The sequence below is a fragment of the Hippoglossus stenolepis genome, chromosome 12, assembly GCF_022539355.2.
Source record: "Hippoglossus stenolepis isolate QCI-W04-F060 chromosome 12, HSTE1.2, whole genome shotgun sequence".
Lineage (NCBI taxonomy): Eukaryota > Metazoa > Chordata > Actinopteri > Pleuronectiformes > Pleuronectidae > Hippoglossus > Hippoglossus stenolepis.
This window is the reverse complement of record NC_061494.1, coordinates 19,676,443-19,949,713: the sequence shown is the minus strand read 5'-3', so window position 1 is coordinate 19,949,713 and position 273,271 is coordinate 19,676,443. Positions and strand designations below refer to the sequence as shown.

Below are 273,271 nucleotides of genomic sequence, written 5' to 3'. Positions count from 1 at the left end.
GACAGATAGATAGATAGATAGATAGATAGATAGATAGATAGATCGATAGATAGATAGACAGATCAATCGATCGATAGATAGATAGATAGATAGATAGATAGATAGATAGATACTTTTGTCTAAAAAAATACTATAATATGAATCTGTTGTATAACGTGAACTATTTTCATATTGTAGACACACAGGCTGTGTACTGTACTGTCTCATGTAACTCCTCCTGCATCTGAGAAATCTAATTCAGCAAAAAGGGGGTCATGAAAAATTCCACCTGAGGGCGAACCTGGATTCTAGGTGTCACGGCTGCTGATGGATGTCGCACAACAACAGGGATTGATCTGACTGAGTTAACTCTCAATATCAGTGCAGCTGCCAGGGTGTGTGTGTGTGTGTGTGTGTGTGTGTGTGTGTGTGTGTGTGTGTGTGTGTGTGTGTGTGTGTGTGTGTGTGTGTGTGTGTGTGTGTGTGTGTGTGTGTGTGTGTGTGTGTGTGTGTGTGTGTGTGTGTGTGTGGCAGAGAGAGAAACAGTGAAAGTATGCTAACTGTTAAATGTGATTGGAATTGTTATCGGAATAAAACATTTATAATTATTCTTCATGACTCACACTTTAGCTTTTGTGTATTTCAAATTTCAGTGTTTGAAGGTGACATCATCAGTCAAGTTTGTTCTTCCAATGCAAAATTAGAAATTGGTTTCATGTCAAGAGCACTGAATAAACTCATGTGGATCACAGGAAAACTACATTTTATGATTAATGCGCATTCTTGAACAAACATTTGGCATGAATATGAGACCCAGTGGCCTAATGGACAAGGTATCAGCCTCCGAAGCTGGGGATTGTGGGTTCGAGTCCCACCTGGGTTGTAAAATATTTGATAATAGATGGAAGGTAGTGATCAGAAAGGTACATATTCACATTTGCACTCAGATGAAGTAAAATATATGATTCAGATAGAGATAAGAACAGTGCATTGTTATAGCTCAACATGCGAACAGACTTCCTGCAGCATGTCAGGTGTTCTGGGTGAAGTCATCCTGCCTTAACAGGTGCTGGGATTTCATTACTGTTGGAGCATCTGTCTGTGGTGACGCACTGCAGTCGACTGCAGGACTGTGATAGAGACCAAGAGAGAAATGACTCGACCCTTGTGTGGTGTGATTTGTTGCGATTTGTTACTCAGCCAATGTTCATGGGTCCGTCTGACTTGTCACACAGGCGAAGTTATTTATCAGTTGTATTCCGTCCCCAATTTGCAGCTGGGAAAGAGTACGAAGAAATTTAGAAAACTTCCTGCATCACAGGAAAACTAATGTGGGAGCAGAGAGGTGAAGGTGCTTGAAATAGCAGCTACAGAAAGACAAAATTCAGACGGACACAGACGTATCCACACACAGATATATGCACACGCAAACACACACGGGAATGTGGATGTGTGTGTGTTGCACTAATTAAAGTCCCTAGATGTACGTAATGTCTGCCATGGGGCTGAATCCAGGCCAAATGTATTTATGCATTTAGTTCATTTAGGATGCGATGACGAGCTCTGGAGGTCTAATTGATCCGTACAGGAGGCCACACACCAAAAACAAGGCCTCCATTAAAGGAACCTCCAGGGACACATGCAGGCTGTGATGAGTGCGTGGAGCGAGTCTCTTATTGTTTGTGTTGCTCTGTGAAATGAAATATACATAAATACTGAAACCACGGACAGATCAGTGGAAACAGGAACATTGTCCAAGTTTTGGTAAAGTTGTGGGCAACCATCTGTGCAGAAGGTCAAATTTTTCCTGAGTTGTGAAGTCTCCCTTTAAAGCCCTTAACACCACCTCTGATGAAAAATATGTGTGATAAGGCATTTTTTGGTTTGTGTTGGATGATGTGTACCTTTTATTTAAATTCCTCAGTGGGACAAGTCTTATCTTGATTCATCAGCCAACTCAAATAATAGTTGTGTTTGATTTAGTTTCACTTGTTGATAATAAACTGTCATAACACAACAAAAGAATTGAATTTTATAAGGTTTGAAAACAAGAATCATCCCGAAATTAGTCAGAATAACAGAGTCTTCTTGCTTCAGCTGTTTCCCACAGCTTCCAGTCAGTTTTAGTTTCATATCTATAAAAATAACCACAATTTCTACCACGGTTGTCACAAACTAAAACTGGCAGGCATGTCCACAAAGTTCTGTCCAGTTTCATGTACGGAGGGAAACTGTGCGTCCACAAGATTTATGTTGAAGACAAGTCATTTGCATTACAACATTAATATCGCTCATTTCCCAGATTTCATCCGGCTGTGTTGACCCATTGTCTCCACTTCCAGCTCTGAACCGGTCTCCTGCCGCAGTAAACCAGGTTCTGCCATCAGGGGAGCTTAGCTGTAATTTATCAGACTAATCTCCTCTGGTTGAGGAAGGCAATCAGTCACCAAACCCAGATGGGTCCACGTCGAGCCAGGAGGAGAGGAGTCTTCCCACATGGGAGACGGAAACCTGTTTGACACCGGCACCTATGACGACATTCCAGATGAGTGTAGAAGGCCGAGGGACGACATGACACTGTCACGTCTGCACAAACACTGTTAGTATGATGGTGCAGAGCTACGGGAATAATACAGTAATGTATGGTGATGCATGTCCAATATTTTTCTATAGATTCTATTTTTAGTGTAAAGTTTATATCACACACAAACCTTTAATATTTCCAGAGGGGTTAATGTTTCGCTCTATTTTAAAACAGTTTGCAGTAGATCCAGTATATCAGCCATTATACTGTATGTAAATATCCACACACAGTAGAAAAAATCTACTTTGTTTCATTAGTCTTGTTTTAAAAGGGGGCATTAAAAGTTTTCCTCACATGAGCTTAAGTTTCTTTATGTATCCAGTGATGGTTTATTGATCCAGACGAAATTATTTTTTTCTGTGAGTAAAATGTCACATTTAGTTGTGGCAGCTTTAGTTGTGGTATGTGCTCTCTATAGCTAAAGTCCAGATATAGATATATGTCCAATTTTGAGCTATAACTTTTACTAAAACAGTGTTTTTATGGCTCTGTATTTACGTATTTTGGAGGCATGTAAAACCCTTAACTAGGTTTATATAGAAGACTGATTCTTATAGTTTACAGTCCCTCAAGCAAATAAATGAATGAAACAATTACACCGTTTTATGTTCTTGATTCTTTATGTTCTGTTTTAAAAACCTACTTGAAAACTTCCTAACTTACTGTTGATCAACCATGTTTTTCTTCCATCCCTTTCCCTCAGTCACACTCGTGTCTTATCTTTGCCTCAGTTTACGTCTTGGATACAATCTCAATTTCACACTTTTTCTCTGGTCATTTATTTCTATCTTATCTCAGGGTCTTTACTCCATCGCTCCACCTGTGCTCTCGTAAGAGGGAGCGACAGACAGAGAGCGCTCGGTGAGTGTGGTCCGGCTGCCAGCAGTAATCTGCCATCAGAGTCGTCACTCTGCGGTTTGCTAATTGGATAATGTGGCACAGAGCAGGCACTCAGCGAGCCAGGGGATTCCCCTCGTCACACAGTCTGGTGGGAGAGTCGTGATGCAAAGTGTCGCATTATGGAGACATCCACCATTTGGACCCGAAACTACATTCCACCACTGATTTTCAACACATGTAGTTTTTATTTAATATAACTCGTAGGCTAAAAGTAGTGAGTACAACAGGAGTACTAATAATATAATATTATAAAACGTCCTTGTTATAAAAAGAAACAACCACGACTTACAGTTTGCAATTAAGAAAAAAACATTCCCATCACATAGGCACAAAAAATAAGTTTTAACTCTCAAATAAATATCACATTATTAATAATATGATATATCCAGAAACTTTCACTGAGAACATTGACTAAGTTAGAAGAGCTGATGTTTACAAGCTCTGACTTTATCTGAAAATAAAAACCAGGCATTTTTAATTGTAACCTGAAATGAATGAAACTTATTAAATATTTACATTAAATCCATGAAGACAGATTAGATAATTCCACTAAAGTCTCGTATGAAGCTTTATCTGTAGAAGTGGATGTGATATTAGAAGTAATGACAGTGGTAACAGTAATAGGTAGTTAATTACTGGTGGTATCAGTGGTGATCAATGTGCCGATAAGAAAATAGAAGACGTTATACTCTTCGTCATCTTCAGTTCTCTGTGTTGTACAGACTCGAGTCTGTTATTTGTCCATAGGAACTTTTTTTTTCTCTCTTTCATACATTCCATCAACATCATCATAATAACGCTGATGTTTCCTCCATCAGCTTCCTCTTCCTGCAGGGATCTGTCTCCAATCACTGCTGTCAATTAGACCAGCTCCTTCTCCCATGGACTTCTGCGTAATCCACTTTCTCTCTGGACTGATCACATTAAGGTTCCAATGGTGCCATCATGGTTGAGTAGAGGTCGGAGGAGGAGGAGGAGGAGGAGGTGGAGGTGGAGGAGGAGGAGGTGGAGGAGGAGAGGTGAGGAGGAGAGGGGGGTGATCTGCTGACTGGGAGGAGATTTCAATGACCCATGAAGACCAGATACACTGTTGTCATGATGCAGAGGTCAAATAAAATCCGTGCTCATCATCATCAGCTACGCAATCACACATGCAAACATAAATGAACCATATCAGTGAATCCTTTACGTGTATCATTTTGCTGTGTTAAAGAAAATCTGAAATGGACAACACATTAAACCACGATCATTATATTAATTCACGGGACACGGGTGGGAGCACTGGCTGAAACACAATACCACTTATGTAGGGTTGAGTTGGCAAACAGCAAAAATCTTTTCACATTGAGCAGACGATATTTGGCTCTTGAGCTGCTGAATGTGTTCATCACATGCTCGCTGCTGATTGTGTCTGACAGGAAGTGAACAATGTGTTTATCGGGGCTGAAGATGTTTGTCCGCTGCGGCCAAAAACAAGGTTGATGAGTTGAGACCGAACCGAAACAGTCAAGATGGGAGCTGTAAAATCTAAAGAACGAGCCGATAGACCTGTGGCGTTAAGATAGCTGCAGAGTTGGTTCATCACCTTTTATATTACAAGTATATTCTTTATACGATTCTATTTTCTATTATATATATTCTTTAATAAAACAACATTGATCAGAGCAACTTAAATACAAATAATCAACTATGTGAGCGTGCGATTCCTGAAGTGCAAATCCATTAACCCTGAAAGTCAGATCCAGAGGTGCATCTTTCTTTCCAGATGTGGAGTTGATGACGAACTGACTTCATAAATTCTCTGTTTAAAGGCCTGTGTGCTCCACAGTGAGCAGGTGTTGGTACAGAGCTGTGTCGTCTGATGGTGCAGACCAGACACTGTATTCAGACACCCAGATGTCCCGACAGGAACAAAAGTCAGATTTCACAAATCACAAATTTATCTCAGGGAGTTTAACAATCTGTACAACACTTCACAGCAGCCATAATTTATTCAACCATTCAGGGGGGGGGCGGGAAGGGCATAAATCTGAAGAAGAGCAACAGAGCAGGGATCCCTCTTCCAGACAATACCTGCACTCGGAGCAAGGTATTATATCGACTGCAACTTTAGTTAAGTTAGTTAGGTTTGATTGCTACATTAGTTAAGTTAGTATGTAATATGTAATTCAAGGTAAATGTTGATTTGTTTCAGGCAAATGTAAATTTAGAGGATATTTCATGAAACTCTCCGCTGCCACAGAAAGCTGGTCCCATGACAAATGTTTGTGGTGAATAGGAAACTCTTGAGTTTGTCAAATCACTGTTGTCAGAACAATATGATCAATATTATTAAAGTTCCAGGATGAACTATCGACAAAATATTCTCCATCGGCGTAAAAATATATCAATAAAAATCAATAAAACATCAATTGAAACCTCTTAAAATCAACTGTTTTATTAATGTGAATATTACGTTTCTATCTATTGATGCGTTTATCGTTTTTATGCCACTATCACGATGGATGAATGAATGGATGGATGGATGAATGGATGGATGGATGGATGAATGGATGGATGAATGAATGGATGAATGAATGGATGGATGGACGGATGAGGTGAGTACCGGCCGACATCACAGCTAATTCATGTGCTGTGCTGGCAGCAAATCAGTGTCATCAGGGACACTGTGGGTGGATTGGGAGACACTTCAGTCCTGCGTGGTCTTTTATAAAAGCCCAACACAACCTGAAATATAAAACCGTGCCAACACCTTCTAAATATAATGTTATTGTGTTTCTTCCACCTGCAGGATCAATATGTCTTTATCTCCCATGTGGGGGTAAACAAATAGGTGGGAGGGCAGCAGCAGGATTTTTGATTACATTGTTAGGGAATTAAGAATTTGTGTCATCGCATGACAATGCATGGGATATAAAAGGAAATGTAAAATTAAGCTTTAAAAAATATGTATATTTTCAGTCCAATACATTGCACACAAATCTATTTTTATCACAATAACCATGCAGGGCCATTCAAAGTGTGGTACCCTGTGACCTGTCTTTTAAAACGTTTGCACAAATATCAGGTTCTGGTTTATTTATATTTTAAATAAAAACTTTATACCATGTATTTACAATGTGTTTAATAACCCAAGGTCAATGTAAAGTGCATATAACACATCAAACCTTTAGTTTTGTTAGTATGACAGCGTTGGATTGTTATTTAACATCCCAGAAACTCGAGAACAAGAACAATCTGACAACCAGAAAATATTACAAGGTAATTCTGGACCTTTTTAACACTCAATAGATTTCTCCATAGGACAATCATCGGTATACACATTACTCTAAATGTGTAGACATCAACACAATGGGCTGTAGCTGTTTGTAGTGTGAATGCACCCCCGAGACTGAAAAAGAGGCTTGTAAAACGTACAAAATATTGACTTAACTTTGCACAAATCACATTTAAGCTGAGGTTTGTCAAAAATGTATTCACTAACTGTCTATCTCCACAATCATCCTTTTGGTCAGTATATATGTTAATAAAATAAATTAATAAGGGATAAAACCGTGTCCAAAGTTTATCACCTTTACCCCAAAAGCTCCCTGTTCACAGAAGGTATATGGAGATGTACAGCATCTTTGTCATGGATATTATATTTCTTGAATCTCTTTAATAAACTTGTTTTATTGAATGTAACTTAACTAGATTGGATCATTTTTGGCCCTGTAGCCGAAAACTTTGAGTGCAACTTACACTCTTCTATGTTTCCTGTCCAGTTTCCAGTTACTCACATCCTCCCTGCAGCTGACCCTTGATGTGATGGGAGATGAGAAATGATCAGATGAGTCAACCCTGGCCGTATAAATGTATTATTCCTACGATTAATTGGAAGAAAACGACAAAAACACTCCCCACTAATTTCACCATAGGTCTGTTTGGTTCCGACTGTGAGCGAGTCTAATGACGAAGGCAGCGACCTACTGACGTCTCGAGCCCCTGATTGAATGATGTCCCCTCCTGCTCTGTGAGAAACATCCAGGTGTATAAAACAGGAGCGGAGCCACAGACCGAGCAGAAGGAGACAGTCAGGAAACGGCGGATCATCAGTGGACATACAGTGAGATCAGGACTTTGGAGGAAGAGCCAAACGCAGACAACTTTCTCCAGAGCACATGTAAGATTTCATTTTTACATTCAAGCTATTTTTTTTAAAGATTTGATTGAGACAGTGCGTCCACTTGATCTCCGTTTTTTTGGTCGTTTTGAACTTTTTACGCGCTCCAAACGGGTTTTGGATGAGAATTTACAAACGAATGTTGCTGAGTTTTATGTCGAATCAATTGCTCGTTGTAATTTAAGCAGCAGTTTCTACATATTTACTTTGGATTTTGGTCTTTGGCGGCAGCTAAATTGCAGCGTCTCCACGGAAGATGTCCAACGATACTCACCGCGCTCTGCGTAATTACGCATTGGTATTTTTCTTTCCTCTGTCAGAATTCACAGTAAATCGAGAAGTTTGCCAGAGATCAATGTTCTAAACGTTCTTAGTGTCAAATCGGTTTTGTTTCTTTCAAGAGACAAGTAGCGATTGGGAAAAGAATCAAAGATCTGTATTGTTAAAACCTTTACTAATCTGGGAAAACGCACATTTCAACAAGTACATTTATTCCTAGATTTAGTGGAACACCTTAAAGCCTGACGCGTTTAAAAATGAGCCAACAGAGCTGCAGTATCTACGAAGTGTGATAGAATATTTAGCCCGGGACCGAGCCGTGCGTAATTACGCATTGGATTCTTTTACTGCGTTTCCAAACGGCTCCTCGTGTCTAAACTACTCTTCTTTTCTGCTACAGAGCAAATCACCAGTTGTTTACGACCTGACTGTTGTAAGATAATGTATAAAAAACCCACAGGGTTCGTGGGGAGTGGATAGTGTCAGATCTTCTTTCCATCGATTGAAATGACCTGGAATGCTCATCGTGTTCAGGTTGGAGGGAGAATAACCAGTCAACGTTTCCACCCTCAGGTGTAAAGCGATGTTACAACGGACCGGCCCCCAGCTGCTTCTCCTAATAGCCCTATGCAGTGTGTTGTACTCCCGGACTCTGAGTCTGCCATACACATCCATGAGGTGAGGGGAAACCTGTGTTCTTTCTACCACAGAAAAAAAAAAAAAAACATCCAGCGCTTTATAATCAGACCTGTGGATGGATTTGACTCCTGCTCCGGTTCATTCAAACGGCAATTTCTGCTTTTTAAATGCTTGTTGTAATCACTAATGTCAGAAATAACACATTTTAAAATTGTGTCTCTTTATTCTCGTGAAGTCTAGTTGATGCCAAAGGTCGTAGATCACAGGTATTTGGCACAAAGATAGAATAATTGCAATGTGAACAGAGGAAACCTGCCTCAATAATATGAGTAGTTCATTTTCTATAATCTGTCTATAATCTATTTATAATAATGTGTAAAGAGACTGTTAATACAGGTAATAGCCTGTTCTTTTACCTAATTATTAAATAAACCTGCTAAGACTTTACATGTAATCAGTAGAATTAGATGAATAAGTACAAAAGTCTCCTGCGTAAAAACCAAACCTCCTTTTAGTGCGATTATAAACCAGGACATCACCAGAACTGGAGCCGGTGCGCGTCCATTCCGCATCTGCAGCTGTTGTAATCCATCAAATGTGCTCAGACTTTAATGCAGCTACTGTCCTGTGATGCTGTACAGACCGACGAGACACGCAGACGGTCTGTTCACCAGCGGATACAGCAAGCTCCTGGGGCAGCTCTCAGCGCGGAGGTACCTGGAGTCTCTGATCGGAAAGCGGGTCAGGTAGGTGACCTTCCCCGTCCGCAGAGCTCCGGAGGGCGGAGAGAGACACAGGCAGGGGACGAGGCTGGATTTAGCTTTGGAGTCGAGCGCAAAAGCAAAACCTCGAGTTGTGCTCGTTTATTTATTGGCAAATTGGTTAATCATGTTTATAATATTTGGATATTGTCAAATTCCAGGTCTAAGCTTCATAAATTGAATAGTTTGACCTGACAAACCCAGAGTAAAATAACATTTAGAGGCCAAAGGCTTCAAAGATAGTTTCAGATCCATGAAGCCAACTTCAGCCTCCTCCTCTAAAGAACTGATGATGTTAATCTGAATGCATACTGATGAATTCATGAGGAATTTGACTTGGTGGGTAATTGTTATGGGAACAAAATGCACACTTATTTATAAAAGTATAGTTGACACAGTGATAAATATGAGGCATTTTCATTGTTGTGGACAACATGAAGAGGTTAAAGTAGAAAATAAGTGTAGATTCAATGTAAATAGATGCAGAAGTTTTTATTTTCAATGTCTGGTTTCGCTTCACAAATGAGCAAACTTTCATTGTGCAACATCGTGTTCGTTGAAAGATTCGGGCTTTTCTAATTTATCAGTTAACAGTGTTAAAAAAATATTCAGAAATTTCTATCAAAACATTCAATGCTTGATGAACTGTCACAAAGTTCTTGATAAAGCAAACATAAAAAATCTGATTTGATTCCCCAAATTTCATCAACGGCATTTTTAGTTCCTGTTCTCTGTTGAATCAAGTGAAATAGGAATAAATGATGTAAAAGTTTTTTGATTAAAAAACACATTTAGAAACTTTTAAATCTGTCTTTCCAAAATAATGAACATGTAAGTTTCGCTGTAGGAAAGAGGTGAAGTTTTATCTTTACTGTTTAGTGTCAAACAGAGAGGACCTGACATTTACAATGAAAGGACCCGACCTGCTTGATGATGCATTTTGTAATCGACTAAACATTTTTAAAGGTTAATTTATGCCATTAATGCGTCATTACATGTTTCTTATACAGCCAGGAGGGACATACACACACACACACACACACACACACACACACGATGAATCAGATCCTGATCTGCTCTGACTTTGTTGCCCTCTGACCTGCGGTGACACTCATACCTTCACTCTTCTCTCTCTTCCTCCTGATCTCTCCTCTGTGCAGTGACGAGCTGATGGAGGAGCCAGTCAAGCGTCACTCAGACGCCATCTTTACAGACAACTACAGCCGCTTCCGCAAACAGATGGCCGTCAAGAAATACCTGAACTCAGTCTTAACAGGGAAGAGAAGGTACGAGTCCTCCTGAGACCTTTGTCTGTGAAACGTGGTATCATTCAGTCACCATTTGATGACTGTAGGTAAATAACTTCCACCTGCAAATGTATAATAGCTCAGGCATCATCTGAAGCTACTGACAATACCATAACTTTGCCTAAAAAAATCATTCTAAAATCATTAGTAACCTGTGCAAAGCTTATCAAATATGGTAAATTATCTGTATTCATGGTCGCCTTCTCCTTTAAAATTTATCCTGAGAGTAATTTTAATGTATATATAAGAATGAATGAAGGTAAATCATCCGTGATTGTAAAAGAAATGCTCATTGGATATAATAATTCTGCAGAAAATGCAGATATACAATACATTGTAATGTATGTTTGAGTGATTTAAGCCTGTGAGGCATTTCTTTATGTTTCCCCATTATCTCTTTTCTGATTGTTTGAGATACTTTTCAAAGTTTTGCTTCAAATAAAATAATGTGGAACAAATCTTTTCGTCTTCAAACAGCCTGGAAGACCCTGGAGCCAGCGACGCAGAAGAGTCCAGGGACGAACCCAACACCTTCCAGGAGAGCTACGACGACATCAATGTAGATCACCTCCTAAACAACTTTCAACTGGTGGGTGCTGACACACACACACGCACACACACACACACACACACACACACACTTATACACACTTGCACTAATAGAAGCGTGCACCTCATTGATATATTGAAACATTCCTTAACCTAATTATAACTTTAAAACCTAAAACAATGTCTTAACTGTTCTTTAGAGAAGTCACAGAAAAACCTTCACTTTCATAATATGTCCTCAATCTGAAACTCAGATTTCTCCTCATAGAGACATAAACACATTAATGTCCACATACATTTTAAGAAGTTAACAAACTTATGAGGACACACTAACATTTGAACAATCCTGAATCAGTAAATCTCGTCTCAGTCAGATTGTCGGTTGTTCCAGATGAATAACGTCTCTTCTTCTCCCCCTTCTTTCCCTGCAGCCACTTTGAGGAGGGGCCTGCGTTGAATACCTCAACTCATCCTCATCAAACCGCCCATTCCAAAAAAAACAACACCGTGTTAATCCAAAGGACAGTCAAAGTCAAATGAACCAACGATGATGTGTTTCTCTATCTATCCATCCACACCGTACATGTTTACACTGTATATACACAGTATATATACACACAATACTAATCACTAAAGATTTGTGGCTCAACGAGTTTTTTTTGGGGCCGAATCGAGCAACATGTGTGTCCACGAGCAGTTTGGTCAACCAGCGTTTGAAGATGGCGTCCGGTGACAGTTACCATGAACAGCAGTACCACATTTTACTTTATTTCTCAGATCAACGTTGTTCCATTGACTTTCAATGGAAACATTTGTGCCCTGATAGCTTTTGTAAGGAATCACCGTCGTGTTAAAACCGAGGGGGAATCTGTCCCGTTAACTTTCAGTCAAACATTTGAATGTCAGTAGAGCAGCATTTAGTTCTGATAGTACACCTTTACTATTGGTTTTCAGTGGATCTACTGTTTCGTTTTATGTTCGACCAACATTTGTTTAAATAGGAAAAAAATATTGAATTCATATGAATTTTCATGCGTAAAAGTTCCATTAACTTTCAATGGAGAACATGACCAGTTCCTCCTCAATGGGACACTGGCACCATGAGCTTTCAAAATGAATTATTGACTCCAACTGGAGCATGGCCCCATCACTTTTAATAGAAGTATAGTTATTTCAAACATGAATGTAATATTTGTCACTTTTTGTTTCAAGATTATTGTTGCACTATAAACTTTTAATGGAAATAGTTCCTGAGAGTAATTTTAATGGAATAAATGTTCCAATAAACTTGAGTGAAATTTGTTTGACCTGTTGAAGTTTAATTTTTAATGAAACTTTTGTCTGATTGATTCTCAGCATCACTTGTCAATATTTACATTGAATTTCGGTCGAGCACTTGTCCAATTAATATTTAATGAATTCTTTTACAATTCTTTTTTATTGGAATAGCTGCCTTGCAACCGATTGTACCACTGACTGAAACGGATCCACGGCCCAATTCACTCTTAATATGATTATAAGACTTTTTTATTATCCATTAAGTTTCAATGGAGCATTAAAAATCTTCATAATGTTTCATATCTGTCACCTTATTTTCAAGATAAGTGTTATTAGTTTTCAATGGAAACATTTCACCTAATCACATTTAATGGAATAGATTTGAGTAAAATTTAACCGATTGACATTTGACCTGTTGAACGTCAATGGAACATTGTTTTTATTTATTTCATCTATTTTCAGGGCCCCGATCTAAAACATGTGTCCAATTAACTTTCAATAGAACATCTGTATGATTGGGTTCTGATTCATTTTCTGCCAACTAATTGTTCCATTAACTTTCAATACAGGACCATTACTTTTCAGTAACATTTAAAACTTATAACCATCTACATATACAGTCATTACAATGGAGAATTTGATTGATGCATTGGGATGATAAAAAAAATGTTTAAAATGTAATGTACTATGACACACAGGACAATTAAATGGGACGTCTGTCATGTTAAATGTTCCATTCATTTTCAATGGTGCAATCATGATCTAAATGCTGAGTTGGTTGTGTTAGAGGATCCAAATGTGGTTATTTGTTTTTAAAAATAGATACAGGAGGAAGGAGGACACATTTTCAATGGACACAGATGCATATAATCACTTTATACTATCCACTATGTAGAGCAAAGAAGTTATAACTGTGCATAGACCTGCCTGTAGCGCATATAGTGATGTACACCACTCACCAAATAAAAGATGTTGGTTTATTTTTCAAAGCTGAGTTGTTTTGTCTGGCTGATTGTTTGACGATTTCATTAGTTTGAGGCTTATGTCGGCGCCTGACAGTTTCCAAAATATCGAAAGGAAACAAATGACCTTCACTTGTTATCCCTGGGTGTCGGTTCACAGACGTTAAATTCAGTGACACTGAGATGAAAACATCTGGGTCCGTGCTGAATGCGTTACTTTTGCCTTAAAATGCCACGTTAAATCTTAAAAACTGAGTCCGACCTCTTAGCAGCTTTCCCAGTGCTCGGAAAAGCAGGTTTGAGATCTACAGAAAAGTTTGGTTCGAATATCTCTTTCGGAAGGATCCATATATCACATTCAAATAGACGTGAGCAGCCAAAAGTGACACAAATATTCTCTTTTTGCCGAATGTCCTCATAGAAACAAAAAGAAAACAACTTCAAGGCAAAGTATTATCGATGGGAGCAACCCGTATTCTTTTACAAACAGTTTCCTCATTTGTTGCTCTGATGGAGGCTTTTTCCAATTCAGACACATGATGAATGTGGATGAACCTGATGGACGGCTTCGCTGGAGAGGTTGTGGGGCTGGAAGCATCAGAGCGAACCACTGAACTTCAGGACTCAGACTTCTCTTCATTTGAAAGGAAATTGATTGTTGTGGGTGTTTAGTCTTGAAACTGAAGGTCTCCTGCTGCGTGAAGGGATCCTTGTTTGTTTGATTCCCCTGTTTAGACATTCGATAAAATGTTCATTGAGGGAAAATAGGAAGGGAGAAGGATAAGTGAGCCAGAACACTTCAGCACCACGGACAGCGACACTCAGTTGTGTATTGACTTGGTTTAAACAAAGACATTTATGGTTTTGAAACAACTGCTCAGAGATCTGATCCAGTTTTCAGTTTTAAAAGCAGTTTTTATTCATTAGGGCTTTTTAAAATATTTCCAGAACCCAGACCAGACCATCATTGGAGTCATGTTCACTTAAAACAACAGTTGCCCATTGTTTTAGGAGCTGTATTCGCCTTTAATAAAAACAAATGACTGTATATAATCCAAACTTGTGTTATTACTAGTTTTGTCTTTCTATGGGATTTGCTGACAGTAACAAAGTTTAAGAGGATTTGCTCAAAAACTATTCAAACAAAACTCTACGTACAATTAGAACATGAATAATAAGATTAAACTACATTAAAACCTTTACTGTAGCCTCCAGAATACATTTCCTGTTGCACCTGTAAATCCGATTCAGCCAGTTTTCACGGTTTTACACGGTTGTGAGGTTGTTTATAGGTCTGATTGTAGAAATGCTTTCAGTCGTGTCGTCATTGCTTCGCACCATTAGCAGATTTCTCTGTCAGACCACTGAGAGTTTCCACAGCTCTGCTCTGTGACGGCTCCGCTAAGAGGAGGCAGGTGATGGAAGAGGCTCAGGTGTGAATGGACTGTTTGTGTTCACTCTCCTCATTAAAAAGGGTGTTTTCTTATTTTCTCTCTTTAATATAAATCCGACCGTCCTGAAAGAACCAGAGCATCTTGTCGTCTCGTGATGATTTAACCTTATTGGACCTCACATACCCATCTGCCAAATTCAGACCACACTCTGTAACATGTGTCCTGTTTGCTGCTCCCTGTCCGAATTAGTGACACGTTGGTTATTGATCCTATACATCACACATTTGTAATAATATTATCATTATATGCAGCTCATGAACACAAGGTGGAGCCTCTTTTATTATAAGAAAAGTGGGAAATATGTGGGTTTCAGTTTCTCTCTCTCAGTCTTATCGATGATCACCATCATTCTCCCCATGTAAACACAGGCAGGTAGGAATCAAAAGCAAGTGGAATGTGAATTTTAAAATAACTCAATACGCATATTCCTTCATATGTATGAGATTATCCCATAATATATACAACATATTCAACAATTGTATCTAATAATTAAATAATTGACCATGTAATTAACTCAAAGCTTATGTTATACAACTTTAAATGCACCAAAATTCAATGTAGGCTCATATTTATATGATGAGTTTAAACTAGTGGATTGAAAAACAACGTACACAGTAACTAAGGTTAATTCAGACTCAGGCTACAGATGAACCCGTTATATTCTCAGTTGTTGTTGCTGTCGTCAGCCATTTTTTTCCGCAGTGAAATAAGCAAACGCAAAACAGCGTTCCAATCCTCTTTCCTCCAAACAAATACTTTCCAGCGTTAAGTTAATCGCTCGCTCTCCCTGCTGTGACTCACTTTGTTTACAAGTGTCAAAATGGCAGCGGATATATGACTCATAAATGTCATAAGCAATGTTCTGCAGGGCTGCACCCGGATCAGCCCGTCCTATACTTAGAAGCAAATGTGTCAGTCTGCGAGGATGACACATTTAAAGGAATGTGCTGATTCAGCATAATATCGCTTTCAATCAGATGGCTTGTGTGGTAAAATAAAATAAAATAATTTTTGCATGTTTATTTAGGGGAGGAATGTTTGGGCTAAAAAATGTTTTGAAGAAATCCCCCTTTAATTTCAGAAACTCATTATATTATATAATTACAGACAAAAAGTGTTGCCACATCTTTTCCTGAATTTAAAGATTGCAAAACAAAAGTACAGTCATACATTATAATAGCAGGTCATAACATGATTAAACCTTATATGTTCAAAGACTATGAGTTATTATCACATGTGTGTGTCTGTGTCTGTGTGAGTCTTTGTGTGTGCACATTTAATTGACTGTTCCAGAGTGAAGCAGATAGATGTGTCGTCTGGTCAACGTGTGTGTGTGAGTGTGAGTGTGTGTGTGTGTGTGTGTGTGTGTGTGTGTGTGTGTGTGTGTGTGTGTGTGTGTGTGTGTGTGTGTGTGTGTGTTTGTGTGTGTGTGTGTGTGTCCAGGACATTTGTGTGATTATAGCCTGTTTTGTGGAGAGGCTTCATTCATTAACTCTCATCACTGCTCTGATCTTAATGGACCAAACGGAGTAAAAATAGAGAAAGTGCTGCAGCCTTTTATCACCACAGACTGTGTGTGTGTGTGTGTGTGTGTGTGTGTGTGTGTGTGTGTGTGTGTGTGTGTGTGTGTGTGTGTGTGTGTGTGTGTGTGTGAATCTAGGCTCTGTATCCTTTATATTGGTTATGACAACGTTGCCTAATCACCAAAGACAAATTCTACCAAAATGAACAAACTGATCTCGTAGGAAAATAAACATTTGTATGTTCATGCTTATGTTCCTCCAGCACTTGGTTAACTTCAGGGAATATTCAGAAACAGAAAACCCCCACAGTGACCACAGCTGCTCCCAGTTATGTTACCTGAGCTTCACCATGGGTTGGATTGTGGATAACGGCCCCAGCCTCCTCCTGGCCCCTGTTCATCGTTCAACTAAAACAGTGTCACCAAACCCATCCAGCCTGTGGTTGTGATCTACAGGTGACAGAAAACACATGAGAGACCATCTTCGTCCCAAACAGCCGATAATAAACTACATGTTCCCCCGTTTCCCTGGAGGTGATCGAGTGACAGCTTCATTTCAGGGCTTTTACAGTTCAGCTTTGGTGACATGCGGCCGATCGGCATGTGGACATCACTGTGAATCAGGATCACCGTCAACCTGACACACACACACACACACACACACACACATAAAGGCTCACATGGTCCGGAAGTTGCCCTGTCATACCCCCCCAACCCCCGCCCTGCCTCCTCTTTCCTTGGGCACAAATGAGCTATTTGTGCAAAATAAACAGAAAAAGCGTGAACTTCAAATGCTGAGCAGATAAAATGCGAAGAGCGTCGACAGAAGGAGGGATGACGGGAAAAAGACAGACAAAGATTTCCCCCCCTTTTTTTTCAACAAAATGTTGATGTGCAGCAAGTTGCTCTAAAGGCCTCAACGACACAGGAGGTGTCACTGCTCCAGGCTCCATTGTGCACCAATTTATTAACACACACACAGAGTGAGACGTGGAAGCCCTTTTACAATTAGCAGCCGGTCTCACTGTGTTGGAGATGTGTGTCGCTGCAGCAGCCGATCAATAAATCTGCCAGATAAATGATCCTGAGCCTCTGAGGGAGTGAAAGGCCACAGCACAGATTAATCAGCCGCCGCCGCCGCCACAGTGACATCAGCGGCTCTGACGTTTTACAAAATAGTCCATTTAGTTCCATCATCGTGACACTTTCTCACATGTTGTCGGTGGAAACCTGCTGCTCCTCTCGCTTTCACATCAACACACGTATCATATGTGTTGTTTTTTAAAGCCAACAAAACAGTCACGTATCTTCATTTGTCGGATTCGACCTTATGACGTAAGTGCTTTAAAATGACGTACGTTCTTATTTGACACTTTTGAAACTGAATTGACCAAGAGGAGGTTTGAATACAGGATTTTAAATGTAGCTGCTGTGGATGAAAACAAGACTATGTGAAAACAAGGGGCATCTTTAATATATGATTACATTACATCTGTAATTATGTTACTGTTCCTCCCTGGATGACAATAGAAATCTAACATAGCTGTTTGTTTTCTACTTCTGCTGCATGAGCATGCACCAGGAGCTAATGCCAAGTTGTTCATATTTCAAATTCAGTAGAAGACATGAACATGGGTGTAGCTTGTGAACTTGTAAAATGAGCTGCTCTGGTTTATGTGTTTAAGTGTTTGGAAATAAGTACATTCAACAAGACGATGGAGAGCGATGAACCAGAAAGAAGAAATAAATTATAGACCCGGACAAATGTCTGTGATTTATCACACACATATCGGCATTTCAATTTGCATTATGCGTCTTTAACAACTATTTTAGTTCTAATAAACAATTCAGGGGGAAAAACAAGCATTTATCATATTTTACGTAAAGAAATATGTTTCCCTTAATTCAAGTTCTATATATTTGGTTGTATTTGTATTTTCTTTTTTATGTAGCTATTCATAATAAATGTTATAAACTGTAATGTTTTATCGTGACTGTAACATATGAGTAACGGGGCAGAGCAGCATATTAAACATATTAAAGCCCACGTGCATTTTATTATGTGCTCTGTCATAACTAGTAAACATAGGACACTGGAAAGTATTTTATTTGCACGTGATGCTCAGACACACACGGAAGAGCAACAAGTGAATCCTGGTCCATAGAATTTAAACAGTATTTTCTGTGGAGCTCTAACAAGCAGCCACAGCAGCCAGCAGGATGCATCAGGCCATTCTGTGTTAAAAGTACACACTGTGCTGCAAACTGAGTGTTTTCCTGAGAAACTTGCAGGATGTCTCCACGTCACAGGACATCCGGCTGAACAGGGATCATTCCCACGCAGCAGCTGACACACGCATGAGAGTTGACGGATGTTTACATGTGTCATCACGACACACCAAAGAGCAGCTCAGCCACAGGAGGGACGGGCGGGAGACAAATGGGTCACGCTGCAAATGTCAGAGGTAACAGTCTAATGTCAGTGATGCTATTCGCAGCTTCTTCACTCCCCTAAACAAGTGATGACTGGTTTGTTAAGGGGAAAGTGGCAGAGGCCATTTTTATCCTGAGAGGAATTTCCCAAAAGCTTGTGGGTGGTTTAGATTCTTACTGAAGAAAAATTCAGATGTGTCACAACCTCAGGAGGTGCAGCTCACAGGGCATCACACCCGAGTGTCAACGACCTTTAAGAGAGAATGATATAACTTAAAAACTTTAAGGTTTTTACAATGATTTACTGTAAGAAAAGTCTTTGTCTCCTATAATGTGCTTGTGAAACATTAAAACTGTTTTCAGTGTCGCAGTTCTTTCACAGAACACAACAGTTCCTTTGAATTCAATCAAGCTGCAGCTCATTGTACACTCTGGATCTGTACCGGATTTGTTTCATCAAGATCCAGGAATTTTTCCCCTTGAATTTATGAAAATGTCAAAAAACGTAATCTTATTTGAATTCAATATTTAGATCCAGTCTTTATAAACAATAACATTTTAAGGATCTATATCTGGAGGAATTTAATGATCTTACCACCGAGATACAACCAGGATAGAACAACTTAAACTTATATAAATAAAGCTAAATATTTCTTACCTGGTCACGTATGGATTATATAATGGCGGGACTCAAAATGAAAGTAGTTCAGACGGCAAATTCAAATCAGCATAGTTGAGTTATTAAAAAATCAATGACATGAGAAACAAGGATTTTAGTGTCAACAGCAATTAAATGGAAATAAAAAGTAAACCAGGTAAAATAAGTAATGTGTCATCTACTGGGCAGTGGAGGCTCTAAGAACTCCACGTTTATTGAAAAATGCCTCTTTGGGGGGTAATCACCTTTGTATACTTGTACTATCGTATAAGATTCAAGAGTTTATTGTCATAAGCACAACGATTACATTAAGCAGTCGTTTGCAATGAAATGCTTGGGTCACAGGCTCTCTTTAACAATGCTCAGAATAAAAATATATATATATATATATAACGTATATAATATGTTGATGCATGTGAGCTTGAATATACGATGTGATGAATTATACTTCATGCAGTATTCAGGCAGTAATCCCACTGCACTTAATGATATTTTCTAGCATTTGTTTGTACATTACATACAAATTTAATCTCTGAACTTTCCCTATGAATCTTCTGACCTTTAGTTATTATGAGATGATTGAATCTCAGATTCTATGTATATGACTTTACTGAGGCTGAAAGAGAAACCGGCTCTTGTCTGATTTAATCTCTCCTGATGTTGATGGCTTTTCTCTGCAGCTGCAATATCGGTCAAAACCTGATCAACGCTGCCATCTAGTGAAATAAATCAGGATGAGACCTGGGCTAATAACACAAAGATTACAAAGATAATAAAAGTAGCAAATAGCTTAGTTTCAATTCAAATTAAAACAGTTGGATAACACAGACACATTTAAAACAATGCAAACTCTGCTCTTACTTTAAGAGTAGAGATATCAAGTCTTTAGATGTCTGGGAAAACTAATAGAAACAGGTCATTTTAAATATTATATTCAGCGTTATATGGTCAAATTGTTTTTACATTTTATTTTTGCGTGACAGAAGTGAGTCTAAAGCCAAAATATTTATACACTAACACTTTTGTGTATTGATTTCTGTACTCAAGGTATTTGTTAGGTAATGAAATTTAAACTGCAAAGCAGATCTCCCTGCAGAATGTGCAGGATCAGATGTCATGTAAACTGGGATAATGTCTAAAGTGTTTAAAATGTTCTTAATGAATCAGTCGACCTATAAAACTTCAAATATGTGCTCATCTCAATTTTCCTTTGTTCTGGACAATGTCTTTAAATGTTGTAACCAATCAACAGCCCAACACCCAAAGGGTCCGCTTCTTTGAGAAGCTGAAACGAATTTGGCTTATTAATAAGAATTAACATTCGTAGAAAAGTTCTTTCCAACTAATCACCTTCTCATGGTAAAATAAAACCCATATCTGACTTAACATCTGGTTTCAGCTCTTGGACAAATAAAGAAACTCAGGAAAACTGTTTAAATTTTATGAAAGATCTATTTACAGAAAAGACTTCCTGACATTTATTTAAAAGAAAATATATACACATACAAAACGATCTAAAAGTGACAATACAATACATGTACATCCATTTCATTTAAAACATGATTAAAATGTTACATTAGAAAGCATATCAAGCTCCATTTCTTTCTTTTTTGGCATCAGATTTGTTTGTCGCTCACGGACGACAACAGTTTTAGCCAGATGACACTTTTCTGGTTGATTGTCCCAGTTGTCTTGTAAACAAGTGCTTCACTCAGTGGATTGAGGTGTGTAGAGCCGGAGCTCTGAGTAATACTATATGGTGCTCGTACAGAAGCCACTTCCAGGCTCCCAGGCTGTACTTCGCTGTCAGAGTCACCCCCCCCCGACCCACAGTTAAAACCGTCCGTGAATAAAAACTCAATAAACCTGTCACAGGCGTCTGATGTTCCTCTTGCTGCGAGCACTACCCGGTAGGACCGGGGTCGCCCTGGAGGTGACGAAGTGGGACCTGGACTCCACCGTTCGGCAGGACGTCAAGCCGTGGAACGTCTCTTGGCAGCAGGTGCAGAAGTCAAAGAGACAGTTGAGGCGTGTGCACGTTGCCCGCTGGATCTCTGCTGAGTGTGTCGCTGGTGAACCGCAGCGCTTACAGCAACGCAGAGACTGGTGCTGCTTCAGGCTGTCGGCGGCCTGGACAGAGGAACAAAAATGTGCGCGTTTGTTAAAGCTGGAAATCAAAAGAATGATATGTACACTGCTGTATTCCCCATAGCTTGAAATGCATTGTTCTTACAACTGTATGTAAAAGCTATAGCACACCAAAGCTATTTTACCACCCTTTATACTAGGTTATCAATTAACAGACCAATAGGAAAGTGATCAGCAACCATTCAAGTAGTTTTTCTATCCAAAAAAAAAACGTATGGTCCCCAGCTCTAAAATGTATATGCTGCAATTCCTCTTCTTCCATGACAATAAAGTGAATATATCTGGGTTAAGTGTTAAATATCAAATGTTAAACCAAGAAATAAAAGTAGATTCAATCAATAAAAACAATCATCAATTCTAGTCCTTGATATCCAAACGCACCTGTATGAATTCTGTGAAGCGTGTAAATTGGGAATGGGGTGTGTTGCCCTTCTGCGGGGGAGTGATCCGTCTGTGGACCCTGCTACTTGTGGAGGACGATGATGATACCGTGCTGGAGGCCCGGGTCTGAATGCAGGACAGCACCACTCTGGACACTCCCACGTCTCTGGTAAGACCACAGTCGTGTTGTCTCAAAGAGCTCATTGACTCCTACAAAAAGAATTAAAAAAAAATATGAGAAATGCATTCATGTAACCACAAGCTGGATTTACTGTGATGTAGGTCCATGCATCGTTTCAGAACATGTAGTTTTAGCTGCGAGTCACACGTTAAGCTAAAATCTGAATGATGACAGGTACAAAAATAACGAATTCCTGTACAACCTGTGTTATATATTTTAAATTTGAGCAGCCTTGTGTGTGTTGTCTGTATTTCCTCACCCTGAGCGACTCCTCAGTCTGCAGACACCTGTTCGTACTTGTGGTATCTTCACCGATGATTCTCCTCCAGGTCCTGCTCACTCTCTTACAGCTGCAGGGTCAGAAAAGGTAAAGATGTGATGAATATAGACAAGAAAACAAGTGTGAAAAAAACAATTTCTGGCAAGTATCTACATTAAAGCACATGGCTCAGACTGGGTCTCAATCGAACCAGACACAATAAAATACAGATTTCAGCTGAGTCGAGTCTTTTCTATCGTACCTAATGAGGTCCATGTCTCCCAACAGGGCCAGGATGTTGCTCAGGATATTTCTCATGTTCCTGGACAGCAGATTTGCAAACATGTCGACGTACTCCCGTCCCATCTGGCGTCCGATCACCCGATCCAAGACATGGTCCTCGGCCACCTTGTCGACGATGCTCCAGTCGTACCTGAAATACAGGAAAACCACTTTAATTCCCTTGTTTACCTCCCTGACAGTTACACAGTGAAACTAAACTGCCTCAGGTACAGTACGAGTCGGCTGTTGTGGATCTGGAAGGGTTTTTATAGTTTGTCTCTAAATAAAGACAAACTAGGTATTTGTACTTTCCAGTGTAAATGATTCAATGAACGGGTGGACATACATTTGATGCCCAAGCTAAAATACTTTAGGGTGTAAATCTACCTCTTATTCTTGCGGTAGTTCTTGGCGAGCTCTTCACACACAGCCCGCTGGAACTTCAATATGGGCAGGTTGGGGTCACTGTGACTATCACAGGGTGTGGATGACAGTATTCTTCTCCTGGGACGATTCACGGGAGTGGAAGCTGCCACCACAGACACAGAGTGACCTGCTTTACATTTGGCGGGGGAGCTGTTCGGGGATATCGTCCTCTCTTGGTGGGTCGCAGAGAGCGGCAGCGACGCTCTGCTTCTCCCCTGGCTGTGGTCGTCCTCCTCGTCCCCGTGGTGCTCATCAATCTGGCTGTTTTGCAGGGACACATAGCCGCTGTCCTCCAGCCCCTCATCCAGAGTCCTGTCGTGCTCCCGGCTGCTGCTGTTCTCCTTGTTGTGGACCGGCCTGGTGTCGTTGTTGAGAGAGAACAACACCCTGGTCACAGCTGCAGGTGGGAACTGGGGTTTGATGGGGACTGGCTCTTTCAATGGGGAGGCTTTGACGTGTGGCACCTTGGCCCCAACAGCAGCCACAGTATCAGCACTCTTCTCCATGTTGCAGACTCTGGTGGTGTCGTAGCGAGGACACTTCATTGTGGCTTTGTGGGGGGTGAAACCTGCAGGATGTGTGGAGATTCCTGGATGAAGGAGACAGATGAAAGAGGAGGAGGGGGGGTGGGGGTGTTAGACCTCTGACAACATGGCTCCTCACATTGCAAAGCTAACGTAGCTCCCTCTAGCATCAAAGCTAGCTATGAAACAGGTAGAAACCCACACTGAGACGACACGTATACAACTGGACTTCAACTTAAACGTCCGGGTAAACATCTGAATGTGCTCACACACTCCGCCGCCAGATGTTTAACCAAACAAACGACGGGTTTTGGCGCGGCGGCGGTGGAGATTTGGCGGAAAGTTATCGGCGGTGACGTTGAATGTGCGGGAGACAGGAAGCCAGAATCATTAAAAGCATCTGTCAGTGTTTCCAACATCAACTTCTTCTTGTAATAAAAGCAAATGACAGTTAACGGGACAATGTTCGGTTGCATATAAACGTCGGGTGGTAGCCTCCATTTTCGCGCGTACATTAAGTTTGTAGTAGGAAGCGAGCTTTATTTACGAGCTCTTTGATTTTTTTTCCGCTTAACTCAACGTGTCAGTGGTAAATATGTCGTTAACTTACGAACAGTTTACGTTGGTTTGGTTAGTAGACATTCGAGTCCCGTAGCTCTACAGCCGGGAGTTAGTAGCGCTAAGCTAGCAAGCACCGTCCCTCCCGCTCGCTACCGTCGCCCACAGACCGGGTTAGTGTGAACCCTCCTGAGGGGATGTGAGCTGCGTGTCGAGGCTTCTCACCGTGGACTGGTGTCGTTATCCGGTGTGAACCCGAGCTTTTTCCCCGCTGAACCGAGCGGAGGGTCCGACTTGATGCTCCGCCGCTGAACTGAGACTCCGCCAGTCGCTGCTGGGCATTTGAAATCCGTGCGTAAAACGCGCCGGCCAATCACGGCACCGCGGGGTTCGGCCCTTTAAAGCATCGACCAATGGGAGCCGGGGTTGTAGCATGGTCGTAGTGACGTCAGCGCGTTTATAAACGTAGTCCCGCTGTTTTTTTCCCACCAGATATAAAACCTGCAAATCCGGAAGTGACGAATCTTAAACACTTTAGGGTTTTATTAGTAAAATGTTGAGGAACTGAATATTAAGATAGGAACTGTTTTAACTATTGTTTCGGAAACAAATAAAAAGAGACGCTATTTGTTTTATTATATAAATGATATTGACAGCAAAATACTTTTATCTTAATCGCTCAAAAGCTTAATAGTATCTTCATAGTTCAATTCATATTTTTATATTTTTAATATTACTTACACTTAAGTATTGCATGTTATGTATTACTCACTGATGCCTATTTTGAGTCTTGCTAGCAAATTTCCTCATTGTGGGACTAATACCTTATCTTATCTTATTTTAAAATACTACATTCACCAATGCAGATGAACTAAAAAAGAAACCCAGACACAGATGAATGGAAAAAGCATAAAAAATGTAGAAACTTGCAAAGAATAAAATATATTCCATAATGTCCTTTGCCACATGATTCATGGCGTATCTAAAGGTGACAGGGCCTTTTCTGTCCTGGCTCCCACCCCGTGGGAACCGTCTTCACTTAGTTGTGAAAAATGCAAAGTATTTTAACTTGGTCTAGTCCTGATGGTTCCATTGTTTTTGCCCTCTGTGAAGTTTTTATTCTTCTATTCTTTGTGTTTTACTCTGTGATTTCCTGTTTTTATCTTAATGTTTGTTTTATACATGCAGCAGCTTGTAACTTTGGTTTTGAAAGGTGCTTTATAAATAACATTTACTTACTTACTTACTTATTTACTTACTTAATATCTATAAAGTTGTTTTGTCTGTTTGAAAATACTCTGATTGTGAAACCACGTCCCTCTCAGTTCAGAACATGGATTCAGTCTCAAAGTTTTTATTGCATCTTCCCTTTACATTGTTTAACACAGGAATTGCTAAAGCAATAATATGCACAATTGTTTTTACAAGTGAAACCCAATTTCCCAATCTTTCAACAGCCACAGGATATTTATGATACGGTTACAATTTGTACTAACTACTCATAACTTTATTTTCCTTTACATTGTGCAAATATTGTTCATGAAATTCAAAGTTTAAACTGTTACGTGTTGCATCATCTCCCCTGAGACTGTGAAGTACAGTATGTGTAAATAGCACAATGTGTATAATCCTTCATAGTTCAGTTTCAAGTCACATCACCTCGTTATTATGTGACAGATACTGTAATTGAAACTAAAATCCTCCTACAAGAACATAATTTAATGTTGTATCAGTTACTGGGATTCAAATCAAAGCAAACTCAAAAAGATGAGACTGAGCTGAATTCTCTTCTGTCAGTAATCCTGCTGTTTGTGGGAAGCAAATGCTAAAATGCCTGTGAGACACAGGACTGTTTAGTTCACACCTCTGCCCGGAATGTGGGTCTCTTTCATTGAAACCTGACAGGGGGCAGTTGGGGGATGTGGTAGTTTGGTTTAGTTTACATTAGCATGTGTGTTTCAATTTAAACTTCTCACTATTGCATGCATTTTATTGTAGTAAATAGGCAAAGAGGCCAGGGAAGAAATCCACGCTCAACTCATAACCAAAATCGAATAAGGTGCTTTTTGATAAGAGGGAAACAAGGAAGTGAAACTCTAGAGGAGATTAGAAAACTATCTGAAGTCAGTGACAGACAGAGACACAGAGACGCAGAAAGTGTGAAGCTGGGTTTATTTCCGGGGGGGGGGGGGTTGACACCTTCTCAGCATACTGCATTATTCAAATGGGATGCTTCCAGGATCAACTCCTTGTTTAAATTCAATGTCCAATTTACACATCCACGGAGTCATTTTAGTTACAACTACAGAGCAGGGCGGGCACAGCAGGCCACTGACAGCTCAGCACTTACTGCCTGTTGTGCATTTTATGTGCAAGTTTCCATCAGCAAAACTAAATATCCACTGAGGCCTTGAGTCCTGCACCTCTCCCTTATCCAGACACCTCGTCTTTTAGAGTGGCCCTGAGTAAATGTTATACTTCTGACATTATTGCACATGCTGGAGTTTTTATTGAAATTACCAATTGAAACCCTTTAATATATTGTTGCTTTTGCAGAAGAATTGGATTTATAACCAATGCAAACACATATAAAGCAGGGAGTTGTGGATTTATAAAGAAAACAATCTAAGTTATGGTCTTATATTGTTTTCTTTATCTTGTATCATATCCCCTCATATTTATTTCACTCTCCAAGTTTGAGTGGACATGTGAATAGACAGGAACATGGACTGAATTAAAAAAGGACGAAACTTATCATATTATAGGGAAACTGGACATTATCAGAAACTGTAGGAGTTACATACCTCCTGTAGATGGCAGTCATGCAACACTATGGATACAAGCTGCTGTTTAACCCCAGAGAAGAAGAAGAAGAAGATCCAATATGGCTGCGCCCTTGCGTGAGGTGGTGAAGGAGCAATATTTCTACAACAACCCTCGTTAGTGACTCGTTTAACAACCTTTCAGACATTCGTGACAGGAAACAGGTTCGTTTTAGTCACAGCGATGTTTCCGATGACAGGAAACACGTGAGAGAGGCGTTCAACAGCTTTTTATTTGACTTGAAGGTCTCATTAGATGACGAGAAACTGTCAGTAAAGTGTTTAGTCCAAGTCTAATGTTAAAATCCATTGTTCAATAGCAACAAGTAAAATTACATCTGTTTCTCTGAGTTTCAAGTTTTCACTTATTGTTGTTTTAGTTTTTTTGCGACGTGAATCTCACCAAATATGAAATTTCATTAAAATAAAGTTGGTGGATCACACGTTTGCCTGAAGGCCAAGTCCAACCTGGACATGTTTCTGTCGTGTTACAGTCAATCTTCAGACTAAATCAGCTCATGCGATGGCTCTCAGAAGAGCTGTGACCCGCCTTCTCACAGGAAATGAGTGTGTCTTCAATAGGTTGGCACATCCTCTTCAAAAATCACCAAGATTCCTCAGCCAAATTGTTGGATTTCATCACCACCGATGCAGTGGTGCAAGAACTGTTCACACCGGTGCACCGTTGCTGGGGGCCAGGCTACTGTCGGTGGATGAGCTGTTTGCCCGCAGGTCTCTGCAGGAGTACCTGACGAGGATGGAGGCAGAGTACAGTGAATGTCTGACAGTAGTGAATCACAGTGCGATGGAGGAGCGGTGCAGCGAGGAGGAGCTGAGGGCCAAGAGGAGCAGGGTGTCGCTGCTGGATCCTCTCGTCCAGAGCATCAGGGAACTGGACACCAAACACAAAGAGATCACAGAGACTGAGGCACTGCTGAGAGGTGAGACTGCTCTGCTGCCGCCCCACAGGGACAGTACACAGATTGAGTGAAGTTATTGGGTGGAATATGACTAAACCACACATGTCTTTTGCAACAAACTGTCTCAGTCGGTACTTAATTCAAGGCTGGGGTTATCAATGTCAGATAGGAAGCACACAGAAAATGTACCTACAAAGTAAATTTAGTTCCTGTCTGAACTACCAATGGCAATATTAGTCATTAAGGAAAGGAGTAAAGGAGAGGGTGCACTCACAAACCTTTTAATTACCTCCCAGGTTAGGTTTCAGGCGCAGCCCTTTCTTCCATAGCACAATGTAAGCACTACTGATGCTACAGTTGTCAGAAATCATGGATAAAAGTCCTCTATTCCTGTGTTTTGTAATTGTATATTGCAACATTGACTAGATGGGAATCATACAAGTTAAATGAAAGAAAAACAACTTAGTAGTTGCTATGAAGTAGTTCAGTACAATCAGAGATATGAAAGGGTTGGATCCCATGGTCTAAATATTTTGGCAATTTCTCACAATTTCCGTTTTTGTTTCTCCTGAAAGATGAAGACCCTGCACTTCAAGAGCTGGCGGAGCTGGAAAGAGACGGCTTATTGCAAGATATTCAAGACCTTAGACAAAAGGTAGAAGTGAGACGTTTCAGTTCAGTGACATCCTAAATAAACATGTTAACTAATGTTAAGTCATTAACTAACTGAAGATGTTTCCATTTGCTGCTTCACCAATCAGATCCTGGATCTGTTGATCCCTGAGGAGGAGGCTGATCTGAGCGACCTCATACTGGAGGTCACAGCTGGTGTTGGGGGTCAGGAGGCCATGCTGTTCACTAATGAGGTGTGGAAATAATTATAAGTACCTGAATAGTAAATACATAACAAAGTAGAAGCACATTTCCCCAAAGAAAAAAACAATAGATACATTTTATAACAAGTTGGACAAAAATACAAATGTAAGTTTTGGTCATGACCCTATGCACAGAAACATCATATGATTTTCCACCATCAGTAGAAACATTAGAATGAGACTCATCATTAAAATAGATTCAAAAAATCACAACACATTCTGTGTATTTGCCTGATGACTGGTCTCTTCTCCTCTGAAGGTGTTTGACATGTACCACGGCTTCGCTCAGCACCACGGCTGGTCCTTTGACGTCCTGGAGCACATGACCAGCGAGATAGGTCGGTGGTCAGTTCAATCCAAGCATAACAAACGATTCCTTCACGCATTTAGTTTTCACCTCCATGTTTTTTTCTATTTCATTTTAAATATTTATTGAATTTTTGAGGAAAACACTAGAAAACCTCCAAATGCCTTCAGGGACATATCACTCCAAGATATGGTGTGGAAAACAAAAACAAGTTGAATAAATAAAAACTAATATCAGCAATATTCAGCATATCGTGTATATATTGATATCCTATAAACTAATAACTTATTTTAAAGTATGAAATGACTAAATCTCATGTCCACCAGTTTGCAGTGAGACTCTAAAGAATCCCCTCTATCATGAATTAGTGACTCACATTCCAGTATTGGTGTTCTTTACTCCCCTCATCCAGGTGGACTACGTCACGCCTCGGCCAGTATCAGCGGCCCCGAGAGCTACAAGAGATTGAAGTTCGAAGGTGGAGTCCATCGAGTGCAGAGGGTTCCCAAGACTGAGAAACAGAGTCGAATGCACACCAGCACCATGACAGTGGCTGTACTCCCCCAACCCACAGAGGTACTGTTTGGATGGATGGATGGATGGCACAGAGAAATGTTTTCTTACAGGAATCATTGCAGTGAAAAAGTGATGGATCATTAAGGTAGAAAAAGTTATTTTGTTGAGATGGGAGTATTTTTTATATTTTGGCAGCTATTGCTTGTTCTATGTTAGTCAATCAGAAACAATCTACAAAAATACGTAAGAAAGTCTTATGTTGGTTTTAATTTGGGGAAGTTTTCCTCATTTGATATAATAAAGTGCCTGTTTTAACGGTTCCTTCCTTTCTCATTAGTGTTTTAACACTTATTTACCATGCAGCCAGGTGGATGAGAGTTGTACTCTTCTGCTTCTGCTAATTTAGACGCAACTAAATAATTGTTTCTGTGTTCTTTTCAGATCTCTTTCACAATAAACCCGAAGGACCTGCGGATAGATACTATGAGGGCAAGTGGAGCTGGAGGCCAAAGCGTCAACACCACAGACAGTGCAGTCAGAATAGTTCATCTGCCGACAGGTAGAACAACTTGTATTGGAATAGTTATAATGTTGTTGGACTTTTGTCTTCATACACATACGAATGGTACCCAATTAATCCCCTGACACTTGAAACCATGATGCTGTTAATAAATGCATTTCATAGAGAGTGGAAATTATGAAATACCAAGAAAACAGCAAAATATCTAATTTTAGAACTTGGAAACGTCAAGCTCTGATTGGTGCACACAAATACACCTCAATTGAGCTCTACCCACTTCCATCCAGCAAATACAAAAATGTTTCATGTAAATTACAAAAACTAACCAAACAAAACTGTATTCATGTTGGAGAAAACAGGTTCTCAGGACCTTTTGCAGTGACTAATTTGTACATGTAAATTATATGGCCACACGAGAACAGTTGTTTTGTGTGTGTTTTATTAGGCGTGGTCGCAGAGTGTCAGCAGGAACGATCCCAGCTGAAGAACAAGGAGAAAGCCATGAAGGCCCTGAGAGCAAAGCTGTACAGCAGGAAGCTGGAGGAGGTGACCAGCAAACGCTACAACCAACGTAAAGTACAGGTGAAGACAGTGACATACTTATAATTTGATCTACCGGTGGAGACTTTTAAATTAATATCAAATACAGTTGTGACTGATGAATAATGCTATCTCTAAAATTCTGTTTATAGGACGTTGTCATCAGTTACTATCGAAATAAAATGTAATTAACCAGCCAAACGAATAAATTAACACATTGTAAAAAGCAATTTTGTGTCTTGTCTGCTAAAAAGTAGTGTGAATAATAATCAGTGGTGAAGAAAAGACAGCAAAGCAAAACCAAAGCATTGAAGAAGTTAGAACATAATGTCAACAAATGGACCAAACAGTTATTCATTGTTTTCTCTTCCTCCAGATTGGCACCAAAGGCCGATCGGAGAAGATCCGGACATACAACTTCGCCCAGGACCGAATCACAGACCACCGGATCGGCATGACTGTGCACGATGTCAAGAGCTTCCTGCTGGGAGAGGAGCAGCTGGACGAGATGAACTCTTCGCTGCAGGAGTTCTCCAACCAGGAGACGCTCATGGAACTGCTGGGAGAAAACGACCAGGGAGGCTCATGAGTTTGTCTCAGAGGAAGAGGGATTTTGTGGAAAGGTTCTTTCTACATAAATACAATATATTATATATTGTAGGTCTTTGTTGTTGTTGTTGTGCGTCAAATTCTGCTCTGGAAACCACAAGGAAAAGGACCAAGATGGGGACCAAGTCTCAATGCTTTTCAGGGAACTGATATCAATGAGTGTGGGCAATGTGGTGCCGCTTGATTGAATATAAATAAGGACTGTTGGGCCTTGGTAGAGGTACTGTCTCTACTGAGTGCTACTCTTGTTACCTGCGAGCACAGGAGCTCACATTTACAGCCCTGTGCGTTTGTTTGTAGAAACAACTGAACAGACGTCCAGGAAACTTGGACACGTGGAATGATGCAGTTGGGAGTCAGGAAAGAATCAAGAGACTCGGATAAAGGATGACTCACTAAATTCTCTTGATTTCTCAGAGAATAATTGATGGATCTCGATGTGAAAAAACCCCAGACATGTTTAGGGGACTGTCATCTATAAGCAATTTGGTGCAGAACCAAATAAAAATACAGCTCAGTGAATTTAAATGTGATATCATACCGGGTATTGGCTTAGTAGGGGACTTACTTACTAAAAAATACTTAATTATACAACAAGTTATGTTTTTAATGTACTTTTAAGTTGATAACAATAAAAAGTGACATGCTTTTCATTTGAAAAAGTAGTTTCCCCATTTCCCACCCTCATCTACCTCCAGTCTTGTTGTCATATTACTGCTTGTGTTTATAAACAGTTTTCATGTGACATATCTCTATAATTATTCATTTGAAGTGAACACCACCTTGTTTCCCGAACACCTAAACGTGGTTGTCACATCTTGTCTTTCTTTTTTTAATGCTGTATAGATATAGTTTATTATGATTATTGAATATTGGTTTGTTCCATCTACCATAAGAACTACATCACCCACAATGCCCGCAGGTTGATGAATCGAGTGCGGTTGTCATCGCTCCGCTCGCCCACCCTCCCGGACCACTGTTCCCCCAGCGGCCGCATCCTGCCCCGGCCGCCAGCTCCGGAGCTACCGTTAGCAAGCGGATAACAAGGGAGAAGGAAGTCGTGGTTTCCGTTGGAATACCTCCGCGTCATGTCGCTTGGTCTAAGTAATTTGTCTCGGTTTGGGTGAAGATGAAATCACAGATCCTCAACGCGGCTCCTGGAAGACACATCCCCCCGCGCGAAGTCCGCCTTTTCAGCCCGACCTCGGTTAGCGCGTCCGTCCGTCCTGCCAAGCGAGAGGCTCCGCTGTCCTCCGCCGCCGCTGGAGCTCTGTGAGGCGGGGAAGGCTCCGGACAAAGCCCGTCAGATGTTGGACGGTGGGAACATATCCTCGGACCCGCCGCGATTTGAAACCAGGCTGTGGAGCTGAATTTGTCAAATCCGTCGTGGGAAGCGCCGGGGAAAAAACCAAGGTGGAGGACCGAGGTCTATTTTCAGAGAGGGCGAGAGTTCGGATCTCTCACCGGGGGAAAGGAGCCGAGGAGCGGGGGGTGTGAGGAGGAGGAAGACCCGCAGAGAAGAAGGGACGTAGCGGGAGGAAACTGCCGCTGCCAGTGATGGCAAACGAGCCGATCATCCTAAACGTCTATGATATGGTAGGTGGAAATGTACCAATGGGTGTTTTTATTAATTATTGGCTACTTTATCAAAGGACAACGGTTCACTGTTGTTTTGGCGTAGCCATACCAACAATCCCCGGACGTTACGCCAAACTCCATGATAAAAAACTGGTGATTTAAAGCTGAATTAGTTTTCAGCAGAGGTAAAAAGAATAAACTTAAAGACTGAAGCCTGTTTACCAATGACCTTATATCAATCCTTAATTCGGCCTTCATTCGTGACGTATAACTCAGCTAATTTATATTTTATTTCACATTTAGGGGATTTGGTTCACCTGCTCTTTCTCAGCAGAATACACAATGGGACTTGGCAGCGAGGAGCTGAATTAGCAGCAAAAAGTGACCTGAAGTGTCAGATGATGTTAAAACACACAGGTCCTGTAACAGCAGGATCTCAAGTCCAATCAAATATACTTTGTTGTTCACATGGGGACGTTTATCTTGGTCCAAAGTAGCAGCTGCAGAACAACACAGTGTGTAGCAGACAACTAAAAACAGTACACAAGGACATAACGTGTAAGAGCCAGAATAATAACGCAGAATAAAAGTGAGTTGAAAATTGCACCTTTACCCTCAAAACACTTAAAAAGATAAAACACTAAAAGGACATAAAGCATTAAAGACGAAAGACGAGTTTAAAATGTGCTTTTTAAAAATGGGAAATAACCCCTAGCTCACTCACTCACACACACACACACACACACACACACACACACTCACTACTCACTCACTCACTCACTCATATATATATGTCTTGTTCTGTAAATACCGGGTTTCCGTATGAGGAATGGAGCCAAAACGGTACTTTCTAGTCTGCTGTTGCCAAAACAGCAAAGTGGCACAAGTGAAATATTTACAGTAGAACGTGGTCACCACAGTCAGTTTTTTTATTCCCCCCCCCTCTCAGCTGCTGTCATAGAAAAAACATGGGGTTTGAAACCAAAATGCTGCTAAACCACAAGTGGATGTCAAATTTCACCCCATCGACTCTTCTCCTGGGGAGGAAACGCACGTCTCTTTGTTTCAGAAGGAGAATTTGAGTCATGGTGTTGTCACCACGCAGGGGTGAGTCAGAAGGGGGGGGGGGTTGAAAGTGATGGATCTGTCGATGAATCATTGATTGATATAGATTCAGTGTTGGACAGAGTACGCTTACAACTGGACTTGAATTGTGCAGGGCTTCGGCAGGAGACGTGCTTTATTTGGGGTTTAAAACCTCCCTTTTGTTCCATCCCTCAATACTTTGAAAAGTTAAGAAGACACCAGGAGACACCTGAGAAGATATATTTCTATTCCTGGATCAATAAGAAGAGCCTCCTCCTTTAGAGAGAGACCCGGTTACTTTACTTCTATTTTTAATCTGATTTATTGCTGTTGTGCTCCCTTTTAACTGATGGTCAATATATCATCTCAGGCCCTTAGGTCTTAACGTTGGAGGCTGTTTCTTATGGATTAACACTGAGGGCTACAGGCTCATTCAACAGTGAGAACCTGTACAATTCGCTTGTAGAAAATAGTGGTACAATATAGTCATATATAACCATATAGTTATTGCATTTGTTCCATCTTGTCTCTCTCCTCTATACCTTCCTTTCTTCTGCCTCTTGTCAGTTTCTCTTCTCTCTCCTCCCCCCTCTCTCCCTTTCTCCTCTCCTCCCCCCCCTTCCTTCTTTCACTTCCTCTTGGCTTTTCACTTGACTTGCTGTCCACATTAGTTCCTTCTCTGTAAAGACCACTGAAGAGCTTTTATCTTTCTATCTGGTTTCCCTTCTAGTGAACTGCTGCAGGGTTCCTCTGCACACGTTGACACGCTAACAGAAGCTTCACATGCTACACATATCTAACACGCATGCATGGAAATTACTTTTACAGTTGCTCGTTGTGTGTTTCCTTTGTGTGCATGTGAGAGTGGGAGAATGATTGCGCATTTTTACTCAGTGAAGGAATTCCGTGGTCTGTGCATGTGCTTGCACATCGACTCACACCCATGCATATTTTTATTATTTCTGTTCGTGCTGCTGTGGTAACCAGACTTTTGGCTTGTTTGCAGTGGCGTCCTGGTGCTCATTGAAATCAAAGGGATGATGGCTGCTCCGGATTCAGTCTTTCCTCTATACGCTTCCTCTGTGTATCGATTAGAGAGCTCAGACTTGAGTAGTGTCCGAAAAGTGGCCGACCGTGTTATGGCGGTTTGGAGTGGCTGATTGGCTTCATGCTCACTGACTGACCAGTGGACTTTCTGTCTACTGGTTGATTACTTGACTTAGAGAAAAGAAAAGTTGATTATGAGGCCAAATCTTTTTCATGTCAACATTTAATACATTTTGAAACACAGATCAAGTCCAGTGAGACTTTGTTGCTGAATAGCTGCTTTTCACACATGCACCAAACATTTTTCCTGTACTTTCCATAAGGGGCTGAATGTGAGAACGCAAATGCCCACGTCAGTTGCTCAGGACATTTTCTGGAACTTTCTCCTGCCAGCCCCCTCTAGTAAAATGGGAGTAAGAGCCCAGGTGAGAATACAGCAGGAACATTCCTGGAAACTTCACAGCAAGCGAGTGGACGTGTTGAGGACATTCCTCACACGTGACAGACGGGAGACTGGAAGATGTCAACTTGGAAAGACAATGAGATTTGAGAGCTTTTGGCGATGAGGTCCGACACACCCCCCACCCCACCCACATCATGATGCTAAGCTAATCAATCCTGGCTGTATCTTCATATAACACTGGGATTTGCGATAGAAAACCTGAGCCAGAATTATATATATTTTTTTAGACAGTCCTTAGTTTTCTTAGTAGTCTTAATGAAGTGAATGAGGAGGCCATGTTTTATGATGCAGTGCTTTTACATGGTCTGAATGGGGCCCTAATTATTGGCTTACTGAACAGTTGACTGACTGGTTTGGGTGACTGTCTGTTTGCTCAAAGGAAGTCAGGAAACTGTACTGACGAGATAATAGCTGAGGTCAGGAGAGTGGCGACACACGCTCCAGGACCCCCACCGCCATCATCAGATGTTCACACTGTGCAAGCATGAGCAGCGTTGGTGAGTGCTAGCTGAAGGGCAGCCTGGCTGTTGGCAGGGGCTGACACGTTGGTCAGTGTGGGATTTGTTCCCTCTAAGAAGACACTGAAACACCTTACTCAAAAAAAACAGATGAAACATCAACTTCCCCTCTTTTACATTTGAGGATCAATAACGTCACGTGACTTTCAGGAATATCTGGCACCGGCACAGACGCCCCTCACCCTCTCCTGCTTCCACCATTCCCATTCTGTCGAGTCCTCTCCTCCGTCCCGCTCCCGTCTCTGCTAAGTGGATTTCCTGGCCAGCTCTGAGTGCTTCAGTACGCTGCTCTAATGAGACAGCATTATCTGCACGCCACCTGTCTGTCTCCCTGCCAGCCGGACACCGTGGACTGCTGTATCTGTGTGTTTGGACATTAGAGCGGCTTGTGTTACTCTCTGTTGGTGGAAGGTTTTGCTGTGGCTGCTGCTCGGGATCTGTCAGGGACGTGCAGCAGTCATTTCTTTTCAGTTTACAAGGTAACGTGTGCCAAGGCTAAAGAAACACATGAGATAAATGAGAATGTAGTTTCACTGTGATGTTTGTGGGAGACCACAGACTCAGCTGGTGTAGTGTAATGTCGCAACATGTAGCACTGTTTAATTTAATAGGTCTTGCACAGCTCAGAAGTTGAATAAAAACTCATACTTAGGCACAGGTTTAGGCATTAACACAGTTTATAGTTTATTAGCAATTCCATTCAATTTAAATGTTTTTAATATCACTGTCCAACTTCTTGAATGACCCTAATCGTGGTTTGATCTGATTACAGGTGTAATATTTGTGGTTTTCTATAGTTTCCTTCCCTCATTCTGTCTGTTTGTCACTTTGGTTTCACTTTACATGTTCCTGCTGCAGCAGTGATTCTAAAGACATTTAATATCTCCGTTCTAATTATCCTGCTCGACACTGTCGGCGGTGATAATCCCTTAAAGAGGAACATTACAGCCCAGGAATGCAGCACGTGACGCTGTGATGATTAAATATATTACATACATTTAACTGCAGCACCCGGTTCCTCTGCGTTCATCTGTCTCCCTGTGTCTCCCTCCCTCCACTCGTCCGTCTTAATTTCATTCATTAACACGTAGATATACTGCTGCGCTCCCACAAACGCTCATCTCATCGTCCGTGCTGAGGAGGAGGAGGCTGCTTTTAACAGGCTTTGAAGTAACGAGCGCTAAGATAAGAGTCTTATTTCACTACCCGGGGGGCGGGGGGGGGTAAACCTTCTGTGTTGTGAACAGATAGGGAAGCAATCCGCTTTTTCTCACTGAGTCGCTTACCCAAAATGTTTTCACACACACACACACACACTCATCCTACATGGAGGTTTCCACTCACACTGAAGCGCGTGCTTTTGCAATTACAAGTATCTAACTAACACTCCACTCAGAGGGATTTGGAGTAAACATAAGCTGCTTTCAGACAGGAGCTGAACTCTAGGCTTTTTCCTGACATTTTCCAGAGGCTCTGTATGAATAAAATACGAAACTGGGAGAATATAAATGTCTCTGGATGAATACGAGTTGCCATAGACACAGACGAAGATGTCAACTCGGAATGAAAACAATGTGTTGTAAACACTTTGCTTTTTCCGCAGTGGAATCTAGTCGTCATTCTCTACCCCAGACCCCACCCCCATTGTTGAGAAGGACCCAGGAAATCTCCTGCTGCGTTCTTCATATTTGAAATGTGTCTAAAAAACTGGGTCTGGGTATTTTCCGGAGGTCATGTCTGAAAAAGGAGGTGAAAAGGCTCAGTGGCGAGTGTCACAACCTCCGTCTTTGTCTGTACTTCCACCTCGTGAGCTGTTCTCTGTTTGTGAACTTACGAAAAGACTGTTGTGAATCCAGTGGACTAAAGCAGCCTCTGTGTGTCTGTGACACCAGCAGATATAAACACAGACGGCTGTAATTCCCAGGCTCAGAGAAACAAACAGAAACAAGCAGGATTTCAGTAATGCTTTTTCCACTGTTTACATAATCCTCAGATGAGATTGAGTGAGACATTTATCTTGCCTGAAAATAAAGTCACTTACTGACTCTTGCTGTAACCTTTAGTTTTTTTTTAACATATCAACCTGACTGTATGTAGGTCAGGTAACTGTGTGAGACATCAGCCTGAAACGTTGTGACTCAGCAGGCCTATGTTGTCTGTGATGGGTCAGTATCATTTACTTGACCAAAGAATTATCTGCAGTATTAGAAGTTTGAAATACAATCAACTACACTACAGTAGGTGAAGTGTGTTTTGTAATGCAACACAGTGGTGCAGTCACAGTGTGACTCATTGTTCAGCAGTATTTTCTTGTAGTGGTATTACAACACAGGAAAAAAAACCGAGCAGTCCCGTTAACAGCGTCATCTCCTGACTATGGTTTCTGTTGAAACAGATCATTGACGCATCACCCTCAAGTTGATCAAGACTGTTTTGTGTTGACGGGTTCAGGAGAAAGACGGGATTATTGAAACATTAGTCCATACTCAGCCATTTCAGCTCCACCCACTTGTGCTGCGTGAGGTCACCACTGATGAATGAAGTGTTTTCATGTTTTAGCTCTGCACTGTTTTCTGCCTTCTTTAACCTTCTTATTCATTCTCACGTGAAGAAAATCCACTCTTAAGGAATTCAAAACTTGATCTGTCGTCTAACTTTCCTCATTCAGTCACCTCCCTTCACTGCTCATCCTGGGTTTGCTTCTCTTCACAGTTAGAATCTCGTTTTTCAAAGAGGAGACTCTTCACTCCAGCTTCACTTAGTACGACAGCATCAACTAAAATACCTACAAGTTTGTTATTGTCTGTAACAAGTAGGGAAGAGCTCTGTATTAGGGACACAAATAAAACACAAATATAACACAAATACAACCAAGTATATAGAACTTGAATTCAGAAAATGAAACATAAATGTACATCTTTTCTGCAGTGTTTTTATTTAGTTAAATAACAGTTTTCCTATCGGTGCATATCAGCAAACATAAACACTGATATGTCCGTGAAAGGTTCATATCTATATTTCTATATATTAGTCAGGCTTTACTTTCAATAACTCATTAAAACTGCTCTGTCTGTAATGTGATGCAAACAGCCAGAGGTCAGTGAAGTGTCCCCATTACTTTTATGATCACAGTTAATGTTTTAACTCTTAAGATGTAAAGCAGATATGTGTTGCAGACCAGCAGCTCTGCCAACACCAACTATGTGCAGTTACATGCTGTACGTGTAACTGCAGACAGGAAGTAGGAGAACAGTGTTAAATGGTTCACAGTGGTTGTCAGGCTGCTCAATACGTTTTTGCATTGTAAATGTGAGAGTCTGAACAACAGAAGGAGAGACTGATTGTGCAGAGAACTTGATACTCGCTCCACCTGGTGTCTCCTGTAACTTGAGATCACTGTGGTGTTTAATCTGAACCTGCCTGAGAATCATCAGGTTTTTCTTCACTCTCAAAATGATCCAGGGACAGTTTGTCTGTACATCTGTGGGTGCATTGAAAACAGGAAGTGCTCGTAGTTACTTAGCCGTAACCTTTACTAATGCTGATTTGCCTTTTTTGTCTCAATTCTGTCTGAAGAAGGTTCCACCGCATCAGCCTTTGAAAAGACTTAGACACCTGATATTTCTATGTGATCAATGGATCAGTTTAGTTTGAATTAAATGCATATGTGAGAATTAGCATTCCCCCTCGGTATGAATTTTGATAACCTAAGTGGTCCCCAGACTTTTCATCTTGCCTTAGGTCAAAAGGTCAAGATAGCGAGCATGGTACTGGACCACCACCATTAATTATTACTGTGAATTATTCATGTCACTCAATGTGGAATATTGTTTGTATGAGTGATTTGTATGAGTGACGTTATTGTGTAATGTATTATTTCACCATTCAGCACATTTAGATGAAACCCCGTCACCATCATCTGCGACAAAAGATCTTTTTCACACAAACGAACTCTGCCGAGCAACAGCCCGTCCAATCACCTTGTGGCCATGGCGTGTTTGTGCTGAAGAGATGGACGCTCATGTCCGAGATCACTGATTCTCAGTGCTCTGTCTTGTGTGTTTGTGTGTGGGCCTGTCTTTTTATTGTCTGTGTGTGTGTAAGAGATCTTGTGTAAACACCAGAGACTCTCAGATCTTATTTCAAGCACATCACAGAGTGGTCGAGTGTCAGGGAGACGGCGGCTGTCATTGAACAATAAGCAGTTGAGGGTTAATTCGGTTTTATGGATCTGTATTAAGTCTGTTTACACGATTCTTCTCATGGATCCTGTTTGGATTTTCCACCGTGTGTTTCTGCTGAATGAAAGTTTGCATTGAGGCATTTCGCAGCCACAGCACAGCACAGCAAGCCATCAAGGGATTTCAAGCGTGATCCGAACATGGATATTGGCTCTGGAGCTGCCATCTGTGGGGCTCATACAGTCTTCTAGATGTTTCCAAGTTGAGGTTACATCATATAAAATAATTAGAATTTTAATTGTGCAGTGATCTGCTTCTTGAATGTTTATAAAAATGTGACAATAACTCTGAGTCCACTACAGAGCCAGAGCAGCGACTGGAATGGACAGACAGCGTATTTCAGATGTATTGATATTGTGTATATGCTGTTCTTTGCAGGTGTTGTACTTTAACTGTCAATAAATTGTGTCAGTCACTTTTCAAGCAAAAATAGGGAATCGAGTTCAAATATCTTCTGTTTGCAGCCTCTTAAGTTAAAGGATATCCACCTTTTCTTTGCTATATGTCTAAATATAAACTAAATATTTTGGTGTATTTGGACCTTTTCTCATAAAAAAATAAGAATTGAAAACCTAATAATTGTGTCTCTTTCTGTCTCAGTACTGGATCAATGAGTTCACCAGCTCTCTGGGCATCGGAGTGTTTCACTCAGGGATTGAGATCTATGGAAGAGGTAAGATTAAACAGATTTATACGACACCACACATTATCAGGTCAACTGCTTATGATTATGATTCTGAGAATGTGCTCAAATGTGTGGTTTTGTGTTGTGTGTGTGTTTAGAGTTTGCCTACGGCGGACACCCGTACCCATTCTCAGGGATCTTTGAGATTTCACCCGGCGATGCCACTGAACTAGGCGACACCTTCAAGTTCAAGTAAGTTTGAGGTATTTGGTCTTGAGTCAGTTTTAAAGTCTCTGTGTGTAGCTGAGGTGAAAAGGGAAGACGAGGAAATGTAGCTGCTTCTGTGTTGTTCATGCGTTTCACTGTGGACAAAGACACTTGTGTGTACACACAGACCATTTTAACACAGAGATAAAGCCTAGGTCACACTTGGGTCGGCAGTCAGTGAGGCTGCAAGACTCAGTCTTTCGGTACATCGGTGAGTGGATTGACATGCACTTAAGAAACTGAATGTCTTCTCTAGTGAGGTGAGTTTTGCTACCGTCATGAAAACAAGAAACTCCTTTGTTCATAATCAGCGTCGATCAGATGGTTTCTCCTGTGAAACCCAGATTTTCTTCTTCATCTACCTTTTATGTTTCCAAAATAAAAGGTTGGGATTCCAAAGCTTCTGTGTGTACCCAGTCAGTTAATGTGTCTTCTTCTAACGAGTTCTACTGCTCGAGGAAAGAGAGATCAAATAAAATACATGGGAGAGGAGTAGAGAGAGAAAGAGAAAGAGAGAACAGCGAACAGCATGTGACAGACATTTTTTTAGCTTTCACACTTTTTTCCTCCTTTCGTGAGGCAGCTGATTTGTCTCGGAGTGAGAACAGAAGAGACAGAGCAGAAATAAAGTGACAATTTCCCCTCACTTGAGATACTGTACGTGAAAGAGACACTGGGATAGAAACAGATGCATAGAATCACGTTCGGTTTACAGTTTTTCAATATGAAGATTAATACAGGTAAAGTCAAGCTTATTGAAAGATGTAAGTAAATGAGATGGAAACGAAAAAAGGCCGCACGATGTAATGAAACCCGTGTGATTTCAGAAAAACAAAGGTGTTGAGCTGAAAACAAGTTGGTTGATAGGAGCTGCAGAAGTGAAAGTGCTTGTGAACACGAGTGCAGTGTTTTACTGAAGTTGAACTAAGTGTGTTTCGGTGGTGAGACAGAGTTCAATATGTTTGTGTGTTCCAGTTATCAGCCAAGGGTCTGTGTTTGTGTGTCTGTGTCTACCCAGAGCTACTGTGCTGCTGTGTATTACTTCTGCTCTAGTTGATCTGCCCTGTGGCAGACACACACACACACACACACACACACACACACACACACACACACACACACACACACACACACACACACACACACACACACACACACACACACACACAGACAGACATGGTGCTCAGACACACTTGCTGTCTCCATGCAGGCCACTAGACCATAAGTATGGATCATCCAGGACAAAATGCCACCATGTCCATGTTTCTTTCTCAGGCAGAAATCCACCATATTGGTCTGATACCAGTGAAAAACCATTATTCAAGAAATGTTTCCCTCCTTAAAGAGACCAAGCAGATCACTCCAACTGCTTATTGAACAGATCAATGTGTGGTGAATATATTTAAAGTTGTGTTATTTTCTCTAAAACGTTCATCAAGGAGGTTTTTGACATGAATGCCAAACAGTATTTGTTCTCTCTTACTGTTTTTCACAATATTTATGATAGAAAAATGTTTGAATGGAAGGTAATAAGAAAAGTAGTGTTGTGAAAATGTAAGGCAATGCAGGAAATAGGCAAAAACTTAATCATGTTTAAATTAAACTAAACTAAAGGGACCTAGAGACAAGGGAAGACAGTGTTGTAGGTCATTACTCAACAGTTCTGTCAGGTATGTCTGAAAAAAACATTTAATACAATGCACAGATTAAAGTGTGCGACAATGATTCCATGTATTTCATATGTGAAACTGTGCAGAGATGGAAGTGGGTGAGTAACAATGTTCACACTTGCCTCTGCAGAGAAGCCATAGTCCTCGGCAGCACAGACTTCACAGAGGAGGATGTGGAGCGGATCGTGGAGGAGATGGGGAAGGAGTACAAAGGCAACGCCTACCACCTCATGCACAAGAACTGCAACCACTTCTCCTCGGCGCTATCAGAGGTAGGTGTACTTACACACAAGCACAAGCACACACACACACACACACACCAACACACAGGCCGGCACACTTTGTTTTTGACAAGCTCAACTGAACTTACCTGACACGAGGTCAAAAAACCCCCAAAATAATGAAATAATGTGTAACCCTCGCTGTGTGTGTGTGTGTTGTGTGTGTGTGTGTGTGTGTGTGTGTGTGTGTGTGTGTGTGTGTGTGTGTGTGTGTGTGTGTGTGTGTGTGTGTGTGTGTGTGTGTGTGTGTGTGTGTGTGTGTGTGCGCGTGCGCGCTTATGAGCAGCTTATCCTTGTGTGACTAATGAGCAGGGAGTCTTACAGTTAGCATCTAGCACTGAGATGGGGATTAGGACACTGATACAAGCCCAGACACGCAGAGCCAGCTGACACACACACAGTAACAATATTCACACACAGTAAACACCACATCTGAAGATACTCTTAAAGAGAAATGCACAGTTTAAACGTGTGATATGATATAAACAGAGACACAGTTAACCGGGGGGGGTTAACTGTTGTCACCTCATCAAAATGTATGGTTGCCTTAAAGAGGAGATGAAAAGGATTTAACACGTAGGTTGGTTGTTGCAGCAGCTTTGAAAAATCAAGTGTGACGATCAATTGTGCAGAGAGAATGTGCGACGTGCGTCTTTCTGAAACACAAATCAACACACTGCACCCCGTTAACACTTTCAGTCTCATTATGTAAGTTGATTATTTGGATGATGCCACTGCACAGGAATCGCGTCCTTAAAGGTCAGCGGAGATGAGAAGATGTTCTCTGAGGGGCAGTTTTCTGTTGTTTATGTTTATGTGAAGGTTCTGAGGGTCACATGTCCTCAACGATAACCGATTTATGCCTCTTCTCTTGCCACCTAGTCTGCGTTATGTTTATCCAGAGTCATGCTCGGTGTCTGCTGAAAAAACCCCGCTGATCTGCGGTGAACAGCTCATGTTGGTGATTTGAAACTTTGTGAATGTAAACGGGTATAAACACGAAGCCGGTGTGAATCCTGCAGCTAAAGCCAAACTCTAGACCAGGAGATTGTTTGTGGATCAACCACAGCTCCCTCTGGTACATTTAGGATTTCTCCTCCGAGCTGTGGCTGTGCTCATCTGAGTTCATGAGCCTAAGTGATATGCGTTGATTTCCTCCTGTCACAGCACAATCATCTCTGACTGAGGTGAGGAATCTTCTTCCAGCTGACACAGAGCAGTTGCTGCAGCATTAACATAGTTTACAACCATGTGTTGGCTGCTTGGGATGTGACACAACACGTAAAGTCATCGGCTCCACGAGACGTTTTTAAGAAAGCCCACTGTCTCCGTCTCGCATGTGGCTTAACAGACAGCCCGTCAGCATCTGTGATGATGTTTTGATTAAAGTACATTTAAACCTCTGAGCTTCTGGGAAACCACATGTATCAAGATGTTGTAAAAGCACTGACAGAGCTAAGTGGTGATAATAAGCCCTCACAATGACAGTGTTGGTCGGCTAAAGGCAGAAGGTTAGAGAGAAATCCAATCCTCCAACTAACTCATGTACAAGCTGCTGGTCCCTTGACTCTTGCCGGGCTGCCACTGTTTCTTCCTTTAAGGCGCAGAAAGTCAGGAAATGTCACATCGTTCCCCTGAGGTTTGAAAAAACGTTTCACTCGGGTCACCTCACAAGAGAATGGCAGGAAGTATTTTCCAGTTACACATGCATGGTTTCAGATTTGTTTTTCTTCCACTGAAATCTCAGCTGAACTTGGAAAAGACAGATTATGTCCTCAGACGTCTTCTGACTTGGAAAATATGTTTTGGTTTAGTGAACAAAGGAAAGTGAAGATTTATTCAAGCCTTTAGTCCATTATGAAGGTTCTTTTTCTTTTAATTTACTAATCAATGAATCGACTCATTGTCACAGCACCAGAGCTGTTTTATGAACTATTTTATAACATTTTCCTCTTTCTCCTCCTCTGCTCTTCTCTCCTCCTCAGATCCTGTGTGGCCGGGAGATCCCTCGCTGGGTCAACCGTCTGGCCTACTTCAGCTCCTGCGTGCCCTTCCTCCAGACCTGCCTGCCCAAAGAGTGGCTGACCCCGGCCGCCTTACAGTCCAGCGTCAGCCAGGAGCTCCACGGAGCTGGAGAGCTGGAGGAGGCCGAGGACGCCGCCGCCAGCGCCTCGCTGGCCTCCATGTCGCCCTGCTCGCCCTCATCTTCCTCCAGCCCCAACTCCTTGCCTCGTCACTCCCGCTACCAGCCCCGCCGGTAGAACCTGCGAAGCCTGCTGGGAAACACAGGGCTGGACTTGTGGTCAGCAAACAGAATAGCTGATGAGTCCAGCTACAGTCGGTCAGGACCGTCCTTGAGCAAGGTCCTGGACTGCTCCCTGCTCTGGGTAAGAACGTCGGCCAAATCCCTGCAATGATCCAGAGCACTGGAATAGTTTCTCCTTGCAGGAGGAAGGAGATCTCGCCGCTGACAAAGGCGGGATCGTCTCCCAGTGAACACGGCTGACAACAGCTGACAACGTCCCCTACACAATTCACTATTTCCCCCTCAAGACTCGTTCATTATTTTACCTGCCATATTACCGCGCAGAATGGAAACAGGGCTGGTTTCTTTCTCCACCAAAGTGTTTCGTAATTTAGGAACATTTACCAGCCACATGTAGAATTTACCAGCAGTTATTTAATGGATGGTGCTAAACCCAGAAAGAGAGAACACTGAAAGGGAAGAGCAGGCCTGGATCATCTTAAAACCATGAGTCCAAACCAAACGTCCCAATAACCCGTCTTAATGGGGACAACTCTTACTTTTTTCTAAGGTTGTGGTTTCAAACTTGAACTCTGACATGAGTGGAACAAATACTACTCGTCAATCGTTTTAAAGATGTTTGCAGCTGAATAATCTAAAGCTGCTTTTAGACAAATTTTCAGGAGGTGCTTGTATGTAAGAATGCAAAAGTCAGAATGCGAGTCAGTTGCTCCGGACATTTTCTGGACCTTCTCCTGCCAGCCCCCCTTGTAAAATGTCTGAAAATTGTCCGAAGGTGCCCATGTGAGAATGCAGCAGGAAAATGTCTGGATGGGCATGAAACTGGAAGAAGAAGAGCAGCAGGAGAAAATGCCAACGAAGATGTAAACTTCAAAAGACAATGACATTTGAGAGCTTTTGACAGTGAGGGCCGTAAAACCAAAACCCCAACCTGTGATTTCTGTAGCGTAATTTATACGTCGTGTCCTGCGTGCTCTACCCAGACGCCCCCCCCCCCACCCGAATGACAATCTCCTGCTGTGTGTTTCATATGTGAAAGGCAAAGTCCACAAAATGTCTGGACCCAATTTTACGGATATTTTTACGGATTTCATGTATGAAAACGACTTAACTGCTCCGAGCTCAGTTGGGCGAGAAGCCTTCACTTCCACGGGTGAATTTAAGGCCCCGAGAGAGCTGTCAATCAAATCAAACATGCAATAAACATCTAATTCACCTCTCGTCGAGCACTGGTATAATTTGACTGTGGCTGGTAAATATATTCTATATGATTTGGTTTGTGAAATGTTGAAAGCAGCCGGTGGATTTTGGACTTGAAACACTTTTCCTCAGAATGCTGTGCGCGCGTCGGGACCTCAGGCTTCTTTTTCTACCACAGAAAGCTGGAGAGACTTGAACCAGAACTACAATCAGCCTCAATTTCCAGACACAGATGAACTGATCCAGGACCAGAGTCTAAATGGGAGAAAAATCCCCATCACACCTGGGAGGGGTTCAGTTCCAGCTCATCTTTAAAGACACAAATTTCCAACCTGTATCAGCCTGTGAACTAATAACCGGTTGTTCCTTCACCAATAATGTGATCACGTCAACTATTATGGTTGCGGGGCAGTGACTGAAAGGTTAGAAGATTTTTTATAACCTAGAGGATTCTGGGTTCTGCGAAATAAAATAGTGAATTCTTTCTTAGTAGCAACTGCCAAGGTGCCTTTGAGCAAGGTACTTAACCTACAAGCTTCCCAGAGGCCACCAGTAGAGGACTACTGTGGTTTTACTGGACCGCTCCCAGTCGTCAGCGTGTTCATCATCTGTAAGTGGGAAGCAAAGTGTTTCGTCTTCACTCCAGTAAGTTGGCGGCCATGATGTCGGTAAAGTGGGGACGTGTGTCGTTAACTGACCTGAGGTCAGAGGTCAGAGGTCAGACTCCTCACGTCTGTCCAGTTAGGGATGTCGCACACTGGTGTTAATTTAAAGCATCACAAACTCATTTCAAGCTTTTATTTTGAAAGATTATACTTTAACTTTACGTTGGAAAAACTGATTGAAATCATTGTGTCGCTCTCGTTTAATCACCTTAAAGAAACAAATGATGGTTTTACAAGACAATGCTGCTTTCCCAAAAAGACAAGCACCTCATCTCAAACTCTCTGGATGCTGTTAACACCACGTATGCTGCACAATGCGTGTCGTCCCAGACAAGTGTCAAACATATATCTCCGTCGATTTTACTTGTTTTCCTGGACGGCTGAGGACCGGACGACCAGCGGGAAAAGTTCGTCTGTTTGTTTAAATCCTTTATTGTATTTCGATGATATTTTATGGACTCTGGCCTTTTTGTCTGTTTTGTTTATGTTTGATAAACTCAGGACTCAAAAAAGGCATTGTAATATATTCCTTTAAACTTTTTTATCCCACGTTCTACGTTTGCGTTGTCGCTGCTTTTTCTACTGCAGTAGTCACTCCATAGAGCTTTTGAAGAACGTGGCACTGTGGCGGTGCAGTTTTTATACTCCTCTCTTTGATTAAAGAAGACAAAAGCTTTTGTTTACAGCCCAGATGTTTGTATATGAGCCTGTGCTGCTCTCGGTTTTCCTGTGTTTGCACACTTGTATTATACAGTAAGTGGTTCGTATCAGCCATCGACTGTTTATCCAGATTGACGACGCGTCTCCTCTAAAACCAAACTTTGAACAAACATCAGTGTGATAAGAAGCACCTAAAATGACAGAATCCATCTTTGATATAAATGTATTTTAACGTGTACATTGACTTTTGACCTTTTTTTATTCGGTCCGTGTCCCATCCACTAACATGGCAGAGGTGGGGTTCATGACCTATACTGCATCCAGCCACTTTGGCTTCACTTTTTGGGGAGGCGTCATGTCGTCCATCTTTATAAACAGTCTATGACGTCAACAACCTGCCAACTGGGCCACACTTCTCCACATCTCACACACACACACACACACACACACACACACACACACACACACACACACACACACACACACACACACACACACACACACACACGTTCTCTTCCCAACCGTAGCAGCGTTTCCAGGTTATTTCTCTTTTAATATTTTCTTTATCCTCAACCGATTGGATTTCTTTTAAACATGGAACCTTTTGTCCTCCTCAATCCTGGACTCAGGATACTTTCAGTTACATCGTTTTGATGCAGCGTCCGACACATTTCAGGACTTTTATTTTCTGATAAACAAACCAAACAGAATCAGTGTTAAAGCGGGACGCACTGTAAACCAGCACATTCTTCTAATTCACTCGATACGAGAGTCATTTTAAATGTCTCTTTGTAGATCTGAATGTGAAAACTTTATTTTGAATGCACTGACACAGACTGACTCACACACTTGTACTGCTAATGTCGGTGCCATCTGGTGGCTGGCATTTGTACTGTTGTCTGCTTCACACAGACACTGAGGTTTTTCCCTTAACCTTCATAGCGTCACATAATGTGTTTATCTTTAGTTGACAAATACACAGTATCTCATGGAACACTGTTTAAACAACACGTGTCACCTTTCATTTCTAAATGCTGAGGAATAAAACCGTAAAGTTCAGATTACGTTTTAACACAATAACTCACCTTCTGTCCTTCCTCAGTTTTTCTCAAGAGACATTTATTTATCACAGATTTCTTATTTTCAATGGAATCCCTCATTCCTTGAGTAGTAGTTGTTTTTATGGTAATAGTAAATGTCCTGTCAAATTGTTCTAATTACACCACTTGTGTGAGCTATGAATGTAAATGAGGAAACCCCAGAACCCCCCCCTCCTCCAAAAAAGAATGACTTCAGCTGTTTGTTGGTAAATTGTCACAGAGACTTCAGAACAGATTTATACCCTTGTTTGAAAGTTATTAAAGAGAAGATCTGTGACTGTCATCGTGTCATTGCTGGTTTTATACATTACTTTACTGGTTATGATCGTCGACTTTAACGTGGAATCCCAAAGTGTTTTTTTATTTAAAATCTAAAACTGAAGCTGATAGTTCAAATACTCATGCAGCTAAATACGTCAGCGACTATGTTCACATGGAAACCAATGTTCAGATTATTAAGACAATAGTCCGAATAAGACACTGACATGTAAACAGGATTTACTATCTCAACCCGATCATACCCTGAAATAAGCAACAATCAAACCAAGACAAACACAATTATTTAACACAATATTATTCAACACGGTTTCATCAGATGAGAGACAGAAGAGATGATGCTATGATATAAAGTACATTTAATGTGCAGTAGATTTTTATTTAACCAAAATACGTAAATTCATGTATGGAGTCATAAAAGATATAGGAGAAATGTTCTACGTTCTTCTTAAACATCAAGACATAAAGATTAAAGACCATTTATAGAAAAGTACGCTGTTGATAGATGACGTTCAGCAGAATTAAATGACACTTTACATATCGTGCTCAGAGTTGCTGCGAAAGGTGAAAACTAAATATCAACTTTGACAGAATTTCTTCTTCCCTCTCCGACTAATGTTGTCTGGGAACAAACTTGAGTTTTATCGGTGTCTTGGGCTGAAACTTCCAGTTGTACTCTAAAGGAATCTAAAAAGAGAAATGGATGTAAGATCAGGATGAGGAGGGTGAGTCTCAGTGAACATGAAAGTGTGTGTGTGTGTGTGTGTGTGTGTGTGTTGCTGTTATTCTTACCACAGTGTCTCTGCATGTTTCGAAGGTGTAATCCTGTAGGAGACGCACAACAACCATTTTCAAGACGAGGAGAGCGTAGCGCATCCCAACGCAGTTACGAGGCCCAAGCCCGAACGGCATGTACGCGTACGGGTTCACCTCCTCCCCGCTGTCCTTACTGAACCTACACACACACACACACACACGCACACACACACAAACACACTAGATGAACTCAATGCAGCTGCAGAAGTTGAATAAATGCTGTATTTCTGATGTGGCACAATAATAATAAGAGGAAAAAATAAGTGAATCCACTTGTCAAGAATCCAATACATTTGAAATGAAGAAACACCAAAGGAAGGGGGAAAAAAGTAAATAATGTAATAAATAAATAAAATACAATAAAAGAATCAGAAAATATACATATAGATATGATTGTGAAAAATAGTCTAAGATGTGAAGATGCGTAAATACAAAATAAAGTTACGTCTTGAGTTTGCTTGTAAGAATATAAAAATATCCACATTCACTCATTAAAATTAACAAAAGTCATAATTATCTTCTTTCAATGACCTGGAGTTTGTGTTATGAATAAACCAAAATGAGAAAATTTGAAGCAAATTGATTTCATACTTTAATGCCAGTTACACTGTGTTCCTGTTTTACTGAGTCATTTCCCTGACTTGTTCCATCTTTTCGTCTCCTGTTACACAACTTCTCAGCATTTACCAGTATCCTGTAGTGATGCTTGTAACCAGTGCTTTTTACATTTGTCAGCTGATGGTTTCACAGTCAAGAAGAAAGCGAGCGATCTTTCTCCTCCTCGTTAATCGTGTACAGAATGAACATTTACCTCTCTGGTCTGAAAAGTTCAGGTGAGCTCCAAAAACGTGGATCCTTGTGCAACAAGGACACAGGAATCCCAACGATGGTTCCTTCAGGGATGGTGATGCCGTGGAGCTGGACGGTTTTTTTGCACACCCTCTCGAGCCGAGGCGCAGTGGGAATCAAGCGCAACGACTCAGAAATCACCTGGTCCAGGTACTGCAGACGCAGCAGGTCGTCGTACGTAACTGGAGCCTAGAGGTGAAATACCAGCACAAACACCAGCTTTCTTTACAACAAATAAAAACGAAAGTCACAGAACAATATAAGACCAATGAATTACTGTACATCTCTCGGTAGGCTGGCATCGATTTCCTCCTGCAGGGTCCGCATCACGTTAGGGTTGGTGGCCAGATTGTAAAACAGGTAGGAGAGGGTCATGCTGGTGGTCTCATAGCCTCCGAAGATGAAAATGAAGGCCTGAGAAAGGATCTCGTGTTCAGTCAGACCTACAACACAACAAGACAAAATGTTCACAACATCACAAATCCATTAAACTAGAATCCCCCCCCTGCAGTTGTATGCGGAGAAAACGCACCTTTACTCGGCTGCTCTTGCTCGTTCTGTATCTCCGTGTCTGGAATCTCGTTTTGAAGCATCACCTGCAGGAAGTCCGCTCGACCCTAGACCAGCACAGAGCAAATCGGCAGAAATATTGTTGAAATAAGTGGATAATAAGAAAATTCTGAGGGTTTAAAGGAGCAGTTTGGAGAGAGGGGGTTGGATTAGAAGAGGAATTGCACTCTCATGTAGTCTGTTTAAGCTTAGCTTAGCATAAAGACTGGAAGTAAACAGCTAGCTTGGCCCTGTCAATGGTAAACTGCAACTTATTGTTGAATCCATAAGTGTTAAAATAGTTCTATTATCAAGTATTATGTCACCATGGTATTTTAAAGAAGGCACCATTTTAGAGAACTGGGATTGAAAATATAAATACTGAAATATGTCTGAATCGTTGACTGTAAATAAAGATGGACGACGCATCTCCACTTTCTCCCTTTGTACGGAAAGGAAGCTAAAATAAAGATGATACAGGCGCCGCCATCTTGAGCTTTTGACGTAATTTAAAGTCTCTGCACGTATATCAATCAGGGGATGGAGCCTGATTGATATACGTGCTCGACCAATCACGAGTCAGTCTCAGATGTCAATCATGACGGTTCACGCTGCTTTTGTAGAATTAACAAACTAATAAACTTGAACCTACTTACGTGTGATAAGAACAACCTAAAATGACAGAAGCCATCTTTGAGAAGATAAATTATGTTTATCTGTTTACTTTTTTCCATATCCCGTCTGTTAACATGGAGGAGAATTTTATGACCTTTACTGCAGCCAGCCACCAGGGGGCAATCTAGATGATGATCTAGAGATCATGTTGTCCATCTTTATTTACAACCCATGGTCAACATACTATAAAAGTGACAAGGCTGGCAGACAACTCTAGAAAACACAATTTTTTCTTTTTGTGTGGATTTAACGATCCCCCCCCCAAAAAAGAAGCAAGTTATTAATTATAACATGTTTAATTCTCTGTAGTTTCACTGGGACAGATGAAATACTCACAGACTTGTCTGCACTGTGCTGCTCTTTAAATCTCTTGATGAGGTTGTAGAAATAATCCACACTGAGTCTGGGCATTAACTCAATCCTCAGCAGCTTCACCAGACGACCACCGAATATCACTGAGGGGACGACAAAGCGCTGTTCACCAGAGAAATGGTCAAATGAGGCCAAGCACGTAACAGAGGTGGAAGGAGGACTTACACATTAATATGATCGGCCACAGTTTGAAGTTCAGAATCTTCTTGAGGTGAATGATAAGTGGGTCGTCCGGAGTGTTCTGGGAGTCGGACTCAACACCGAAAGACGCGCTGGTCACGACGTCTAAGCTGTAAGGGGCCACCAGTCTGCGGCAGAAGAAAAGGAGAGGTTGTTTTACCTTTTAAAGACGGGACGTGGATTCATTACCACGTGTGACAGAGTAAATAACGTACTGTTTGACATCGATCATCTCATCCTCGTGGTTTTGTCCCAGTTTCTCGACGAGCCGGTCCGCATAGCGAGCCACGATGGGAAAGATCTTGGAAGAAAGAAGGGTTGTGTCATGTTCGGTTGGGAAACAAGTACTTATATCATTTATTCAACCCAAAGTATCAAAACCACAGAGTAAAAATACTCAAGTTAGGGTCCTTTAGTTGGGATATATTTAGAAAACCTATTCTGCTCCGTGTTAATCAATCACATTTTACTTGAATAGCCCATATTCACAAACCTCTGACCTGTGACTGGTTTATTATCACATATTATTATACTTTTGTTATAGCAACACTTTATAACCTTTTATTATTGGCTTCAAATAGAATAGAAAGGAAAGTGGCACTATTCTGAACCATCAAATTGAAATTATAGCTGATATCTGATAAGTTAGTGTTGTTTTAAGTTCAGTGTTTGTTTAAAGGTACTTTCCACTGTATTTGTATCACTGCATACTTCTCTCAGTGAGCGCACCGTGTGTGCAGCAGACACAGATACACACAGTACAGACACATTCTGCAGATGCAGTTAAAAGAAAGGAGACGTGGTCAGTGAGCTCAGATTTGATATACTGACCTGTTTCAGTCGTCCGCTGGTGAAACAGGGAGACAACGTGCTCCGAATCCGTTTCCACTTTTCATCTTTCACATTTGTAATCGCGTCGTGCATCGGTCCCGTGTCAACGTTTTCCTGTGAACACGAGGAAACTCTGAATTAGCGTTTCCTTACATCTTGAAAGTGCGATATTTAGTGTGTGTGGGTGTAAGAGAGTGTTGTCGTCAACAAAACAATACACCTGTCAAACTTTCTCTAATGAGAACCACATGTCTCCAATGTGGTGACAAAAAATAACACAAATATATAAGAGTAAATTTAATATTATCGTACGTATAAATCAGTGTAAACTTAGATAAAGTGTGAATGTACAATACAGAGCAAATCCAAGTAAATCAATGAAGCCACGAGAGGTTTTCTTGAGTTTGTGAGCCTGAGGTTGAACATTTTTTGTCTTACTTCTCCAATTTGTGTGTGTGTGTGTGTGTGTGTGTGTGTGTGTGTGTGTGTGTGTGTGTGTGTGTGTGTGTGTGTGTGTGTGTGTGTGTGTGTGTGTGTGTGTGTGTGTGTGTGTCAAGAGTGTTTCCTGGTGTAATCCTCCATGACAAACCTGCGAGTGTAAACGACAGGATATCACTTAAAATCCAAACCAGCTGACTAGAACGAAACATACTAATCGGCCTTGTCTGCACTTCAGCTTTAATAAAATATGTTTTGAGGTATGAGCTTTCAAATGAAAACAAAACACTCCTTCCCTTTTTATAAACCTGTGCTTTGACTCGATTTCTTTGACCTCTGTCTCTGTTGTTTTTAATGTCCCTGTAAAACTGCCTTGCCTGAACCAGAGAGGCTGTTGCACCACACCAGACACGTGGTCTTATCACAAGCACCTTTCCACCTCTACTGTTATTATTATTACGTCAGTGCAGATGACGCTGTGGGATAACGAGTTTTAAATGAGTGAGTCTCTTACCCTGCGGTTGGTGAACACAGAGTAGCACTCCTTCACCATCACACTTTTAATCATGTCCGGGTCTGACACCATCAAAAGTGGTGAGCGTGCATCATACAACCTGCACAAAAACACGACAACATCAAGAGTAAATTAAACATGAATGTAATTTTATAAAACGTCCACGTCTCAAAGAGAGAATTAAATATGTTGGAATAATAAGGAAATAATTATCTCTATTGTTCTGATGCAGGTTAGTATTGATTATAATAACTTAATTTAATATTTGCATTATACTTTTCTCATTTATATATTGAGATTAGCAAGCTTCTTCTAGTTCCACGTAATTTCAAAAAGTATTTTCTTCATCTTATACATTCAAAATAAATGTTCTTTAAGATGAGATATAAAATGAGCATTTACTGAAAATAAAAACATATTTTAACACTTGACAATCATGCCATAAATACTTGCCTCCATTTTCAGCTTCTTTAAATTTCTACTACTACTACTAATTTTCATTGGTATTTATTTTTAATATTTCCCTTAGGATCAATAAAGTATTTATCTGTCCATCTAGTTTCTTTACAGATGATCATTTTGCAATAAGAAAACATAAAAGAGATCATACGTTCACATAAACACTCATACAAGAGTGACACTGATTAGCAGATGCCATTTGCATTCCACTTGCATAACTTAGTTTTACACAATGAAGTATTAAAAGGCAAAACAAATCTGAGATTTTGAGAGTAAGGTTGTAAGATTACAAAAATCAGATTTTTTCCATAATACGGCGCTAGAAACACGTCAAAGTTCTGTCCCATGAATCATCTCATCAGCTCTCAGATTCATCCTGTGACCTTTCGTCCACTACTGACAAGACGAAGCAACAACTCACCCCCAGACATCTCCATACTTTGCTTGACATTCGTGATCAAATTCATAAAAACCCTGTGAGGAAAATGAGACAAAAGCTTTAAAAAGATACAATCCTAGTGTGTAGAGAGAAGTGGAGCAGTGAGGGTCAGGATACTGAGACTTCTAATTATGTTTTATTTTCAGTATCATATATATTCCTCACAATGTGTGTGTGTGTGTGTGTGTGTGATACCTTTCTAAAGTTCATCAATGTCCCCATAAAAGGCAGAGGCCTTGGTCCGGGTATTCCGAGCTTTTTAAAGTACCTATAAGGCCAAATGCCATACCTGCAATTTAAAAACAGAAAGAGTTGTGTATGTTACAGGAACAGGGATCGATGATAGAACAACTTCACACAAGTTCATTTCATCTGTGTCCAGCCTGATCCAGACACTACTCACAGAAACAGGAGGGCGACGCACAGAGCCAGCAGAGTCCAGGTGGTGGCCGAAAACAACGTGAAGGAGACAAACATCTTGACTGTGCGGAGGCAGAGCTGTGCACAAACCGAGAGGAATGAGGAAGACACAAGTCCAGGCACAGAGGGAGGAGCTCCAGTGAGTCCAATGCCTGGGGTTTATATAACACACAAAGCAGAAGGAGAGAGGAGGTGGCCGGTGACATTTCCCCTGGATCGTGTATCTGCAGCTTCTGATAAACTGATCTGTTGTCTTATATGGAAATAACCAGACTCGACTCAAAACAAGATGATTCTCCAGAAAAGCAGAACAAACTTAAAAGCTTATTTCAATTAGAACAGAAATACTTTTATATAAATGCTGCATCCACATTGAGTTCCCCCCATTTTTTAAAATAGTTTATTTATTTATCTATTTTTGTGTTTCCCACAATGCAAAACACACAACAAAGTAACATTAGTGAAAAAAAATAAATACTTGTGGTAAAATAATATAGAAATAAATAAAAACAAACTACATTCTTTACTCTAATCAACCTTTTCAATTGATCTATTCTTATCTCATTCTCCCTATTAATTAAAATTTAGTTTTTGTTTGTTTGCAATACTTTTTCTACATAACCTTGAAGTGGTCGATACTGTATTCGTTCAATGACTATTTGTAGGAAGAAGGAAAACAAAGCTGGAGCACAAACAGTTTAGTCTTTAGTCTTTAGTCACCAATAATTATAATTAATTATTGTTAAATTGTTTATTATTTAATTTTAGAATGCAAAACAAATGCAGTGATATTGTCTTTATGAAGGATTGTTATTGGTGAACTAAATTATATAAGTGCAGCGTGTCTATGGAGGGATTATTATAAACATTATTTCCTTCAAAGAATGAGAAGTTAAACTAATATTACAAAAATAAACCCGTGGACGGATCTGAGACACATTTGAGCCTTCTCCCTCACCGTAGTTAACCCGGAAGTGGTCGCGTAGGTAACCGCTGCTCGACACATTTCCCACAGTTTCGTGTCTTTAAAACTGTCCCAATCTTCTCGTGTCTTCGTCCTGTCGCTCGAAGCGGATCCACGTCTGTCGCAGGGAGACGAGGAGGTGAGGGAACAACACGTGGCCTCGTTGTATCTGAACGAAAAGCAAAGTAAAATGTCCTTTCGAGCTGCCCTTGGTCCGTACCGTTAGGCTAAAGCTAAGCTAGCTTTTGCACACGTTTTTATCAATGTCATTTTAATTGTGGGTCATATTTATACTTACGGTGCAACTTTACCTCAAGTAAACAAATATAAAATGTGGGTGAACATGCATAGATACAGATTTAATGTGTACTCGAACTGTTTAATTCACATTGTGGACATTGTATAGGCTTGTATCTTGTTGAACTTACATGTTGTTCTTCTATTTTGTTTTTATTCCCACAGTTCAACTCAAGGCTTTACTCTCTCACTAAAATATAAAGAGCAAATCATGACATTAATAAAGATTAAAGTTTAAAGTTTTCTGGAGCAAATTTAGAAAATGCAACATTCAGATCCACACATGCATGGGTTTTGTGTTTATGGCCTCAGACCTCTGCACATCAACACATGCATGCTGAGGTAATCACTGCTAAATGATTAGAGACAGTCCCCAGTAGCCTACATCACCAGGTGAGGACATTACAGTTTGTGTTTTGTCAGAATAAAAGAACAAGATCCAAGAATATTAAAGTTACGACACAGTAAGATCAAGAAAAGTTATCACATTATTGAAGCTGGATCCAGCAAATGTTGGTTGGCTTGAAAAATGAAAAGTAAATGTGACACATTTTTATTTGACTAATCGCCCCCTTGTCTGCAAAACTATGAGCACCCCAGAGGCAAATTACATGTTTTATATATATATGAAGTGGAAAGTTTGGGAACCTTTCAACTTTTACAGCCTTGGACCTCCATTGGTTTCCAAGAACTTAATTACATAGTTTGACAGATCAATCAAAACTACATTCAAATTACAGTTGACTCTCTCTGAATCGTCAATGCTCTTCTAAGCAACTCACTGATAATCTGAAAATGAAGTCAATTGATGCCTTCAAAGCAGAATCTGTAAAAAGGCCTGAAAAACACATCGAAGCACCTCCAGCTTGAAATTTCCACAGTCTGAAATCAATATGTGATAAAGTTTCCAGTTGATCCATCACAACAAGCACTTTTTATTTCATTCATGCAGTATTGATTATCGCTGCTACAAACAGTTTTTACTGTGACACAATTGACTTTGAATACAGTGACCCACTTAGCCATGAAAGGATGAGACGGTTGATGTGATGTCATGGTCATGCATGGCTGTAAAGTTTTAACATCCCATTACTCAACACTGTTCCAAAGGTAAACAATTAGTAACTTAATCAACCTCGGATGTAAAGTTCAGTCCAGTTTATTAGTCAGATGATGTATAACACATGGTCAAGCACGGTGCAGTGGAATGTGTTCGATGAGAAAGTGGATCATAAGGTATAACACGTATTTGGTTATATTTGTCAAAATCTTTGTCATTCTCTGCCCATTAAGAAGAGTTAAAAACCTAAATCCAAAGCCAAAATCCTTCTTTAAACTTAAAATGAATAATAATGTGACATTTATTGTGATCATTATTGATATTGACTGACTTTTATTTCTTGATTTATATTTTATTATCCATATCGCCCAACCCAAAATGAACTTTACCATCGTCATTACAGCAATCACTGATCTGGTTCCCTCCGGTTTACTCTTTCAGAAATAGCCAGCCACCATGTTCCTCACCCTCGCCCTGCTGCGGAAAGGCATCTCCGGGAAGCAGTGGATCGGAAAGTACCGGCGTCCACGGCAGATCACGTGGCAGATGAAACGCAACACACTGAAGCGGCTGGATATCGAGGCTGAGAACGAGTACTGGATCAGCCGGCCGTACATGACTCCAGAGGAGGAGTACGGCCACGCCGCCGAGCGCAGAGCCCAGAACTGGCTCAAGATCAAGGACGCCAAATTCGCCAATTTCCCAGAACACAAGCGCATAACGGATCACCTGAGTCATCTCAGAATCACCAAGACGTGGTCGAGTTAATGCAAACGATGAAACTACACGCAAAGACTGTCCTTATGTGACAATACAACATGTTAATGTGTGAGTGGGAGCTCTGCTCTGTTTTCAATGTGAAGGGGTCTCAGAATGTCGGCTGAACGGCTGCCATGAAAAAGTGTCAAGACTTCCATGACCTGTTTTAACTCCATAAAACAAATCTGCAAACAGTTTGTGGTTTTCTGTTGGAAAAAGCTTCTCAAGCTGTTTTCAGAAATGAACTCTGAACATTTTCTGGAAAATTGGATCAGGACATTTTACGTAGTTTGTCTTGTCACATATGAAAACGCAGCAGGAGATTGTTCTGTTCAGACGCGTTCACGTCAACGGGAAAATGTCCGGAACATTCAGGCGAAGTTTTGCCCTCATCGAGTTCTGGCTGTGTTCTCACCTCGGTTCACTTGGACCTTTTTTGTGGACATTTCACGAGCTGGCAGGAGAAAAACATTGAAAATGTCTGCAGCAACTGACTTAGACAAAATATTAGGCAAAATGATTTACACAGGGTTAATCTTACATTCTACTGTATTTCACTTAATTGTGTGTATTTAAAAGGTTGAGACTGTCGGTGCGAAGAAATAAATCTGAGACTTAAGAGTTTAATCCTTTTTTTTCATATACATTTGATTAAATACATTTTTTAAAGGTTCATGTAAATGGTCCTGTTCCATTTATGGATTCACGTGGACCTGTGATAAAGTGATGCTTTACTATCTGGACAAACAAGCTGTGTTGACAGCAGCTAACCGGTGACTCATGATGGACATTGTGCAGGAGATTGACCGTCTATGAAACCTTAGTCTGGTGACATGCGAGCTGCTGTATTTATGGCCTGACTCAAAGCTGCAGACACTGAATTATTGGAACACTAACACAGATCTGAAGGAAGAACCAGGGGGATCATTATGGCCTCATGCTTTTCAGAACCTTTCAGAACAGGATCAATCAGTGAAGTTATTTAAAAGCTTTGTGTTTGAAATATGAAAGCAGAACCTGATACAACAATCAGACTTTAAACACTTTCCTTTTGCCTAATCTATCATTCAGAGGCTATAAAGTCTAGATACATTTTTATATATATATATATCACAGGATGACAGAAGTAGATTAAAACTATTGATAAACAAACAAGAGCCTCCACTTGCATATGTCCACCACAGGAAGAGAATTAACTGTTGACTATTAACATTATTAAACACACATCTGCTCAGAACTACATGAAAGTTTATAATGTTTTAAACCTTTTATCAATGATAAACTTGGGGTTGAATTAAAGTGTCACCAAAACTGAAGCACTACTCAAAACTGGAAATACAACAAAACGGTTCAGCTTGGTCCAAACCTGGTTTATCATAAAAGTGATGTTCAGTCCAGCACCCAGTGGCCTGCTGGTTTCCATAGTAGCCAACAAGAAGTCTGAATTGAGAAGAGAGACAACCAGCTCTGGGCTCCAGAGGAACCACAGGAATTCTTTAAACCAGCTATTTCTGTACTGTTAGTTGTTTGATGGGGATTTTGTGAGCTGCAGCGTTACCTGGGCTCTGTCAGTACGGACACTGCAGGGTCCAGAAATAATTAAACAGGATTAATGAGCTGGTGGAGAAAACATTGTCTGTGGAAGGGTAAGAATGTTACTGCAGGAATCAAAGGGCAAAATCCACATGGTATCACTGCTCCTCTGGGAAACAAGAGCCCGACTGTAAGCGATTAATCCTTGAAAAAGCAGAAACCTCCCGGGTTCAGTGCAGGGAGCTCTCTCTCTCTCCTTCAGTTTGGCAACACACATCATCGCTATTCACTGTTTTAATCTGCTACACACAAGTCAGAGGCACTAAAGTTAAATATGGATATTTTCAGAAATAATCTCATAAACATGGACTTATTCAATTAAATTCATGAACATCTCAGGAGGCTCAAACTCATACCTGGTGTAGTTTGTATGTTGCTCCAGCTCATGTGACACAATAACTCACGTGGCTAGAATAGTTATTAGAAAAGAGTTTCGTCAATTAATATATTGTGGCATTAAATTAATAAAACAAAAAATAGACAAAAACCTAAACTACCTTCCTACCTTCCTAAGCTACCTTCCTACCTACCTAAACTACCTTCCTTCCTACAAACTACCTTCCTAAGCTACCTTCCTTCCTACCTAAACTACCTTCCTACTTAAACTACCTTCCTTCCTACCTAAACTACCTTCCTAAGCTACCTTCCTTCCACTAAACTACCTTCCTTCCTACTTAAACTACCTTCCTACCTACCTAAACTACCTTCCTAAGCTACCTTCCTTCCTACCTAAACTACCTTCCTTCCTACTTAAACTACCTTCCTTCCTACCTAAACTACCTTCCTACCTACCTAAACTACCTTCCTACCTTCCTTCCTACTTAAACTACCTTCCTCCCTACCTAAACTACCTTCCTACCTTCCTAAGCTACCTTCCTTCCTACCTAAACTACCTTCCTTCCTACCTAAACTACCTTCCTACCTTCCTAAGCTACCTTCCTTCCTACTTAAACTACCTTCCTACCTTCCTAAGCTACCTTCCTTCCTACTTAAACTACCTTCCTACCTACCTAAACTACCTTCCTACCTTCCTAAGCTACCTTCCTACCTACCTAAACTACCTTCCTACCTTCCTAAGCTACCTTCCTTCCTACTTAAACTACCTTCCTACCTACCTAAACTACCTTCCTACCTTCCTAAGCTACCTTCCTTCCTACCTAAACTACATTCCTACCTCCCTACCTCCCTAAGTTACCTTCCTACCTACCTAAACTACCTTCCTACCTTCCTAAGCTACCTTCCTTCCTACCTAAACTACCTTCCTTCCTACCTAAACTACCTTCCTACCTACCTAAACTACCTTCCTTCCTACCTAAACTACCTTCCTACCTACCCTCCTAGATACCTAGCTACCTTTATTTGTGCAGCTCCTTTCCTACAGGTTATAGCAGTTAAAGGTGCTTCACAATTGACTGATTAGACAAGAACAAGACAAACAAAAAAGTTTATTTTAAAAGCTATAGTAACGACAACAAAAATGAAGTACCCTACAATAAATAAGAAATAAAAGTCAATAAAAACACATACTAATACTATTAACACGAGATAAATGAATAGAGTAGACGTAGTCGTGAGTGTAAAGGTTATTAGGGCCAGCAGGTGGCGCTGCAGCTCCAGGTGTGGCTGCGGGTGGCGCACCGGACCCGGCCCCCTCCTGCGCCGCTGCGCCCCGGCGTTGTTTTCCTCTCCTGGATGATGAGGTGCGTAAAGAGGCGCCAACAGCACCGCGCCGGGCTGAGGAGGCTGAGGAGGCTGAGGAGGAGGCCGAGCAGGAGGCATCATCTGCGGAGGAGAGCAGAGCGACGAGCCGCCGCTGTCCCACACATCCAGCGAGACGCCATGAAGACGAGCGGCAGCAGCAGAGATCCACCTGCCGCCTGAGCCCGGAGGAAGGATGGCGGGGGGCCGCAGGGGACTTGTGGCCCCTCAGAATACTTTTTTGGAGAATATCGTGAGACGGTCGAACGGTAAGAAGGAGGATTTATTCACTGACTTAAGATTCAAACATTCGTACAAAAGCCCTGCGGCACAGGAGCCGGACAATCAGACCATTCAACCAATTAAGGGAAATTAAATAAAATGACGGAGGATAATTAGTAATAGAAAGTTAATTAAATCTTCTACATTGAACGACGTAGTAAACAAAACTGCTGCATGTTGGTTTTACAATGGTATCTTTCGTGTAAATCTCATTAATGCAATTAGTTGAGTTTATTCATTTCTCAGATCGTGACAAAGCTCCTATTTCTAATTGGGATCATTAAATCATTAAATGTATAATTAGGGACCATTGGAAGTCTTAATTGAAAAATGACGCACAGCAGAAATGTCTAGTCTGGACACTGACGTATTCACGTCTTTATATAAAGGTGCAGATTGTGTCATTTAAAGAAAAAAACAAACTGTCATTTATGTCAGAGCACGATCTCCAGTGTGAAAGCACTTAGTGACAAACACATTGAAATTCAACTGTTAGACTTTTCCCCTTATGTATTTCAATGTCAAACATCTGGATAAGTGAAGTTGTAGATTTCCATTCAAACATCAAGCTGTGCTCAGTTGCTGCAATACATTTATTATTCTGCATTTTTAATTGTGTGGCTGATAAAACCACTGAAAGGACATTAAACCCTTTTTAAAAACAACCTGCACCACGTTGAGCTGAGGCCTCGCCGATGAAAGCACCGTCCCCGAGGGATTTTTGATGAGCGATGGTGAAACAAATTAAATCATTTTCAGTCAGTTAAAAAAAGTTTTTCTCTCAGCACACAGACGTCTCCGTTTTAAAACTGGAAATGAAAAAGCTATTAAAAGACCATAAGTAACAGTGAGTAGTTTAAATGGTCACGCCACTGGGACAAATGTCATTTTGGCCAATTAGTGCTCAGTGTGGCGTCCAGATGTGGAGACAATTAACCACATTAGAGGGCTGAGAACTGATGGAGGGCCCATAGTGTGTTTGGGACATGTCAGTAACCATGTGACCTTTCTGCAGTGTTAGACCCCGATAGGAGGTGACAGGACAGACTGGAGGGTTCTGACACCAGACAGGATGGTGTTTGTTTCCTGTCACCGGCCTGGATGTGCACCAGTTCAAATGCTCGAGCTCTAATGTCTTCTCTTTTCAATGGGGGTTTGGTTTTATTTCATTTTTTGGTTTGTTCCGCCAGAACGTGACAAACCAACATGTGTCTTTGTATGTTCTCTGTTTATTTGTGCCTCTGTTGAAATCCGTCATGACAGAAGGGGACAACTTATTCAGAAAGGACTCAATCTTCTCCCCGGAGCAGGACTTTCCTCGGATGAATGTGTGATATCTAAATCCTTACAGTGTATAACATCTTGCAAGAAAAACTAATCCGGCCTTTAAAGACAAAAGCACAAGGATGTGTTTTTCTCATGACCTTGGGCGGTCCATGGATTAGTGAGCAGTAAATCCATCTGAAGCTAGAAACAAGTCTGGACTATAATCTGCAGGATGCCACCGGGAAACAATGGAGCGCCTTGTGAGAGACACAGTGGTGGGTGGGGGGGGCGTTCACAAACAATGACACGTTCCTTTGGATGTAACTTCCAGTCGTTCATTCAGCTACAGTTGTCACGGTTCATGTCTGGGACTCTTCACCGTGTGACTCTCACCAGGAATACCAAATGTAGCTAACATGCAAAATATGGGGTTTGTCAGCAAACCATGAAAACCTCAAAGTACATTTTTGCTGGGTCTCGAAACTAAAACTAGGTTTATCCTATTTCTTCTTGAAAATCTTCAAAATTGGACCTAAAATTAATGAGATGGATCGAAACGAGACTCTATGCTAAGGTTCTTGAAGCCTGCTTGATGTGCGAGTAGCTGTGCTAAACTGTTAGCTGCAGCAAATAAAGCAACAATAATTCTATCTTTCAGTGTATTAGCTTGTTTTTAATTCATTTGAGCTGTAGCGGAAGGTAATTTAATATGATTTTAATGTACTTATACTTTGCTCGAGTATATGTATTTTCTGTTTATACAGTAGCTTGACTCCTCGAGGTTTCAGAGGGACGTGTTTTACTTTTTTGCGTCAAACGTTTATGACTGTTATAAGTCACACTAATATGAAAAGCTTGTTTGGGCCCAAATCACCTGGATCATGAAATCTCCTGAATCATGGAGACGTTTCCATTCTGAACTTTAAATAATTAAGTAGTTGTTTGAGACACAAAGACTTTAAAGTATCCAATATGTCACAGTTAACAACAAAAATCACAGAAGAGTCAAAAAAAGTACATAGAAATGTGTGTGGCAGAACTTTCTCTTCTTAAAGTGGCCAGCGAGTTGCAGGAGACGCCTTTAAAACGAGGTAAAGCTTCAGCCTGAGGAGTTGATCAGACAACAGATTGTCATACTGTCGTGTTCTGAGCCTGAAGGAAACATTCAGGTTTGACTGATTCGTTGTACCTGTCTCTCTCTCTCTCTCTCTCGGTCGACACGTTCCCATCTTTTTTTTTGTGTCTGACATCCAGCAGATGTTTCTCACTGTATATTCTCTTAACCTCCTTTTCTTTTCAAACATTTCAGTTTGGACACTGTCACATAAGCAGACAGGTACTTTGAAGTTTAGTTTGGCGTGCTGCTCGTGTACAGTCTACTTCTCATTTGTAATGTTCTATACCAAATGCTGTTAATTTACAAAGCACTTGACTGGTTCAATGTGTTTTTTGTCCAAATTTTGTTGCATCACAGCAGTAAATAAACAAATCCAGTTCTGATAAGAGCTTTTGACTTTACGCTTCTCTGATCACAAGAGTAACATCCATCTGATCATTGTAAAATAACACGTTGGCATGGAACGTCTTATGCTTTATATTCTGTCAGTGTTCTCATGCTTCTAACTGTAACTTTTATTTTGTGTGTGTGTGTGTGTGTGTGTGTGTGTGTGTGTGTGTGTGTGTGTTTACATGTGGTATACAACCTCTGTGTGTATTTTGTATCCGGTGTTTCGTCGTCACCTTGTTGTAATGTGTGTGCATAGCAGGGTGGTTTGCCTTGAGATTCCCAAACATTTAAAACCGTTATATCTGCTCTTTCATGTCTTTTGCCAAAGTTAAGTAGATTTTCTTTAATTATCTAAAAAAGTATTCCAAAAAAACATATATGTCACATATGTACAATAATATCTTCCCGGCTATGGATCTATTGTGATTCCTGTTGCCAACAGACAAACAAACAAAATCCATGCACCTTGTTTTACACATTGACTTCGAATTTCGAGTAATCAAATATAATTTTATCAAAGAGGTATTTGCTTAATTAGCATGAAATCATTGTGGTATTTTCAGATATGACACTTTTGGAGCCTCATAGGCTCATTTTGAAGGTTCAAATATGACACGAGTCAACTAGAACCGACCACACGTTCAAATGTTAGACTGACTTTATGTAACTACTGTATTTAGCACAAAGTATTTTGTGTTTTGAATAATTTCATTCACGTCGTATTCAAAAGGTCCATTCTGAGGAAACTTAAATAAAGAAACTTTCAGTAGTGAACAATGAACAAAGTTTTACTGCCTTTTAGAAAACATTTAACTGTCACTCAAAGGCTTTGAGCTGGAATGTTTTCTTGTGTGTTTCTCATTGCATGAGTTGATGTAGTCGATCAATCAACACACGTTAAGTGTCAATGTTACAACTTGGTCCCTTTCATTGGTTCTTATTGGCTCTTGAATCACAGCCTGAATGAAGGGAAGTTGTGTTTGGTTTTTAAATGGTCCAATTTACAGATAGTGGATATTAAGATGAAGTATTCTTTACAGTACATTCAGAAATATGAATACCTGCTGTCATAAAACGTTTAAATATCATTGAAATAAATAGTTCATTAATTCTCATTGTGTATCAGGATTTAGTATTAAGGTATAAGAAATATCTATTTAAATGTATAGGTATTTTAACAGTTAATTATGCGAACAGTGAATATTCTATTTCGTACATGTACTTCACCTGTGCATGTTTTACTCATCATTGTTACATCATAAAACCATCTGTTAAAATGTAAGAAATACCAGCGTTATCCATTAATTTAAGACTTTTCAGGTTTAAGTAAAGACACAGAGCGCCAGTATGTGAATGTTAATTACAAAACTGCTGCCGTTAACAAAATAGGATGGAAGCAACATGGGCAATTAAAATGTACATGCAACTCATTGATTATTTATTCACTATAACCATGAATAAGTTTAGCTCGAAGCCAAACCCGAAAGCCTGCTGACATTTGAATAAGCAAAATGCACAGTATGAGAATTAATCTACTCCGTTATCCATGACATTTAAAAAACTGATGACAGCAGGTATTAATATTTTCACACAGTATTAGCCGGGAAGGAATACTTTATCATAATAAATCTGCAAATTGGACCAACTAACAAACACAAGAGTTTCCCCTCGGAAACAGCTAACGAGGCCTTTTACACACTCCACACAAGCAGCACACATGACGGCAACACGAGCTGCCAATGAGCAGCTACTAATACGAAAGTCAAGTAAGCAGATATTTAGATGCAAAGACTTGGTGCTCGGGTCACATTTGTGTGTGTGGAGTGTGTAATGGGCCGTAGACCCTCATGGACACTAATGAAAATCATTTTTCAAACAAGACGTTTTTAAATAAACACACACAGGATGAAGGAAAATCAAATCAGATAGTAGCTGGGGTGTGAGGATAAACCTCCATCGTATTGCTACTGAATATTTAAATGGAACAATTCGGGCCCAGTATAATCGCTGAATCACTCTGATGCTACAGTCAATGTTTTCTCTCTTCTCTATAAATTATTACGAGTGTCAGCATGTGCACTTCTCTTCTCCGCAAAGTTATTGAAGGTGACATTTTTCTCTTTAAACTCAAGGTGAGACATTTAACTTTTTTATTTGCTATACTTATACTAACATTTGCTTTTGTGGCCTGTCAGTGTTTGAATAACTTCAACCAAACCCTTGTCTTTGATTCAAATCAGATGTAATCGGCCTCTCTTCCCTTCTCAAACTCTGATTAAAGTGTTTGTATCGTGTTTTCTGTCTTAATGTCTGAAAGTTATCTGCCCTTTCACTCTCAACCAGATACCAACTTTGTGCTGGGAAATGCTCAGATCGTGGACTGGCCCATTGTCTACAGCAATGATGGTTTCTGCAAGCTGTCTGGGTACCACAGGGCAGAGGTGATGCAGAAGAGCAGCACCTGCAGGTAGGGATCCGTGTTTCTTAGTATAGAACCTTACAGTACATAAACTAAAATATAATCACATATAAACGTATACACTGTCTGCCATACCCCTAAAAACAAGGACAATGGACAGTGTGATGAAAAGTGACATTTTCATGATGGCACTAGATAAAATGCCACGGGATCAACAAACTTATAAGTTATAAGTGTGCGTGCGATATCCTGTGACAGTCTGATAGTTGATGAGAGATTTCACTCAATAACACAAATGTCAGCCTCATTGTGGAACCAGAGGAACCGTCAGGCGAATCGTCAGCGTCGGCAGGATTCATGCTCTGTGCAACATTTCACGTCAGTCCATAGATGGATGTTTCAAACTGGACCTAAGTGGTGGACGAGGGACGAGTGATTTACAGCCCTTCGTTTCAAACGTGAATTACGATTATTAGCTGTGTGTGTTGCGTTCTGCAGGGTGGCTGAGCTCGTGGTGAGCAGCTCAGTTTTCTGGTGCTCAGGAGACCTTATATATACCAGACGTAACTGAGAGGGGGACTCTGGATGGACTACGTCTCCCACTGTCCCTCAGCAGAGGAAGTTAAAACCATACGTTCGGTTATTTTGACAGAAATGAAGAAAAACACTCGCATTGGATCTAATGATATTCCCATCGTTAAAGAGAATCCAGCGGATTTGTTTCTCCTGCGACACCAGAAGCCCGATAACGAAGACACAGATCTGTGATGTAACCAGCCTGTAAAAACTGAAACTGCCTCCACATCACTGACTGTAACAGTGAAGCGTGGACACGGTCTCCCGGGGTGTTTTATCCAAAATGCATCAAGGAATAAAGGGAAATTCTTTCAAACACTTTCAGCCCTTGTGTTTATTGTACCTGTAATAAACACGTCAGTAAAACGCTATTTTACTGGGATCACTTGGAAGCAGTTGGTGCTGCCAGATTTGAAAACCGTGGGAGATGGTGTGTGTCACAGCCAGCACTGCGGCTCTTACAGATTCAGACCCTCGGCTCCCCAAACGTAAGCTTCAGTTCATGTGCCAATACAAACATTTAACAGTGTGAGACAATTTAAGGCTTATTTTTGATTGCTCCATCGAGGGGAGTCTGGTGTTTATAAGAGGAAGGAAAACTCCTAAAATCTTCTATTGTATTGTTTGTAGGTATTTAAATGTGTGTATACTCTGAATATATATATATATAGTGCCCGTTCTATGCAGCCTGTTTGCTTGGCCTGTGGCTACTGTCACTTCTTTATTGTTTGTGTGCTGGACGTTGTGTGCAGATCTTTTCTATGGTGCAGAATGATATTAGAAAACTCTGTGTTCATCCTACCTGGTTTATCTGCAGTGGAGATTCTATAGTATACAATCCTCTTCATAAAATGAAACTTAATTGGCTTTGTTATTATTCATGTGTGTGGTTTGTATACAAGTTTGAATGATCCACTTAACTGCTGGTATTTTTTTCCCCCAGAGGTCTGTCGACACAATCTGCAGATCCAAGTTCAACATTTTTCAAAATAAAAGCTCCGTAAATCAGCTCAATCTAAAGCATTGAAGCAGCAAAACAAACATCGTGCCTTTAATTTGCAGACAAATGGCTCAAGACGCGACTCTGGCGCCTCAGTCACTGTTGTTTATCCGAGGACGTAGAAGAAGACACGTTCCACCCTGTCCATGATGGGTTAGGATGAATGGTTTGTGAGATATGTGTTTCAAAAACAGACAGAAGGTTGTGGAATTAGTAGATTAATACATTTCAGGTAATGACTCCCAGTTAAGTACAAGTTTAGCAGCAGTAATTAATCAGCAGAAGACTTAGTGTTTTTGTCGGGTCCCATTAGGCCAGTTTGCTGCTTCAGAATTCAGAAGATAGGATTATTAAAAACTTAAGAAATGAACATTTTAACATTTTGCACAGTTGTTCTTGTCACTAGCCTCATACCACTAGTGTATACAGTTGTAGTAATAATTTTAAAATATCTTGTTGTTAGCTGATGGCACATGACGGTGAAGAAATGAGAAAGAAAACCCTCCTGTCCTTTTCATACCTTGAATCATATCAACAGTATTTGAACTGCGTTGTACAGGAGCAGCAACGTACAGATTCATTTTCCTTCACGAGCCTTGATGACTACGAAGCATTAAACATTCCCACTGTGGATGTTTGATGTTGAGTGTGACTCAAACATAAAATGTGAACTCATTCCTCCTTTAGGTCTAATCACTAAACCTCTTTCACTGTAGATGCGCACGGGTCAAAGATGTTTATTTCCATTTCAACCACTCTTATTTTGATGCACGTCTATTCAATTATGCATAAGTCCTTCTCCGTGTTGGATCCCGTAAACATACAGTGACAGACCTGTGGGAATTTCTCATGCATGACAAGAAAGCTATTGAGGGTTGGTTTTTCAGGCGTTTTTTTATTTCTTCCTTTGAAGATAAATCCCTCTCCTCTCCGAGAGAAGAAGAGAGAGGACATTCGTCAGTGATGTTCTATCGAGCGCTGGTCTGAAGAGTCTCTGCAGTGTCAGAACGTAGTCTCATTAAATTTAGCCTTCCTCTTGTATTTCACAACAAACTCCGTTATATTTAGCTCACGCTGGAACATGCTGCTACCGGGGGTGGCAGACACAAGCAAAGTGAGATGAATGTCTCCGGTTAAATGTGCTCATGGTTGCTTGACCCATCTCCAGGTTTAATTGGTTTTTGCGCGGTACTTTGCATTCGGCCAATTAGAGACCAGATTGCATTTATCTTTTTTATGCTTTCAGGATATATTTCAATGAGCGTTAATCTGCTCGTGCTCCATATTTAATGGAGCCTATTCCTGCAGTGTAAACCTCTCTGAAGATCTCCGTGGCAATCAGCTCGTCTGCACAATTTAGATGAAACTTTAGCACATAATCATTTAGAAAATATACATTTATATTTAAGTGGACACCAAAGGTTGAAGTTTAAAGGCTTAATGCAGTGCTCGTTCTAAACTTGCTTGTATGGAAAAGGGCTTTTTCTTTGGCCTGTGGTGACGCTTGGTTGCAGCTTTCTATCTGAAACCGTAAAGGTGACCTTACGCAGTGATCGAGCTGCACGGCTGCTCCATAGAACCCTGAAGCTGCCCCCTGCTGCTGCACAAAGAGCTGTTCACCTGTTTGTTCAAACTGAAGAGTCAGTTGATTTTGCCGATATCGATCACAACAACATCACCTCGCTTGTTTATTCAAAGTTCATTCATATTGAAAGTATCGCGTCTTCAACTTGCACCAAATTCCACACTGCACTTCCTTGAGCCCTTAACAATACACATGCCAAGTGTGAAGCCGATAAGATGATGGTTTCTTGAGTTTTACAAGCCACAGGCAGACAGACAGATTTCTGGAATATGCCGGCAGTGTAAGTTAGCATGACAAACGTTAAAAGTTAGATTTTTATCCTTATCATGCTCGTTACTCATCACGAGAAGTATCACGTGTTCAAATCACACCAAGTTTGACCCTGTACTTTCTTTGGCCTTTAACAATATACATGCCAAGTGTGAAGCCAATGAAATGAATGGTTCCCGAGATTTCTGGAATTTGTAGTTCGATAGCTTATCCTTTTGTGGTCTCTTTAGTTTTTTAGTTTTTTTAGAAAATACAGATTTATATTAAAGAAGAGGTTTAAGTTTAGTATGATGATATAAATGCCACAGTTTCAGGAGGCGGTGTACTTTAGAAACAAACCCATTGAGATATTGACACAGTTGAACCTTCAACTTCAGCTCTTTTTTTTGTGCCAGAACGAATCCATCTATTAAATATTCAAATTGTCACTTCCCTTTGTGCTTTCCAGCTTCATGTACGGGGAGCTCACAGACAAGGACACGACGGAGAAAGTGCGACTAACGTTCGAGAATTACGAGATGAACTCATTTGAAATACTGATGTACAAGAAGAACAGTGAGTATCGACGCCGAATGTAAGAGAAGGAGAGAAATGTGCTGTTCCACTCTCTTGTCATGCAAATGTATTCACAGCCCGTGTAAGATACTGAGCCGAGTTCAAACACAGCCCAGAACATTTCTACCTCTGTAGAAATGTGCTAATTGGTCGAGAGCCAGACCAGAGGAAACCTTCCCCCGGAAAAATGCGACGCTGTGTTTGTTTCCTCTCGCAGGTGTAACCTTCCATCTGCTTGCAGGTGGTGCAGGGAAACGGAACGTTTTTAAACTCTCCACAACGTTTCTCTTTTACTTAACACTGTGCTATCAAGATTTTCTGCTACGTGCACACTCACGCAGACCCAAAAAGTAACATTAAAGGTGTGTGTTGTTTTTTTTTCTGTACTTCCAGGGACGCCTGTTTGGTTTTTTGTGAAGATTGCGCCCATTCGAAACGAACAGGAGAAGGTGGTCCTGTTTCTGTGCACGTTCAGCGATATAACGGCCTTCAAACAGCCCATTGAAGACGATTCCTCCAAAGGTTAGAGTCGGCACATTTCCTTTGTTCAGCCTCACGCCCTCTGTCAGAAACGAAGCCTTTCTGACGCAGCGGAAGTTATTTCTACGTCCCGGAGATTAAAATAAGGGCATCGAATGATCTCCAGCTTTTTATACAGAGATCATCAAATGAGAGCGGCAGAGGAAATCACCATTCGACCTTGTGCGCTGTGCATCTGCTCCGACAAGTACCCAGTCAATCAAACACCCCCATCACGGAGGTTATCAGCTCACAACACAAAGAAACAATTCATGTTTCCACTGAATAACTGCGTAACTGTTGAAGACGGCTGGAATAGAACATGACTGAGTGCAAAAGAGCAACTTTAAACACACAGTGGTGGAAAACAAACAAACATCATAGCATCAACAGGTAGCATCACAGCTGCAGGCATCAGTACAGACGCTCTCACAGGCGACATGGCCTGCGGGCGACAATCACCAGCATGGGTCTGTGCTGCCGGAACAGAAAGTGGCTGCGGTTATTCCTTATTCCTATGAAGACATGAATAAATCACTGCTGCTGAAATAAAGGGGCCTGATATTGACAAAGCAAAACTCCACCACAGGAGCAGCAGATCAGCAAATGTTCATATGAGGTCATTCTGAAATAGTTTGGCTTTAACTTTGAGGAGAACTTCACAGATTCTGCACACTAAAATCTGTTATTAGATCTTGCATAATATGAGAGGAAGTTGTATAAAATCTTTTTTTTGGGCTCCAGTTGCGCAAAGTCTGATAAATGGTTTCAAATCACTCACTAATCAGTTGGGTGTGAAGACTTGAAGCTTGAAAATGAAATAGTTGGATCTCATCTCTACCTGAGGCTACTCGAGTTGCATTGTGGGTAATGAGGGCAGCAGATTTCCACAAGAAGCAGAATGCGTGGAATAAGAATTCAGATCTTTTTTTTAAATCGTCCATCTTGACTATGCCACAGGGGTGCAATGCTAAATCTGTGAACTTGCATTTGGTAATTCTTTATGGATCAGTATCATTAAAAGTTATTTATTTAAATTCAGAAGGTGATGAATTTAACAAGTAATGGAACAGGATATAAACTGGAATATAAACCCTCACAACCTAGTATCCACAACCTGTAACGGCTTTTTGCAGCTTTAGAGAAACATGTAAACATGAAAAGGCCATTGCAGTTGTTATTAATCCACAGTAAAAATGTGCAGCGTCCCAGAAGAAGCCCAGTTCTCCTGCTAAAGGATGTTTTGACCTTTCAGTAGGTCCTGCACTCGGTATCACGCTGTGTCGACATGAAGCCACTGGACCCCAAAACATTTTTCTTTCCACTATGAGAACATTTTCCAGATGATACGAGTCAGACATCGTCAACTAATCCGAACACAAACCTGAGGCTCTTTTTAAAGCTGGTGATGCAGAGGACATACTCAAGGTTTGAGAACTCCGGTTGCCAAGCAGTTTGTTTAAAAAAGAGAACAACACTTCAGACTATGTGAGTCTTATGAAGAATCCCCACGTGTTTAGAAAAACCTGCTGCAGCCCTGAAAACATCTCTAAATTTAAACCTAAAGCTTGTGCATATACCGTTTGTGTTTGTAATCCTCAGGCTGGGGGAAGTTTGCCCGACTGACTCGAGCTCTAACAAGCAGCAGAGGAGTCTTACAGCAGCTGCAGCCCACGGTCCACAAAGGAGAGAACGTCCACAAGCACTCGCGCTTAGCTGAGGTACAGACCCGTCACTGACTTCTGTTCACTTATAGAATCTAAAACACATTCCTCTGAGCCGTTACACTTTCCCGTGACATTTCTCTGCAGGTTCTGCAGCTTGGCTCAGATCTCCTCCCTCAGTACAAGCAGGAGACGCCCAAAACCCCCCCTCACATCATCCTGCACTACTGCCTCTTCAAGACCACATGGGACTGGGTCATCCTCATCCTCACCTTCTACACGGCCATCATGGTGCCCTACAACGTCTCCTTCAAGACCAAGCAGAACAACGTGACGTGGCTGGTGGTGGACAGCATCGTGGACGTCATCTTCCTGGTGGATATAGTTTTGAACTTCCACACCACGTTCGTCGGGCCCGCCGGCGAGGTCATCTCCGACCCGAAGCTGATTCGAATGAACTACCTGAAGACCTGGTTTGTCATCGACCTGCTGTCCTGTCTGCCGTACGACGTCATCAACGCCTTCGAGAACGTGGACGAGGTGAGTGCGGCGGCTCTGTGTGTCTGCGAGGGCGAGAAACTATTTGTTAATCATATTTCAAATCTTCACGCCGATCATCTGCATGTTCCAGATTCTCTAACGTGACCATTTTCTGTTTTTCTTTGTCTTACGTGATCTTAAATCAAATATTTTTGGGGTGTTAGACTGTTGGTCAGATTAAATAAGTCTGTGAAATTGTGATGGCTATTTATCTGACAATTTATAGACGAAATCAAAAGTAATCAGCGGATGAATTGATGATTGACGGAGCTGAAGAGACATTTAATCAGCCGTTAGTTTATGAGTTGATTTATAGGTTAGTGGGCCATGTTGTGTGGAGTCAGTTTCTACTCCGGCTTCCTCCCACAGTCCAAGGACATGCAGATTGGACTCCGGTTAACTGGAGACTCTACATTGAGGTGTAAACATGAGTGTGAATGGTTGTTTGTCCCCGTGGGTCGGCCCTGTGATACGCTGGCGACCTGGCCAGGCTTTACCCCCGCCTCTCGCCCAAGGTCGGCTGGGATTGGCCCAGGCTGCTTTCAGGGTCACTCCCCTCTGACCCTCACAGGATAAGTGGTGTAGATAATGGACGGATAGATTTGTAGTTAGTGATAGATAATTGTTGTGCGCTAATGAGAGCCCGACCAATATGGATTTTTGTGGGTTGATGCTGATACCAATATTAGGGAGAAAAAAAAACCAAACAATATATCAGCAAATATATTGATATTTTACAGTTTAACTATAAACACTTAACTAAAAATAACAACACAACACAACACAAATGCAACCAAATATATAGAACTTAAAGAATCACAAACCTATATATGAGTCAGGGTTTAGTGCTTATGTGCAAAATGTACCTAATGAAAGTAACATCCCTCAATATTATCTGATTTATTCAACTCTTAAATATCAATGTTAGTATTCAAAGGTCCAGTACTGGTGTGTTGTTGTTGTTTTGAATTGTAGTAAAAGATGCAGTAGTTTTGTGTGACTTCTAACAAATTTAAAAAATGCAGACTTGTTCTTTGCCTGCTCATGTTTTTTGTTTCCCCAGCAAACTGTGTTAAGATTGAAGAGCTGATCCCTTTGAACGGAGCTGGCAGGTTATTAGGTTTCCATGCAGGCACTCGACCATGTTTAATAACCACTGTAGCCGACATCAGATCCTGCTGTTTTGTATGGTGACAGGGAAAAAGTGAGTTTGAGTGAGCAGCATAATAAAATGTCTGCGTGCGGATCTCCGGCAGGACGAGGAGGGTTTGGTGGAGTAACTGCGGCAGGATCTTGAGATAATTGGCACATTTTAATTGGGACTGGAGCGTTTACATTATTAAGCTGAGGCTCTCTCCTCAGAGCTCAGCTGTGTCACTAATGCGCCAAATCCACTGACACCTTATGGCAGCTGACAAAAGGATCAAGTCATGGGAAAACATGTGATTGTTGCTTTATCATTAAGTAGGATTATGCTAACATGAACCTTGAGCTGCTTTCGGACGTGCACTGAACTTCAGGTATTGTACAGAGGAGCCTCACATGTAGAAGATGCCACTGAAGACTTGGAGAGACAATGAGATTCAAAGGGTTTTGGTGATAAGGGCCGATAAACAAAAACATGTGGCCTCCGTGAACGACCTCAGGAACTCCTGCTGCTTTCTTCATATGTGAAAGGATATTTTTCAACCTTTTTGTTAAATTTTAATTTGAAAAAGATCAGGCATATTTAGTGGGCTGATATTTATGGTTTCAGACTATGTTTGATGGCTAATAAACCATTAAGGTTATCGGACCGCTCCCTTTTTTCTTTTACATTTAAGTATTTAGAACCTCATGTGTAAGATTGTTCGGCCTTGACGGAGGTTTGTGCTCGACTATGTAATACTCCAGTTTTATTTATGGGAACAAATGGCCTCTCAGATTGTAATCATGTTAAAATATTCTATATTTGCTGATGAAATCCAATCAGAAAACATCCAGCTGACGCTTACTTTACATCTTTAGAGCTTTATAGTGCAACTACAGCTTCTGAATCGGATCCAAATGCTCCTTTAAATCACTGATTTCCTTTCTCCGCCAGCACACACACACGCACATGCACACACACACAGACACAGACACACACACACACACACACACACACACACACGCGCACATGCGCACACGCGCACACATACACATTGATTGATTAAATGGATCCCTGGGTTCCTGCACTTGCTGGTTTTCATTATATCAATGCATCACTGTGTGCGGACGCCTCCGTGTGCTTGAATGTGACGTGTCTCATGATGTGTGTGCGTGTTGTTGCAATGACGTGGTTGTGCAAAGTGCTGTGATGGCATTTAACCGCGCAGTGTGTCACACAGCGAGCGGCTCGGTGCACGTTGGCTCTCGGGGGCCGTCGGGCAGCACGTTCCCGTATGAGGGGACACGACGCGCTGGGGTAATACTTTAAAAAACAGGCTTGTTGGTCGGTGGTCAGCGAGGCTTGTATCTGCAGCTCCAGCATTTTTGTGCTTTCTAGTCTTTCAACACTTCAGCATCTGAAACGCTGACACGCGTCCGGAGCTAGAAGCAGTCAGGGGTCAGCAGGGCCAGAGAAACAAGGCAGAAGAAGAGAAAAGCAACGACCACAAAAGGACCAGACTGGTGTCTTTTAAAGTTTTCTGTTTGAGTTCAGGGGAAATTATTAACTCATCTGTTTAAATTCTATTTTGTTGATTAAATGTATGTTTGTTTTAATAAACAACAGAAGTTTCTCACTCCAATGCAGGTGAATCCCTGATGACTCAAATGCTGTCAATGCACGTCCTCTCTCTTAAAACGTGCAAAACGGATTTTTCTTACAAGTTTGAAACTCGCATTCTTTACGCTACGGGTGAAAAATGATCTCATTAAATGTCACATTCATATTTATATTTTTTAAGACAGATTTTTGCTCCTCTGTAGTTTTAAACTCTTGGGATAAGAATGACAAACACATTCAAATCAGAGGTAGGACATTAAAACCAATACTCTACCTCCTACTCATCCTTGGACACAATGCACACACAATAAACTACATTAATGTATATTGGACTTTAATGATATTGCCAATGATTGAATATTACATTGCAACCTACGATAAGGTTGTGGACACGTTGTCTCTGAACCGACATCAGAACTTCCAGGATCATCTTCCGCTGCGTCTCTGCAACAACTCAGCGACTCCGATTCGCTGCAAACTGCTTTGAGGTGAATCCGTGGCCGCGGGTAAACGAGGGTTTGGTAAACGATTGCCCAACGTTACTAAAGCAGCAGCAGAACGTATTGCCGCTGCTGCAGATCTTAACGACTGACATGAATAACTTTGATGGCTGTTTTCCCCAACAGGTTTTACAAACTGGGAAGTGGAAGATCATTAGCGAGGAGCGGCTGTCAAAGTTATTCTCGGCAAATCTTAAAATCATCACCTTGAGACTGAATCTCCGCGTTATCGTCTCATTTCATCTTCTAACGACCCAAACAACAGAGAATGATCCACTTCACGCTGTCGTCTGAGTGTTTGAGCAAACAGCTGATTGTCTGCATGCTCCGGTCACTGCACATGTTTACAATCACAGAGAATGTTGGTTTCTTTTATGCTTCTTTTCATTTTAAAGCCTGATTATTGATTTTCTCATGTGTTTAATCCATCGCTTACCACTGATCAAGTGTCTTCTCTCTTACTTGTGCTTTTTCGTATTTGTTTTTCTTCTTTTTCATCCCTCTGTTCTGTTTGCATGGCCCCCCCCACCCCCTCCTCTTCCGCCTTTGTTCATGCATGGGACGCGATGGGAAGAATTGGAACCACCGAGCTGTCACTCAAGTAGGCTTCAGTTTGATCAGAATAATGATGATGATGATGATGATGATGATGATGATGATGATGATGATGATGAACAGTTTTGTGTTTTTTCATTTTCACATGCACCACTGACAAACACACGTTTCCCTCCCATCAACGACCACATCTTTGCACACACACTCTCCACGTTTATCCTCGCGCCAGCATTTTAAGCGGCCGCGCGGTGCTCGATGAGAACGACGGCCGACGCATCAATGCAGGAAATAAATGTCACAAATGTCACCGCCAAAGCTTTTCACTGCCAGGAGACGACATCGATCAGATTGTGTTCCGCAGTTTGAGAATGAACAACAGCGTCATTAAAGTTGCATGAGGGCTGATGGCCAAAACGAGACTCACACCGCTGATGTGATTGCAGCCGCCCGATTCAGGCCCATTTAGCTTAGCTCAGACTTCTGTGGTTGGTTTCTGTGTTTACTGATTAAACAAGTAAGATGCATTGTGTTAGTTAATGAGGTTTTTGTAACAATTTAGAAACTTTTCAAAAACTGCTTCCCTCTGTTTCTGGTCTTCATGCCGAGCTGAGGCGAAGCCGCGGAGAGTCTCATCTCCCTCCTGATGCCAAAATGTTGAACTATTCCTTTAATGACGTATTTTTGTATTTTCCATATCTATTCAGCGTCGCACCTTTTCTCTCAACTCGTGTGTTTTGAGTCGAGCTGCAGCAGCAGAGCTCACCAGCACGACACTGCAGTGGTAATTGAATTGTGTTGGAGCTCAGGTCGGTAAAGTGATTTTAGTGAAGCCGAGGTGTCCGGCAGCTTGATCAGATCGAGTGACAGCGAGCGCTGCAGTTGTAGGTCTGCTCGCATTGCAGACCACAGCACATTAGCAAAATCAATACCCCTCCTGCCACCACACACACACACACACACACACACACACACACACACACACACACACACACACACACACACACACACACACACACACACACACACACACACACACACACACACACACACACACACGCAATAGCAGCAGAGAGCAGAGCAGACTGATGGGATTGCAGTTGTCTGTTTGAATCACTGAGTGGGTGTTTCACTGCACAGTTAAGCTGAGCAGACATTTAGCTGCTGGTTATGTAACGTATATATATATATATGTGTGTGTTGTGGAATTTCATCACATTGCAGGGGAATGTATTTTAAAATCAACTCGGCGCATGTTCACACTGTTGTGTTGCTCTTGTGCTCGTATAACATCACCACAAAACAGGTTCATACACTCGTCTCCTGATTCTTTTAAAATGCTTTCCTGTCGTCACACTCACCGGAGGAATTCACTTTATGTTCACAGCTGGTTTTATATGGCGAAGAATATTATTTAGACTGAGGCAGATTCTTGTGAATCATTTAGTTTAATTGTAAATAACAAAAAAATACAACTGTAATTCTTGCACCTATTTCTCTACATGAAGAGCTATCAAAGTTAATTTTATCCCGCAAGAGCTTAATTAATCCCAGTAGGAAGTCGCAGCGTTCAGCAACCAGTCACTCATGGATAATGAAACACAAACAACTTGAGGATACAGAGAGAGATAAAGATAGAAAAATGGAATAAAAGAAAAACATTAGTGAAACGTTTTATAATTAGAAACTGAACTAAAAGAGTGATACTGTACTGCAAGTATATACTGGAGAGTATAATTGATAACACTTTCCATGTGGCATTAATATGCAGAACATGAACACACAATTATGTAGTTGTTAACAAATATAAATGTATATGTCAACACTTGTAACTCCTGTGGGCACCTATAACTTAATAAATGATAATATAGTACAAACCATATATAATTATATGCAATATGTCTGCATATGATAATTTATAATTGTAATAAACACTTGTAGATATCTTCATAGATGTATACAACTGTGTATAGTTTGTGATTTTTGCATAGATGGTTGTAAAAAAGTTAAATGGGTCTTTTTATAATTAACATACTTGTATTTAAACTTTGCGCCTTTCTGTCTTTTATCGATGTTGTTTTTAAAGTCTGTCTCTTTCTCCTCTTTGGTTTTCCGCCGTAGGGCATCAGCAGCCTGTTCAGCTCCCTGAAGGTGGTCCGGCTCCTCCGTCTGGGTCGGGTCGCCCGTAAACTGGATCACTACATCGAGTATGGGGCGGCCGTGCTGGTCCTGCTGGTGTGTGTCTTCGGACTGGCTGCCCATTGGCTCGCCTGCATCTGGTACGTTCACGACATTTATCCATCACTAATTCATCGTTACATTTCACTCTATAACTTTGATTAAACCTTCTCTTGGGCCGGAATTTTCTGTCCTAACAAACCCAGCAGACATTCTGGTTTTGTTGCTGAACCCGACACCAACCTGATGTTTTTTCCCACATTTAAGGCACGTGACATGTAAGAAATCAAGTATATAGACAAGCCAACGTGACCAAACTCGACCTGAACCTCAAATATCATTTCAAAATGTTTGTCCACACCCAAATTCCCACCATTTTAAGTGTAATATATAGAATGTGTATCCTAGGCAGCATTTTTCACGTTCAGTCTAACATCTGTTAAAGAGTAAAACAGACTCACATGAAATGAACACGTTGTGCTTGAGTGTGTGATTAATGAATCGCAGAGCCAGGTAATGTAATGAGGTCGTGGATTAACCTAATTAATGCATTAATTAGCTGTTGGTGTTTTTGTCACCACACACTTGTGCTCACGTGTTAAAACCTGTGTGTTTTTTCCTACTATAAAAACCTGCATGACAGAGTTACAGCGGGTTTCAAGAGAATTTGTTTTTTTCCTTCATTAATATGTAAATGTGTGGATCACGGGCCTCCGAAGTCTAATCAGATCAGCTCCTCTGCAGGGGGCAAGTGTGGTGGAGGCAATAAGTTCCCATCATGTTTGTTATGTTTGGAAATACACACACACATCACGACAATACAATGACCTGCATACAAAAATATGTCTGATAGTGGATGATGGGTACAGATTTTTCCTTCGCAGACGCCCTCTCATGTTTATATATTATGTACAAAATAACCAAATATTAACACTTTCATTTACACACATGAAGACAAACACAAGAGGCCATTTCAAATATTGTATGTTAATATGAGACCAACCGGGCTAATATGCATTATTTAAGCCTCCTGTGGGGTTCTCTCCCCCAGACAGTGTAATCAGACTATTTAATAAGGCTGCTGTTGCTTCAAAAACCACACAGCAGTAAAAATCAGCCCCTGTACCACTTCCCTCAGTGTGGTTTCTGCGGTTGCCATGGTCACACTCGGAGTTGTGGCGTCGTGTTGAGAAAAGTTGAACCACCGTCCACTCGGATGACAGCAGCGAATAGCCAGGCCCGCTCGCAGCAGCAGCAGCAGGAGCAGCAGCAGCAGCAGCCGCCCCCCTCTCCGCTCGCCACGGACTAACGGAAGCGGTTGTTGGTATTTGATAATCACCAGGGTATTGATAAGAAAATCTAAATCCCGTCACACAGAAATCTGTTTAGTTTGTTGGTTTTCTTTTATTCCTCCTTTCCTCTTGGGTCGAGTTTTACCTCCCCGGGCGTCTAGAAAAGATTCAAACTAAGCCTTTTCCTCTTCGGTGTTCACAACTTCAACTGAAAACTTGAGCAAAATCAAAAAATGTTGCTGCATCATGACATTCACCAAATTTATATTCAAAAAGATTTGTATTCGTCTCCAAGGTTTTCCCCCAGGAAGCTAACTCAGAGGTTTCATAAACAACCAACTCAACAGGGTGTTGAACAAATTGGCTGTAGACTCCAAGTCTTGATTTAAAGTTATGGCACAAACTTCAGATATAAATTCTCCTCTCCTACAGAAAGGGGTTCTTGTGGTCAAGCTGTGTGAGATGCAGCTGCCTCATGATGCTTATTCGTACTCCAGGTACAGCATCGGCGACTACGAGATCATCGATGAGGAGACCAACATCGTGCGCGAGGACAGCTGGCTCTACATCCTGGCGGTGTCGGCCGGCTCGCCGTACCGCTTCAACGCCAGCGGCTTAGGGAAGTGGGAGGGCGGGCCGAACAAGGACTCGGTCTACATCACCTCCCTGTACTTCACCATGACCAGCCTGACCAGCATCGGCTTCGGGAACATCGCCCCCACGACGGACGGGGAGAAGATCTTCGCCGTGGCCATGATGATGATTGGATGTGAGTGAAGGCGTCTCTCCTTCTCTCTAATGCTGCAAATACATGATACATGAGAAGTTTAACTATGCTCTTTACAACCACACTGCACCGAAGTAGGTGAATAAATGAATCATGGAGCCCCTGACGTCCAGAAAAAAAAAAAAACTTGATAATTAGTTGAGCAATGTTTCAAACTCTCTAACTCACCTGGGAAAATCTGCTCGGGTTGAATATAGTTCGATGTCAGAACTCCTCACACTGAGGGTTTTATTTCATCTACACCATCATGGGCCTGTGTTCTGAACAGTTTTCAGACTGAAAGCACTTTTGACTCATGCAACAAACAACACAGTCAAATACCACTTTCAGACACTGGACATTTAGTGTGTTTACTCACCAAAGTGCACGGGTTGTGATGTAAAGTGTGTTTAAAAACAACACAAAAACAACACAAAACTTTATTTTCTGTCTTTCACAAGCTCACATGGGATTGAATTGCTGTTACATCATCATGTGACAGACGTATTATACTTGACGTGTCATTGTTTGGAGCAGCCGACCTAACAATTACCATGGTGACCAAAGAATCATGGTAATTTAAACGCTAACGAGCTGACAACGATGCTAATGGCCAGTGAGATCTTTTCCCGCCAATAAATCTTTATCAATAAAACGACAGTAAAATCTGGTAGTGTAGTCGCATGTTGGTCAGTTGTCACTTAGCTCAATATAAGTTGTAAAACCAAAACTTTTTGCCTGTTAGGAGGATGATTAATCTTTGTTAGCTTTATTTTCTCCTCCATTACGATTACATGTAGCCTCTGCTTTATTCGTGTGACAGGACCAACTTAGTTAGAAATTGGAGCATCAGAATAGAAATGTCAGCAAAAGATGGTTAATTAGCTTCAGGTAAACACCGGCTGGGACTGCGAACCTTAAAGTGCAGTTTTCACATGATGAAGCAGATGTCGACAGTAGCCTACATGTGTATATTCAGTTTTTTTCAGGGCAACAAAGTCCTTAGAACTGAGGCGGTGCAGAACAGACTTCAGTAAATTGTGATGTTCATACAATGTGACATTAAGAAATTTATTTTTGCAGTCTCATCAGCACCATTGTCTTCTCTTATATATCGACGCGGTAGAAGCTGTTACTCTCGGCAGCATCAGGCTCATTCCCTCGGTCTGTTGTGTGATACTGTGCTGAATTATTAAGATGCGACTCAAACAAGTTTTTTTGTATTTCTTAAACGACTCCGAAAAAGCATCTAAACGAGCGTCTGTGGCCACTCGACGAGCCGTGAATCTAAAAAGTCACCAAATACACTCACATCTGAAATCTATTATTAAAACGACATTCAAATAATGATGCATAATGTCTATTAAAGTCAACTATTGTGGTTAACCCACACGCAGAATAAGCCACTTTTACATTAAACATGAATAATAGTGACTGAGATATATTTAATTTAACAAGACGTCTAATCGGCACAAAAAAAAGAAAAAGAGGTGGGTTTTCTCAGCGTGCCCTCCTTTCCACTTCCCTGTATTAAACATTTATAAGGTGTCTTCTGCTTGTGTGTCTCATAATGCAGCGTGCAGCGCGGCGCCATCATGTGTGACTGCACGCAGGCGGCAGCACCTCGGAGCAATAACTGACGCTGCCAGATCAATTTAGCACAGTGCTCCCTCTGCAATCACTCCTCACCTCCCTGCTACTTTTTTTCAGCCACAATCTCAACCCTGAGACGAGAGGATGCTTGCCCCCCCCCCCCACACACACACACACACCCCCAGCCCCAGTCCTCCGCCCCTCTCTTACCTTTTGGCTGTTCAGGTTTATGAATATATTCTCGTGGGGGAACTGGTTAAAAGTCATCCGCAGGCTTGGATCTGTTTTAAATTTGTTATTGTGGGATACAAATCAACCTGAAGCGTAAGCGTATCCAGAAAGCCTCAGGAGGATTGAGTTGTAGATGAAATCTACTGTAGTCCATGGCTGTTCTCTATGAAATATGGATGCCCTGATACTGTTCTATTTTTACCATCGTCAGTGGATCGGTGCTGGCAGTAGAAGATCACAGTGTGACGGGGGATTGGGGGGGGGCTGGCACGGGGAAGCGTGGGAGGTATATATACAGTATGTCCTGTTTCTATAGCAACTGTTGGCCCGGGGGCCTGAGTTTCTGACAACTGTCTACGTTTAAAACGGGCCAGCTGCTGGATGCCGAGCGGAGCGGCGGCGGAGTTGTGCACGTCAGCAAGTAGAGGAGGAATGTTGGGGACGAGCTGAAGCTCCGCTCCGCAGGGACCGATTGAGTTTCCTTTGTGACAGCGTTTTTCTGCTTAATCAGACAAGTTAGCGTTTTGCAGTCAAGCTTGGAAGTAGTGGTCGTCCAGAAAACTTTGGCGACTTCAAAAACGCGGCGGTTGTCAAACCGTCTCTCTTCATCTGTCGACTTGCTGAGTTGGATGTCTGCGATTGTGCAGCGCTGAGACGATGCAACAAAACAAGAACATATCCCTCCTTTGTGTTTCGGGGGATAAAGAAAAATCGTACTGCAACGCCTGACAACATAGTAGTAGGAGTGAGCGATGGGGATGAAAGGATGAAAGTTGTGGCTCTCCTCGCCCTTGGGGAGTTTTGAGCGCTTTTTAATTAGTATTATTCCCAGTGCAGTTTTTCAACACTTTGATTGTGCACCGTGAAATAAACAAACACACACACACGCTCACAATCGCACACGCACAGGTTACTGTCATCATCTGAGGATAATTGAAATGTGTGGCTGGCATGCTTCCTCTCCATCCCTCCTAGCAGGGCTAATTAGGGCTCCATTGCCAAGAGAACACTGCTCCATACAGGGCAGACATCTGATGGCTTTGATCCACGCACACGCCAGCTGTTGCACCAGTTCAACTACCCATGCACCTCGCAGATGCACCGCTGTATTCTTTCTTTTGCCTTTTCTTTCATTGTGCTATCACAAGAAAAACATCCCGAGAATGGAGGCTTACACGCAATAAAAAGCTGTAATCATAGTTTTTCCCCTTTGGCGCGAGATGTGTTGATTGTATTTATCTGGAAACGATGAGAAGTAGCTGTTTATTTCCCACGTGATTGACCACGTTAAGTCTTATTTTGTCCGTCCTTGTAAACCAGGTTTTTATGTCCTTGAAAGTACCTGATTTCCGTGTTAAAGACTGTTCATGTTTAATTTAAAATATCTGCAGTGTGACCCTGGACTATCAAAACCCACTGGATCATCTGAGAAAGGAATTTTTAAATCCTATCGCAAATTACGTTTTTGTCGATGCTCCCTTGAACTTTCAGTGTTTGAAAATGAAATGTCTCTTCTTTTCTCCAGCCCTGCTTTACGCCACCATCTTTGGTAACGTGACAACGATCTTCCAGCAGATGTACGCCAACACCAATCGTTACCACGAGATGCTCAACAGCGTCCGGGACTTCCTCAAGCTTTACCAGGTTCCCAAAGGCCTGAGCGAGAGAGTCATGGACTACATCGCCTCCACTTGGTCCATGTCCCGGGGGATAGACACCGAAAAGGTGCGTCACACGTCTTCTACAGCGCCGGAGTACTTGAGTTCTGTCGTTTCTCTTTGGGCTGAAATATCTGTGTCACCTCTCAAGGATTTTATTATAATAATTGTTTAATTTTCTCAAAAATTCCACCATGAAGAAGAGTGAGGTGAAATATCTGTGTCACCTAAAGGATTTTCTTTTTATTGATGTTACTTTTTGGTATTCGTATAAAATTATAAAGTTTGTTTTTTTTTGGGGGGGGGGGGCGATTCAGTGAAAACATGTAACAGACTATTATCCAAAGCAAACAATGGTTTGGCAATTTTTGGCAATTACCAGTTACCAGCAGGCGTCCGGCTGAACCCAGATGATGTTGAAAGGACGTGAACGTGTGAAAATTAAAACATTTAAAGCTGGAAGCGGTTTGATTGAACTGATCTCACTCTGGTTCATGTGAAGCCAGAAAGGTTTTTAATATCCCTGCATTCCAATTTCAATCCACCTTTCCAAACAATACAGTCACGTAAATAGAATAATGTTCCGCTTTAAACTAGAAATTTAGCTTTTAATAAAACAAGGATTTAGCTGTTTATGAAAATCCAACCGTGTCCCCACATTGTGTCCGTGTATCGTTCATGTGGCTTCAGGCGACTCTAAAGGCTCTAAAAATGGCTCCTAATCCCTCCCTGCTTGACATTCGTCTTCAAAGAGATTCGCTCTAAAGGCCGAGCCGTGCAACAGGCTGACATCCTGGTGATTAGATGCACTCGAACAAGATGCTGCCACTCAGTGACACTCAGCAGCTGGACTGCTGACCTGCTCACAGCTTCCATGTGACCTTCACAGTAGAACAGCGTTCACAGACATATCTGGACACTTTCAGCTGTTCAGTGAACCCCCCCCCCCCGAGCTACAGATAAAGAAAGGAGCTCCAGATCTGTTGTTTTTCATATAAAAATGTGTTTCTTGTGACAGTTAATTTATGCTTCGAGAACAATAACAGGAAGATACATTAGAATTTAATTGGAGGGTTTGGAGTACATGGTTTTGAAAGCGTATTAAACAAAATAAAAGTACACACTTAGTGTTTAGGCTGGATTTCACCAAGAAACATCCACTGATGACACTAAATAAAAAAAAAAGGGAAAAGTACAAACTGTTCCTAAACATTTCAACACTATTCAGCTGCAAAATAATTCGTTTCACTTCTCTGAACTTCTCTGAAAAACAAAATCTCAAAATGATGCATGTACTTTGAGGCAGGCTCTATATTAGGCTCAGCACTGAACAGCAGACATGGACGTTAGCGACGAGCTGGGGAGCGTAGACGAGTATTTAGCAGCTTAAGCTCCACATATTTCCCCGAGGAGCTGGAAGAAACCAAAAAACAGAGCTAAAAGAGAGAGCTTCTGAATTCAAGTCCAATATTCTCTGAGTCCCAGTGAATAAAATCGTTTCTGCACAACTGCTTCCCCGTGCACGGCTATTAACAAGGCAGAGCGAGAGAGGAAATGATCTTATGGTTTCCCACAGAGTTGGATTCAAACTGGGGCAGCTGAAGGTTTGATAATCGAGATTTTCACAGTGAAAAACCCACGCAGTACATTCTCATGCGTGTTCGAGTTCAGCTCAGGCCACAAGTTACTGTCTCACCCTGACCAGGCCTGAGAGAGAATTAGCTGAGCCCGACCCTGAGCGAAGCCCGTCTGTCTTGGATCCTCAGCTCTTCTCTCTGCTCTTGGATTTTCTTCCAGGTGTTGCAGATTTGCCCGAAGGACATGAGAGCCGATATTTGTGTTCATCTCAACCGGAAGGTTTTCAAAGAGCATCCGGCTTTCCGGCTGGCCAGTGACGGCTGCCTCAGAGCTCTGGCCATGGAGTTTCAAACCATCCACTGTGCTCCCGGCGACCTCATCTACCACGGTGGAGAGAGTGTGGACAGCCTCTGCTTCGTGGTGTCCGGATCTCTGGAGGTCATTCAGGATGATGAGGTGGTGGCCATCTTAGGTGAGTAGATCCTGGTGGTTTAAACGTGCATCTCGAAAGTACAGCCTGTGCTTTAATGAGAACTCAATCTAATCCCCTCTTTGACTCAGAGGATTTCATACATATTCTTGTGTGCTGAAGCAATTTCAAGAAACCAGGACTCTTGGGTCCAGTGATTTGTGTGAAGTCCTCAACATCTCTACCAGCAATAATCCTTTAAAATTAACAATTAACAGATCAAATAGGACTTTGAAATGGAAAGAACACAATCAAACTGTAGCAGGAGAGAAGTTCAGCTGCTGTCAGACACACGATGCGGATATATCTTCAGAATGATTTATTTAAATTAAAGGTGTGAACTTCGTACTGCAACATAAGTGATATTTGAGACCCTTTGAAGAAATCCACCACTTATGGTTATGTTATGATGAGGTCGTTAAAGGATCTGCTCCAGTTTTACAGAATATAAAGTTTGATTGTCCGAAGCTTTGAATTGATTTAATGTGACGGAGAATCAAATGTTGAAGATGCAGAGGTGCTTGCTGTGGCGTCTTGCTCAGATCTGAATTTATGATCTCATCGTCAAACTGGCCTCCAGCACTGGTCAAACAAAGAGGGTTTCGCCTCACAACATTTTAGTGTGAGGAGACTTTTCTGTGTGGCAGCACTTTACAAACTCTGAGTGCAGAGCAGGCTGAGCTGTTTGGGGATCGTTTTCTGCTGAGTCATTAACTGAGGATTTGTCACAGACACCGAATCCTCTGTGAAACACGTGGAAAACAGTTGGCTCTTTTCAACTCGATCTACTAAACACATTTCATATTCAGAATGGTTCACATAAGGCTTTGGAATCATCTCTGATGGCTCCTGTGTCCAATTTGACCAGAGTCCAGCTTTACTCTGTGAATTCTCAGTGTGTTCTTAGTTGCTTTATGTCGTTATGTATATTTTTATTTCCTTTGAAAAGCAAATCTCTCACCTTTCAAGTATTATATCAATAAAGAAGTTAAGTTTAAACCTGATTAAAATGGATTCATATTTTTATAACATCCTCGAAAAATCAAATATTTTTTATTCTTAAAATGTCCAAGAAAGTTTTAAATTGTCCATCACACTTTCACTAACTTCAAAGTGATGTGTTCAGATTATTATCTGCAGTTCAAAACTCTGAGATATTTTCATTTAAATTACAATGAAAGCAGCGTATTGTCAGTTTGTGCTTTAAAAATGTGTAAAAGGATTCATTCAATATTATAAACTTCTGATCAATTTGCTCAAGGTCAAGTAATTAATCCACCAATCATCCTAATCAGTATAATCCTCATATAATATTAACGCCAAAAATACAGGAGAACAAGAAACCAAGGAGGCTTTGTGCAGTTTTAAATATATTAGAACATAAATAGTTAGAAAATAAATAAAAAGCTTTACAAAACACAAACTATGATATAATATAACAGCCATATTTTATTATGAAACTTAATGATTCAGCCTTTACATCTGTGATGCACCTGAACTGCAGCCAATGTTTATGACCTGCAGGTGGAAGACGTAGACATTAATTTATGACCCAAATCAACCAGCAGATAATTAGATGGGATGTTAGAGTGTGGTCAATCTGTCTCTAATGAAGGAAACCAACAGCAGCGGCAGCACGATGCTCCATCAACGTGTCAAAAACTAAGGAGATGATATTAGATTTCGGGAAGAATCCTACGGTCATCGCCCGGCTCGTAATGACTGATCCGGCTGTTGAGGTTGTGTAACAGTAAATAACTTGGCAGAGTAATTGATGACGAGCAGATCTTGGAGCTTCAGGTGGAAGCAGAACAGGGCTTTTACTTTTTATACCTTCATGAAACTGTCCTATTCTTGCTTTATTGAATCCATCCTCACATTCATCTTCATCAAAAATCCATTCAGACTGCAGGTTATTGTCAACGTGTGCAGGAAATAATCACAGACACGAATGATTTAACACATCGGGTCGCTGCCCATGTGCAGGACTAACGAGCTGCTCTCAGGAACCCACTGAACTCTGCACATCCTCCAGACACTCAGGTGTGAGAGCAAACGTCAGAGTGAGAAACTCCAGAGTCAGTCCACTCGGGAAAAATCAGCAGAAAGTCCGAAGGCAAAAATTAAAAAGAACAAATAGAAAATACATATTTCAGGTTGAAAAGACTGTGCCATACAGACATATCAACAGCTATAGATTGAGGAAATAATGTATCTCTGCTGCCACTGGCCTTTTGAATAACTGTCACCTGCTGTACACACAATAAAACAATCTGTGGAGCAATAATCCAAAGATGATCCTTTTTCTAAACAAGGCCTAATTCAGCCTAGCACTTCCAAGGTCCTTAGCGTCCGTAGCCCTATCGTCGTTCGCAGAATGTACAAAGTCAAAGTATTTAGCCCGTTTGCTCAGCGGAGGATTCACGGTTGGAGACGCTTTAAAGGCGACAAACAAGAGAGTGATCAATTCTCAGGGTTTGTCTAGGCAAAATCCGGTTACACTTAAGGTTATGACTCTACACCGACAGATAAGCTATCACTCTTAAGGAACGCAGGGTTTTACAGGATTACGGTAGCTGGAGTTGTTATACTGGGCCAGTCCTTGCACAGTCCTAGGCTTGTAAGCGTCTTACTTCCTAGTGTTTCACAATGTTCAATCCGCTGTTCATGGCGGAAGACTCCTAGTGAGTCCTTCCCATTCCTCATTAAACACAGTTAAGGTGACCACCTACCTGTGGATACTCACCCTTCAGACAGACGTCTCTGGCGTAGACAAGCGTGGGTCCCAAGGAGGCAACTGGCTAGAAAGCTTTGTGACTGTTACAGCAAATTTATTTAGAAATGCAGAAGATACAGATTTTCCTGTGCTAACAAACTCTTAAGTCGAGTTCTATCACTTCAGTCCCTATTGGAGCACTTCGTGAAGTGCTCCAATAAGTTCTCTAAGTCTCGTAAGATACGAAAAGCATATGAGATGCACACAGAAGGAGAGCAGAGGGATAAGAGAATGGAAGGGGGCTGCTCAAAATATCACAGTGGTTATATTCTGTCTGTGGCCGGATGTCACGACCTAATGTGGTACAATTACTTTTCGATGCTCACACAACATGAGCAGGATGGAGTGCAGGGTCATACAAAGTGTACAATATGTAAGCTAGAGTGCAGAGCAAAGGTCAAATGCTGTGCTATAATTCACACAGGATGTACGCTAGCGAGCAAAATAAAAGGAGAACAGGACATGTTTCACGGTGAAAGGTACCTTCCAACATGAATTGCACTTCTGCTTGTGGTTTTAAGAGCACACGTACATGGAACATAGTTTCACACCTAGCTCAGCCGTTTATGCAACAATACCCAACAATGTTAAATGACAATGTGAAAAGCTGCTAAAGTGAATTATCACTTTAATCTACGGCTCCCTGCGGCTCTACAGAACTTTACGATGACTTGAAGCTCATTATTGTTTCTGGTCGGCCACAACTTTACGGTTTTCATTCAATCTCGCTGCCTCATAATGTCATTTTTTTTTGGGCAGCATCTGGCAGCTGTTTTTAAAACCTTCTGTATCGGCTCAGCACCACACAGCCGGCAGGAGAAGATACACTTCAGTGCACTGAACCCCTGATATTCTCTGGAAGTTTTCTGGAGGGGCTGTTTGAGAACGCAGAAGTGTGAGTCAGTCGCTGCGAGCCCCTCCAGTTAAATGTCCGAGTGAGACCATGTGAGAATAGAGCAGGGAAATGTGTGCAATGGGTTGATCGTGTTAGATCATGAGAACCAGAACCTAGCACCAGGCCAATTGCTCCCTAGTATTTATGAACCCAGTTTCTCTTCATAGAGCCGAGCTTGTTTATCGATAAATAATAAGAATAAATCTCTCTCCTTGTCTTGGCCCGACTGGTTGAGTCCCAGGAGCATTTTCTTTTTAAAACCCCCTGCTTTTAATTTTCCAAATGATTGATTTAGTGAATAATTGATGGCGTCCTCGAGCAGGACCAGTGACACCATCTTGGCTCTTTTTTTGTCAATACTGGTTCCTCTTGGCTACAATTACCAGACTGTCAGGTGGATAGCATTGACCTGGATCCGTAATGGAGCCTGAAGCCATTTAGAAGTTACCACTATGAGTCAAATTCTCATTAGCTGAATGGCACAGTAGAGCAGAAACAACGTGTAAAGTACAACTACAAACAAGACAGGATATCACGTACAATACAGGAGTTAATTAGACAAATACTACTACTGCCACAGTACAAATATACTGTAGAGTCGTTCTAAATGGGATTGATTTCTGTGACTCATGTTGAAATCAATGATAATTTGATTATTAGCTGCAATATCTTTAAAGTAACTGCTTCCTGTTCAGGTCGTCATCCAGTAAAACAAGTAATTAGATGTTTTCAGTAAAAACTAAATTAATGATTATATCATACAGTGTGAGAAGCTGTTCATTTACAAATTATATATTGAGTCATAATACTTATTACAAGATTAAACATGACTCACTGGTTTAGTCAGCTAAATTATCTTGTTATTGTCTGAATAGCTTTATTTATTCATTCTTTTATTTATTTCATTATGTCAATTATAAGAGTTATAATTATATATATAATTTTTTTTCAGGATCTGTCGAGACATTTTCTGAAGAAAAAAAGAGAAGGAGCAGAGACCAGGAGTAAAATTTAAAACTAACTATTATCAAGTTCCTGTTCCAAATACAAATGATGTTCAGATGAGCAGCATCAAAGTTATATTATCATATTGAGCAGAGGAGTAAGAAACGGGCCCCACATCTTATCAAAGAGATCCTCTCTCCCAGTCACACTTTAGATAATCTGCTCATAACCTGCGATTTCACTTGATGCCTCAATCCATTCTTTAAAAGCGGCAGATTCCCAGTGGCTCAGAGTTAATATACATCCTGTTAACATAATAAAAAGCGGCAAAATAGTCCCTGATGTCTCCGAATAGCTTTATTGATCATTTATCTTGTAAAATATTAATGTATATCATGTTTTATTAGAAAGTGATGCTAAAGTAACAAGTACATTCTCCTGGTCTTAATCCTTGTTCTGTCTCCGCAGGTAAAGGTGATGTATTTGGGGACGTGTTCTGGAAGGAGGTGACTCTGGCTCAAGCCTGCGCCAACGTGCGAGCTCTGACCTACTGTGACCTCCACGTCATCAAGCGCGACGCCCTGCAGAAGGTGCTGGAGTTCTACACGGCGTTCTCCAACCACTTCTCCAGAAATCTGCTGCTCACTTATAACCTGCGGAAAAGGGTGAGTGGCTCTTCAATTAGCCTGAAGACAACAGGTCACAGTTCGCTGACTTCACAACAACTGCAGTGTGTATGTTGCAAAGAGAAAACGATGGAAAATAACTTCTTTTTTAAGTCTCTTTTCCCACATTGTTTATCTGCCGAGCCATTATTTTAAATAAGAGCTTGAACCTTTAGTGGACGTCCTGCATCCTGTTTTCATTCTGGTGCTGAGTCACAGTTGCTGTGCTGGTTTTGAACTGTGCTTCCCACAGATCATCTCGTAATGTGGGTGGACGAGTTCAGTGACCACTTTTCCTTCCACTCTTTCTCCCGAGAAACTTATTTCTGTCCGTTTGTTTCTAGTCCCGTTACAGAAACGGCCTTTTTCGAAATAAACTTTGCTTTCTTGCTCAGAGTCAGAAGAGAAGATTGAAAACCAGTCTCATGCCTGTTGGGTAAATATGAAGCTACAGCCAGGCAGCTGGTAGCTTAGCTTTAGCACAAAGACTGAAGCAGAGGGAATCAGCTGTAGCCTGAGGATTCAAGTTTATTTGTAAAGGTAAACTGTTCCAAAGTTCATGAGCAGCAACAGTAAACACATGATCCCCTTTAGCCTGTAGCCTCGAGCAAGGGAAGGAATGAGAACATGCAACATTTCCCATATAACAGCAAAGATTGAAGAATAGTTTAATAACGATTATGTGCATCGGAAATATTTTCTTCTTCTTTCTTGCACCATAAATAATCTCATGAGTCAAGACCCCCCCAAGACCCAACTTTTGCATCTTGCCGATGTGTTCACTTTTATCTGAGTAGGGTTTTGAAGGCAGAACTTTCAGAAGGAGATTTGAAGGAGTATTTTTATGTTTTAGTCTCAGTACTTGTACTTAATTAAAGGATCTTGGTACTTCTTCCACCTCTGATCATCTTCTCATGGACAAAAAAGGAAAAAAAGTATATTTCCCAAGTGAAATGAACTTATTCTACCCAGTTTTTCTTCATTCTTAAAATGCTGTTGATTTAACAATGTTGAAAAAAGTACATTTGCTAGTCTAATAACACAAATGTATTCGTATGAAAAAAAACACAAACTTGCTGCCACGCTTCATACATCACTTCCATTAAACCGTCACCATATGTAAAAGCCACTCTCACGTCCTTCATTGAGAACTAAACAGCTGTGATGTAGCTACCAATCATTAGCTCATTCATGGAGGTGAGGCGGCCCCGGAGAGCAGCGGTGAGATTGGATTGCCTGCGTATGAAGATCAGATCTCATCTGCTGCTCTAAACTCTCGAGTCACCGGGGCCTCGTACTGTCTGAATGTTGTACAGCAGGGAAATTCAGGGATTGGGTCTAAATGCTGCCTTCAGGAACCAAGCTGGTGAGGCTGTGTTTCGAACTTGAGAAAGAAAGGCAGCACACGTACAATATGTTCAAGTGGTTTGAGTCGAGAGAAGAGTGGAGCTGTGGGATGTCTTACCTTGTTATGATGAATGACTTTATGTGTATTGCTTTTCAGCAGATGACAAAGAGTGATCATAAAATAAACAATAAAAGTTAACACTCAGATAGTAGATACTTCATTTTTAAGACTGTGCTCCTTTTTCCAGACAATGTAATTTTTTTATAAATAGACAAATACTTTGAATTGGGTTTCCTTGAAAACCTGAAACATAATACATTCAGTCAAAGAAACAGTTTGACATTTAGGGAAATACACTTAATTGTGAGTCCATAAAATCCAACAAGCTGAAATATAGTAGCTTCTTATAGACGCTGTATATCTATACCAGCAAATATAACGACTGGCAAGTAACAACAAAAGACAGTGTAACTAGGTTTGAGGCCGTTTAGAAGCAGAGACACTTAAACAAAGTTTGTCCTCCACAAAACATTGACAATTGTCTCGTATATTTGTCACAATTCTTTAGAAAAAGGAATTCAAAGGATTTGTATTCGAGATTGTTTGTTATGTGCATATTTAAAACACATTTTCATCTGATTTTGCATTAGAAGAGATGCGTAAACACAGATGTGATCCATATTTTCTCTCTCCAGATTGCAACTGATAACACTGTCTCAAAATGATCAAATTATCGCACATCATGCATTATTGATCGTACGTCGTACAGAGGGCAGAATTCTTCATAATCATCGTACATCTGGCGACCCTGCTGCTCACATACGTCAACGTGCAGAAGGAAAAGTAAAATAGAGCTGCTCACGAGCTCAGCTGTCCATTAGCAGCTGTGTGGTGACGGAGCGAACAGTGTGTCTTCACCCTCTGAAGCCACGGGCAGGATGTGAACTTTCCCTCAGTGTTGTGGGAATAAGCTCATTAAAGTGACATTTACCAACCACACACATTCTGAGACATCGTCGCTGCACAGTGAGACAGACACACACCCGTTTCTTCACGACTCCGTTCACACCGTTGAAATGTGTTTCGTATTTTAATCACATTACAAACAAACAACAGAAAAGATGATTGCTGCAACGCTCGTTTGGTTTTCACCTCTAACTTTAAATTGTCTTGTAGATCGTCTTCCGAAAGATCAGTGATGTGAAACGCGAGGAAGAGGAGCGGCAGAGGCGTAAAAATGAAGCCCCTCTGAACCTGCCGCCGGATCACCCGGTACGAAAACTCTTCCAGCGCTTTCGACAGCAGAAGGAGGCTCGTTTGACGACAGACAAACCACAACCAGATGATCACGATATCGAAAAGGGCCCCATGTACGTGGACGTCCCGTTGGGGAAAACAGCCATTCCCACGAGCAGCATCGTCACGGTAACAGAGAGCCCAGCAACGCCCTCATCTTCAACGCCTTCATCCTCAACACCCTCCAAATGTCCTCCGTCAGACAAGGCCAAGCTACAGGTGCCAGCTCCCGTCTCTCTGGTCGGGGGCCGGCCTGCTGAACCAGTTAAAGCCAAAGGGTGGGGTCGTTTCAAGGAGTCCATGGCCAAACCCGACAACTGGAACAAAGTGTCTAAAGCCGAATCCATGGAGGTTTTGCCCGAACGGACAAAAGTGCACGAATCACAGACGTCTCTAAAAAAGACGGACTCGTGTGACAGCGGTATCACCAAAAGCGACCTGCGGCTGGACAAAGTGGGCGAGTTCCGCCTGACGCCCCAGGACCGCAGTCCCGTCCAGCCTCCGGAGACCCGGCACCCCTTCTATCCCATCCAAGAGCAAACGCTCCAGGCCTCGCTTCAGGAGCTCAAGCTGGAGCTGAAGGACGACCTCATGAGCCTGAACGTTCGCATGTCCGGCCTGGAGGTGCAACTGACAGAAGCCCTTCTGCTCCTCAAAGCGAGGCATTCGAGCGCCGGCTCCCCGCAGCATCTTTTTGACATCTCCAGACCTGCTTCACCGGAACTGGGCAAAGAGGATATCTTCTCTTGAAAGGATGTGCTGAGTCATCCGGCATCAGTTTTCTGTAAACTCAGCTAGAATCCAGTGACTTGGATTGCTGAGGCTGCACTGGGTGCAACCGTTTAGATTAGGCCTCAGCGTGGTCTCTAAGATCCACCGGCCTGTATTGTAGGGGGTCGTACCTGTTGGCTACTGAGGGACCGTCGGGTTGAGGTCAAGGGCCAGATTTGGGCGTCGTAACACTGAGCACTCAGGGGTTAAAAACTGAAAATGCTTGTATATAAGTTCGATTTATTTTTCCATTGCACTCTAATGGTAAAATATAGCTTGAGTGGTATGAATTTAGCTTGAGTCCAAAAACCTGGTTGAGGTTTGTCGAGAACTTTGTCGTATCCCTGTCGGAAGGCTCTAATAGAAACAGCATGAACCCACTGGTTTATTATTTGTACGAGATTCCTTGCATGTCACATAAAGTAGACGTGTGCCTCAAATTGCAGATGGCGCATATTTTATTAATCGAGGCCGCTCGTCGAGTCATTTGCATTATTTCACAGCGACAGTGGAGAGGGGACGGTTTCTTTTGCAGATGTCGAAACAGTCTCCGAGTCATTTCCTCCAGCGATTGATGAATTCTCTTATCATATCATCTGCCAGGATCATAATGAATTATACAACAGATAACTCCGGCCAAGCAATCTGATTTTTCAAAGACATCTCTCAGCAAAGCTTATCATTTCCATAAACCAGTGGATAAAACTGCTCCGTGAGAAAACGGAATGCAATTTTAACTTGTGTGGCAGCCGTCAGTTATCTCCTCTGCAATCTTGTCATTCTCTTATATAAACACTACAGCGGGTGATATATATCTTTCTCTATATATATAAGTATATGTATTGTATGGCAGCCATGCATCTTAGCTTTGGTGATGCAGAATTAGGTGATGCGGGTGCCGCTGCTGCTGCTGCCCCTTATTTAACAAACTGACATGAACTTAGTAAGGAATGCATTTTCTGCATCATGTTTCTGAAAAAGAATTTATTTATGTATTAAAATAAAACGAGCTGTCAAAGAGTCATCAGAGGTTTGTTCTTGGAAGCAAACCGAGATATGTGGACTGATGAGTTCTGCCTTTTGATGGCCACTGAGGTACGTTTACACCCGTTAGCATGCACGAGTTAATATGTAAAACATCATCCCGTCACAATATGAGATTCAAACTAAGAGTCAAAGATCAAAAGTGTGAAAGTGTTTTTGATGCAGTCACTGATTTCTTTGTTGTTTATTTGGAGGAACCTCCCTCTGATCCACTGGTCCCTCACATGTTCCCTAAATGTGTCTTCAAACTGGGAGAAAACCACATGAACACAACTTCAATATTATCTTTTCATTTCCTGATTATTTCTCGATTAATCAATCACAACCACTTCACTGAGCCTTAGGGGACGTCCTCAAATTGCTTAATTTGTCTGATCATCAGTTGAAAGTTATTTAATTTACTCAGTGAGTCCTCACATATGAGAAACTACAACCAAAGGTTTGGTGAAGAATTATTGGATTAAAATGTAGTTGCTGATTCATTTTGTTTTTATTGATCCTGATAAATTAATTTATAGAAAGAAATGCAAACTTTCATGTAACTTAATTACTCAAGAATGTATAAAAACATAATTCTAATTTATTTTATCTTCCCCATGCATCAAAAATACAGAGAAATCCAGTCAAAAATAAACTAATTCAATGTTTAAGAAGCACCAATAGTTATTATTTCCAAATTTCACCACTTTCTATTTAAATTAACATTGTGTTATAAATTTGAACTTTGTTTCACCACAATTACACAATAACAAAATATATATTTCAAATTCTCAAAAATTCTCAAATCTCCAATGACATGATTCACCTCATAAATATATTAATATATCTGTATCATCAGTGTTTTAACAACAATCAACAAAAGCCTAATAAGCCAATAAAAATATGCTATCAAACTTTAATTAAAGTCACAGGTTCTGGTTTTCAGCAATAATTAACAAAAGTGTAATAACATTCAATAAATATTTATCATTTCTGAACCAATCAAACTATCAACTACAGTTTCATAGATTGATGGTTTATGTAGATTGCTAATAATAAATATCAGAATAAATGAATTGCAGTCATTCATATACTGTATTATTTTGTATCACTGATTTAAACTGCAGTTATATATTATATTTTATTTCCTTAAACCAATACAAAGCTGTGCAGAAGTCAAAGGCTCCTCTGGAAGAAGCTTTGCTGCTTCCTGCTCGACTCTATCTTTAGTTTACAGTAGAAATAGTCTTTTCAACTGGCGAGAACCAATAACCACTATTATATAATATTTATTATTCATATGGATAATTTATGTTCCCCACATTCCTTCTTTCTCAACGAGACAAAAGACAAGCTGAGAGGAAAAGAGGTTTTTATCCTCCGACACATTCTGTCCCGTCCGTTTCCATCAAACATTCATCCGACTAAAAATAAATGGGCATGTCATCACAAAAGTGAGGATTGGTTTGGGTTAGAGGGAGATTTCACATTATTATTACATGATCACTTCACTGCTCCACTTGTGACTGAGACTGACAGAGCACTGAGTTCAGCAAACACTTGAAACTGATAAGAAAATCTGTTTGATATCTTACGACGACACTGAATCCATCAGTTGTGGGTTTGCACTGTAGCTTGATATATTTATATGGACGATATGTCTCCATTTCCTCCTCACTTCTGAAGTTTGGAGTCATTTGGGGTCGTATGGCCGTCCCGCCAATCATGAGCTGTCAATCATGAGTCAGCCGCAGCTGTCAATCATGACGTTCGACCCCGTTTCAAAGCAGCAAATTAATCAAAACCAAATTTACCAGAAAGATGAAAACTTGAACAAACACCAGTGTGACAAGAATGACCCAAAATCACAGAAACCATCTTTGTGAAAAATGTACTTTGACTTTTTAATGTGATACATGTCCCATCTGCTAACGAGGAGGAGGCAGGGTCTATGACTTACACTGAACCCATCCACCAGGGGGCGATCCAGATTGTTTTGGTTAACTTTTGGGAGCTGACATGATGGTCAAATTTGTAAATCTCTGAATGTCACACAATTTAACCACATGACAAACTGAGGAAATACATTAAACTTTTACTGAATTAATGCAAACTGATAAATTGCTGAATATTGTTATTTATTTGATTCCATCCAACGAATTTCACATAGAATTTTTTTTTTTCAACCGATTGTTACATGAAGTTAAGGTGGAATAATTTAATTTGATCCACAACCAAATGCTGTTTCACTTCACCAATGACACAGATGAATGACATAGTTGATATTTGTAATTATATTTTGTAACTTATTTAATTCTGTGATGGTTCTATTTAAATGTTAACGTGTAATTTTCTTCTTCTTCGAATTCTTTACATTTTTTAGTATCCAACAGGAACTAAACCAGATCAAATTATTTTCATAATGAAACAAAGATAAAGCAGGTAAAGGAAACTTAACTTAACTTACTTTACACTTCACTAATACAATGGGATGTAGGTTGACTCTAAAATCCAGAAACAAGCTCATTGAAAGCAATATGTCGAACTGTTCCGTAACATTTACAAACAAAAACTGACGAAATATCTAGAAAAGTGAAAAGAACTTTTACATTACTGCACCAACATGTCGTTGATAATATTAAAATACCTTTTTATTATAGAAGCATGCAACACTGTGCCTTCATTATATCGCCCCACCTCCAGAAAAGCAGTGTGACATATCTAAACCTCTTCTTTGGAATGATTTGAAAACAGAAATATTTTTGTGGTCAGCTCTTCATAGCTGCCTGGTTATAAAACCATATAGTATATAAACAGTATAAACTACAGCAACGGGATGTAGGTGCAATCTAACATTTAGAAATAAGGGACTTGAGAGCAATATGAGAGAGAGAGAGAGAGAGAGAGAGAGAGAGAGAGAGCTATAAGCAGATGATCATTATAACCATTTCTTCTCTATTTCTCATGCAGATAAAAAACTGGATGAATATAAAGTAAAGAAACAAACATATTACTGATTCAAAGATAAAGTAACAGAAACTGTGCCGTGGTCGTCTCATTGGTTGAGATGAAAGCATTATTCTCTACACACACACACAAACACACACACAGGTCCAGCCATTACACACTGTGGCAGTTTACAAACCTTGTACAAGTAACACACTTATGTTGGAATGATTCTGTCCGGAGGCTTTTCGATCCACGTTAGCGGTTCATCACTACAAGTGGTATTTATATACATATATATTGTGAACAGGGGGGAATGGGGGAAGTGGTCTCGGACTGTCGGGCTCTATATGCACTGATCACCTTGCAGTGATTGTTGAAGCAGTTCGGATCTGATGTGTGTTCTCTGTAATATGCACATGCCTCCACGCTCACATGTCACGGGATGAGAAATGTACAAGCACAATGGGAACTCTTTGTAATGAACTGTGACAAACTGTGCTCTTCATAATAAACATTTTGTATGTTGACGTTTGGTCTGTTCAGCGTTCGGAGCTCTTCTCCGAGAAAGTGTTTGTCAGCAGGTGTTGTTTTCTCCTGCTGATCATCTCCCGTCGGATAAACCTGGGTTTAGTTCTCATTTAAGAGGATTCCTCGCTGACCCCAGCTTACATTGATCCTCCTTAGTGTCAGCGGTGTGATAATCCCGAGGACAGGAATCAGCTAATGGAAGCAGAACAAGAGGCTCCTCATTATACTCTTATTCTTTATTGACAAACAGACTGTTTACCCACCACCGCTCCTGCAGGTGAGATGGATCTGAACTGATGGAGAAACTTGAGAAACCTTGGGAACAATCAATCGCTGCAGCAGAACAATAAACAAACAGAGAACCAGAGGCAACACAAGTTTTTTAAAGTCAGTGAGGAATTTCCCCGATGGAACCTCGGACTGAAAATTCAACCTGAAGCTTATTGTGCACCTTGAATATTAAGAGGATCAAATGATTTCTGCAACATAACTTTCTAACCTCAAAAGACAAACTGGCTTTTTAAAGCTTCTTCCTAAAAAATTCCAAAAACTTGTGTTTAACTATTTAAAGCTGACAAACTAGTCAGTCTCTTACAGGGTAGATTATTATGTCTTGTATCTAAAGGTCAGATGTTAATACTTATTAGAATTAGAAAGATTTTTCTCCCATCAGGCCATAAACTGATCCTCATATCTATAAACAGTCTGAACCAGATTATTGTTATCGGTCAATCCACTGGTTATTATCTCTTTGAAATGATAGAATACATTTCTTATTATCCAATCTTGTTTTGTCCAGAAACCAAAAGATGTTCAGTTCACATAAAGTAGAGAAACTTGAAAATTACATTTGCCTGGAAAGGATTCTGCACATTTTGCATAAAAATAACTTAAACAAGTTATTGATTAATTCAAATTAGAGGGTGCACACTGCTAACGTCCTATCTCGTGAAAAGTGACACTGAGAATGTTTTCCGATGGAGCTGAGAAGAACTCACAGTATCAACATGGACAGTTTGTTTATTTTTAACACAAGTCAACATTTGAAGGAGCAAATTGATTTATAACACATTAGCAAAACAAAAGTACAGCTTGTAATGTTTACAAAAACTGTGCTTTCCTCTGTAACTGCGATAATTCAACCCTCTGAAGCTTTTGAGCAACACAGATTCTAATATTAGCGCCTGCGGAGAAAGACTGACACTGATCAGCTGCTCTGTTCTGTCTCCTCTGCCTCTGGATACACAAGTGTTTGTGATGAACTACAGGACGACAGTAAACGTGAATTTATCCACGTCACTGCACCACTGAGCAATATCCTATCAGAGTCATATAACCAGGACTGATTCCAGGTTCATATTCTTCTTTACTGTTTCTCAGAATAACAGTGAATCAGTGCAGCTCATTTGCTCAAACGCGCCTCAACACAGCCAAGATGTGACTTATCTGAACGACTGCTCGGAATTTTACAGCATCACCCTCGTTCTCTTACAGTTAATTATCACATTTACAGGAAACCCTCCTCTTGGAGAGAAGCCACACTGATCCTTTGAGTCCCAGCAGACAGGTTTTCTCTTGGTCCTGCAGGTTGTGGGAAGCAGCTGCTCAGCTGCACCTCAGCCAGGTTTGGACGGGTTCCGTGGCCACGAGCCAGAGACGCCACAGAGACGTGCGGGTGGTGCGAGCGAGGCACTGGACTCAGCGGGTCGTTCTGGTTTGTCCGGTAGCTCGGACGCTCCCGCTGCGATTCAAAGTCAAGGTGACTCATGGCGGGTGAGAAGTCCACTCGAGTCCAATGTGAGCGAAGCAGTAGAGGAAAGCGAGCATTGGTGGGGCCATGGTAGACCAGCCTGAGATCGAAAGAGAAGTGATTCACACGGCCGTTAACAGGGAATATTTAGATTTAGACAAAATATCAAAAATTCTGATAATTTCGTTTAAGTTTTCTTAATAAACCCTAAAGCTAAATGGTGGCTGCCATGGACAGAGCCTTGCGTTCTTCCACAGGAGCTACAGACACAAAGAGGAACCGTTTGGTCAGCTCTCTGCTGTATTGTGTTATGGTTTTTCTATTTATAGCTGCTCCTTAAAGGGCCGAGCAGGCAGGTAAGAACAGCTGTCTGCACCCCCCACCCCCCCGGTCCCCGACTGGCTCGCCTCCAGATTATCTCCGTAACCTGCACCTGCACCCACAATGCTGTTGAATGGTCTATTCTTTTCTATTCATGTCAAAATGTAATTCACAGACACACACACACAGACACACACAGGCTGCTTCATGCTCAGCTGTACTTCCAGTTTCCCGCCTGCAGAAGAGGAAGGTTTCCTGGGCTCTGGTTTCCAAAGACATATTTTAATGGTAAGTATTTTTCCCGCAAGCTAAAGTCCATTATTCTTCATTTGCATTTGTCTTTAAAAAAAAGCCTTAATGATGTTTCCAGTCAATTTAAATGAATTATAAATGCTACTTTAAATCACACGAGACATTATTTGAAACATTTTCAAGCACACGTATGAAATATTTAGCATTTCCTGACGGGTAAATTCATCATTCAAGGCAAACGGCGCCGTCGAGCCAAGACGTCCCAGCGTTTTGTCTTTGCAGGTATGTGCATCTCATTAACACCCTCAGTGTGAAATAGATTCTCTCTCAGCAAAACTCGTCCAACTTCTGCTGTCAGCAAACCAACCGAGTGGAAATGAGAACCCCAGCAGATCATCAGCTGCACTTTCTAAGCTCGTATAAAAGTAAAAGTATCGATCGATCACAAATAGAATTGAGACAACGCGAGTTTTAAATTAATTTTTGCAACTGAAATTAGATAAGAGGGTCATTAAGAAAAGATAAGAGGGTCGTAATTCCTCTCGGTGTCCTTTTCCCTCGACTTTAAACTGGTTTTCCATTGAGTGTTTGTGTTTAAGATGTGAGGCTGTAACAACATGATGAGGCTCAGGTTTGGAAAACCGGGAGCTGCAGATGTTAAGATGTGGAGACGCCGGCTTTTTTAAAATGAAGAAGCTCTTTAGTCACTTGAAGAAAAAATTGTGCCAAATTGTGACAATTGTCAATCATAAGCTACTTCAAAGTTTCAGAAACTTACTTAAGTTTTCAACATTACCCACATCGACAAAACAAGACACTGCCACAGCTTCAGACACCTTTTTTTTTTCCCTTTACACTTTTGTGAGTTTTTAAAGATCCAACTGTCACCAACAAAACGCTGAACTAGGAAACCAGACGATGACGGGGGTGCACCACCGCTGATGGGACCAAGCAGCTCTGAACCATAGACTGTACAGGTGAGCTGACCCCACTTCTCTGGACTTGAAGAAAACCAGATCCAGGTTCCTCTTGTTCTTCCCTCGTTTGTCTCTTCTTCTCACCCCAGGACGTCCCGAGTCCACAACACTCAACCTGATTTCACTGCAGCCATTACAATTTAATGTGATGATAAGTTATTCCATTAATACTGAGACAAGTCAGCACTGTGACTGGAAGCTGATCTTGCATTGGAACTATCAGGCTGCATGGGAGAGACTTTATAAATCCTCAATAAACACAAGTGTCGACACAGGCTGTGATTAGGTATTTCTTCTTATACATTTCACCGGAGGTCAGATTGCAATTACTCTGCTGCCTGCACTAAAACCCCCAGACAGGCTGATTTAAAGGCATTGATTTCATGTTAATGAAGTGAACCGCGACTTCCCCTCGGTGCTTTTCTGCACAGACACCAGGAACGGCTCCGGGCTTTTCTGGAGGATCCATTATATCTAAATTTAAAAGTACAAAAAAACACAAGAAGTCACTAAAAGCGGAACAAATTACGAAAGTGGTTTGTTCAATGGTCAATTTAAATCTCGCCCTGCCAAGTCCAGTCACTATTTTTAGTGCGTTAATGGTCCGAGTGAATCACCATAAAAGCAAACTGAGATTCTCAGTTTGGTTTGTGCTTCTCGCTCTGAATAATTCACAGCAGAGATGGTCTTTTCAAACACCCTGCTATTCTTTTTTAGGTCTCTCTTAAGTTATTTACGCAGAGTCTACAGTATTATGTGTGTGAAAGGGGTCAGGAGTGTCGGAGGATGATGTTAACGCACCATTTGCTGCGAGCCTGCCAGGCTTCCAACAAATGATTACTGTCACTATACGACTCAACTGGAGAATGGTTTTTGTCAGGCGGCTCAGGCTCAGATTTGTCACATAAAGAGATCTAAAGAGAAAATACTCATCTGAAGAGAGAACACAGCGACGGTTTAAAGGCAGATTGTCGAGAACAGAAAGAGGGAGATGAGCAACAAGTTAAAATCTTAAAGCAGTTTCCAGACGTGAACTCTGGAAAATTGGGTCTCGACATTTTCCAACATTATATGTAAAATGAAGCAGGAAGTAATCTGGGTCAGATGTTTTTCACAACAACAGGTAAATCCCCAGAGCGTTCAGACGAGGAGTGGCGCCTGGAAAGAGCAGCTGGACATAATGTACAAATTCCACTGTGGAAATCAGGTGTTTTTGTTTTCAGCAGCTTCACCAGCACCGGCCCTTATCACCAAAAGTTCTTGAATCTCAATTTTCATCCTGAGATCAGATCCTTTTGGACTTTTCCAGTATCGCTTGCGTCATGTGTGAGAGACGTCATCTACACACTGTGTCTCTCATGGGCTCACTTGTTAATAGGGGGGCTGGCGGAAAAGGTTACGCTAAATGTCCGGAGGAGCTGAATCGCAGCTTTATTTTGAAGGGAGTGAACACAGAATTTTCTTATTATGAAATATTAAGAGTTGCTGTTTTTAAACTGACTCCACAACATCATCAAAAAGCCCAATTTAGACATTTCACAACAGATCATTAGGAGGAAATTACAAGAGTCAAACGAGAGAGAAAAGCTGGAGGCTGTTTACGTGATCCGCGGCAGAATCACTCTTCAGCTGCTTGAACTCGTAATGGAGCTAACTTTGGTTTTGCAGCGTTCAGATTTTATAGATAACACTATTTCTCTTTTTCTCAGGGGTCACAGCAGAAACAATCCTCAAGGAAACCACAAGGAAAGAGATGTGATATTAGTCTAATTTAAAGCAGCACAAATATACAACATTAGTAATGAAAAAACAGGACTAGTGTTTTTGTTTAATTTCCAGCAACTTTACTGTTTTAGTCTCGTTCAGTAAGAGATTTATTATTATATATTATATTATTTATTATTATTACTAGGGAGTGATGGTCTGCTGCCTAACAACCGAAGACCGCATCATCTTTATGGATGTTTTAATGGTCATGGGTAGGATTTCTCCCTGTGCTGATGCAGCTATTTTCAACAAACAATAGAATTGATGAACTCCACCTGCCAATCACCAAACAGCAGAGGGATTAGGTTAGCGACTAGCTGGCGACCGTAGTGGAGCATTTAGCAGCTCAAGAGCCAGAAATGTCCCTCAGGAGTCGGTGAAGACAAAGACACAGCAACAGGGAGATTGAATAATGGGCCAGAGACACAACTTCAAATAAAAACAAAAATTTCCTCTGTGTCTGCAGAGGAACATGCAAACATATAACAATAGTAGCAACTTAATGAGATTATGTGTTTCCACAAAATCCATAATTGCTGCTTTTAATATAAGTAAACTATGCATTATATTTCAGCATCAGTTGACGGTTCCTTATAATAAATGATATAAAGAATAAAATGACGTATCAACACTGATCTGAGTGCAGCTCAGGCGACTCATCATGTGCCATCTTACTTTAGCAACCAGATGTCTCGGTATTAGGGAGAGTTTCCCGGTGCAGATGCATGGAGATGCATTTTTAATCAGGGTAATATATTTTATGATTTTATTTACAGCCTCTCTGTTGCTTTAGACAAACTATATTTAGCTGCCATCACTGGAGGAGAAATCTATGATGCCCCACAATTCAGCTAAATGACTGATGATCCACACTGGTAACTCATTTAGAGAGAGCCAGTTGAAACAATCCCACAAAATGAAGGCGCACACGAATCCCATTGAGTGAGCGCCTCGGAGGGCAACTTACCTTGAATGACGACACGCTTCCAGAAGATTCTGCCAACGTGTGTCCCCCCAAGGAACACCAGATTAGAGAGGATGAGCATCGCAGTGGAGAAGGCAGAGAGGAGAGCGATGGAGCGCCTTTTCATCGCTGCAGAGAAATACTGCTCCTGGGAAATCAGTAAATAAATAAATAGGTAGATTGAAGGAGAATTTAAATCCTGTGTCTGAGAAACAAAAAAACATCAGAGTACAATCATCCTGTGTGACCATAAACTAGGATGATTACACAGTCATCATAATTTATCATGATATATTATTATATATTATTTTGGGAATTCAAGAGATTTCAAGAATAACGCCGCAAAGATTTAAGTGGTATTATAATATTAAGATGTAGTTCCTGTTGGTTTCTACACTGTGTTCAGACTCCAATAATGAAGCAGCTGTGTTAATGCTGAGAACTGCTTTGCTCCCCAGAAAATTTATCAGGACCAATTAACATAATCAATAATGTCATTAGTGTCGATACAATCTTGTAATTTCCAATCCCAAATTCAATGTGACAGAACACAGCACTTATCAGGACATGCTGGAGCAGCTCTGGGCAACAGCCCTCCTTTAATCAAATGACATGACCCATTTATTTCCACACATCTAAACTGAATCAATCGAGTGATCAGGGAATTAAATCGATATACAACTTTAATCTCTTTCAGGTCGCTGCACCGTACTGATGCAAATACTTTGGGTTTCAAACTTACAACAATGGAGTGAATAGAGGACGAAGCAAAGAGCGACTTGACTCCGTTCTCCAGCAGAACTCCAGCCCAGTTCATCAGGGCCCAGTACTGCAGGTAGTCCCGGCCCCCGTGCCACACGCAGACGAATCCAAACGCGAGACCAGTGGACACGATTTTAGACAGAGGGCCGTGTCGTGCACCTCCCAAAGGCACATAGATGTATCTGAAACATGAGCACATGACATGAAACAAATAAGTACATATGCTATCAGAATAAATACAACATTATGACTGTTTAGAGGAAATTATAACCAATCCAAGTTTTTTTTAAAAAGCAGACAAAGAAGACAGGAAAATATCGCAGCGGCAAATGTTGAATTACATACGATTGGAAATGACACTACTATGCACCAATGGGTTTCAAAGAACTCCTGTCATAGAAATGGTCATGTTCATTGATTTTTAATTAATCTGACGTCCAGGGCAAAAATAGAGGCGCTCCTGGGAAAACGGATCCTGCCAAATTGGCTTTAATAATCCTGCAAGTGGGTTAATGATTCCAAAAAGGTTCCTGGGAGTTGAACCAAACCCTTAAGACACGTTTTACCCACTTTTCTTTGTCAGGATTTGTCAGTGGACAGATGTTTGTTTGTTGCTGATGTCAGCATTTTGGCTCATTAGCTGAGCATTGACAGCTGTATGAAATTCCAATATTTTCTCCAATATCGAACACATAACACATGCATGTTGTTTTGCTGCTGTACAATAAGATTACACTGTGTTATATAACAAAGAATTGCAGCTGTACACTCATTCCCTTGATGTGAATAATATCCCTCAGTGATCAGTAAAGAATGTGGCTCCTGTCATGAAGAGAAATTGTCTTGGATATTGTGAGACGCTCGGCCGTCCCTGAGGAACCGGGAGTCTCAACATGCTACATGAGTCCGACACACTTAGCAACAAACATATCACAATCTATCTCATGTTGCTGAGCTGGGAACTAATTATCTCAGCCACCCTGTGGCTAATCAATGTTCCTGAAAGATGAGCCAGCATTTTCAGAGCCTTAAATAGAGTGGCCAGCAGCCTGGCCATGTTAGAGGATGAAAGTGCTGTAGGTGCAGAGACAGATGGAGAGGTACCAGCGTTAGAGGAGAATATCTAAACATACTGAGCATCTATCCATGTGTGTGAATCATTTAGATGCAGATAGATTTCAAACAGATGTAAATCAGAATATACATTAAAACCTGAATAATCAACACCTGAGTACAGCGAGCGGGGCCGACATACAGGAGAATTATGAACTGTGTGATTCTCAGTTTTATAAGATAAAAAATAATATAGATTATTTGGATGATGTACAATGTGTGACAATTGAATCTTCTATGGATTTTTGTCCTTGTTGGTGTAACTTTTCCTTTCCCTTTTTTATTCAGGCCATATAAATTTATAAATTTTTCCACATTGTATACATGTAATACAGAAAGAACAATGCGGTGGCATTAAACAGAATTTGAAATATGTGCATGTATATATGCATGAAGCTTTAGACGGTCTACTATCTATTATTGTTGGTTCCAGAGCTTTTACAGAGACACGGTTCACTTGATCTTTGAGTTTTCTTGCTTTAAGGCCAAACTGAACCAAAACTGAAAGCTGACCTTGCTCAACTCGACCGCATCCGTGCCCCCACTTATTTATGAACAGCTAACGTTTCACAGGATTCGGGATCAAACGCTCCTCCTCATATGCAGCATATGTGTGTGACACAGAGAACCGGAGAGCCACAGTGGTGGTGTACAGGCAGTAAAAGCGTAATGGAATGGTGAAGAATGAGCCACTTATCTGCCCAGAGAGACGGGGTGTCAGTGAGTCATGCGGAGCACATCATTTAACACCTACACTCTCATCTAGCCCTCTTCAGACAATTTCTACAGATTTTCAGAACTGCATTAAAAGCTCTTTACAAGCTCTTTCACGAGGAGGAACGGCGGGGCATTGTGTCACGGGTGTCATTTTGCATCTGCAGAACGATAATTGCAAGTGATACCATTAAGCGGGTGAAAACAATTTCCAATGGGCCCCAGATTAAAATAGAAACTTGCATTTGCAATTTAAATTCTGGGATTTTAGGCAAATTTCGTGCAGCGACTTGGACGCCATGTTTCCTTCTAAACTCGTCTTCAGGATTTGAAAGGCAGATACAGACGCACACCATCATACCTGCCAAATAACAGAACACACACACACGCACGCACTAATTAGCAAATAATAACCAAGACGAGGGAACATTTTCTCAGAATATCACAGTATTCTCTGACAACCGTGCAACTGCAGCGTTGCGTCAACAAAGCAACTGACGTCTCGCAAGTGGACCATAAACTCTCGATGGGCTGCATTCAGCCGAGTGTGCATCATTAAAAGCAGACAAACTAATAACGTGCGTTGTCCAAACTACAAGTGAGCAGACACATAATGCTCCCATTACACATGCACATATTAAACAAGGAGGCATTTCTCCAGGGTGCGGGAGCAGCAGCACAACAGAAGAACTGTTCACCAACAACATGCAACCTCATAATCATGAGAAAGCCGCCATGCAAATGTGGCGTCCTTGTCCATTATGAGGACACACGCGGGCAGGCAGCTGGAGAATGGCACCTTTTTAAAAAAAAGAATATTCAACAAATTCAATGCCCGACAGGAAATGAGCTGTTTACAATAAGTGTGCAGTAAATAACGGACAGAATTTGATTACATGTGCTATTCCAGATATTATAATCTATACCGATCTCTTGATCTATAGATAGAAATAAAACTACAGAAATTAATAGATATTTAATGGCCACTTGTAACATACAACTCCCCAAACTTAGCACCTCTTGTACCAAGCAAAGACATAAAGAGGATTTCAGAAGACAGAAGACCTGGAATATATACATTTAATTGACAATTCCCTCAATAGAAATTCTCCAGGCAGCTAAAAATGGCAACTTTTATTTCAAATAAAGAATTTCAATGTCCCACAGGAAAGTGAGCAATAAATTAGAGATAAACAAATTCTGTTCCAAACATATAACATAAAACATATGGAAATAGAACTGTATTTATATAGTACTACTCCCGTCTTATACAAGTCGCATTCACACACACAAACACACACATTCATACAGCCTTTTTCTCCATCACACATTGTTCACACATTGTCTGAGCAGCCGTCAGGGGGTTCAGTGTCTTGCTCAAAGACACTATGGCATCCAGACTGGAGGAGCTGAGGATCAAACCACCAACCTTCTGGTGAGTGGACCACCCTGTCTACCTTATCAGCCACAGTGGCCATTTCTATAGATATAAAACTATATAAATAAATACATATGGAGTTAGATATATATCCAGACAGACATTTTTCATATAAGAGGAGGTATTATTTGATTTAGATAACATTTCCATTTTTTTGTCACATTAACATTTGAATTAGACTGTCCACTGCTCGTGAAGTGGCTCTTACCTGATGAGCCATCGATACAGCCCCTCGTCAAAGTGCCTGGGAATAAAAAGAAAAAGGTCATTTACATAATACAGCACACCTGAGCTCCGGGCCTGAGTGTGTATGATGCGTGTGCGTTTGTGTGATTGCTCTTTGTCATTAAGAAGATTAGAAAACCCAGGTTTTTTTGTTTTTTTCTCCTCAGGCTGTAAAACTGAACGGTTTGGTCAATGATGTCGATGGACCGCTTTATGCATTCCATCAATGTTGTCAGCATCGGCCAGCTCAGCACACACGGGCTGGATTGGAGTGCATCAGCGTCAGCACGTCGGCCGAGCTCGCCTACAGGAAGCGTGTTTTCACTGCCAAACCAAACCCACGGGCTGCACCTCAACTTTACAGTGTGCAGGAGCCTGTTAGTTCCATCATGCACTGTTTGTATTCCATCCCATTTAATTACATTTTCCACTGAAACTTTCATAAACTAATTTGCCATTTAATTCGATACAACTAGCTGAATCTAATCCAGTCTAATACAACAGTCCGGCTATAAATCCTTCCTTCATAAAGGTTATAATGATCGATCTTTGTTAAACTGCTTAGAGCTGTGTGAATAAAAATTCAATTATTAAATGATCAATTCTGAAGGCTGCAGTTTGTGGTGCTGTTTATCTGTTTTGCATTATACAGACGGATGTTTCTGTTACTAGGCCTGCCCTCATGGATAGAAATAGATGGACAGAACAATAGAAACACCTGCACCACAAACTACCGCCTGCAAAATTATCATACAGCTGAAAGACAAACATATATAATCATCTTCATGAATGCAGGGTTTATTGTAGGACTGCACTAGCTTTCACTGGGTGTACCTAATAAACTGGAAGCTGAGAGCATAATGTGAGTATTTTTCTCTGTCCAGAAGTGATGTGCATCCTGGAGGACCACAGCACTAACCAGCAAACACAAATGACACTCTTGTTGTTGTAAACACCTGAATATGCTGAAGTGTTGCTGGCAACTTGTTTTATATTTGGGGTCTTGCTGATTAAGGTTCTTTATCCTTGTGTAACAAACACTGCAATGTACGTGTGCACTAACTTGAGCAATCGTGACCCCTTCAGTGTAAACCAAGCATCGTCTATTACTGTGTTTTTAAAGTGTTTTAAATCATCTTGACATTCAATTTCATAATGTCCACTTTTTGTGCAGGTGAGTGTCAAAGAAATATGAGGTGAGAACAAACCCAAAATAAACCAACAGTGAAGAAATGTTCCTGTTTTCTGATATTATGTTGGACTATGTGCTATACTCATGGACTGGGAATTGTAGGATCTCATTTAAACCTCACACACAGTTGTTGTGGTGGACATTTTGATTTTAGTAGTTTTAACATGCAGACATGTTTTCATTTGATTCCTGATTCGATTCGTTGTCGAAATGCTGCAACAAAGCTGTTAAAAAGCGAAAGGCTTCAGAATCAGTCCCTACAAACAAACCATTTTATCTTTGAGTCTGAAAGAAAGATATAATGTTCCTGGTGCAGAGGTGACCTATTGGACTGATTGCCAGTAATAACAGAAGATGAGACAATTCACTGTGCCCAGCATCTGATTGCCAAAGCACTTCACAATAAATGCACCTTCTCCCTCAAGGACTCCAGGAATTCTGGCTTTTCCACCGAGGTGTTAAGGAATTCTGTCTGCGAGGTCGGTGTAAGACTTTACGTCTGGGATGGGTCCCACTGTATGATCTTACCTCCACATCCCTGTGAAACTGTGCATGATGCTGACACAAGATGGAAGCTTTGGGGGAACCAGTTTATCCAAAGTAGCGAGCATGGATGGAAGGCCGAAGAGCACCAGATACTTCACATAGAAGAACTGGACGAGGGCCAAGGCCAGACCGCCTGTGAAGCCAAGGAAGAAGAGTTTTACACAAATATCCAACTATTTATAGGCCACAGCAGCGATTTGAATAAATTACATAAATCTCCCAAAACTCTCAAAGACATAAAGGTGCTTTAAAAGCAGATTAATGAAAAAATAACTACAAATAAAATCTACCCACATGTAAAAAACTGAATCGTGAATCAAAGGCAATGAGTAAATCAGTTTTCAGCACATCTGAAACCAAATCCTGTGGGATAGACATGTTTTTAAAGTCTACATCGTGTGTGTGTGTGTGTGTGTGTGTGTGTGTGTGTGTGTGTGTGTGTGTGTGTGTGTGTGTGTGTGTGTGTGTGTGTGTGTGTGTGTGTGTGTGTGTGTGTGTGTGTGTGTGTGTGTCTGAAGTGGCAGGGAAACATTAAAGCTGGAGCTCAATGTTGTGCTGCGCATGAGAGCTAAAAATACCCACAGTCTAAATACCTACCCAAGGCCCAAGGAGGAATCATTTCTAAGTAGGTCTCGTTTGACTGGATGGAGTGCATGTACATAACGTGGATCATGTATTCTGCGACGCACCACCACAGTACGATCCGTCCGGATCTGAGCACCAAGTAAGTCAAAGCAGATCCGTCCCTGTCGCTCTCCTCAGCAGGTCTCTGCATCTGCAGGAGGAGAAAGTGAGCATGTTGCTAAGGGCTGCCGGCGGAATCTTCATCGACAGGGCTGCAATACAATAATCAACACTTCATACTTACATACATTACAGGGATGATATGTAACTATTCTTCATTTGAATTGTCTAAACACAACTTCACCTATGTTACACACAATCCGTTTACAACAATGCTCAAACCCACGTTTCATTTTATCGCCTTTTAATTGCATCATATCCACTTTACCCGAGGCTTTGCGCGTCACTGCCGGAGCAAACAGCGTATGACGAAGGAAAAACACTCTGCTAGCCAGTCGGGTGTTCTTTCCTTCCATTGTTTGTATTGTTCACTCGTAGTGGATCACAATTATTCATCACCCTTTGCTGCGTAACATATTCTACGTTTAACTCTAGAAGAGGGATGTGAAAACAAGCCTCGAACAAGTTTTATAAAAGTAACAACAAACCAAATAATTGGGAGCTGTTTCTCTTTAAATGTGGAAAATTCAAGTATCTGTCCTCTTGAAAACAAAACCCACCACTCGTGTGTCGTCTGTTATGTTTATAAAAAACATGACCTGAGATCAGCTCCACTTAGAGGCAGCAATCAGCTTCTCCAGACGAAAAACAAAAGAGGCAATTTTTGTGTCACTCTCACCTGCTCGGTGTAGTCTTTGTACGTGACGATGGGTCCATTGTAGAAAAGGGGATGATAGAAGGTGTATGAAAACAGCCAGCAGAGCTGCACGGCTCCCCCGCGGCCTGCGGGGCACCAGCAGTGCTCCAGGCTGAAGCTGATGAAGCGCAGACCACAGACAGCAATGCTGAAGAGCAGCAGATAGTACTCCTCCTCAGTTTCGTACCAGCCTCTCTGAGAAATACAGTGGGGAGGCCAATTATTTTTACCACATCTGTGGGGAATCCTTCTATAAATAGTGGCACTTTGGCACTAAATTTAGATTCACTTCCTCCAAATACTCAAGAACATATCCTCGATACAACTTTTAATGAGCTCGGCTTGGCAGCGTTGGGAATATATCGATGATTTCGAAGTAGTGCTTGAACTCAGGTAGTCGGTTGTGTGCTGCTGCTGCAGCATGTGTGTGGGTGGTGAGAGCACAGGAGGGGAAGAGGCAGTGTTTGTAAACCATGCACAGGTCTGTCAGGTCTATTTCACATTCTGAATTCTACTCTAACCACTGGAACATAGTTACCTCTCTGCCACTACACTTGAATTGTCCACACTGTGCAGTTAAAAGATGTTTTTAGAGGAGGATACAGATCACAGCATCCTTACAGTGGTGAAATACTAAGAGCCAGTTTCCATAACAAGCAACCAGTGTAGATATGAATGGAAGCAAGTTTCTAAAATCTGAATAAAATATTCTTTGGGCTGTAATTCATTGTCTTATATTAAGTAAAATTCATTTGTGGTTTATCTCACTGTCATGTAGCTGCAGCAAATTCTTGATTCTGAAAATATGATCATCTCCAAATTCATACAGGAAGGTAATGAGCTCTTTCCCATCCTCTCATCATCAGGGAACACTAGAAATGATATGCTTGATTGTATTGTTTTCAAAAAAATCCACTCAACTTCTACAGCCAGAGAATAATAGACCTGCACGTCCCTTTAGTATCTTGCGCCCTCTTGTGTTCATTGCAAATAGGACACCTATCAAATGAGGCAGTTTGACAGACTTTGTTCTTGTGTATGTTGTGTGTGTGCAACTACGGTTAAATCTAGATTTACATAACAATTTAAGTATGGTCTTAAATATTCCAAGTTTGGAACTGATTGTGAGTGAGTGTGTGAGTGAAGTGGATCTTACACAAATAAGAATGGTGGCTGTAAATGCATTGTGTTTGCATGGTTTAATAACAGACTGTACAGCCCACGTGACCGATTCAACTTCAAAGAGCATTAACTTTACTTTGAAAAGCTCTTTTACTAATCGGTTTCATCCTTTGACTGCAACCCACCTGGATCTCTTGAAGTGGTTGGATGTGAAGGGTGCAGAGCAGCAGCAGGTTACATCCCCACGACAGAGCGGGCTTTCGCAGTTGGGCCACTGAGAAGGTCAGAGCCAGATGTACCAGCAGCACACTCACACCTTTAACCCCCAACACGCTGCTGGCTGCCATGAGGCCGTATATCGTGAGCGCTGGCACCCTAAGCTGTTAGAGAAACAGGAATAATGTGTTGGATTGAAATATCTCACACAACAACAGTGTATTCCACGGCTGCTTCCTACCTTTGGGTAAAAGCTGCAGGTGAATCTGGATAAGATGCCATGACCAGTCAGAGTCCACAGTAAAGACTTCTTGGCCCATTCAGTCCAGAAACTCCACTCAAAGTCTGATGGGTCCTGAACCAAAACAACTAGTTTTAAAAACACACCTGAAGCCTGTTGAGTGTGTTAAGGCCACATTTTAAAAGTATATGAATAAAGACCATGAAGCGTTTTAGTTTCTATGACACAAACAGTTTAAATATTTTCAGTGAGATGCGACATTAGGAGCCTTACCCTTTTAAAACCCTTAAGTAGGCCTTTTTCCAGCTGGAATTCCCTTGCTAGCCCTGCTTCATGCTCTGAGATACAAAACAGGAATTAACTTTATTATTTGATCTCATTCTACTAAACGGACATACTGGTATCTGGCCATGCACCTTTACCTTTGGAGAACCTGTGCAGTTGGTAGAAGGAGTAGAGGTGTGAGCCAAAGGAAAGCACCCAGTACACGAGGATCTCTGTCCGTGGCAGCGGTGACCACTGGGCCTTTGACTTAGACGTCATCAGGTAAAATCACTGTGCTGTAGTGCACCTATAAGACAGAATGATTGAGACACACACACACAAATGAAGCCAGAGTCTGTGCAGTAGTGATCACCGTGTGGAACAGCGGTAAGTACAAGGTGCTGCCATTACATGCGCTCGATCAATCGCTAGTCTGTCTCAGCTGTAAATCATGATGTTCCACCCCGGTTTTTATTTGATCAAATAACTAAATAAAACCAACGAGTCAGAAACACAAATTTGTGACTTAAAACTGCAATCTAGCGTTAAAGGTTTTTAAAGTTAGTCCCTGGAGTAGCGCCAACATTTCGTAGGTGTAAACAATCTTAATGGTACAGAAAAGTTTCCCTAGCCAGTCAAATCAATGAGAACTCGATCATCGGTATTTCTCTGCAGAAATTGGATATAGATTGTCTTCATTAGTTAATAATCCCATGAAACTAAGTAGAGTTAGGTAGGGTAACTTTTTTGTACCATTAACATCGTTTAGACCTGCGAAATCTTTAGTAATTAATCCAGGGACTAACTTTCCATTAACGCTCTTTAGCAGTCTACAGGGATTAGAACCTGCACTGTAGCCAGCCACAAGGGGGCGAACAAGATGTTTTGGCTTCACTTTGAGATGACAATGGTTTTCAGTTGGAACATGGCGGACTGAAAAGAAGAGAACCTGCTCCCATCCGGACCTTTAAAGAGCTCATTCTAAGGTAACGAAAACCCAACTCCACTAAGTTTCTGGTGATTATAAACTAATGAAAACATAATATTTAATACTATATTTCATTTATGCAGATAAATACACAGAATCCTACACGTTGGACCTAAGATTGATCGGTTCTCATTGATTTGACCGGTTAGGAAAACTTTTTTAATACCGTTATGATCGTTCGCACCTACGAAATGTTTTAATTATTCCACAGACTTTAAGTTTAAAACCCTTTAACGCTAGATCCCAGTCTATACTCCACAGCTGCCTCTGAGCTCACACACACAATACACACATTGTTAGATTCACTGTGAGCGACACTTACTTCCATTAGTTCATCTCTGAAGTCCGTCGATAGTAAACTTTAAATAAACTCGCTTGGGAAAAGGTCGCTCAGCTTGTAGCTCCAGAACTCGCCTGAGAATCATCGGGTTTTTAAGTTTGCTTCAGTATCAAAGTAAATCGGTGACACTTAACGAGTCGTTCAATGATTCACATCGAATATAAACTGTTGATGGTGAATTCGGCGAAATTAGTTTTGTAAAAAAAAGTGAACAAATCCACGTTAAATGAGGGTTTTATGACGCAAATCTGGCGACACCGGCGCGTTGAGAGTTAGCTAACATTAGCCACTTAAGCTAACCGATGGAATACGGTGTAGAGGTACCTGCTGATGTCGGACTGTTGTTCATGTCACTGTCAATGGGAGTGTTGTCTGTCTGACTGTGTTTGGATCTTAGCAACACGGTGGTTTCCATGGGACTCAGTCCTTCTTCACTGGCTTCATTCTGCTCTACCGCCCCCATCAGGGCCGGAGTGGCTACACAGCCTCTGTCAGGGAAATCTGGACCTAGACTGTACATAATATAATATAATATAATATAATTAGTCACAGGTGGGAAGTGATTCGATTTTACCTATGTTCAAAACTACTTACTTATTACTATAGTATTCTGTTTTTAAACTATAATTACTTTGAGGATCAACTATGGCTCCCGAGTGTCCTGGAACCATAATTTAACGGGATCCAGATTTTTATTTGGAAAAAATCTCATAAATATAAGTCCACTGAACATGTTTTTAATCAAGGAAGATATTTAAAAAAAACGCAATGGTTACGAAAGTGAAAAACGAAGTTCCTGGATCCACCGCTGATCCGAATCCTAACCCGAGTTTAACACATCCTTCCACCAGATGTTGTGATAATCTGTTTAGTAGTTTTGTTGTAATCCTGCTGGCAATCACGCAAAAAACATAACCTCCTTGGAAGAGCCACCAAAACATCTAATCAACTTCTAAGATATGAAGCATGTAATGACTGAACTACTGGTCACCAGGCAACTTCTTTTATTTTTATTTTTGTTATTTTTCTAACCACTATTGAGTCATGAAATCAGTGTGTTTCATTTCATGCAAAGTATGTACAATTTTGCACACGTATCGTGAAAACAAGGGCTGGAAGTTGTACAGGCATTTATTTAAATACGAATTTTCACACACAAACAGTGATTTCTCCTGACACTGCACCTCTCTGCAAGAGGATTGATACATGGTTTATTTTCAAAGTGTTACATGATTAATTTTAAATGGTTTATTGTGGAGAAATGGTTGATAGATGAATGAGCAACTGACTATGTATGCATCCTGAATTCCACAGGTTTGTAGCGTTTTCATAGCCCAACAAAAGATCAGAGAATCTTAACGACAAAAAGAGGCACTGGGTAAAAACAAATATCGTAACAAGTTGACATAGAGACAGCCTGCGCAACAGTAATATAGCATAAATCTATCCTTCACACATGATTCATTCTTTCCTCATCGACAATATCTGCAACTTCCCACCGAGAACAAAAACTTTTCCGACAAATTAAAGGAGTTATTAGACTCCACTAGCTAACTTAATAAATAGACGTTTGATGTTTCATCTCCCTGTAGGATCTAAACTTGTTTCTTTGCCCTACAACCAAATACATCTTGTACGCTTTCAGTGATCCACATTGAGAGATTCAAATTCATCAGTATAACAGTGAACTGTAAGCTCATCTATCATGTGTGTGCATGCTAACATGTGTGCATGCATTCATGCCTGCGTGTGTGCACAGTGCGTGTTATCACAGTATGAATATCTTTTCACAGCTCCTCGGTCTCTCCATCGAAGGGCACAGCATCGTTCTCCATGTGAATGCTGCTGGGCTCGCTGCTGCCCACCCAGCCAATAGGAGTGCGGTTGAAGGAAGGCCGGCCTCCGATTTCTTGTTGGTACACCACTGCGGGCTCAGGCTCGGTCGCCTCGGCTTCTGGCAGCTGGAATTTCATAAACTGGCTGGCCTTATCGAAGCCGCCGAAGGGCATGGCAAACCTGGCAAAGAGAGGTGAGAGGAATATTAAAGCTCCTCTTCGTCACAAAAGCATCTACGAAGTCCGGTCTGGGTGAAAGTACCTGTTGAAGCTTTTGTACTTGCGCAGATCCTTTCGGTCAGTGGGGCCGGGCATTCCCGCCCTGAGAGTGGCTATCAGAATCTCATCCCCCTTCATGGCCTTCTCCCATGGAGACATGTACCCCTTCAGAGTAATCTTGGTTGCATCATCACATCCACCTCCTGTGGAGGAACCATCAAGGCTAGAGGTTCAGTTATGTAAGTAAGTTATCATCATTGTTAAGGGTCAGAAAAGAGGACCAATAGGACTCATGTCTGTTCAATAAACCTGAAGTTACAGCCAGCAGACAGTTAGCGTAGCTTAGCATAAAGACTGGAAACAAGGGAAACAATTAGCTTGGTTGTGTCTAAAAGTGAAAAAACAATCCGCAGACCAGCAACTTTGAATGTTCACAAAATAATACTTTACATCTCTAACACACTGTCGTCTTAACTCTCAGCAAGAAAGTGAATAAGCGATTTCTCCTGAATATCAGGTTATTCCTTTTAGTTCCTTCAATGTTTGATAAAGTTAAATCTTTATTGTTTTAATCAGTCAAAAATAAATCAAATCATCACAGAGGATATGTTGTTTTTATGTAAGTATATATATTTAATAAGGCCACGGGAGCGGAACCAACCTTTTAATGGAGACCACCCAACAGCAACTTCTTTTCCGTCTTTCCCATGGTCGCCACCTCCTGCACCTCCTGCACCTCCTGCACCTCCTGCACCTCCTGCTCCTCCAGCTCCACCAGCTCCTGCATGTTTTCTTCCAGGCTTTGGAGGAGGCACGGGGGGTCCTCCTCCAGTCTGAATCGCTCCATAGTGCACATGTCCAGTCTGCTTGCTCAGAAAATGCCCACCGACGGTTATCATGTCATTTCCGATCTCACCCCCCATAGAGGGAACCAACGTCTGGAGGTTGTCCTGAAAGAAATGTGATCCAAATGAACCACCATGTGCCACACGGCTCATTCATTTGTCTGTGCTCATTAACCTTGTTTCAGCCTGTTGACATTATACCTGACAAGCATATTTCTCCATCAACCCACCACTACAGCTCTGTCTCATTATGGCATGGCCTCCACACGACCTCAGGAGGTGTCCTAGGGTATCAGCCAATTAGCCTCAGATCCTTTATGTACAATAAGCTGCAAGGTTGAGCCTTTATGGATCGACTAGTTATTCCAGCCCCCCCACTCAGATGCTGAATCGCATCGAGACCTGAGGAATTCGGAGGCCAAGTTAACACCTTGAACTCTTTGTCATGTTCATCAAACCATTCTTGAACAGTTTTTTGCAGGGAATATTATTCTGCTAACAGAGGCTGCTGCCATTAGCAAACATCGCTGCCATACTTGGTCTGCAAGAACATTTAGGGAGAGAGCGTATGTCAAAGAAGCATCTACATGAATGTCAGGACCTGTGGGATCTCAGCAGAACTGGTCTTGTGCAACAGAAGTTGTTCTGCAGGATTAAACCACACATACCAGACTATGCTTCCCACACGCATTAGTAAGGCTTTGGCGTCTATGACCCTGTCTCCAGTTTACCGTTTGTGCCCCTTTGGATAATTTTTTCATATGAACTGACCACTGCACACTGGGAACTACAGACAAGACAAGACCTGTCGTTTTGGATGTGCTCATCAACCTTAGTTGGGCCAAAGTCGTCCACAGGCTCACATTGCCAATTTTCTCCTTCCAACATAAATAGCTGTTGACTTGCTGCCTAATACATCCCCCTGACAGGTGCCACTGTAACGAGATAATCAATGTTCACTTCCCCTCTCAGAGGTTTTAACGTTGTAGCTGCTGTCTCTGTAGAAGTTCTGTGTGTATTATTCACATGGTATCATTAACTTTTAAGAAGGAACTTTCCTTCAGTTTACAGAATAGTCATTTGTTTTTTTCTTCCTCCTTGAACTATAGGCTCTCACCATCGACTCACTGCTGAAGACGTCGGGGTTGTTCTCGTGGATGAACTTCTCCACCCTCTTCTGCCTCATCCTGAACATCTTGGAGCCTCGGTTCTTCAACAGGGAGAGCTCCTCCAGCATGATGTCTTTGGGACTCCTGATCTTTGTCCCCAGGTCGAACTCAGAGGCCTCCGGCTCCGACTCATACTCTAGGTGAGGGGCATCCAAACACATGGATTCAACATTTGAAAACGAGAAAACAAAATGATATCCCGAAGACTACACGGTAATATAACAGATGTTTAAACTACTTGTTTTAGCATGTCTACAATATTTCTTCATGAGTTTCAAACATTTACAAATAAGCTTAATTAATTTAGCTGTTTTGGATTTTACTGCAGAGGTGCAAAGAATGTGTATATTCTTGAAAGAAGCTGTGTTGAGCACGGTACCCCAACCACATGAAAAATGTTATTTCATTTTTACATCAGCTCCTGTCTGACTTACCATCCTGAGTGATGTGTGAGAGGTCAGTGATGATCTTGGAGAGCCTTTTCCGCTTGAATAGTGGGGCAGGTGTTCCCAGAGGCATGACTGGAAGGCAAAGGGGAAAAAAAGGTGGTGTTGGCACAAACATAAAGAGCAAAAACTACTTTAAAACATTTGACCGTTTACTTTTCGAACATATATTCAACAGGGATGGAGGTGATGTGAGAGAACGTCTTTCTCTAAAACCAAAGCAAAAGGAGAAATTGAAAGCAAACAAGTTAAAGTATAAGTAAATTATGTTTTAAATGCAACATCTTGAACTATGATGCTACCTTTATTTGCCTCTTCAAAGGAATGGAAACATCATCTGCGCTAAGGATCAAGTGACAGGAGTGTTTTCGTTTTAGATTTCAACCAACTTCTCTGTATTACTCTTCAGCGTCAACACCGACGGTCATCAGCAGCCTGTGAAAGTGAATCCACGGAATCTGAATGTGACATGCAAACAGACGGCACGGGGCTCTGCTCGTTTTTCAAGTTCAAGGGTCGGGGCCCTCGGATTACCCACATTGCCCAGCGAAACAGATGTCTGCCCTAAAGGAAACCTATAGCTCCTTGACGCATGTTTCTGTTTTGTTTGGCGTCTGTACACACACTGAGTCGACATAAACAGAGGCGCTCTGTGGTGATCGATGCACCTCTGGGTTTGTTCTGCTGCAGTAAGAGTGAAGGCCTCAGCATTCTGAAGTCGCATTATTCGTATCATCTGATCATATTCCCCAATCTGCAGCCTTCATAAGAACAAGCTGGCGACAGACAGTGGGAGCAATACTTTCCTCTGTGGAGATTTGAGTCACTGTGGGACAACATTTCTTACAACCTCCCTGGTGTTAAGATATGAATCTTCTTCTTACCTTACCTTAAGTGTTAATGTGATTTTAATCTCTCTGCATGCACATAAACCCCTTAGCGTCTTTAATTCACAGTCAAGCGACAAGACATCACATCACATCGCATCCCCTGGCTGAAACTCAACCCCCCCGCAGCTATTTTTGAAAGCCGTTTCCAGCCAAGACATTTTAGCGACGTGTGATGGCGTCATTCAACTATCAAATGGACTTAGCACAACCCTTAAGGACACAATGAGCACCTCCAGAAAACAAAGCCGAGGTCACGTTGGAATGTCTTTCAAAACACCAGTGAGATCTGGAGCAGCTGCGGAGAGTTTTTGGACACACGTTTTTTTAATTCCCTAAATAATTACAAGCTCAGGGACGCTTTGCGATCAGGTTTGCCGCCCCCCCCCATATCATGGTTTGGAGACACCATATAAAATCTCTGCAACGCCCACAGAGAGGGATGGTCAGCACATTCACCCATTCCTTTGGTCACTTTAAGACCTAAGAAAATCTAAAAGCAGCAAAGTGACTCACTGAGCCATTTATTGGTGGAATCAGAAGCATTCGTATCAAAAGCAAAGTAATAATCTGCTCTGATTAGTTGGTTAAGTCTTCAGTAATTTCTTTCAGGCTACAACCCACACATTTAGGACTGCGTGGAGAATATGCTGCACGTCTTTATTGCATCTTCCCATTCTTGTAGTAGCCAGACGTTAAATCCAAGCTGTTGGTTGTTTAGTAGAACAAAGCACGTCGATGGGATGCAGATCCACTCACCGGTATTTTGTTGTAATCCTCGGAGGAGAGGCAGGCTTCTAAATATCAAACAGACGAGAGGAGACCCCGGGGGCTTATCTCTTATCGCAAGTTTACAAATCCCGCAGCGCCTGTGACCCTGTGGCTGAACCCAGGTCCTGAGAAGTGCAAAACCCAACCTGCACTCAGATGGCAGATCGTCCAGAGGCTCGGGGCTGAGGGTGGCAGCAGAGTTGGTGTCAAGATGGGAGGAGGAGGCGGCGGCGGTTGAGGTTTGGGGGTATGAATAGGGATCTGGGTTGGGGGAGTTGGGGGGGGGGCGTCAGTGCTGGAGGAGAAGTCTCTGTCGGCCAGCTTAAAGTGCTGATGGGGATATTAAGGGAACAAAATCATTCTCACAGATGGTTCTGAAGCCTATATTTAGTAGCAATGAACCAGAGGGAACAGAACTCTGCTATAAGATAACCTCAAAGGACTTGGGTGTTTTTGGGTACACACACACACACACACATACATAGACTGATATATACTCGTACACAGTGCATGTTTAGGTTAAGGAATGTGTGTGTGTGTTTATTGGGGCCGTGCCAGTTTGTGTTTCAGGCTGAGAGCTACCTCCTCTCCTCCCTGCGTTGCTCTAATCTGACACAACATTGTCACATTTTCAGTTTCTCTCAGGCGTCATGTGAGTGGACGTGATGGACATGTGAAGACAGAGCTGTCTCACAGCTGTCTCACAGCTGTCTCACAGCCGCGTGTGCTGGAGAGCATCCAAAGGTCACTGCCAATGACAGACAATACATGTTTATACAGTATATTCCCTGGAGTTTCAGTCATTTTGAGAGCATGGAAACATTTTAAAAGTTATTTATTGTTAGACAATATGACCTTAAAGTTAGTTTAAAATATTGTTAATACTTTAAAATCATTAGTTCAAGACATTTCACTCAAAACATTCAGAGAATCACCTGAGTCACAAGGAATCATTGTCTCAGAATCATTGTCTGAATAATGTTTCATGACAAACCTTCACATAGTTGAGATATTTCAGTCTCAAAGTGTTGGATTAAAAACAGTCAAAATAGGTAAATAATGTTTAATTATAGAATGTGAACTTCTCCAGAGTCTTAGACACAATGCAGAGGACATGTCCTGATTGTCCTCAGTTTGTTCCCTGACATAAACCTTTTGCATATATCTGCATGTTTTTATTTAAAAGAGAAATATGATCATAAAACCTACATATCCTGTGTTTCAGTCGTTCTTATCAGTGTTTTTCATCTCATATCCAACCATATCAATGTCATGTCTCTGGAGCATTTGAGCAAGTGCTTTCCTGCAAGCTGGAATCTGGGCAGGTATTGATCCCTAAATAATCATTTTAATTTTAGACCCATCTCCAACCTTATGTTTAATCCAGAGCCTACGGAACATTTTCTAATAAGTGAATGACAACGCCCTCACTGGCTTTTACATAAAGAAACAAAAAAGGCAATCCATTCTTTGTTGTGTGAGTCCCTGTCGACTCTGGAGGGACACGACAATTTTAAGTAGTTAAATTAAGAACAAATTCTTAATTACAGTGGCAACTTGTCAAACTGTCAATGTCACTATAAATATTCTTCTGTTTGGATATTAGCAGCCCTATATATAGACACCCTGAGAATGTGGAGGCTGGAAATAAAATGCCCTTCTGACTGCAGCAGTCCAGTGGAGACTGACCAGTCTGATGCAGACTGTTGTTTTGCATAAAGTATTTCTAAGACTGAGTCCAGTACATCAGGACGTCTTCACTTTCAACTAGAAAATAATTAATCATTTACCTTCAGTAACAAAGGTTTGAACACACAAGTGAAGGATGAGATGTTTCACACATGAAATAATATTTAAGGCAAAGTTACTCTGATAACTGTCAACCTGCCTCTAGTGGCAAGGCCTGGAATTGCTTGTCTGCAAAGTTTCCCCTGGTGCTGCTGTTGCTCCTTTTACCCCTGAAATTAAGTTCTGCTTGATCTTTGCTCTTTTTCTAATCACATCCTAAAAACTACAACTAAAGTGAACATATTTAGATTTTCTCTGCATCTTAACTGATGAAAAACATGTGAGAAATGATACTGACTCTATCCAAGTGTTGTCCCATCCTCATAATTTGAATTATTTGAAGTACGTTTTTAATTTGATACAAAACTGTTTAATTATTCTGTTGTATGTTGTGGCTATTTTCTTAATTTTCATGCTAATTGATCAAAACAAGCCTGAAAACTACCCTCACCAGGGAAGCCTAGAAAGATAAGATACCTGGAGGAATCAAACACGTTCTGGGAGAGAATAAATTAGCCTGATTCACTATTATGAAAAAAAACAACAACTCAGAATTAATAAATTCAGGATCTGTCATTAAACATGAAGTCTTACATAAACACCAAGTAATGTGTGTGTGTGTGTGTGTGTGTGTTTAATTAAAACCAGAATACGGACTCATTATTGCTTTGCTCATTTATTCATATTACAATTTGATACATGCATGGACTGTACAGTTAAAGAAAAGTGCAGGATCACACAATCAACAGCAGGAGGCAGTGTAAAGTCAGAGAACTGGAGAGACTTCGCTTCTAAAAATGTTGTCTCCTCTTCAGTATAAACGTCTGTTCGGCATTAATAACAAACACTTTCACACGTGTTACTTAATCCAGCTACATTCAGAAATATGTATTCATATCATGTACACATCAACATGATTTTATCTACAAACTACTTTTTTCATAGCCATAATATGAAAACAAGAAAAAAAGCTGTAAGACCAGTTATATTTTAAAAATTGTAAAAATAAAAAAAGCATCTCCCCAAGAATTCCACAATTGAAAACAACATATTCTTTTCTTTCTTGTTTCCTTGAACATACCGAGTGTCTCAGGATATTCAACCATTAAATACATTTATCCCTTTTCCACTATTAATGGAAAAACTCCAGATAAACTTATATTTCTTTCTATCAGCTTCTTCAGCTTTTCCATTAAACTTCAGGTGCCAAACTCTCTTGGCCATCATCCTTTTTGATTATATTTGTCCTGGCTGTGGGACATCACGACTATGTACAATCCATCATGAGTCTCAGTTTTACTACATCTGACCATGACCATTTCTGGGCTGTGATCTAAAATGCTCCAACTGAGATCCCATCCCGTAATCAGGCTTACCTACATCCACCTCCACAGCCTCTCTCTCATTCCATGAACCCTTTCACTGGTGCCTTGACCCCTGCACCCCATCACAATTAAACAAAGCAAAAATACACATTCCTTCATCTGTGTGATTTGTTTAATAAAAGTTAAAGGATTTACATATATATGCAAAGATCAGACTGGTATTAAAGAGGCTCTGGTGTTCCTATAAGTGGCGTTTGGAAGCTTTGGTATCGAGTGACACACAAAGTGAACATTCAGTGACAGCGCTGGTACTTGTTGAATGTGAACCATGCTACAAAGATAGCATTTAAACCTTGTCTTCACATGTCGTTCCACAGCGAGTTGAGGCATTTAAATACATTTCAGTCTTATGCATCATTTTTCCCCCAAGAGACTCTTTATGATAATGCTACAGACAGTGGTTAAAAAAACCCTCCTGTGCACATCATTAATTACTGGATAACACAACACATGTTCAAAGAAAAAGGTTTATAGCCACAACCTGTCAACATACTTTAACATACATCTTCAGTGATTTCGTTCCTATTGTCAGAACTGCACCTTTTCATTTGTCCTCATCTCTCAGACCCTTCAAGTTTCAAAGAATAATTCAGTACAGGCTCTGTTCAGATGGTGCTTCTGCTAAAATAGTAGAAAGGGATTTCCAGTAACCTTACACAAACCTCTCCCAGGACAGGCTTACGGTGGACTATACATTAATGTTATTATTATTATTATTATTATTATTATTATTATTATTATTATAGTTGTTGCAATCATCATCACTCGGATAAATGTGTGAGTAAATGTGTTGGTAGCCAAATAAATGTGATGAGCAGCATTTTGAACAGCATGTAGGTATTGATGATATTTATAAGCTATTACCATTATTCATGTTCTAACACAGGTTACTGTATTTTAATGTTGTACTGAATCACACCATTGACTTATATTCAAAGCTGAATTTAGAACTAACTAACCCAAAGATATTTTATTTATAATGATCTAAGAGAGAAGCAGAATATTTGAACGTTTTAGAAATTTGAACCAATGCATATTTAGCATTTTATTGCTTTTTTACAATGAACCAATTACCAAAATTGTTAAGTTTTTGACAATAACTGACTGCTCATGTTAGCACAAAATGAATAATATATGAAGATGTCCGAGGGTGGTAGTGACTGTTTAAGTGCTCCTCACATTGCCCCGGGCCTCCAGACATGGGGGTGTATGCCCCCCTTGGTGGCAACAAAACGTGGTTTGGGCGCCTGAACTGAGTTGGACTTGAGTGGGGGCAAAGAGGCAAGGATACTGAGCTCAGGGGCACTCTGGAACTGCTTGGCTGCCTGGAGCCCAGTGCTGTAGGCTACTGGAGTGTAAGGTGTAGGGACTGCACAGGGCACATGGTTTGCAACAGGGGTGGCTGAGAATTTTGGGATATTGGGAAGTCCAACTGGTTGAAAACAAGGTGGAATTGGAGCTGGGGCAGCGACTGGTGCTCGTGTAAAGAGAGGAGGTGGGGAGGTTATGCCGGAGTAAACCAATCGTTCACCAAGGGTAGTGGAGGAGCGGGGTGCAATGACTTTGGGTGCCAGGGAGGGAGCTGACATGGGTGTGGGTGTGGAGAATCGCTTGATCTCATAGACACGCGCTGTTTTGAGGGGGACCTGCTTAGGCAAGGTTAATGAGCTGCCAACCATTGTTGTTGAGTAATCACCCTGCTGTTGCCTCTGGGCCTGGTAAGAGGGCATGGCTGATAGATTTGCAACACTGCCCCCATAGTTAAACATGGCAGAGTTGAGCTGATACGGCTGCCTTCTCATGAAATCCAGAGCTTGGATGCCATCTCTTTGGGAGCCACCTCTACCCCTGCTGTCTGGCTTGCTTCCATCCCTCTGAGGCCCTGTGGGTATGGTGGGGCCCAGGAGTGGGTTGTACCCAATGGGAGGTGGGGCACGGACATTCGGGGAATATTTCCACTGAGATGGAAGGGAACAATTGAAGGAAGAGTCAAGGGGTCGGGATGCATTGTGGAAGGTCACTTCCTGCTGGTAAGGGGTCTCTAGTGGGGTGTCAACTACATACATACCCATGCGGCTCTGCCTGCGGGCAAATAGCTCTGCCCCCTTACCCCCTGCTTTAAGAATCTGTGGGGCTTCTTGGAGGACCCGAGGCTTGGGTGCCACTGGAGGAGGCAGCCTGCCCGTGCCAGCATCAGCACTCATGTCTTCTTCTTCAGCATCATAGAAAGCCTCAGTTGGTGGTTGGCCATATTTGTATCGGGTGAACCTGTCATCCAGGTTCTGCACCATAGACAATAGCTCAGGATTTGGGGAGTTCTTTTTGACTTCTGGCACATTGAACATAGGTTTGATTTTGCTACTACGACGCCGAGACTCAAGTAAGATTCCTGTGCGACCCGTTGCACCAGGAACAGGGGTTGGAGCTATTGCTTCTGGCTGGTTGACCACTGCTACTTGAGCTACAGGGGCCATTGAGAATAGGGGTGGAGTATACTGAGCAACTGGTACTTGATGTGGAGGCACTTGGGTAATTGGATCAGCTGGACCAAGAATTTGGTGTACTGGAGGAACAGGGGCTGAAACCATCAACGTTTGGGGAGGTGGTGGGATGGAAGGCATAGATAGAGGGGGCATAGTTGCAAATGAAGCCTGATGAAAAGTAGGGACTGGTGCTGACTGCATTGTCTCTACGGAGGAAGAGATGGCTGAGGGATGAAAAGTAACTCGACCCTCTGGCTTTGGCGCAAAGTGCCCGTAAGGTACAGAGGATGGTGGGGACATCATTGGTGGAGGTCCAGGGGATAGTTGTGATGATACCGATGTAACATTAAAGGCGAGTTCAGAGGCCGTGGAGAATGGCAGTGGCACAACAGCTGCTGAGGCAGGACGTTGATATGTCTTTGTGATTGGTGGTCGGAACGTCACAGGGGCAGTCGCAGCTCGGATGCTGATGAAGCCAGGAGTGAAAGGACGGGCCGTTCTGTTGAGAACATTACTAGCAGGTAAATCTGGTAATGGTGTTTCAGCTGGTGGTGCAGGACTGGTCAGAATAGTTACCGAGGCAGTGGCATGTTTGTGTGCCACAGGTGGAGGTGACATCACCATGCTAGCTGCACTAACTGAGGAGTAGGATAGGTCCCCATTGGCCACCCCATGGAAGCCAACAGCAACTTGTCCTGAAGCCTGGAACAGTTCTTGTTGTGTGGTTGCAGGTCCTGGTGGTATGATCTGCTGAGGCTGAAGATTTGATTGTATCTGCGCCTGCACCTCTTGATGCATCTGGTACATCTGAGCCTGGTCTTGAAACTGTGGAGGAGCATGAGGCTGTGCTGCCTCCAGCTTCTTTGCATGCTCAGCCGCTCTCTTTCTCTGTTGCTCAAACAATTGAGCACCCTTGCCTGCAGTGTCATTCAACCCTGGACTCGGAGCATCCTCTGCTCCATCCCCACGACCTTCAGTGCCTGCAGTTGCCCTCTTCTCCAGTATATCCAAGTAGTCACTATCCCAAGTTGGGTCAGGAACTGCTGAGAAGCCATCTTCGTCAATCTCTGATTCACTCCCTGGGAATACCTCATCCTCTTCTTGTGAGTCCTGAAAGCTGTCCTCATCCACACTGCCAAAGCTGGTGAGAGTATACTTCTTAGAGCGTTGTCGTCTCTTCTTGAACATCAGTACGCCCTTGGAGTGAGGGTTGGGAGCATCAGTCAGCAGGGATGCAATTGTTCGACACTTGGTTTTGGCTTCTTTTACTTGTTTGTCTTGCCCAGTGTCTCCTCGGTTCAGTTCTGCAGGGTAAGAAAACCATAGATATTAGGTTTACTTGCATATTAACATAACATCAGCGCTACCGCAAGGTCAGAGAAGTCTGAATTTACAGCTTTAACCTTTAAACCAAGAACTGTCTCATGCATGAGCATGTAAATCTGTCCTGACCCCCATGCCTTCAACAGGTATTCAACTCATATCTTGCTGCAGGAGCACTTGCAGGAAAATTCCAAACAAGCTTTCAGCTTCTCACATTATCTACGGTGTGGGTTAAATGTGCACATTGTCAGGCTTATGTACTCTGACATCTAGCTTAACTGAAAATATTTGCAAGCTAGTGGAAAGTTGCATGTTGTAGGTGACTGGAAGGAGAACTTCAAAGGGCAGCCACAACATATCCTTCAACCTGTTATGGTATTAAGGAGATTATCATAGGCACCCTAATTCTGTTACGCAAATATGGACTGCCACTTGAAGAGAGTTCTTAATTTGGTTCCTAAGTAGGACATTAGAATATTAAAACTGCACTCAGTGATGGCAAGGGGGATTTACAAGAGTAAATTTACAAGAGCCTGTTGACTTTGTGGGCCTATTATCAATGATGGACAAGATCACAAAAGAATACTTGGGCAGTGCCAGTATTTGTTGCTGCATCACAATATTGTTAACATTTCTGACCTCTCTTCAAACAGTAAGACATGACTTTCCAGGCCTTTATATATCTGTGACTTACAGCCTCATCTTCCAACTCAATTGAGGCACTTCTCTCTATGTTCGTGCATTTGACAGAAACATAGCGACACATTTGTGATGAGAGCCAAGCTGTCATACTGAATGTTAAAAAATATATCATGCTTTAGCTCTTTCATAAATATTTTATAAAATAGCAAGACAAAAAAACAACATGAGAAACAATTAGAGAGAGTCGAAAGTGGCGGGGGAAATGAGAGTGTTTCTGCTTTGCCACTTGATACCTACGAGCAGCTGTGGATGTTTTTCAATGCTGCTAGTTTGATCACTGGGGCTTTTAACCCACATAGCCTAAGGTAAATATAATAAACAATACCAGGTCCTCAGCTTTACTTACTGGCTTGCTTTGCCTTTTCCACGTAGGTTGTTGCGAGCTCCTCGTCAATGGGTTTACTCAGAGGACCCACCATAGGCACTAGTTGGCTGCGGGAGCTCAGCATCATAGCCTCCTTTGCCCTCTCAGGGGACACCAGTGGCACCTTGGATGGCTCTAGGAAGCCACTGTCCTCCTCTTGCCCTCCGTCCCGTGGCCCCTGGTCATCTGCTGAGGAGATGATGGAGGAGGTCTCAGTGGATGTCTGGGAGGACCACAATCCTGGAACAGGGGGCTGGTAAATCACCTCCCTCCTTGCCACCCCCGGTAGCCCACCTCCTCCATTTCCGTCCAACAAAGGGGGGTAAATGTGTGCATCTGGAGCACTGTCGTAGCCGCTCATCTCTGATGTCTCCCCGCCCTCAAGGGAGGTTCGTCCTGTCGGTTTGCCGGGGTTGGAGTTGCTGGGGCTGCGGCGTTTCTGCCGGCGCTGCCTCTCATAGCCCGCCACATCTGCATCACTGTCAGTCTCACCGTAGTAAGCCTCACTACCAGGTGGAGATGTCAAGCCACTGGTGAGGGAGGAGCGGCTGCGGTGGATCTCACGGACAGCTGCATGGTGGGGATGGGTGGGTGACATAGCGCGCAGAGCAGCGCGGTACTCTTTGTCTATACGGGGAGATGGGGCACGGGTCACAAGCACCACAGACTGAAAACCAGCAGGCGCCCTGCAAACAGACAGAGGGTTTACAATATAGTTTGGACCAAATGATGGCCCTTGAACCTTAATAGTTCTCAAATGTTCAGATTTATTTTTTGAATATTATAGTATCAAACATATGTGTATATAGTAAAATACTGCATGTATTGAGTCAGACTTTTGCCTGAGATTAATTAATTGTGGAATTTTCTTCCTGACCTTTTGACCCGGATGTGTAATATCCCAGTTGAGCTGTCGATGAGGTTCATGGCCTGGGCATGAGACAGTGATCCACATGGCTCCTCATTGATGGACAACAGCTCGTCACCCTCCCGTAGCCCGGCCCTGCACACCTTACTCCGCTTACGCACCTGTACAAGCACGAGAAGGCAAAGTTTCAAACTGTCTCATAGGCAAAAAGTTACACAAATGGTGTCCAAGACAACTCTCAAGTTCTTCAAGAGACTTCTAAGTCTCTCATGTCTCAAGGACACATTTCAAGTCATGTCTCCAGGCCTTGAGGACAAGCCCAGGCCCAATGGGTTGTGTGTCCTTCACAGCTGAATGCTGATCAAAGGTGTTTTACATACTACCAATACCAAAACCCTTCAATACACTGGGATGAATAAAGTATGTTTCTATTGAGGCCTGATGCTGCTGTATTTATATTTATATTTTATCATATCAAAGTGTAAAAGTTTCATGTTTCTACTTGCAAGTTTCAAATCAGATCAAAAAAAGGATTCCAGGCTCGATATTGTCAAGTTTCAGAACTTCAATAGGTCTGATATCTATTGCTCTGATATGAAGAGTTAGATGACAGTATAGATGATATAAGGTAGATCATGCAAACATCAACAGTTTATCTCCCCACGGGTTTATTTTATTATTTCCCTTAGCATTGCATGTTTGTATTTTGTAACTGCTGGACTAGGAGATAATCGAGTGGTGCTTTAAGATAGTGATTGACAGGGAGCAGATTTTGTCCTGACAGCTTGATCTTGCTGTGGACATACGCCACATATTGCAGCTCAAGTAGGGCACTCATGCACTAAACAGGGAAATGCCAGCCAGCGGCCATCTTCATTTGGTGCTTTGCTATTTGTGCCAGAGGTCTGTCAGGACCACGGCGTTGTGCCCGACCCTGACTTGCCTCAGGTCTGTGTTAGCCACTTCAACATGTCCTGTAAAAAACATTAAAAGCAGGTGTTGTGTTGATTCCACTCTGTGAAGGGATTTTCATTGTATGTTAGATTTCTGAAGATAAGGAAGTGTTGCTTTGTTTGGCCGAATAACTTTTATTTCCCGCTATTCTGGTTTCCCTGTAATGAAATCCCCACTTCCCCATTTAGCTAATCCTTTCAAAGTGGCCTGTGCCTGCCGGTGGTCCAGGATGTCAGCTATTTATTCAGTCAATCGCCTTGTGGTTACAAGTCATAACAGTAATAATACCCTTACATGCTTGCATACACACACATACACACACACACATGGCATGGGCCGACACAAAAATACACAAACTCGTATAAATAAACACACACACACTGACACAGTGGCTCTGTCAGTGGAGCCCTGAACTGCTCCACCTGTTAGGGACGGTATATAGTTTAAGACCTGACAAGATTACGCCTTCCTGCTCGCAGGGGTGAAGGAGCACGTTGTTTTGAATGGTCAGACAGAAACAGCTGTCCACTGCCGTGAAGGTGATTCGGTGTCCTGTGGCTCTCTTGTGTAAGTGCCACCGCGTTCTGCAGAAGTCAACTACATGTAGGATTAGCATTTTATAGAGGGAATTTTCTGTTGATGAGGAGCTGGCTACTGTTTTTGTGGTGGCAGTCTTAAATGTAAAATTTACGCAATCTATGGCACATTTAATTGTTTGATTAATAAATTAAAATTAGCCTCTTAGCCAGTTAAGATTCTCCCTTGTCCAGTAAATGGGAGTCTTGAATTTGTGAGGTTTCTAAGCAGAAACATTTCATTTACCGAAAATGAATTAGTAGAACATGAATATCTTGAATGTTTATAATGTACAGATAAGTTTTTATTCTTGACAATCTTCAACAATACAAAACTTGTCAGGCTAAATGTTTTAAATGCAAAAACAGGCCTGAAAATACCAAATATATTATAACAATATATAATATTGTTGTACATTGTGATGGGGGGGGGGAACAAAAAATTTAAAGGCCAAAGACGCAAACCTCAGGGTCATTTCTTTATGATTACTCATGAACAATATCAAGCACAACAGAGGTTTAGAAATCAGGATTTACTCGCCGTATAAATCTATATTTTATGGACTGAGACGTCCATGTACAGAAATAGTGTATGAAGTCGATTTTTGAGCGCTGGGCTGAAACACACACCTTGGCTCACCCCCGTGACCCGCTGCTTCTCAACCAAATATAGCTACCTGGAAAAGTAGTTCTGCCCAGTCGACAATTACTGAAAGTCTGTGTGGGTGTGTATGTGCATTCACGTGTGAATAATGTGTGGGTGCACCTGAACTATTATATTGAGAAATTAGATCTCTCTGTGAAAAGGTTTGATGAGCATTGTGAACGTAATTAAATTAAATCTTTATGTACAAATTAAAGTGGTCTGTGACGCTCACAAAGCTGGAGCCTATGATTTAAGTTTAGCCTGAACCAAGAAGTTTTCATTACATGTCTTGCTCACCTGCGTGTTTCTACTGTTGCAATAATGAATCTCAGGGAACCTGCAGCTTAAACATGACGCCTGCAGTGACATGCACAAGTTCAGCGGCCCAAATCAGATCACGGTCATGGTTGATAGGTGTAAAGTAACCATAAGCCCCTCATGATATGGACAGTAGCACACACAACGTGCACATTTAACCACACAAAGCACTTCTCGTAAATCTCTAATTTCACTATGGTTTTGGGCTTTATCCAGTTAAATAGGTTAAGCAGCAATAATTAGCAGATATTGCAACAGCGTCGTCCTACATTCCCAACTGAAGTTGAAGTGTAAAGTTCATCCAATCAATCATCAGCGCGCTCCTGCGTGAAGTTCTCAAACCAGATGATGACTCATATTCAGGCCGCAGACCAACCGGTGTCGACGCCAATATTCCATTTCAACATTGTTCACAGCTCCTTAAATCTCTGCCTTAATATATCTCAGCTGATGTATCACTTCTCCTGAACAGGACTGAATCTAAAGCAGCGTTTGACTTTCTGCTTCCAGCTCAGCAAACCACGAACTGTCTGTTTCTGTGCGACCTGCTGCGTCTTACCTTCGCCACCTGAAGTGGTCTCTGATGTTCCGCGCCTCCCTGGAGACGAAACCCCCATGGCGCACCCCCGGATAATGAAATTATCACTTCCTCTGCAACCATTTTTCTTCTCTGTCTTTTTTCAAAAAGCTTTTCTTCTTAATCTTGCTTATTGTCCGTTCCTCTTTGGTTTTTGTGTATTTTCGTCGGGGGGCCCTTCAGTGCATTGGCCCCATGGTCACCGATCAGGGCCCCCTCAGAGAGTCCTGCTCTTTGCCTGCCACGCTGTCCGGCTGCAGACTTCTCTTTCTGAGTGCAGCTCCGAGGCCGACGCTCACACCTGAACACACCCACACTCACACCCTCACACACACACATACACACACACTGCTGTGCACCCACCCATACCCGCTGTGGGCCAACGATCACAGCCAAGGGGAGAGAGGGGGGTGAGAAGGAGAGAGAAATATGATGGCACTGGAGTGGGGGGGGGGGGTCTGTGTCTGCTTACACTGAGGAATGTCTGCCCCAAAAGAGCGAGGGGAGGATCCAGCAGAACACTTGTCCTGTCACTCAGACCTGTGCCACCGGGTTGCTGATAGCTCCTCCAAAAATAGGACCCCAGCGGCACCTCTGCTGCTGTGCTGCTCCTCTTCGGATCGAGGGGAAGTTTAACATCCAGAACATCCAAATCACACTGTTTCATCTGGTCATTACTAACCTTATGTCAGGTCACAACCACGCACGCAGGACTGAGACTTTACCTTGATGGCATAACTCAATTACATTCAGAAATCATTTGATTCACTCCATGTGGACAATGCCCTTTGTTCTGGTTTGTCTCTAACGGCTGAGGCTGTGTCGTGCCAGCTCCTCTGGGTCCGGAGACATTCTATCCTGTCATCGTAGAGACCTCAGAGTAAATACTTACTCAAGCTCTGGACGAATAGTCTGTATCTATTCGAAATATGTCCTGAGTCAGAATTTCACGGTGTTGATTGAACGAAAAATACCTTGAAACGATGCTCGGGGGTGTAGACTTGGATTGAAATGACACAATACCAAAAAACTAGAATGGCCCTTAGTTAGAGTGCAAACCTCCACTAATGACCAACCCCTGAAGTTTAATCAATCTGCACCAAATTGTCCCTAAATAAGCCTGATTTTCTTCATCAAGATCCTTCAATCAATCCCTGAGAAACTGGTGAGAATATCAAATGTCTTGCAACGTAAAAGAAAGTGGGGATTTGTGCTCCAATGTAATGGCTTCTTTCTTTGCCCATGTTTCACCCTTCCACCAAGTTTCAGGGAAATCTGTTCTGTAGTTTTTGCATAATCCTGTTGAAACAGTCAAACAGTTGGCAGAGGTAACAAATAATAAGTAATCAGGTTTCTGTGAATCTGTTTCTTGTGCCATAGACCACATGATAAAATCTGTCTCTGTAGGCGGATTCATCCCAGCAAACATTTATATTTATGCCACAGTCGGGCTGAACATCAGTAGTCATTGGTTTTGGATACTTTACCTGGGATCTCTCGTAAATAAGATGAATTCCTCCTGAGAAATTAATTTCCACTGCCAACCCAAGAACCATGCTGACAGGCAAATCTGATTTTATGAGTATTTTTGAGTCCAATATGTCGATATAGTACTAAACCAAAGTCAAAAAAACAATTATCGGGTCATATGGGTAATATTGTGTTAAAAAAACAAAACAAACAAACAATAGCATGGTCAACATTTATATGTGGTAGATAAAGGCAAAATCAAAAGCATTTCAAAAATGGCAAAACATATTTCAGGACCCCAGGGGGTTAATGCCATGTTGAAAAGATTTCATAGGCTCATTTAAACTACATTTTAATATTTAAAATAGTTCTTTGAATTTGAGTATTTTCTTTTTACTGTTGCTCATTTTAGCTGCGGTAGTTTTTATCACACGCTGTAGAAATGACATAATGTCTCAGAATGAAACGTCTCAATACTGGAGCGTAGGACTGAGTTGCCACGAGTATAACACACATGGGTCAGAGTTATCCAAAATCAGAGTTCCTGAGTGTAAACTAAATTAAATGAGGTTCGTGCTCATGAAAGACAAGTTTGATCAAAGTCAGTTTTTGTTGTTGTTGTCGTCCCTGGTTCTTATCCTTCGTGTTTTATGTGCAGATCAAATTAAAATGAATCTGACCTGGATCTAATGGCAGCACCAGAAATAGACTGACAAATAAAACTTTCATTTCTCTAAGTCTCAGTGCAACATGAACTCCTGTTGCTGTGTTATCCTCTGGACCTTTAAGCCTGTTGATAGAGGCTGCATGAATCCCTCGCTAAAAGGCAACGCTGCTATTATCAATGCTGCAGGGACGTTACCAATGATAGCTGCTGCTCACTTTGGCAGCGTCGCCCCGCAGCTGTCTCCAGACCTCAGGACAGAAACTAAGACCAGTCCCGGGTCAGACACTGAGGGAAAAACAAACAGCACTCTGTCTTCCTGCAGACTGCATTAGATCTAATGGTATATCACAGTTAAAGCAGGGACTCACGTGCACAGACACAACTGATCCAGTTTGTATCAGATGTGCATTTACACAGGGAAAGTGAAATATTAGACACATCATGAAACTTGGAGTTGGAGATGAGTTGTGCCAACCGCTCCTCCTAGTGGTTGAAAAGTGTGATGATTGTGGAGCTGTTACTTTTCTACTTACTTCTCTATGATTGGACTAATTTAGTGGTAATGTCTGTCTTTTATGTGGTTAAAAAACCCCAGCTAAAATGAGCTTTGACAGATTTGTTGGATGCTTCACTCTGAAAATTCATGATACATTTTAAACTTTGCCATTACTCCCCTCTCTGCAGTGGGCAGACTGAAATATATATATTAATGTCATACAATACATAACACAACATAAAACACACAATACATATATGACACAAAAAGTGTTTAAACCATTAAACATGTTTTATTTTCTATTTTGTCAACAGCATTTTTATAATAATTTGGATTAGTAGTAGTAGTAGTAGTAGTAGTATTAGTAGTAACAGTATTCTGCTGTACTATATTGCTCTCTTAATATATTAATATATTTATTTATTATGCATTGTACATCCTAGTCTGAACCATAATGCTTCACTGTGCACTGCATAATTCAATATCATTACATTTCACCCTATATTATAAACAAGATCATTTACCTGATTAATTGCTACCACTGTGATCCTCATCATCATCCTCATCACTACTCACTCAAGTACGTCACCAGTGGATGAGCTGATGCCTTAACTCTTTTGCACTTCTATTTCTATTCTATTATTTGTATCTGTATTTAGTCTTAAGCTGCTGTAATACCTAGATTTCCCCCCCATGGCGATCAATAAAGAATAATCTTATGTTTGACTGAAATATTTTAGGATATGAAAAAAAATAGTCTGCATTTAATAGTCATCAAATAAATTCACAGTGGAGTCTAACGTCCTCCTCTGAAAACCCAGAACCCCGGTGCTGTCCCTGCTGTGACCTGTGACTGTGAGCAGTTGATTTCTAGAAACCCTGCACAAACAAAAAATAAATGTGTGATTCTGTATTGCAGAGCTGTTCAGCTGCAGCGCCTCACGGTGCCCTGTGCTGTCACTGACTGTTTACCTGTCAGACCGAGCACTACAGAGAGCTCCTGCAGGAGGTAGGAGTCAGGGCGAGGTCTGCTCCGTCACTCTGCCCGGGACAGGAGCTGGCTGTCGTTCAAGAAAAGCAAAAAGGTCAAAATCCATATGCAGCAGCCCTGATGGAACACCTTGTGTTTTATTCCATATATGCTTTGTATTGTTCTGTGCAGCTTGTTGCTTTAACCGAGGAAATAGAGGAAGCTGGGTATTTTTTCCTGCGGACATGGGAGAACTGTTAAGTGAGGCTCCAGCTCCGTCCCGGTCCGTCCCTCTCATGTTCCCCCTCGTAGGTCGTTTGTATTTTCTCTTCCACTCTCTCATAGTGTGTCTAATTTTCACCGTCTCTCTCTCTCTTTTTCTCTCATTTTTTCAGTTTAATGGCGTCTCTGTTGGCCAGCTCACCTTCCCAGGAAGACTTTGACGGACAGGTTAGTTGAGGAGCAGCAGGCACAGATCCAGTGCCAGCATGGCCGACGCTGCCAAACAAACCAGCCGCTGCCAGCCCTGGTCAGATGAGGTGAAGATGAGGCTGAGATCCGAAGAAACATGATGTAAACTGAGCCTTTAGTTTAACGCTGCACAAAGTGAACTGTGCAAGTGTTTAATAAAAGTAGACACAGAACATTTGTGTCATTTATGTTGAGAAGGAATATTTTGATCCTGTGCAAAGAGGCAGCAATCAGTAAATTCAATTTACATTCAAACCCATACGACTACTTCTAAATGCAGTATAACCTGTGCAAGTTAAAGAAATAGTAGTTAATTTTCCACTGAGAGAACATATCGTACTCCACATCAGACAGTTCCCCTTCGGGAAAAATATTTCATTTGACCCCTGAGAGTCTCACATTTTAAAAATGTCAAGTTAAAAAGGTTGTTTTTTTCCCATCAAAGGAGGAAGAATCCTGACATTTGGCAAGATATATATTTTAAAGTCCAGGTTTTTCTCTCTCTAAGGTCCTTAATTTGCAGGATTTCTTTTGGGAATTACAAACATATATAAATCAGACTTTTGTTTAGACTTGTATATAAACACAGTTGCTTGTGCCGTCCAGTTCACCTCATGGGTTTTAACTGTTTTAAACCCCATGACCCTTGGGTCTTACTTTTATGGTTAAAGTTGTCAATGTCACATTTTTATATGGTTGCTAAAAATATGAAAATAAAGGAAGTAAACTAAATGGTAAATACAAAAAGCAATAAAATGCTAAACTTTATATAATATGAAAATTAGAATAGTTATTTGAACTACATGTGTAATTGATGTTTTTGGATGTAGCTACATATTTATTAAGATCCATGGTGACTGTGTAAAGTGTGTTTGTAATTCTATTTGTCTTTAAGTTGATCTAGATCTGATCAATCTCCTCCTTCAGTTTTGAATCTAAATGCTCCTAATGTTCCTTCATGGTGACAGACTCTTGTTCCGTGACACCGGTTTGATTCCCGCTTGTACGATGGACTCCTGACCCCAGTTGGTGACAGACGGTGCTGCAGATCTCTCAGGGAGACGAGTCCTGTGTCATCTTCCTCGTGACATCGTGCCAGGTGGCCCCTCACGACCTCGGTGTGCTGTCACCAGTGAGTCACACACACACACACACACACACACACACACACACACACACACACACACACACACACACACACACACCTACAAACTCACACCAAACACTGGTGCAGAATGTCTGGCTGAAACTAATGAAGCTGTGATTGGTCAAAACCAGACTGATAGTTCCCTTCACGGAGCTGCTTTTTTCTTATCTATGTTTTTAAATGTCAAAGCCTGATCCTTCCTCATCCAATCGATACCAACCAACTAAATATGTCCGAATATATTTCTCCTGATTCACATAATTCTCTGACAAATGATTGAAAATGTTGAAAAACTTGCACTGTAAAAGAAAGTTGAAAAATAAATCCTGGATCTACTCCTCCTAATAATTAAATAAAAAACAGTTAACAGGTTTTGTAGCCTGCTCTTTTTCACACTGCTGTTTGTGACCTTCATGGGCGTACTGGTTTGTCATTATTATTTAGGGGAAGATTTTCCTCCTCTTGTGTTGGATGTACACACTGTGCACCATCTTTGTTAATTACTCTGGAAAAACTATACTCTTTGTTACTTATTAGTTCTCTGAAACAATAGAAGTTTTTTTTTTTACTAATTTGACAGGTTTCCCTTCTTTAAAGTTAATAAGAAAGGAAAATGCATCTGAATGATCCCGAAAACTTTATACAACCTCCTCCTGACGCCCACTGCACCGCTCGTTCTCTTCTTTCTGGATTTACTGCCCATGTCTTCCTCTCTGTTGCTCATTTGAACCAGTAACCGTTGTACTTGTGGGCCTCCAGGGCAACATTGAGTTTATTCCCCTATTTATATCATCCTTGCTATCGATCTGCCTGCATGACTCCTTTAATCCTCACGGTGGCACTCTTCACTGACCGATCCAACACACAGACACAGATTGAGCTTGTGTAATCCCTTTCATTTTTCATGAGTCAAAGCCAGCACTCACTCTCCTCAGGGGACGCGGGTCTGATAGGACAGAGCAGGGCCAAGGAGGTACGGTGCAGCGGAGGAGGATGACGAAGAGGAAAAGTTTATCCGAAAGTTTGTGAATTTGACATGAAGGCACCAGCATCCTCAGCGTGGGCGGTTTGTTTGGTGTGATGAGACTGACCCCCACACACAACACACACCCCACACACCCCCAGCCTCGTCCTGTCAATCCATCGGTGAGTGAGGTGAGGAGAAAAGGGAAGGGGATTGAGTTTCTGCCGTCTGGAAGATGATCCATCAAGTATTTGAGGAGCAGCAGAGGCTCTTCAGGTGTGTGTGTGTGTGTGTGTGTGTGTGTGTGTGTGTGTGTGTGTGTGTGTGTGTGTTGTGTGTGTGTGTGTGTGTGTGTGTGTGTGTGTGTGTGTACAGAACGTAGTCTCAGGTTATCATAACTAATTGAAATCGTCGAGTCAAATTAACTTAGAATTAACAAGAATAAATATTTATGAAGCTGGATTCTAATGGGGACTTGAATGTGTGACCTTGTCTTCTGTTTGGTGACACACACACACACACACACACACAACACACACACACACACACACACACACACTCACACACAATGTACTGTGCCATCAATACGTCTGTGCATATGTTGCACTGTTTCTAATACAAAAAAATTCTCACATGTGGACCTTTAAGTATAAAAATAGACATTAAAGTTGCAGGATTAGCTTGAAAGTCATTTTCAGACACAGTTTTCTCTCTCTCTCTCTGTCACACACACACACACACACACACACACACACACACACACACACACGCACATTTCAACTCTAGCTCAACAGACTGGCTCCAGATCGAGTGAGTCACTTATTCGTTGTCATGAATAAATCACACCGACTGCTACTCTCTTCTACTCTGCACCACTGCCTTTTCACACCCGCACGTATGCACACGCACACACACACACACACAAATCATTGTACAAATACACACTAGGCTGTAAAGTTGCATTCTTTGCCCGACACAGACCGGTTTCGCTTGTGTTGCACTTCCAGGGTTTACCATTTGTTGGTCACAGCGTTTACAACATGTTACAAAAAGCAGCGCCCTTTTGAAATGAAACTCTGAAAATCTTTTTTACCTTTTGTTTTTTAAAAAGCTTTAATAAGTGTGGGCCTTTAACGTGCACCTCTGCAGACAACAGAGTGTGTCAGTCCTCCCAGACCTAAGTCCCTGGAGACCTGCTTCATTTCCTGCAGTCTCACCTGAACCACAGGGGACACAGCTGTTGTCCCCAACTGTTCCAATCATCCCCAATTAACTCATCTTCAGTCAGGAATTTGTCCCCAAAGGTAATTTAGACAGAGAGGGAAGTTATTACGCACACACACACACACACACTCATAGGCATTCATACTCCACTAACACCACCTCTGTCCTTCAGCACTTGCTAGATCTGAATGCAGCAGCCTCTATCACGGTAATTAGTTTCCCCTGTTGTCAACAGTCATTATCTGGTTTGGAACAATTAATGGGAAGAAAGTAATTTCGCCCAGAACACCAGGGAATCACCTTGCGTTGGGCGTCAGCAGCAAGGTTAACCAAGATACAGTCAGAGATGACAACCTGTTGCCTGTGATTGGCCGGGTTGTGTGTCACTTAAGCTGCTGTCAGACATCCACTGAAGTCCAGAGATTCTCCGCATGTTCTCCGAAGGATTGAGGTGCATGTGTGAACGCAAGTGTTTGAGCGAGAGGCAGCCTCCGGATTATCTGTGGATTTTCTCAGCCTGGCCCCCTATAGTGTAAAGTCTGCATAGAATCCATAGAATCCAGTGTGAGAACACAGCGGGGGTCTGATTCGATTTTGGTGGTCAAAGGTCAAAGGTCAAATGTCATGGTCTAACACATCGTACGTGACATCTCAAGTCTAACTTTAGAGAATGACTTTTTGACCAGTTGTCTGTCAAGATGAACTGATTGGTGAAACTGTAAAATCTGTAAAATCTTCAGCCAGTTGAGAAAAGACCACAATCCATCTCTCTCTCTCTCTCTCTCTCTCTCTCTCTCTCTCTCTCTCTCTCTCTCTCTCTCTCTCTCTCTCTCAAGAAGACATTTGTCACTTTCCATTTTTAAAGCCTCCCTCCCCCCCTCCCTCCCTCCCTCCCTCCTCCTCCTCCTCTCAGCAGTAAAACGGAGTTCATGTCTCTCTGCGTTTCCCTGAGGCAAACTGATGGCTACACCCAGACAAAGTGACTGCTCCTTTTATGCCACTTTGTTTATGTTGTACTTCCTCATCTCAGACAGGGAGGCTCTCGTTTTCTCGTGTGCACTTAATTCCGTCTCACTCTCTTTTTCCTTCGTCTTTCTGCTCTATCTCTTTTTCTCACATATCCCCATTTCCCCACAATTTCCATTTGTTTCATCTGATCCACTTGAATCCCCCCCACTTTGTTACCCTCATTCTTGCCTCATCTTGGTCGTTTCCACCTCACAGATCTCAATCTCTCCATGCTTCTCTCTTACTGTGGCCAAAAAGCCGGGGAAATTTCCCACAGGGCGAGGCAACATGAGTTTCCTTCTACGATGTAGGAAATGGACTTGTATCTGAGGCATTGATTTTTCCTCAGCATGATGGGAAGGAGATGGCTCTGAGGTGGAGGCTAAGAGCCGCGCGGTCGATACACATTCTCATCACGACACCGGATGTTGCTCCGATGTCGGATTGGTTTCGGTGCCCCGGCTCGGGCGGTAATTGTCAATCGGGTGGCTCTATTAACTGAGCTGCATCAAGCAGCAAGAGAGGGACGACAGGGATTATTAGATTTTCATTAGGGATTTACTGTATATTTTGAATCATGCAGTTTACGGGAAATCTCGGCAGAATATCAACTTTAGCGCTCAGGACAGTCATAAAGCAGTAATATGATCGTATTTATACAAATTGCTTTATTATAACTGATTATTCATGGTTGCTTCTTGTAAGTCAGAAAAACATATTTCTGCACCGTCTATAGTGTTTTTTATTACAGCATTTGCATGCACTGCAATGCAACAAGTGATGCAGCTGGTTATTCTTGTGTTTGACATCTATTTGCTGTGAAAAGAGTCTTTTCATCTTGATTTTAACTCCACATTTTGCTGCAGGTCAGAGGTGACCCTTGGTGTGGAAAGATATTCTTTCAATATTTGGGTTGAATCAGACATTTAGAGGCCCTGACACAACTGTCGTGTTGGGTTTGTGTTTGGGTTAAAACAAATATATTAATTAATAAACCTGAAATGTGTAGATTTTGTAATATTTCAACAGAGCCAGGTTATCTGTTTGCTATTTTCCAGTCTTCTAGCTTCATATATAACGTTCAGACTTCAAATGTCACAAGAGTTAGACATTAAGGTGTGTGTGTGTGTGTGTGTGTGTGTATTTACTGTATTTACAGTAACCCTGGTCTTGCCAACCATCGTACAAGGCGCCTGGAAGTATGTAGCAAGGTACTGCAAAGAGGGGAGTCTCTCTCTCTCACACACACACACACCCACACACACACACACACACACACACACACACACACACACACACACACACACACACACACACACACACACACACACACACACACACACACAAACACACCTCTGTACCAAGATCTTTTCCATCTCAGACAGAGCAGTTTTTTCTCCACCTATCACAGCAGCTGGCATCGGCTCATCTCACAAAACCAATAATAAGCCCCAGAAAAAGAAGGCATTTCAAACTGAAGGGACAGCTAAGACTTTTGGACGTGCTCCTCGGACACAGAGCTCTGCCCATTTGTCTGCAGGGGTGATCCGGCTCGAGATTAATCGACCGCCGACTAAGCTGAACAGAAAATACAGACGAAATCAGACTAAAGTAGATATTTGCTTCAGAGCGATGCCAGAAATGAGAAGAGGGATGTTCTCAGTGCTTTTCCTGGTCGTTAGTTTGACCTTACGCTGTGGCCTTGTCTGCCGGGGCGAAGCGTTGCCTCCAAATGAAGGTGTCGGCACGGAAGAGGTGGAAGCGTCCAGGCCTCCTCACCTTATCTTCATCATGGTGGACGACCAGGGTTACGCAGACATCGGCTACCACGGCTCAGACATCCACACGCCTGTGCTGGACCAGCTGGCTGCAGACGGGGTCAAACTGGAAAATTATTACGTCCAGCCGATCTGCTCGCCATCTCGCAGTCAACTAATGACGGGACGGTGAGTTTTTTCTCAAACTTTTTCAGTTTCTGATTAGATAGGATTTTTTGTCTTTAGGTTGCAATACGTACAAGGCCAGAAAAGAAACAAATGATATTGTTATCAAGATCAGTCACCAGATTATGTGTTTTATTGAATTACTGGAATTTCTCAGAGAATGATAAATGGATCTTGATTTAGAAAATCACCCATTTTTAGGGGTCTGATATTTATGAGTCAATATATTTATGTCCAATTTGGTGCAGATCCAGATAAGAAATGTAGATCTAGTGAATTTAAATGTGGTTTCATAAGGGGACAGGGCCTAGGTGAAGGAATAACTGACCAACATATACATATATATTTATTCAGTGCAGATTAAAGAGTTTTCTGGTGTATACTACAAAAAGTTAAATTAGTTCACAGACATTTTAGCTTTATGATGAATAACAGTGTGCGATTGTGTCCAATATTTCCTAAACCCTGTGTGAAATCTCTCATTGTTGTGTCATCGTATTGATCTTACCAAGCTTCCTTCACATCTTCTCCTCACACTCTCCCTCTCTCGCCCTCCCCAGCTACCAGATTCACACCGGACTCCAGCATTCAATCATTCGCCCACGTCAGCCTCTCTGCCTGCCCCCGGACGCTCCCACCCTCCCGGAGCGTCTGGTCGAGGCCGGATACGCCACGCACATGGTGGGTAAATGGCACCTGGGCTTCTGCAGGTCAGGCTGCCTGCCCACGGGACGCGGGTTTCAGAGTTTCCTGGGCACGCTGACCGGCAGCGGAGACCACTTCTCTTACCGGAGCTGTGACGGGGCGGAGGCTTGTGGGTTCGACCTGCATGACGGAGACCGGCCCGCCTGGGAGATGACGGGCAACTACTCCACTCTGCTTTACACAGAGAGGTGAGGCACGGTCCTTTAAATGTAATTAGATTCATATATGAGACACACTTGAGACTCTTTTAAAAACTTTCCAACGTTCCCTCCGTCCAACCAGAGTGAAGCAGATACTGAGGAGCCACGACCCGCATAAACCCCTCTTCCTCTATCTGTCCCTTCAGGCCCCCCATACACCCTTACAGGTACCAGATCATTTTCTGCATCAGTATGATTCCCAGGGCAATCGGCTCAGGCGTCACTACGCAGCCATGCTGAGCTGTCTGGATGACGGGGTTGGACAAGTGGTTCAGCAACTGAAGACGAGTGGCCTCTATGAAAACTCAGTATTGATCTACTCCTCTGATAATGGAGGGCAGCCGCTCTCTGGAGGGAGCAACTGGCCGCTGAGAGGAGGCAAAGGGACTTACTGGGAAGGCGGCATCAGGGCAGTGGGCTTCGTCCATAGTCCCCTCCTGAAGAGGAAGGGTGTGGTGAGCAGAGCGCTGATGCACGTTTCTGACTGGTATCCCACATTACTGGGGCTGGCAGGGGCCCAGCACTCCCACCTTGACCTCGACGGTCACGACGTATGGGGCAGTATCAGCGAGGGCCTTCCCTCTCCTCGCACCGAAATCCTCTTCAACATTGACCCAGTCTCCAGGAAGCCCGGAGAGCCATATGACAAAGCACTGGTACTCAACGGGTTTGGGATCTGGGACACGGCCGTGAGGGCTGCGATAAGGGCTGGGGACTGGAAACTATTGACAGGAAATGTGGGCGACGGGGACTGGATACCACCACAGGCTCTTCCCGTCGGTCCAGAGCGGTGGCAGAGGCTCGAGAAGCGGCGTAACAAGCTGGGGAAGTCAGTTTGGCTGTTTAACGTCTCCTCTGACCCCTACGAGAGGACGGACCTGGCAGAGGCTCGTCCAGAGGTGGTGAAACATCTGATGACCAGGTTGGCGGAGTACAACCAGACAGCTGTGACGGCCATGAATCCTCCTGATGATCCTATGGCGGACCCCGAGCTCCATGGAGGGGTATGGGGCCCCTGGCTGGGCCTGGAGGGAGAGCGAGGGGACAGCGAGGAGGAGGATGGCAGGAAAGAAAAGATGATGAAGATTAAACACTGCAAGTTATGCAAATTAAAAGCCCTCTTCAAAAAGGTGGGATCACGTCTACACAGGACCACCCTGTTCTAAATATCTAATTAATCGGACTGAGAGGTGTTGACGAGGCTGTATTAAGTGTTAAGACCTGTTATGAATGACTGTACTCTCAAAGGTGGAGGGGTGAGATGCAATGTATCATTTAAAATGGGGCTGATGTGCACAAAGTGTGAAGATGTCTTGTTATGCACATTAAAAGCGACAGAAGTAGTTAAAAAAATACCTTCCTACTTCCTGAATATAAACTCACCTCTGGACTTAAAGCCGTGAATGAAGTTCTTGTCGTATTTTGATATTTGTGGGTCGGAGGTTTCAGACACGAGAGTGAAAGTAAAAAACGAGATGGAGTCAAACTCAAATACCGAAGAGCAGACATCAAGGCAGGTCAGACAGACATGAGCGACTCGTGATCAGAAGCTGAAGGTCGGCAGATAAACAGGCGAGCTGATAGGCAGAGCATTCAGAGGCGTGCGGCTCGCTGAGCAAGCTGACTCACTCACTGTCCTGCGGCCAAACGGCAGCAGGGTGACTTTGGGCTGTCGCTGGCCTGCATAGGGAGCTGTGTGTGTGTGTGTCATTGTGCATGTATGCCTATGTGTTCATGAATAGTTTGATTAATACAAATACAGATAGAATGCGTGCAAGTGGAAATGAGGCCCGGAGAGATGGTGAGATGAAGAAAGGGACGGAGGACGACCTCGCTGTCTCTCCTGTCCCGATCAGCCAGGAGGACCCTGATGACACAGAGACACCCAGGGCGGTTGTTTTTGTCAAATGTCACCTTGTGCTTCTTAGGGTTTACACACATCCACTCCTCTGCCCACGACACACAATGTCCAGTCCCTGCAGCAAACGCTCTGCAGCTGACACCATCATTCTTCCCTGGCCTTTTTAAAACGATATTTAACTCATATTCTGTGTCTTAAAATCCTGAGAATCTGATGCAAATGATCTAGACAAAATAATACATGTAAAAAAAACACTCCATAGCATCTGTTTTACAGTTCCACCATTTTCTATTTTCAAGATGATTCTCAGAAATATCTACTTAATTTGGTACTTCTATGTGATTAATTCAGATTAATTATTGGTGTAGTACTTATTTCAGGTCGTCTGAACATGCAAAAATGGGGAATTTGCAACAGGCAAATTATTCATAAATGGTCATTAAAATGGACAAAATGTTTCTTGTACGAAAATGTCTATATTCCCTAGAGTAACTGGTGAACTACGGAGGAAATGATTCAGAAATGACTGACCTTTAAAATACACTACTCTATCTATAATAACAATGTAAGGATACAAAGATTTCCTGGATGTGGTTACTGCCATCTTGTGCTTTTAACGTAATTAGGAGCCAGAGTGTGACCTACATTGCAGCCAGCATCCATCGTTATATACAGACTGTGATCTGCATGCATGCATTATGTAGATGTGGAAAAAGCCCAAACATGTTTTAAGACAAGATTGGATTTGCGAGCTTTGATATTTAAAACTGTTCGGGGGGGCGTAGTTGAGCCATTTCCTCCATGTCTGTGTGCATGACCCATAAAATATATCACTTTCTTTACCAGATCAGACGTGTGTGCAAAGTTTTCAAGCATCTTCAAGCTCGTAAATAATGTGTGAAAGGATGGAGAAAAAATTTAAAACCCTTACAAACACAATAAGGTGCTTTCACCTCTCGTTGCTCGGGCCCTAATTACAGGTGTGTGACAGGATGCACTCCTCCACCTCTCCACCCTCTACTCCTCCACAAACACACACTACATCCTCAACAATGAACACTGGCAAGGAACCTAAACCACGAGATGCACTAGTGCAGTAGTGAGGATGTGTTTCTTCGGGATAGATCCCCGGGACACCACAGTTTAGGCTAATGCCGTCTGATTGGATGTGATGGATCTGCTGGTGAGGCTGCTGCTGTGCTGCTGACGTAGCTTTGACAGAAGAGAATCGGGGGTGATGCTCGGTCTCGTTCAGCATGTTCAGGACGCAGCTGCAGCACAGTTGGGTGAGGAGGTCCTCACTCCTGGATGTGAGCATCAGCAGTAAGCACGCACGCACACACACACGCACGCACGCACGCGCGCGCACGCACACACACACACACACACGCGCACACACACACACACACACACAGTAGCAACAGAACTGTAGATTTCTCCCCAGTGGCCTGATAATGAATATTCAACTGTATCTCTTCCTCCTTTTCTTACCCCTCTGGTCAACTCTCACATTTGCCTCCTCCTCCTCCTCCTCCTCCTCCTCTTCCTCTTCCTCCCTCTCTGTCGTCCTCCCTCCATTTGTCCCTCAGCTCTTTGCTCATTCCCTCTGCAAACCACCCCCTCTCTCTCCCTCCCTCATCTCTCTCGTCTCTCTCTCTCTCTCTCTCTTGTTTTGTTCTTCATCCTACTCACTTGTTTTGGCTCATTTGAACACAGAGTTAGAAGTATTAGCTGTGTTTCGCTCAGAGCTCTGTGGCGTATGGTTAAATAAGAAGCGTGGAGGAGGGAGGAGAGAGTTCCCCCGGGGGGACTGCATGCATGGGACATGTCTGAGGCGCCTTTAGATCAGATTTAGTGAAGAATGTGTCAGTGCAACTACCTAACACATGTCGAATAGTTAACTTAAGGATATAATGAAGGTTTAAAAGATAAGGCTGTAGATTTGCTTCATTATTTAGTTAACAAATCCCATTTAAATACTATTACGTACGGTCATAGGGGACAATGTCCTGCATCCCTGTTCAGTTCAAACAATGAAATGTTTATCCGAAGCTAAAATGTGCAAATACGGTGGCAACTCGAAGGATAAGCAAAATAGCAGATGAAAGGACGGATGACTGACACGATTATGAGGCTTCAACAATCCAAATGAGTTTGATCCATGAATATTCATCAAAATTAAGACCTAAAAAAGGTCCTTTGTTTGTTGTTGTTTGTCGGCTGCAGCTCGGTGAGGAAACACAAAAGCCATTTCATAAACACTCGAGCAATTTCTGTGACCTCCATCTTTATGGGAAATACTAGAAATCAAACCACTGGAGGGTTTCTACTCTCAATGAATATCCATCTGCACTGAGTCCACGGCTGATATGGCATCACTCCAAGGAGCAATGAAGCACTGGTGTGTGTGTGTGTGTGTGTGTGTGTGTGTGTGTGTGTGTGTGTGTGTGTGTGTGTGTGTGTGTGTGTGTGTGTGTGTAGACTCCATGATGAGATGTGATGAGACTGCTTCTGGGTCACAGTAGCGACGCTGCTCAGAGACCCTCACAGTCCCGTACATGTGAGAAACTGTTGAAGACAATGGTTTGATGCCCACACATCTGATTCCCAGTACACTGTCATGGCCCGCAGAAATAAGGCACCGTCAGCTTACATAAATCACGGAGGAGGTGTCACACAAACACACACACACACATACACACAGGAACACACAGTGGTATCCAGTATGTGGGTGGGAGCTGTCATATCCACTGTTGGATAATCACTTGAAGGTGAGGCTAACTTCAGATCTTCACATTCCTTGGTGAAGTTGTGACGTTGAATGGAGATGCAGTTTTTAAATATAACTTTATTTTCTTATCCCGCACATATGGCTGTAACTGTTCCACACTGAAAGTAGAAACGCAGCCGCTTCTCGAGGCTCAGCGAGACAGAGCGGGATCAATGACCCGACTGGGACACATTCACTTAAGGCTCCTGTATCGTAAATCGCAGCCCATTAAGTATTGAAACAGCCCTGATGTGCTGTTAAATGCTTACAAGGGGAAATGTGATGATTTAATAATTGACAATGAAAGAGAATAGACCCGCTCTAATGTACTGTAGTGTGATAACAGACGGTTCCCAAGGAAACTGTTAAAGGTTAAAACAGGCAAAAAGATTAACTGAATGACAATCAATGGGCTGCAGATAGGAAGGTTTGACCCCGGGATGTCGCTAAGGAAAGACTGGACACACACACACACACACACACACACACACACACACACACACACACACACACACACACACACACACACACACACACACACACACACACACACACACACACACACGTCAAAAAACATGAAAAGTCTTATGACGTTACTGTTCAGCGTGAGGGAGGATAGGAAGATACGCGGCGCAGCCATGAGCCAAGTTGAAAACATTCTTGTTGAGTGAGTCACCCCCTCACGCTGCTGTTACTGTATCATCGCTGCAAGCGGCTTCAGCTCTTAGAGCATGTTGCGCATTGAAAGATACTTTACATCCACCATTACTGACAAAGTACACTTCACAAAAGTGAAAATACTCATTATGCAGAAAAGCTCCGTTCAGAGTGTGAATGTACGGAAGCCTGGAGGTGCCTCTTCTCTGTACCTCTCATGTCTTGAATCACTGACTAACATGCAGGTCCAACAAATTAATAAAATGGCCATGATTCCTAGGACGTCGTTATCAACCAAGGATATCATTTTACCATAGACTATTATTAATAAATATTTAAAAAATGAAAATACAACCAAATATATAGAACTTGAATTAAGAAAATGTAACATAACATAAAATGAAACTGCAAAATGTTAACATCAAGAACAGAAACACAAGCTTTTGTTAGACATGCAGATTTTTCGAGACGGACTAAAATAACCTCCCGACTTGAAATGATCTTTAGGGAAGAGTGGGTGAAAATAAAGGAATAGAAAGTCTCTGGCTACAAAAAGTGAGAGGAGAGCAACAAGCCACTCAAGATCTTTTCTAAGGGTGATAATGAATACTAACTTAAACTTATGTTAACTTAAGTAAAAGGAAGTACTTGCTTTTATACATACTTAAAGTATTCAAAGTAAGTATGTATGTGTGTGTGTGACAGGGGCCTTATGGCCGAGTCCTGGACTGAATCCATTTCAGTTTCTCCTTCAGAACTGATTTTCTCTCAGAAGGCAGCGTCAAACATCACTTGATCAATTAGCCTCTCATGATGGATTATTTTTAAGAATATAAGAAATTGTGTCGCACAAAGAAAAGTACAGTGACAGGAACATGTACTTTGTTATATCCACCCCCCCCGCTCCTGACTGTCCTCACCTGTCCTCCTGTTGAGTTTTCTGACGACTACCAGTCACCTGACAATGAGCCACCTTCTTCTACAGCTGTTCTCAGTTCAGTTAGTAGATCCATACTATAAATAGAAAGCGGCTCACCCTCATTCATTTCACTATACAACGATTCTCTTCCTGCCATTTGTCTGTTCAAGTTTGTAACCCTGCCACCATTCTCAATAAACTGCCCTTGAAACATTTCCTTTCTTTCTGGTCCTACTTCCTGAAAGATGACAGAAAGGTCAATTAACAATTTTCCTTGGAAAGAAATAGGAAATTGAATCCCAGATTAATGTTCCTCTCTGTGTGTTAAATCATACGGTGTATTAGTGCAGCTCGGTAGGTTCAGCATGTGTAAACGCAGCCATGTGCATCGCCTCTCTCCTCCCTTCCTCCTCCGCCTCGCCTCTGAACTGTGAGTGAATATCTGGAGCAGTGTTTAGAGAGCTTTGCTGGCGATTAATGAGTGTTTGCGATGAGCACAGGAGCAGTGCAACCAGTTTCTGCCTTAATTACAGGGAGCCGCGCTGATATGAAAGCCTAATTAGCGAGGGTGCAGAGGTACCGTCCTATTAATTGCTGAATTGCTGTGTTTTCTCCGGCGACGAGCCTGTCAGATGAGTCCTGGGCTGCGTGCACAATGGCAGGTTTGACGGGTGGGTGGTAACAGTGGAGCACAGAGCTGCAGATTCCAGCCTCTCAGGCCTGTGACCCTGAAGCAGCAGCCACTTGTAAACCTTTGACACAACTTGCAGATGCACACGAGTTCTCAGCAATGTCACCAGAGAGAGGTTTTACTCTGTAATTTGTCATTATAATTGGGTTTATTTTATCTGATATATAATTTTTTGCATTAATATATTTTGGAAGCATCCTAAGATTTCTCATACCAACCATTCAGAGAGAAGGTAAAGATACGTAAAAGATCAGTCAGGTGTATAAAAACATTTAGCTTGACCATGACGATGATGATGATTGTAGTATTCCTGAAGAAGCTTTGCTAGTATCAATGTATACATGAGTAGCAAATAAATAAATATATTCTAAATAAATTGTTCAATATGTGAAAATTATATATAAGAAATATACAGAATTGTTTTTGCTATAACAGGAGTTATTATGGAAGTTATTCATATCAGTGGGGTTCTGTTTAATAAGAAGATTTTTATGATTATTTTTGCCAGATCTTTTATATTTTAATTTACATCTAAATAGTGAATCTTGTTTCCCGATGTTACAGTTTGAGGATGTCTCCTGTTTGGGAGGCTCAGTGTATAATGGCGTTTTAAAACCCGAAGCAGGATTGTGGCCATGCAGCTCAGTGCTTTGTGCCAATATTGAAATATTGCGGCATCACAGCCTCACTCCATGAGATGGGCCATCGAGGATGTTGCTCCTGTCAGCTGATCGGGAGTCAGCCTCGTGCTTTCACAGATAAACTGGAGAGATGGTGAAACTGAACCTGGATCTGCAGCTCAGCGCCACAGATCTCGCGTGGTTTTCATCCCTCCTCTACCTCCACTGGCACCGAGGAGAAGGAAGAAGGAGGTCTCACTCTGCCATTATTTCTGGCTTGACAAAACATGGCTGCAGAACAATTTACTGCCTGTGTTATGAATCTATGAACTTCAGCGTGAGCAATGTTGGCATTTGCCAAACAGGAAGGGCTTCAGAATGTAGTGTACACATTGGATTTTAAATTGCATGATGGGAATTGTAGGATCCAGTGATTTTTGGACTGAAGGTAATCATCCTTCATGTGGTTTGTTCAAGTGCTCAGAAGCTTAATCCATTGAGGGCCCCTTTAAAAGAGTTTTCATAATAAAAGACATTCTGTAAATGTAACTGATCACATTAACGAATGCTTTCAACGTAGCCTTCGTTATCGTGATTATAGTTACACACGTGTTTACCCACCTTTTCATGTCAAAATGGCTCTAGTGATATGGAGTCAATCAGGGACTTGTGAGGTCTTTGGCAGGTCAATAATCCAACCTTAGTTATTAGACTTACTAGTTATTAGAGTATATTTTTCTGATAAGACTTTAGGATGAAGGACTTTTACTTGTAACAGGTTATTTTCAAAATATCTTTTCCGCCCCTGCCAGTTTTAATCGTAGACTGTAAGTAAAGATGGATCACAAGTCTCCACTTACTCCAACTCCGTGTATCAACAGAAGCGAAAGGTAAAGTGTTTACTGTTTATTAACACTTCTGCCATTAAATGTGTCGCACACACAGTCCTGTCTAATTAGTGTCTGTGGACTTAATACTACGGTTTAACTGGTTATGCTAACAATGGCTTGCTGGCTAACGTAATTGCACATTGTTCCTGCGCAACTGGAACGCGAACCAACTCGGGTTATTTGAGTGTGACGTCATTCCAAGGGCCGAGCTCGAGGTGTAATGGAACACGGCGTCCGATCCTTCCATGATTGGTCACAGGAGACGCACGAATTATGACCCGCGTCGCAACCAACCACCAGGGGGCGATCAAGACGCTTTAGCTACGTGTCACGTCGTCCATCTTCGTATCGCCTTCCTTTACTCTTTACTGTTTACTTTGTACTTTTTCTGATTATACTCAACTTTTACTTACGTATGAATTGCAACGAGGGACTTTAAGTTGTAAGAGCGGATTTTCTAAACACTGTCAGTTTAAACCAACATTAATTTAAACAAAAAAACGCATGGTGACACATCCTCTCAATAGACGATCTTTGTTACTACAGCTCCCCCCCCTCTCTCTCCTCCCACTCCCTGCTCCTCTCTCTCTCTCTCTCTCCTTCTCCCTATCCCTCTCTCTCTCTCTTCACGCGCACTCCTCCCTTCCACACACGGTAAAAAAAGGAAAAACCCTGCGCGAGGCGGCCACCGGAGCGCGAGGTGTATTCGTGCCCGTGCCCGCTGTCTCCAGTCAACATGGCCACAATTGTAACCTGCACCCGGTTCACTGACGAATATCAGCTGTTCGAGGAACTCGGAAAGTAAGCGACCCACACACGCACGCACGCTGCTTGGGCTCTTGTTGCATTCACTGTGTATGTATATATATATAGATGTGTGTGTGGGTGTGTGTGCACGTTTTTCCTCCTCTGCCGCTGCCATTGTGCGGGTTTCACTCCAGCGCTGACAGGGCAGCGGAGGGTCCGGGAGAGAAGCCCCCCCCCCGGGGCAGCTGCTCTGCAGGCGGGTCCGTGGCAGCAGCAGCTCCGCTCCTGGACACATTGCGTCCACCAGGTGGGAAACGGCCGCTTCCCGCTGAGCAGCGTGTTACCTGCAGGCGTCGAGAGGTCGCTCTGCGTTTCCCTGCTGGTGGTGGTGGTGGCACCTCCGAGCTCCACCATGCAGCTCGGCCGTGCACGTGTGTGCGTGCACACTGCAGGGCTGCTGTATATGTCAAGCCAATTAGAAAAAGAGAGACGAAGACAGGGCTGCTGCTGCTGCAAACAACGCTGTGGTTGCCCCCTTATTTATTTATTTCTTCCTGCCGATGCGCAGTGAATTCATGAGAGGAGCCATTCCAGTGGTGATCCTCTCTTTAACATCTAATCCCTGCCAGAGCCGCTCAAGCACCAACCGTGCAGATGCGTTCAGAGGAGGCGTGTGCACATCCCAAGCGAGGGCCAGGCTGAGCAAACCCAGCTAAATGTCAGTTCTTCTTTTCACACCTTCATTCCTCTGCAGCCTCGCTCACCCCCCCCTGTGAGCTAATGACAGGCTCCCTCTTCACAATGAAGCCCTCTCTCCCTCGCCTGACACGCACTAGTAGCCACGACCCCTTCTCACATCTCCCACACAGAATATCAGACTGTTTGAATTATGCATGTGTCTTCCTCTGCCCCTCTCTTTAGGTGTATGTGTGTGTGATTCGTGCCCTTAGCGTGTGACCGGTGCAGCCGTGCACTCTGTGATGCACAAATGATGTGATGCCGACTTTTTCTTGTGTCTGAAGTGGTCTCACGGATGTTGTGTTGTTTGTCTTGTTGATTTCTTTCCGCTCCAGGGGCGCCTTCTCGATCGTGCGTCGATGCATCAAGAAGTCCACCGGCCAGGAGTATGCTGCGAAGATTATCAACACGAAAAAGCTCTCAGCCCGAGGTGAGTGCAGCGGGGTGTCCCGACGTGCTGCTCGGCCTTAGAGGCGAGGAGTCACTGAGAAGCTGAAAGCTGACATTAGTGCAGGCCGCTGTCCACACTGCTCAGTCCGATTATTTCCTTAAGAGCAGCGAGCCTCTGTCCCGTCAGGGGAGATTCCTGAAGAGCTGGAGGGCCGAGGTTTAAAGTCGCACAGTGAGGTTCTGTGGAGAGCTCCATCAGAACCATCTTTCGGTTTGTTGTTGTTCCTGTTGGTCTCTTGCAAAGGACGGTATGTGCAAGTGTTCCAGCAGTTTGCAGGACGACATATTTCAGGTTTATGACGTCTTATTTTTAATAGTATTGGTTATGATAACACACCCACAAAGTTTATTACTGATAAAATGCTCCACACATGTATTTCCTTCATTAGATGTTCAATTCAGTTTTGTTTGTATAGCACCAAATCACAACATGAATTATCTCAAGGTACCTTAATATATAATATCATAGAAACTCAGCAATATCCACTAGGAGCAAAAACATTTCTCTTTTAACGAGGAGAAACGTGTATGTGCAGGTTAATTTGACCCTCGCTCTTTGCACATGTATGTAATGGTCCATTCTTTGTCTCATCTTGTCTTGGTGCGCGTGTGTGCGTGTTTGTGCGTGTCTGTGTGTGTTGCAGACTGTGCGTTTGTCCATGTCTGTCAGACAAGGCCACAGAAGGTTGAGCGATGCAGGGAGCTGCAGATCAGGGCCAGTTCTGGACTGATTGCGCTGCTCTTTTCCCAGGGGAGGCAGGCTGAATCCCCCCGCCTTCCTGTCTCTCTCAAACACACCCAACCCTCCTTATCATTTTCATTCCTTTTGATGCTTTTTGTTCCCGTCTCCTGTCCCCTCCCTCACATCTTTTTAGACAAAAGATTGATTTAAGGAAAGGGCTTTAAAACCCTTTTCTCACTGTGTTGGCAGTGGTCCGGAGCCAGTAACCCGGCAACAGCAGGGGTGAAACTCTTCATCCCAGAGACTGTCTGGCAGCGAGGCTGCTTTGTGTGTGTGTGAGAATCGTGGTGACAATATTCACAAACACACACACACATATGTGACTGCTCTTTTCTTACTTATAGCACCTATAAGTAACACACTTTCTCACCTATTTAACGGTTCTCACACTTATGACACAATATGCGCACAAGGCTTGTCTGTATACTGTTACAGAGATTAATTGTTTACATCTGTAAAAAAGCTCAGACAAGTCAAGATGGACAAACTATTAGATTTGGAGAAGAAAACAATGGCGAGCATTCATCACTGTTTGGTTCAGCTTGCAGCAAACTGAGTTTCTGTCGTTGAGCATGTGCAAATGTTTTCTTAGTTAACTCAGTTAATGTCTTTATTGCATTTGAGTCACATAGTATAAAATAACATCATTAAGCTGCCCATCACAGTCTCCTCAGCTCTAATTCAGCCCAGTATCTGACCAGCAGGGCAGCAGTGATGGATTAATGTAGATTTTTACACCTTTTTAATTAATTGGGGCATTTTCAGATGATGTGATGGAGACAGAGAGACACAGGAAGGGCAGGGGGCATTATTACAGCATGCTAGCAGCTGGAGGAGCAGTATCTTGTTCTTGGGAACTCTAAGTTATGTGCGTGTATGTATGTATATATATATATATGTATGTATGTATGTATGTATATATATGTAAGTGTGTGAGTGTGTGTGCAGGGAACAGGGGATTAAGCTGTGTTTTCTGGCTCGGGGGAGGGCACATTGGCTCGTGGTGAGGTCAGCGATTATGACTGGGTCGCATGGCGTCTCATACGTACGCACAGTTGCTCAGACGGATACACACACACACCCCCCCACACACACACACACACGTGGTCTGTCACTTCGACTGACGTGTGAACTTACACATACAAACAGAAAAAAGTACACAGACAGTGACAATGAAGAGAGAGTGAAACAACAACAACTCAACAAGTGTAGTTGCTGGAGTATTGGCACGTGTGTTAAATTACAGATTGCAACAAGGGTATTCAAAGGTTCACCTCCACATTACAGCCTGACTGCTGAGTATTTTCAAGGGGCTGACGCAGATACCAACATGAAGGAGTCAAATATTTCAAATTTCTGATAACGATACATGAGCCGATACGTATTTATCAATTATTCCTTATATGTGAATACAAAAATATGTAATTGAGGCTTGATATTTTACATTACTATGAATATAATTAGAAGAAAACACTAATACAATCCAATGTATACAACTAGAATACAAATACAACCACTGAATATCCAGCGTCTGAGGTTGTGTAAGTTTTCCTTCATTCCAAAACCGACACTGAGCTGCGAATACTGTATTTCAGACGATAAGCGGTGGCGAGTGCAGCATCAGTTAACAGAAGTAGATAAAGATAATTATTGTAGCCTGAGGCATCAGCAACTACCTGATAAAAAAAATCGTGGGAAGCAGAAGTTCAGAGGGGAAGTGTGCCCATGAGCTGATGTTGCTTTTACTTGAGTGTAGAAGGGCTCCCACAAGCTTCTGTGTACGCTGATGTTCAGGGGAGATAGGGCCGTCTGCTCTCTGTGCTTTTTGTCATTAGCCGTGACCTCTGTGCATCTCCAGCAGACGCTTGAATCAATCATCCATTTTCAGCACCAGAAGTTGGGGGGTAAGCATTTTACAAAGATACAATAAAGCTAAGATTAGAAGATATTTCCATATCTCTTTTCTGACAGAGGGTTCAGTGCAGGAGCTCGTCTGTTTTATCCAAACCAAACCGCGCCTATCTGCAAGTGCTTATATATGAGGAAGTCAGCATTGGCTGTTTTGTTTTTACTTTTGCCTGCTGCTTTCCATTTATGGAGTTCACTGCCATCAACAATCTTCTGCTTTTACTGCGTCCACTGATGATGCAGCAGTATATTTATAAAAACACTTTGACATGTGATGCTCTTTATGTTCTTCTTTTCTTAAGTGGGTTTTTTGTGGATGTAAAATATCTACACTGTCAAAAAGTAAAAGCGGCTCCTCTCCACCATATATATCACTGTTCCTGAGGCTCGTAAAGCTCCTGAGGCTTCTCGTCAGTCGTCCGGCTGATACTTCCAGGGAATCGTGATGTCATGTGACATCATTATGGCTGATATTTGCATAATGCACACCCAGCGAGCGTGAGAGCGGAGGAAGACAATTCCAACATGCATTGAAAATAGTTGACCAATCACAACAGAGTGGGCCAGCTGGCCAATCAGAGCAGACTGGCCTTCATGGGTAGGGGTGGCCTTAAAGAGACAGGAGCTAAAACCAGGTGTTTCAAACGGAGGCTGAGCTGAGGAGCTGCAGCATTGGACAATATGAGGAAAGTGATCAGCCCCATGTTATTCTTAACAGAATAATTCCCAAGAAAATCAGTGACTGCCAAACAGGTCAATCAGCCTCGACATGTAATGGAAACATCTGCTGTGACGTCACTGCCACATGCTTGAGGGTTTAATCAAGAGCATCCCTGCAGCAGTTTGGGTTATTAGTGTTATTAAGATATGGCTGTACCGACCTTTTGTCCCCAGTCAAACTTAATGAAACTCTGTGAGGCTGAATCATTAGTCAAGGGCGGACTGCAGCACGTGACAAACACACAGTCATGAGAGTTACTGTTGTGTCTCGTATTTTCACTCACAGAAGCTGAGAAAGTGTGTTTGCGATGAAAAGATTCATACAAGGGAGAAGAACCCCTTGAATTTAGTTGTGGATCTGGATCAGGAGGCGGATCCAGGAACTTTCTTAACATTGTGAGATCAGGTGTTTTGGGACCTTTTCACTGATTCATGGATCTTGATGAAAAGCTTGATAGAATGTATGAGAAGTGTTGGGCCTTGGTGGAGGTATTCACTCTACTGAGTCCTATCCTGGTTTGGTAATGGTGTGGTGTGGCTTCAGTCACTTTTCAAGCAAACATGGCAAAAAATCGACTTGGGCCAGTGCCCTCCTGCCCCCCCTCCCTGGATCCAGCCCTGCTACATCATATATATTATGTATGATCATATGTTAACATGTTCTAAATAATGTCTCTAAGGATAAACATATGGACAAAAATTAACCAAGGTTTTTATGGTGAATACTGTGAGTTGTGTGTCATCTGTGATATATTTAAAATGTTGGTTAACTATTTTGCGATTTGGTTTTGCTTTGACCTTATTGTATCTATATATTGTCTTTGTTATTATCTGGGTCCATCATCAGTAGCCTGTTCTATGTGAGGGCCAAAGCAGCAGGGTCAGGATGCGTTCAGGTACTTTACTCAGTGTAGGTCACCTGCTCTTTGGCAGCCCTGTTTATCTGATCGATTGAAAATTGATTGAGACAGGAGTGTGTCTTCACCATCAGACGCATGAGAGACAGATGACTGAGAAACTCCAATAGGACACATTTAAAGATCTACCCTGACACTGTATCATGTTATTTTTAGCTACAATTATGTGTCGCGTATTGTGTCAAACTGTAAAGCGAGTGTATTTTTACACCGTTATTAGCTGAGGCCTTGTGATGTCAGAGACAGAGATGGGGGGGGGGGAGGAGGAGGCTGGTGGCACTTGTCCCACTGTTGAATTATTGAGGTGCGAGGCTGCTCTGCTCTCACTGAACACGGACAGGAGCTGAAGAGAGGAACCTCACGCTCCTTCTCTCAGCTTCCTGTCTTCATCTGCTTTTCTCTCATGCGTCCCATTTTTTCCTCCGCCACCCTTCCCTTCATTTTTCTGTCTCTTCTGCCGCTTCTTCCTCCTCCTCCTCCTCCTCCTCTCCACAAAGGCTGCCGCATCACAGGCCGCCGCATCACAGGCCATGCGGGCAGACGACGTGTGTGTGAACGTGTTCTCGAGCTGTTTGGTGGGCTTCTAGTGCACTCGCTGGAGGCTGATTGGCGAAGGGCAGATAAACGTAGCAGCACTGCGCGGTGAATGTTTAATGGGCCCCGGCTGTGAATATTTAATGAGAGGGAGAGAGTGAGAGTCGTAAATGGAAAGAGAAAGATGTAGATATGGAAAGGGAGAGTGAGACGGTCAGGGATATATGCTCAGGAGAGAAATAGTGCATTAAAACACGTGCACGGTGTCGATCCTCCCACAGCATATTTGCTTAGCAAAGCTTTTAGTGTGTGTGTGTGTGTGTGTGTGTGTGTGTGTGTGTGTGTGTGTGTGTGTGTGTGTGTGTGTGTGTGTGTGTGTGTGTGTGTGTGTGTGTGTGTGTGTGTGTGTGTGTGTGTGTGTGTGTGTGTGTGTGTGTGTGTGACACTCTTTCCAAGACTCTCTTCCTGTCATATCCATCTTGCCCTCTTTTTCTCTCTCGTCTATCCATCATCGTTACCCCCTCCTGCGTCTGAAGCATATGGCGTCATGTGGGAGCCAACTTGAATAAAATTTTTATTTGCCATATAGCGCCGGACAAGAACAGGAGATGCCGGTTGAATCTGTTACTTTCCAGGGGATTCAGATTGATTTGTCACGAGAAGCTGAATTTCCAAGCTTTATAAGACTGCAACAATATGAAATGATACCTAAAATAGTATTAGTTGTCATTATTTATCATTGCCTTGGCCAAGAAGCTCGAAAGTCTGGATCTAGTGAATTTAAACGTGGTTTCATAAGAGCAGTGTGTGGCCTTGTTTGAGGTATGTGCTCTACTGAGGAGCTCGTTGGTTAAAGTATTCTGGCTCTGCCACACAAAGCTCCCACACAAAACAAGTCTGACGTAATGTTTCAACTGAGACAATTAGTTGAGTAATTGATTGAAGTCACACCCATTCTGACAACCAGTTCTACACTGAAGACTTTTAGTTTTTCTAGTATAAAATAAACTACTCTCTACATCCTGCGATGACTTCATTCAAAGTGTTTTCTCCGAACCCGACAAGCTCAGGTCGGGTTTAAGTACAAATTAATATTCATGTGTGTTTGCGGCTGTAGATCAGAGATAATTACGTGTCTGAATGAACCGGTTATTTTGGTTTACAACGCACACGCACACACACATATTCAGTTCTGAGATGAGTGCAATAATTACACTTAACAGGTAAGTAAGTTACCAGCAGTGAAGTGATACTGTTTTCCAAATAGCAGAGTATTTATTACAACAGTTGGACGACCGAGGCAATAAAGCCGGGTATACACATGGGAGAGGCCCCCGGTAATAATGTGTGTGTGACTGTGTTGCGTGTGTGTGTTTGTGTGTATGTGTGACAATTAGATCACATCATGCTGGCAGCGCTCGCACCGACACGTCTCTCTTTTCTTTTTGTCTCTGTGTTCGACTCGTGAACGTTTTACCTTCCATGTCTCGCACGTATTCACTGAACATAATGCGATCCACGTGTGAAGGTGATTTTTGTTGTTGTTGTTGTTGTTTTGAGCAGTAAATTGATTCAGGTCGTTTTGTGGGGCTGATGTGAACAAAACAACCAGACTGACACTTCCTGAAAAGGAGGATCGTTGTTTGGTTTTTCTAGATCAATTGGTGAATTGTTTTGTCAATAAAATGCCAGAAAATTAGAAAAATATAATATAATGTTATTTATTAAACCAAATATTCACATATGCATTCGTTTCTGTAAAGGTTTTTTTATTTATTTAATATATTCATATTTATAGTAAACCCTGATAAATTGCTGAAAATGCCTTGTCTGGCTCTCTGACCTTTTCAGACATGCCAGGGGATAATCTATTCTCGATCACGCACTCACCGTCATGCTGTCAATCAAGCAGCTTGTCCCCATGGTAACTCCCACCTTACATGCATCCCATCCTTCACACCTGACAGCCACAATTACATAAAACGTGGTCACCATAACCACCAGGTGTCGTGTGCGATGAATAGTAACACAGTGCAGTCAGATTCCCCGTTTGAATCTCACGTCCTCCGGCCCAGAGGAAACGCATTCAGAGCGTCCGACTGTCAATCACACACATTTATGTTTTCCAGAAAATGTCCCTGAAAACGTGACTTTTTATTTACTGCGGCTTTGAGGGCTTTGATATCACGGCACCATTTCAAGTTGATGCTTTTATACATTCATATCAAGGATTTAATTCACACAGTATTTTCTAGAGTTAGGTCTGTGCGGTGTGTGAGATGATGGTTTGAGAGAGTGGAGGAGAGGGAGAAGGAAAAAGCACCTCTCAGGCCTCTACTAGTCTGAAGAGAGCACTCCACCGACTAAACATTGCTCTCACACAACACTGTCGAAGCAGAGATAACATCTTTTTTATTCCGTGCAGTCGTCCTCGTTAAAACTGACCGTGGTGGCACTGGTTCAGGAAACACTCCTCTGGGTCATATCGGAGGTTAAAGAGACAAACAACCTAGTGTATATGGTTGTTTGAGGGTTGTTTGTCTACAGTCAGTAACAACACACTCCCCCAGTGTTTCCCAATATTTACCTAGACTTTGGCGGCCTATCTTAATCTAACTTGTCCACCACGGTTTCATCATCATCCGAAATCTTTATTTACACATGTCAAATATTTCAAACTTACTATATTAGTAAATAAAGCAGTGCTGCTTTATTATAGAGCTCTGTGCAGCGATCTTTGTCTCACTGTTTCTCTCTCTCTATGTCACACCATCAGCAGCACTAGGAAAAATATGAATGGTTTGATGGACCGTAAAAACATCCATACAATTTTTAGGTACATTTTGTTATTGGCCCTTTTGTTTTATTTGGAGAGAGAGAGAGAGAGAGGCAGGATGAGAAAATAAGGGAATGAAATGCAGTAAATGCTCGGAGGCAGCTAAGAGTCAATATAAATCCTAACTATTTGGCCTTCAGGTCGTCCCCGAAACATCCATAAAGCTTTTACTGTCCTTTGCAGGGAGGTTAAATCTGTGTAGATAACATTTTATCTTTATGCATTTCCACAACAGGCATTCAGGACTCAGTGGGCAGACCTGAGCACAACACCTGCCCTATAATTCTGTCACCTGGGTGCACATGAGAGTATGCTTTGTTCATGTTCACTGGGAAATCACAATAATGAACCCTTATCACCCTTGTCTCTTATCTGGACAGCTACCGCCATTGATTGAATCAGATTCTATGGAAAGCACTGTCCACTTTACAGTCAGTCCAACACACTGCCAGTCTGGGCCTGTGTTAGTTAGTCATAATGTTAGGTGAACTACAGCATGTTGCCAGACTTCCTGAAAATCAGATACCTCTCAGCTGCAGAGGCCTGAAACTGGAAGACAGCAGATCTCATGGAAATAAACAAACTATGCTTTAAGTTCAATTTATACTTTCTGTCTGTGCTCGTCCACAATGGTCTGGAGGATGGACATTTCAGTACATTGGACTTCATGTGCACATTCACACTCGTATACTGCGTCCTATACACAGAGCTGTGTGCTGTCTGCCCTGCTGTTCACACCCATGTTTCTGTTTTGCAGTATACAGTGTAATTGCTTTCAGTCTGACTCTCGGCACTTAAGTACTCTGTCAGCGGCAAACCAAAAGCACTTAGTTCCTAATGAACACTCGAATCTTCAAACGTTAAGAGATGTATATTGTAATGGTTAAAAATGACGTAACATAAATTGTGCATTAGTTGTGGTCAGTTTTCTGAGACTGATTTATATACACTTTGTTCTCTATAGAGAATACATTACACTGCTGTTGTAATGAAGGAACATGTCACTTTGTTTAAAAGTGTCGTTAACTGAGTCATGATGTGTTTTTATTAGATTTCGTTTAACAATGGAGCTCTATGACAGAGAGGAATAACATAAATTAAGCTTTGGACAAACATTAAACACATTTTACTCTTGTCACAGGATTTGTTAATAATAACAACAGTGAAGATTGACAATGTTTGCCCTGAATACTTTTAGCCTGTTATGGTTGCCTTAATGTTAAGTTTGTTTGGATACAGCCAAAGCATACCTCATTGTTTTAGGTTTCATATTTCTAAACACGACTGTATCTGCCCCATTTAATATCATTCACCTCTGTTCTTATTCCCCTCAGTAACCTCCTTTTCAAAGTTGGTTATTATTTCTACAAGCCACAGACGGCTCTGTCCACAACCTGTCACTTTACATATCTGATCATTTTATTGGTGTATGCAGATGCAACACAACCAAAACCTGGAAACAAACACACACGTATGCAGCCACATGCACACACACACAACACAGCGATCTATGTCAATATTTGCTCTCCTTTTGTTATCATTTATCTCCATTTACATTACGGCTTCTTTGCACAAGGCTGGTATTTTCCCAGGAGTAGGATGTTGGACAAACCGCACACAAACACACACACACCCATGGTCAATCACACACTCACTTTATGTGTTCTCTCCTTTCTTTGATGCCTTGTCAACTATGTCTGTTTAATCTTACTTTCACCTCAACAATGGACACCTGCCTGCAGGCTCTTGGCTTTGTTAAAATCGTTTGCTAGTCCCTGCTGAAAGGTGCTCCGCTGCTCCAACAACAGTTTGCAGTGTCTGAATAAAGTCAATGGAAACGAGTGTGGCCTGGTTGAAAGTGTGTGCTCCTGTTGACTGGCCCACCACCAGGGCAGTTGGTGCGTTTGTGTCTGCTTCCAAGGTAACAATCAAAACAGCCTTTCATAATAAAAGTCAGCTCACAGTAATAGTCGGGGCCTGCAGCCTCGACACAGTTCAGTGAAAATGGTGGTTTGTTCACTGGTGGATAATCATTTCAAAAGAGAGCTGCCACAATATCAGGAGGGTTGTTTTCAGCATTTGTTCCAGGGATCGAGAACTAGGATCGTAAAAATAGTAATTTGCATTCTTTTGTCTAAATTAGACATTTTATTTTGAAGTTGATATTTATTTAATCCAGTACTTATAGCAAGTTCTATTCATACAATTTATTCACAACTCATTTTACTACTCTCGTCTTTGCATATACAACATGCAGGACTGGTTCCACAAGTCCACTGGTTTGTTATTCACCTGGTCTCTGTGACGTGTGACATGTGATGCACTGGAGACAGATTGACGAATCGTTATGTCCAGTACATTAAAACCTTTCCAACAAGTGTTAAAAATCCCTTTTTAAAGCCAAAGTTGGACACAAGTCAACTTCAAATGTCTGAAAGTGTCTGAAATACGTTAAATACAGTGTTTGGCAACGAGTGGCGGTAGCAGGGTTATTTTTTCACAATGTTCATTTATGTTTACATTTAACAATAAAATATTAAAATTTTTATTTCTGTATTTTATTAATTTATTTCCTATATTATCTATATTTCATTGAATTTGTTTTCTTTTTATTTATAGTTATTTATAATAAAGTTGATGTTAAAATATCAAGCTTCAATCCCATTTCTGTTTCATTAGGGTTTGATAGCGACATCATAAGGATCGATTTATCATTTATCAGGTGCACAAATAGTTTTCTTTCACTGAATATTTCAAATTGCCTTTTATACGAGCACTTTTTTATTTAGTTAAAATATTCAGCACACTGTCTGAAATTGCTCACATGTTCTCAATTTTGTATAATATTGATTTGAAAGAGCAACAGGTTCGTGCTCTCGACTCTAACGCTGATAAGCTTTCAAAAGTACTTAATGGCGTGGTGACCTGGCCGAGTACTGATAAATCTAATTTACCTTTAATCTGGTTTTGTATTTGCGTGGCCACAGCGCTGTTATAGTTGAGATAACAGGAGGAATAAACTGGTCTTGCAGGATTGTAAGAAAACCTACGTGGCTGCTGTTTATACTTCAACGTGTTGTCCCTCCTGTTAAAACTTTCACACACGGGACCAGCTCTCTGCTCAGATCCATTATTTGAAGAGAACAATAAAACTAAGACCATTAGTTTGGGGTCAGTAGACAAAAATGATGAGATGACGATGCAACACTAATGCTCAGGATTTTCTCACTTTAAATTTGATGAAAATTGAAAAAAGTGATATTTTCCATACAATACCTTATGGAGGATATTTTCCCTCCTCTGACACTGGTGGTCTGTTCTAACAGTTTGGTCCAGAGGGAAATTTCCTCCATTGTTCTAGTTCTGTACTTGTTCTGAGAGTAATTTCCATTTTTCCAACAACCTAACATGCTAGACTTTAGTATATTATATTTAAAGATTACCTTTGTATAACCTTTATAAACCCTTCAACATCTTGAAATGACTATCAGCAATGTTATGTTATAAAACCATTGATGTATTTGTCATTTCACTAATAGATAATAACTTTCAAGAGTGTGAATAGTCCAAGAGTTACCTGACCAACATTTGAGGAACAAACTCATTCCAGCTCTGTCCTGTTTACTCCAGCATATCTCTTGATTATCCCATAACAACATTGGCATAAACCATGTTGCAGTGCCAATGGGTCAGTGGTAAATCTGCAGTGTGCATGTGCATGTGTAGAAAAATCGTATATTCTCCAAGTGAACTTATTAAAACAACTTTTATTAAGAGATCAGTTTAATATACAAACATTTTGGGTTTATTATTACAACCAGGAAACTAGCAATTGATACCTTTTTTAAACATGTATGCCTAAAAATGATCAATCAATGAACTTACATCTGCATCATCAGAGTGGGATCGTCTTGTAATTATTGTGTCATGTGAACACATTCATCACTTTTTTCTTACATCACATCTTATCCAAGGAACCATAACATAATTAACATATCGGTTACCTGTCAATCTTCCATATTACTCTTGGCATGTGCTGCTCCGTACACGCCCTAATGTTTGCAACAAGGTCGCTGAGACAACCAGCTCAAATTAGAGTGTGTTTGAAGGAAGTGCAGCTGGTGTTTAAAGGGGGAGAAAACACACATTTCACAGACTATATGTGAAACTAAATGGGAATTATTTAGTATTTTATTTGATACATTTATTATTTGTCAAATGTATTTTACTCTTTATTGACCTGGACTGTCTTATTTCAGGTTAATCGTTGTTTTACTGTTATACCTATCGACTAAATCAATTAAAATGCACTGATATTTAATATTTTGGCTTCCACGATTAAATGCCCTCAGTTTTTGAGATCATAAAGAAGACCCCCCCCCCCGACTTCTGTTGGTCAGAGTGACCTTTTCTAACTAAACGCTGCCAGGAGTGCTGGCTCGGACACACACACTCTTTACACAATGCTGTGCAGCAACGTGATGTTAAAAGTCTCTTGCAGCAGGTCTGCTAAGGTCTGTTTAAGCTCCATTTAATGGCTCAACTCAACACACCCAGGGCGCCCCACACACACACACACACACTGACTTAAAACTGTGCCTTAAACACGCAGAATGTAATGCAGAACAGAGAACGTTACGAAATGAGGGGAAGGAAAGATCCACAGTGTGACACCACGGTTTGGTTGAGCCACTCTGACACACACACACACACACACACACACACACACACACACACACTGCAGTGCTGCTGTCTTTCATCCCGAGTTTGAAATCCGAAAAGCATGCAAGAACCCTGACTCAGCAAATCCTGTTGTCATAATCATCAGTTTAACTTGAGCTGCGGCGAATTTCACAATGTAAATACACGACTTGTGTTCAGAGCAAATGCTGAGACGAGATGACAGAGAGCGGCCGCGGGGTCACAGCAGATGAATATTGTATGACAGCATTTTGTAGATGAGCCGCGCTCGAGAGACGGAAATAAAAGGAGCCATTTTCTACACTTGGGGAAAAGCTGCGCACTCAGGAAGGTCAGCTGCAAAGGTCGACACAGCCGCAGTACAAGTGATAGAAGCTGTTTGATTTTTTTTTTTTTTTGTTGCATTATGGTCGTCTGAGCTGGAATTATCAGGAAGAGCAGGTTCATCTAAAGGTTTTTTTGTCCTAAAACATGTAAAATGATGCTTTAGGAACATTGAAAAGTACACATTGTGTCCACTAGAGACACTCTAATACCATTTGTAGCTTTCGAAAGATGATTCCAAAGAGCTGGACTCTACTTATCGGCCAATAGTGAGAACTGTAAATAACTTGTTAAGTATCGTAACAGCTGTATGCCGCTCACCCTGTATAGAGTTTATCATTGCTATCATTGTTGTATGGCCTGTTGCTAGTGTTATAATTAGCAACACTAGTCCGTCCCTGGAAAACTGTAGTCTTGCGTACGTTAGCCCACATGTCATTTGTTTTTTTACTGGTGGGACTTTCCAGCGTGAAATATTGCCAAACTGATTTAGCTGGCTCTGGCTAATGCTACACTACCAGAAAGCATTTTTGACTTTGGTGATCCCTGACTTTTCCCGTAACTCCACAATGATGTTGATAGATTTTATTTATTCGTTTAGTTTAATTAGGATAAATTGATGAAATTGGACACATTGGTTTTCCCACCAGGATGAATTGTAGTTTCTGTGGTGATCTCACAGCCACGGCCCACGAGCCACATCTGCAGACTCTTGTCTTGCTCCTTTCTTTGCTTCTAATCTTCTGTCCGTTATGGCTGAGTTGTGGCGGTGCACACGGTCGTCTCCGGGCTCCGTTAAATCACAGCCGGTGTCTGTCTCTCTGTCACTGCAGAGGATCAATGACTGGAGTCGCTGGTGTACAGGGTGAGGAGGTTTGAGGATTTCAGTGTTGGGTGATACCTTTTTAAATCAAAAACTACATCAGTGGAGTCATCAATTACTCAGAGGCAGATTGGATGTGTTCTATTTCTCATTTAGTGTTGTTACTCAGCTGTCACTGCCTTTACTGCTATGACTCCAGATTCTAGACATTAACAACTCACATCTTTTTGATGAAAAGGAAAACAAGACATTGCAGTTTAACTGAAGTTAGTCGACCATGGGATTAATTACTGGAACGTAATTGGCAGCACTGTGATGCCCTTGTTAACTCTGTCACCTCACACCTTTAAGGTTCTTAGTTCGAACCTACCGACCAACCAGGGTCTCTCTTTGTTTGTAGGTTTCCTCCAGGCTCCCCAGGTTCCTCCCTGTCCAAAGTCATGCAGCTTAGATTCATTTGAGACCCTTAATTGACCGAAGGTGTGAATGTGAGCAGGGGTGGTGGTTTTGTCCCTATACGTCATCCCTGTGATGGACTGGCCACCTGTCCAAGGAGTATCCCACCTCTAACCTCAGCTGGGATTGGCACCAGCCAGAAAGTTGCGACCCAGGCTACACTCTATTAGTGACGCCTTTACTTCAGGTGGAGCACGAGCAGCTGCAAAGTCTCCATTCGTGCTGTGAATATCTTCCTTCTCTGCTGCGTCTGAGCTTCTTGTTCTCATTATAATCTCCTGTCGTGTCTGTCCATGAAAAATAGCTGTGAATAAAAGAAGTACCAGGTGTTAACATACTGCCTCAAGTATCATATATTCGGGTTTTGTGCCCATCAGTGGTTTTCATCACCGCTGTCGTCAGTGTAACACTGTCCTCATCCTCCATTACTCCTCATCACGTTCACATCATTATGCTGTTGGCTCCGAGTCGGCCACATGAGCCTGAGCTCCGGCCCACTGACACCAGCCTGACCTCTGAGCAGAGCGAGGCATCCGACTGGAGTCACTTGTTGATGGAGGCAGCAGTGACGGGACCGGACAGAACAAGAGATCAAATCAGTGTCAGAAACTCACCTCCTTCGTTCTTATAATTTTTTTTTGGGACGCCTCCATCTGTCGGTGTGTCTCTGTCTCTTCATCTCTCACTTACTGTCTCATTGGGTCTCTGTGCTCGGTGATGCAGGGCAGGTCAGGTCAGTGTGATTCAGGGCTGTAAGCCGGAGGAGGATTGGATCTATTTTTAGGCGTCTGCTCGTGGGCCACACTGACCAGAAGTCTCTGTCTGTTTTTCTTTCTGTCGGCTCGTCGGTTTCTGTCGCTCTGTCTCTCATTTATCTCGTATCAGCTGCTCTTCCTTTCATCCCGTCTAACCCTCAGATGGAGAGACATTGCCTCCCAGCTCCCAGTGTTTAACAAGCTCGGCTACACGTTGCAGTAAACTCCTCGAGAGGCGCTCACATACTCGTGTCTTGTTTCTTTCAGATCTGTTTTTTCTTTTTAAGGTCGAGGTCAAACACTAAATTGGTCCATGTCCCTGTTGTTGCAAACACAGATTTCAAGAATGAGCAGAAACACGATATCTCAAGAACGCTGTGAGGGAATTTCTTCAAAATCGGTAGAAGCGTTCAGTTGGATGCATGGTTTTTGTAGGTCAAAGTTCACAATGACCTCACACACCCCTTTGTTTGCCTCGTCAATGTGGTGTCTAAAGAACGCTTCAAGAGAATCCTTTCAATTTTTGCACAAATGTTCACTTAGACCTAAAATGTACTTTATTAGAATTGGATGGTCAAAGGTCAAGGTCACAATGGCCTCTTCTACACGACAGTTCAAGTCTGCCTCAAATTTTGACCTCAAAGATCATTTTATTAGATTTCAGTGGTCAAAGGTCACAGTGACCTCATTATTTTAAATGCAATATGTCCGGGACACTCGGGACTAAAACTGCAGGGCGGTAATTCTTCTAAATGATAATCGTGCTAATCTCAGGAAATTTAGCCAATTCAAGCTTTGTTTTGATCTTAAACTTAACAAACGTTATATGATGATGCGTCATATATATTGTGTTGATGTCAGTAACCTGGGTGGTGTCATGGAGAAGCTGCTCGTTGTGTCTACTCAGCGACTCGTCTTGCTAATATCCAGCTCTGCTGAGGCTGCAGGTTGCCAAGTTTGTTCCAATCAGATGACGAAGAGAACATGGCAACCGTGATCTTTGTCGACTCAGGCTGCTCTGACGGCCCCTGAGGAGAAGAGACACTTTAACCCCTGTAATAAGGGCCGATAAAATTCACGATCATCTGCAAATCGTGAAATGTTTTCTTCTCCCAAGAGTGAGTCGCCATGTTTGTTAGCAGCTACATACACTCAGTTTATCATCGTTTTTTTGGCTGTGGTTGGACTTGATGTTTTCCCCCATGTTCAGTTTGTCTTGTGTTGTCTAATTGTTTCCCTGTAGGCAGAAGGTAATTTATATACATGGGGGAGGGGGTATGGATTGTTTCCCAAACAGTGGATGTGTGCTTGCCTAAACCCTGTTGTTAAGCTTTATGTTTTCATGACCTTTTTTAATTGTGTATACATTCTGAGCTCCTAAAATACGATTGGGGAATCCTGCCACTATATTAATCTGATATTTGAAATGTTCAGGCTTCATGCTTTGACCTTTCTGATGGTTTTATTGGAGGCTACTCGACTGCAGGCCCACATTGTTGTACGGGATTAAATATCCGTTACCACAACAGTGAGACTCCCAACATTTGTCCAGTTTGAAAACAGTTGCACACTTACGCTGAAGAGCCTCTTGTTTCTATGAAGAGCCGGCAGTTACCTTCTGTGTTTGACAATGATCAGCTTCTGTCGAGCTGCGGTCACTCTCCTGTGTTTCTATTCGTTTTTCTATACAATTAGTCCTTTTTGAATCCTGCACTTATTCTCTCATCTTTCTATTGAAACTCCTCAGTCAGCTTCTAGTGTTTTTAAAGCAGCCTGCTGCCAAAACTGTCTGCCATCCCAAGCATAATAAAGCCGGCGTCCCAGGCCAGCTTTGAAAAAAAAAAAGAAATAGTCCTATTTTTGCTGGCAGATCCAACTTCTAAGAATAAAAGCAGCCAAAATAGTCCATGTTTGGCTCTGAGAAGAAGGTTTAGGAATGTCTCGCTGCTTTGATTCCTCATCCTGAACACACTGGTCAGATTAGAGCTTGTGTTTCGTCTGTGAGGTCTGAACAAAAGCACGGATATTGAACTGAACAGCGCCGGCCTGCATGAACACGTTTTGTGTGCGGACACATGCAGGATAAAAGCTGCAGCTGATTGGCTTAGCACCGCGGGTCAGAGGTTTGAGGTCAAAGTCGGGATCATGTTTCCTCCCTTCGTGTGTTTTCCTGCAGGAGCTTGTCGGTGTTGAAGACAACAGAGGATTCAAAGGAACTTTACAGATATGTGATGTTACAGTGAAATGTGAAGGGTTTTCTCAGCATCTAGAAAAACATAAATGAATGTAAGCTGACCACCTTGTCCTTGAGACTTTGGGTTCACGTTCATTTAACTGTCAAACGTTTTTAAATGCATTGTATGCACACAACACCGCAAATGACATAATTACATTGTAGTCATGGCATGGATTTTCCATTGCCTTTTAAAGGCCCCTCAGTGTTTGCTGCAGAGGAAGGAAGTATTTCCTATCCACTTTTCCTGCCCGTGTTTTTCCAGTGAAGCCTCAGGGCCTCTATCCTCAGGGCTCCTCCATCCTCTTATGTGGCTTCATTTATTGCACACAAGTCGATTAGTTTCCTTTTCAGTGGCGTCAAAGTCTGGGATTTCTGGTTTTGTACTTACTGTACAACCCCCGAGTGACCAGCACCGCTAAAGCTGAGGATACGATGTGTTGACTGACATTTCGCTCTAAAGTTCGTGTCGATGTTTCGTGTAGCTCTCGTTGATGCCGCTGACTCACGGGGGTTAAACCTGGTCACCAAACATACTTTCTCTTGACAGGTTTAAACACGACTCCTTTCTTCTCTTTTCATCTCCTGTTTTCTCCGTGCAGCTCCATCTCTCACTTCCAAAGAGTGATTCAAGTAGAATGTAAATCAGTGTTTGTTTCTCTCTGCTACTGCTGTGAGAATATATCCCAGGACACAACAGGATTAGATAAATACTCCTGCACAGATATTCTGGCTTTTCTTTGCTCCTTTCCATCTTGGATTACATTTCTGCTGTTTTGAAAAATGTATGTGTCACCTGTGATTCACTCATATCTTGTGTTTTAATCAGATGGGGGGGATGCAACAAGGATCACTGTTTATTTTGCAGGACACGTATCCTACAGACAACTTTTATTTTTCACATTTTGAGCTTTGAAGTGGTCGTCCTTTTATATCATTTGTATCTCTGTACTGTACAGTAGAAAAACACTGCCGGCAATAAAACATTTAAACAAAGTAGTATCCATTAATCTGTCCAACACTTTCCATACTGAGCAAAACTCTCTGAGATTACTATGACAACGATATACACCAGGAGTTGTTGATACTTAACAAGTGAATAAATAAATGACAAAGAAAATGATCAAATACTCACATTTAAGAAGCTGAAACCTGCAAATCTTTTGATATTTTTGCTCAACAAATGAATAATCATCAAAAATGTTGCTCAATAATTTTCTTTTAATCAACTAATGGATTGATCAGTTCATTAGTGCATCTCTAACGGGCATTTCCCACACTTCCTTTCCATATTCTGACATTTTCTGGACAATTAGAAATGATTGCAGTTGCACCACTAAGGTTCTTGATCATCTAGACACCGTGACACTGCCCAAAGCCGTCGCTGGGGCCGTGGATTAGGGATGTCCAGTGTGTCTGCCTCTCTCTCTCACACACACACACACACAGACACACACATCCCCACACCCACAAAAGCATCCCATCTGTCCCCTGTGACCAGCAGCTGGTGGGTGGCAGGAGAGTCCAGTGTAAACTTGACCCCTAACACCCTTTAACAGGAGATGCCATCCACTGTATCTATCTGCTATAACAGTCCTACTACCAATCTGTCCTAAATATGCAGCTACACACACGCACGCACACAAACATCCTCCCGTCGCCATTACAATCACTGGACACTGATTATATTAAGGCTGGACCCACAAGACTAATTTCACTAAGTGCAAAAAAGCGTGTGTGTGTTTGTGTGTGTGTGTGTGTGTGTGTGTGTGTGTGTGTGTGTGTGTGTGTGTGTGTGTGTGTGTGTGTGTGTGTGTGTGTGTGTGTGTGTGTGTGTGTGTGTGTGTACAGTGTAAAGCTGTTTGTCTATTTGTTCAAGCTCATCCTAGTCGACAGCCTCTGGCCCCCTAGCTTGTCTGGTTAGCTGTGTTTTACCTTCACGACATTCCCGCCGCTGCTGAAACTGTTCTGCCGTCCCCTCCGGTTGCTAACGCTGTGATGTTGGCTGTAAAATGGCAGATTTAGATGAAAACCTTTTGTTCTGAGCGGAGTAGGAGGAGCGGGAGAGACGGGGAATAAAGTGTGTTTGTGTGTTTTAGCCGCGCAGTTAAAAGACATTTTTTAATCAGTCTTAATCAGTCACAGGGCGCTTTTGAAATCCTCCCAAACAAGATATCAAGCTGTAATATCTGCAGAAATCTTTACTTTGGAAAAACTAAACAAACGATTCATAATTTATGAGCACTTGAATATTTAACATGTGTTTAAAGGTTATGTAGAAAAATCTGTTTTCAAAATGCCATGTTGAAAAAATGATACTGAACAACATGAGATTAAAGTCAGATTCAGTGACTGTTTCACTGCCCTTATTGTTGTGTGATTTTGTGTGTTGCTTTCTGAGTTTAAAATGAGTTTTTCCCGCTGGATGAAAACAAAGAACTATAATTGCTTCTCTGCCTGGTGTGGATGTGTCGTCACTGATTCTCCGCTCTGCTCTTCTCTCTCCTCAGATCACCAGAAGTTGGACCGAGAGGCGAGAATCTGCCGTCTGCTGAAACATCCAAATATAGGTGAGTCTCGTTTGGGAGTCCACGGACTAAAGGATCAGAGCAACAGCTGGGGACAGATGTTTGGAACTGTCACTTCCACAGTTCGGGTTTCAGTCGGACAGAAGGACTCGGTCACAGATGTGTCAAACTTTGTGTTTTGTTGGAACTGGTTTTACTTCCTCTGTGTTTGTAGTCCCACATACATCACTGCTGCATGTGTGAAAAATAACAATAATTGCATCTAGAATGACAGGAAGTCGTATATGTCCACCAAGACCCAACAGTCCCCTCATTAAACCACATTCACATCCAGTAGATCCTGAAAAAATTCCCTGGATTTGCCTCTTTGTCCGTATCTGCCTCAAAATGTAATGGTTTCTTTACCTGCTCCTTTTTCTAAGATCTTGGCTCATGAAACTCCAAAGCATGAAACCTAGTAGGAGGATAGAGCTGCATAAAAAGTACTTTAAAAACCAAAAAAAACATGTTGTTTTACAGCTGCAGTCTCTGAGACTCCAAATACACATGAAAAATGTCATTAATATGTGTGACGAAGCCCCCATGACCCTTTATTCATGCGTGTGTTGAATGATTTTTAATGTTTATTATCTTTCATTGTACTGAATCTAAAACACACAGACACGATGCACGTATTTTTAGATCCAGGGTGACTTTGAAAGGATTTTAATTATTCAATATTTTCCATTGTGGCTAAAAAGAAGCTGCTTCAGCGAGACATTTCTATCTCTTGAAAAAGAAATCGTCTCTGTATTGAATTCATGACGTGTAATTAGTTTTGATTATATCTGATTCTTCTTGTTGCTGCTGATTTGGTGAATTCTTCTGTTATTATTGTCATTTATTATGATTGCTGTTATTATTGTCCCTTCAGAATAGATTTTAGTTTTGTTCTGATGTGTTTTTATTTCTATCATCTGGTTTAATGTTGATGTGGACGTTTTCAAATAAAGCAAAACTACAAGCGAATGCATTAAAGCTCAAAGTGGTGATAAAGCACAACAATTATCACCACTACTGCCCTCCACACACTCGTATATAGTTATTATACTTTTATTATTTTTATTATAAATATATATAAAGAAAATTGTTTCCATTTAGACTTTAATTAACATGATAAAATTTGTATTAACCCAAAAACTCTGTCCCTGTGTGTTTCTCTGTCTGTAGTACGACTCCATGACAGCATCTCAGAGGAAGGCTTCCATTACCTCGTCTTTGACCTGTGAGTTAATCACATTAACACAGTTGCACACACACATGCACACACTCCCACATAGTCACACACACACACACACACATGCCACATACACGGGTCATTCCAGGATGAATTGCTTCACATAAGCAACAAGTAAATCTAAATTGTTTTTCAGTTTTTATATTTTCCATGACGGTCTTTGTGAACATCAACTTTCCCACTGAGCTGAAGGAAAGGAGTCGTTTTTCTTACGTGTGACGTGAAGGTCACTTCGCTGTCGTCATGTTTAACCCACAAATAAAAATGATTGGAACTGTCGGGAGGGACAAGTTGTCTTTTTCATACAATGAATGGCTTTAGGAAACTAGAATGTGGCTCAGTAGAGAACACACCTCCACCAACAGTCCACTTATAATCCACATTTAAATTCACATTTCTGATTTGTTTCATTATGATCCGGCTCTTTTGTCCTTGTGTCTGTGTGCAGTGTCACTGGAGGAGAGCTGTTTGAGGACATTGTTGCGAGGGAGTATTACAGCGAGGCCGATGCCAGGTACAGTTTCTCCTCTCGCTCACATGTTTATTGTATATTTTCCGTGTTTTATCATTTTTGCTGTCCACCAGAATTCAAACGTCCGGCTGTCAGAGCAGAACGGAAAGCACAAAATGTACTTTGTGCTTCAGCAGCAGAAGAAATGCTTGCTCAGTTCTCTCAGCTTGTTACACAGTCGACACTTTCTCTTTGACCACGTGGCTCCGGTTTTTAAATTTAATTTCATTAATAAATAATGACCAAGCTGTCCTCAGTCTGGAAACCTTATTTTGAGTGTGTTGTTGGAAGTTGCAGTTCGTTTTTAGAACTGGAGCACATTACCTGAATGCAGGTTAAAACATAAAGTACTTTACTCATAAACAATCAGAATAAAATAATAATAATGTATAATCAAGATGTCATTTAAGAAGTGAGATGATGAATGATGTGACATCACAATCATGAGGAAGTATTGGCTGGACTGACAAAGTCCCAAAGTAAAGAAAACCTGACAGATTATGAGATGTCTTCTTTTGAGCCTCTACTGAAACAAGACAGGTCTGGTTGGTGTGGAGACATTTAACTTTACAAAAAGACCTTAAAGCAAACCTGACGTGCTCACAAACTAAAACCGAAGACGAGGCATCTTCAAGCAGTCGGTAACACTAATCTGTGGCAGACATAAGTTAAATTAAAACTATTCGATCATGACGATGCTAAAGAGAGTAAAGACAGGAGCACGCTTTTTGATGAGCACTTTTAGTAGCTGCAGAAACCGGATAGGGGGATAAAATGGGCTTAGTAGTGAAATGCTGGAATGACTCAGGGTAGAGGAGAATAAAGTGTGGAGTCCAGATTTAGTCCTAATTTGGACACAACGCCAGCGGCCTTTTCTGTTGAGTCTGTCTGACAGCGAGAGGACACCACTCTCCTATTTTAAAAAAAAAAAAAAAAAAAAAGAGAGAGAAATCCTCCTGCTGCCGACCCCGACTTCACCTTTAGTATGTCAAGCTCAATTTATTTTTAAATGAAATAATAGTGATTTTAACTGTGCAACAGACCAGTTAAATTGCTTATATGCAAGCTTAGGACAAGCTTACGTAAGCACCACAGACACACACACAGACACACACACACACACACACACACACACACACCCTGCCCACTCCACTTCCTTCCACACATTCAGTCACATAAAAAATGCAGCAGACTTAACTCCCATGTGCATCTTGCGAAAGTTCCCAAAATGTTTTATTTCTGCTCCCTCAATTCGGGGATGTTGTTTATCGATGCAAACTGAATACGTTTGACATTTCATTTCAAACTACGAAAAACAAAATCAGCAGCTTAAATTAGAAACTGAAATGATTATTAGGAAATGACAGTGATTTGCAGCCCGACAAATAATCACACTGACGCACAACGGAGAGCTTTGAGTTTAGAGTTTTCACATAATGTTTATAAATTATATTTAATGTCGCCAATGCACGATGTTGTCATGTTGTCCGTCCGTCACATTCTGGTGAACAAGATATCTTCAGAACGCCTTGAGGGAATTTCTTCGTTCAAAACGTTAATTTGGGCTCAAAGATGAACTGATCAGATTTTGGTTGTCAAAGGTCAAAGGTCAAGGTCGGTGTGACCATTCAAAACACATGTTTGGGCTTGTGAATGCAACATCTCAGAAACACCCTTAAAGGAATATCTTAAGTAAAAACAATCACTTGGACTCAAAGCTCAGAATTTGGAGGTCAAAGGTCATGGTTGCCTCATAAACTCTTCATCCTAACGATGCCTCCAGAGAATCCTTTGGCACAAATGTTCATTCAGACTCAAGGATTAACTGATTTCTGTGGTCAAAGGTCAAATGACTTCATGTGGGTCTCACTGCCAGTGTCTGGTTCTAGTTCTGTCTTTACTTCAGTCTGTGGTCGTGCAGATGTTGCGGACTGACAGATGTGTCTCCCCTCTCTTCCTCATCCCTCTGTCTCCTGCAGCCACTGCATCAATCAGATCCTGGAGAGCGTCAGTCACATCCACCAGCATGACATTGTGCACAGGGACCTCAAGGTGAGTTAAACCGGACGCCCTCCTCTGCGATCTTAAACACTAGTTAGATATGAATGTGTGTGTGTGTGTGGTGAAAGAGGATAAAATGCGTCTGTGGGGATACACAACAGGTCTAAACACACACACACACACACACACACACACACACACACTCGCACAGACGTCATGCTGTGACGTTAAGAGCAACTTAAGGGATGAGCGTCATCCCTCTCATCATCACCTGCCTGCTCTCCTCCTTATCTCTCCATTCCCATCTTCCTTAAATCTATACTCCCCTCCCCTCCCCTTTTTTCATCTGTACCCTCCTCCCTCTCCTCTCCGCTCCCTCCTTCATTGCTGAGGAGTGACGAAGCAGACCAGCTGCTATTAATAGCAGGTCTGTGGGTGAGATGACGGCCAGTGACGATTTCCCTCGCAGCGAGCTCGTTTACCCCTGGCAGAGAGCGAGAGCCCCCCCGACCTCCTCAGCTGCGGTGTTTCATTTTTAATAAATACCATGTGTGAGAATCAAACCCCCGAGTAATTACACCACGTTCTTTTTATTTTATTGCCAACACTCGGTTCGGAGTCCTAAACTTTAATATTTTATGCAATAATCATTTATGCGATGGAGCAAAATTAAACTATTACTTTGGAGGAAGGAGACGTAGCTGGAACATAAACTGAGACACGGATAATAAAATCAGTTTTCGTGTGAGGTGTGAATGGACTTCTGTTGCTGTTCATTGATTTTTACGCTGCATATGGATCTTTGTCATTCGCTGTCTGTGCATCATTACTGCAGTTTGTTCTTTAATGGTATATACGGCTTATCCTCTGAGGGTCACGAACCCCAGCTGATATTAGATGTGGGGAGACCATGCAAACTCCACACAGAAAGACCCAGTCCGAACTGGGATTCGATTCTAATTAAATCAAACTGCTTATTTCTTTTATTTTAGTAGTGATGCAAAAGGTATAAAACATGTTGAGGTTCATTTTGTTGAAATGTGTGATGCACCAGACATCTGGGAGATTTTCCATTTGATGGAGTGAACATCTTGGATTTGAATGCTTCGCACAACTCATTCCATTATGTCTATTTGACAGATGCTTTTCCCCAAAGTGCATTTTATTTACTTTCCTGCAAAAAAGCTTAAATATAATGTAAACTACCTGCTCAGCACCAGACAGACAAAGTAAGTTATGATGAACCTAAAGTCGTCAGGTTCACCACAAACACAACTCAACAGTAAAGGCACCGTTGCTCTCTATCTGCTGGATGTGTAAACTGGCCACTATTAGCTCATCTCAACTTTATCAACAATTAAATTTCAAAGTTGTGCTTACATCCTTCAAATCAAATCATCCAAAAAACCCAGTTTTAAAGCTTTAGTTTGTGTTGGAACGATTTGTAGAACAAACAAAAAGACAGAAACATCAGTTTTATTAGTATTTAAATTGTTTCAAAGAACTTCCTTCCATAAATAGACCAATGATGCCAACAAAGTGGGGAGCGGTGTGACCTCACACTCGCACGCATCACATGTCTGCCTCGCCGTCATCTCGGGGGGGCCACTCGCTGACGGGAAAACAAGAATTAGAGAGAGAGAGAGTTTAGTGCTCTTGGCTGGTGGCAGGCTGGGTTGCCATGGTAACTGTAGGGTGAGGTCACCCGGCTGCAGCAGCATCAGCGTAGGGACTCATTATGCCACCTCCCATCTATCTACCTCGATCTGTCTCTCTCTCTCTCTATCTCTGTTCTCAAGTTGCTTCTTCTCCAGCTCTCTGTCCCCGTGCTTCTATTGTCTATTCTATTGTTCTATCCATTGTCTCCACTCTGCCCGATAGAGGGGGAAAATGATAGGAGGATGGAGGGATGGGTGGATGATGAACTACTAGATGGAGAGAGAGAGAGAGAGGGACAGATGAGAAGAAACAGGCTAAGCACAAAGACGGTTACTACGAGTGTCATACATGTCTCTGCATTGGAGACGATGAGGACGGCTATCGCTGCAAAGACTTTTGCCCTTAAGACGCGCGCACACACACACACACACACACACACGTGTCTCTGTGGCTTCAGAGGTCGTCGTACTTATGTTCATTTCCCAGAGACTTTATCTAGCTCTAATTACTTCTAATACTATAACCTTAAAACATAATAATAATTTAATTTCAAAATCCACTGAACTTGAACATGAACACACAAACGCATGGGGCCACCACATTGTGTCGTCCTGTTTAAGCCACTCATTCACACGTGGTATTAACCTTCTGTTATCTGGATAAATTATTCGAACAATGACATGTGATCACAGCCCTTTTACATTTACACATTAACAAAGGTTCTTCTTATCTCTGTTCTGCTCTCGATGTGATCGGATCTCAATGTGCAAATGAGGCGGCAAAGATGTCAATGAATATGGTGTGTGAGTGGCAACGAGGTGAGAAGTCAGGGTCATGTGACAGATTAGGAAACACAAAGACGTCCTATTTTTCAGCTGCACTAGCTCGTCTACAATCCTCCGACGCTTCATAGGATCCTGAAGTAAAGCTGCTGTGTATAAGCTTTTCTCCGGTTTCTCCTTTGCTGAGAGAGAGAGAGAGAGAGAGAGAGAGAGAGAGAGAGAGAGAGAGAGAGAGAGAGAGAGAGAGGTGTGACCTTTGTGCTTGTTTAGCACATTTCAACTGTACACATGGTGCATTTCCACTTGGCTGAGATCAGTTGTGTTGCACATGTATTTACAGCAGCAGTATCATACAGTCATATTCACCCTGGACACTCACGACCTCTGCAAGTCTGCAGACTTCCCTGTGGGAATCAACCATAATTACAAAAAGACTTTAAGAACAGTAAATGATCATGTTAGAGAAAGTGATTAGAAATGCCTCTGTCCAGGATTTATCATTCCTCTTAGAGAATGGAGCCCTTTTATTATTATTTGTTATTAGTTTTATTAGGTTAAATGTCCGTTGAGTTGTGGTGCAAAGGATTTAATTGTGGGCGTTGTTATGGCCGTGGAAAACATTGCAGAGAAAGAGGTGAAAATGGTTATTGGGGTCAAAGGAGGAGACTAATGATTGAACCGTCGTACGAAGCAAAAAAAAACAGAATATCCCTTTATTATGAAGGAAACCTTTAAGAAGTGAATCTGAAACAGCTGTGCAGCTTTAATCAGTACGTGACCTCTCATCAGATTTCACTTGACCTCACATGTTTCCTCGGTCTCTTCTCCTTGAGTGAGAGTTACTATGAAGCAAAGGAGATGAAAATGAGGAAAAGTGAGGACACACTTTCACACAAAGTAGAACACAGCTCAAGTCCTGACTTCTCGCTCGATTGTGTGATCAGTCGGACAAGTGTGGAAATGTTAAATCCTGTCGGAGCTGAGTGAAGAGATTCTTCCTTTGTCGCCTGCTTGTCCAGTTCCTGAAGGAGGGGACATGCTTCTCTGTTGCGTCCTTTAATGAAGTGTATTTTTTCCTCTTATATTTATATTGTATTATTTCCTCCTCCATATATGATTTATATTTTATTTCATGCAAAACTTAGGAGTTTGTCCAAAGATGAATTTGACAATCGCATCTTAGTAAAAGCCTGATTGAGTTTTGACCTTCAAGTCTTTGCTTTTCCAGCTGTGGATGGACATTTTTGTGTATTTTTAACCTTTTACACAAATACTATTTGACAAAGGAATGTTGAAAACCGTCCTCGGTTGCCGACCTGAGTGAAAACATTTCATCCTGAAGATCTGTGTGTGTCTGTGTTGCAGCCGGAGAACCTGCTGCTGGCCAGTAAGATGAAGGGAGCAGCGGTGAAGCTCGCAGACTTCGGTCTCGCCATCGAGGTGCAGGCGGAACAACAGGCCTGGTTTGGTAAGAAATCACAACCTTGCTCATAACAATTAGAATTTGTCACCTCATTCTACCAGTTTTCACTTTGAGCAGCTTCGTCAAGGACTCTCCATTGTTGCTTGAGGACATGAAGTATTAAAGTAGTAGGGAGCTTGTTGGCTCAGAACATGAAAACAATATGCTGGGTTTTGTCACTATTAGAGAAAAGTAGGTTTTCCAGGAGAGAAATAAATTCTGAACAATAAAAAAAATGTGTATTGTTTTATACAAAAGTAAAAAAGAGACCGAACAAGAGGAGGATGATGATGATGAAGAGGGTAAATGGAAGGTTGAGACAGTTATTTATCTTTGTGCTTGTTTTTCTGTGTAAAACTCACTGACAACGTAAATGTTTGTGTTTGTGCAGGTTTTGCAGGAACTCCAGGATATCTGTCTCCAGAGGTGCTGAGAAAGGACCCGTACGGCAAACCAGTCGACATATGGGCATGTGGTCAGTCAACCAGGATCAATGCATGTATGTTGCCACAACTATCCTTCACACGTAAATTTGTTCATAGAGAATGTGTGTGTGTGTGTGCGTGTGTGTGTTTGTGTGCGTCAGGTGTGATCCTGTACATCCTGCTGGTGGGCTACCCTCCCTTCTGGGACGAGGACCAACACAAACTCTACCAACAGATCAAGGCTGGTGCTTATGACGTGAGTTCACCTTCCTCTACAACTGTTTATCAAAACATCAGGAAAACACGGCGAAGGTTTAGAGTTTGCTTCAACTGGGGAGGAGAGGAAATTGCCACTGAGGTGATATAAAGGCCATAGGAGAATTCACTGTCAGTTATTTGATCTATTATTAATGTAAAATTATTGATCGGGGGGCAGCTCCTATCGCAGGTTCCCTAGAATCTTGAACTGCATGAAACGTGGAATCCAACACACACTCTTTGTTTCCTGTTTGCAACATAATCGACGTGAATGTCAACTCTCGCCATGAGCCCTGCAGGACACCTTCATCTCAAGTCTCATCAGATAACACATTCTGCCGCACAAATTCATTTAAATATTACATTTCAAGTTTTAATTGCTTGCCTCTTGTCATTGGATCATTTTTAATCTTCAGCGATTACTATGTAGAGAGAGCAATGGGCTTATTTATCAGATCTTGTCATAGTCCTCTGGGAGATAGAAATTTAATACCCGTATTAATTTCCATAATTGGAAGCAACCACATCTAATGAATGTGCATAATAAGAACACTGATATGAACCGACTGCGACAAGCACTAATAACAATGTGCACTTCTCCAACATCTTCATTGTCGTGTAGATACCTTCCATCATTTATGTCTCTAATTGACAACTGACACTTAAATGTTTGGAGTTGATGTCTCTTGACTACTTGCTTAGAATGTTAGTAGTGAACATATTCTGACTTTATGTTGTTGGAGGGGGGGGGGTACAGGTGACTGGGGTGAGATCTGGCTTTGAAGACCCCACCTGGTTCTCTCACGTATTTAAAAATGAATAAATGAATAATCCTGAGAAATCAACGGGAACAAACACGATATAGTGACAAAGTATAAAGTTACAATAAATCGACTGCACTGTCCAACATAGTAAATTACATGGGACTAGGGAGTTTCCGTCATAATCTGAATGCCCCCGGTTCACTAAATATGATACAATCATCTTTATCATGATTATTATTCCATTAGGAAGCATTGAATGTGTTTAACAGAAGCCAACGTGCGATGAAGTGATTTATGGAGACAAATGAAAGGATGCAAAAAAAGGGAGATGAGGAGGAAGAGCTGTTCCAATAAGTGGAGTTGATGTGATTATGATCGTCCACTGCACTCGTAAAAAAAATCTCAAAGATAATTTTACAGCTCAATAATTTCCAGTTTTATTGAGCACACGCCATAACTCCTCTTCTGCTGCTTGTTTGCTTCACACTCAACAGAGATTGTGTTCATAAACAGAAAGGCACATTTAGTTATTGACAAGTTGGTAATTGATGCACATTTATTAAACCACAACCCAACGTTTGGCTCAGATGAAAATGTTCAGTGTCACCTCTGTTAACACTATTAATATTTGTGATGTCCTCCATTATATGCATATGCAATAAGGAGAGAGATGCACCTTGAAAGCACCCACACATTCTGCTCGCTCTCATTTGTTTAATAAAAACTCTTTCAGTTGGTCGTCATGATCTTTTTGGATTTGTCTAAATATTGTCTTTCTCAAATCGGCATTTAAAGGAGAATTAGTTGTTCTGCAGCTCCAGAATCCTGTGATTCATGCGTCACTGCCCAGTTTGTATTTGCAGAGCTCTTCAACATTTCTTAAATAATTATAAATAATATGAAGATGTTTCAATTTCAGATCACAAGTTGTATCTGCACATGTTTTCATAACTATATATTTGTGTTTACGAACATGTGGTTGAATGTCCAATGAATGCATGTTAACGATAAAACACATTCTTAACATTTCTTATTTCTGCTTTTTTCAGTTTCCTTCTCCAGAGTGGGACACGGTGACGCCTGAGGCCAAGAATCTGATCAATCAGATGTTGACGATCAACCCGGCCAAGAGGATCACTGCCGACCAGGCCATCAAGCATCCCTGGGTCTGCGTAAGTCACACACGTCACCTTCACGTCCAGCGTGTGAAAGTCATCACTTTCTTTTTGTTAAATATGTTAAGTTGTTTATATTCAGCTCACAGCTGTTTAAACCAAGACCAGGTGTTGGTCCAACAGCTTAGTTTTCAATTCTGTGGAACCAAACAGATGCTAAGTTATCTGTCTTGTTTACTAGAGGAGGATTTGTAACTTTGGGTTGAAAGAAACCATCATTTCGATTGCACTCAAAGCAAATAAGAGTTAATTAAAACTGTTTGATTGTCGACAGCATAATGCTCGTTTCGACCTTCAGCTAACTTTTAATCAAAGAACCAGATAAATGGATGTCAGAATTCACCTAATTTGCCAAACATGTGGTATTTCTTGGTTTTCTCTGTAAATGACATAAATCCAGTTTCACTACTCGTTTGCACTTCACAGCAACAGAGAAGAAAATACTTCAGCGCTAAGAAGTTTCTTTACCTTTGATGGATTAATTCAATCTGTATCGATCCTATTGATGCTTGAATCAATACTCAACCCCAGACTGTGTAGCAGCAGCATCAACGCTCACCCCGAGGAGCAGTAATTGAACTGGGAGGTGTCCTAATGCATGAATAATGGACTCTTTGCCTCCACATTGTCTGTCCTCCTTGTCGCTCAGTTATAATGGAGTGAGTGCACCCCCCTCGACATGGTGTAACACTGAAGTTCTGTTTATCTGTCTTCACACAGCAACGCTCCACTGTGGCCTCCATGATGCACCGTCAAGAGACTGTGGAATGTCTCCGCAAGTTCAACGCCAGGAGGAAACTTAAAGTGAGCATCAACACACACACAGATGTACACGCCCGCACAACACAAATACTTAAACTGTGGATCTTTGTGTGTCTGTAGGGAGCTATCCTCACAACAATGCTGGTGTCCAGGAACTTTTCAGGTGAGCTTCACTGACGCATCACAGAAACAATCTGTTATTAAGTCATTAAGTTTAATTTAAAATAGATTTCAGTGTGAACTTGTCTTTTCCTGATCCTTCAAACGATGTCCTGCTACTCTACTTCCTGTTTGCGATTTCCTTTCCCCCCCCCCCTTCACTGCACATGTTTACTCTTGTCCGAGCTGCTTGTCAGCTTTGTCTGCAGTTTTCACTTCGCACTCCAGGGGTTTGGCTTGGATTTCCTCCTCGTAAGCGGTTTGATCTCTCAAACACTTTTTGATTGAACGCTCCTATTTGTGCTCTGGACCTCGGCCTAGCGAGCTAATGCATTATGGCTGCTGGCCCTGTGTTTATATGCTTTCATGTAAGTAAAGTAGCTCCGGTGGATCACGGCCAACTGCTTCTTACTGGTCAAGATTGATGCCGACTGAGGAGAGCAGACCTCTGAGCTGCTTCACACAGAACTGTAGGCATGTTTACCACAGTGTCCATGGAGATGAGATAGAAGCATTTTGGTACAAAGGTTTCTCATCTGTTACTGATGGTGGCCGAGACGCCTCACACTAAGTGCATTAACAGAGGAAACAAATGCAAGAGCCACATCGTGAATGCAAATGTTACAACTCAACCCCAGGAGCCACAACACGAATTCAAACGCCACAACACGGAAGAAAAAGTGACGACACAACCACAGAAGCTGCAGCACGAATGCAAAAGGTTGATACAGGTGCTTTCTGTATTTCTGTTCTGTGGCTCTTGCATTCCTGTTTTCCGTTAATGATCTTGTCTGCAACTGAAAAAGGAGTTTCAGGGAAATTCTATGAAGTTAAAATGTCATGACCGGTGAGCAGCTCATTGGATGACACAGTAAATCTAAAGTAAAGCGAGAGGAAGACGAATGCTGTCGGGCTCTAGTGAGGCTCTTGTCCCACCTGTGGCACCACATTGAATCCCTCTCTGTCCAATAGTGGGACGACAGCACACCAGCCCTGCCGCTACCACCAGCACGGCCGCAATGGCAACGGAAGGTATGTCTGCCAGAGGGGGTGTCAGAGTCGGGCGCTGCCAACGTTGCACTTGGGTTGTTGGCATGTGTCCTGGGCTGCTCGAACCCCCCCCTTCCCCCTGTTGCCTGCTGCCTGCTCACTGATGGGCCACCTGAGAATGGTCGTTATTGCACTGGGGCATCTTACAAACACACACACACACACACACACACACACACACACACACACACACACACACACACACACACACACACACACACACACACACACACACACACACACACACACACACACACACACACACACACACACATGTAATAAAAAATACAACCAGACACCCAGAAACGACCCTTTGACCTCCAGCCAACGACCTCTGCTGTGCATTGACACGACCGGTGCAGGTTTCAAACCTTTTCCTCCGCAGCCAAACCATTTAACCTATATAATATTACAAGTGTATATATAGAAACACCAATATTCAACCTTTTTTAAAGCCGGGCATACACTGTGAGATTTGATGCCAGATTTTGACGCGATTTCTGAATCCGAAAAGATTTTCAGCTTTGTCATGCGTTTTTTGTCGTGTAGTTTACAGCTTTCAGATGGTTGGATGAGTTACTGACATGTCAGAGTTTGTGGTCGGCCGCCATTCGGGCTCTGGAACAGTTGAAAATCAGCCCGTTTTCCGAAAAGGCCAAACACAATAACAGGAAATGTAGTTTATGGCTGAAAGTAATTGCACTGCAAGAAAGAAAAGGAAGGAGATAAAGAGATTCTCACAGTAAAGTAGTCAGATTGTATGTAGAGATCAGTTTACAATGTAGAAGCCTCATATTTAATACAATTTTATTTAAATGCCTGCATGTCCATATGCTGAAACATCTTTTTTTTAATGTTTCATCACAGAATCACACACATGATCAAAGCAGCTAGTTCCTCCTTATTTCCTTCATTGGCAAACAAATTTCGACTTCTTCTTTGACAAAAACACCAGTGAGGCTCCAACACAACGTACAGTGTCCTTAGCGTCTCACATCGATTTAGTGGTACAGTGTGAGGTAGAATTTAACAACATTTCTGAAGTTGCACAGTGTCTGCCCAGCCTAACACTCACCAGTTCCAGCTCCTTTGAATTGGTTTGTATCTCCAGCACGCGGCTGATGCCCAGTCGATGCCTGCCTGTGCTCGCTGCATCTCCTCTGCACGGCTCTGGCACTGAAAGCCAGCCAAGCATGTGAATGAGCGTCCAGTACTGTCCAGTACACCAGCCTGCATGGGAAGCTGGAGGAACGAGTGCAGTGTCCTTTGTGATCTCTTCTTTTTCTTCTCTCTCTCCTGCCTGTTTATATATTTTGTGTGAACAGACAAAACCACAAAATGCCTCGCGCCGCAGAATGCTTCAGACAAAATGTCGTTAAATAGACTCAACCCAGTTTGTGTGAAGCATCCTGAGCCCTTTGCAGGTGAATGTCCGACACATAATCGGACGAGCTGTCTGTTGAACGGCCATTCACACAGGGACTTGTGTTTTGATCAGGTGGATCCTTTGCTGACGAGTTGTCAATAATGGATTTTCTTGTTTTGATTGAGCGTCGTCTCATGCGGTGTTGCAGAGATGACGTCCTGTGTTTTTACAGGTTTCTGCTCAGTCACTGTTCAGAGACTGAGCAGGTCTGAAGTGGATGCTGCATGTCAGACGTGTTGATAAACCACTGTCATTGCATGAATCCAAAACAGCCTGACGGGTGTTTTCAGTTCAGATGTTATTGAGTATTATTATATATTTAAAATATTGTAATGTTTTTCTTGTCTTCTTCATCGCCCTCCTTCCTTCTTTATAAATGGAAGGTAAGGGGCGAATCATCGAGACGTGACTCAATGTTTGTATGTGTTTTATTTTTAGTCCACAGTCGTTTCAGAAAGTATTCAGGTCCCGTCACATTGTAGATTTACTTCTCAAGGGAGGATTTGCTCATCACTTTACATTCAGTGTAAACTTCTAACCCATAGTGACAAATAGAAAATGTGTTTTTTAGAATTTACTTGATAGAAAAATAAAAAACTGAAATCTCTCATTGATAAACAAGTATTCAGACCCTTCACAGTTCACACTGCATGTCAGGACAAACCTGAGTCCACTGAGGAATTCTCTGTAGACCTGAGGGAGCTGGAAAGGATCTGGCAGGAAAGATAAACTGGTTCAGGTTCAGGGCTGCAGAGCTTGTAGAGATGTAACCAAGAAGAAGCAAAGCTGCCAAAGAACTCAATGTTTTAGTAAATGAGAAAATGTAAAGATGCCTGAAGACTTTCTGAAGCAACTGTACATCTGTGTGTGTTTTTATTCGTTATTTGGTCGTTTGTGTGGTTTCTGTTCCTTGTTCTAACTTTGTGCTCCAGAGTTCAGGTGCATGACAACAGGTCAGAGTTGTTAATTTACACTAACCGACAGTAAGTTAGTGTTTGCTAATTATAACTTTCTCACTTTATATTTAGTGTAAACATTGGAATCCAAAAGGGATAAACACCTTCAGGGCTCGCACCTGCTCTGAAACTATTACAATTTTAATAATATGTTTTTAAATCAGTTTTCTTACGTTCTCCAAGTTTGTTTTTCATTCTCAGTGTCATAAATATCAAATTTCTTTTTAAACATTAAGCAGCGGTTCTTCTCTTAGAGATATATTATTGTGAAATGAGGTTCACGTCATCACTGGACTTTATTTGACCATTACCTGAGTTTGTTAGTTCTGCTGAGCGAGTGATCTCAGCCTCTTCGCTGTTTGTGTGACACTTTCCTCTCTCTCTCTTTCAGCGTGCAAATCTTTACTAAACAAAAAGTCGGACGGTGTGAAGGTAAGTGCTCTGACCCGAGAGGGACTCATCGACTCTTCCTGTCTTTCTGACTCTTCCTGTCTTCTGCTGTCTCCCTTTCAGCCTGTCACCCTAACTGCTCAGTAATAACCTGTGTGTGTTTTGATATGAAAACTGAAGTATGTCCTTTAAGTTGTATTACCTCTGTGTTCCAGAGTCTTTTCCTACTCTTTTTAAATCTGATTTAAATGTTTTTGTGGCTCAGTGGAAAAGATAGACATTAAAATATCAAGTTGTGGGTTGATCGTGTTTATGAGAAAATAAGGGACATGATAAAGAGTCATAGACGTTTAGGATGATGTTTGTTTTTTACCACCATTTATTTCTTCTTAGCGATTCGCGCCTCCATCACGTCCTGCTGCTCGGTTTGATCGACAGCCTCAGTGCATGCAGTGAAGCGCCATGATCAACAAGCGCCCAAAACAAAAATTCCTCTTACATACAGTAAATAAAATAAAAGATAATCCAGCCCTCCAATAAAACAAACCGCTCCACCAGTGGTTTCAATATTTTTCCTATTAAAAAATAAAAATAATCCTGGTATTGTCTTTGCAGCTGATTCTTTTTTACTTTAGTATCCCTCTTTACTACTTTGATTAGTTCCTTGTTTCTCGATGACCCCTTATTTTTTCCTCCTCTCCATTGCTGTCTGTCAGAAAAGGAAGTCCAGCTCGAGTGTTTGTTTGATGGTGAGATCGGCTCTGTCGTTTTCATCCATTTTTCATTATTCGTCTCTCCTCTTCTTTCCGAGTCTACTCCCCCCCCGCCTCCGTTTCAGTTGATTTCTCCCTCCCTTTGCGCAGAGATGCCTGAGGCGTCGTCTATGACATTTTACGTCTTGTCCGCTTTTTGTTTGGATTTCCTAACTTCATCCAACATCTCGGCATCGCCCCCTGTTCTGCCATAGGAGTCACCGAAACCATTTCCAATCCTGACAAATGACAAACACACACAAATACACACTCATCCCCCCCCACCCCCTCCGACCTATGGATCAAATCAGGCATTTTGACTTTCTTAAAAACAAATTTCTCATCCCTGACCTCATAGAATTTTTTAATCACCGTTAACATCAATATACAATCATTTCCCCATTTTCAACTATTGTATATTTATTGTATCATCTTTTATTTTTTGATTTGAGTTTCAGTTGTTTTCTTCCTTCTTCCTCTGAATAAAAAAAGCTGTCTTGGTCACCTGCAGATAAGAGTTCAGGCTTGTTAGAAAGTTAATAGTGTAATTTGGTAAATTATGTTTTTTTTTTAGTACGAATTCTGCATCATAATTTTTGTATTACTTTAAATATTTTCACGATAAAATTGAAACTTGATGCTATTTGTGAGCAAGAGAGCATCTAAATCCTCATTACTAATTCCCCAAATACTCAATTTGGAAATGAAAGGTGTTGAGTTATGTGTAAAATCTATGGAGGATCATTTCTGTCTGGAAAAAGAAAAAAAAACTGGGTGAAAAGCCAACGTTTGATTAACTTTTGGTTTGAGTCATTAAATAACAAATGCTACACACTTCCACGCACACGCTCAACAATCAGAGAACAAACTCGAGGCCTCTCACTGCATGCACAGACCCGGACTGGTGACTATATTCAAAAACTTTAATTTCTGGAACTTGTTTTAGATTTAAATTTGTGATATTTATATTTGAAATGCATGTGCTGACTGATCTGTATTTTTTTCTTTTCTTTCCGCGGAAGTTTTAGTCGTTGAAAGCAGGTGTAAAAAAAAAAGGATGCTAGACTCAAAGAGCTTGTCAGTTAATGAATAAACAGGTTTATAATGGAAACTAAATCTACACGTATCAGTTAAACACATTAGGAACTTGTTGAAGACGTTTAATCTGCTCCTGATGATAAAGAGAGGTCGTGTTAAAGATCAACAGACCAACAGGAGGATTTAAAAACAACAACTCCAACAACAACTACTGTGAAATGCACAAGGCAGTAAGGTGCAGATGCCTGATACAGATAATCAGATAAATCTGTTTAGCATCGAACGTCCCCCTCCTGGATTATGTAGCTTTAAATCTTGCCGTCCTACAATATGTGGGATAGTGATATTGGCCATTTACCGGCTCTATTTTCTGTGGTTTGTAGGTTTAGACCCAGTGGGAGCAGTGGGAGTCATTCTGTGTTGTGTTTCTTTGCCCCAGTCGCAGGGAGACAGCAGTAAAAACAGTGTAGTCAGCAGCAGCAGCACCAAAGACAGCAGCATGTCATCTTCAGCACCAATGGTACCCCATCTCTATTTGGTTTCTCTCACGTTGCTTTTCCCTGGCACCACGTCACTGTCTCCATCTTTTTAATGTTTTAGTTCTCATCTTTCTGTCACATCCCACGTTGAGTCCAATCTACTCTGTCCCTCATCCTCTCTGCTTCTGTCGTGAACACAGATTATTGTGATTGTTGCCGGTGGATTTGATGACTTTAAAATTAAACGGCTGTGTTGTTTTGTTTTTTCTCGTTGGAGCATCTCCCCTGGCTCGTGTTTTACCCAGACCTCCTGTGGATATATATATATTTACACAGTGCACAACATCGACAGGTAGACGAATGACTTTCATTTTGCGGCACAACAGCAGACGCTTCAATCAAGCCCCGGTGACTCCTTTGTGTGTCACCTGAGCTCCGGCGCTTTGCTTTTGAGGTCAGACGGGGTTATTGCGATTTCTTGGAAAGCAGAGCTCGAAAAATTCAAACCCTGAACGTCTTACGACATCAAAAGACGAGCTCGGGTTATTTTTACGATATTGCTCTTCGATATGTGGACTGTAAACGATGAGGAGTTCTGGGTAAAAACAGGAGCTGGCGCGGACGTGTAATAGAGACATGAGGATTGTTTGAGGATGCAGCCCCTGTTATTGTACATGTTGTGGAATGGAGCCATGTATGAAACATACAGTAGCTTGAACAAAGCTTTCTCCAAACATGCAGCATGAAACACACAGAGAAACTTTACTTTTCACCATTAAGTAAATCACTAGATGCTTATAATTAAGGCTTAAAATACCCAAAACATGTTTAAATACTTTTGAATTCCCCACAATCCAACATGTAATCAAGGGGGGCTGCATGTTCTCAGGTTCCTGGGTGTTGGTTTCGGTGTTGGTCGGGATCAGGAGTGTGACTTAACCACTGTGACTGTGATGACTCAGAGATGTTGAATTGCTTATTGCTGAATGTTTGTGTGGAAGAGTCAAGACTGAGGATGAGGAGCGGCTTCACAATCACTAATGCAGCAGATACAGATGGTTGATATCAACCATAAAACGATAAATGAGTCAGAAATTTGAACTTGGTTGTTGATTCACTCACTCACAGGACCCTCCTCCTCCTCAGTCGTGACCCTGGCAGGTGAATATTTGTGAATATCTGCAATATTTGTGTTGCAGTACAGCTTCTGTACTGCAGCTCCTCTGCGAGCACACGTGTCTGTGTCTGTCTTCACGGAATACGTTGATATTCCCTGGCATCTTCTCTGGTGAATCCCCGTCCACCCTTTTCCCCGTTTTCATCCATTCCATCCCTGCATGGTAAAGTGTCTCCTACCTCCCCCCAGGAAGCCCAGACAACTGTGGTACACAACCCAGCTGACGGCACCAAGGTAAGCCGCTCCTCCTGCCACCACTAGCCACCAGCCACCATTACTAACACGTGGAGGATTTTCTCTGAATATTACTTCATACATCGCTGTCCCAAAAAAAACAAGACAAATATTTCTCCTCCTGACTGGAATCCTCTGAACTCCTCACGAGCACCAGCGTGTGTTTACAATTATGGAGCCACTGTAGACTTTCAATGTTTATTTGTAATGGATTGCATTACATTGAAAAACACCATTAGCTTCATAACTTATATATGAATAATGACTACTGCTTTACTACTAACATTCATTGGTGAAAAAACTGAAATTCAAACGACCAAAAATCTTGTAATTAAATTTTAAAATTAAATGATTAATCCACCACTTCAAGATAATAAAAATAAGGAAAATAATTAGCAATTATGTTTATTATTGCATAATTTGAAGGCAAATTTAATCTGTTCAAATATGTTTTTACCACATGACCTTTGAGCTAGTTTCAAAGTTATTGGTTAAAAGATTATATTTTTTTGACCTAATGCGCTAATTAATAACTTCAAAGCAAACGTTTGGTTTGATCGATCAATCATTAATCTGCTGAGCTGAATCAAACCGATCCTGATCCTCATTTCATCACTAAAACAATGTAGAACCTAAATAACGATTTAAACTGTCACTTTTTTACCCTCAAGATTAAAAAGCTCTGTAATGTAATAATTTCTCCTAATGTTAGCAAAGGTGTGATTGATTGGATAAAAACTGTATTTTTCACCTTATTTCGTGAAGTTTAATTATCTATTTAACTCCTGTAACTACAGAATGCTAAGTGTGAATCGATTTGAATTGATCAGTCAAAGTGGATCTTTACTCTGGTGTTTCCTTTTCACACGGATCTAAAAGAGAAAATCCTGCACAGCCTCTAACAGCAGCTCTAACACTCACCTCAGGTTTGTTCTAAACCTGGAACCAGCTCTAACCTCTTTATTTGCTCTGTGTAGATGACTAAATGTTGACACTGTTACAAACCTTTCTTGACTCTTTTCTCACTAATTCTTAACAACACTGACTTGCTGCAGTTACACACAGACACACACACACACACACACACACACACACACACACTTGTGTTAAATCTAGTGACAGCTGTTCAGTTTGCTCACACACTCTCTGGCGTGCGTGGCTCTCCGTGCTTCCCCTCGCTGCTGTCCTGGCTGGTTTGTGCTCCTGGGAGGGAGTCGTCCACCCGTCCATCTGTCCGTCAGGTTGTCTCTGTGTCCATGTGGGCAGAGTGTCCAAACCGTCCCCCGATTCCCGTCTCACTGACTCATTAAAAGAATGATTTGTCTCGCTGTCTCTCCTTGTCTCTCGTCTTTCTCTCTTCCCACCCACTCCTCTGTCCTCCCTCTGTTGTGTCTGGACCTCTCTCTCTCTGACAGGGCTCCACAGAGAGCTGTAATAACGCAGAAGAGGAGGACATGAAAGGTAGGAAAGGTACTTGTCCAACTTTCACCTTCTCTGCATGGTTCACTTTTCATCCACAGAGCAGACGGAGACACGTCATGACAAACTCCTGGTGTATTCCTTCACTTTATATTAGAGGTAATGCATGTTTGCTGGGGAGAGGTTTCAGTGGTGCGATGTAACAAAGTACATTTACTCTGTGACTGTACTTGAGTAAATATTTCATATATCTGTACTTTTCTTAAATAGATTCATTTTCAGGTACTTTTTACTTTTACTCCACAATATATATCTGTAATTTCTTCTCCACTACAGTTTAACAAAGCCTTGTGCTACATGTTCACAACATTCGTATTATTTTTAAAAGTAATCACTAACACGACGGGAATTGGTCCATTGATCCAATTAGAGTGAGCAGGTAACATTAGACTCCGCCTCCTGCAGCAGCAGAAAACCTGAAATGTGTTGAGAAGAGATTAATATGACAATATTATTATTCTTGTAGTAACCAAAATGCACAGTACTAGACTTTGCAATAGGGAAAAGTACTTTTACTTTTGATAAGAGAAGATTTACCATGTTACAGCAGCCAAAAGATCATTGAAATACACACAGTAAAGTTTTACTTTTAGTATATTTTAAAGCAAGTAATTTTACTTTTAGCTGTACTTGGGTAAATCTTATGTATGTATGTGTACTTTTAGATAAAGGGTTGATAATCCAGGAAAAGCTGCAGGATCCGGCTACACAACTAAAATACAACCCACACAAAACCCACTGATTTTGACTTTGAGGGAACTTTTCCCAGCTTATAAAAAGTTTAAAGTTTTTCTTCTACCTTTTAAGTAAAAATGTTTGAGAGCTTCCTCCACCACTGCTGTCGCCTACGTCCAGTAAGTTAAGCCGTTCAGATGAGAGATGCATCACAGGAAAGATCAATGTAAACCCTGTGCACGTATATATGGAAAAATACAGAGTTGTCCACTGTAAAAACTAACATGGTGGACAGTGTAGTTTTATTCAGCAGTTTATTCAAGAGTTTGGTGTGACATCCTCATTAACACCTCTGACGCTCACTGTTCTCGACCGTGTGTCGGCACCTTTGCCTCTTTCTTGATTGGCGGTGTGTGTGAGTGTGTGAGTGTGTGCACGCACGCCGGCATTAATGCCGCTCTCCACCTAAGCCTTTAATTAGCCGTCTTCCGCTCGGAGGATGACGCCTGAATGTTTTCAGGTGGATGAAGTAGGACAGGGCTACCCGCAGCTTTCCAGAAAAGAGTTAATCTAGCTACTTGAGCAGCTTTGCCGTGGGTTTACCGGCACTCAATCTCAGAGTGACATGCAATCGAGAGGCCGCTCTCTCCTCCGTCTCCCTCTGAGGCTGAATACATTTAGTTCAAGTTGATTTAGAAGGAAAGTTCTATGAATTTGAAGTTTGTCTACTCAGACACTACGAGGACGCAGCAGCTCTCTGAGATGAAGCACCGGGTCGACACGTTGGTAGTTACAGAGGAACGTGACCAGAATGACACTCAGTACCTGCAGCTGTGTCCCTGCAGCCACAGGCTCTCTGCAGCCTGTTGCACCAGCACAACCAGATATCTGAGTGTTCTCAAATTCACTTCTGATCAATATTTTAAACGTGGAAACAATGTGATGAAGTAGGCTGTGGAGGAGAATCGTCAGTTCTCCTCTTTGTGGAGCGGTAGACTTCAGTTCATTGTTTAGCTGTCAGCCACACAACTCACTCTCGTGGTGTTGTTTTGGTCACAGCAGGCAAATGGCTTCAACAAAGAAACCCACTGAACACCACCCACTCGGCACCAAATGGCTGACATACAAAGTTAGTAACTCACGAGCCAGATTACGTCTTTCAGGAGTTGGTGGAAAACAGAACTTTATGAATATTATGGAACTTATATTTATGATGTGGCCAGAAACATGACTTCAAAAGAATGATGATGTTTCTCTGTAACTTCCAAATGTGGAAACTGGAAGAATCCTTGGATCGTGTCGCTTTTGCGGAAACTAACAAACGCCACTGAAAACATAACCTTCATGGCAAAGGTGTAATAAGAAACTGTTCACTTATATGTTATTAAAATATGACATGTCAGTGTTTTGTTTGCAATTAGTAGTTAACATAGTTATTACAGGTTAAAGTCATATTTAAATTCTGTGCTGAAACCACCTGGTATGATGCAACTTATGTGAACATCACTTTTAAACTAAACTTCATTCAAACTTATACAAATCTGATGCGTCTGATCTCTGTGGTCTTCATGTTTGTGCTGCTCACAGTCTCCACCTCACTGAGCTCTACACCAGTGTCATTTATTCTGTGTTTCGTTTATAAGGAAAATAATTAGTCGGAGCATTTGGTCAAGGAATTAGATCGAAGAGAATCGAGAGAGAATTCACGATTTATTTTAATCATTTGTTTTGGGGCGTTTTTACGAAGCAAATATTTCAACTAGTGATGATTTGCTGTTTTTCTTTTTAATCCACCAACTGCTGAGTTTGATCCGACAAAACAAGCTGAATCACCTCGTGCTCTGTGAACTTTCAACAACCCATTCATCGGATATATTATGGATCTGTTGACTAATGAGTTTCTGGACTGATCATCTCACGCTCTCTGTTTGTGTGTTTGTCTTATGATGGGGGGCAGTGGCTGCTGTCTGTCTTTCCACTAGTACAGACAGTGCAGTGTTAAGCCAGTGCAGCACTGTTGAGGAGCAGACCCCGACCCTGTCTCCTCGCTGCCCACCACCCACCTGTAAGTTAGCAGCAGTTTACCCGACTCCACTCTCAGCTCTGACCTTTGTGTCCTGAACTTTTCCTCTGATACTCAGCAACAGAGCTGCAGCCACAGTTCTGACCTCTTCCCTTCCATCTCTCCGTCACTGCACGAGTTCCCCCTCTCCCGTCCTTTGCTGCCACCCACTGGCTTCCAGTCCAGACTACCGCTCCTAAATTTCTAATCCAGTTTCTTATAATTCCTGCTTCGTATATTCAGTGTCGAGTAGAAAATCATTCTCAGCTACATGCTAACTGTAATGGTATTTTACTGGGGTGACTGTACCTGCAGCTGGTGCCCTGCAGGAGGCTGTTAGCAGCCCCACAGCCCCTGCAGCTCAGAGCTCCTGTCCTGAACCCGAGTCCACTCTGTCGCCCCCTACAGGCAGCAGCGTCAAACTGAGTAAGTGCCGTGCAGGTTGTGCAGTGGTTTTGCAAAAGGCTCTTAAAGCAGCGTTCATACAGTTCTACTTTCTTTTACCACTTGTTTGCAGTTTGAGGACTTGGGGCGACAAACAGACTTATTTGTCAGACATAAACCCTGGTGTGTGTTTGCAGTGTGTGCTTTTCTGGAGTGGCACTTTAATTCTCTTGACCTTTGTGACTAAATTTGCAAATTTCTGGTGTATTTGAGTAATTAGGTAATTTTTTTTTCTGCATAGTTTGGTGGTATTTGGAAAAAAGAGACATTCACTGGGTTGTGGGTTTTTGGGGGTTGTGACTGTTGAACCAGGAGCTCAGTTGATCTTAGTTGAGTTCATATTCTGAGACATTTAGTGATTCACTGGATGTAACATGGAGAGAACAGCCTGGTGTGTTCTGCACAGACTGACTCCAAATGTCACGGTCGTTGTTGCCGGAGGCGCGGCGCCCATTTGCTGAACTTAGGTCAGAGGTTCGCAGCCTCGTCAGGCAGTGACTCAGTGAAACGGGGCGCGATACTTGCATGTTCACATTTATAAACCATCTTCGTGTTGTGGTTGTCTCCTGCCCTCCTCCCTCATCCGTCTTTCTATCTCACTGCTTCCAGCTCGCAAACAGGAGATAATAAAGATGACAGAGCAGCTGATTGAAGCCATCAACAACGGGGATTTTGAGGCTTACACGTAAGTCTGAAAATACCACTCACACAAAAGCCTCTGTGGAGATGTTGGCTTCTGAGTGCCTTGTTTTTACGATCTTGTAAAAATAAGCATTACTTCAAAATGTTCAAATCACAGAAACCTTACGTCTGTTCTTGTTTTTTCCGACAGGAGAATCTGTGACCCTGGACTCACTTCCTTTGAGCCTGAAGCTTTGGGAAACCTGGTGGAGGGAATGGACTTTCACAAGTTCTACTTCGACAATCGTACGTTCAGTTTCAGTCTGTTTTGTGGATCTTCATCAGAGGCCTAAGAGATCTGTTCACGTCTGGCATTACTACGGCCTGAATGTGTCTCTGTACAGTTTCCAGATGTGACCAATAACAATGTTTGTGTGTGTGATGGATATAAAGATTCTTTATTTGTCCCCGTAGGGAAATCAGCAATAATCACAGGGCATTTTCCACACTTCATTATAACAGACTGAACCAACACTGACATTGCACCTTCAGTAGCTCTGGATTGACAGAGGTAGACATTTGATCAATGTGAGAAAGGGAAAGAGAGCGAGAGAAGTCAGGGACTGAATGAATGAATGTGCTGCTCTGCTAAGAGGAAAGATTGATATTGTGACAACAAACAAATCAACGTATGGGCTCTGAGAATCGTATAAATACACTTGATTCCTTGTGAAACAGATGTTAAGGGACATCAGCTGAGTAGACGCTCCTAAAAATCTCTCTGGTTCTCAGTTCTTCAGTCTGTCAAATGTGAAATGCTCCCTGACACCAGATAAATCCAACATCTGAACTCCGTCCCCACAGTTCTGAGTAAAAACAGCAAGCCGGTGCACACCACCATCCTCAACCCCCACGTGCATCTGATCGGAGAGGACGCCGCCTGCATCGCCTACATCCGCCTGACGCAGTACATGGACGGCCAGGGCCGGCCGCGCTCCTGCCAGTCGGAGGAAACGCGCGTGTGGCATCGCCGCGAGGCCAAATGGCTCAATGTGCACTTTCACTGCTCAGGGGCACCGGCGGCACCGCTGCAGTGAACCGACAACCCAGGCTCAGGTACAGTGATAATACATCACTGTTATGTCACTGTAATAGTCTGACGGGGGCAGTAATAGTTTTATGTTGCATGCACGGGTCACAACAGACTGTAAAAAAACACTTTGCACAGGTTATTTGGTTCTTTTGAAGGTTTTTATTGTGCAGGATTTTTCTCTTAAAAACAATATGCAGCTTGTTGCCTTAAGACAGCAAAGCTTTATTGTTTTTCTCCCCCTCCTCTCTCGGGGGGTGGGGGGGGTTAGTCCCTGCTGCAGGGCTTCTCCTGATGAGTGAGTGTCTGTATTAAAACTGAGACAACACAAATTTACTGGAGGCTCCGACAGAAAAAGATTCCCACAAACATTATCCTGCACATCCTGACTCAGACGCAGGTTCAGTTGAAATGGATCTTCTCATTTCGAGGAAGAAAAGCAATAATCATATTTTTCCAAACTGCTGCATTAATACTTTGATGTGGAGAAAATGTTGAGTTCTGCACATTAAAGGGTCAGTTCAGCCAAATTCCAAGAAACAAATGGATTCTGGTGTTTAGCCGTCGAATTAGTTTGGGTTTCTCTGAGATCTCTGCCACCAGCTCAATACAAAGTGAATGACATTGTATTTGATGGAACAGTAACAGGACGTTTGTTGGCTTCTAACCTCCTGTCATATCTTTATCTTTGTCACAGTACCTCAGGTGTATTTCAGGGTCTCCTAGTACGACAAGTAATACTTTGACTTTTAAGTTTTGTATATATTCAGATTATAAAGTTTGCAATATAAAGATAAAACCTATGTGATTTGTGCAATTTGTTCAGATCATTTTGTAATGTATGTTCTTACTCTCTTGGATTTTGATTTGTGCAGTTTACAGAGTTTATGGATGAACTGACCCCTCGGACAATGTTCACGCTCTAATAATCTAATCCTTCATTTTTCCCTCTGCAGCTTTGCCTGAACTCTAAAGCTGTTTGGAGCATTTATTCTCCGTGGCCGGATCGGCACCTGGATCGTGGCCGGGAACGAGGCTGCTTGGAAAGTTGTAAAAAAAAAAAAAACACAAAAGAGGGGAAAATATATTATCAGAAAAATAAGCCAAACCAAAAAAGAGCAAAAACAAAACAAGTATCTATATCAAAAGCTTGACTGAGTGACCGGCCAACACCAATCCAGTCCAAACCCTAGTTAGATGAGGCCGGGGCCCGGCTGACGTGGGCCCCTCCTCGCAGGTGGTGCATGCTTCTGGTGGCAACACAGGGGTGGTGCTGTCCTGGTCCTTTTCTCCCACGGCCTTTTATTCCCCCCCCTCTTTGTTCTGTCCGCTGTCTGGAAAAGTATTATCATGTTTTTAAAAAAAAGTTATTTATACACTTCACACACATAGTGAATAGGACTGAGGGGTGGTCAAGTATAAACCGTGGATTTGTTTGTGTGTTGAGGGAGCAGCCGAATGTCGACTTTGATAGAAGTGTGGTTTGTTTTGCAGTTACCGGGGGGGGGTGTGTGTGTGGTGGGGTTAATGGAAACGAGGGGATATTAAAAGGTAACACCCATTTCAAGTGTCGGGTTCGACACGAGGTTTAAAAAGGGGTTTAGTGATGTTACTGAAGGGACCTTTGTTCTTATTTTGACTTTTTGTATTGTGTCATTAAACTGTTTGATTTTTATCGTCTGACTTATGAATTTTAAAGTATTTTGTGTTGGAGAAAAAAAAAAAAGGATAATTTTTAATCAAAAACAGGGACTTTATTTAATAGAGTTGTGTATAAATAGATATTTATATCAGAGAAAGAGGGAAACGTGATTTACGTACCGGGTGCAGGGAGTGTGGGGGTGGGGGTTACAGCATTTGTGCGTTTTGTTTTTCTGCTTTGAGGTCCTGGGGTGTAAATACACACACACACAGACACACACACACTAACTAACCCTGTGCTTTCGGGTTGAGCCTCGTCCAGGCCAGTTCCTCCTGAAGTTGCAGGCTCCCCCGTCCGTCTAGGCCTCCAGTGTTTGGAGTCTACACTTGGTGGCGCCAGATCCTAAAAGCTCCTCCCGGCACAGACACACACACACACACACACACACACAGCAACACCACCGTCTTAGTTGTACGTGTTTAAATGTGTTGTTTGGTGTGAAGCATGACTCGTCTGATCTAACGGCCTGAACTGTTTCCGCACCGACACTTAGAGACTCGATGCTGTTGTGTTTGCTCGTCCGAGGGAGCGAACCTTTCTGCAACTTCAGGTTCCGCTCGTCCACCCCCCACCCGTCTGCTTCCATCATTCCCGCCTCTCGCACTCGCCACGTGTCACCCCTGTGACCTTCACCCTCCGGTTGTCCTGTGTGACGACGACGAGGACGATGTCCCCCTCATGCCTGTCTCTAGTTTGGATTGTGTTTCTTAAAGTGTGTATGTCGTCCGTCTTGGCTCGCTGTTCTTCTGTGTGAAGTACGATATTAAAAGCATGTTGAGGGCGTAAAGGGAAAGAGGGCTGCGTCGGCTCGAGGGTCCTGGGACCTTCGCTCATGGCAATCAGTGGATTCGGTCCCTTGTCAGTTTCTGTTGTAAATGTGGTAGTTGTTAGTGTTTGGATGTTGATATTTTTGATCACTTGTTTTAGCTACAACGATAAAAGAATTCGGGGGTTGAAGCGAAGGGAGGCCAAGATCAACACAACCCCTTTTTTTGTGTTGATGCTGAATCCTCGGGGCAGAAACACTTATTATCCTATTGAGACACATCATTACAAAAGCACATGAGAGCAGAGATTCTCGCTTTAAGGACAGAACACGTGTCAGTGGTTCAGTTGTTTTCCTTTCACCGTGTCGTAGAAACTTTGTGAGCGTGTGACTTTGTGCCTGCCGTCTGTCCCGTCTCCATGGTAACTCGTGCACCGGGGTTGGGCTGATGCTCACAAACCACCACGATGCTCCACTTCACCACATATCACGTCTGTGCGTGTGCACTGACGCAGTCCAGCAGGTTTTTAACGCTGTCGTGAATCGTGTGTCTGTGGCACCGTCCTGCTGTAACTGCTCTCTGAGTGTTGTGACATATCTGACATGCCATGAAAACTGTGCAACCCCCCCCCCCCTCCCCACTCACCAACACTTTTTGCATCATGACAACAAAGCGTTTTTAAAATCAGTACTGAGACGATGTGATGTTTTTTTATGGCTCTTAGTGGTTCTGTCTGTGCTGTGGGCTCTGGGCCTGTTGTCTGTTGATGCCACTGACATGATGCTTTTCTTTTCATTGTGTGTGTGTGTGTGTTGTCGCGCAGTCGTGGGAATGTTTAGATTACAGAGTAAGATGCAGTTTAACTTCACCCGTTATCTAAAACTGGCCGAATCATGAGTTTGCCAAAGTATCTGGATGGTTTTATCAAGTTTTTTGAACAATATGAAGACGTTAAAAGTATAAATATGTTATCGCAGCAAGAAAGACACAGATGTGCTTGATAATTTACCATTATTAATCTTATTAACTACATTTTTCCTGAGAAGTCAATTTCAATCTGAAGATTTGGCATCTGGTCAATTAATAAAATCTTGAAATATGGTGTAATAAAACATTTTAAACTTAAGATTGAAAAATGACCCATGTAATATGAGTGACTTGCAGGGTTTTTGTATAATATTTAATCTCTAATCATCTAATTTACAGTTTTGGACATTTCATCTGAATTTTTGTACCCTGAAAAAACCTTAATTAGGTAATTGTCTGAATAAACTCCTTGTTTCAGCTGCTGAGATTTATTGCAATGTCAAAATTATAATTATTTTCTACTTTATAGTAAATGAGACCAGATCTAAACTTTACACAGAAAAACTTTGGGCTAATGGCACCAACAAGAGAAAGTTTATTCACCGCAGCTGAAGCAGCTTCTCCTCTGTTGTCTTTCTTCATATAAACTTTACTTTCAAACATGCAAAAGTTTAAACCAACTGAGTTCAGATACTTTGGCAAATATGTAATAAATGTCAGATTAAAACCGTACGTGACTGAAGTGAGGGAAACAAAAAGATTCTTGGAAAAAGCTCAAAACAAATGTCGAAAAAGGGAAACGTGAAACCACCACGATCTTCAGCAGCCACACTATATATGCATTTTTACAAATGGAAGAAGTATGCATGTCTACTTTCTGGTCATTTTTTTCACTGTTTACTTGATAGAGAAATGAAAATCTATGTTACTTGCATCCTCGAGGTTATGAAATGGGTCCGTCTGAGGTTTTGAAATCCAGCGATGTTATCTCACATTAAAATGCATAAAGATTAGAGAAGCCTTAGCTCGTAAACCCTAATCCTCTGTCAGTACGTTTATTGCATTGTAACCTGATACTAAAGAGGCTGCATACGTCTATACTCTGAGTTTCAATTGGATGCTGGATTTTTTTGCATGACCAAACAGTTAATAAAAGTCATACGTTTAAAACTATCAAGTGTGTGTTTGTTCTTTGTTAGTTATTTATGCATAATTATGTTAGCAGCCCTTTTATATGGTATTTGAATGAGGTGGAGCTGAGTTAAGTAGATTTTGAACTCAAAGTTAAAGTGGGGTACTAAGTGTTAAATAAACTGGGGTAGAAAGTAGCATAGAATGAATATACTTAAAGTAAAAGTATCTCAGAGCTGTACTGAAGTGCAACACCTGAGTAAATGTACTCGGATACTTTCCACCACTTTTAATTTAATGGCACCACAACCTACAGCTTCCAAAATAGTTGTAAAGTTATGTTCACACCTTGAAGAGTTTCAACAAAAACTGATGAATCCATAATGAAGGTGGAATTGACTGCAGGCCTGTTTTAACTGGGTGTTCCTAATAAACTGGCAGCTGAGTGTGATTCAACACTACAACATCGCAAAGATGCAACACGGTAGGATTTCTTTCAAAGATGTTAAAATGAATAGAATACTGCACAAGTTTAATATGAAATGGAAAAGCATATTTTGTCATCAAATGTTTCATAAGGACATTTTTCTACATGTGCATGGACTATGCAAGTGTTTGCATGTTCCTTACTGACCTTGTTGCAGCACTAGGAACAGTGTGGACAACTGGGCATTAAACACACGGCACACATTCGTCTTGATGAGTTTTAATTACATCAAATGGGTTTATGTAAAAGTGGAAAAGGAGAAAAACACTGGGTCTCATCATCTTCATCTTCATCCATCATGTTCAACATCACAGCAACAGAAATGTGCACGTTCTGTAAATGCACTGGGCGAGTTACAGGTCACCTACAGTCCAGTGGTCCGGTCCCATTGATGAACGGTGCTTCACAGAGTCCACACCAGAGACTGTGATGGTGTCAGTGTGCTTTTACTGTCTTTACTAATATTTTCAGAGCAGGATAGGAAGCGATAGATGAGATGATGCAGTGTGATTAGATCAATGAGCTACTGTATGATGATATATATATATATATAATTTAAGCTAAGATGAAGGGTGTTTCTCTGTCGTATAGGTGACCTGGAACAATCCCCAAAAAGTCTCTCTCAGATCACACAACCGTCATTGGCAGGCAGCACACGCCAATCACACAGCTGCCATGGCTTCCAGTCCTTTTGGCATCCTGGCGAGTAGAAATCCCCACTGGACTCAAACCTTTGACCGGACAAAGGAAGGGGGATGATTGGCTGATTGATGGATTGATTGCTCCATGCAGATTGTGATTCGTCAGTCTGACGATGGCAGATTGAGTCTGAAATGGTTGTGCTGTCATGCGTTGCAAAACGGTTCGTAAGATCCGCAGTAAGTGATGAGTTTTGTGTCGCCCGTTTGAAGAAAAAAAAAAAAGCAATATTTATTTCAAATATCATGGCATCGGGCAGAAGAAGGTCCGGCTGTCACAGAAGGTCCAACATGGAGACATCAGTCTGGTTTGAAAATCGCCCTTTTGGCTGTCGAGTGAACATTGGCACTTTAACCTTAGTCCGCAGAGACTAGTGCACATCTCAGAGTCCGACACGTGGCAGTGCAATCTGCCACAGCAGACTTCAGAGGAAGAAAAAAAAAAAACTGTCACCGCAACATTTTCTAGTATTTTTCTGCCGTTTCCTTGATTCAAGGAAGAAAAACAAAACAGAGCAGGAGGTTACTTTTCTCTACTGAAGTGTCCTGGATTTAAAAAAAAAAAAAAACTGGGATATACAATCTTTTCTCACTGTAGACGGTCTCAGCAGATTAACTCTACTAGGCTTCAGACACACAGCTCCAAGGCCACCTCTCTCTCTGAGTCCCAGGCAGGCAAAGAGGAGCGGAAAGAGTCCGAGAAGAAAGAGAAGGGCACAGATTAGAAAAAGTGAAGGAGGACAGGTGGAGGAAAATAGAAAGAAGAAGGTTAAAAGTCAGAAATTGTTTCAGTTAAGATTGTGAGTGACGAACAAGAGGAGACAGCAGCCAGCCTGGGTCTACATGCAGTGTCAAGGGAGGAGGGATTTCAGCGCTACACCAAAGCCATGCAGCCACAGTACGCGGTAAATGGGACTACTTTTCTTAAGCAGAGGGACACATGTAACTTCAAGGAGGAGGGGTGCGGAGCGGCTGGAGTCATGGGACTCCTCTTTCTGGGGGATTTGGGAGCTCGAGTGTTCCTCCACTCAGAGCAGCGTGGGAAGAGACGGCCCATATGCCATGCAGACCGGGTCCCGTCAGACTCTGTGCAGGCGTCTGGCAGCACAGGGACAGTGGGACGGGACAGTGAGGGGTGTGGGGGGGTGGGAAACAGCTTAGAGAAGCAGGGGAGGCAAGTGCACGGCAGGATGGACGACATCTGTTACACCATGTTTTAGGTTCCCATGGAGACCATGCTGCACCCCCACCCCACCACCACCACCACCACCCCTTATTCCTCCCGCTCGGGCAGCACTCACTCACCACGCGCTCACAGCATGTTACCAGACAGACCAGGGTGTGTGGGGGGGGGGAGGCAGGGTTTAGCAGCTTTGCTCCCCGCTCCTGCTCTTAGACTTTCTGCCCTCCTCATCTGTAGGACAAAGGCAATGTTCATGTTACATCTGTGGACAGTGAGCAGAACATTTTCATCTTCCTCGCACCAGCCTGAACGTCTGGATTCGAGATAAATACAATCATGCAACTTCAGAACGGACACTGCAAAGTGAAAAGCAACAACAAAACAAAAAGCAGAAATAAATAAGGATCCAGACGCAGACGGTTCCATGAGCGTCAGCACGTTACGCAGTGCTCGTCTTTGATTATAACTTAAAACAATCTGTACAAGATCTTGTCAATCGAAAAATACATAATCAAATAATATCCATTCTCTAGGTGTGGTGCGTCGGGATGTTTAAAGTTTCCAGATACCCAAAGAAATGATGGAGCTTCATTCCCACAACGATGAGACAAAACTATCCTCATCTTACTCTGACGCCTCCCTGTGTCTGTAACTGTCAAAAAGTGCCTGAAGCATAATAATCGCTCTCCTCTTGTTCCTCTACCGTCACCGTGAACTTTCACTGAACTCAGTCCTCCGCTCAGAGAATGAAGCTGCATCATTTTGTCACCAGCCCACAAAGTCAACCAGGTCGAAGCCCATCGTCCAAAAGGTCTCCAGTTAATATATGCAAAAGAAAATACAAGAAAATGTACAACAAAACACACACAGTTCACACTCAAAGGAAACAAAAAGAGGATCATTTTGATCACAGGAATCAAAATGACTGAGACAGAACGAAGCCATGCAGGTAAGTGAAGCACACAAAAACAAAAAACACTCCCATAAAACATTATGATAAAAACCACAAGTGAATATATTATTTGTCCCACATTGCAATGCTTTGATTTTTTTTAACTGGTTTACTTTTGGGGCTGAGTCTCTGGAGGCTAATTCACCATTCAAGCTCTAAACAGAAATATGAACAGATCCCAGTAAAGCAGACGATGGTTGTTAGCCAGTGACACAGATCGGATGAGGACAACGTGGTGACGGCTGTTGGACGGAGGAACATTCAAAGTCCGGGACAGAAAAAAAAGGAGGAGGTGACAAAAATAAAATAAAAACAAAACAAATCACCGGTCAGCACCATGGAAACCAATCCACCACACAGAGACAGACAGTGCTCTGATAAACACATGCAGAGGAGGAGGATTTGTCCATCCGTTCTTTAAGTCGGATCAGCGAGCCGGACCCTCCTCGTCATTCACACACACCCGTACTCGTACCACAGGGACTGGTTGTCCTCTGGGTTCAGTGACTGGTCCGAATTATTCTCCTGACTGGGGTCGACGCCCTCGTTACAGGCTTCCGGACTGGCCGGGTCGGATCTCGTTTGGCCGTTAGATTGGCAGGGAGGGGTCTGGTTTTGGGTGGAGTCGTGGTTTGGGACGGGTGCGGCAGGTGGGGGTTTATTTGTAACAGGCGGCCCGCTGATGTTGCTGACTAGGGTGGGGTTTAGAGACAGGAAGGGGAGGTTTTTGCCCCCTGACTCGCTAAAAATGGAGTCCATGAACACGGACTCTACGGTGAAGGAAGGGCCGAGGAAGGACTCGAGGGTGGAGAGGTCGGGGTCCTCCAAGCTATGGCAGGGTAAGCTGAGGGACTTGGGCAGGGGGGCGGTGGTGATGAGGGGTCCCTTTAGGTTGGAGCTGTCGGGGGGGTACTCACTGGCTGTAGGCTTGGAGCGTACCCCAGCCTTGGTGGAGGCGATGGGAGGAGAAACGTCGACCGACACGGGCTGCCGGTTGTCCTTCAAGAGCAGGTCGTGGATGCTGGTGCGGCGCGTGGAGCCTTCGGCCGTGGAAATGACGCTGCTGGCACGGGGCAGCGTGGAGGAGGTCGAGTCCAGGCGCTCGGAGACGGACGTGGCTTTGCCCTGCGAGGAGAGGCTGGAGCGCATTGGGACGGAGCCTCTAACGCGGGTGCTCTCCGCCTTCCGCAGGGTGGGGCGCCCCGGCTGTCCCGTGGATCTGGGCGGGCGTTCGGAGCTGACCGGAGCCGCTCTCCCGCTGGCGGAGCGTAATATGCCGCGGCCCTTTGTGGTAGTTGTGCGTTCCTTCTGCACGTGCTCGGAGGAGGTGGAGAGGCGAGGCGAGTCCACAGTGAGGTTCTCCTGACTGCCAGACTACAGAAGACAGAGGAATAGTACAACACCATCAAACACATGGTGTACAGCTCTATCAAAGAACGTTTTTGTTGAATATTTAAGTATATATTCATTCATTTGACTCCAAAAATCTCTATCTGCTGCATTTCTCTGTCATTTGAGGTTGTAAATGGAATATCTGCAAACCAGCCTGGTCATAGCTGAGAATCTCTTGAGTTCAGTCTACTTCATGAGCAAGTTTTGATCGAACAGAAAGTTCGAGGCCTCACCTCTGCAGGATCAATGCCCTCGTCCAGGAACTGTTGCAGGGAGAGCACCTCGTTGGTCGGGGATCCCGTCTTCCTGATCTGGGTTTGTCCGGGGCTCCCTGCGGCGCCGGCCGGGTCGAGTGACCTGCGCAGCTGCAGGGGGCTCTGGTGGGAGGAGCGCGAGGAGGTGGGCTGCTGGACGGGGCTGCTGCCGCTGCTCGACCACACCTCCTGGTCTAAGCTCAGGCTGAACTCGCCGCTGCTCTCGCTGTGCGGGCGGCTGAGGCTGCCGTTCAACGTGCCTGTGGGGACGGGAGCTCTGATTAGACCATGGAGACATTTTGCTTTTACAACGGTATATATTTTTACCCAATATGTAAAGTAATGTATTTGATAATTGAAGAGAAATGTATTTTAAAATGCTCAAATAATACTTTAATGTTATTTGCTTTTGCTGCTTGAGATTTAAGCTTTTCTCGACTTTTTAAACCATAGAGAGATAAATAAAGACATTTAGGAAAAAGACAAAGGGAGTGAAAGAGGATGGAAAGAGAGGTTGAGAGGGGGAGGAGGGGGATCAAGGGAAGGTGGTGCGTACCTTTGCCCTCTAGAGGAGAAGTGAGGTGGGAGTTATTGTTACTATTACTACTGGTGGTCCTGTTGCTATGGAGACTGGAGGGTCTGGCGGTGGCTGGGTGAGGGATAAGAGGGAAGACACATGCACACGCACCAATAGACACACAGTTAGGTTGCATATACACATCCATGTATCGTCTACGACGTGCAGCAACACAAAGAGTAACACGTAGGCACACGCCGACAGTTTGAGAGGACGCCTCCTGCTGGGGCAGCAGATGGCAGCTGCCAGGCACAGGGACAAGGAGGGTGGCCGAGTGCCAGGCCGCATCCACAAGAGGTCGGAACGAAAGCTACTGACAGAGAGGAACAGGACGCCATAATCCAGGGGGAAGGAGAACTGATAGACCCGGGGCTGGATAACAGGCCGATGGAGATCATTAGTAATAAAAGGAGAAATGGTAGAAGTAGAAAGTGAGAGGAAGGAAAAAGACTTTGCTCTTTCCTGTGTTTGTCGAGAGGAAACCAGAGACTGTGAAATCATCTCAAACTGCTTTTTTCAGGACATGGGTGACTGCGAATGACGATTTAAAAAGAGCCTTCACATCACTGATCGGTATCAAACCACCGTGGCTCAGTGCGGATTCAATGCCAAGAAGTTGTCCCTTACTACAGATGCTACAGGGCGCTCTGTACCTAACGCTCCACAGGGGAAGGATGCAGAGCCAAAGCACTGCTACACACCCGCAGGCCTGATACGATACACACACAGATGCAAACATGAACTAGAATAACTTCAGAGTGTCCTTAGATTCAATCAAGCTGCACCACATTTCACACACTTATAAATACCAGCTCCCTAAATATGCCTTTTTTTTTTATCAAGATGCATGAATAAGTCACTGGGAAAATGGGGAAAATGTTGAGTAATGCCTGTTCCTGAAGAAGAAGAATCCTAAAGCACAGCGGCAACTCTTCTGGTTCAGGAAGCTGGGGATCGTGGGTAATATCCACTGTTCAGTTGTGCAGAATTAATCACCATGTGTGCCTGCAGGGGGCGCTGTTGCCCAGTTAAAGTTACATAGAGATGGTTTTAAGACTTGGCGTATAATACCATCTGTAGTGGATGAGGTAATGGCTGATACATTATAAGTAATGTCCGGTGTGTGAGAGTGGAGGGCAGTCTCCTCCAGCCATTACAGAGATGCACCGGAACGATGCGTCTGGCAGTATTGGATTTTATGAGTGCATTCTGGGAAATAATCAGCTAAGTAGCATCCGGGTTCGGCACTAATGCTCCACACCGATGCCCTGTGGAACCAATGTGACGATCACATGGGACCATGCAGGTTTAATGGTTTGAGTAGATGGGAACAAAACATATTTAATCTAATAAAAGAAATAGTTTAAAAGAAAGAGCAGTGATGGCGTTAGGGTGCAGACTTAGTGTAAGTGCTAAGAATGTGTGTCAGTAGTTGTGTGGCAGTTTAACAACTGGGTCATCGACATTAAAGCAGCACAGAACTGATGGATAGTTGCCTGACAACAGATTAACGGCCCTGGATAACACCCTAAAGCCTGGAGTGGAGTCAATCCTCCTTTCAATGGAGGCTGATCTCTCCCTTCGCTCTTTTGCTCTCCACTAAAAATTGCTTTTCCAGCTGTAGATCAGGTTTTAATCGAAGAGCGGGAGCGCGGCCCGAAGATTAAACCTACCGGGGACATGACCTGCTTTTCTTTTTTTAGGAGCTTTTCAAGTCTTTTCACATTCCTGGTTTTAAAAGGTTCCTTTTCATTTGACAGTTTGATGTCGAGTCTTACCTTGACTCTTTGGGTCGTCGGAGGCAACGTCCTCGCAGGAGACATTACCTGCTGAAACACAGACCAGAGTGATGCTACATCTGCTTTTTACGATTTCACCACCATCAGAGGAATTTTCAGACGTCCACTATTATACTATATGTTTACAGGGGAAACATTCATCCCAAACATACCCATCGATCTATTCTTACACCTTATAATAGCAGCACCCTGACCTTTGACCTGCAGCCGGTGCTTGGCCCTGCTGCGCCCCGCACTGGGCAGGGTGAGGGCCGCACAGTCGATGGCGTTGGTGGAGAAGGCGAGCTCCTTCATGCGCTGCCCTCCGCGCCTGCTGTTCCCCGTCATGCCGCCCTCTCCGGCCTCAGCGCCCTCGAGATTCTCGATACTGCCCGCCCACTGGGCCCCGGGGCCGCCCGCCACCGCCATGGTCTGCAGCAGGTCATTCATGGCTGAACGGACGGAGAGAATAAAGTTATACATCTTATCTCCACTTGAGTAATGTCTAAGCTTTTGAAGCCAAATGATTTGTAAGAAATCCATTTGACAGATCAGACGATAAAACTATTTTCTTAAATGTGATGTCCGAGTCATTTTGCATCCAGTTTGTGGGACATAGTGACTCGGGGATGCAAAATGGTTCTAATGAAATCTACAATTTCCTAGGTCCTGCAGACAGTTAAAAATCTATTCAGCTGGAGGTCGGGAGGTTTCCAAGCTTTATCTTGTTCTCAGTGCCTTCATGTAGTATATATGTAGGTTTTATCTTGATATGTCATTATAAATTAATCTTGAAGAATTCAACATTCAACATTTCAGAACTCACGCCACATGCAGGCAGAGTATAATCAAAAAATAAAAATAGTTAGTGCATAAAGATGGCAGCCACTTGGTTTTTCTTCCTTCATTCCTGCAACATCTCAGCCAGATAGTTATTTCTTTATTGAGCTGTTCACATTTAAAGGCCGTTGTCTTTATGCACTTTGTTTACTGAGCTGTATGTGATGGTAGAGAAGCATGAAGACATGCAGAGCTGCTCCGAGCAGCAGCAGCAGCATGTACATAAAAGATCTGAGCCTCAGAGAGTCCATGTCAGCAGAATAAGATCTGAAATGCAGCAGGCTGAGAGAGAGAGAGAGAGAGAGAGAGCAAGAGAGAGAGAAAGAGAGAGAGCAAGAGAGAGAGAAAGAGATAGGAAAAGGGAGAGAGAGGCTCCATTTCAAGTCCTCCATGGTGAGTGTGAGCGGCGGTGATCAGGCAGTTGGTGGATTTTCTTTTTAAGAGTCATGCTGTAATCAAAGATGGAGCGAACACAGCACAGGCGCATGAAAGGCAAACCCCCACTCGCTTCTCTGAACACACACACACACACACAGCCTTTCATTCGGTTTACATAAAACAAAAAGAAACCACAAGACAGAGCTGCCTGATAAGTTGCCCGTTGCCGAGTGATTCCCCACAATCACTAAACTGAAACAGACGAGGCTCAGAACTACGAGAGAGGAAAGTCAAACTGTGAGAAACACCGACAGACAGAATTCACCCATGATGCTTTTTGTTCTGTGAGACCAACCCTCAAGCTTTGTTTTCACACTCAGTTAGTGAAGTTTGTCTTGTTAGCAGAGAAAGGAAAGTGACACTGGTGAACGCAGATAAAAGAGTAGATACTCTACAGGAGGAGGTGGAGGCGGCAGACGAAGGAGGAGGAGGAGGAGGAGACGGAGGGGTTAAGGTTACTAGGAAAAAGGACGAGTCACTGATGTCACCAAATGCAGCGTGGGGCTACGACTACGATGCAACAAAACTTGAATCTTTAATAAATCTTCATCTCTAGGAGACATCGGATGAATATTAAATGTGAGGAAATCCAAACGAGTGGCTGCAGGAGGTTTGAAACGTGAAACTGCCACACCCCCACACTGCAGACACACAGCGAGATCAGTGACCGATCCTCTTTGTTTCTCCTAGTGTGACAAGGACAGGGAGAGGAGGAGGAGGCGGCGGGGGGGGGGGAGGCTAGCGTGGCGGCTAACGGCGGTCTTACACATGGAGCGCCGGTAGATGGCCTTGGCCTTGTCTTTGTCCTTGGATCTGTTCCTCATGAAAGGCAGCCTTCTTATAGCTGACAGAGCGCAGCCAGAGACAGACAGACAGAGAGAGGACGGACGGACGGACAGACAGACAGGGTGGAGAGAGAGCGACAGCACATTCCCGGAGGAGGTGGAGGAAAAGAAAACAAAAAGAAAGAAAGAAAGAAAAAAGGAGGGCAGAACAGAGGGATGTGGTTAATGTTTTATAACAGAGAGCCGGGGGATGCAGAGAGAGCTGAGCTCCTCGACTGGAGCACAGACACAAACCTGACACACGCTGTCACCTGTCATATTCCATTTCTATACAAATACACTTTAATACCACTTAAATACGCTTATTTAATGGAAATATATTAACAATTTTAGTATAAATGAATGGATCTGGGAAAAAAAAGCTGAAATGAGCTTGTACTTTTCTCATTTTCTTGCTTTTAAACCCTTGAGACCAGTTTATTTATTAATGCACTTATTAATTAAGAATAAAGAAAATAGAAATAGATTTCTAAAGAAAATAATAATGATATTAATAAATAAAATATTGAAATGACTTCACCTCAGACTTGAATATTACTCATAAGGGCAGGCTTTCTTTCTTTTTTTTACAAAAACACATTATGCAAACAAATATAATAACGTAAACACATTATTCAAACACACACACAGTCTATCAGCCACACACACAAACACTCACATGTTAATGTTCATGAGTGCTGTACTTCGCATTAACAACCGATTTCAAAGCATCACACACGTCACACAACAACAACAACAACATTACCACACCTAGATGACACACAGAAGACGGAGAGCATTAAACGGTGCAATCAGGAGAGTGGAGGGGTCAAAGGGCAGGTGAGCAGCATCAGTGAGTACAGACGATCCCCGGAAACACAGAGGAAGTATTTTATTATTGTTATTTATGACGGAGTATTCAGCCAAAGGGGGAAAAAGATTAAGAAAAAGTCATAATTTATGTATTATATATCCAATATTGTGTTTTTTTCCCTATAAATTTGTATTTTATTCCCATGATATTACGAAATTATTCTCAAAATGTCTGGAATATTTTATACTCGTCTCAAATTTCTGTGATTTCCCACTGGTGTGAAAAGTAAAACGGGCTCATCACATGAATTAGCTCCTATAGATATACACACAATCCTATACAAGTGAATGTGACCAACCTGGACTCTAACGTGTGGCTTTGACTGAAGGGAGCTGCATTGCATTGCACCATTTAATAGCTTCGCTGCTACGTTAGAGGGCGTTTCTGTCTCATTTACAGGTGAACTGCACAGATCAGCGGGTTGACAGCTTTTCAAAATAAAACTATACTTTAGTGGCCCCTTACATAATGTCACAGACACCGAGCGTCCACTTTCTGGACCAGTTCTGTGCTGGAGTCAACCTTGTGCCGCTGCACAGCTCAGCCGTAACCTCTAGGACGGTCGAGAGACACAGACGATGGACTCACGAAAACATGCCCTGAGAGACGTTATAGTCGGTTCACAAGCCCCGCCCACCCTTCCCATCCGCAGCATACCATTGGTGGAACCCTGCCCTTGGGCAACGGGGTGCTGCCCTCTCCTCCCTTCGCAGAGAGAGAGAGAGAGAGATAAGGAAGCAAAGGGGCAGTTAGAGGGAGAGAGACCCACTCAGACTCTCTCTCTCTCACACACACTCAGACTCTCTCTCACTCACTCACACACTCACACACACACACACTTGTCTTGTAATTTGTGGGTCATTATTATGTGTCAGTGAAACCACACTCAGCATCAAAAGGAACTTCCGAGCAACTTTTTCAAAACTTTATTTTGAAGTGTTTTATGCTTGTAAAGCAGATTTGTCTCATTTATCTTGATGCTCAGAAAAGTTCCTTCAGTCACGTTTGAAACTGTAACTATGCTGATTTTGAATCTTTGGTTCTGCGTCCTGTGTTTGTGTGGATGTGGTTTTCTCTGTACTCACTGCTGCTCCTCTTCTGCGTGAGCGTGTCGTCCAGCGAGTTGGAGCCGGAGCCGATGGACGAGCTGTCCTGGCTGTCCGGGGGGAAGCTCAGGAAGCCGTCGCCGTACTCCGAACGGGACGGGGTCAGCGTGAGCGAGCGCATCCTCTCGCGGCTCTTCGGCTTTATGAGCTTCCTCATCTTCAGAGTGATCCAGTTGCCGCGCCTACGGAGCAGAGACGAGACAAGGAGTGAGACAGAGAGTGAGACAGAGACTCTACCGGGAAACAGACGAGCAACGAGGTTAATAAAAAGGAATATAGATGTTGGAAGCTTTTTAACTGTCTGATCTGTTTCCTGTGTGTTCAGGTTTGATTTCAGCCTCTCAAGATAAAAACCCTGCAGTAAACAGACGTTTAAAACTCTGCAGACCATTAATATTTGATGCTTCTCTTTCCTGAAGCTGCAGTCGGAGCGTTTTCTGCCGTTCCTTCCCCTCGGAGATAAGAGTCAACAAGCAGACATGATGTTTTACATCACACACACGATACACTGATTTGTATGCGTCACTGAACCAGCGTCACCACAGGCCAAACAAACTACATCTTTTTTTAATGATGTAACTTGATGAAGTTGCTGTTTACCTGCGTGGAGGTGAGGGGTCGTAGAACTTGTACTGGTCCATGATCTTCTCCTCCAGCTTCTCCTTCTGTCTCCTCAGCTCATTTAGCTTGTCTCTGAAACAGAAGAGGTGAGACGAGAGTGAAAATGCAACAAATCTAAAAACATATTGTTGGGATTCAAACAGACAAGGTGCTTTACATGTATTGTCTTTGCTCCACGTGGAACAGGTCTTTGCTCTCCATGGTCTGTTCCAGCAGGGTGCGATTCTGCAGCATCAGAGTCTGGATCTGATCCAACAGGTGACGATTCTCCTCCTCCAGGTTTCCTTTCAGCTGGCTCAACAACTACACACACACACACACACACACATTAAAGAGATGTTCCGATACCTGGCTCAAATACAATAAACCATCCACAACACAGTTGACTTAAGAAGCTGTTTGTAGAATTAGAGAGAGAGAGGAGAGGAGAGGAGAGGAGAGGAGAGGAGAGGAGACTAGACATTTCTAGATTTGAGGAATAACTGGACAACGTCACCATAAACTTTCAAAATTATTGAAATTTGCAGTTATGTATATTTCTGCCACTCTTGTTAATTTTATAATCATTATTAATAATGATAATAACTTTCTGTCTTTGTGTTGTCTTGTCTACCTGGGTGCACAGGTGGATGGAGGGAATGGGGATATGAGTAACTCAGTGTACATGTAAGCTTGTAAGCTGTTTACCTATTGATCGTGGCTATTGTACACGTTTGGAAATAATGTAAATAAAAAATTTATAAAAAAAGAGGAGAGACGCGACGAGATGAGAAGAAGTCTCTCCTCACTTCACACTGGTTGGTGAGCTTGGTGGAGGTGATGTCCAGCTGCTGGAACTGCTCCTTCAGTTTGGAGAACTCGGCCTCCAGCTTGGTCTGATCCAGCTTGGCGCTGTTCAACTGGGTCTTTGTGTTCTTGTGGTCCAGCTGCAGGTTCTCATTGTCCCTCACCAGCTGACGATGGGTGCTGTTGAGTCTGCAGAGAGAGGAGAGGTGCTCTTTATAAAAAAAAATTAAGAGGCTGTTCTTAGCTTAACTTATTTTTCTTTTCCTATTAATGCTTTATCACAAATGTTTTAATAGCTTTAACGTAAACTTTGAGGATGAAATGTATAAGTAAAGTTTCTTCTTATTCCTTCTATAGTAATATTATAATAATAATCATCATTATTATCCTCATTATTATAAATTGGCTGCAATAGTAGTGTGCATTAAAATTTTAGTGGTCAAGCACTAAACGATCAATGATATGCATTTTAATGCAGAGTGTAAATGGGATAAAAGATTTTAAAGGTTGAGTCATATTGTTATTTATACACTTTTAAGATATAGACGCAGGTTAATCCCACCTATCGTGTTCCTCTTTGAGGAGTTTGCATTGATCAGCTGTGTCTTTGTGCGTTTGATTCTCCAGCGCCATCTTCTCCTGCTGCTCCTTCAGGGTCTTCTCCAGCTCCTCCAGCTCCCCCTTCCTCTGCAGCAGCTGCTTGTACCTGCGTTCATGAAAACACACATTACAAACTGTTACACAAAGAAATAACACAAAGCAGATATATTTTCATTATCATAGGGGTGTGCAGATTCCTCTTGTTCCTCTAGTTCCTGAGCGTGGTTGATTTTAATGATTGTTCCGTGGTTCCCCTCATAAGATAAAGAAGGTCAAAGTGGTGTGGTTGTTTGAGCGTGTGCCCGCCCCCCCCTCACCGGTCCTCCAGGTCCCTGTGCTGCTGCTCCAGGCTCTTGTGGGAGGTCTTCAGGCCCCCGTGCTTCCCGATCAGGGCCTCGTACTCCACCGCCTGCCTCTCGTGCAGCGCCGCCAGCTTCTCGTGGTCGCGGAGGAGCAGCTCGTAGGTGGACCTCAGCTCCTCCTTCTCCCTCAGCGCTCCCTCGCGCTCGCCCTCCACGCTGCTCTGCTGAGTCTGCAGCTGGGCGTTCTGGGCCATGAGGGCGCCGCTCCGCGAGTTCAGGGTGGAGTTCTCCACCTGACGGAGACAACGGAGGAGAAGAATTTAGTGAGGAGGGAGGTTTGGAAGAAGAGGTGAAAAAAGGGATGAGTACGGAGGGAAATGGATTGTGAAAACAATGACTGGGCTCCTCAAATCAAACACCAAAGAAAAACAAGGTATTGTAAGTAGACTTTATTGCTGTTTAAGTCTATAGGGGGCGCTATGTCTCTATTTGGTTTCTTCTCTCTTGTTGTGGTCATGGACATTGACAGAAAACCAGCAGGAAAACCGTTTCTTTTCATGTTTCCTTTGTGGTCACAGTGATTTCCTCGTCTCAAATCCCCCTTCAGTCATCATAGAGTGTTGAACCTTTGACACACCCACACACACAAACAGGTGCTGACACACTTTCTGTACCGACACACACACACACACACACACACACACACACACACACACACACACACACACACACACACACACACACACACACACACACACACACACACACACACACACACACACACCTGTCTAACATATGCTCTCACACACTTTCCACATCAAGAGACACAGAACAACCTGCGGAAACAGCTAGAAGCTTCTGATGGGTCAGTGCAAACCCTGTCGCCCATAAGAAGGGTTTGAATCGCTGCCAAACAGGGAGAACAAGTCTAAATCCACAGCAGGGAGCTGAGCAGCCTGACAACTGTATCAACAGGGAATTACAGAGAGCAGCCTGTGTCGTGTATAACTGAAATATATATATATACACACATACAGTATATTACAGGAATTTATCTTTGATTGTATTAAATGCTATGATGAGTATAGTCATATCTTTATTGTAGATATCTATCTTACAAATGCTCCGATATAAGTTTATTGTGCATTAAAGAAAAATACTATCAAGCCGTTTAAAAAACAAGGATTTGGGGCTGTATAATTAAATTTGTCAAAGCTTTATTCTGAAATAATAATTTACAGTAGAATTTCAATGATGATGCAAGATGATCAAGTGCAGCCACAACCTGGAGGTTTGATTTGTGCCAAGAATCAACTCTGAACCTAGTGTTCATAGTGTGTGTGTGTGTGTGTGTGTGTGTGTGTGTGTGTGTGTGTGTGTGTGTGTGTGTGTGTGTGTGTGTGTGTGTGTGTGTGTGTGTGTGTGTGTGTGTGTGTGTGTGTGTGTGTGTGTGTGTGTGTGTGTGTGTGTGAGCCATAGATGTAGCCTGATTATTCGGATTCTGTTGCAGTCTTATGATTGTTAATTGTGTAAATGTGGTCACCATCCCGTCCCTGCTTGCTTGTGCTTTCAGCCTTTTCTCTCTGTATCTAATGCATTCGTTTCTCTGGAAGCGGTCATTTACTGTGAGGTCATTATTCACTGGACACTGAGTGTTATTAAGGATGAGTGGGGATATTACCTGCAGCTTGGCGTTCTGTGTCTGCAGCGTGGTGTTGTTCTCCTGCAAGGAGGCGGTCTGTCTGTGCAGCGCCACTATCTGAGCCTGCAGGTTGGAGCTTTGAGTTTCCAGCTGTTTGAGCTGACTCCGAAGCGCCGCCTTCTCAGCCTGCAGCGTGGCATTCTGGGAAGAAAAGAAAACACACACACATATATAAGATCTCAAACTTAAGGGAAAATACAAAGCTTTGTAAACCATCTCCTGACATCACGGTCACTTACATTCCTCTCCACCTCGATGAGTCTGTCTTTGACTTTCAGCAGCTCCCTGGTGGTTTCGTGACTCTCCTTCTCCCATTTGCTGAACGACTGGGGCTCCTCTCCTCCTCTAGGGGGCGAGCTCTGCACCATCCTCTCCTCCTCCTCCCTCTGACGCAGCGCTTCATAGTTTTTCTTCACCTGGAGGGAGACAAACAGGAAATGGCCCTTTAGTAAATTAAAATCAACACCTCCAACATGAATATCATGAAAATTCATGATGTCAAAGAGTAGGAAATAGACTACTTCTCGTACAGTGTGACCTAAATGATGGTCAAATAACAGCAGACAGGATCCATTACAGTTTACATCCAGAGTTTATCCATACACACCTTAAATTGAGCTTTGGATTCATGTCAACAAGTTCAAAACACAAAACATCTCTTAGAGGAAAGCAGACATGCTGCACTCCACCTCTCCCAGACTCCTGCCACCTCATGAATAGATAAACTGACCGATAGAAGTGGAAGAGTGGGTGAGTAAATAATGCATCGGCCTTGAGACGCCCCCTCAGTGTTTTCACTCTTTCTAGTGCTGTTTGGGGCATTTGGGGGGTTTAAGGGATGTGTCGGTATTGCGGCGGTGCTGGTTTTGTGCAAGTGTTTGACTGCTTGTTATTATTATGGATTTCTGTGCAGGCTATTTCAGACATGAGCTCAGGAAATGTCCGGACAGTCGGGTCCAGACATTCTATGGAGTTTGCCTTTCACGTATGAAGAACACAGCAGGAGACGTGTTCAATACAACAGGAAGGTGATATATTCAGGTGAGGGGTGGCGCCTGGGTGGAGCAGCAGGAGGCCGGAGATGACGAGTAAAATCACTGCAGAAATCACATGTTTTTCTTCTTCAGGTTCTTTTGGTTCTTATCACCAAAAGCTCTTGAATCTCGTCGTCTTTCCAAGTCGACATCTTCCTCTGCATCTGTTTGAATCCTTCTCAGTTGTGACTCTGTCATGTGTAAGAACCATTTCCTGCTGTTCTCTCAACTGACTCTGACATTTGCGTTCCCTCTGGAAAATGTCCAGAGTTCGGTGCACGTCTGAAAGAAGCGTACGTCTTTCTTACCGTCTTGAGTTCCTGGCGAAGTTGCTGGTTGAGGTTGGACGACTCCTGCAGTCTGGCCTCCAGGGCGGCGATCTTCTCCTCTTTAATCTCCAACGATGATTTCAGTGACGACTCCAGTTTGGTTTCCAGGAGCCTGAACCTGAGAATAAAGGTTGAGTTGGCTTGGGTGTGTGTGTGTGTGTGTGTGTGTGTGTTGTGTGTGTGTGTGTGTGTGTGTGAAAGCGTGATCACACATCTCTAATCCTAAATACAGGTCATGTTTCACCACACGGCCAGCTGAATGCTTGGCGAGGTTTTAGCAGGTGGGGTGATGTTGGCTCTGAAATCTCCCTCAGGATGACTCTGCGTTCGACTCTGATCTAAAATAAGCCACAGACCTGATTTATGCTGCGTCCCACTTGTACTGATCACTTTTAATGATTCAGAGCCAAAGATAAGTTCCTATTTTGGGCTCCAGGCTGAAACAGTTTAAAGAGCCGTCGCAGAAAAGAGTAAACAAAGTGGCTTCTGTGAGTGTCTGAGAGTCGATACCTGTCGCTGGAGTTCTCGTCGTGCAGCAGCCTTTCCTTGTTCAGTCCGATCTTCTCCAGCTCATGGGTCAGTTTCTCCAGGTCATTATTCATCTGCTGAGTCCGCAGCTTCTCACTCACAAGCTCCTAAACACACACACACACAAACACACATACACTCTTTAAATGCATCTGTATTTCATTAAAAAATATATTCCTTTAAGTTCTGTTCTGACACTAAAAGCTCCGCTCACCTCTCTGAGTGCCACAAGCATCCTCTTATCGATGGTGCAATGTTTGACCAGCTCCTTGTTCTCTCGCTCCAGGTCCTTGACCCTCGTGCAGGAATCCCTGAAGAAGATCATCTCCTTGCCCATGGTGCGATTCTCTTTCTCCAGGCTGGAGATGCGCTGGTTGCCGTCGTCCAGTTTGGAGTCGCGGATCTCGGCCTGCTGCCTCAGCCGCTTGTTCTCCTTCTCCAGCATCTTCTTGTCCTTCTCCAGCTGGGAGCTCTCCTGTTCCAGAGTCTTGTTCTGGGGGAATAACCGGACATAATGGAGAACAGATGGATAATACATCATTTGGTGGGATTAGATTTTAATCTAAATGCCTTGTAGATACATGTTTGGATAAAAATTAACACGGATTAACACAAAGGGCCAAAAATCCATATTGACAAATAATCTGGGATAATCCAGATCTAATGGGAAACATGCTGACATTTTATCAGAATGAACTACAAGAGTGGCTCAAGTGGCAAATAACCAAATGTTATACGCTTTATCAGTAAAACACCCGATACCTTTCCAGTGGATGTTGAACCCTAACAGCCTTTTTTCTGGTTGCCATTTGTGATTATTGTCTGCTACATGCATGCAAAACTTTTTTTTTTCCGTACCTCCTGCTCCAGCTGCTCCAGGCGTTTGCTGGAGATCTTCAGCTCCTCCAGGTTGCGTTGGAGGGTTTGATTCTCGGTCTCCACCTCCTGCAGCTCTACCTCCAGCTGCTGGATCTTCTTGCTGCTGTTCTCTAACGCCTTCTGCAGCCGCTGGTTCTCCGTATCTAGGCCCTGGTAACTCACCTGGGAGAGGAATAGCCAGAAATAGGATATTAAAAGCATTCGTGAACTAGTTGTGCCGCTCCCTGATGCCTCTGTACGCCAGACCCCTGTAACTTACCTTCAGGAACATTCGTTGGGTACTAAAATTGTAAAAAAAAATACTTGTTGCATGTCCTGCAGTGCTGAACTCTTACCTCTAATCTCTCCGTCTTCTTGGACGAGGCTTTGAGCAGTTCCATGCTGCGCTTCATTTGGCTCCTCTCGCTCTCCAGCTCCCTGTTCTCTGCTTCCAGCTGAGCCGCCTTGGCCCCCGCTGACCGGAGGCTCTCGGCCGAGCGTCGGACTTGCAGGTTCTCCTCCTCCAGCTGGGAGTTCTCCTTCTCCAGGGCCTCCAGCTGGAAGGCCATGTTCTTCAGAGCGTCCAGCTTCTTCTTCAGACGACGGCCATCTGCCTCCAGCTCTGAATTCTCCTTCTCCAGAGAGGACACCTACATACACAACAAGTGATGGTGGTGGTTACGTACTTTATCTTATGCTGCTCTCACAGCTTCAAATCAGTACTAGATGCTTTAATGTTTGCTATAAACACATTTCCAAATAGCAACCAGGCAAAAAGCTAAATGCAACAGACCTTTTCACAGGTAATCGAGAGACTGGCGAGTTTCTTCTGCAGGATCTCGTTGTCTCTTTGCATCTTCTGCATCTGAATCTCCAGCTCCTCTGCTCTCTCACCTTTCTCCTTCATCACCTCAAGCTCCTTACCTGCGTAACAAACAACACACAAACGACCGAAATGTTGATCCCGTGCATTCAAAGCGAGCAAGAAGACAATTCAATGACGACAAAACAAAGGCTGGAGAACGAAAGAAAACCAAACTGTCACTCACGTAGTTGTTTTCTCTCAAACTCCATCTTATTGATTGATGCGGTTGTCTCGCAGATGGACTCGTGGAGAATGCGGTTCTCTTTCTCCACATCCTTGACCCGGGCCTCGGCGCCGACCTGGCAGCGCTGACGCAGAGACGACACCGTCTGGCTCAGGTGCTTGTTCTCCTGCTCCAGACCCTTCAGCTGGAGAACAGAGTTTTAATGACCAGGGTCACGTTTAATACAAATGATTAAGACCTATACACTATAGGAGTTATTACTTAGACATGTCTCTTCCTCCACTTTAAAGAAAAATCTTTCCATTAGTGCTGTTATTTAAGAGGCCAAGCTTGATTTAATGACACTGGTTGTATGATTTAGTACGTTCTCCATCATAAATCAATCATACATTTCTGGCACAACTGTCAGGGGCAATTTGGGGTCCAGTATTTGGCCCACTTTGGCATACGGAATGGGGGAGACAGGGATCGAACCACCGACCTGGTTAGTGGACGACCCGTTCGATCTCCTGAGCCACAGCCGCTGCAATGATTACAAGGACGGAACTGCCCTGTGTGATCTGTGAGTGCAGCATGTTGTGATTTCTCTGCAGCTCATCAAGGTTGGATTTCACAAATGAGATGATTAAATGTATCCTAGGTGTCAGATTTGGGTGTAAACAGCTACAAAGTCCCAGCAGACACATGACGAGTGGCAGAAATCTGAGTAGTCTATAAAAAAAAAAAAGTTGTATTCCACTTAAATGTGGATGGAACAAAAAATGCTCTCAGGGAACCTCAGCACAGGCTGGAGTAAATTACACAGCTCAGTCATGTTATTTTCTCTGAGCTTCTGGCAACGAGAATCAATGGTGGTTTTGTGAAGTGAGCGGCCGGCGTGACGCACACGCTCAAAGCTCTGTTTGTCTGTATCTGACCAAACGCCTGCCCAGCACACAGCTACAGTAAGAGCACATGAGCGTGTGATGTAATTATAGTTATTCTCAAAGATGTTGGTCTCTAAACAATATTAGAGCTAATGAGCTGACTTCCTCTGCCATCGCAAAGATAACGGGTGGAATCAGTCGAAGCAGTAAGGAAGAATTACATAGAAATAATTATCTCATACACCTCAATACTTCAAGAATGAGAATTAAATCATTGTGTGCGTGTGTGTGTACCTGTCTCTCAGAGTTTTCCCGGAGTGTTTCCAGAGTCTTCTCCAGTAAAGCCTTCTCCTTCATCAGGTCGGTGCTCAGCGACTCGGCGCTGCGAAGAGAGTCTCTGTCTGCAGTCAGCTCAGTCTGCAGCTGCTCCAACTGCACACAGACAAAGATGCATTTCACAATGCTGCACTGTCTTCATTATGTTAATTGATGGTGCATCAGCAACGACTGATGATTATGTTCTGTCATCTTTAATGCACCATTCATGGATTTTTTCCCCCATCACTTACTTTGTTCTGCAATCACAGAGAAGCTGGTGCAATCATTAATCAAAGATACAAACATATTTATATCATCTCATTCTGTTGCAACTAGCAAACAAACACACAATTGTTGGGGTCGGGCCTTTCACATTGGCTGAGCTGATTTTAAATGTTGTGTTCACACCAAACACGACTAGGCTTTTACATTGTACACATCTGTAATTGGGGAACTCAAGCAATGACCATGTGTGACTAAAACAAACTCTGTGCCACTTCCAATAACTGCCTCGGGTTTGAGTCAAGTTCAGATACAAAAACTGAATATCTGATGAGCACACTTTTCATGGATTTAACACAGACTTACATTCATTTCCTGAAGACTAATCCTCATCATAAACATTACTTGTTAAAACCTTAACCACTTCCCTAAAATGCGGCTCTTTCTAAAACATGGATGCAGCTTTAGTCCCCAAAAGGACACGTCATCCCCAGTGAACTATTGTTGAGCCTGAAACTTGTCCCCAGATTTACCCTGTGACAGAAACGCAAACAACCAGCAGCTGCAGTCACAGTTTAATGTGTTATGACTCTGGACCTCAAGACTGGAGAACACTTCAGATTTTCTCTTTGTGGGAGACAGAGAAACACAATTTCATGCTTTTTCTTCAGAGGGAACAGAGACAGGCTTATGTTTCTGAAAATAGCTGAGAGACTTTTCTTAGCAAGGGGCGTTGGAGAGTCACAGACCGGGAAAGAAAAGGAGAAGGGGCTGCGTGGATTTACAGCTTTGCATTCATCCTCCTTTCCTCCCTTCTCTATACACTCTCCTTCTCTCTCGTTTTTATTTATCTCTGCCACTGTGTGAAAAGGTCTAAAGCCAAGTGTTGGGGCGATATATCACAGAGGGGGTGCTGGTCCAATATGCTAATCCCAGTGGTGACCCCGATAAGAGGCAGAGGATGAAACTACAAAATTGTTCCAGTTAGAAACGGTTATAATACTAATCTCTTATTTTAACTTGAATTCAAACTGCATTTACTTTCAGCATGACCCATTTATCCACCCACACAACTTTCTCTATTATTATGATTCACTTGGCAGCTTTGTTAATTGTTAGATGTATATGAAATTAAAGATGACTAATGGAATTTCCATGTTCTTATATTATCTGAGGTCAACAACCTTTAAAATAACAAGTTAAGTCTATCAAGTTGTCAGATATGACGTTTTTATTATCTGCAGTGAAGACCAGAAGCAATGATGTGAATTACAAACAACACCGGACCGAGAATTAATCCCTGAGGGACACCACCTGAAAATGGTGATGATGTGAATATTTAAACCATTTTAAATATTTCATAACATTTTTCCAACAATGTGAGATGAGGAAATGTGGAAAGGAAATAACGAGTCCTCACTTCTTACCCCACTGAGGACAAATAGCGCGAATACACTTTACGAATACGTTAATTACTTACTTTTTGGTTCAGTTTCTGGTTTTCTTGGCCGACTTTCGCCAGTTTTTTCACGGTGTCCTGACTGGCTGCTCCTCTGAGCTCCTCCACGGTCTTCAGCAGCGTCTGGTTGTCTTTCTCCAGCTTCAGCAGGCGGCTCGAGGTCAACTCGTTCACCTCCTCGCCCAGAGACTTCTGAGGGGCTGAATCAATGACAGCAAGAAAAGGCACGTCAGTGTTTTTACGTCGCTAGAATCAAGACGCTGATATCAATGGGGTTACAGTAATTACATCAAACATTTAATTAATGCAAAGCCTGTAAAGCTTTTAAAGTGCCATTCTCACAAACAATACCACCCCCCCACACACAAAGTGTTTAACCCGATCCCTGGCTAGTTAAACCTCTTAACAGCTTTTATGATCCAAATGCACAGATTATCCTTCAGGAGCCACTGAATATTAATTACAGGTCTTAACCAAGTGGAAGGAAAACCCAGTGGAGGCTGGCAAATGCACAAGGGTCACGGGGATGATGCCAGGGCCAAGAGCCAATGAGTGTGTGTTTGCCATCTGAGGCTTTTCAACCCGGTCCAACTCAGGTGACCAACAACTGCAGGATGTTTCTAACTCAACATGTTCATTACCTTTGATAAACTTAAACATTTCCAGCCGTGTCGTACCTTCAGTCAGCTCTGGTGTTTTGGAGAGTTGCTCCAGCTCCCAGCCGAGGTGCAGGGACTCATCCATGCTCTGTTTCTGGGCCATCTCAAGCACAAGGTTCTCCTCCAGCAGCTCCTCCATACGCTTACGCTCACAGTCCCGCTCCTGGAGATAACAGATTTGTTTTAATTTAAACATCAGGCTCTCCGTCTCACTCCCCTCACTGTTTTTGAATCATCTCTGTAGTAATGATCCCATCAAACTACACTGACACGGTAACACTGATCCATAATATATCCATCATCTCACCAAATCTAGGTCGTGGATCTTGGACTTGAGCTGCAGATTCTCTTTCTCCAGGAGGTGCAGCTTGTCAGAGCGCGTCCTGCTGGCGTCCAGCTGTTCCTCCAGCATGGACTTCGTCTCCAGCAGCACCTGGTTGTCCTCCTTCAGCTCCTGCAGGAACCAACACATCATTAGGTGACCGCAGCAGCTAGCACAGAAATGTTAGGCATCGTCCTTGTATCGTGGTCGTACCCATACATTCTTAGGTTCAGAGGGTTTTTTGAATTATATTTCAGCTCTTACTCTTCAGTTTATAAAAGTTTCGCAACTTTTTAAAGATATAGCAGGAGACAAGCATTCGTAATGCGGGCCGCCCTTAGCAATTTATTTTTTAACTTTTTATATCTTGTCTTAAAACCGAAGGCAAGATGCTTTTAATCTTGCCTTTCTACACAACTTTAAAAAATGTAAACCTTGTGAATGTCATTTATCATTTTTTCAGCTCAGTTGCTTTAATTTCAGCTGTGTGTGTGTGTGTGTGTGTGTGTGTGTGTGTGTGTGTGTGTGTGTGTGTGTGTGTGTGTGTGTGTGTGTGTGTGTGTGTGTGTGTGTGTGTGTGTACCTCGACTCTGGCTTTGTAAAACTCGATGTCGTGAAGTCTCTCCTTGTATCGGCCCAGCTCGCTCTCCAGCTTGTCCACGCGGATCGCTTTCTCTCTGAGCGCATCCAGCTCGTCGCGGTAGGCCCGAGCCGACCGGGCGTCAGACAGCAGCTGGTAGCTCTGCAGGGGTTCACGGCCAAATATAGAGCATCAATATGAGGAAATACGTTTCAATATTAAAAATACTTGCAAAAATGCATTCAATAAATAAGATAATGTATTTTATTTAGGAATTTTAAAAATATATGTTTTTTTACAACTACGTGCGTTCACTGCCTCTGTGATCTTGCATGACTTGTAGATTACCAACTACTAGATGAACAACTCACAGCCTAAGTCTGTTACACAAAGAAATAACAAACAGAACAAACTCCCAGCACTATAAATTATCACTAATACACACACTCACACACACACAGACACACACACACGCTGTCCTCCCTGCCCTGAACTCATGCACCTTGTTTACACCCTGTTGGCTACACCATCAGCCGGCCGCCCACTGCAAATCAAAAGCCATGTGAGGCTGCAGCTCGACTAAACATAGCTCTAATAGCCTCTAATGAGCTAAGGCCCCAGCAGGCTGATTAAAGCCTGGCAGCGCTGCAGAAACAAAGCACTTAGAAAGAGGAGACAGGAGCAGGTGTAGGAGACGAGGCTCTATGTGGACGTTTGTCCTCTGTTTGTGTCTCGGTTGGTGTAGGCTGCTGTGACCTGTGGCGTCACCTCTTGCTGAAGCCTCTTGAACTCCACCTCCGTGTTCTCCAGCTCCTGCCTGGTGTCCAGAAGCTGCTCGCTCTTCTCCTCTCTGAAAGAAAAAGAGACGGGTTGGTGGGGAAACAAGATGGAAAGAGGTTATAGAGGATGTAACCTAGATAGAGAGATGACAGAGAGAGGGCCAGGAGGAAGAGAAGGAAACAGATTTTCTGTTCAACGTACACAAACATCACATGTCAAGTTGTTTTTAAGTCTGCGTGTTTGTGCATGGATCAATTCAGAGTATCAACAAGGACATTCCTTTAGGGATGTTTCCATTTTAGGAGTTGGAGCTAAATCATTTAATGGAGGAAAGTTATTGACCCAGTTGCACAGAACAGCTCATGGAATTAGTCTGAATGAGTTTTACTTTACTTTCAATAGTTTCAGTAGCTTAAGTGGCTCGTTTCAGTAAATTATTGATATAAGTCACGGAAGAGGATCTGCTTAAATACTTTACAATCCTACTTTTGTATTTAGAGGTTATTGATTCTGTATCGATGTATTTTAATAAATTCCAGGTGCAATTTTCATTCCAGTTGAGTTTTGGAAGAGAAGCTCTTAAATCAGCTTTTAGCCTGGACACCAAACTAGGGTTGGACGATATGGACAAAAGTAATTTCAAGATAAAAAAAATTATTTCAGTCGATAACGATAATAAACACAATAAATGTCTAATTATTACAAGTTTAAATACTTTTATTTGCTCCTGAGTGACGGCTGTGGTTTTAAACTCTTTTTAATGAGCAGAGAATGACACGATTGATTAACAAAAAAACACTTCTTTCTGTAAGATTTATATATAATTATTGTTTTATTTTTCATTCTCACATGTTGATCAGTAAACCCACAAACCCAGTTTCTTCAGTTAAAAATAGTCTATTGTTCCTGGTGCGTTAGAGCCGTGATGGTCAGGAAACAATATCTCTCACTGATAAACAACCTCATCACACAAGGGGGGGGGGGGGGCAGTTCAAAACAACAGGACCATGTGACCACTTCAGGCACACACACATGTAAATCTGCCCCCGTGGCTCAAAACCCTTCATCTTCCTTCATTCTGGTGAAACGACCACAGCGGATACGATTAGAGAAGGAGAGAAGAAAGTTGTCTTTGTGTGCGAGTGTTAGAGAAACCACAGAATCAAACCAGGTTCTAACATCTAACACTTGTTTAACTGACACGGCGGCTTGACATGTGCCGTCTGTGACAATCTCCCCTCTCTGACCACAGAGGGAGAATGTGTCACACCGCTTTGAACCACTGCATTCCTGAGATGCTCTGTGCGTGTGCGTGTGTGTGTGTGTGTGTGTGTGTGTAACCGCACCACCAAACATCTGATGGCCTATTTGATTACAGCTCTTTGCAGTCTCATCTCAATAAGGGAAGAGCAGCCTCCTTGTCTTGTGCTCTTGTTTATCTCCTCCTCCCTCCCGCAGCTGACGTTATTCGACTCGATATTCAGGAAGTTCATGTCCCTTCGCCAATTTCTGATTTTGCCGTTTCATGGTTTTCACCCCCCACACACACACACACACACACACACACACACACAACCCTCCTACGCCCATATCACAAACACCTGTCAAGTCTAGCATGGCAGATTAGCTCAGGGCTCATATTGTGGATGCAGCTGGCTCTGCTGCTTATGTTAATGGTTTAACACTCGTTGTGTCTGCACACGCACAGACACTTGTATGGCTATGTTTAAAAAGCCAAGTAATAAAGGCAACCATTATTCCCAGCCTGGCTGAGCTGTATGTGAGAACGCAAATGCTCGAGTCAGCTGTTCAGGACATTTTCCTGAACTTTTCCTTCAGGCCCTCCCAGCAAAATGTCCAGAAAATGTCCAAGTGAGCCCATTTCGAAGGAAAATGTCTCAAAGCACGCGAGTGGGGGTGTTGATGATGTGACCGATGCAAAATACAAATATCTAAGAATTAAAAAGAGGTGCCATACAGATAGAAGACGTCGACAATGTCATCTTTGAAAGAGACAAGAATCATGAGCTGACTGCACGCTCTACCCAGACTCACCCCTCGTCTGGAGTTCACGTCTAGAAATAGCTTCGAGGTTAGTTATAATTTGTAGAAGTTAATAATTTACTGTGCTGACATTCAGAGTGTACTGGCTGGTTGAGTTCGGGGTCAACCAGAAAAGTGATAACAGCGAACGGGTAGATTCTGTTTCTTACCAATTGACTTATGAAACAGCTGGAAACATGTGTTTTATAGTCGTCCTGCAGCAGATGCAGGTTCGGCTCCGAACCGTCCCTCAGCTGCATGTCCCCCCCCCCGCTCTCTTTCCCCTTTGCACACTTGTGCACACAAATGTTTCATCGTTGAATTACAGCTTTTTAAATAACTTCCGTCATATTTCTGATCCACAGAACTCTAACTGGATTCTATCTGGATTTGTCTTGGACAGTTTAACTTCTACATATCCGACTGCCTTGGAAAAAAAACAGGTACATTACATCTGTATTTACAGCTAAGCTAATAAGGGACAATTAGACGCAGATAATTGAAAACAGCACAGACTAAATGTTTGGCCTGGGAATAGGAGGAAGACTCTCTGTGGCACTGCAGCACTGAATAAATGCAGCTTTACTCTAAATGCATTTTAATGGTCGGAGCTGGAACAGGAAGAAGAAAAGCAGCAGTAGCTTTAACTGACAGATTAACAAACAGAGCACTGTGGGAACACTGAACCAGCCCCCCCCCCTCAGGCTCTGACCCCGTCTCCCTCACACACACAAGACCACACATTAGACACATCTGTATTTTTATGCAGAGTGTGTGTTTGTTGCGTGCACACACACGCAACAAACACACACTCTTCTTCCCTAGAGAAGACGCCGCAAACATGTGACCGGTCTTCATGAGCACGGAGAGATCCCTTTGTCCCTGGTCTGTCCCATCACATGACAAAAACGCCACAGCAACAAGTAGAAAACACCAGAGCAACCGACTGTTGGCTGTAGTTCTGCAGGGTTATTTAGGTGTAGTGAAGAAATCGTCATGATGTGGGTGGAGGGAGACGTCTGCAGTGATGAATGTCGCTGCTTCTCACCACGAGAGCCACAATGAATGAGTCTGCACTCTTTTCATGTGACCGAGCAGAGGATGACCTGCACTCCATTCAGATTTACAACCACTTGTTAAAAGAACATTATTTAGGCTTTCAGTTGCCACACACACACACACACACACACACACACACACACACACACACACACACACACACACACACACACACACACACACACACACACACACACACACACACACACACACACACACACACACACACACACACACACACACACACACACACACGTCTCCTTGACAAAGAAAACGGAGGCAAAATCTTCTACAGATTACAGGAACTAATACACTTAAATATGACCTGAAGCCTTTTCCAAATCATTCACTGCTGAAATCTGCATGAAGATGACTCATTTTAATAGAATTTTGACTATTAGAAAAGTTTGTTCTTACATTATTTCTCCAGCTAAGTGCACAATGGGAGATCAACAGAAAGATCTGCATGAGCAAGGCACAATTCACATTTATTTGCAAACAGCTTTGAATGGTTTCCGGCATCATATTCGGAGGCTATATATTCGTTATTATGTTCCAAAGTTGGATTTCTAGTCTGGAAATCAGAGCCACTCAAGGGTAAAAATGATTCCTTCCATGTTGGAACTAGAGGCTACCTGAACCCAACACAGAACTGCAATGAAATCTAATCCATAAATTAGTTTCACTGGTGACTGAAGGGTTCACCAAATGTTCTGTACTCGTTCCGGTCACACGTACATGCCCACGGTTCCATTCCTACTAAAATTAAATCAAAATCAGTTTGGCGTTTCTCGTTAGGGTTGATCCTACATTTCAATCAGTAGGTGGGTATATTGTACCTGGAGCCTGCACACATCAGGGATATTTCATTTCTAAAAAGAGAAAAAGTCTCGGAAACTTGTTAAGTACAAGCAATGACCTTGAAAGAACTTTTGTCCACAAGAAGTAGCCGATAACAATCGAAGTTCAGATGAAACGTGCAGGAAAACTGCAATTAAAAACAAAACTGGAGCTTTAGTAGCAAACAAGATTAGCAGTGATAGCCACTGTTGTATTCCAGCCAATAACGTCTCAGGATGAAGTCTTTAAAGTCATTTAGCTCCCGAGATCAAATCTGGTTTGTTTACATTTCCTGTTTCTTCACCATTTCTGTCCCACTTTGCTCAATTTCAGTAATTACTTATCCGACTGATAAAACACTCACAGTTCCTGTCGAAGGCGTCTGATCTTGGCCTTGGCATCGGCCAGCTCCACGGAGAGATGCTGTCGGCTCTCGGTCCTCCTCATGCTGGGGGAGTCGCCGGGGGACTGGGTTGAACAGGGAGCCAGCGGAGACAACTGCACACAGTCTCTCTCCTGGGTCAACTCCACTATGGTCTGGATGGACGGTGAAAGAAAGAGAGGGACGGGGAGGGAGATTTACATCAGGATTTAGATTTTTCAAAGCAAGATTTAGAAAACATACGGTAAAAAGCCTTTTAAAATATCCGCTTGAACCCGTTGCTGTGTTCTTAGGCAACAAATAAAAGGTCAGACATAAAACAATCGGACAAGAATGGACCTCAAAACAAAGCAGGGGAGATAAATGGGTTCAGCCAATGGACACCAACCCAAAACGAGACTGGAGGCGCTCGGGCAAAAACTGCATCCACAGTCCCACACACAGCCTATTCTGTTCCAGAGCCTGTGACAGGAAATGGGATTTTAATTGAGAGCGGCTGGACTACACAGTGATAATCTGGAGGCTATTAGAACCCCTAACACACACACACACACACACACACACACACACACACACACACACACACACACACACACACACACACACACACACACACACACACACACACACACACACACACACACACACACACACACACAGATCTGCAGTATCAGTCGTGGGCATCTGCACCCTATGGGTTGGAAACTCATTTAGTGACGCATATAGACACACGCACGCACGCACGCACATGCACGCTCTCTCACACACATGCACACGCACACACACACACACACACACACACACACACACCTACCAACTATGAGACAGTTAACAGTTTCAACCCTTCCTTCCTGAGGCTGCTCTCTTGTGGTAATGACAAAAGGGGGGGGGAAGTTTCCACATAACCTAGATGCACCAAATCGGTTTTATGTGTGTATATGAGTGTGTGAGTTTGTGTGTGTGTGTGTGTGTGTCATTACCTCCAGCTGTGTGTCCCTTTCGTCCACCAGGTGTTTGAGGTGGAAAGCCAGGTTTCTGGACAAACTGTCTAAATCCTCAGGAGGCATCTCCCCACTTTCCAACCACTGTAGGTCCACCACATTCTCCTGGTTATGAGTCACCTGAAATCAAAAGAATGCTTTTATAAGATTGATAGAAAACAAAATTACAGTGGTAGTGAACCATCAAACTGTTTACACTGGGTCATAAAAGTGTTGAACACATGGAAACCCACAGTCCCTGTCTGTAGTTTGCAACAAAATCTAACAGAGAGTTATTCTCTACTCAGCTACTTCAGCTTATCTTCAATCAGGGGGGGAAATGAAAGTAATTCTGGGTCTTTAATATTCCTTCATATCTGTCGTGCTTGACATAGGTGCTGGATTTCATTCATTGTGGTCTTGGAAAGGTGTAAACAAGTCTTTGTTTAACTTGTTGAAACCTGCAGAAACTCTGGATTTGCTAATTCCATTGTAACCACACATCAAGTAATGGAGCCAAAGTACAATAAATCATATTAACACTCTCCAGTTTTGTTTATTGTGGGGGGGAAATACCTCTTGGATGTGGGACGCTATGGCAGCTTTGCTGTGAAAGTCCAGAATCTGGATTCGCTCAATGTACTCCTCCTTCTTCTCACACTGGAGAGGAGAGGAAGAGGAGAGGAAGAGGAGGAAGAGATAGGAGAGGAAGAGGAGATTGTATATATTATGAGATGAAGTGGAGGGGAGGTCATGTTGAGGTTAGTAGTTCAGCACTGACATGAAGCAGAAGTTGATCTGATAAACAATTTTCCGGAAAAGGAGGAACTACATTTAGGGGAAAAAAAGTCTCGCCTTCAAGTGCAACTTTATCTTGTGGATCAGATACTTTTTACTTTCTTAGAAGATAAGTTACAAAACTGAGAAGAAACTGGTTCAGTCTTTTTCTCTTTATTTAACTTATACAGCTTGTGCTGATGCTGATTCAGCAGCAGGTGCAGCAGAGTTTAATACAAATGAATTAAACATCAGAGAGTTCGTCCCATGAACACAACAACAGTGTCTTTAGAGCTGGAGAAAAGTCAGTGATCTTGTTGGAAATGTGAGAATAGCTGAAGGAAGACTTTGTCCCTAGACTGGAAAAGGTCTGTTGAGTCAGTCAGTGCACAACATTAGCTGGATGATAGAATTAGAGTTTATTAATATAATTAAAGGGGCCAAATGGCAGCGATCAAAGGAGGAATCTATCCAAATTAGATTCCTGGCTTCAGATTAAAAAACTTCAGGATTAAGTTATAAACAAAAATCTATTCCCGGTTTTATAAACTAACTTTGTTGTTGCGTGTGTGGAGTGTGTGAAGCATTAAAGTGAACTGAGCTCTTACCTGAACAGCACAGCCGAGCAGCAGCAGCAACAGTTTCTTCATCTCCTCCAGACCTTGTTCTAAAAACACACACAAAGAACTCTCTGTAAACATGTCTGCAGCAGATCATTTGTTATCACTGTAATTCTGTCCTGGAAACCATTCCATCAAACACTTCTGAAGGTTGATTGGATGTAATCCAGCTGAAATTCAGTGTTTTCCACAGTGTGTGTGTGTGTGTGGTTGGGGGGTGAACAGGGTGAACATCCAGCTCTCTTCTTCTACACGTCAGGACACATTGTCAGAAACTGGTGAAACAGCTGCGATCACGCTCAACAGGCCTGAGCTCATCTGTGGGAATTGGGACTGAACAGAAGTAAACCAGGTGGTGTGTGTGTGTGTGTGTGTGTGTGTGTGTGTGTGTGCGTGTGTGTGTGTGTGTTACACTGACTAAGTAGTGGGTATAGTTATTACAAGTTGTGTGCATCAATGTGTGTGTGTGTGATAAGCCAGCTCATCATGAGGTCCAGGGGGCAATGAGCGCTAAGGCTGTCCGGCTCTAGTAATAATAATAAATCCAGATTAGTGACAGCATGTTGAGGAGGGTGGTCGGCTGTTAATGGGCCAATCATCACAGCAGGAACAGCTAAATAGCAGGCGGACGTTATAGCGAAACGCATCACTGTTGCTATGGTTACGTCTGCCATCCAACTTCCTGAGCTTGGAAGATTGGAAACGCCGCCGGCTCCGTTTTTAGTTTGAAAACTTTGGGGCTTCGCTGCGATCTGGACGTACAGAAATTAAGGAGCTTGGAAACGATGACGCCGCCTTCACTTCCTGATTGGTTCTCGTTCGTCATGACTCAACATATGTAGTATTTATTTTTTGCAACTAAGCAACCAACCATCTGCTGCCTGGCACGCACATTTGTGTGTGAATGATGTGTGTTCTCAGGTGCGTTAGTATGAATGGAGATTATTACTGATACAGATGTGGATGGAAAATGTATTAATATGGATATATTAATACATACTGTCTTTTCCATTTGTGGGTCTTTCCAAATTTATTTCAAATTAAATTTCAAACTAGATGAAGAGAACTACTGCAAACAACTGAATAATCTTTGCTGGATTAAAAAAAAGAACCACCTCAGAGTGAGACTCACAAATGACCCAGCAGCTCGATGTGCCGAAACAGAATGTGTCCCAGTGTCAGCATCTATCCATCACTTTTAAAGAACACCCCCCCCCCCCGACAATCGAATCAGTCTCTTCTTTCTCATTCCTCTTGAATCAATAGAGACACACAAAATCATTGTGTTACTGAGCAACAGAGAACCTCCCTGTGGGACGCGACGTGGCAGAGACAGTTAGACCTTCGGAGTTTCACATTGTTCACATGACAGTAAAAGAATGGATCCAAGCTGGGATGAGTAGTTGTTGAGTGAGGAACCTGCTGTGTTTCAGGTCATACTGACGCCCGGCTGTATTTTTGGTGGAGCAGCAAGTGGAAAACTGGAGCTCTGGAGCTGTAGTTTCCTCTGCGTGTGCATGGAGGTATATTTCACAGTTTATTTACTTATTAAGACTGGTTCTTAATATTTGTTTATATCAAACATTAGCCCACAATACAGAAATTAAGCTGTAACTGTAATTCCGGTGTAAGACAGAATTAGTTTTTCCTAGTTCTTTCCAGCTCAAAAGTCAGAAATAGCTCCAGTTACCGAGGTGAATATTGTGGTGTGCTTGGTCAGGCTTATTCAATGCAAGAGGAAGATGCACAACCTCATTCATCATTTTTAAAATAAATATTAAACATATAAAGCAAATATGAGCAATTTCTGCAGGGTGACAGGCTTAATTCTCACAGCTGCAGGGTTTAGCGGTTCTCTGCCGGAGCCATAGGAACCCATTCCAGTCAGGGAAGGGGATTTAGCTCAGCAAATCTACCGGAGCAATGGAGGAAAGATAAGGGACCTTATAGGATAAATTATTTATACAGCGAGAGCGAGAGAACAAGAGGAGGGGGAGAGATGAAAGAAGGAGCGAGAGAGACAAAAGAGGGAAAAGCACCATGGAGCATCAGCAACACAAAACACAAGGGGGGAATATAGAAATAGAGAAACGGAGAGAGAGAGGGAGGAAGTCAAGGAGGCAAGGTCGAAAATAGAGAAATCTCCCTGAAGCAGCAGCAGCAGCAGCAGGGAGGCTTCGAGGAGGTTGTTCCCCATCTCTCTGCAGGCCTCATATTTTCTCTGTCCCTCTCTTCCTTCCCTCTCACCTCCTCCATTCATTTATTCTCCGCAACACACATCCACCCATCCTTCCTTTCTTCTCTCTGCATTGTTACATCTGCACCTTTGCATCCACTCCTCTACGCTTCCTGTTCCACCTCCCTGCTTCCTCCTCGGAGCAGGAAACCAGAGGTCAGAGGGACAGTGACTAACCCTCCTTCCTGCAGAGTCATTGTTAATCTGTCTGCGAGGATGTGAGTGAATAAGAAAGGAAAATATAAATGTGTGTTTGCATGCATGTGCAATCCCACTGCTACAGCCCTCTCTTCTGCCCCGTCAGAGTCATCCAGGCCCCGGTGACGCTGCACATCAGTGATAAAACTAGTACATGCGATCTGATGTTGCTATGACAACATGCCAGAGTGTATTCAGCCATTTCGCTGGAGCAGAGGACAGAGACAGCTGAACTTTATATTCAGATTGTTTTAGGGTTTTTGTGCTTTTTAAGACAAGATACAGCGACGAGAGACATGAAGCGCAGAGACATGCCTGGAGCTGAGGTCAGAGTCGTGAGCAGCGAAGCACGAAACCACACAAGGACAACTGAGCGAGCCGAGAATAACCACAAAGACGAAAAAATACAGAATAACAAAGAAGCATTCTCTCCGGTTTAGTCGTACAACTTTCAGCAGTGACTCAGCACTTACATCCTGTTCATAAGCCGTTTTCGGACATGAACTCTGGGAAATGTCTGCAAATTTGGGTCCGGACATTTTCCAGCGTTTGCCTTTCACATATTAAGAACACAGCAGGAAAATGTCTTGGTCAGACATGTTCACAACAACAGGAGCATTTCTGGAACATTCAGGCGAGGGGGGGGGTGTCTGGGCAGGAGTTAATATTCTGCTGAGGAAGTCACGTTTTTGTTTCAGCACCTGAATCGTGGCCTTTCCAACTTGACGTCTGTGACAGCTCTTATTTATCCTGAGATATTTGTATTCTTCCAGTTTTGCACCAGCACATATTTGAAATATTTGTGAATTTACTGCACATTTTCCTGCTCTATTCTCACATGGAAATTCCAGACATTTTTCCAGGTATTTTTAGTCCGGTGATCTGTCGTCTGTGCTGCGTTTTCCTTCAGTACAGAAGTACACAACTACAGTGCATTCCCACTGTTCAGCGTTGTGAAGAGACCCTTCCCCCATCCGCCGACTAAACACACACACGTGCATGCACTCACACACACGCAGGGTCGTCCCCTGCCCCCACCCCTTAATGAGAGCATAATAAAAGCCACATGGCCGATGACTTTCAGCTGACAGCCACAGAGCCAGACGCCGCAGCCACCGCTGGTCGGACTTAGTGGCTGACTGACTGATGATCTGACAAGCTCGAGGGTAAAGGGCAGAAGGAACCCTGAGGAATGCAGCCTAATGCTTCTGGCCTGGTCCACTTGCTCCGAGCTGCCCTCCGCTCTCAGCTGCACGGGCTTTACTTTTCAATTCACTCCACGATTATCACCTCAGCCATGTTTAAGTCTGTAGATCTGGAAGGTGCTGTCCATGGTGATGTTCAGATATGTAGGGCTGTAAAATTGGCGATGACATATTCAACCAGTAGATGTTACTTTACGAGTTCTGTTAATGACTGAATCTCCATCGGCTCCACAGTGATTAGAAATTAATGAAATAACATAATACCCACTAACGTTTGACTTTTGTGTCTAATGGGAATAGAGAAAATCGATAATTACTTCTGGGTCAAGTGACTCTGCAGTAGATTCAGGTTTTTATCGTCAGTGTTGACACTCGGCTGAACACGCCAATTTCTTCTTTTGGTCGTCTGGACACTGACGCCTCCCCCTTTTCCTGTCTGACGTTATGATGCACAATGAACTTACTGCCATTGGTGCATAATAGCCATGAACTTTTGTGTTGTCCTTGTCGACGTAGCCTACTCGTAGACGTGTACCCTACGCCGAGCCCTACGCCGTACCCTGACGTGCACCTCCCCAGAAATGTTATCTTGCTCTTCAACATCTATCAGCTCAGACAGAGATGCCAGAGGACAGAGACACCAGAGAATTTGTAAATAAGCGGACCAGAAACCAGAAGACACTCAACACCAGCATAGAAACTGTCCCGCCACTAGCGTTTCAGCTGTGTAATTGCAGCGCGACTTACACACACACCTGAACACAAATATGAATGCTCGGCCCCGTGCGTAGGCTACGTGCATAGCTGCGACGCAGAAGCATGAATTGGGCGTAAAGGATTGTTTTGGGGGTTTTTTTAATGATGAAAACATCTTTTTACTGTTTCATTGGTAGAACAGAGGTAGATTTGTTTTTTATCTCTAAGGTAAATCAACAGCCACGTTATTCATCCTTGCACGAAACAGAAACACAATCAGACACAATGACACACTCACGAATGCAAGTGTGCTCGGTGCTGCGTCCTTTTGTTCGTCTGTTTACTCTTGGTGCCGGCGGGGGCGTATGAAAATTAAACCGGTGACTGTGACAACTGAGAAGTGATGAAAAGCCCAAAACGTATCAGCAGAGGCTGGTGGTGAAAGTGCGGCAGCTGAGGGAGGAAAAAGGGATTCAGAGGCTATTTGGTCTGCTGGAAAAGGTGCAGTTATCTTTCAACGAGCTCCGGCAGCTGCGACTGGAAACAATTCACTTTGAAGAGCTGATAATTGCGTTTGCAGGGAAGTAGACGAGGGCAATGAACGTTTCTGCAACCCGGTAAGCTTGAAGTGGTTTTGTGCCAGTAAATGATGTATGTGGGCTGGGAGGCAACACAACTCTGGATCCAGACAAATCTTTTATCTTCACAAACTAGTGAGATGCCCATGATCTTGAACGATGGCCTGTTACTAGTCGTCTCTGCTCAGAGGCTTCATCATGGTCAGATTAGAGTATTTTGGAAAACTCGCCTGGCTCAAGGTGCTCTAAGTATTTTTTACAAAATACTTAGCTCTACGTTTGCTGCTCAGACATATCAAATAACATGGTGCTCCGTTCAGAAGGTCAAAGCTCTGCTGTAAAATGGTTAAAAGGGAATTTGAAGTCCACAGGTTTGGGCTCCAATGTCCATGTGGTGAGAGTTTTGTTACCAAGGCAAGAGGGACAAATAATGGATGATTATAAAATGACTATTGGTGAAGTGAAGAAAGCCCTGAGAGACGATGTCCTCTTTGTGATCTGTGTGCTTCATGTTCCTATGCCTCAACAGGAGGGATGTTGGAAAGAAGGTATGAATGTTTGTTCATACCAGCAGACTGACACTTACCAGACAGAGGGTTCCGGCCCAGAACCAGCACGTTCGGTAAAGGCATCATGACCAACTGCTGGAGAATCTCCTGTCACACAGAGACACAAAGAAGAAAAGAGGTCAGGAGGAGAAAGCAAGGGACAATATTTCGTTTTTAAAGAGTTATGGATCAAAATAAACAAGGAAATACAGTTTTCATGACGCTAACTAAGCCTAAAGATCTACATTTAATTATTCAAGGTTGTCAATCGTTGGATTTTGTGAATTTGTGTGAGCTTGGTCAACGTGTTAATGAAAAATTCATCTCATAAAATCATTATAGCATTTGAAATGTCTATTTGTTGGTTTTCATTGCTCGACAGCGTCCGAGCGCTTTTCACCATAACAGAATACAACACTACAGCAACGATCGTCATGACTCTGACGAAATACGATCTCCAATCACAGATAGTAACTGATGAGTGAATGGCAGGTCTGAGGTTTAAGTTGTGTGGTCTAATGTGGGCAAAGTGTAAACAGACACTAACGGTATCAATCGTGTGTGTGTGTGTGTGCGTGCGTGCGTGCGTGCGCGTGCGTGTGTGCACGTGTGACAATGTGAGTGACAGTTGTATTTATGTGGGTTAAATTGCTGGTTAGGGTTCTGCCTCAGGGCCCCCTCCATTCACATGTCAATCATGTAAACCAAAAATGAAACCATGAGCTGCAATTCACAACACTCATGCAGACATAGTGTACATATGCGCGCGCGCACACACACACACACACACACACACACACACACACACACACACACACACACACACACACACACACACACACACACACACACACACACACACACACACACACACACACACACACACACACACACACACAGGGTAAGGATGGGAAGGACTTAATTACTGTTGATGTTCTGGTTTATGACAAATTATTCTAAAATTGATGGCACTGCAGCAAAAACTACCAGCAACAACAAATGACATACATTCATATATTCATTACTCAAGCGACGGTGCATTCACTTGAAAAGGTCGAGGAAACCCACTGCGACTGGTAAAATATTCTTATGGTCTTCACCTTTAGAGTCGTATAAACCAGTTTCTTTTAGTGGACGTGAAGCTTTGGTCACTTGAATATTTCATATGTACCTGATGGCAGCTTGAACTCGTCTGATGCCACGGTTCAACTGCTCTGTGCAGGTTAGTGCTGAAGTCACGACGAAGAGGTTTATACAAGTAAGTAAGGGGTTTTGGGAAAGCCCCCCCCCCCCTCTAACCATCTGCCCTATACATATTGCATTACCTCATGGTGGAGGTAACACGGGGCAGGAAATCTGACATCACAGGAAGGTGTTGACTACTGAGGAACATCTGTGCTGCTTTAATGCAATTTCACAATAATCTAGTATAAGTCTTATCTGTATTCCTCCATGTTTCTGAGAGAAATAATAATAACTTGAATTTGTGTAGACTAAGGCCTCTTTACAGAGCTTGGACCAGAATTTCCGATATAGATATATGTCAAAGAAATGTATTTGAGGCTCGGTGTTATACAGTTTAACCGTAAACTTTATTTTAAGTAACTATAAATAAAAACACAAATACAAGCATATATATATAGAATTTGAATTCCAGATACTATTGTCTGAGATTCAGCACCTCTCTTTGAATGAATAAGTCAAACTATGTAAAGATCTGAGATTCTGTCCTTGCACAAACTGTTCATGCCTGTTTCAGATGATATATTCGGTATTTCCAGGTTGTGTGAACAGTTTATTCCAGAGCAAGTTGATGGTCATAAACTACACATCAATGCAGATGTTGTAAACTGTTTCTATACGTTTCCCGACTCCGAAGCTGCGAGCTAATAAAATGTCTAATTACCATTCTTTCTTTCAAGATTTTCATCAGAACCATAAATCAGTTCCCCCTCATTTCTCATAGACCTTCCTTTGAGCTCAATGTGCTCGTGTTTGAGGAACACACACACACGCTCGTTGTTTCTCCACGCCGAGTGAAATTTATTCCGTACAGCTGCAAACACAACTTCTACCTACATCTGCCTTATCAGAGCCGGCAGCAGAGGAGACCCTGACGCCTGTGGTCGTCTAAACCTTTGTCGCCTGTTTGATTTTATGCAGAGAAAAGAAAAACCACCGGTTTACAGAGGGAGACGTGAAGAAGCAGGCGACAGATGGTTCAGTAGATCACTCACATCTGGTTTCAGGCCGATAATAGCGCAGCCTGCTAGACAAAACAAGGAGCTACAACAACATGTGTAATACTGTAGTTTAAGTGTTTGTATTATTTCATGTTTGTCCAGTTTTACAGTTTCTATAGACATAGACACAAGTGACCCTGCTCATATAATCAGGATTGTGAAGTATTTTTCTGTGTTAAGCTCTGAAACTGTTATTTAGTGGTAAATTATTGTAGTTGTGTTACTGCCAAGCGATACCCAACCCCACAAATAACCCCCACTGTTAGAAACACAAAGAAGATGAAGACTAGAAGACAAACTCCTCACAAACAGATCTATGCTTTAACCTCCACACACACGCACACGGGCCTCTATGACCTGAGGTGAAGGTCAGAGTTTGGGCTGCAGGGGTCGTCAGTCTTGGTTATTAGGTTAGGAGCGTGGTTGCCATGGTTTCCTGTCAGTGGTGATAAGAGCACTGACCCCAATTGCCATGTCCATCCATCTCTCTGTTTACACTGGTGTGTGTGTGTGTGTGTGTGTGGTGCAGAGACAGAGGTTATGGTTTATTCTGGTGCCATACTTGGAAAAAACCTGTGTATATGTATCAAATACACAAATGAGATCAGAATTTAACTTGTATAAATATCATGAATGGGATAATGATGGTGATATAGTGCGATCATAATAACACTGATGACTAATATCAGGCAGTTCCAGTCTAAAATGACCAAACAGCCGTAATCTCCGGAGAAAGAGGCCGATTGACTCATCACCAGCGTCAGACAGAATAATCAGCACAGCCACAGAGAGACGACCGATTCACCGCGTGACGGCAAGTCTGAGCCAAATCTGCCAAAACTAGAAGAGGGCGAAGAAACCAGAAGCTGCATCACAAAGAAAACTGCGACGGACAAAGTCACTCAGGATATTCCAGGTTGTCTCTGCTGTTGTCTTTTAATATTTAAAGAAAACATGTCAGTGTGCCAATGTATACAATACTGCAACTTAAGCTTTATAGAAAATAACTAGAAAGGCAGTGAGAGAGCGTAACAGTCCCCTAAAAAAAGAATCTGGCTCCACGCCCTGATTTGGACCAGTACCAAAAATCTTTATAGCATTTTTTATTACATCCTTCCACCAATTTTCGTTGAAATCCGTCCTGTAGTTTTTGTGAAATCTTGCTTATAAACAAACAAACATACAAACCAACAGACAGACGGGGGTGAAACACACGACTATGCACAGACACACACACACACAAACAGACACACACCACCTGTCCCACCTCTGACCACCGCTCCCACCTGTCCCCTTCAAAGACACCAAGTGTTTGCTGTGTCAGCGCAGCATTCAGGCCGTCACACACACTTTTCTTTTCGTGCCACCCAGAGACGCAGTGACGACATTTCAAGTCGTCACTTGTGGCTTCGAACAGCTGCGATTCAAGAGTTTAAGTTTACAGGGAGCAACATTACAGTAAATGATTAGATTCAGTGTATGCATCACTTTTTTTTTTTACACAAACAGATGGTGTTGTTTCTTGTTCCACCCTGAAAATGAATCATTTCCACAGATTTCCTGTCTTTTCACTCAGCTATTCAGCATCACTTTTCCTTCCCTTCTAAATCATGAGCTGCTCATGAGTCAGGGTTTCTTCCTTTTGTCTGGTGTTGGCTTGGAACTGTTAGAAATAAAGACTAAATGCATGTAGCATAAGGTTTAGTTTGTTTATTTGAATGGCAGCATACTTACACAACATCTAACAGATTTTCACGAAACTAGGTGGAAGAATGGGACATGAACCAAGAAAGAATATATATACAATTTTGGGGCAAAAGGTGGGTTCCAAGAATCACTATCTTTAACATTGCGTTATAGTTTTTTTTACATTTTCACCAATTTCTTAGGAAATAATTAATGGATTTTGCTGAAAATTTTGAATTTTAATTGAATTCAAAGGGACAGTTGGGCCCTGGTGGAGCTTTGGGCTAATCTATTTTTTGCACATGAATTTACAGTTTAAAGACAGATAAACAGGCACGTCACAGCGCCTCAAATACATTGCTAGTCAAATGTACTGTATGTTTGAGGCATGTGGGTAATAACATGCTCTGCAGATTAGCTGCGGGCTACTAACAAAGTTAAACTACAGTCGACTAATATGCCTCGTGGATTAACTGGCAAAGGCTTAGCTCTCATACATAAAACATGACGGGCACTGCAGGAGAGCAAGAGAGAGACCAGCCACCAGCACGCTGAGCATGTCATGGTGATTTGCTGCACACACACATGCACGTGCACACACATGCAGCGCTCCTATAGAAAGCCGTCCCTGCTTTGCTGGAGCTGTGACAGCAGAAACGTCCTTGGCTTTTTCACTGTCGGTCTTTAAAGTTCACAATCTAATCATTGCACATGGGGGCCGGTCATTCAGATGTTCAAAAAAAGCCAATATTCACGCAGAGAGAGGGAGCGAGGGAGGAGGCGGAGGAGGAGGAGGAACGGAGGAGAAATACTAATGGAGGGGGACAGAGAAGAATGTGAGAAAGAGAGAGAGAGAGAGAGAGAGAGAGAGAGAGAGACGCAGCTTTGATCCCATCATTTTTCACTCCAGTCACGCATGACCGAGCTGCCTCCTGCTCTCTTCCTCCTCTCCTCAGCATCTTCCCCTTTACTCCCCCCATCCCCCCCATCCTGACACTACACTGCTGTATTATTGATTCCAGCAGGATTCACAGCTCCTCAAACGCCGGCTCCTCTTCCATCCCACGGAGACGATTTGGACATAAGAGCTGTCGTTTAAAAGGGGAGCTTGTCAAACACAATGGAATTTACTCATTCAGCTAAAAGTGGGCAGAATGGGGAAGTCCTGGCTGATGGTATTGTTCTGATGGGGACAGTAGCCTGGTAGACAACACACACACACACACGTAAAATACACCAAGTGTGTGTGTGTGTGTGTGTGTCTGTATTAAAGAGGTGTCAGTGGAAACGTTATAAGGCTTCTGTGTTTCTGTCTCACAGGAGCCCTGTTTGTTAAACTAGCCACACACTCCCACACACACAGACACACACCTCCAACCAGTCTATCCACCCAAATACAAGTTCCGCTACCACCACAGCTTTAACAAGGGACTAATTGTACTACTGCTGTGTCTGTGTGGGTCTGTGTGTGTGTGTGCGTGCGTGTGCGTATTTGTGCAAACGCTGCCTGAACCCTGAGAGCCTTCACACACCCATTCCGCAGATATGGAGTGTTACCATAGAAACGGGGAGATGGGTTTATTCTCCCAATACCAGTGAGACTGACACACGCAGTACAGTACATGTTCAGCCCCTCATGTGTGTACATGCACACACACACACACTCTCTCTCTCTCTCTCCTGGCTTTAGCACTGCGGACTTCTCTCCTGCTGAAAAGCTGCAGAGATTATGAACTTGAAAAGGTTATTACCACCAACAATGGGAAGGAGCGTGGTTCCTCTTTCTCTCTCATCAAACACAAACACAGAAACCACTTAACACCTGATCTCACTACATCCCCACGAACACGATCAATGCAAACAAAGCTTTTCCTGCTGTTCAGCGTCGTAATGAACTCACTCCGTGGCTTATTGGATGGGTCCTTATGCTCTGATTTAGTCTTTACTCTTATTCAAACAAAGGAATTGTTTTTTAACAGGAAAACAACGATGATCCCAAGAGTGAGTGTCTCACTAAAGATATTCATACTTCGAAATCGGTTGAGTAGTGTTTGTGTGATGCTGCTATGAAACAAACAAAAGGCAGACGAACACATAACCTCCCTGGCTCAGGTAATAACACAATAAATCACTACTCACAGACGAAATAAATGTTTTTCATTCTCACACCAGTTCTCCTTCTTTTTTTTAAATGAAGTTAATGAAGCAGAACGACAAAAACTTTTAACAAAACAACAATGAACAATGGATGAGTCATCCTCCTTATCACAGCATTACTGGTTATGTGCAAATGAAAAGAAAAGTTCATTTAGAAAATAAATCCAGTGTGGCTGCTGAACAGCTAATTAATTAGATTAGCCCCGACGAAAACAAAAGGAAATAAACCAACAGTTGCTCTCGGCTGAGTCGACTCAGAAGTAAACTCCGATGAAAAGGGGCAGCAGTCGAGGTCCAGATGGACAGATCATCGATTACATGAGGAGGAGGAGAGAACGAGCCATTAGGACCTTGTTTCTTTTGTCCTGCGCTGTTATCTGTCAGCTAGAGTGCTTTTTACAACTGAGCCCTGAAGCCGAACGAGTGGACGGGTTGATCCTGCTGCTCGTGTCACAAAGGTGGAGGCAGGTGGGGCGGGGGGGAGTACAACCCCTCAGCCCCCCCGCAACCCCACCGCATCACCTCGGGGCTCCGCTTCAGACAGTTCACCCACGCACAGGTTTGCCATCTTTGTTCGGACTTTGGATTGACTTCCATTGACTGTACAGCCGAACCAAAACCTTATCCCTATAACCTTAACCAGGACCAATTCCTGCCGGACCATAACCTCAACCGGACCATAATTCACATCATAGCGCCAAACTTAACCAGGACCTCAGAGATCATCATCATTCTGAGTCATTCAAATGAGGCCGATTGTTCTTTCGACTCTTGTTTTAAATTCAGTTTAATTTATTTATAGTAGTGAACTCACCAACCTGCTGCGATTATTGTTTTCCACAGTGTGAGAGTAACCGCTAATAAAGTGGTAATTTTAGTAACAGGGCCTCATGTTTGTGAGATGTTAGGTTAGTTAAATATATAATATTGCGACCTGTCCAGGCTGTACCTCGCCTCTCGCTCAATGTCAGCTGGGTTTGGCTCCAGCTGCCTGTGACCCTCAAAAGGATCAGTGGCATAAGAAATGAATGGCTGCATTATGAAGGTGTGACTGCTGAAAAAACACATGAACACCTTGAAACCAGTTTACACTTTGAATCTTAAAGTTACGTTTTATTTTTCTCCCTCTACCATGGACTCATTGCTACTGCAGACTCAACCCCCGGTGCTCTGGTTCAGTGATGGAAAAGAAGAACCCAGCTTCTGGCTTCCCCTTAATACATCGACTCTGCTCGCTGCCTAAAAATAGATCCTTTTTACATATGGGAACTTTCTCTACATCATAACTGCTGCCATTTCCCCTTCACATGTCATTTATCCCAGCCGGCACATGCACAAACATACAAAGTACGTTCTCGCAGACACAGCCACACTGTGTTATTTCGGTGAGGCCATGTTCAGTTCCCATCCGAGGCCGTGATTATATGACGCGAGTGCAGAGTGGGTCTGGGCGTAAACAGGAACACGGCTCGACATGAACAAAATGAGCGGGGATGTGCACGTGTGTGTCTCAGGATGAGTGAGTGCTTGTTCACAGCGGGCGGATCATTTGAAGGCCAACAGCAGCAAATGACACCACGGTGACATTTAGGAGAAGACGTCCCTTCCAGCTTGAGATCAGAAAAACGACAGTGTTCAGGAGGAATTGTGTAAATGACAGGAATCCGTAAACTTGTTTGTAGCTTTGGCAGAAACAAGATGATGTTTTACAGCGGTGCCAAATTATTAATGAGGCCATTTATCAAATTTTTATATTTTTATGATTCTGCATTTTTCTCACCTTACAGCCAAAGTATTTATAAATTCTCCAAAACAAACATGTTTTTATACCAGAGCAAAATGGGCTGCCTCTGTGGTTAGCTAGTTAGCTAGTTAGCTAGCTGAGCGTCATCAACAGTGCATTCAGACTAACAAGCATGCGAGTCTGCATGACAACACAGATTAGCCTGCAGCTCCAAACACATGCCCTACTAAACTGATTTGTTCACGACTGACGCTGCGGACAGGGACAGAGAGAAGAAGAGTCAGAGGGGATTTCCAATGAAACACTTTTATATAGAGGGATTAATTTGGAAGGAAATTTGCAGAAAATGCATATAACACTTGATAATTCATAGTATTTAATGAGCAGATGAGAAAAAAACAAGCTTATCAAGGTCAATAATTTGAGTTTGACAGAAAGGACAGAAAGGATGCTGGTTTTCCCCTAAAGGACGGTGAAACTTTCTTTTTAGTTCCCAGAGGCATCACAATATTCCCATGCTGCTCTGTGATAACAGTCTACAGATGATAATAGCTTAAAAAAGCCTGATATCATATCCTACGTGACCCAATCTCAGAGTTTCGCCTACGAACGTCGCAGTTCTTTGGGGCCAGGCCCGGCCCGGCATGAATGGTGGCCTCTGTCACCCTTTAAACCCTCAAAACAGAGCTCCCAGCCTTCACGCCACACCCCAAACCCAAGCAGTGGCACGGAGAGGACAGAACCGCTCTTATTCCAAAGAGTAACATGGAAAACTTCCACTAAAAGATGGCAGCAGAGCAAAATAACTGCACTGTACTTGCACACCAATCAGCCAGCTGACAGTGAAGGAGCTTACAGATTTTTTTAAGAAACTCTCACTAAATTAGCCATTTTCTTCTTTCCCATCAGTTTGAAAGTGACATTTTGACATCGACTGGCAACGGATGTTCTCGGAGTCTGATTTTCCTAAACCAGGATAAAGGGGATTCACTTAGGAAGCTTTGAGAAGAGCCAGTAAAAGCACAAAGAAGTTTACTTCAGCTGGCTGAGGCTTTTTATTACACCCCCCTTAAGAATGCCAAACCAATGCCACTAAATTAAAAGGAGGCCCCAGCGTATATTTGGACTGACCACTGGAGAAACTACAACTCCCCCCGAACGCTGAAAGAGACGACAGAGGAACCGGAGGAGTTAATATCTCACTCTGGAGGCAGGAAGGTGATAATTACATTACTCAAAATATGGAACCACATTTAATATGTGTGCATATTTGTAACAGTAAAATGTCACAGTATGTTCAAATGGATTCACACACACACACGTTAACAGCTGCTCGGCCTTGATCTGTACACCATATCCAGAAATCAGTCTGTCTAGACATCTACCGACTCCTACGCAATCTACTTCCAACACACACACACACAATGAAATTAGAACCATTGTTATTGAATTTCTCGTCTTTTCCCGTCGTTTTCACAGCTTCAAAGCAGATCTCCAAACGACGCCCATGTGGAAAATCACACACACACACACACACACACACACACACACACACACACACACACACACACACACACACACACACACACACACACACACACACACACACACACACACACACACACACACACACACACACACACACACAGAGATAGTATTACATCTCGTACAGCAGCGAAGGGACAGGGGGGGTGAGTGGAAAAGTATTCACTGTACAGGACGGGGGAGGAGAGGGAGTCTGAGGAAAGGTCCTGAAGTGTCGGACTCAGATGGTTCACAAAGGTTAATGAATTGGTTTTCTCTCGACATCAGACGCTCCAATTCAATTAGGTGTACCCCACCCCCTCTTTTCTCCTCCCCAGACAATCCAAATGAAATATGGGGATTTAATAGACGACTCAACGCTTCTATGGGCAGTGCAGAGATGTTTAAAGAGCATTACTGTAACATACTTAGCTCATGTCGATGCATTACTTTGATGCTTTCTCAACATTTCTCTCTGTGGACATACAATCGGTGATTTCCAACCCATTCTGATATAAGATTACCAGGATGATTAAATCAGAAGAGTCTTAACTGAGAGCATGTTATCAAATCACTTGAAGCAACCAACCATGCGAGGCCTCCACTCGCTCGGACCCCTCTTCCAAAGTGCTGAGCGCTGCAGTAAATTTAAAACCTGCTAAATCCATTAGCCTAAGACCTGAATGTCTTCTTCCATATGGCTCTGGAAACGTAAAACCGGTGAGTGATAAAGCAACGACAGGAAAAAGAGATCACGACAGAAGCATATATCAAAGCCATTAGACTGACAGAGGGACCATATGCAGACATTGATGAAGCTGTATGTACGCATGACAGAACAGAATTAATGCTGCCCTGCTTCGTGGATCTCATGTTTTTCCTCCGTCCCCGGTAGACTGACGATCAAATGATGGATAATCTGTTCGTCTCTTTCCCGAGTAAAACTCGCCTCTGTGTCTTAGCCTACTTCTGAACAGTTCTAATCCGAGTCCGAGTCTTCACTCTGATTAGATTCAAACGATCCAGCCTCTTAACACTTTAAGTGGTTTTTACTACCTCCTCCAAGCAGGTTACGTTCTCGCTCACGTCTGTTGGTTTATTTGTTTGTTTGTCATCAGGATTTCGCGGAAAACTACTTAACACGTTTCCACGAAACTCGGGTGGAACAATGGGACATAGGCCAGGAAAGAAGCAAATTGAGATCTGGACAAAGGGTCAGATCCAGGAGTTTATTTGATCACTTTCTTTGACATAGTGGGAGAGAACCTGGCATCATCAACGGCAATATAACTAAAGTCCAATTTAAAATAATACATTGTGAGGAGATATAAAACATAGTTGATCCACCTCAAATTTGTAAACTGTTTGTCATTCTCTGCCCATAAAGAAGAGTTTAACACCACAACCTTCATTCTGTGGCAAAAACTAGTCTTTATAATTATAATTATCAATATCTACTGATGTGAAAATGTGTATGTTAGTGTAATTTCTTTCCCTTTTCAGCCAGCCCCATCTGTAAAGTGAACTCTCCTCATGACCCAAACCTCAAATTCTGACATACCGATTACCCTGTGTAATCAAGAACCACATGACATGACAGGGTTTTTTGTCACACACAATAAAATATCCACTTTAAACAGGCTAATCCATCTCATCACCGGCTCACTGACAGACTCAGAGATGAGCAGAGGCCATAAAAGACCATCGAGGGGGCAGACAAAGCCGAGCAAAGGAACGCAGAGATTCTAACCTGTAGGTGGTCTCTGTGAGGCAGAGCAGACATATGGGCCTGAACAATGGTGTGACCACGAGGTCAAATAGAGCGATGCAGGGACAAACACAAGTTTAGAGAAAGACTGTCGACGAACAAGAGATTGTTGACTCGCGTAGCTTAACCACCCGGATCATCCAGTAGCATGGGTTAAATCCTGCAAAAATAAATGATGTATTTCTAGGTCTGCATGTAGATCCTCAAAAACAACACCTACAACCTTCAATTGTCCTCCTCATAGAACAACACATCTATCAAACAGACGGGAAAACTATCTGGTTGCATTGGACACTTTGGTCACAGATACTTTCAGGGCATTGTCCACTGACCAAAATTATAAACTTTAAAACGGGATTAAAAATGCGGAATCATTTGCAAAGTACACACACATTCATTGCCAAAAAAGCCCATTTCAAGTTCTCTGCATGAAAATTTGGTTAAAAGGTAAAACACAACAGATACGCTGGATCCAGGACAGTGAAGACACAGGGTCTGTCCCGTAGCAGCTAATAGTGTCACAGCGAAGCCCCCGGTAATGTCCTTAACCCCTCCCGTCATCTCATCATCCACCAACTCTGCTGGTCACGACTTAACCCGAGCGGAGTCACTGACCCACCCGGCGACTCCACAGAGAGATAATTCAGCCGGCTGTGTGCGTCGGCCTAGTGGAGCTTTTGAGGGCTTATAACGTCAAAGTCCTCACAATAGGCTGATTGTTTAAATAAGATGACCCGGGAGTGATTAACAGGATTTTTCAGAACCAAAAAGGAAAACCCAGATCTCACACGGCAACGAACCAATCACCGACAGTCCTCGCCTGATAGCAAGATTTATAAAAGAAAAACCTCAAGAACGGTGCAGGGTTATTTGAACACTATCAAGTTGCAGAGAATCTGGCTAAAAGCTCAAAAGCCGTCTTACAGTTCATTATTGTACCAGTTGATATTTCTTCGTGTCAGTGCTACATGATAATTAACAGGCCCTGAGGGTATGGGTCACAGTCCTTAGTCTTAAGTGTGGGAAATCTGTGTCTGTGTCAGTGTGGCTGCTTTAACGCGATAACATTCCTGCACTGTCGCAACAGCGTGCCGGGTCACGCTCGATTCCTCGTAATCAGAGACACAGACGAGACCCTGTTGCAGCAAACGTACGGAATCATATTCTCTCTGCGTCGCTTTAATTCGCCGAGCTCACGGGTTTCACAATGAGCGGAACAGCTGCACAACAGCGACAGTTGATGAAGGACAAGGTCAAAGTGTGGCAGCAAGCCGCAAGCGTGGCTTCGCATGGATTTCATCTTTGGTGAACTTTGACCCACGATATTCGCTTCACATTCATATAAGTGTGACTGGGCCCTAAATCCAAAACCCGCGCTGTACATTGTAGCGTAGTTCTGCGTTTTCCTTCATGTCAATTAACATTTAGAATACTGACGTCTGAAGCCTTTTTGAGAAATGCACATCCATCCTCCTTCACATCTCTCTGACGAAAGCTACAGAGTCAAATGATGTGATTTCCTTTCTGTAGTTTCAGTCGTCTGTCGAGTAAAACTGAGACAAACTGAATCCACAACGAGGCTGAGACAAGGATCAAGATCCTCATCCAGGAGGGAAACGGAGCACGAGATGTTTTTTAAGAGATAAAAACAGAAAAGTAACTGGAGACGTTTATCAGCAGAACCACATCAGTGTTTCACATTCCTGGTTCCTCCGTATATTCACTGGTCCGTCTCCAACATCTGGATCAGGGTCATGATACCGCAACACACACACACACACACACACATCTGCAAATACATCTCTGTTTCTACTGCCAGGTCTTTATGTGGTACATGCTTGTGGACACATTTCTGTGTCTGTGTGAGTGAAAGCCGTGTGTTTCTTCACTGTAACATAAGATGTAAGATGTTTGAATGGGGACCAGCTCGGGTCAGGCATAAGTGTAGAGTCTGAATTTAGAGCTTCACGAGTTGTTCATCGAGATGTGAGACATGACGTCTTACCTGATAATAGGCTTTAATCTGCCTGATGAGAATGGAGAGGTTCTGGATGCGCAGTGTGGGGTCATTGTTCACTTTCTTGTTGGTCCTCTGCACCGTGGCCTTAGGATTTCTGTGGAAAAACACATGACATATACGGTTTATAGCAAAGGTAAGTGAAGATCTGGACAGATTTTTTTTTTAAAGCTAATGTTTCTAAGGCTGCTTTCAGACATGCACAGATAGTTTCCTGAAATCTTTCCAGAGGGGTTGTATGTGAGATCGCAAATGTCTGAGTCAGTTGCTCTGGACATTTTCCAGAACTGTTCCTGGCTGCCCCCTGGTAGAATGTCAGAGTGGAGCCCATGTGAGAATACAGCAGGAACATGTGCGGAAAATTCAGGTGATGCAAAACTGAAAGAAAAAGAATATAAATATCTGTAGAAGACGCCAACAAAAGATGTTGACTTGGAAAGACAATGAGATTTGAGAGCTTTTGACGATTAGGGTCGACACCAGCATCATGTCGCCTCCTGCATCTTAAACTCATCTGAATGTTCCAGATATTTTCAGACCCAGACAATCTCCTGCTGCACCTCCAGAAAATGTTTGGACCCACTTTCCAGATATTTTCATTTCACATCTGAAAACATCTTCAGTGTGTTTCTCAGTCTAACGCTGCTTTGCCGTGTGCGGCGGGACGGGCGTGTGTTTGACTGAAATCATTAGCAGCACAGTGACAATGGGCTCTTTGTTTATGTGTCATAAGCGTGTTAAAGACACCACAGACAAATAGAGAAGCTGCTCTTTTCATCTGGTGGCTTGTGTGATCTGCAAATTAAGTAACGCTTTAATCCAATTCAACATTTTTGTGGAGCGTTTATATTTGTATTGAACAATTAGATCATAGATTTCTGTTTTTGCATGACACCTTCTGCAGACTGTACTTCTACTGAGTGAGGATTTCATGATGGAGTTAACATCTAAACTCAGAAATAAGGTCAACGATTCTCTCATGAACTCCATTTCTTCTTGTTTGTCTCAATCAAACACAAGATCCATCGTCTTGGTTCTCGTACAATACAGATGCTGTGTGTTGATGTGTGTCGCCCGAGGGACTTTTAAAAAAGGAGCATGCATGACAGCCGGTTATCACGGGTGTCAACATGTTTTATTGAGCCTCACACATTCCTCACGCTAACGCAGCACCACCTCCCCAAACGCTGCCACCTACAACAAACTAAATTTGCATATATATTGCAATCACCGTCAGAATATCAAACCTTATTTCACAAAAGAAGAAACTAAATTTACAGACGGTGTAGCTGAACTAGGAGCGTGTTCCAAGTGGTAGTTCTGCATATTTACAAGAGAAAGGTTAAACAGACCAACACTATATGAGACCTGTGGCCTTAATGTGATGTTTACTGATGCCCCGAGGGAAATTCCTATTTCCTAGACTGCCCACTTTACACAACAGAGGTGGTTGACGTGGTTTCACTGAGTAGCAGACACTTTACAAACTTATCAAACAACCGTGTGAGACAGTGAGGTGGAGGAAATCAGTAAGTCCATAAGTAAGGATGCAAAGAAAGAAGAAGGCTCTTATTTCTAACCCAGCTTCAGTGATGAAGTGACCAAGCAACACACCAGTGAGGATTAATGTGCCTCAGCAACAACGCTAGCAGATCTCTAACTTCCAAGTAAATCCCATAATAAATGTTTTATCCAAGTATGATCAAAATCAAAATATGATACATAAGTAAAATATCCAAACAGCAGGAGCTGAACATTTATATATAATCCACCCATCCCCCCTTAGAGAGAGAAAGTGCTCCGTGTGCATGAGGAGAATTTGTGTGAGCAGGTGAGTGTAGGTCCTGCTGTTAACTAAATCCTGGGATCAGCAGTTTATTTTGAAAAGGTTAAAGGACTATTCCCCCTCGTAAAAACTAAACAAATCGCCCACTCGGTGTAAATCCTTCATGTATCATTATAGAAATGAAGCACTGGGGTGTTACAGAGATGTCACAGCCTATGATTACTTTCCTCCAGACAACAGGGGACAGGCTTGTTTGGTGCAGACCACCGCATTTTTATATTTCTTCAATGACAATGTAATGCAAAAATTACTATTTTCCTCGAAAATCCCCAATCGTAACACAATCTATCGAAATAATTACAATACGATTTCTTTTGGGAAACATTCAGCTGTAAATTCCATCATCTATTTGAAATGATTACAGAATTTTTGATGACAGCAGACCAGCTGTCACAGCTGAAGAAACACTATGAAGGCCTGGCTCTCTGTGTGGGTTGAGGCACATGAATTAATAATAACCACTAAGAAATTTATAGAATCCTAGTTACAGGTGACATGTTCCAATGTAAACAGTTGTAACATCATTACATCCAAATGCACAAAGCTAAATAAGCAGTAAAATAAAAAGCAGTGCAATTCTTAACATAACTGCTTGATTATACATTCAAATATCAAGATAAACGTCACAGTTGAATCTTAAATAAACAGTCTGTGGATTCAACAGGCATATGAACATGTATTAGTTATGATAATTCATAATATCCTTTGTTTTCCAGCACACAGGAGGCAGCATGTTGTGACAGTGTCATCTTTCATCTACCCAACAGAAATGGGAAGGGAAACAGTGAAATCCCACCAGTGCTCCTTTAAAAAATGACTACACTGGTAATTTATTCATAAGACATTTGATTTGGGGTTTTCCAGAAAAACAACACTTCTCATGTACAGTTGATGTTGTACAGAGCCCAACATCTACACTATTTGAGAGCAACTCTCTTTTTTATCACACACACTTCAGACTTCAAAGCTTGTGCATCCCATGACCTATATAGAAGGGTCATGCTGCTGCAAGTAGGGGGGAGGAGAGTCCTGGCTGCTTGTGAATGTATGCATGCATGCATGCATGTGCAGTGTAGCACATGTGTAGTCATGCATGTGTGTGTGCGCATGTCTGCATCTGTGCTCTTGCACCACGGAAAGGCACGACCAAGTCTGCATCTGTGTACAGCTCAAACAATCCTGATATACAGCAAAGGCAGTGTATGATCGCGGTTTTCTTTTAAGCATATTCATCTGTCTGGCTCCGTCTGAGAGAGGAGGTCAAAGGTGAAGGATTCCTCATCTTGTTAAAGGACGTTCAGGCTTGGTGGCTGCCTGCAGACACAGGGGATTTCTGGTTGAATAGCAGCTTTCTGGTCAATTAGCCATGCTGCTGCTGCCCTGCTTCTACTGAGACTGATAAAACGTACATCCGTTTCACAGGAAGCAGTGTTTTTCTGGAATATTGCTTCAGTAGCTCACTCCTAAATTTAGTTATGAGCGCAGTAGGTCTCACATAGAATAAAGAAAACTCACAGAATTTTGGGTTTCAAATGAAAAAGCTGGTCTCGAGTCAATTGGCTGCAGTGTAGACGTGTTAATTAGGCTTTGTATCATCCTCGGCCATGACACACACACACACACACACACATGCTAATCAGAGGGACACAGGGTTCTTTTTAATAGGGGTCTAAATTAGGAGTCATGTGACCTTCCCATCCGCCCCTCCCCTCCACACACTCTGCCCCTTTTGGAGGTCCATTGTAGGGGGTCTATTTAACCCATTAATTAGAAAGCACAGAGGAGGCTGTAATCCTGTCAGGGCGAGGAGGGCGACGCGCTGAACGATCTGCGTGTGTGTGAGAGAAAAACGCGGCAGAAAGAGAGAAAAACGGCAAAGAAAACAATATAAACATTCACACATTCCATCACAATCGGAGTCAGTCAGCCGAGAACATGGCCGACACGACAACAACATCGGGGCGACGCTATAAATTTCACCCGTCGCCTCTTTGGCCCCGACTCTCATTCCACACGTACAAGCATGAGCACGTGCTCATCCGCCCCCTGTGGAGGAGCAGGCGGATTAAAACGCTAACAGGAGTCAAAAATCCCACTTATTCCCTGTTCCTGCTGATAAAGTCGACCTGAGATAGACAAACAGATTAAGGCTAGACAGGCCGGGAGCCGGCTAAACAGCCAGCAAGGCAGACGACTAGTCAGCGAGTCGACCAGACGGCGAGTCAATAAGCCGATGCTGTCGATGGGCACCGCAGCCTTGTGTGGAGCCTCGGGCCCGCGGGCTTTCTCCTCCCATCGCCCGGCTTCGATGGGCTGGGTAGGTTAGGGAGTAGTGCTAACCTATATATGACAGGCTACATTACAGTCAGCATGGGCAGCCAGGCACACACACACACTCACTCACAAAGTAGGCTAAATGCACACACACAAAAGAGAGAATTCATGCTACATTTGGCCACGTGCTTGGGATAGAGCTTATGAGCTGTTCTGTCCAAACACAGCAGGGGAGTGTGTGTGTTGGTGCCTCCATATGTGACACACACACTCGTGCCAGACAGCTACAGTCAGAGGAATCTCAGGAGGATGAGCTCTTATTAGAAGCCGTGCCAAGGTTAACAGTTCGGTTCAGGATAATTCTGTGGGTGGTTCAGTAACATCCACAAATTAGAACACGGCAAAACACCAACACGAGCAAGTCATCCACTCACAACACAACACAACACAAGGGGTATAGATGATGGATGGAGGGATGATTTTATGTTGAAATTTACAGGATACTTCATCTGCAAATATCCGTAGATATCAAATGGGGATTAAGTGTAATCTGGTTCTATAAATCAAATTATGAACGCAAAGAGAAATACTTCAAGTTAGTTTGAATGTTTACTGTTGTACTGTACATAAGTGCAAGTTAACACACAAGTGGAAGTTTCTAAATGCAAAACAGGCAACGAATTTACAAACGCAATTAATATCTAACTAGTGAGGAACTACACTTAAGATGAATAAAATGTACTTCTACTAATATAAATACAAATGTTGCAGAGGAACAGCATCAACTCTAATTTTACATCCACTGCCTTTCTGTTATTTAAAAATAACTGTTCGGTATTGCAGGTATGTCAATACTTAGTTTTTCCTCATGATGAATACATCCTATTTTCTCACCCCCCCTCCTCCCTTCTCCTCTGGGAACTGTAGAATGTAAACAGCGGGGATCTGACCACTGCTATGTGGAGCCTCATCACCCTGTTTCCGTGTGTCGACTTTTACATGGACTCGTTTCTCCCCCGTCTTTGTCCTTCTGTTTCCTCGGGGCCTCTTCCCATTCCTTTACCTTCCCACTGACTCTATGGGGACAGCAGCTGGACCCACTCGTGTCAGGTTGATCACATGCATCACTTTGTACTGAAAGCACTCAGTATTATAATGGCTCATGAAGTAAATATAGCATGGTGCCACTTCTCTGCCGCTCCCAGTTCCTCTTATTAACACATATATTGAACTTCGTCACAGATTAAATCCACTCGATTGTATATTCTCGATGTTAAGCTGCTGTTAATGAGAACTCAACACTTCCTGCAGATGTATTTCTTCCAGGGAGCAGAAGGGATTATAACCCCCCCGAGCCACTGAAGGGCCTGTAACATGAAGCAGATGGAGGAAGTGTTGAGTTTGCATTAAGTGCAAACTGCATCAACAGCAAATTAACACACAGGCAGATCAATTATAATCAGATATAAAGAAGGGGAAACTACAAATAACCACCTGTCTCCGATAACATCTCAGTCTCAAAGAAAGGCCTGGTTCCCTCCAAGTTAAATAAATAAGAACTACTGATTTAAAGTATCCTAAGTTAGCAATGCAGCTTAAATCCCTTTGATTTTGAATAACCAGAGCTGAAAACCTAATGGAAAGCTGCATCTAAAGTCCTAACATGGTCCCTGTGGGCTTCACATCCTCGGTTCTGAAGTTTTGAGTCCTTCACATCATCACAGCCTTGTTAAAGTTTTGTCCTCTCAAGGTCACAGCTGCTGTTTCCTGTCCGACTCTGATCCTCCCGCCCGACAGATACAGCGAGGACACCACGACACAAAGATGATTATAAGAGATGGCAGATTAATGTTTGCTTCTACAAGCTGTGGACCCCACGGTCCAAACAGCAGCAGCGGAGGGGACCGAACAGGCCGACTCCCTCAGCAGCAGCTCGACCTGCTTCCTCTCTACAGTCCGGCTGGAATCCCTGGAATCTGCGGTAACTAGCCCTCGGAACATCCAACAAAAGGTTTCAGCGTGGTGCTCAAAGAAAACAAGGAGAGAGGAGAAAGAGGAGGGAGGGGAGGAGAGGTGAGGCATGGAACAGCAGAGATGAAGAAGAAAAGGGAAACAGCAGGAGAAGGAACAGGAGAGAGATCATCAGAAAGGATAAGGAAGTGAAGGGTGGAGAAAAACAAGGCGAGAGAAGAGGAACGACGAGGAAGGAGATACAGCAAAAAAAGAGATGTTCCGATACCATCATCGTAAATACATCTAAGTGGCATCTTAAAGATATTTATCAATTCAATTTCAATCATGACGTTTGCTTGATTATGTCTAAAGAAGAGCTCCATAAACATTGTTGTTTGTATTGAGTTTTCCAAAAATTATTCATGCGCCAACCCGCCTCCACTACTTTCATCCCCTTCGCTCCTCAGAGCCCTGCAGGTCTTATTCAAAGTAGAAAAGAATCAATGAAAGATAATAATAAATAAAAAGAAAAGATCTGACTCAAACATCTCTGTGTCTGTGACCGTATCTGGATTATTTCTGTAGTAATAAACATTGACAGATGGTTTTTCTAACCTCAGAATATTCTGCTAGAGCAACAAGACCTTATGTAGCCTCCATATGTTTGAAACAACGATTCCCAGAGAATAAAAGGAGGCATCGGACAGAAAACAACAAACCATAGTGTGTGTACAATGCATTCGTTTGTCAAAATGAAAACTCTTCCACAAAGCCCATCGGTCAATTTGTGAGCGTGTTTGTGTGGAAAAGCCAATTCTGTCAAGTCAGGAAGTGATGACAGGCGCGCTGACGACTGCATCCTGTTTAAATCACCTCACACAGTGGATGCACTGTGATGTGGCCTTGAGAAGAAAAAAAACTAACGAGTCAGTGTAGCTGCATATTCTCTGACTCATTGGTTCACCTCTTCAAGACAGACAACCACTGGCAGGCAACATCGTCTGCAGAAGAAAATATGCAGGTTGGCAATGTGCTGGAATCTGACATTTGGCTTCGCCTCATTTCTACTCATATTCATCCGAGTGTGAAACCATTCAGACAGATTTACAGATATGCAAAGATGTGCCTGGACAGAGACGTTCCCCTTCACAACAGGCATGGCTGCATTCTCTGCGTGTAAAACCACACATGCTTTATATCTATTCACACGAGCACTCTGCAGGAAAATTAGCAAAAAATCCATTTGTGACTCATTCTCAGGATTGAACATGGATTACTCGACCATGCAAGAAAAATCCCGCAGGACACATGAACTTCCTCGTTTATATAACTCGTGGTCACAAACTGACCCAACAGTCGACAGATTTGCCGGCAAAGCAAAGAATTCAACAGGACACTTGTCATTCTGACCAAAATTTAATTGGCCCCCACTTGCAGAGCGGGAAAAGAGTAATTGGTTTGACAGCAGCGAGGAGGAAATGTAATTGGCTGGGTAATGTCAGTCACTAGAGGAAGAGGAGGAGGAGGAGGAGGAGGCAGTGGTGCCATCTGGGTGTCAGCAAACCGTTAGATAATCCTGGGGTCTCTCTTTTTTTCTCCCCCTCCCGTGCTGCCCTGACGACAACTGCTGCCAGCCTGTCTGCCATGTCTGTGTCTTAGTGTCACACGGAGCCACTCGCTCTGTAACACTGCAGTTTGCAACACGACAGCTGCCATCAACAGTAAAAAATGTGGAAAGCTCATGTTTCTCCAGCCTGAGTGCAAAAATATTTCTTTTTTAGTTTTATCATCCACTCTGGAAGCCGAGCGAGTTTCTTGGCAGCACTTAGGGTTTCTTTCTCCCAGTCGGTGTTACCGGTGCCGAGATCGAGTGTTTTCAGGGTGTAAACAACAGCTTCTGGCACGAGGCCGAGACACAGCCAGACACTTTTCAGCACCAACGCATCAATCGCAAAGCAGCAGGATCTCGAGTAACACTCGGAACAACATATTTCAAGGTGTTTGTGATTCTGGGACATTTTCTTTTTTTAAATAAGGGATTTAAACATTTATACACCTCTTCATTTACGACATCTATTGCACTTCTGTCTGTCCTGGGGGGTGGATCCCTCCCTGGTTCCACCTTGTACAGATTGCAATTTGTGAATATGGGCAATACAAACAACTTTGATTTCATTTCATTTGGGAGCCCAAGAATGAAAGTGAATACAAACCCCAGGGATTATTACCTACAGCTCTTGAAAGAAGGTGGAAAACTCACCTGGTTTCTAAGCTTCTTTTAATGAGTAACAGTGTTCGAGGGCAGGAGGGAGGAATGACTTCACAGCCATTTTATTCTTCCAGTCAACACGCAGCTTAAAATGTGAACAAACTGCCTTTATTTCTGCCTTTTAACACTGAATTCTGACCAGTAGAGACGACTGGGCCTTTGCAGAGGCTGCTTCTAATCTCTGGAACATCTTATCGCTTCATAGCCGAACCCTCAGACCCTAGAAACTTCTAAATAATTTCTCTAGACTCAATTCTTCTCACTGGCTTTCAATTTGAGTCGAGTTAAAGACCCTGATTTCATCTGCTATGGTGCAATATCTTAAATCTCAATTCATGATGTTCAACGTATTTATTCTCTGTTACATATATTTCATATTATTTGGGTATTTTTAAGCCTGTTCAGCATTTTGGTCTACTGTGGTTGTTTTAAACTTTCTATATAACATGGGCAGGACTTGTGAAAAATATACGACATGTGTTTTCCGTGGATGTCTCCATTTTCAAAGCCTCCTGCCAGGTTCAGATGCACAAGCTCTAACATACACTTTGGCTAATGACACGGTCTGTTTTGTTTAACTGAGCCGAGCTGCTGGAGGTGAACACACAGAGCTGGTAAAGGGAAGCAGGCAAACAAAGAGCAGTCTCACCAACATAACATCTGACCCACACTGTAGGCCCTCTGTGTGGGAGGGTGGCCGGGCAAGACAACTACCAACAGCTGCCTCTGTCCAAAACCAAATGCACAGGGGGAGACACACACACACACACACACACACACTCCCACGCAGACACAGAAGCCCTGCAGAAAAGTGCACACACAAATATAAACACACAGAGCTGGCTGTGACAGGCAAGCCCCCGACATCCTGTCAGGCGATTACTAAGCCAGACACAGTTCGTTTCAGCTCAGCGTCCCCTGTCCTCTGCTGGAGCACTCGACCGACCCCAGAAAACCCCCGTCCAGCTCATTCCATCTATTTACAGACAGAAATCCTACTGAGTGTCTCATCACACATCTTAGTCTTAATACACAGAGCTGAGGAGCTGCCATGTGGCTCCGCAACTTCTGCACGCCACCCTTTTTCACTCCCTCTTACGTTGAAGGTTCTTAACCATTTCGGTAAATCATTTGCTGCCTCGTTCTCTCTCATCCAACCCGTCCCTCTCATGTCCTTCCGCTTGGTTTCCGCCACACAGTGGAAATTACTCTAAAAATACTGCTGACTTCTTCACTGGTTTGAAGAGGCTGCCTGTGGAAGAGAGAAAGACGCCCTTGCTTGTTCAACTAAACCTGCAGTGGCCTCCCTAAACACCGCTCTCTGTTTGGAGGGAGTCCTCTGGGAGTCTGCAAGCAGTTCGAATGAGTGGGAGGATGAAAAACAAGACAGAGAGGGGGGAAGAGGTATGGTTGAAATCTGGAGTAAAGCATCATCCTGTGAGAGAGATACGGCCGAGCAGCGGGAGGTGGAGGACAGAGGAAGAAGGCCGAGGAGGAGGAGGAAGAGGACACCAACCAGAGACAGGAAATAGCCCGTCGGGTTAATCAGCTCCTCATGCAACACAGCTCCAGCTTAATCCTTCTCAAAACAGTTCACGTTACATGCTTAAGTCAATTCTTCACAGGTACAAATGCAAAGAGAGACTTGTGCAATCTGCCAAACTAACCTTCAGGTGGGAGAATCTGAAGCAAGACGTTGTCCCATTAAAGTGGGACCCAGTAAAATCTCTTAAAGAAGTGAAAATCCATTCCACTGGAAGCAAGCATGGTGAAACGCTCCTCACTTAGCAGGAGGGCTGAATGCTGAGAGAAGCATTAGTGGAAAATATGGAAAAGCTCTTTGGCCAGAGGGAAGCAACAGCAGCGGCAGTCTGGAGCCAGACAAAGAAAAAGGAAAAATAGTTTTCTGCGATGCTTCTTAACTGGAAAGTCACACGTTTGACACCTGATGCCTCGGGCTCGTCCGACAAACACCATGTGTCAGCGTCAGGAGACCTGCAGTGGAGCCTACTTCCCCTTTCAGTGAATAAAATGAAACAAAGTGTGTGTATGTGTGTGCGTGAGCTGATGCATTGCTGCGTGGGCTGTGTCCCTGCTTAAGGCTTCTATTTCCAGTTTAATCTACAGCACAGCAGGTAGCGCTGCAGCGTCCAGGGGCGGGGTGTCTCCCAGTCGGCTGCAGATGACACTGGAAGGTGAGGAAATATAAAGACGCAGCAATGGGAAGCTGTGGAGCTGCCTCCTCCTTCCACTGTGCATGCTCGCAGACAGTGTGCACAGATCCTAACAATAGCAGTCTGCAAGCTTTCTGACAGTCTGACCCTTTATTGGCCTTAATACAAGGTCCCTTTGTGCATAGCCTACATTCACTTCAATCCAATTCAATCAGGAGCTGGACTGAGGCTGGAGTCCTTGAAGAGATGATGACCCCACAGAAAAAGGCCCCCGGGGTGAGTTAGCATCTCAACCCTCCTCCACATCTTACACAGACCCTGCATGCAATCAAACCGCATATGCTGCACATGCATTCCTCTATACGTCAAACTACAGGAAGTGTCTGCAGTATAATGGTGATCACGCCTATATAACAATCAACTGAACGTGGTGCGTTTGAGGACCCAAGGCACGCGTGCCCTCGTCTGCAGAGGCCAATCCTGTTACAGTGCGGTGGCCACTGCAGGCGGGGGGGTTACTCACATCTCCAGCATGATCTCGTTCAGGTAAATCCCGTCCACTAATTCTACATATTCCGATAACTTGGTGCCATCGGTCATTGAGGGCTGGCCCACTGTCTTCACCTGGAAAGTGAGAGAAGAGAAAAGAAAGGTGTTAGGATCATCGATAACCACACACAGGGGGTGGGGTGGGGTGGGGGGGTTAATTGGTGGGATGAGTGTGTTTCAATGGGTCATTAAGGATCTTACCCAGCAGACCAGAGGCGTGAGCATGAACTGCTCCAGCAAAGGGGAGAAAACCTCGCTTTCCATATTTTCCACTGGCCCCGTTTATTTTGGGATATAAAAAAAAGGGGGAAACGCCACAATGTGCGCGTCCCGGTGAGAAATGTGCGTTTGTTTAGACTCCGCTCATGAAGCTGATTCGATTAAATCGACGCTCATTTCGGCTGAAGGCTCCTTTCCGAAGGGGTTTTTTTCTTGGAGGAGGAGGTCAAAGGAAAAAAGGTAAATCCACAGGATCCAGCTGTTTCAGAGGTCGGGGGCTTGTCTGCCTCGCGGAGGGGGATGAGGAATCACATTTTTTTCTTTGTTAGAAATAAAGAAACAGGGCTAATAAACGCGTGTCTCCTCTGGTTTATCTACACGAGAGCCGCTCTCACAGGAATCTAATACTGAGGGGAAATAATCCAATCAAATCCAACGAGGGGAAATCTCCAGAAGCGCACGGAATCCAGATGTTTCCAGAGGATCCCCGCTCTTCACATCGTCCTTTCGCCCCTCATGTGTCATGTAAAGTCATTCGTGAGCGGCTCCTTCATTCGTCCTCCACGTCCTCCTCCCTTCAAATGCTGCATGATAGTGAACAGAGGGAGTTGACGGAGGATGAGTGGAGGACAGAGCACCGCCTCCCTCAACTCCCTCCGCCTCTCCGCCTCTGAAAAGGAGGGGAAAGGAGAAAATAGGGCATCGCTCAGAGCATGTTTCAGTTCAGATTTATTTCCAAAGTTGTCAGGAATTCCTCTCAGAAAACGTTTTGTCCATTCGGTGCAGTTTATTCATCTGAGGAGGTGAATTAGAGGGAAGATGGTGTTTTTATTGAGGAAGGAGGATGATAGAAATGAGTTTAGCTGCAGATACAGTGAAGGAATCGATGTAACATTGGATGGAAAACATTCTTATTTCATTAAAGAATTGGTAAGAAAAAATACATTATACCCTTTGTCTGCTTTTACATGACACAGGATCAGTACAGCCACAAGGTAAGTAGGCTGCTGACACCTGGTGGGTAATGTACAGAGAGGAGACTGTAACTGTACAGGACTCTGAGCTTATCTCAAATATATAGGCTATACACTAAAGTACCTGGACACATTTTTTAACATAAATTGGTAGCACACAAATAAATGATTTAATACATTTAAGTAAAGAAGTTATATTAACACAATTTATAGCTTTAATTTTAAAAAATGAGGTGTTGAGGTATTTTTTTTAGGTTGAAGAACAATTTCCTTTTTCAATGCAGTCAAAGATTTTAGTCTTAAGAAGTTGACATTATTCACTTCCTGTGTGAGTATTAGATTTGTCTAATTACAGTCACTATCACGATAAACCTTCAGTTTTGATTCAATATCAATTATCTTCATGATTGGTTATTTTCTCTAATGATCATATATTTGGCAAAACATTCGAAAAATGGGAAAAAAACACCCGTCATCATCATCGTGCTGTAAAGTGACGTGGTGACTTCAAATGTCTTGTTTTGGTCCAAAACCAAAAATGAAATGTAAACTAAGAACTGTATTAAACTGTGATGAGCTTCAGTGTAACCAGTATTTTCAAACAGTGGAGGACACTGTGTTTCTCTCAGCTGTATCAGCAGCCAGGTATTGACTTGAAGAGCCACAGAGAAACAGCAGACACCTTATCGACAGCTGATGAATGACTGTGTGGGTGTGAATAGGCAGCAGAGACCAATGCGGCCAAAGAGCTAATTAAAACACAATCAGTGATTTGGGAACTAGGGTCCTGGTTCACCTCAACCCACAGTTAAAATGAATGGATTATTGCACGTTCCCCTGAAATGTTTGAATAGGCACATTTCAGCAGAAGCAGATAAGCAGGGAGCTTCTCATTTGCATTTAGAGTAACGGTCGTTCACTGGTGCTGCAGCTTCAGCTTGAGGCAAACGAGATCCGGACTTAAACCTGTTGGGTCTTGTTTTGTGCAGAACGGGTTTGACGAGCTGGATGAAGTGTAAACTGAACATCAGGAGGCTGCATCGTATCGTACAGCTGTAAATTCAATTCCAATGTATTTCAACATAGTCAAATGAGCGATTAAAGTAGTTCCTGTTTCCTCAGTTCCTCTTAATATTGTTTTGCATGTGCATGGCTGGTTGTGGTGTATTGATTTTTTAATTTATTCCTTAATTCTGTAATGCACTTTGTGTTACATTGTTTGTATGAAAATAATGTCTGATCGATCAATTGTTTAATTGAGTGATTTAAAATGCTTCTGGGAGTTTATATGATATTAGCCACCATGCACCACAGGTCTTTTTATTATAATTATCATTTCAAAAGATACATATTCTGGCTTCATGTATTTCTCTGTAGCACTGAATTCTTGTCTGTATCATCGGGTCTGTTTGGGCGTCGACTTGTCAGAGTTGAATGACGGTTGATTGGCAATACGAGCAAACAGCTCCACATGTGACGTCACATTTTGATTCAAATGTGGCTACATCCTTGGAGGAGACGTGTAAACATGTAACAGGTCCCTCCCACTATAAACCAGTGAGAAGAAGAGAAAACAATACAGAAAATCTCATGAGAAATATTCAAAACTGATCAAATTTGTCAGAAAATGTTGAGTTCAAAGGCCTCGGTTGCTTAGAGATACAAGCTATTAGAGAAAAAAGGTTGTCAGGGCCTTTTTATATATGTTTTATTTAGTTCCTTTTACCACAAAGATTCAGTTTCCCCTTGGAAATCGTTACGGTTTATCGATGTTTAATGATGTAAATTAAAAAAGGGGAATTTCCATCAACAACCAAAGCTTTTCAAAGGGAACTCATACACTTTTCTTCTAGCCTCTCAGTCCAGCATATATTTAAACAATACTCAGATAATGAAAACCTCTCATGGTTCAGGGAGCGACTGCTTCCCCACACAGCAGCCTCAACACAATTATGTTCCACTCAATTACCACTGAGGATTAGATGGATATTTTCTATAGCCTGGTGTGTGTGTGTGTGTGTGTGTGTGTGTGTGTGTGTGTGTGTGTGTGTGTGTGTGTGTGTGTGTGTGTGTGTGTGTGTGTGTGTGTGTGTGTGTGTGTGTGTGTGTGTGTGTGTGTGTGTGTGTGTGTGTGTGTGTGGTATTCATTAACCTTGGATTGAAAAGGCTGCTGCTGCTGGCTGCCTCATCAAAATCTATTATTCATGCTGCTTTTAAGTTTTCCTCACAAAGCAGCTTCCACCTCCACCTAATGACTCAGGGATTGTTCAGAACCGCAGCAGCATTCCTCTCACACTAACACACACTAACACACACTAACACACACACACAAACACACACACAAACACACACACAGAGAAAACCCACCAACCGCCTCTTTTGGCTAAAACTCCACAGAACCACCAGAGCACACATGGAACATTCTCCTCTGGTTGTAATTCAACTAGCCCAGAGATTAAAAAAAAAAAAAGTCCACTGACCACTAAACACTGAGAGAATATTTCTTCTCTGAACAACTGGGTGACCTCCTCTCATATGAAATCTGTTGTTTTCCTCAGACGGCTGCAGCTTCCTGTTTGTTCGTTCACAGGCATTTACAAGTCGCCACAAACAGTTTGAACTGGGGATGATCTCGTGTGGCTCTGACTGCAGGAATGGCTGAGTAACCTCGAGAGGAAATGCAACATATAATCTGTAGTGAGTGATAAAGTAATCTGACTAATACTGTAGGAGTCATGCTCATGAATCCTTAACTTAAGAAAACTAAACAGCCTTTAAGTTAAGGCTGGACTCAGGCTGGGGTAAGAACCAGGAGACAAAGAGGAGTTTTAAAGTGTTTGATAAAGGACAAGGTTGAATTAATTAAAATAACCTATAATAGGATTAGAAAGTAACTTGATTGACAGGTTTGATTGACGTGGTCCAAGCAGAGAGAGAGCATGGTAGATATTTCAGGAAGGGCTGGATGATCCTAACCACCGGGTCAGTGGTTCGATCCCTGGCTCCTCCAGGCTCCTTGGGCAAGATAGTGAACCTCAAAATTGCATTGAAGGGGCAATTTTGAGGTTCGTTCATTAATGTGGACTGATATGAATAGTTTTATTGTGACTACACTGCATATTCTGAGTTACAGTGCACGTTTAATACATTCAATGAAATCCTGTTGACAATAACTACAATTAAGAGCACAGACATGACATTACAAACATAAAGATTGGTCACATGAGCACAACAAATGTTTAAAGTAAATTTCATGCCACTCTGGCCAATAATCACTGAGATTCCTCCTGCTGCTGTAACAAGGGAATTTCCCCGATGTGTGGATCAATAAAGTTCTATCTAATCTCATCATATTGATCCAATCATCCAGTCTGAGAAACGTCAGGCGGTGACCAAAGCCATAAGGGACGAAGTATCCTTGTTTTTAATGATAGATAATAATATAATATTCATAATAATCTGGTCAGTAGTTGTAAAGATATCTAGTGCAGTGTTAAACAGACAGAAAATATTTTGAAAGAAGTTGAGTGAAATGGGGTATAAGCTATAATAGGTCAGTATAATGACCTGTGGAAAGTTTCCTTCCTGATCCAAGCACAGATATGTATAAAAAAACACCATCAGAAACTGACAGTAATCACATATCTCCGTGGAAACGCTTCCTTTCCCATCATCAAACGCTCCTCAGGCCTTTCTACACTGACGTCATGATTTAAAGACCTGACCTTTGTGTTTGCAGCGGAGGTCAGTCTGACCGTCCACTCGTCACCCATTCGTCTCCATCCTGTGACGCTGCGGTGGGGAATCGATTCCTGTAATGATCCGCTCTCCAGCTGAAATGATTGAGACCCCTGTGGTACAGTCAAAGCCTAATTGCATAACATTACAGAGCAACAAAGATGTGAGTCAGTGTGGCACCACTCTGTGCATCCTGCAAACCTGATGCACCTCTTAAAATTAAATTAAATATGTGTTTTCTTATAGAGACATAGATTTACATGACTGTTAGATCATCGTAGCAGAAAAGCAATTCTCCAACTGCCAGAATAATATTAAACACATTTTACCAGCGTGGATTTCTATACTTTTTGCCACATATTTTAGTTTTGTCTGTTTTATTGCTGTATTTAATCTAGAGCCGCAGTCCGATGTCCTCAAGACACGTCTTAGCGATCGCTCTGGATTCAAAAATAATCAGCTCCCTGCAATCCAGGCCTGGAGGCTTTAACTGACTCCGTCTGATTCATGCCTCAGAGGGTTTTTAGATCAACAGCACTGCAGGGAGCCAGCAGCTAGTGATGCAGCGGTCAGAGCGGTAATGAAACAAAGTTGAGTCGTGAAAATATTTATAGTGAAACAAAAAAACGAACAAGTACTGAAGTCTTAGAGGTAGGAAGTGTATTGTCTTCGGGGGGGTTGGGCCTTTTTCAGCCACTGCAGGGTAATAAATTCTGGCGAGCATTCGACAAAGGGGTGGAATGTTATTATCACTTCCTTTAACATTGTGAAATACGTCCCCTTGGCAGAGGATGTGCTTTGCTGAGTGCCCTTAGTTGTGTATGTACCACTCAGGCTAAGACTCTTACCCACTCATCTATAAATCATATTCAGGCAGTCTACACACACACACACACACACACACACACACACACACACACACACACACACACACACACACACACACACACACACACACATCTAATCTACATCCAATCAATAGTCTGCTCCTGTGAGGTTAATTTATTATGGAGGCTTCATTCTGACAAAGCAA

The 273,271-nt window shown here is 42.5% G+C and overlaps 13 protein-coding genes and 1 non-coding gene across 67 annotated transcripts; 8 read left to right on the top strand and 6 right to left on the bottom strand.

The window, feature by feature from the left end:
• The first annotated feature begins 789 nt into the window (after positions 1–789).
• trnar-ccg lies at positions 790–862 on the top strand. Its single transcript has one exon. It is a non-coding gene; the product is annotated as a tRNA-Arg (tRNA).
• Positions 863–7,404: 6,542 nt separating this feature from the next.
• On the top strand, positions 7,405–13,427 carry LOC118119148 (vasoactive intestinal peptide). Its single transcript, XM_035172863.2, has 6 exons — positions 7,405–7,625; positions 8,478–8,582; positions 9,185–9,289; positions 10,465–10,590; positions 11,089–11,200; positions 11,592–13,427. Coding segments are annotated over exons 1-6 (459 nt in total). The 5' UTR covers positions 7,405–7,623; the 3' UTR covers positions 11,601–13,427.
• Positions 13,428–20,894: 7,467 nt separating this feature from the next.
• Positions 20,895–24,602, bottom strand: fbxo5 (F-box protein 5). The gene is made up of 6 exons (XM_035171718.2): positions 24,452–24,602; positions 23,106–23,733; positions 22,699–22,869; positions 22,437–22,527; positions 21,997–22,206; positions 20,895–21,597 (listed from the first exon to the last, which is right to left on the bottom strand). The coding sequence occupies exons 2-6, from the start codon at positions 23,687–23,689 to the stop codon at positions 21,337–21,339; spliced, it is 1,317 nt and encodes a 438-aa protein (XP_035027609.1). The 5' UTR covers positions 23,690–23,733; positions 24,452–24,602; the 3' UTR covers positions 20,895–21,336.
• A 2,507-nt stretch (positions 24,603–27,109) lies between these two features.
• mtrf1l (mitochondrial translational release factor 1-like) lies at positions 27,110–32,080 on the top strand. Its single transcript, XM_035172564.2, has 8 exons — positions 27,110–27,989; positions 28,544–28,623; positions 28,730–28,834; positions 29,103–29,181; positions 29,563–29,726; positions 30,108–30,225; positions 30,632–30,768; positions 31,103–32,080. The coding sequence occupies exons 1-8, from the start codon at positions 27,572–27,574 to the stop codon at positions 31,313–31,315; spliced, it is 1,314 nt and encodes a 437-aa protein (XP_035028455.1). The 5' UTR covers positions 27,110–27,571; the 3' UTR covers positions 31,316–32,080.
• A 198-nt stretch (positions 32,081–32,278) lies between these two features.
• desi2 (desumoylating isopeptidase 2) lies at positions 32,279–49,285 on the top strand. The gene is made up of 5 exons (XM_035172566.2): positions 32,279–32,931; positions 40,869–40,941; positions 41,052–41,145; positions 42,961–43,102; positions 45,097–49,285. Exons 1-5 carry the CDS (start codon positions 32,893–32,895, stop codon positions 45,370–45,372), a joined length of 624 nt encoding a protein of 207 aa, XP_035028457.1. The 5' UTR covers positions 32,279–32,892; the 3' UTR covers positions 45,373–49,285.
• A 275-nt stretch (positions 49,286–49,560) lies between these two features.
• On the bottom strand, positions 49,561–55,943 carry LOC118118967 (cytochrome P450 3A40). The gene is made up of 13 exons (XM_035172563.2): positions 55,804–55,943; positions 55,596–55,689; positions 55,383–55,435; positions 54,503–54,602; positions 53,551–53,664; positions 52,935–53,020; positions 52,705–52,847; positions 52,504–52,622; positions 51,476–51,560; positions 51,226–51,386; positions 50,906–51,132; positions 50,071–50,233; positions 49,561–49,965 (listed from the first exon to the last, which is right to left on the bottom strand). Exons 1-13 carry the CDS (start codon positions 55,875–55,877, stop codon positions 49,891–49,893), a joined length of 1,494 nt encoding a protein of 497 aa, XP_035028454.1. The 5' UTR covers positions 55,878–55,943; the 3' UTR covers positions 49,561–49,890.
• Positions 55,944–56,770: 827 nt separating this feature from the next.
• On the top strand, positions 56,771–59,527 carry mrpl57 (mitochondrial ribosomal protein L57). Of its 3 annotated transcripts, none has more exons than XM_035173401.2 (2): positions 56,771–56,923; positions 58,583–59,527. In XM_035173401.2, exon 2 carries the CDS (start codon positions 58,598–58,600, stop codon positions 58,907–58,909), a length of 312 nt encoding a protein of 103 aa, XP_035029292.1. In that variant the 5' UTR covers positions 56,771–56,923; positions 58,583–58,597; the 3' UTR covers positions 58,910–59,527. The 3 variants fall into 3 exon arrangements, with proteins under 3 accessions (XP_035029292.1, XP_035029294.1, XP_035029293.1); XM_035173403.2 differs by having other exon boundaries at positions 56,771–56,959; XM_035173402.2 differs by having other exon boundaries at positions 56,771–56,969.
• A 2,704-nt stretch (positions 59,528–62,231) lies between these two features.
• kcnh1a (potassium voltage-gated channel, subfamily H (eag-related), member 1a) lies at positions 62,232–101,135 on the top strand. The gene is made up of 12 exons (XM_035173406.2): positions 62,232–62,460; positions 67,590–67,713; positions 71,545–71,651; positions 72,045–72,173; positions 73,773–73,891; positions 73,982–74,374; positions 80,297–80,454; positions 82,143–82,414; positions 85,761–85,960; positions 87,691–87,943; positions 93,025–93,221; positions 95,746–101,135. The coding sequence occupies exons 1-12, from the start codon at positions 62,388–62,390 to the stop codon at positions 96,613–96,615; spliced, it is 2,895 nt and encodes a 964-aa protein (XP_035029297.1). The 5' UTR covers positions 62,232–62,387; the 3' UTR covers positions 96,616–101,135.
• Positions 101,136–102,138: 1,003 nt separating this feature from the next.
• hhat (hedgehog acyltransferase) lies at positions 102,139–118,745 on the bottom strand. Of its 2 annotated transcripts, XM_035173536.2 has the most exons (13): positions 118,094–118,745; positions 117,752–117,843; positions 116,600–116,748; positions 116,451–116,515; positions 116,178–116,291; positions 115,906–116,100; positions 114,581–114,793; positions 113,755–113,932; positions 113,140–113,290; positions 111,403–111,438; positions 107,910–108,111; positions 107,171–107,315; positions 102,139–102,986 (listed from the first exon to the last, which is right to left on the bottom strand). In XM_035173536.2, the coding sequence occupies exons 3-13, from the start codon at positions 116,718–116,720 to the stop codon at positions 102,901–102,903; spliced, it is 1,506 nt and encodes a 501-aa protein (XP_035029427.1). In that variant the 5' UTR covers positions 116,721–116,748; positions 117,752–117,843; positions 118,094–118,745; the 3' UTR covers positions 102,139–102,900. The 2 variants fall into 2 exon arrangements, with proteins under 2 accessions (XP_035029427.1, XP_035029426.1); XM_035173535.2 differs by lacking the exon at positions 117,752–117,843.
• Positions 118,746–118,882: 137 nt separating this feature from the next.
• On the bottom strand, positions 118,883–124,184 carry myoz1a (myozenin 1a). The gene is made up of 6 exons (XM_035173537.2): positions 123,930–124,184; positions 122,272–122,358; positions 121,786–121,973; positions 120,485–120,773; positions 119,867–120,026; positions 118,883–119,785 (listed from the first exon to the last, which is right to left on the bottom strand). Exons 2-6 carry the CDS (start codon positions 122,354–122,356, stop codon positions 119,557–119,559), a joined length of 951 nt encoding a protein of 316 aa, XP_035029428.1. The 5' UTR covers positions 122,357–122,358; positions 123,930–124,184; the 3' UTR covers positions 118,883–119,556.
• A 2,202-nt stretch (positions 124,185–126,386) lies between these two features.
• synpo2la (synaptopodin 2-like a) lies at positions 126,387–136,283 on the bottom strand. The gene is made up of 4 exons (XM_035173599.2): positions 135,907–136,283; positions 132,864–133,015; positions 131,969–132,672; positions 126,387–130,901 (listed from the first exon to the last, which is right to left on the bottom strand). The coding sequence occupies exons 1-4, from the start codon at positions 136,006–136,008 to the stop codon at positions 128,290–128,292; spliced, it is 3,570 nt and encodes a 1,189-aa protein (XP_035029490.1). The 5' UTR covers positions 136,009–136,283; the 3' UTR covers positions 126,387–128,289.
• Positions 136,284–139,501: 3,218 nt separating this feature from the next.
• Positions 139,502–150,127, top strand: si:dkey-174i8.1 (arylsulfatase I). 7 transcript variants are annotated; one of them, XM_047342467.1, is made up of 8 exons: positions 139,510–139,642; positions 139,720–139,810; positions 139,923–140,100; positions 140,967–141,130; positions 145,501–145,552; positions 145,753–146,287; positions 146,845–147,177; positions 147,272–150,127. In XM_047342467.1, the coding sequence occupies exons 6-8, from the start codon at positions 145,974–145,976 to the stop codon at positions 148,353–148,355; spliced, it is 1,731 nt and encodes a 576-aa protein (XP_047198423.1). In that variant the 5' UTR covers positions 139,510–139,642; positions 139,720–139,810; positions 139,923–140,100; positions 140,967–141,130; positions 145,501–145,552; positions 145,753–145,973; the 3' UTR covers positions 148,356–150,127. The 7 variants fall into 7 exon arrangements, with proteins under 7 accessions (XP_047198427.1, XP_035029461.2, XP_047198423.1 ...); XM_047342471.1 differs by lacking the exon at positions 139,720–139,810 and having other exon boundaries at positions 139,502–139,642; positions 139,923–139,977; XM_035173570.2 differs by lacking the exon at positions 139,720–139,810 and having other exon boundaries at positions 139,502–139,642.
• Positions 150,128–152,879: 2,752 nt separating this feature from the next.
• camk2g2 (calcium/calmodulin-dependent protein kinase (CaM kinase) II gamma 2) lies at positions 152,880–206,565 on the top strand. Of its 35 annotated transcripts, XM_035173539.2 has the most exons (22): positions 156,159–156,398; positions 157,418–157,512; positions 176,992–177,051; positions 178,219–178,273; positions 178,734–178,799; positions 180,776–180,848; positions 184,604–184,706; positions 185,092–185,175; positions 185,287–185,381; positions 187,197–187,319; positions 188,043–188,126; positions 188,205–188,247; positions 189,216–189,275; positions 192,067–192,107; positions 194,295–194,375; positions 195,701–195,745; positions 197,161–197,215; positions 199,857–199,964; positions 201,015–201,090; positions 201,238–201,332; positions 201,891–202,142; positions 203,073–206,565. In XM_035173539.2, the coding sequence occupies exons 1-21, from the start codon at positions 156,334–156,336 to the stop codon at positions 202,121–202,123; spliced, it is 1,740 nt and encodes a 579-aa protein (XP_035029430.1). In that variant the 5' UTR covers positions 156,159–156,333; the 3' UTR covers positions 202,124–202,142; positions 203,073–206,565. The 35 variants fall into 35 exon arrangements, with proteins under 35 accessions (XP_047198161.1, XP_047198158.1, XP_047198157.1 ...); XM_047342202.1 differs by having other exon boundaries at positions 155,830–156,398; positions 185,092–185,381; positions 197,161–197,206; XM_047342201.1 differs by having other exon boundaries at positions 155,830–156,398; positions 185,092–185,381.
• Positions 206,566–207,213: 648 nt separating this feature from the next.
• LOC118118904 (girdin-like) lies at positions 207,214–268,133 on the bottom strand. Of its 11 annotated transcripts, XR_007034754.1 has the most exons (39): positions 267,509–268,133; positions 267,282–267,382; positions 256,231–256,339; positions 243,142–243,211; positions 237,631–237,689; positions 236,822–236,905; positions 236,246–236,386; positions 235,248–235,420; positions 230,930–231,011; positions 230,165–230,323; positions 229,567–229,713; positions 229,278–229,422; positions 228,622–228,800; positions 226,896–227,033; positions 225,736–225,919; positions 225,480–225,610; positions 225,043–225,336; positions 224,687–224,869; positions 224,043–224,321; positions 223,811–223,935; positions 223,280–223,418; positions 222,177–222,353; positions 221,917–222,078; positions 220,251–220,528; positions 219,896–220,039; positions 219,336–219,522; positions 218,705–218,850; positions 218,527–218,619; positions 217,906–218,108; positions 217,478–217,525; positions 215,889–215,966; positions 214,060–214,296; positions 213,845–213,895; positions 212,046–212,138; positions 211,469–211,749; positions 210,761–211,217; positions 209,014–209,122; positions 208,302–208,368; positions 207,214–208,194 (listed from the first exon to the last, which is right to left on the bottom strand). XR_007034754.1 is itself a non-coding variant. In XM_047342333.1 (38 exons), the coding sequence occupies exons 1-37, from the start codon at positions 267,569–267,571 to the stop codon at positions 208,337–208,339; spliced, it is 5,652 nt and encodes a 1,883-aa protein (XP_047198289.1). In that variant the 5' UTR covers positions 267,572–268,133; the 3' UTR covers positions 207,214–208,194; positions 208,302–208,336. The 11 variants fall into 11 exon arrangements, 8 of the variants coding, with proteins under 8 accessions (XP_047198289.1, XP_047198288.1, XP_047198282.1 ...); XR_007034753.1 differs by having other exon boundaries at positions 207,214–208,368; XR_007034755.1 differs by lacking the exon at positions 208,302–208,368.
• Between the last annotated feature and the right edge of the window lie 5,138 nt (positions 268,134–273,271).

What these genes read in the sequence shown, in the direction of transcription:
- LOC118119148 (XM_035172863.2), top strand. An exon ending in CTGCCATACACATCCATGAG is followed by an intron (nt 8,583 to 9,184) that starts GTGAGGGGAAAC and finishes GATGCTGTACAG; the next exon opens with ACCGACGAGACACGCAGACG. An exon ending in GTCTTAACAGGGAAGAGAAG is followed by an intron (nt 10,591 to 11,088) that starts GTACGAGTCCTC and finishes GTCTTCAAACAG; the next exon opens with CCTGGAAGACCCTGGAGCCA.
- fbxo5 (XM_035171718.2), bottom strand. Translation starts at nt 23,689, where the DNA reads ATGAAGTGTCCTCGCTACGACACCACCAGAGTCTGCAACATGGAGAAG. An exon ending in AACTACCGCAAGAATAAGAG is followed by an intron (nt 22,870 to 23,105) that starts GTAGATTTACAC and finishes CCTGTATTTCAG; the next exon opens with GTACGACTGGAGCATCGTCG. An exon ending in GCTTCACAGAATTCATACAG is followed by an intron (nt 21,598 to 21,996) that starts GTGCGTTTGGAT and finishes TCCTCTGTCCAG; the next exon opens with GCCGCCGACAGCCTGAAGCA.
- mtrf1l (XM_035172564.2), top strand. Translation starts at nt 27,572, where the DNA reads ATGGCTCTCAGAAGAGCTGTGACCCGCCTTCTCACAGGAAATGAGTGT. An exon ending in CCATGCTGTTCACTAATGAG is followed by an intron (nt 28,835 to 29,102) that starts GTGTGGAAATAA and finishes TCTCCTCTGAAG; the next exon opens with GTGTTTGACATGTACCACGG. An exon ending in GCACATGACCAGCGAGATAG is followed by an intron (nt 29,182 to 29,562) that starts GTCGGTGGTCAG and finishes CCCCTCATCCAG; the next exon opens with GTGGACTACGTCACGCCTCG.
- desi2 (XM_035172566.2), top strand. Translation starts at nt 32,893, where the DNA reads ATGGCAAACGAGCCGATCATCCTAAACGTCTATGATATG. An exon ending in GATTGAGATCTATGGAAGAG is followed by an intron (nt 40,942 to 41,051) that starts GTAAGATTAAAC and finishes GTGTGTGTTTAG; the next exon opens with AGTTTGCCTACGGCGGACAC. An exon ending in TCTCCTCGGCGCTATCAGAG is followed by an intron (nt 43,103 to 45,096) that starts GTAGGTGTACTT and finishes TCTCCTCCTCAG; the next exon opens with ATCCTGTGTGGCCGGGAGAT.
- LOC118118967 (XM_035172563.2), bottom strand. Translation starts at nt 55,877, where the DNA reads ATGTTTGTCTCCTTCACGTTGTTTTCGGCCACCACCTGGACTCTGCTG. An exon ending in GAGATGATCGATGTCAAACA is followed by an intron (nt 52,848 to 52,934) that starts GTACGTTATTTA and finishes CTTCTGCCGCAG; the next exon opens with ACTGGTGGCCCCTTACAGCT. An exon ending in GTGGCCGATCATATTAATGT is followed by an intron (nt 52,623 to 52,704) that starts GTAAGTCCTCCT and finishes TCGTCCCCTCAG; the next exon opens with TGATATTCGGTGGTCGTCTG.
- mrpl57 (XM_035173401.2), top strand. Translation starts at nt 58,598, where the DNA reads ATGTTCCTCACCCTCGCCCTGCTGCGGAAAGGCATCTCCGGGAAGCAG.
- kcnh1a (XM_035173406.2), top strand. Translation starts at nt 62,388, where the DNA reads ATGGCGGGGGGCCGCAGGGGACTTGTGGCCCCTCAGAATACTTTTTTG. An exon ending in CAGAAGAGCAGCACCTGCAG is followed by an intron (nt 67,714 to 71,544) that starts GTAGGGATCCGT and finishes TGTGCTTTCCAG; the next exon opens with CTTCATGTACGGGGAGCTCA. An exon ending in CCTTCGAGAACGTGGACGAG is followed by an intron (nt 74,375 to 80,296) that starts GTGAGTGCGGCG and finishes TTTCCGCCGTAG; the next exon opens with GGCATCAGCAGCCTGTTCAG.
- hhat (XM_035173536.2), bottom strand. Translation starts at nt 116,720, where the DNA reads ATGACGTCTAAGTCAAAGGCCCAGTGGTCACCGCTGCCACGGACAGAG. An exon ending in TACTTAAGGGTTTTAAAAGG is followed by an intron (nt 116,292 to 116,450) that starts GTAAGGCTCCTA and finishes GTTTTGGTTCAG; the next exon opens with GACCCATCAGACTTTGAGTG. An exon ending in AACCACTTCAAGAGATCCAG is followed by an intron (nt 114,794 to 115,905) that starts GTGGGTTGCAGT and finishes TGTATTTCTCAG; the next exon opens with AGAGGCTGGTACGAAACTGA.
- myoz1a (XM_035173537.2), bottom strand. Translation starts at nt 122,356, where the DNA reads ATGCCTCTGGGAACACCTGCCCCACTATTCAAGCGGAAAAGGCTCTCC. An exon ending in CTCACACATCACTCAGGATG is followed by an intron (nt 121,974 to 122,271) that starts GTAAGTCAGACA and finishes CCCCTCACCTAG; the next exon opens with AGTATGAGTCGGAGCCGGAG. An exon ending in AAGTACAAAAGCTTCAACAG is followed by an intron (nt 119,786 to 119,866) that starts GTACTTTCACCC and finishes TCTCTTTGCCAG; the next exon opens with GTTTGCCATGCCCTTCGGCG.
- synpo2la (XM_035173599.2), bottom strand. Translation starts at nt 136,008, where the DNA reads ATGGTTGCAGAGGAAGTGATAATTTCATTATCCGGGGGTGCGCCATGG. An exon ending in GACCACTTCAGGTGGCGAAG is followed by an intron (nt 133,016 to 135,906) that starts GTAAGACGCAGC and finishes GTGCTTGTACAG; the next exon opens with GTGCGTAAGCGGAGTAAGGT. An exon ending in TTACACATCCGGGTCAAAAG is followed by an intron (nt 132,673 to 132,863) that starts GTCAGGAAGAAA and finishes GTCTGTTTGCAG; the next exon opens with GGCGCCTGCTGGTTTTCAGT.
- si:dkey-174i8.1 (XM_047342471.1), top strand. Translation starts at nt 145,974, where the DNA reads ATGCCAGAAATGAGAAGAGGGATGTTCTCAGTGCTTTTCCTGGTCGTT. An exon ending in AGTCAACTAATGACGGGACG is followed by an intron (nt 146,288 to 146,844) that starts GTGAGTTTTTTC and finishes CGCCCTCCCCAG; the next exon opens with CTACCAGATTCACACCGGAC. An exon ending in ACTCTGCTTTACACAGAGAG is followed by an intron (nt 147,178 to 147,271) that starts GTGAGGCACGGT and finishes CCGTCCAACCAG; the next exon opens with AGTGAAGCAGATACTGAGGA.
- camk2g2 (XM_047342201.1), top strand. Translation starts at nt 156,334, where the DNA reads ATGGCCACAATTGTAACCTGCACCCGGTTCACTGACGAATATCAGCTG. An exon ending in CTGTTCGAGGAACTCGGAAA is followed by an intron (nt 156,399 to 157,417) that starts GTAAGCGACCCA and finishes TTTCCGCTCCAG; the next exon opens with GGGCGCCTTCTCGATCGTGC. An exon ending in TCAAGCATCCCTGGGTCTGC is followed by an intron (nt 187,320 to 188,042) that starts GTAAGTCACACA and finishes GTCTTCACACAG; the next exon opens with CAACGCTCCACTGTGGCCTC.
- LOC118118904 (XM_047342326.1), bottom strand. Translation starts at nt 267,571, where the DNA reads ATGGAAAGCGAGGTTTTCTCCCCTTTGCTGGAGCAGTTCATGCTCACG. An exon ending in TCACGCCTCTGGTCTGCTGG is followed by an intron (nt 267,383 to 267,508) that starts GTAAGATCCTTA and finishes CTCACTTTCCAG; the next exon opens with GTGAAGACAGTGGGCCAGCC. An exon ending in AGATCCACGACCTAGATTTG is followed by an intron (nt 229,423 to 229,566) that starts GTGAGATGATGG and finishes TGTTATCTCCAG; the next exon opens with GAGCGGGACTGTGAGCGTAA.